This window comes from Condylostylus longicornis, unplaced genomic scaffold (assembly GCF_029603195.1).
Source record: "Condylostylus longicornis isolate FDR11 unplaced genomic scaffold, ASM2960319v2 ptg000092l, whole genome shotgun sequence".
Classification (NCBI taxonomy): domain Eukaryota; kingdom Metazoa; phylum Arthropoda; class Insecta; order Diptera; family Dolichopodidae; genus Condylostylus; species Condylostylus longicornis.
The window spans coordinates 607,236-886,932 of NW_026578060.1; the positions used below are offsets into that span (position 1 = coordinate 607,236).

At 25.7% G+C, this 279,697-nt stretch overlaps 13 protein-coding genes across 30 annotated transcripts; 4 read left to right on the plus strand and 9 right to left on the minus strand.

Annotated features, from left to right (window-relative positions):
* Nucleotides 1-3,993: 3,993 nt before the first annotated feature.
* Nucleotides 3,994-9,688, minus strand: LOC129613863 (acyl-CoA-binding protein homolog). 4 transcript variants are annotated; one of them, XM_055528156.1, is made up of 4 exons: nt 5,231-5,422; nt 5,086-5,172; nt 4,927-4,975; nt 3,994-4,370 (listed from the first exon to the last, which is right to left on the minus strand). In XM_055528156.1, the coding sequence occupies exons 3-4, from the start codon at nt 4,939-4,941 to the stop codon at nt 4,122-4,124; spliced, it is 264 nt and encodes an 87-aa protein (XP_055384131.1). In that variant the 5' UTR covers nt 4,942-4,975; nt 5,086-5,172; nt 5,231-5,422; the 3' UTR covers nt 3,994-4,121. The 4 variants fall into 4 exon arrangements, with proteins under 4 accessions (XP_055384131.1, XP_055384133.1, XP_055384130.1 ...); XM_055528158.1 differs by lacking the exons at nt 5,086-5,172; nt 5,231-5,422 and adding an exon at nt 9,667-9,688; XM_055528155.1 differs by lacking the exons at nt 5,086-5,172; nt 5,231-5,422 and adding an exon at nt 6,741-6,949.
* A 14-nt stretch (nt 9,689-9,702) lies between these two features.
* Nucleotides 9,703-36,291, minus strand: LOC129613861 (Bardet-Biedl syndrome 1 protein homolog). Of its 5 annotated transcripts, none has more exons than XM_055528149.1 (8): nt 23,249-23,423; nt 20,674-20,770; nt 11,561-11,824; nt 11,373-11,488; nt 11,012-11,305; nt 10,306-10,957; nt 9,978-10,249; nt 9,703-9,906 (listed from the first exon to the last, which is right to left on the minus strand). In XM_055528149.1, the coding sequence occupies exons 3-8, from the start codon at nt 11,817-11,819 to the stop codon at nt 9,703-9,705; spliced, it is 1,797 nt and encodes a 598-aa protein (XP_055384124.1). In that variant the 5' UTR covers nt 11,820-11,824; nt 20,674-20,770; nt 23,249-23,423. The 5 variants fall into 5 exon arrangements, with proteins under 5 accessions (XP_055384124.1, XP_055384123.1, XP_055384127.1 ...); XM_055528148.1 differs by having other exon boundaries at nt 20,674-20,838; XM_055528152.1 differs by lacking the exons at nt 20,674-20,770; nt 23,249-23,423 and adding exons at nt 14,695-14,771; nt 14,831-14,997.
* Nucleotides 19,439-81,018, plus strand: LOC129613859 (putative uncharacterized protein DDB_G0282133). 3 transcript variants are annotated; one of them, XR_008697342.1, is made up of 10 exons: nt 38,195-38,536; nt 53,420-57,263; nt 57,331-57,428; nt 74,382-74,668; nt 75,400-76,545; nt 76,632-76,803; nt 76,854-77,863; nt 77,918-78,122; nt 78,298-78,393; nt 79,351-79,489. XR_008697342.1 is itself a non-coding variant. In XM_055528147.1 (9 exons), exons 2-9 carry the CDS (start codon nt 53,482-53,484, stop codon nt 79,512-79,514), a joined length of 6,864 nt encoding a protein of 2,287 aa, XP_055384122.1. In that variant the 5' UTR covers nt 19,439-19,521; nt 53,420-53,481; the 3' UTR covers nt 79,515-81,018. The 3 variants fall into 3 exon arrangements, 2 of the variants coding, with proteins under 2 accessions (XP_055384122.1, XP_055384121.1); XM_055528147.1 differs by lacking the exons at nt 38,195-38,536; nt 78,298-78,393 and adding an exon at nt 19,439-19,521 and having other exon boundaries at nt 79,351-81,018; XM_055528146.1 differs by lacking the exon at nt 78,298-78,393 and having other exon boundaries at nt 79,351-81,018.
* A 137-nt stretch (nt 81,019-81,155) lies between these two features.
* LOC129613862 (replication factor C subunit 2) lies at nt 81,156-82,479 on the minus strand. Its single transcript, XM_055528154.1, has 3 exons — nt 82,310-82,479; nt 82,145-82,256; nt 81,156-82,085 (listed from the first exon to the last, which is right to left on the minus strand). Exons 1-3 carry the CDS (start codon nt 82,411-82,413, stop codon nt 81,255-81,257), a joined length of 1,047 nt encoding a protein of 348 aa, XP_055384129.1. The 5' UTR covers nt 82,414-82,479; the 3' UTR covers nt 81,156-81,254.
* A 2,246-nt stretch (nt 82,480-84,725) lies between these two features.
* Nucleotides 84,726-158,003, plus strand: LOC129613812 (glycogen-binding subunit 76A). Of its 9 annotated transcripts, XM_055528082.1 has the most exons (6): nt 103,326-103,419; nt 103,638-103,875; nt 148,025-148,212; nt 148,743-149,544; nt 149,642-149,851; nt 152,214-158,002. In XM_055528082.1, exons 3-6 carry the CDS (start codon nt 148,054-148,056, stop codon nt 153,074-153,076), a joined length of 2,034 nt encoding a protein of 677 aa, XP_055384057.1. In that variant the 5' UTR covers nt 103,326-103,419; nt 103,638-103,875; nt 148,025-148,053; the 3' UTR covers nt 153,077-158,002. The 9 variants fall into 9 exon arrangements, with proteins under 9 accessions (XP_055384061.1, XP_055384058.1, XP_055384065.1 ...); XM_055528086.1 differs by lacking the exons at nt 103,326-103,419; nt 103,638-103,875 and adding an exon at nt 84,726-84,743; XM_055528083.1 differs by lacking the exons at nt 103,326-103,419; nt 103,638-103,875 and adding an exon at nt 92,110-92,468.
* Nucleotides 158,004-161,546: 3,543 nt separating this feature from the next.
* On the minus strand, nt 161,547-166,454 carry LOC129613850 (tonsoku-like protein). Its single transcript, XM_055528136.1, has 7 exons — nt 166,361-166,454; nt 166,011-166,274; nt 165,755-165,920; nt 165,229-165,659; nt 163,002-165,165; nt 162,767-162,942; nt 161,547-162,705 (listed from the first exon to the last, which is right to left on the minus strand). Exons 1-7 carry the CDS (start codon nt 166,419-166,421, stop codon nt 161,648-161,650), a joined length of 4,320 nt encoding a protein of 1,439 aa, XP_055384111.1. The 5' UTR covers nt 166,422-166,454; the 3' UTR covers nt 161,547-161,647.
* Nucleotides 166,455-167,427: 973 nt separating this feature from the next.
* Nucleotides 167,428-169,883, plus strand: LOC129613852 (pentatricopeptide repeat-containing protein 1, mitochondrial). Its single transcript, XM_055528138.1, has 4 exons — nt 167,428-168,551; nt 168,651-169,207; nt 169,264-169,438; nt 169,491-169,883. The coding sequence occupies exons 1-4, from the start codon at nt 167,553-167,555 to the stop codon at nt 169,761-169,763; spliced, it is 2,004 nt and encodes a 667-aa protein (XP_055384113.1). The 5' UTR covers nt 167,428-167,552; the 3' UTR covers nt 169,764-169,883.
* Nucleotides 169,661-177,327, plus strand: LOC129613851 (G patch domain-containing protein 1 homolog). The gene is made up of 4 exons (XM_055528137.1): nt 169,661-169,771; nt 173,492-173,563; nt 173,620-175,035; nt 175,684-177,327. Exons 1-4 carry the CDS (start codon nt 169,732-169,734, stop codon nt 177,228-177,230), a joined length of 3,075 nt encoding a protein of 1,024 aa, XP_055384112.1. The 5' UTR covers nt 169,661-169,731; the 3' UTR covers nt 177,231-177,327.
* LOC129613854 (chymotrypsin-1-like) lies at nt 169,902-170,770 on the minus strand. Its single transcript, XM_055528141.1, has 2 exons — nt 170,280-170,770; nt 169,902-170,218 (listed from the first exon to the last, which is right to left on the minus strand). The coding sequence occupies exons 1-2, from the start codon at nt 170,736-170,738 to the stop codon at nt 169,922-169,924; spliced, it is 756 nt and encodes a 251-aa protein (XP_055384116.1). The 5' UTR covers nt 170,739-170,770; the 3' UTR covers nt 169,902-169,921.
* LOC129613853 (peroxisome biogenesis factor 2) lies at nt 171,550-172,650 on the minus strand. The gene is made up of 3 exons (XM_055528140.1): nt 172,460-172,650; nt 171,972-172,400; nt 171,550-171,909 (listed from the first exon to the last, which is right to left on the minus strand). Exons 1-3 carry the CDS (start codon nt 172,580-172,582, stop codon nt 171,616-171,618), a joined length of 846 nt encoding a protein of 281 aa, XP_055384115.1. The 5' UTR covers nt 172,583-172,650; the 3' UTR covers nt 171,550-171,615.
* LOC129613855 (matrix-remodeling-associated protein 7-like) lies at nt 177,269-178,072 on the minus strand. Its single transcript, XM_055528142.1, has 3 exons — nt 177,853-178,072; nt 177,631-177,794; nt 177,269-177,560 (listed from the first exon to the last, which is right to left on the minus strand). The coding sequence occupies exons 1-3, from the start codon at nt 177,982-177,984 to the stop codon at nt 177,443-177,445; spliced, it is 414 nt and encodes a 137-aa protein (XP_055384117.1). The 5' UTR covers nt 177,985-178,072; the 3' UTR covers nt 177,269-177,442.
* Nucleotides 178,073-230,307: 52,235 nt separating this feature from the next.
* On the minus strand, nt 230,308-273,368 carry LOC129613847 (echinoderm microtubule-associated protein-like CG42247). The gene is made up of 11 exons (XM_055528134.1): nt 273,010-273,368; nt 246,888-247,082; nt 233,875-233,991; nt 233,416-233,801; nt 233,179-233,328; nt 232,935-233,106; nt 232,725-232,820; nt 231,798-232,196; nt 231,189-231,609; nt 230,706-231,102; nt 230,308-230,613 (listed from the first exon to the last, which is right to left on the minus strand). Exons 1-11 carry the CDS (start codon nt 273,286-273,288, stop codon nt 230,460-230,462), a joined length of 2,766 nt encoding a protein of 921 aa, XP_055384109.1. The 5' UTR covers nt 273,289-273,368; the 3' UTR covers nt 230,308-230,459.
* Nucleotides 273,359-274,191, minus strand: LOC129613830 (putative uncharacterized protein DDB_G0286901). The gene is made up of 2 exons (XM_055528121.1): nt 273,415-274,191; nt 273,359-273,367 (listed from the first exon to the last, which is right to left on the minus strand). The coding sequence occupies exons 1-2, from the start codon at nt 274,189-274,191 to the stop codon at nt 273,359-273,361; spliced, it is 786 nt and encodes a 261-aa protein (XP_055384096.1).
* Between the last annotated feature and the right edge of the window lie 5,506 nt (nt 274,192-279,697).

Below are 279,697 nucleotides of genomic sequence, written 5' to 3' on the forward strand. Positions count from 1 at the left end.
TTTGGGGACCGAAAATTTACAAATTGCACCTTATATCATAATGAACGTAAAATTATTCATAGAATTAAAGCCTTGAAATTAAACCCTTGAGTTTAAACAATCAGCTCATTGTTCTGCAATGTTAACAAATATAGGTCCTTATGTTATTGAGTTAATTTCGCTGTCTATAGAGAGAAAAAAAAATTAAAAAACACGTAATAAAAACTTTTTATTTCTTAAAATAATGTTTTTTTTAAGTTTTCAATGACGCCCCTATTTTCCAGCGCTCATTACAATTGCTTACTATGCATATATGATATGATCAATCCTTCAATTAAGTAAATGTTTGCCATCGGAAAATTTTTATGTTAACTAAATTTATAAAGAGAAAACATTATAATTTTTATGTGACTTCATTGTATAAAATATTTACACGGAGTTGTCCTCTGAAATTGAAGAGCAGATATTTTGCAATCTGTGCTTTTATCTTTATCGTATGTAAGACATTTTTGAAAAAATTGCACGTATGCAACACGTTATTACGTAAAGCAAGATATTTAAGCTAAGGTATGACCTGTAGATTAATTAATGAATATTCCGTAATAAAGAACATTTTTGACATATAAACATTTATAGATTTGAATTTTTTGATTGACGTTTGAAATTTCATTCGAAAATATTGAGAAATGTTATATTAAAAATTTTTGCGACTGTCATCGTATTTTTTCACATATTGAGGTGACTTCATCCTAGAGCTCACTGTTAACAAAATAATCCATATATTATACAAATAAAAATAGTAAAAACAGTAGCAAAGAGAAAAAAAAATCGCATAAATTTATCAAACTGGTAAACGGTACCAATTTTTCTATATTTATTCAATGTATCCTTTTAACATTTTCGCAACTGTTTTTTTGTTTTTGTTGTTTTTTGGTTTGTATATTTAATTTTTATGCAATATAATAAATTTGATTGGCCGAATCAAAGGAAAATCAGGATTCTATTGTTTATTTTTATTTTATATTCATTTTTTAATAATGTTGTCTTTTGTTAGGATCTGACGTAAGACGTTCTGTATTAAAATTAAAAATTTTTGAATTAAGAACAGTTTTGAATTGATAAAACTTTATTTATAGCAACTCTTGTTCTCTATTATATTTAATACGCACAAATTATTTTAAGTAGAATTTTAACTGGAATATATTTGGTATGGCTTTTAATATTTTTGATAGGAATATTTGAATATCCTGTTGAAATAAAGCGTATTTTTTGACTAAAGTTTAATTTTCGAGATGAGCTCGAAAAATGTTCCAGATGAGCGCATGAGGACGCTCTTTTTAAATACATGTATTTCAAAAAAGCATAATAAAAAAACGCTGTGAGAACAATGTTGTTTAGTTATCAGTATATGGAAATACATTTAGAGCTCAGAAATCTCTTTCGTACGTAATTGTCGGTTCTTATAGAAAACTTTATTTCCTAACCGAATATTTTTTAATTTTTGCCTAATTAAGTACTTTACTCAATATTATGTTATACTTATTGAAACACTGACAACGTGCCGACGAGCAGATTACTTATAATACAAAATAAGGTAAGCATAATAAAGGAAACTCAAGTTCCAGAACTCTAAACATCAAAATACATAAAATTTCAAAAGAATTTAAATTACCATTTTTTCTTCCTTATTTAATATTAAGAGCAATACACGTCAAGTTCCGAATTGTAATATTATGTTGGTTAATTCTGTAGCAGTTTATGAAAATACTCAATACTGTAAAATACTAAATACTGTAGAGACAAGATCTACCAGAAATAAAAGTCCTGAGTTATTCGTTTTCAAACACGATTTGCACAGTAGCTTAAGAAAACTACATCGTACACTTAAGTAGAGGTAAACTAAAAAGATAACGTAATTTATCGCAAACAAATAAATCCATTAGAAGGAATAAAAGGAAAAATAAATTTAAAATTTTCAGTCATCACTTTAATCATTTATTGGATCATGTTAGTGGGTTTTTTATAACTTGCAAAACACTTTATAAAAATAGAATTTTTAATATAAATGTACATAAAGTTATACAAGATTGAAATAAATTTATATTTAAGTTTTTAACTTAAAAGACCCATCTAAAGACCTTAACCGCATATCGCAGCTATCTTGGAATATAGGAAATATGTGAGTCTGATTTTTTCATCTGTCATTCTATTTTATATTTGATACCTACGTCTAGATGTAGTATTCCTATCAATCTAACCAGTATACACATATATACACTTACATGTATATATTAAATTATTCAAATAAAATTCATTGATTCTTTGGTGTTTTTTTTTTTATTTTCTGCTCATCAACAAGTTGCTAATGGAAAAAGTTTTTTGTGTAGTTCATGAAGGTATGACGAAGCATCGAAAAAAAAGAAAAACATTTCATTGATACAAAATTTTCAGTGTGAGTGAGTGAGATCGAAATATCGGAAGATGGATTTCAATATACCCCCCAAGAATCCAAGGAGATTAAATTAAAATTTTCACTTTTTCCTTTTTGTATTTTATGAATGAAACCGCACAGAAACAAAATAACAAAGAGATAAAATCAATAAAACACAACAATCTTAGATATATACATACGTAAATACATAAAAAGATTCAATAATATTTAAAAGAATAACTTAAAAGGATATCAGAAGAAAGAAACAGGGAAAAAGGAAAATAAAGATGCGTGTAAGAGGTAGGTTTTATGATAATGAATTCAAATATGTCCTTTTCACGATCAATTAATTTATTAACAATTTTGTTATTGTAGGTGTACGGATAATTCCTTAGTGTTTCTGGTATTCAATTGTTTGAGTAAATTTTAATTTACTTATAGCACACACTGTTTAATTATTTAAAACAAATAAAAATTTATGATTTATAACCTATAATTATTAAAGTTAGTGTAGAAATTAACAAATTGAAAAAAATCACTACCATTATTAAAACTTACCGGTACAGGACTATTATCTAATATAATCTAATTTGACCTACTCGGGAATGATAATTATATCACTGAATAATTACAAAATATATGTTAATATTACATATTGGGAGATTTTACCCATCTCTGGTTTCCAAAAGCATGCTACTTATATTTTTACTATAAAAATTTTAACTATAAAATTTAAAGGAATATGTTGTTTAACACCAGTTACATAAAGAAATTGTCATATTTGTATATAGTCTGATTTTTGCATTTGATATAAAATTTAGAAAATTGACGCCGTTCCATTTATTATCGTGAATGCTGATGCTTTCAATTAATATCTAATGATACTTATCTAATGCTGATGTATTTAATTAAAAAAGATTCGTCATACTTTTTATTATATACTGCGTCTTTGAAGATAAGTGGCTGAAAAAATTCTCCAACAACCAAAATAATTTTTATAATTCTAATTGTTTTAAAGTAGGTTTCTGTATTATGAATAAAATTTGTGAATAGTATTGATTTTCCCAAACTATGAAAGTATATCTGTCTGGAATACGATTTTTATCAGAAAACTGAAAAAAATATGTACTCCTTTAAATTTGAAAAAGTTAAATTATTTAAAAGCAAAAAGTTTCTAGTATTTTGTGCTACAAATTAAAGCTCTTGATAATAAAAATTTTGCTATATCAGGATTATACACAACATTTAAACTTTATAATATAAATGATACAAAGAATAACAAGGATATTTAAATTTCAATATCTTTTTTCTTTGATTTTTTTAACTTTGAAGTCACATACATCTTTATGCATATTATAGTTCTTCTTATACATATATAATAATATATATTAATAATAAATGATTTTATATTAATATGCAAGGTTAAATATCAAATTTATCATATTTGAAAAAAGATCCCTATATACCGGACATGATCCCGCAAGTCATGATTCTTAAATAAAATATAAATCAAATGTTATGATTATATTTGTACATTAAAATAGTTGAGACCATATAAAAGTAATAGAATAAACTTTTGTAAATTTCTTTGGAAATATCCATAGTCCATTATTAATTAATTTTAATACATATATATATAAATTTATTTTTTAACTTCTTAAGAATTCTTAATATGTATATAAAATTTTATAAAAAATAATTATAAAACATTTTAAAGATATGATGCTGAAAGTTTTTCAACTAATTCAATATACGCCTGTTTTGCAGCATCTTTTGACATTCCTTTCTTTTCAGACCATGCACTCCATTTAGCTTTACCTTTTAAATCTAATAAACCTGGTTTTTCTGTATCATTATCACCAACAGTTGCTTGCTTAAATAATGCATAAATTTGTAATAATTCTTCATCAGTTGGTCGTTTTGTAAAAGTTTTCACTTTTTCAGCAGAAGCATTAAATTTCTAAAAAAAAAAATTAAATTTAAAATTAGATTTGTTATACAAATTCAATTAATTTATAATTAATTTTTTGAACTTTTAAATAGTTGTAAAATTAGAAATTTGATACAAATCTATGGTTACAAGCAAAAACTGTATAAGTTTAAAAGTTTTTTGTTTTTATATAAGTTTAAATTCTGTATTTAAAAATTTAATTAATATATTATCTATCAAATAATAATTCTACTTAGTTCCGATTAAGCAAAATTACTTTGGAAAGAAGTTCTAATAAAATAAATTGATGGTTAACTTTTTTTTAAAATCTGGTTGAAGTTTGAATATTTTGCAGTTTTGCTCATATATTCAATTTTGCTAAAATTTGATCAATGGTACACCTTGTTTGACTTTGAAAATATTATTTATAAAATATTAGAAAACTACAAACATATTTTGCAAATTAAATATAAACTTGGATCTTAATATAGAACAAAATATTTTTGTTTTAACTTATACAGTTTTTCCTTCCTCTAAATCACAAAAATATTTATAATTTTTATTATTATTTAATAATTAGAATTACCTCATCCAAAGACATTTTGAATTCTCTTTTAATATTAAATTACACCAAACTGAAAAAGAAATATAATACAAATTTTTAGTTAAATCTAATAAGAAACAATTTGAGTTAAAAAAAGATTTGTGAAAAATTTATAATTTTTATCATCGCACATACGAGTACTAAAACCATAAACTGCTACAACGCACCAAATTAAAAAAAAATTATACAAATTTAATCTCCAATATATCGAAAATCGCTAATGAATCACTAAAATATTTACAATCAATTCAAGAACTACAAGTATTTTAAAAAATGAATGTATCACCACTGTGCTTATAATATTCCAGATTTAAACGGAAGTTTTCCAAATATGTAAAGTTTCAATTACAAGTAAGTATGCAATTTGAATTTTAAATTTGTTTATTAACAAATAAGCGCTTGTTACTTAAATATTGACATTTTTCGTAGTGACTCTCTTTGTGTCTATGACCAATCCCACTTTTATACCACGTCTGCCAATATTATTTTCTGTTTTTTTTTTGTTACGTTATTTTTCTTTTAAATAATTTAATTTTTTTAATATTTTTAAGTGATAATATTTTTTTTTCTTTGATATTGCAGAAAAACAGGTGATCTTATTTGATTTGCAAAATTAAAGATATTTTTAAAAGTTTACTTTCAATTCATCTTTGTACCCCCCAAAGTGACATATAGATTTATAAATATATGTATGTATACAGATATGTTTATGTATCCATTATTTATTCAAATGCTATAAAAACTTTTTACTTTGGAAAAAAACAAAAAAAATGTCATACAAACGCAAAAAAAAATAAATTTAATAAAAAAAAAAAATAAAATAAAATTGAATTTAAAGTTTAAAGAAGAGAGAAGTTCAAGGTGAATTTATTTTGCACTCATTGCAAAAAAAATTTTTTTTATCCAATTTGTAGGTTAGCATGTCAATATTACAGTTGTTTTTTTTGTTTATTTGTGTTCTTGTATCAAATCTTTCGATTAAAATCGATTTTTTAATCTCATGGTAAACACTTTCTTTTTCTAAGATACGGTGAGATTTTAATTCATTTGAAATATGCAATTCCATAAGTAAAAATTGTATATTGTGTAAAATTTGGCACACGAATTCTAAAAACAGAACCAAAGCGGTGAGTGGCAATGTGGGCAGATTTCTGTTATTATCACAGAATAATAACAGAATGCCAAGATCAATTCTACAGTATTTTGCAGTTTTAATTTTTTGAAATTAAAAGTTGAAATGAATAAAATATCCAATTTCTTTTTGCAGGTCACGATGAAAATTAGAAAAGCTTAGTGTAACTATTTTATTAAATAATTTAAATCAAATTGAACATTAAATTATAAATAATTATAAAATACCTGACTTTTTAAAAATTATGAATCAAATCAAATAATTTTTATATTTTAAAATATTCCTCAACAAATACAATAATTCACAATTTTATAGAAAACCATACACTTATTTGATTCCAAACAAAAAGTTATAAATGACCGAGTTTATGGAATAAATTCTAATTCTTTTTCTTATACTGAATAAAAAATATCAACATAGTAAAAACGTTCATATAAAAATTTTTTCAACGCAACGTTCTTCTTTAACCTTCATTAATTTTGCAATCAAATGCTTAATTATTATTATTACTATTTTTTTTTTTTTACAACCACTTGTTTTACGTTTATTAAGCACCATAACCAATGAACTCAAAGTTTATGATCGTAAAGAAAAAAATATTAAATACTAAAATTAAATGAAAAATTCAAATTTTAATAGAAAAGAAAAAAAATAGAGACTTTACCTATTATTAAATATACGAAATGATATGAACTATTAGAAACTTTGAATGCGACTAAGCTCTAAAGTTAGTAAGTTAATAATAATATTATTTTATATTTATGTACATTTGTACACAACCATAGTACAGGAAATTTCAGTAAATCGCGCTAGCCAAATAAAAGAAATTTAAGAGATAAAAAAAAAAAAATGAATAATGCGATATTAAGCTGTACACGGTCTGTACTATGAGCTGATCGCAAGCAAACACAATCAAATTAATTCACAAACAAACACGTAGTCACATATAAAATGTACTTGATTTACAATTGAAACGAGGAATGTTGAAAATGATTATTTTTTATATAAAATTGTTAAAAGTTTTTGTTATTAAACCTAATTTTTTAAATTATTAAATTTTATTAAACACTTGAATAGCGCAGAAAGCTCGTAGCGGGTTTTATTAATAAGAAAGTGTGCAAGTTGTATTTTGTATATAAGAAAGTTCTTATTTAAAATTTCTAAAAAATATCTTGATTTATGTCGTACCAAAAAAGCTATTTAACATTAAATTATAAAAGAACTTGACTTATTCACAAATACAATTTCAATTGCCGAATAAGTTAAGCACATGTCAGATCTGTTTTGAAAATAATCATATAACGTAGTATTAGAAAAATTTGGAAAAAAAATTAACCTAGATAAGAATCTTCACTAAATCCCTCGTACTTATATTATCATTTTGGCCTTATCACCTCTTTCCGTGTGTTATTCCAATAATAATATTAATTTTAAATGTACATAGCGAAATAAAAATAAAAAAGCACACAATTACAGACGAACATAAGCTAAATCAATTGTTATATAATGAAAACTTAAATATGCATACCTGCTTTGAATATAAATTTTCGCGGTTTGAGAATAATATTTTCAGTTTAAAGTTTGGAATATGAAATTTGAGAAAAAAAATTTACAACTTCATATATAATAGTTTTGTTTAAAATAAAGAGAAAAAAAATTATTAGTCTTTTGAAATTATAGTAGAATTACATTAGAGTTACAATTGCATCTTAAGTTGTAGTTGTAATCAATTAATTCGTTTGTTTTAATGTAGTTGTTCTTTTGTTTTATTTTATTCTCATTTTAAAACGGGGTACAAATTACAAAACAATTATAATGTGTTGCAATATGAGGTTAATAATGTTGTGTGTTTTGTTTAATATTTTCAAAATCTATAAATATTTTAATTAAATTCATAAAGCAATAATAATTAACATGTAAATAGATTGTAATTTAATAAAAAATTCTATATCGAATACTATAAAATAAGTAGTAATTACTAGCTTATGATAAAGTTCTGAAATAATTAATTTTAACGTAAGAGATTAAACTGGTTATTCTTTCAATTTAAACATTTGGTTTTAATTTGCGAGCGTTCTATTATTTAAGATTTACTTTCATATTGCAACGCTATGCTTTTGTATATTTTCCAATTTATTTATTTAATTAAAAATTTGCTATATTAGACAACGAAAATGCTTTATTACAAATATAATATACAACTTTCTCCATAAATTCTGTGTAATCCAGTAAATTATCAAGTTTAATGGTAATAATAACTAAAAAGATAACTAAACAGATAACAAAAATAATAATTCTCCATGCAAAATACATAAAAGTGTTTAGAAGTAATAAATTTTTTATCAAAACTAACATTGAACACAGATATTGACGTACTCTTCTCCAACTCTACAGGATTGCAAATAAAAATTTTAATTAGTTTTTCTAATTATAATTGTCAGTTCATACATAAAAAGTTCTAACAATTATAAAATAATTAAAGAACAAAAGACCCATGAATGTTATTTAGCTTGAATTTTGAATTTATATTTAGTCTTTGGTTGGATAAATCGTAAATAATTTCCAAATTTGAAAATATTTTTTTGGTTTTCTCATTTCTAATCTCTTGCCTTTTCAATATTACAAATTAAATTACAAGTTTGGAATACCCATCATTCGATTGTAATTTGTAGTTAGCTCGACCAAAAAAAATAATTATGTATAATCAAAGAGTGATAACTATATTCAAATGGTTATACCTTTTTATTAACAAATTTATATTATACTTAATCGAAATGTTTGCCAATAAATAAATAAACAATTATGTTATAAATATAAAATTTCATTGCTACATGAATTACTGTAATATATTGAATGTCTGAATGACTCGTATCAAATTATCTTTATTTGAGTAAGACTAATGGGTGCATAAATTCGTGAAAACATGACCATTAAACTAGTATAATTAAAATAAAAGGTAAAATAAATAATCATAGTAAACCTTATAGGTACTAATAAAGATATGATAAAATAATAAACGTTAAGATTAATTTATTGCCTTTCCTACTTAAGTACACAGATATATTTGGACTTTTAACTTAAACACTGCATCCATATTTTCTATTTTTTACCATTCCTATTAATCTGGTCCTGGAAAAAGTTTAGCTCAAATTTAATAGTATGTCGAAAAACAAATGCATATATTATGCTACATTTGTTATATTCCGTAACTCAACAAAATATCGCATACATATTTTATTTTGCTTGCAAACCAAGGCTATTTTATCATTTAAATTTTTTTTTTTATCGTATTAAAAATATTTTTACGATTTGAAATTTTAGTGAGGTTTTGAACCATAATGCATTTGAAAAATTGTAATATTTTTAATAGTTTGTCTGTTTCATTCTCATTGTTTCAATTTAGTAAGATTTGTTTTATTCTCTACCACAAAATAGATGGCGCTCAATATACAATTTGTAATGGAAATTGTAAATTAATTTGTTCAAAACACGAACTCTTACTGCAGAATTAAAGTTTCAAAAATTTTAGACTGCAGAAACTTAATCTTATACAGTTGTCAAATAAGTGTAATAATTAATTGATTAATTACCTCATTTCAAATATATGTATTTATTTATTTATCTAATTACATATCTAAGGGTGCTTCTGACTCAGGCATAGTAACAACAGCTGCAATAAGTGGTTTTGTATTTCCTTTTTTAAGTATAAATATCCTAACAATAGCCTTTTCAACGGTCAAATCTGATGGTGGTAAGTGATCTATTGGATCTAATACTGCGTTTACTTCAAAGTCAATTTTCATTGGAATTCCCGGAATCAAAGTAGGTAACTAAAAATAATATAAAATAATTTCAAAATATTCGTAAACAAGTAGATGTATATGTATGTATATTGATTTACATTTGCTACTGCCTTAGGTAATTGATAATGATTTTTATCTGCATGCAATAACACCGTCAAAAATGTGGCTGGTTTCGTAGTTGACATATTTTCAATAGTTAAAAATAAACGAAATTGTGGTCCAACTCCACAAATTTCTGCTGCTAATTTAATTGGGGCATGTTTCGAGTCTCCAGATATTGTACTCTCTGATGTACTTATAGCTTCAACTGTAGCTTTAGCAGCTGTTAATCGTAACCGCCATAATTCAACTTGAAAGTTACCATACATTGCTGCAAAATAAATATTAAAATAAGTAAGTGTAATTTTATTTTTATAAATGCAAAACCTTTTGCATTCTCTTTTTCTCTTATAGTTTGCTCAACAAATATTGAACTTTTTTTAGGAATATCCAATTTTGGATTTTTTGTTAGCGACGTATCAGAGAGATTTGTTTTACTTCCACTTAATACGTCAGCGGCTTCAAAATTTGCAGTTCTTTTCAAAATTTTTACTAGCAAAGAGCCATCTTCAAGTACTAAACTAAGACAATGCTCTTCTTGTCCTAAGTGACCAAATATCATTGCTTGTACAGTGTTTTCCAAACGAAATTCATCAACGACCATTCTCTGTGAATACAATTGAACTAGACCACCTTTTAAAGCTACAGCAATTAGAGTCATTGCTAGATGTGGCAGGTGAACTGGAGTCATACATATTGGTGCTTCAACCAAATCAACCGACCACAGTTTTTTCCCTTTTTTTGAATAACAAGTTAAAGTGTTTGTCATTCCAGCTGCAACAATAGTTTGATCAACAGGTAATAGAACTAATCCAATAGCAGGTTCATCGATGCGTATAATTTCTCTTCCCTCAAGCCAAGATTTTCTTAATAAATACAAAGCACCTTCTCTACTTGCTATTACAATTCGAAAATCTGTATCAAATTGCCCGCTAGCTGTGATTAAACTAGGAGTCGTTTCATATGGACAAATTCTAGCCTACAATGACGGTAAGTTTATTTTTAATACAGTTAATTGGCTCGCTGTTAATACTTGGTATATTATTCCAAAACTATGTGTATCAATCATTAATATTTCACCATGCTCAGTAGTTAAAACTAGGCAAGATGGTGGATTAGAATCACTTGATGTCCGCTGTAAGGAAGTCATAGCCGTTATAACAGACAATCGTTGTAAGGGAGTATCCGCATACTTTTTAATATATTCATCTCTCTCTTCAACTGGCAAATTCAATAATTTCTGCGACTGTACAGTTAAAATCGATGCATCAATAGAGGCTAAATTTTCGATTAAACTTTGTTGATTTGATGGTTTTTCGATTGGTAACTAAAATAAATAGCAATTAATGTAGTACAAATAAATATACATATTTATTTCTACGAAATTTAAATACCCTGCGCCAAACGTCAATTTCTAGCGGTTCGATTGTCATTTCAGGTAACGTAAATTTGTAGTACGGTTTCAAGTTTCGATAAAATAAAACAGATGAATAAATTGAGACTGCTATTACTGTAAATGAAAAATAATTTATTGTGATAAAATTAATGAAAAATATCTACATATATTAGTATTTATAATTACTAGGAATTTTTGGTTCCGGCTCGTCGATATAAAAACTTTTTACGGACGATGGTATACCTGGCAGACCCTGTTCACTTACCATACCAGTGCCTTTATACACTTTTAATTTAGCTCGCCCTTTGAAATCCTTTGGTATATCAACAACTATTAACTTGGAATATTTATCATTTTTTAAATCACATAATGTTAATAGTGATGGCAAAGTATAAAGGCAAGTTTGCTGTTCTGAGTAAGCATTCAACCATTTTGTAGGCTTCATTTTATCTAGAATATTGAGAAATAGTTTTAGTTACATGAATTATTGGACAGGCATATGGTTGTAAAAACTTGTAAATTTCTAGTATCTTAAATTAATGTTATGGCGCAAGAACCATGTTTATATTTCCTTTCCACGACAGATTTTTGTTTTTTATTTCTATTGCAAACAAGAACAAGAGCAGTTCTATGATTTTTTCAATCTAGGATTTATCTTTAATATATACGTAATTAAAACTTAAAATTACAAGTATATTATTACATTTTTTTTATTGATTTGAGATCACCTGCAAAATTTTTCACCTCGTATAGAGTGTTTTTAAGAGTTTTTCTGTTCAATTGCTTTTCAAAACAAATAATTATGTTTATCGTAGCAACGTTTTCTTATCAGACTTGCGCAATATCATATATTTTAGGACGCGGAATTATAAATGCAACAATTTTTTAAAGGAAAATCGCTTTTAATTAAAGATAATTTTTTGTTAAAAAAATTTCAATATCTCAATAAAGTACGGTTTCTTTAAAATCAGTAATAACTTTTAAGTTTTATTAACATTAAAAGAAAAAGAAAATAGATAAGCCTTTCATCATCATAAAAAATTGTGCGTTTTTGACATGTGATTGCTTCATTATAACTTCAATCTATTGCAGGTTCAATAGAAATTTTTAAGAGTATGTCTTTGCATTAAATTATATTAGTCTGTTGTATGATTCGAATTTCGAAACACACATATTTGTTTACTTAGCTAATTTTAATTAGAAATCAATAATAGGCATAAGGCAAAATTTAAGACAGAAGAATAGGTGGAATTTTATTATTCGGTAGAACTTGGGAAACTGTTTTTTCTAATACTGCATGATCTATTATGAAAGAAACTTTTGCCATTTCCATTCACAAATTTGACTTCCTTTAAAAAAAATACTTAAAAACAAGGGAACACAGGAAAGTTTACAAATTTTTTCAAATTTATTTTCAGCCGTCACTTAGTTTTCCATTTGTTTAGATTTTTTGGTGTTCGCTTTTTTTGATGGTACTATTTAATCAATTGTGTCATGGCATTAAAATTACCAAACTACATTATATACTCCACTTTAACAATACTAAAAATTTGACGTATATGTTAAACTGGCCCATGGCAACGCTTACAAAAATAACAATGTTTTTAGAGCCAAACAACGCAGAATGAAACTATTTTAAAAACACGATTGCACTAAAAGAGAGTGCATTCTAACGCTATAGATAATTTTAAATATCTTAATAGTTTAACTAACTTAATAAAATAAATAAATTATGTAATGTTGTTAGGAATAAAAAATACTGCAAAACTTGTATATAAATAAATAAATATTATATTTTAAGTTTATAATACATACATATGTAGATAATTAAAATATTGCTAAATAAACTTGCAGTTAGTTTCGAACGAGAATATTGTATTTTAAAAAAAATATATTTTTTGTCATTTACCTAATTTGAAAAATCGATGTTTTGTCATCAAAATACTAAAAATAACAACTTGTTAGAAAGTTTTCAAGGGTAAGTAAAACATTTCCATAATTTTTCATTCAAAATTATTTTGTCCAAGAAAAACACTTTTATAAAATATTTTTATTGCAGATTTTCATTTCTCCTATTGAAAACTTATAGAAAATTTGTACAATGTTATCTAAATGTCAATAAATTTAAGTATGATAAGTGATAACGTTAATATATGCAGCGCGTGCTATAGGAATTCTAATACTAAAAATTTCCACAATTCTTTTTTTAATTCTAAACGACTTAATTTACATTGAAGGTCACAGAGATTCAAGTACACTTATTTCATTCTAAATAAAAAGTTCATGTTTGAACTCAATAAATTCGAAATAATTATATAATCGCTATTATAAAAAAATTCCAAAAATTCTTTTTAAAACTTCTAATTAATTAAACAATAATATTAAAGTTTTCTTTGGCTATAATATTCAACTAGGGTGTTTATAAAATTTTCCATTTATTTCAATAACAGTTAAGATTATAATTTTATTTTATAAAATTTTGGGCACCATTCATTCCAATAGTTGTTATATAATTATTTTCTGTTAATTTTATGCAATTATTACAGTGAGAAAATTAGATGCGCTCATATGTGGACGCATGTATGTAAATAAGAAAATTTTTTTTTATTGTTTGTATGACAAAGTCTAGGCTAACATAAAATTTATGTATGAATTTGTTTTTAAATTGCTTTGCCAGAAAATAAATAGCATAATTTAGCCATTCAACTTAAAAAACAAAATACAATGAATAACAGCTTATGGTATATTTCTCACCGATTTACACAATATGCTTTTGTTAATTATAGAAAAATGTTGACAAACTTGAATTTTCCCTCTTATTATCCATACAATTTCTCAAATCAAGCAATCATTATTGCTATTGTCCTTAAAGTAAGCGAAAAATTTTTTAAGTTCATTTACTAAAATTTAGTGCATTTTGTTGTTTGTTTATAATTTTTAAAATTTAATTAAAGATAGTAAAATTCATAAAATTTTAGACAAGAAAAAATATAAAAATAGTTATTTTCAAATTTAATTATCTTACAAAAATTCACAATTGTTGAATATGCTTGTAAAATTCAAGTAATTGTTGCTGTAAGCCATACAGAAAATAAAAGAAGTTGGTGCTAAATTTAATTTGACATTATTGTTAAATTAAAATGAATAGATTTGTAGGATTAAATTTGGTATTGAAATACTAAGTTCCTCTCCGTTTTTCTCCCTTTTCCCTAAACATTTTCCTTTATGTTTCAAATGATTCAATTGATGCTATTATTGGAACTTTATCTAAGAAATTTGGTAGCATTAGATTGTTATTTTAGATACAGAAATTTAGATACCTTTTCCTGTGATCACTTTTAAAGTGCCATCCAAATTAAATGATATCACGTATCTTATTAAATGATTAACCACGTTTCTGAAAAAAATTATATTATAACAAAAAAACAATAAGCTATCAGTTGGCAAAGAACTCACATTCAAATCTTAATAACTGTTTTTGAAAATGATGCCTCTGTTTTTAAAGTCATAGTTAAATTCACCCGAAATTCGATATTCCGTAAAAGTAACTATAATGATTTATTACGGCATAGACATTGACTTCCAAACAGAGTCGCGAATTTTTAATACCTTTTGAATCTCAAAAAATTTCTCTGATACAATAATATGAATATATTTAATGAAAACTAATCTTAATTTAGGGTGTACACACCCTACAAAAATATAATTTTTATAATTAAGAAAAAATTTATAACACACTAAGCAGTATTTGTATTATGAAAATTCGAAGTTAAATAGTTAAAATTAAATATCTTGCATAAGATTCCATATAATCACGAACACCTCATTACTTTTTCTCCTCAAATCCAATGAAAACAGCTTTAAAATCATATACAATACTTTATGAATCAATGAGCTGATGAGTAAATTAAGGTAACTATGTTAAAGTGAAATGATCACATAACACTTATAGTAATGCATTAATTATTCCCAATTCAAAAGTTATTTAAAACTTTATATTAATAAAATTATAGATGTACAATTAAAATTAATAATAATAAGACTTAGTTTGAGGCTATTACAAGTACAAGTTTTGCGATCAGTAATATTTAAGATGACTAATCGTATTGTTGGGTATTTTGTAATAATATTGTATGTACACTTTACTTTCATCACATACTATATATATGATTCTATGCATATTATCCACTGGACAACCATTATATTATAATATAATCTATTGTGCTGCACCATTTATCAACATAAAAAACAAAATAAAGGCCATAACACAATATGCACTAAAAGTAGGTACTTATTTAAATTTTGTCTTTTCGAAAAATTTCATAATTTTTAATGGATACAATTTAATAATAGCATTTTTATAGAATTTTAAGGCACTAAATTAGTAGCACCTTTTCCAATAATTTATATTGTGAATATGATTAAGGACGAATCAATAAGTAATCATTCTTAATTGGTCAATTTGATACCAACACTAAGGAATAGTTAATATTATTCTAAATGCATTATGAGAAGTAATTTCTGCAATTTAAAACAGAATCTTCCGCCAATAAAATGACACAAGCATAAAATAAGATTGCCCCAAAGATAAAATGTACCTGTTAACCTTTTACTCTTGAAAATGATAGTTTTCTGCATTTCATTTTTATTATTGAATTTCCAGACCACAAGACGTAGAGTATGAGTCACTTTTGTAAAATTCATAAAATATATGAGAATCTTTATATAATTAGTAGTGCTACTTGTTTATTACTGGTTTTTAAATGGTAAATGGTAAGGGTCTATGTTTAGTCATCAACATTTTAGTAGAACTGCAATTATCTATGCTTATATGCTTGTGGTGAATATTTTTGTTGATGAAAAAGAGAAAAAAGAATACTGAAATACCGGTTTGTAAATAAAGATAAAAAGTAACGTAAGACTAGCGATAAACACATGATTGGTTTGCAATACAATGATTTATTATATACTCCTTGGTTAGAAATTGTAACTTTCTAGTTTAATCACTTCCTTTGTTGATTTTCATTAAATAAATTGTTAATTGATTGTGTCCATTCTCATTTACATACCCAAATCTTTCAATTGCTAACTGACAAATTAAACAAAATAATAGTGGTGGAAACTTAATATTGCTTTAACTAGTAATAATAATATAAAATTTTTAACCTAAATCGTATTCTTAATATTTATTTATGAAATTTACAAAATTCCTAACATTTTCTATTTGGAACATTTTGTTGGATGTTACAAATGTTTTTGTGTATTAATGCTGTTAAACTCTTGAATGCTAAGTACTTTACTGATCAAAATTCCTTATTCAAACAGAATTAATAATGAGAAACTTGTAAGAGACTTTTAAATTTCTTATATCTCAAAATTTTATGTAGAGTATTCGAATAAAACTAAGAGACCAGCGCAAAGATTCTCGGTTGAATATATCATATGAATTATTATAATACTTTAGCATATTTTACTTGGAAATAGATACAAATCAGGTCTCTACTATTATGAATTTTTAAACTGGAAAATGTTTGATAAAAGGGAATTTGCACAAGCTGGGCGAATACTGCGGTGAGAGTGACATGTACATTTCTTGTAACCGGCATTAGGTCGCTGATGGTGTAATAAGCTTTAACAGGTTTCTCTTGATTATAATTGATTCTCGTCATCCAATTTTCAGTCTTCCGAATCTTGTTTTGCATCAAATGGGATTTGTTTACAGGCAGAACAATCCGTTCCCTTCCTACATCTACAATATATAAGAATTTTATATTAGAATTTTAAACTAGAATATTCAACTGTAGTATAGTGTATTAATTGATAAGCAATTTACCTTAAATTATCGGACAAGTTCTATTATATCTGTCCAATTTCCATCAATTATTGAGCGACCATTCACATATAAGTAGATTGAAAGCTTTTATTCGTAAAAACTAAAAATCCGAATGACATGAAAACTTGATTCGATGAAGTTGAAACTAAATTAGAAATAGAGCCAATTTCTTTTCATTAAATTTAAATGTTTTTGCTTTCATCTTTCATTGACGTTTATTTGGGTATTTTAAAGCTTGATTTGCGATCGTATATTGCTTATTTTTTATTAGTATAATAGGATTTTGTATAACAAGCGATTTCTTTACACATGTGCTAACATTTATCTTTGTATGTATGTTTATATAAACATATTTATTGTGTATCTTGAGATATATGGTAGAAATGTAAGTGTGTTTTAATTTTATAGTGAACATTGTGAACATTGATAGTGAATATTTTCTCTCAAATTTCTTATTGGAAGCGAAAAATAAGTAAAACGACAAAGAAATCAGCTAAAGTAAGTCAAATTAAACTTCAAAATTTCGTTATGAAGTCAATCTTAAGATCCTGTAAATACAATTGACAACAGTCGTGAACAGTTTTCGTTATTTTGTTCAATTTTCCCGATATTTACAAAATTTATTAAGTTAAATTAACTCAACATTTCCTAGAATATATTCATGATACACAAAAGCCGCTTTTCTATACAAGTTGAAGACATTTCTAGTATTGCACAAAATGGGTCAACTAGCTGAAAGTATTTATTTATTTATAATTACATATTTCAAAAATTTGGCTTAAGTTAACTATTTAAGAGTTAACTATTTATTAGCTCAAAAGAACTTTTAAATTATAAGGAACGTAAGGTAAAGAGAATTTTGAGAACATAAGAACAAGATGATGTCAGAAGAAACCGCCAGCAGTAAAATAGGAGTTTAGGCGGTTTAATTCAGGCAGTAATTTTGCTTCAATCTATGGTAATTTAAATATGTGTACTCTATATTAATTCTAACATTTCGCCACGCAAAATCACTCTTGTTTTGTTATCAACTTAAGTTTGGGAGTTTAAGTTTTACAGTTCTTAATGCATCTTTTATTTTAGTGCTTTTAATTTCACTGTTATTCCCATTTTACTTATTTTTTTTTTCTCTTATATTATAAGCTAAATATGATAAATTGAATAAATTTTCAATTTTATTGTTTAGAAGTTCAATAGAGTAGATATAATGACAATACAAGATACGGTACACGTTTTTGTTTATGTATGGTTAATATAGTAAGTATAGTATGCATTTGTGAATATGTATTTGTAAATAAATATTTAAATAAAAAAAAAATAAAAAAAATATCAACTTCTCATTTCATATTGTAAAAAAAACTTTAATAATTTTTTTAGTAAAATAATATTTTTGTTGTATTTAATATGTAGCTTTTGTATTTATGATTAGGTTTTGTTCACTGCCGAACATCAGTATTGATTATTTCGCGATCGCTTTAACATTAATATTTACAAAAAATAAAATTTCGCGGATGATTACTCATAAGATCGCGTATTTTGAACGTTTTATATTTTCATATTTATTGAGTGTAGTGTGTTTGTGTACAAAATTGTTAATTTGAATTAAAAATAATTTTATTACAACATTTTTTACATATCTTTTTTGTTCATCTTTTAATTAATTAAAAATTCTGTATCATACATACATACTTAACTTATATGTACATACAATTATTTTATCTAATTACATACATTAATACTTAAAAGTTTTACTTAAATTTTTATCTGAATATTGAGAATCATACATTCATACATATATCCATACATTTACCTACTTACTTGAAAAGAAAGAATGTTTTGTGTACTTAAAGATAAAGAATATTTTATTTATGTTCTATAGATAAAAGTGTAAATATTTGTATTGAATAAAATAAAGAAAATAAAGAAGTGAATTATATAAAGACTCTATTTTGTTCAAATGGGAATAAATTTTAAATTTATGAATTAAAATATAAGGCATAAAATCTAATTTAGTGAATTTTCTTGTTATACAAAGTGAATTTGAAATTTTTAATTTTATGGAAAATAGCGCCTTTATATGAATAGTGTTATTACAAAAATTACAGTGAATAAACAAATTTTAAAGTGAATAATTATTAACAATTATAATATTATTAAAATTCAATAAATTCTTGGTTGATTTAATTAAAATAAAAAATATTTTTCATTATTTTGAAAAACAAACAACATTTGAGGAATACAATTCTACTTTATTGCCTAATTTTTGAGGATTATTATTTTTGGATTAATATTTCATTTTCATAACTATCAAAATGTAAGTCAAATATAAGAAGTTTATTATATGTACATACATATATTAAGATTTTTTATTTAAACTATAAATTAAACACAAAATTTTTAAGTGCTTTTTACCTTTTTCAAAAACATTTTCATATACAGTAAAAGCATGATCAACTTGAACTTGTTGGCCATAAAATTAAAATAATTGTGAAATGAAAAAATAAAAAAAAATCTTGATCGTAACGTAATTTATGTCATCATAGAACGTATTTATTTTTAATTTTATGTACATAATTATATCGAATATTTAATATTGATTGATACCTTAACCACATTTTTTAAATATTGCTATTTTTATGTATGTATGTGCTACACATATAAAAAATTTTACAAAAATAATAGTAACATTGTTGGTATTGGCCTCCATTATGGTTTTTTTTGCTTGCTTTAATTCTAAAATAATTAAACTTTAATAATTAAAAATAAGAAGGTGAACGTTATTGATGTATAGAATTGAGACCATGTGATCGATCAAAACTTTTTAAAATATCTTGCATCAAACTTCATTTTATTACATTTTGTTATGTGTCATGTAAAATATTGAAACTCACTGTGTTTTTAATTAAATTTTTCAAAAGAAAGAAATTTTTCAAAAAAATTTCAAATGAGATAATCCGTATTAATTTTTATAGTTCAAAATTTCTTAAGGATTGTATAAATTTTCAATGTTTTAATGCATTTTAAAAGTCAAATGCGAAATATTCTTTCGCTCATATGTAAGACTGCCAAAAAAATATATTTACATAAGTAAAATAGGAACGGACAACAAGTAATTGTTAAAAGTTTATGATTTCGCTTATATCGAATTTTTGACATGCTATTTAATTAAATGGTGGATGATAAAGTGGAAATGCCGGTGATCACAATGATTGAAAATGTGAATGAAAGTCATTTATAAGTTTTGTAATTTGTCATTTGCAAATCATGACTAAAAAATGCAAAGCAATTTTTTTTAACTTATTACGTGGCTATTTAAATTTTATTCTTAAATTTTTTTTTTAATAAAAATATGCTTAAAGAGAAAAATAACATCTTTAGTTTATATTTGTACTTATTTTCATTTTTTTTTTTTTTGATAATTTTGTTGGATAATTTTCCATAATCAGTAATTTTTATAAGAACTTACTTGCATATATATTCTCGAATGTATTAAAATGGTAATGTAACTCCAAATGAATATTGAGTCGTTATGCAAAGACTGCACATCAAATTACTCTCCTCAGCTGTGAAATAAGTGACTTCATTTATTTCTACTTTCCATTAAGCTTGTCTTTAAAAAATTATGTTGTAGCTAAAAAAAAAAACAACGATTAATGATTTACTTAAAATAAGTTTTACTTCAAGCATTTTTAAAATATTTACAATTTTCAAAATATAATATGTATCCTATGTATACTAAATTAGCATTTATTTATATTAATTTAAATTATGTCTTAGAAAGTTTATTATTTTCATTTTTAACATATAGACTTAATATCTCTTACTTGGCGAATACACATCCGTTTATCATATTTATTAACAAATAACATAAAAAATAACATTGCGGAAATCCCATTATGATTTGCTAATGAAAACGAATAGATATATATGTATGAAGGCATATATACGTATGTATGGTATGAATCAGATCTTGAACTACTATTCATTCATATATGAAAAGCGTGGCATTTTCGAGCATTTCCAACTCAACGTTTCTTTTTATTTGTGAACGTATCAAAATTATTTAAATAAATAAATTATTTTTAACTTTTAATTTATTTGTAACAGCTATGACTCGATCAGTGCTATTCGTTTATAATAACAGAATTTTTATTTTAAATGCAACAAATTTAAAGCTTTTTTAAAATTAAGAAAATAGTAGTTCGCTTTTAACTACTATTATAGCCATTACTCCATTGCTTATGCACACTAACATTTAATTAAAAAATTTACAAACACACCTGCATGGACACTTTAATTAAATTACGCACATATAATTATGTATACAAATTCATATACAAATATAATTTTATTGTTAATTTAAGTACATATAAAAAGTTAATCATGTTTTGTAATCATAATTTTACACATTTACTTATAAACAGATGCAATCGACAACCAAATAAGCTACAAATAACCATTATTATCAATAATAATATTGAAGAACAATTGTAAATATTGACATTGAATTCTGTTTTATACTTGTAAAATAAAAAACGATTGAACTGAATTCCACTCACGAATTTAATTGTCTTAAAATTTTTAATTTACACATTTCATTAAAATAATGAAAAGAGAGGGTTTTCTTTTTAGAATAATTGGTGATTCCAAACCAAAACAAACTTTATATGGAATATCTTTTGTAAAATTTTTATTTGGTTTTTATGGTAGTTGATTTTAATGTTCTGAAAGCAATTAGAGGTGTCACTTCTATAAAAAAAATTTTCAAATTTAAATTTTGAAACATTGAAGAAAATTTTATTAATTAGAAATTGGATTATTTTGTATTAACATATTTAAAATAATTAATCGTAAAGTTTAACTTTCTTTTAACCTTAGAAAAAATAATTAAAACAATTAATTCTACACAAAAGTTGCCAACATGAGAGACAAATTTCATACACATAAAATACTTAATTATAGAAAACTATATGTTGACTATATGCAACTGTAAAATTAAAAAGTTCAACAAAGTTCAAATAATAAAATTAAGTAATCATGGGAAAAAGTTTATTTTAATATTTTAAACTTAATTTTTATTTCTTCTTCTTTTAATTTTTGATTGTCTTTGATTATATGAATATTGATATGGTGGTCCAAAAGTATAATTCCACACATATTGAGCTACATATTATATATGTATACATATTTCGAAAATACAACAGAGAAAACGATATACAACAAACTAATGCAACTTGTTAAAATAATGTATGCCTATTAATCTGGTCCTAACTCATTGTTATACGTATTTAAAATCCCAGCTATTTTATACATGATTCTTTTAAAAGTGTTTCTTTGAATAAGCATATTTTCAATTAAGAAATGTTTACAAAAAAAAAAGCATCAAATAAGTAATAGTTAATCGATTATTTTCAAATTTATAATCATTTAAGTGGGTAGAGTATGAAATTTATCTACATAAGTATGATAAGATAGGCAATTTATGTATTTGTTGTTAAATTAAGGCCAAATTAGGTGTATTTTGAGAAATCGTATTGGTTAAAATAATTTTTATATTAAAATAATTAAATTTCATTAGATTTTCAAGCAAAATTTTCAAGAAATTCAAAAAATTAAAGGGAATTTCCGAAACTTATGATTTTTATCATTGTTTTGAAGATAACATTCATTATCATAAAGGTTACCTAGTACCTATTATAAGGCTATAAAAAAAAGAGGTAGGTATATTACTCACTTTCTGTGGGTTCGTACAAATGTCTTTGTGATTAAAACTCAAGAAAATACTTCTTAAATCTAGTTAGTCGATAATTGATCAAAAATTAAAAAATTTCAAATTATAAAATTCATTGTGAAAATTAGAAAATATTTCTTTATAGTACGTGTCGCGTTACCGCAAACTAATAGCATCATGATTTTCTTCTGAACTTGCGTTATTAATAGTGATAAATTTAATGAATCACATATGAGTCGTAATCGCTAATAACTAAAAATAACAAGCAGAATGAAGATAAAATGCTTTAGGAATTGGATATTTTACATACACAAACAGTTCTTATCATTTCTTAACAAAAGGGACTATCGAGTTTGCAGATTTTTTTTTTCTTTTTAAGAAATGTGGTAAATTTTTTTGTTGCGATTTTTTATACTTGTAGAACAACTCTCTTAATAAACAATCGTACTGGTATCACGCAACAGGTTAATCAACCTTTCCTTTTCTTTTTTACATGATTTTATTTTCAAACTGTAATACTCCACACCGGTTGTTAGACGCACTATATAAATTTGTCATTATTTTTAAATTTTTTCTTGTACTTGCTAGATTTTCATTAGTTTTAAATTTTTGTCTACATATTCTTGTTATTTAATTTAGTTATATAAGATATGTAATTAAGTTAGAACAAGTTTGACTTGATGAATTTTCGTGTTCCTACAACGCAATTAGTCTGAAAGTAAACATAAACCACATACTTTCCGGTATAACGTAGACAAAATTATTAATTTAGAGTCAAGTGCAATAAAAATATCAAACTACCGTATCAGTATTTTTTCCATTATTCTTTGTTTTATTCGCCCAAAAGATTAGAGACAGTTATTTAGTCAAATCAATGTAGGCATATGTTTTAACCTTGAATTTAATTATAATACCACTCTTAAACAAGAAAGTTCATTAAATTTTGAGGAAACTATGTTTCTATGGATGTCTTCTTTTTACTACATACATATAAATGTATTTAATACGAACATATGTAATTACATTGAAATCTTCTGATCTAAATTAATAATTATATTATTATTAATGTAGAATATTGGTATTTGCCTTCATAATAATATTATGTTTGTGTTTTGCCTCCACTATAATGAAAATAGTTCAACCAACATTGTCGAATTTTGAAAAACTCAAGTTTTAAAAAAAGTCTACGTACGTATTAATTATTTTCAAAAAAACAAATTGCTCATGAAAAAATTGATGAATTGTAAAAAAAAAAAAAAAAAAGACTTTTATATTTAAATGTCGGAGTCGGGTTCTTAAAAATGCAAAACAAAATCTTACGAAACATGAGACTAATTAAAATATACAGGAAATTCGAGTTTTGTTTATCATTGAACTCATTTGTTTCTCATAAACATTAAGAAATATGTTTATCAAAAAATTTATAAAGTATTTTATATATATCAACATACATTCATATACATACGTATGTAGACATACATATTCATTACATGCCATTGCAATGATAATATTATTTTGCATGGAACTCAATTAGTTTAAAAACAAAGTTGTGTGCACACAAAATACTTAAACATATCGAAATACATCGCTAAAATCTACTAAATCCTAAAGTGAATTGTTTACGAAATTTATATAAAAGGATACACTTTAAAATCCAAAAGTTCTACCATATTAACAGGAAATATAAATAAAAAATAGATCTTACGTAGTATCTGCATTGTACGTAGTTTTTCTTTTGTTGCCTGTAAATAGTAAGCCTAGTGAAGAGACTGAGGTTTGGCTTTGTAAAAATACTATTCTAAAATATACTATGTGTTATACTTACATATGTATGAATCTATGAAACATCGAGTGTTTATGAACCATTTTGAGGCCCCTAATTTCACAAAAAAAGCTTTAAATCAAATTTAAATATTTTAAATATTTCTCAACTTTTTAAAACTCATTTATATTAAATTCTACAAAATTCCTGAAGTACGTACCTAACTATGTATCTTACGATAAATTCAAAAAAATTTCTATTTTTAAAAATCCCATTTAAAAATTCCGAAAAAAAAAAAATCCGAAATTTTAGTCGTTCTAGTTAAAAAGTTTAAGTACATTTACAACTAAATTGTAAAACACAAAAGAAGAATAACTTCAAAGAAATTGTAAAAATTTTGGTTCATTGACATCTTAAAATTATATTTTGAACACATAAAAATTCTAAGCAGAAATTATAGAGATACACGGGTTTAAAATAAAAATATTGCAAAACTTTAAAAATCGTTAAACACAAAATAAAAATAAATGTATTTTTTGCGTAAATAATGCCCAAAACGTGTAAAACTCTTAAAATACATACATACATAGGTAGTAAATGCCGTACAACTTATTTTTATTCAGGTGTTTACTAATACTTTTTAAAAATTGACTGAATTTACAGGTAGGTAGGTATACAATGGGTTCATATAAGTATAGAATATTTTACCAGATCGTATCTTCACCGCTGACCTGTAAAATGATACATGAATGTTCGAAAATAATACACAAACAAAAACCTAATTTGGCACAGCTCTACTAGTAAAAAAAAATGTGAGAGTAAGCGCTTAAAAACGAATCAAAATGTCGCTCCAATATTCAACGGAAATTACAACTTTTTTTCTGTATTTAAGCTTTTTTTTTAGAAAATACTTTTAAGTATGCTAAATAGTATATAAATATATAAGTATATTAGTTTATTTAGCAATGCTATTCTTAGCTCATCTTAAAATCTAAAATCTTTGTGATAATTTCCATTGTGTTACAAAAATGGTTACACAAAAGTGAAAAGTGTATTCAAGTGAAACTTTTGTTTTGCTTCAACAAAAAATATTGTTCGCCGTTATTTAAGGAGGCTAGACATTCAATGATAATTAATATGTACATACATACATATTTGCAATATCAAACATTGATTTTGTTTTTTTACACCTAAAAGAATAATGAAATATAGTAAGTTGTTATTTTACTCAATATTCTTTATGTACTTTTGTATATGTATGTATATGCATGTAATTAAGAAACAAAAATATTAGTTATACTACATACCTTAAATTTAGCGAACATATTAATTTAACTTTTTTTTGCTCATCAGTATTAAATGTATGTACGTAGAAAACTGTAGACATAACTGTAATTGCAAAGTTTGAAATTCTTCATATGTCAAGCCAATTCAAACGAAAACTATTAATTTAGCACCAATCCAAGTTTAATCACTTTTCCTCAGAAATTTTTGGTAAGCTTCTTTAAAAAAAGTACCTTGTTCCGTAATTCTAAGTGTTAATTTTGCTTATCATTTAATTCTAATTATTCAAATATGTAAGAAGTATAAAAGTAATTTTTATATCTTTTAATCTTTAATATAAAAAATTCAAAGCACTACTTAATAGTTGTCAATGCCTAAAAAATCGCGTAATGCTATGTGACATTTAATAAACAATAGTGCTACCGCATATGCAATTTAAGCACGTAAGGTGCGTTTCCTCTCACTGCCCAAAAGTCCGAACAAAATAATTTTTATACTATAATCAACTTACAACTGTAGTGTAAACAACTGTAATTGTAAGTTGATTATATGTAATAAGAAAAATTTTCGATTTCCTTTTGTGTACCGAAGAACTGATATTTTAATAAACACATAACCTAACAAAGTATGTAGTTTGGCTTTAACCTTCATTCAAAAGTTAATTTTTTTTACCTCAAAAAAGTGATGACAGAACTGTCAGGCGATTTCAGTTTTGCATATGCGTTAGTTAAAATGAAATATTTTGATTGGTTAAAAATATTGTCTGAATGCTTGGACATTGAGGGGAAATCCACCTGCATGTTTACTTTGGCCATGGAACGTTTTCAATTTGACCAATAAAGTTATTTATTGAATAATATTTTATAAACAAGTGTCCAAACAAAATGAAGAAGTTTTATACATAATTATGTTCGTTATTGGAAATAGTAGAGTAGAAGATCAAATCCATGAGAATTCTGAATTATGAGAGAAACCCACATGACTAACTCTTATCTGACACGAATTGAAAGACACAATCGTACATGTACTTTAATTTTTACACCAACTATTTGAAAGTTTTATAAAAAATTTAATGAATTTCAGTGAAGGTTTTTGGCATTTATAAAATTTCAAATTTTATATTTTGATTTAAAACCGTTTGATCGTTATTTATTATGACCTTTATTCACAAATAGATCACAACTCTCTCAAAATTTTTGGATTTTGTACTTTCATTTTTCATTACTCGCACATTGTTTTTTATTTTATCTTTTAAGTTTTTATTTCGCAGCTCAGTTTTTATTGTTTGTTGTTTTTTTTTTTGAGCTTATTGGTCTTTGTGTGACAACAATTCATTTGCGATAATAGCGAAATTTCAAAAAGACAAGAGAAATTTTCAAAAAAAGTAAAGTTGAATGCAATTTCAAATGCAACTTGCAGCATATTAAAAGTAAATGAATAATTCACAGAATAAAATGAACTTTCATTTGCAAAAATAAAATAAAAAATCTTTAAAATAAAACAACAGACGTTTCATTTACTGTTATTTTTGCCTTTTTTTTGTAATTTCTTATTTTATAAATGCTGCTTATTTAATTCACTTTCCCAAAATAAATTTACCCTTATCAATTTACTTACCTGTTAAGGTAAAAATAAAAAAAATAGAGAACTGGTTTTAAATATTACATTATGTATGATATTTTTTTCTTTGAAGCCGCGGTAATTCATCACACAAAGTTCACCAAAATATTACAGAAAATAAAAAAAAAATGAATGAGAAAAATTACAATAAAATTATCCAAAAAAATAAACATAATTAAAAATCTTTTTATTATTTTTAAGCATAACAAAATTTTGCACGTTTTTTTAACGCCGGAAAAATGATTTTAATGATAAGGTTGAAATGATCGTGAGTATTAATTGCGAAATGTCAAAATACCTTTAAAATTAAGTTCTGTAACGATCATGCAACATAATTAATAGTAAGAATTGCAGTCTAGCTTAAAAATTTTCATAATTTGAGTTTTGAAACACATTTTTTACCAAAAATTTGTAAGATGCCACTTAAGCAATGTAGTACAACCACATTTAACGTCAAAATCAGCATTAAAAACTGTGTGTGGCTGCATAAGTCAAAATGACGCCAGATCTGAAATGACGTAGTAAAGCAGTATTAGGTGTTACAATTTTAAAGTCACGGTTGCGCCATAACTACATATGTAGTGAATTTTTTTATATTCAATCTTAAGTATTTCTAAATTTTTAAATTACAAATTAAAATTCTTAATCAATGGTTTGATTAAGACAATAAATTTCCTGGTGTATACAAGTGATTTGGTATAGTAATAGTAACGTTAATATTTGAAAGGAAGTGAAAGTGAATTTTAAAGTATAATTGCAACGGTGTTGTCCCATGAATTTTTAATCATTTTGTGTTCGGCTCCTAATTTTTTCTAATTGCAAATTACAATTTATCTCATGCTGCAAAAATATGTGTGCAGATAAGTACTAAAAGAGATAACGATTATAAATAACACCATATTTTCCAAGCTAAGTTAATTATTCTACATAATTTATGTACGTTTGTATGCATGTACTTATATCTCTATGTAAGTATGTATATAGGTTAGACGTCAAAATATGAACTTTAGTAATAATATGTGAATTTCTCAAAAATATGATATCAATTGTACATACATAAACATGTGTGCATATGCATAAGTAGAAAATTTAATTGCGATTAACAAAAAGTTTAATTAAATTTCTTTCTATTAAGTATAATTATAGAAAATTTTTACTCAAAGTTCAACATAAAATAAAAATATTGTAATATAATAAATTATGACGTAAATAGGTAGATACTTATGTATTTGTTTTTGAACGTAATCGAATATTCAGCCTGAATCAATTCCGTCTCGTAAATTTAATATTCCGTCTCAACATTAAAATTTGATCGTTTTTAATGATTAAATTACACACTACTCCCAAGATATTCTTTTACTTAGAAATTAGATAACTTAATAGTTTACAACTTTTACGATAATTGTTTAAAAATTCAATATGATTTATTTTATATATTTATTATATAAAATAAATGATATTGAAAAATAAATGATTTAGATATTGTGCCAATAAGATAACGTTCTTGTTTGTAATTTATTATTTATTACAAACATACATACTTATGTATATCAATGCCTAAGAGTGTGTTAGTGTATTTTCCCACTATCTTAAAGTACTTAATAAATATTATAAACGAATGTAAATGTATATTAATATGTATTACAATATTGTTACTCAAATGCTTAAAAAGCGATTAATAAATAAAAGCTTTTTCACCTGTCTTCTTTATATCCTAAAGAAAGTTTTTAGAAAGAAAAATATTGAAAAATTAAAATATTTTGCATATGTTTAGGCGAAAACTAATGTTTTTAGCAGCTTCTATTATATACTTGGGTATAATCAGTAAAATTAATATTTCAATTAAACTTTATTTGTGCGACTGTATAAATTAAAGGTAAAATATTCATACTATACAAAATATTTTTTTTTGATTTTAGGAACTAACTATACTTACTACAAAATTAGTTTTTTTTTCCATACTAGCTATTTTTCAATAATTCTATTGAAATGTGAAACTATTTGTTATCGAATCTAGATAAGAATGGCTTCTTGAGATTTAACTATGCGATAATAGAAAATAATTTCATGTGTTATGTGACTTTTTTTAAATAATGTCATTACTATAGTTATATACCAAAAAAAGATAGAAAATATTCAGTTAAATAAGCGATGGAGTTACGTGTCCATTTTTTAGAGAACGAAAGCAACAGGAAGTGATATGTTGGCTTCTAGAGATATGGGAAGTGCTATGTTGGCAGGGGAAGTGATATGTAAAAGTTTGAAAGTGTTTGTGTGGTTTTGCACAAAAAGTTTATTTTAATTAAAATAATTTTAGCAATTACAAATTTTTCTATCTTACTTGTTAGGACTTTTACATTGAGACTCAATGATTGAGTGCTAAAAAGAATATATTAATTTATTTATGAAATCAATTATTTTTAGTTAGACTATATACTGATCCACTACAACTGATCAGAAATTTGAACCATTTTCTGCAAATTGTTGCAATATTTACAAGATAAAATCTTCATCATTTAAGAAATCAGCCCGTTTATTCATGAAAAATTTGTATTCTTTTATTCAAACTTTTGCCTCAAGTTTTGGTTCGTTCGACCACCAATATAGTCAGTTATCGAATAATAGTAATTACATTAAATATACAAACTTCAAAACTTCTTAATGGTATGTGTGAACACATTTTAGAAATATAATTTGAAATTTACATTCTAAATGAAAACTTTTATGTTAATCTTAAAATTATTAATTTTTATCTTTTTTAATTTGTTTTATACCTGAAATTATTGCTCTTGTGATTTATAAATTACATAAATCCAAAAAAAAAAACTAAAATTATCACACTAAATTCATTATGTGTAGTTGCACGTTATTAATATTTTTTTTCTCAGAATTTTAAGAAAAACTCAAACATTTTTACATTTTTTTTCAAAAATGTTAATAACCCCAATGCGGTTTAGTTAATTTTGTTTAGATAATAATAGGTAATGTTTGTATTTAATTAATGCTCTTTATTGTAAAGTAGCTATTGACATAAATCCAATTGAAGTGTAGACCAAAAAAATATAAAAGAGAAACGAAACGCAACAGCATAAGCGTGCACAAAACACCCTGAACGTGATATTTGGTTTGCAATATTGAGGGTTTTTTTTTCTATTTGATTTTTTTTTTGTTCTGAGAAAATTAATGGAGTCAAAAAGTGTGTCATTTAACACATTTAGAACCGTAAAAAATAAAGTTATTTGGAATTAGATATGAATATGGTATTTATGGATGTTGTGTTTATGTATCTGTAAGCATATATTGTGTACGATACGATACGCCTACACGTAGTTTGTAAAGATGCTTTTTTGAACCAAAATTCTTATATAAGCAATCCAAGGGTATGGAATGCGACGCATTGTTTGATTTATTATTAAAGAATTTTTATTTTCTTTTTTAAATTCTCACAATTTTAAAAACAGGCGCTAAAATTAAAATATTCATTTTTTAATTTTATACATGAATTCACATGGGACATAAAAATTTTGCTTTAATACTAAAATGAATAGTATAGAGTGCTATAGAGCATTTAGGTATTCATATAACTTTAGTATGTTGCCAACTATTTCACATATTGATTAGCAATATGCATTTTTATATGTATTTGGGTTGTACCTAATAAGTACTATGTATTACCCAAAATAAACACTTATATTATGTTTTCCATTAAAAATAATTTATTGAGACTCGGCGTCTTAATATTAATAGAAATAACAATTATGAATAGTAGAGCCAAAAAATTAATTTATTTTCAAAAATATCTTATGTAACCTATAGATTACATAAAATTCTTAATTAAAAAAAAATTAAATCAAATTTGTTGTTATCATCTGCCATTTTACATGTTTCTACAAATTGTAAATTAATTTCGAAAATATAATTCAATCCACTTATTTCTAGTGCTTTCTGCTGCTGATAATACTTTTTATTAATTTGTAAAGCAGACACCAAACATTGATGTTGATGCTTAGACGTCAAATAGGGTTATGCATATTTTTTAATTTTATTTGGGCGGGTGGCGTTTGGATTTTTCAATCAAACCTATACAAGCGTTTAAGGTTAAACATCATTACTATAGGTACATATTTCAAAATTTTATCAATTTAAATAATAAAATGAAGTAAAACACGTGTGAAATATTGTAATAATTTTAAAATAAAAAGAAATGTCCAAAATTGTAATTAGTAAAAGTACCTGCATATTTGCATTTGTGTTTGAGTCTAAAACTTCATATACGTTCAATTAAAATAATTTAAAAAGTTGAAATAATTAAAATGCTTGTATAGTTGCGTATTTTTTACATAATTTATAATAAAATATTATTTTAAAGTACTTAAAGTGAAATTTTATAAACGCATCGTACCTTTATTTATTTACCATAAATTATTAATTCAATAGCTGACTTCCGTATTTTATAATAAGTAATGTTGAACATTTAAAAAAAATTCCAACTTGTAATCAGGCATATTGACGCTTTTTTATTTTAAAAATTCAGGAACCAAAGCATTATGGCCTTTTTGTTTTAGTTTTTTTTTTATTATACTTTAAAAATTTTATATTTTGTAATTAAATAGAGAAAATTTATTAAAAAAAATAAAGAAAACTTCGAAAATTTTGTAAAAGAAAGAAATCACATTAAATATACATCAGCTGTGTACAGCACATAAGAGAGAATAAAATGCAAACACCAGGAGGAAAAACATTTATTTGAAATTCACCCAATTCATTCTAAGTATTAAAAACAACTATAAAAAATATTATAGACAAACGAAGTTCTAGCCATTTGCACAAACAATAATATTTTTCTAATTTGTATTTATATAAACTTTACATTTTAATTTTGAATAAATATGTAGCTAAATAAATATTTTTGTACCAAGAAATTGCATTCTCACCTTAAATTATTTGGACTTGGTAATATACATTTATGTAAGTTATTTAAGGCAAAGGTTTCTTTCGGAAAACAAGTACTTGTATACCAAAAACAAGGCCAAATAAAGTGCACATTCATTGTATTATAACAGTTTGGGTTGAAAATATTTGCTATCCGAAATAAGTCAATCACAACCCCCTCCGAAAAAAAGACAAGTTTTTCGACCCATCGTTGAACCATCGGTGTGTGTGACCCCATCATGTGAGACTTACTTCTTCTTATACAACAAGTGCACTACCCAGTATTAGACATAAACAATCATAAGTATGTATGTATAAAATATTAAGAAATCTTTAAATATTATTTTAAGTTCCTATATATCGTATATGAAAAATTACTCAATATAAATAAAATTTTTAATTTATTATGCATTTATTGTATACAAGTGCATACAAGTGTTTTCATATTATTTATTTCTCATATTTTCAATTCATTCGATTGTCTCTACTTCCGTTATTGTACAATATTGATACATTTATTTCTTGTTAGAAGAAGAAGAACTAGTCCTTCTCATATTATTAATATGCATAAGTGAAACCCATACATTTATATGTAAACAATGTATGGTGTATATAAAGCATATATATATATAGCTACACATTTATAAGCATATTCTACATGAATGTTCACAACAATGACCGGCTTTTCAAGAAATTTTCAATTTATTATATTTTTTCAAATTTAAACTTAGTATGTGGAATTAAATTTCTAGGCCATGAAAATAAAAAAAAAAACACAAATGCGTCCACTTAGAATCTCGACTTACATTGCATGTATTCCTACTTATATGTAGCAATTATGGGAAAGATAAAGAGGCAAATACGATTATTGAAAACTAGTAATGATGTATGCATATTTGTACTTGTTATTTCATTATAAATGTTTCATTTTCCTTGCTTTGCTTTTAAATAAAATCATAGACATTGGATACAACACAGAGCACCATAATTGAAAGTTTTCCTATCACATAAATATTTTGTATTTTGTACACATCTAAGTATATGTGTTTGCTCAATAAAACTAGCCTTAGAATAATTTTCTATATGAATCTTTATAAAAAATGTTGAAAATCCGCTTTTACAATTATAAAATTAACAAAAAAAAACAAAGAACAAAAAATTGTTTTGACAAGAAAGTGTCCCAATTGCAAGGTAATTTTATTGGGTATTTTTCCACTTTCGTTATAATCACCTGTTTAAAATAGAATTTTAAGTATACGTTATATACATACACAAATGTAAATATTTAAGAATGAACGTGAAATCTTACAAAATAACTTTCATTTATCATAAATCCAATAAATCAATGCAGGTCTTACGTTTATATTTTTATTGTAATTTGAAAGAATTGAGGTCAAAAGAATTTGCTTATTTAATTACAACATTTTTGGTCTTAAAAGTTATTTTATTTTTTTTTGTGATCAATTTGAAATAGGGCATGAGAGTGTCCATAAGTCCAATTCATATTATATTCTTAAATTTCAAATTGAAAAATTAAAATCTCGATATATGTATTTTAAAATCGACAAATTTTATCGACTAATCGAATATACTTTCTCCCTCGGTTCTGTCATGAAAATTGTTATTTCCTCGAATTGTAGTAAAAATTTTAAACAAAAACGAAATAAGAATTTATTTGAAAAAAAAAAAATTCTTGAAAATGCAAATATTTTGTGTGGAAAGTAAAAGTGTAGAAGTAAAATATAATAAAAACAATTTTGCAACTCTAGTGCGAATCAAAGAATAATCTGATGAAACCAAAAAGAACCTGATTTATAAAATAATTTATAATATTCTAATGTGGTAGACACTTTAGCCATCAAAATTTCTATTGAGGTTTTTGTCTTATAACGTTTCCAGGTTGGTGAGCAAATATGTATGTTCATAATCCAATAAAAGAAAGTAGCCACGCACAAATAAGTACTTACATTATAAGTAATAAAAATATTAATGAGAATATTCAATGATCTTTCGTTTGAATTTTATAGTTATTGTTAAACATGACAAATTAATAAGGGTTTATGAAGATACGCATTTGTAATTGCGCATATTTCATATTTTATTGAAATGTGGCTGTAATTATTAATTAAATTAAATTTAAATAGATTATGTAAAATGTTTCATATTCAGTTTACTGTAATCGGTGTTTGTAAATATATTTTTATTTTCTATGGTCTATATATATGTAGATAACATAAGTACACATATACATATGTTCACATTTGGCTGCACATATTAAGTGATGAATCACGACACGACTATATTTAAAAATGTGATAAAAAGGATTGTTATTTTTTACTCTGGCTTCACTTGTTGTTTGATTATTTTATATCTGATGAATAGTAAAACGGAATTTTTATATTTAGAATTGCGTATGCATTAAGAATGCCCTTTTTGTACTGACTAATAGTGTTGAAAGTTGGTTCTGAATAATTCTTCTATTCTGATACAATAATGAGAACCAGGAAAATCTTTTAAAGTATTAAAAGAAAATTCTCTTTTATTCGGAATCGAATGTTTATGTTTACTGATATATTTCGTGCGCTACATACTTAATCAAAATTTTGATTTTGATGAAGACATATTTACGTACTTCTTCAAATAACTGACTTTCTTCTAATTTAAATAACAAAAAAATATAACTTACCTTTAACTCCAAGTTAACTTACTTATCCCAAATTTTGTTTTTTATTACTTTTATATATTAAATTTATTACAAACTAAATTAAACACTAATATAGCACTTGGCGATTTCGGCAATTTCGTGAGTTTTGGGTCTATAACTAGATCTATTTGCTTATGGAAATTTTATCTCGAACTTTTGTAAACGAACAAGCGAAGAGCGTGAAATTAACAGATTCATTTGAAATTTTCTGGAAATGTGCTAAAAAGAAAACACCTTTAACATAATTTTAATATTATTTTAAGATTGATTAATTATGGATTTTAAAGTAGTAAAAAATTCCAGCGATTGAAAAATATGGTCACGTGTTAAGTTGAAATAAACAGTTGAAAAAACTTGAAACTTTTAATAAATTTCTGATCTTAAAACTCTTAAATTTATTTTAAAGAAAAAATATTTTGCATTTGAAATTAATTAGATAGATTTTTAAGAAATAGATCTATTTTCTATTTAAAAAATTTTCCCCATATCATGAAGATCATCATCTTTTTTTCTCTTTTTCCACTAATGTGTGCTAAATCCCCAAACAAAAAAAATGTTAAAGAATATTTAAATATAATGCACATGGTATTCAATAAACATACATTAATTTATGTGAAATATAAATATGTATATATAGCTGTTCTTATATAAGTTATGGTTTATAAACGATAACGGATTCCTTTACAAGTATATAGTAATTGATAGCACTAATATATTAGAAAAATAAAAATTAAAAATTAAAAATAAGAATACCGTAAAAGTAATAAATCTCAGTGTTAAAATAGACAACAAATTGTGCAATAAATTAACGGCTATTCTTTATTCCATTGAATTTTTTTCTCATTTCTTCTTTTAATAATTTGGAAAATATTTGCAGTTACTAATTTATATTAAATTAATCGAATTACGTTAATTTCTATTTAAAACTATCCACACTTATGATTTATTAATGAGAAAATAACATGAAAATGTTTTTACCGGTACTTATATAGTCTTGCGTGCTTATAGCGGGTATATTAAGAAAAAATTTCAAAAAATTGTTGAAATAATATCGAGTTGAATAAGACTAGCATGCATTTTTATTAACATTAGTCCAATTCTCCAGAAATTACGTAACTGAAAGGCGTCCATAATTCTTTAAGAACAAAAAATTTTTTAAGAAAATTTTCTTTTTCAAGAGCATTTTTTGCATTATTTTCAAACCAAATTGCCCTTTGCAAATAAAAGATGGCCCTTAAATATTTACGTATTAAAATTTAATTTAGTCATATTAACTGGGATCCTGTTCTAATATATTAAAAGAAATAATTAATTAAAAAATATTGTCCAAATGGAATGATGCAACTAAAATTTAGCTTGAGTTAATTATATGCGAAGCCTGTAAAGTTAATTAAAAACAAAAAGCTATAAAAGAGAATTAAAAAATATTAGACTATACTTACATACGATAGTCCACAATTCTTTATATTCGTAAACATAAAATGAATAGCTAGAACATAAAAAAATGTAGCGGTCAAATAACCTTGTTACACATCAAGTACTCGTATTATGCTAAAAAACACACAATAACACAATATTAAAGCAATATACACTACAAATGGACAAGCATTCATACAATTCTATGTATGTATATAATATGTACTTAGAAAATAACTGCAAGTGAAACAAAATACCACTGGTTTGTTTAAATGTTTGTATGCATTTTTCTTTTTCTTCTCTTTTCCATTCAACTATTCAATTCCAACCACTTTGCACAAACAAATTTGCTATTTATTTACAAGAATATTTTTTATTTTAAAATTGTTAATATTGTGTTGTTATGCATTTGAAAAGCTCACTACAAAAATTCGTGGTTGGCTACATTTAATTCTGTTAGTTGCTTCCTTTTCTTTTACTTTACTTTGATTTTGTTTTGATGTTGTTGTCTTCATGATAATTACTATTTTATGTAGTTGTAAAGAAATTTATCTTAGTACACGAGAGGAAAGATAAAACACAATTTTGAGCTTAAGAAAAGTTTATATAAAAATGAATATAAGAACAATTAAACAATTCAGGCTGTTGGTAACTTTGCTGTTTTGTGAAAACCTTTTGTTTTTGCCTTTTTTCATTTTTTCATTTTATTGAAGTTTCGACGAGATCCGGAAGACCACAACTTCGCCGCCGTGAGAGCAAAGTTTCCCAGTTTTTCGTGCCTTTTTTTTAATAGAATCAGTAATAATGATAGATTCATTTTTACAGCCACTTTTGTCTCAATTGACAGTACAGTAAAGCAACATTACAATACTGTCACTTGAGACTTTCTGAGTTCAACTGAATTATTTATAAATAGTTCCTAATTGTTTTAAATTTGGGCGCAATATTATGAAAGCTATCGTTAATGGTTTTATCACCTTTGGAACACTTACATCATTACTTGGGAATTCAGCAATTAAAACATCTATACCAGTTATTTTGTGGATGATGTTTTTTAATTATAAAGTACGGTGTTCTCTTTCAAATTGATGTAAATATTTAAATCTTTTTAACGTTATTTAAAGCCTCTACAATTCTGAACATGTCAAAGTGTTGATTTCTATATCCACAAGTTTTATTTGTTGCAACGTTTACATAATACTTATTTATATCGCCACCAAATCAGTCTTCCTTTGTATCACCAAATCTAAATATACAACTTGACATCAAAAAATTCAAAATTCTTTTGTCAATAACTTTCTTTTTCTTTTATTTTTACATTATAAGCAAGATCTTTGACTATAACCAAACCTACGAAAGCCATAAAAATCAAAATACGATTATTTTATGATGAAGTATAAGTAGTTTTATCATAACAGTACGCGTTGTAGTAATGCAGCTTTAATAATAGTGAGGGAATTTTTTTTTAATTTTATTTTTTTAATTTTAAAATTTTTAATGTATTTAAAAAGTTTAGTTATGTTTTAGAAGTGAAATGATATGCTTTAAATTTTTTGCTTGTTCGCGGTATGGTGCGTTAATGCAAATGATTGATTAAATATATTTTAATTATGAGGCGGGTGGTAAATTATAAAAATTTAATTTAATTATAACAAAAAAATTTGAGTAATAATTGAAATAAAAAAAAATTTAATAATATTTTAATATTGCCGAATTTACGGGAAATATTTATTAATATTTATAAAAACAAACATAAAAATAATTTTAACTAAAATATATGAAAAATTTAAAAAGTAAAAAAACACATTTATAATTTAGTATTGATAACTGAGGAATTTCATTAAGAAGAAAAACAAAAAAGTTAAAAAATTTTTTAACAGGTGAAAAATATTTTTTTATAGTGTATTGTTTTTGTTGTTTGTTTTGATTATTTTTTTAATAGCAAAAAAACTATAATTGAAAATTTCCATATTTTCATGTAGTGAATTCCATTCTTTCATAAAAGTTGTATATGTACATACATAGGACATGTATAGAAACATGTGTATGACATTAAGAGATGAAAAAATGTGTGTAAATAATTTTTCGTAATACAAGATAACAATATTAAAATATTAAAGTATTTTATAAACTAAAAGGATATAAGTACAATATGAGCTAAATGAAATACTTAACATGCATATAACATACATATCCAGACGTACATACTTAGTGTACATACATATTCGCTTAATGCGATTGGGGTTTCAATTACGACGATTTATACAAAAATGACAACGACCTCAATAGCAACAAAAATGAATTGACGGATATTACTTATATTTAAATGGATAAACGAGTATTAAGATGCACATGTATAATATGGAAGATATCTTCATTTGCTATATGCGTGCCATACATTTTTTATACAAAGCTATTGATATTCTTGAATATTATAAATAAGTATTTTGTATTCATTCAGAGTACATAAATATCTATAAATATATAGATACGAGTATATATATATATGTGTATAATTTACTATATTGAGAGGTAAAAGTTAATAAACATTGGAATTGGTTTTCATTTTATTATATTGTAAGTTTTCTTTTGGATTGACTTAGGAAAGTTATACGTACGTATCTATACTCTTATTATTACTTATAGCATTGAAATAAAAGTTGCAATAAGAGTCAATATAAAGAACAAAGAAAAAAATATTTTTTCAATATGGAAAGCATTCATTAATTTCGCTTATACATATGTAAGTATATACATACATATGCGCATAATACGCGTTCAAATGCCAAATTAATTTTAATGAAAAATAATTTTTTATGCAAAAAAAAAAATCATAATGAAATTAAATATGAAAATATTCATTTTATACGAAAGTGAAAAAAATTATAAAAAATGAGAAATGGTCATTCTAAATGAAAGCAAAGCCGTTTTCCAGAGATATTGCATTCAATTACTGTTATTAAAAGTAATTAAAATTTTCGAAAAAAAAAAAATTAAAATGCTTAAGTTCCATCTCTCATCATTTTTAACATAACCCGTTATAAGAACATAACGCATAAAATTATATGGGACGTGACTATCTACGATGTCATACAATGGCTATCTACGATTTCATTCACTCCGGAATTTCGTTAACACTGCCTTTAATCTTTCAATAACAATTTTCCTCATATGCATATCAAGGTTTTTAAGAATGTCCGAATAAATCTGTATTAGAATAAAACCTATCTCATTAGTATTTTTATTTATTAAAACTTTTAATTATTATAAAACTACAAACCAAACCTTTTTTATAATTATTTTATTTAAATTTTTTTAATCTCACTTCATTTGTCTTGCACAATATAATGATTTTCAACCACCCAAATTTCTCAAATATAAGTAAGAAAATAAAAACACACATAATTAAATTAAAAGGTTAAATGATTAACCAATTACATAACGTTCTCAACTATAAATTCATGCAAATTATTATTCAATCGTTAAAATAAAATGTTCAAAAATCAATTTACACAATATTTAAATATTATAAGTAGTATACTAGCGTTATGTAATCAATTAACCGAATCATACAACATATATCAGTTAAATATAAAATATACCAGTATATTAACTTGTATAACAATTTTGAATTTCTGTAAATTTATTAATGAAAATTGTTATAATTATTATTTTTAAAAGAATAATAACAATTTCATATTCCTGCATTTAATGCTTAAATTTGCAAAAATTAATAGTATTAATAATGTAAGTTACTAAGTATAGAAAACATAAATTACAATGTATAACAAAAATTCAAAATTTTTGATTTACAATTGTATTGTATGTGTGTATATGCAATTGTAATCACGAAAATTTTTTAATATAATAGTGTGAATAAAATTGATAAGTAAGTAATCATAATCCGAATAATTTTAAAAGTCTTATAAAACAATAGAAAATAAGAACATGATCGTATTTTTAATTATATATAAAAAATTTCAATTTACAATTTCATAAGCGCATAAAAAATTATTATTTTATTTTTTTTTAAATTCCATAATAAACGAGTGATAATAAGAAGAAGACACACACATTGCATGTGATATGAATGACTGCTATAAATAAACAGTTAAAAATTTTGGTTTTAATTAATTCGAATTTATTGTTATTATATAAAGTAATTATTTAATTAGCGAACTACTGAATTCATCTAACCATCTAAGTAGAACTGCTTTTCCTGACAACATATTTTGTATGTAAAGTTATGCATTTAAAACTAGTATAGTAAGAAATTATAAATTATGGGTAAATTTATAATAGCAGCAGTTAATTGATAGCTAAATATTATACATTACTGCGATAACATCACCAAATAAAGTTTTATTTTAAATCATAATTTTGATTGAAATTTTTATTTTAAATTTTCATAACAAAATGGAAAAAATCTTATTTGTATGCGTTACGTATAACACTTTAATTTTTTTTTTTATTTTTTATATGAAGTTTTTCTCAACAAAATATTAATTAAATCAATTGTTTGACTTAAAAAATAAATTTAGCTTTAGTGATTTTAAGTTCGTATTGATGTAAGCTTATACAATAATGCAACATTTTTAATTAAATTTTAAAATAAAAATATTATATGGGTCGATTATACTTACTGAAAAACTGTAACAATTGAAAATTTTGTTAATTTTTAAAATATTGTTATGCGGAAAACCAATTAAAAGAGCTCAGAATGGAGGATTATATAATACGAAAAAGATTGAAGATTAGGTGTTATTTTAAAACCAAATTTTTTTAATGTTCCAATTCTGCTATCGGACGATTTACGTTAGTTACATGAGGATTATTACTTTTAATAGTACTTTACATACATATGTAATAGTTGAGAGTAGTCTGTAAATAAAATTCTATTTCTGTTATAGAATAAAAAAATTAACCTATACCAAAATTCTCTGAAGCTCACCACTGCTTCCCTGCTACTAATCTTTAATTTTTCGCGTTCCAATACAACATTAACCCATTCCAACACGACTAATTTTTTAAAACCCCAAAAATATCAATTAGATCAACAAGTGATCCACATTCTTGAAGTTCGAACTTTGGGAGATTTCTTTCTCCCATGTTAGAAACTACTGAAAATTTTTTACATTAAATAATAAAAGTTTTTATTATAGTAAATTAAAAGTGTTCTTAATATCATTTAATATTCTTCATTATTTCACATTTTTCAACATATTGTGTACTTTAAAAATTTTTTCAATTATTTGCTTAAATTGTCATGCTTAATTCCGAACAATTTTGAAAAAAAAAAAAACATTTTTTTTATTTAATAAAATATGTGTAAATATATGTATATACGAGTATATAAATGTATAACAAACACTGTTAAAAATAACGATGTTTTCCATTCTTAAAACTTAAAAGAAAAGAATCTTAAACATTTAATTTGTGCACGTTTATGATAATTTTTTTTATTTTAAAATATGAAACAGAAATATGTATGTATGTACGAATATTAAAAAAAATTTGCTAAAAATAGTTAGGAATGGTGGTAATGGTGTGATACTATACGGTTATTAAATTTTTTTTTGATATTTGTTTACTATTTATTTTATTTTCATTTATCGCAAATTATTTTGAAATTTACAATCATTATTGTTTGAATTGGTATAGAGTAGCATTGAAATTCTTTATATAACATAGCTATTATGAATTAAATTAGAAAATTAAATTTTTTTATGCCTTTTAATTAATATGATACCCATGTGTTTGTTTCATAATAGGTTTTTTTCCATGTTTTCCTTTAAAAATAAAATATTTACTTTAGTTTGATCTCTTATTTAATGCCGTTCTTCGTTTCAATTAGGATTTTTAAAAACAAAATTTACTTATTTTAGTGGTTGTAGTTTGCATTTCCACCGCATTGTATCTAGCAAGTTTTTTTTTAAACGGTATATAATATCGTTTTTTAAAATTTGTATAAAAATAACTCTAAATTTTAAAATTGATGGGATTATGCGTCGGTTGTGTCAGCTTACTGGTCGTTTAGTTAAGGAGTTTGAGCAAAGAAGGTGTGAGAACACATTTGTGTTGCGTTTCAGGCGTGTCCTCACGATGCATCTTAAATGAAACCTAGTTTAATGACGGTTTCTTTAATGGCGAGCTCCTTTGCCTTAACTTTGAAGTACTTCGCGTCGATAGGCCATTACCCTATGGTTCGAGGATTCGCCGTGTGCCTTCAAAACATTGTGTTGGTGTGCTGCAGCATGTGTATTTTGGGTTGTTATTGTTCTCCGAGTTTGGTTCTGCCCAAAAGGAAGTTGAACTTCGAGTCATTGTCACCATAATGATTACACATTAATTGATATGGACGAGGTGTGTGGGGTGGAGTCTAATTTTGATTTACGTAGGATGGATTTCAATTTGCTGAATCATCTGATTAACTTGATCGACTTCGATACTGTATTTCCTGCTGTCTGTGCTAGCGGTATAGTCCAATAGTTTTATGTCCACTTGCTCGGTTGTCTTTGTTGCCCTTTTTGAATTTCTTAATAATTTTGATCGTGTGAGGTGTGACATTTTGTGACATACTCGTGTTAGCAGCATACCTTTGGTTTGGGTTGTTTAGTTTTTAATTTATAACATTTTTCATAGTAATATTAAGTAATGTAAATTTGATAACATAAAATTTTGATAGCCAAATAATTACTTTTCTTGTAATTTTTTTTTGTCTTTTATAATAGAAACTTGCAAACTCTTACTTTTTAACTTTATCTCGCCTTTCATTAATTTAATTTTGATAAACTAAAAGGCAAAAAAATGTTTTCTAATTCATATTTCGTTTTTAAACAAAGTTGTTACTCGTAAATTTCTAACTTTTGATCTGAAAACACTTTTACTTTTTCTTAAAATAATAAATACTTGTGTTTTGATTTGATTTTTATTTTATAAATTTTATTTATGTATAGTACGTCTTGTTGCCTTTTATGTGTATTTTATGTGTATTTAGTTGGTACAGTTTATTTCAGATTGTGTAAAAAAAACATCGAAATGTATAAAAATTTTGTTATATAGAAACACTAAAAAAAGAGATTAAATTATTTTGGATAATTTTTTGGTTTTCAAAACCTTCATTTTCCATATAAAAATATAAATCCATTTACACTTCCTTTATATAAACTTGATTTACATAAAATGGGTTACACTTAGATCTGTTTATTGCTTATATAGTTTAAAGTGTTATACATTATGATTGAAACGCGCAACAAGAAGTTTTCTTTTAAGGATGTTCTTGAGTTTGTAAATCTCAAACGAACCCTAAGTTCATTGTTCTACATATACTGTTATGCTACACTGATAACTGTTATATTTGTAATATCTATAAATAAATTATAAATATATCTATAAATACTTATTCCTGAAAACCTGAAAAGTTTGGTCACTTTACATTTGTATTTTTATTTATTTTTTTTTTAATTTATAAAACAAAACTTTGTTAAACCTTATTAAGCTTCATAATACTTAATGTGTTATACTGTATAACACATAGAAACTGCGGATATAAATTATATCACATTTTTGTTCATTTTGCAAAGGGAAAATTTAATATTAAACTTAAATTTTCTTTTAAATTAAATAATTAAATTACTATACATACTTTCAAGTTTAGAAATTTAGAAAAAATTATGACAAAACTAAATAATCATAAAAATCTTCAATAGAAAAGCTCATTTTTTTAAAAGTTTTAAAAATCGCTATAAGGTCATACCAACTTATACTTATAGTGAATCTAACGAAGGTATATTGTATATTTTGTATATTAATTTTGTCAAATTGATGATATTTAAAATAATTAATGTTTTTTTTCACACCTGAATTTAAGAAATTTCAAAAAGCAGCTTGTATTCCATTAGAAAACAATAAGAACCGTTTTGACAAAAGCAGCTAATTTAATAATATTAAGTAAGTTTTTTATGTGTGAAAATATAAAAAAAAAAGAATTTGAATACAGGGTGTTTAAATCAAAAATAATATTTTTTTTTAATAGATATTAATATTTTTAATAAAATAAGTACAACCTAATCATTTTTTTTTTTAAATTCATATTATAAAACTTCAATTAAAATTCTAAAATTCGGTAATACAACAGTTTGAATAAGAAGATCTTTATAGACAGCCATATAAATTTAAAATAATATATTATGAATTTCTTACTGTAAATTCATTAAATTTTATCAATGCATCTAAATTTAATTTTTTGAACACCCTATTCTAAAAAAAACTTTGACAAAATTATTTAATACTAGTTTAAGTGATGTCATCTATATGTGAATTAACAAACTATATGCATTGAATATTTTACTATTAGCATATCATATGGTCTTCAATAACACTAATGATTTAAAAGTTTTTCTCAAACATTCAAGGTTTACACGAAAAAAAAACAAAACTACTCGCTACAAGTTTTCTAAGATATTTTAAAAATATTTTTTTCTCTTTGCTTTTTAAACTAATATTAGCACTATTATAATGCTTGTGCTTTACATCGTAATTCTGAATTCAAATCAAGTTATTTTTATTGACATAAATAATTTAAAAATAGTATCTAAGAATTAAATGCTAATCCATCTAAATAATCTAATGGTATATATATATATATATATATATATGCGTGTACATATGTAATTTATGTTGAAGTATATATCAGTTTAATAAATATACGAGATTTATAAAAATTTGTGCACCAAGTTCCAAAATTTAATTTTTGTGCGAAGTGATACTCTAGTCGTACAGTTTTCTTCTCGCCTAAAGCGTTAAGCCTTGATAAAACTACAGATCGAGTCACAAAATTACAATTCTCAATAAAATCTTTGAACTGTTAAAAATTCTTACAATTAATTATACGCGAGTATAAATGTATAAGTTTTTGTTTCAGGCGGATTATTTATTACAAATGCAACGTTGAAATTAACATTTTCTTTTAATTCTTTTTTATATACAAGTTTAGAATGATGCCATTGTTATAAAACTTTCTTCGTCTTTTTGGCATTGCAAAAATTTTTCACACATTCACAATAATCATAACAAAAAAATAAGAGGAAAAAAAAAATTTGAATAATTACAAAAAATGTCAAGACGTACAACAATTTTAAAATAAATTTGTGAAAAATGAATAACAAACAATTCGGTCTGATCATTTGGATTAAAAATTTTAATTTTGCAATTTTTAATCACGACTTCATTAATGAAATCATATACAAGTTAAATTTAAAACAAATTTATTAAGTAGCATTTCTTGCAACCACTTTATGGTTAAGTTGTACATTTATATATGTAAGTGTTTATTCATGAAAACAAAGTCGCTGTTGCTTCATATTATGAGAATTCATCCAGTCCTCTCTACGCGTACAATAAACCAATATGTAAAATATCAATCAGAATGAATTCTGAAGATTATATTGAACTTCTGGAGAATGTTTTGATTCCATTCAAAGAATAATACAGTAACCCAGAATGAAATTTTAAACACTTTTTAAAATGTCGCAATTCACAAATCTAACCGTATAATAAGCTGGTTTAGAACAAAAAATATTCAAGTAATGGATAGCTAGGATCGTTCTCTTGATTTAAATATACGAGGAATAGTGTAAACTTAATTCATAAGGCTATTACTAAAGAATAGAGTTAAATTTCATAGAGTCAAACTGCAGAACTTGATAATTAATAAAAACGGGACCATACACATTATTAAATCATTGATTTTTTTTGGTTTTTATTCGGTTTTATTTATGAAATACATATATGAAATTCGAAAATAGTTTTAATTGAATTTTTTTCAAAAATTTGAAGTTGAGTTTATGTTTATGTTGTTTTGAAACTTATTTTATTTAAATTCATATTTTAAGTCGTAATTATAAAATAGTTTTAAAAATTTTCGAAAATAAAAGTTTTAGTATTACATAAAATTTATTTTTGTAACCAATTCCCGTATTCATAATTAGCAAAATTTGTATATATATTATTTTAGTTTGTAGTTCTAGTTCCCACTACATATTTTTAACTGCCCGCTATAATAGAATTATGATTCTCCCAGTGGGTATTGATTTAAAATAAAAAAATTTTAAGAAATAACTTAAACCTGCTTAAATTAATAAAAATAAAAATTCACAATTATCACAAAAAATTGTTTTTAATAATTATGTAAAAAATTTAGACCGCATTTCAATTCAAGCATATTTTTTTTGGATATGCAAAAGCAAAAAAACAACTTTTTAAAATGCACATTAATATTTTTCAATATTAGTCTGTCGAATAAAAATAAATGAGATATCACTTTTAGCCTTCCTTTAAATTATTACACTAGGAGGGTACACTCATTTCCTATAATTGGCAACCCAGAAAATACTCAGAAAAAAATTCACACAGTTATTCACTTCACAATATTCACACATATATTTTCACAGTTATGTTACACCTGTAATAAACTTTATTGATTCTAATAAAAAGAATGTTTTTATGACAAAAAGTAAACATACAATTAAAATATTTACATACATATGCATGTACATTCCGTTATGCGAGCAGTTATTAAAATAAAGAATTTTTTAACTTTCTTTTCAATTTGCAATCGCAATATTTAAGTGGTTTTTTTATAGAATTTATGCAAGTGATAATTTTTTTGTAATTAAAAAAATTTGTTTTGTACTTCTAACGGCTTAATAGAGCAGTTATCCATACGAATTATAGGGTTTATATTTTGTTATTAAATTTATAAGTAATCTGTGAATAAACAAGAATATTTTAAAGCATTTTGCGCACCACGTACATAAAGAGAACATTGGCCTCTTTCAATTTGGTTAGGTCTAATATCACTTGTAGAAAATAAAGAAAAAAATATTTTTATTTTATTTGTTTGCTAATATTAACACAATAAGTATTTATTGTGGTGATTTCTCTATGAGAAGACTTAATTCTTTTACCCCTTCATTAGATGGTTCTTGCAATTGTGTAAATTCCTGAGTAAATCAGCTTCTAAATTCAAGAAATTAAGTTCAGTTTGTTTTGCATTTATTAAAGTTATAAATGCTTGGCTTTCATAAAGCAATTCTTCGGGTTTCACTACTTTTTCGGAATTGCAGAAATACTGCGGCATAACACAATTCCGGCTATAAGTACAAATTGCTCATTTGCATATTGGTACGGAAAATTTCTGTTTCGGGGATGTTTATTTTAGCATTCGTTTTTCATATGGAAATTATTACCGAATTTTTGAATTTTTGTTTTGTTGGCACAAAAATACTTGAGAAAAAATATCAACGTTATAATACGTAAACAATTTCTAAATGTGGTTGTCAAATAGCAGGCTAGATCTTGTAAGTAATTAATTGTTTCTCAAGACTTACACATAAACTTATTGAGCAAAAAAATTTTACATTAACAACAAAACATTACAAAAGTAGATCACTTTATTGTAGAATTTTGTTGCGAACAATAAATTTTGTAAGAAGAGGAAGAGTTTTTAATTCAGTAATTTGTAATGATCGGTATGCAACATGACACGCTATTGTTTTATACTAGAAATTTTGTTACAACATTAACGTTCTGTGAAAATAAAACAATATAAGTACAAAATAATTTGTTTAATAAAATAATTACACCGGTATTCAAATAATTTTTTACATAATATATAAAATAGATTCCATTTACATTTGAGACACTTATGTACAACAACAAGTTGTGTCTGTACGAATGAAAAAAAAATCTTTAGTTTTAGTTTGCAACTTGTGTCTTAATAAAATTTATTTAACTTTGCTTTAAAAAAAACTATTCTAACACTTTACAATATGCTAAAGATTTTTTAGCATAATTACTGCCAGATTTATGTTTGAAAAATTTCTTGTGCGACGATGACAATTCTTTAACTATTCAATTATGTACATACATAACATAAAAGCATTAAATCATTCTATTATCTTGCTCAAAATGTCTCATTATATTGTACAAAAAGGTGTTTATAGAGTGCACTTCATCTGGTTGTAGACAGTACTTTCAGCAGCATGTATCCAAGGGATTATGTATCGTATCGTCGGTATTTATTCCGTGACAAGCACTGCCACGTGAATCTAATGCAAGAGGAAAAATGAATTTTAGTTGAAAGTTGAACCCAGACACAAAGCCGTGTGCGGAAAATTCGTTATATTCCGCGATAAAATTGTGGATACGTCTCTTATTAAACTTTTTCAGTTATTTAGCAGTGAATGAATAAGATTTTCCATTTACATTGTCACTTAAAATTAAACCTTTTATTCTGTAATATAAATTGTTTGAAATAAATTGAATGAAATTACAATTTTTGAAAATTGAAAGCTAAATATGGTTATTACTCTATAAAATTATTTATAATCTCATATATCTACATACATAAGAGTTTATTTTAGCCTACATTTAGAATGTTTCTTATTCTAGGGGTTATTAATTGATTTTAAATTAATTGTGAGGAATTTAATTTTTCTAAAGTAAATCAAAAATTAAAGAGACGTTAAATGATTTGTGATTGAACGAAAATAAAATTATTTTTGTGTCTGTACTCCTCCTTTATTTATGTATAAATTGTAAATATGTGTGAAATTTTACGACAGCTTAGACAAAATTACTGAGTACGAACCAAAAAAATGAATGAAGATGTACAAACAAACCAACAAAAAAACCATTTTCAATATTTTGTGTGATTTTTTGGTAAAGAATATTGGAATATCATATGTTTGATATCAATGAAAAAATTCATGTTACACAATACAATATTGTACTCGTACTTCTTATATATGAAGAATTCATATCGGGAGGTCGCGCTATCATCAAAACTCTAAATTCATTTTCAGTATCCTAAGGTGGCAGTATGGAGCTGTCTTAAGAAACTCATTGAATTAGGTAGACGCAACTTGGTCTTTCTGTGCTGGGTGCCAGGCTATGTGGACGTAGCAGGAAATTATGCCTTGACAAGAAAAGGGGTTACTAGGAGATTATGACCAGAAATGATTTAAGAAGATTTTAGAAATAGGAAAGAACTTGATAAAAACTCTAACCGTGGACTGCAGACTTAGGCACCGCAGTAGGCTGCGAATGGAAAGTGACTGGACACTTGCAGATTCTGTGAGGAAAATAAAAAAATTGCGCCTACTGGGAAAGTACTGGGGGCCTTAGCTCTCAGGGTGTGAAGTTGCGGTCGTCCGCTTCTCGTAAGTTCCTAGAGCTCATCAACGCGGTGAATTTCGAACGGGCGCTGCAGGGCATGCCCGGTACTCAGCGATAGGGGTATAATAGATCCCTGAATATGGTTACGATGTTCTGTTACTCCAGTTTTATAAATCTATAGGTACATACAGGGCCTTTCTCCAATTAAGTCGGCCTAGATTTACTATATCCTGAGGTTTTGAAATCAAAAATTAGTTTCGTTTTTGATTTCCATTTTTGATTTTACTTTTTACTTTACTAAAATGTCCAACAAAACATTTTTTATTTCTATTTGATTGTTTTTGGCAGTAAAACATAGGTAAAATTCAATATACGTGTTTTTTAATCCCAAAGTCATTTTCAAATTAAAATTCTTTTCAGGTAATAAATAACAAGGCGACAATTGCTTTTAAACGATTTTTACAGTATAACATTTTTGTTTTGCACGATTTTTGTTGTGAAGTATGCCAAGATCAAAAAATTTATTTGGTTGATTGATTCTCCAGGAACTTAATTTTGATTTAATATTGGCAAAAGTATAAAAAATTTTCTAAACACTAGCTGAACCAACGACAATTATAAAAGAAACTCTATATGTAAAGTTATCACTAATAAGGGAAAATTGATCTAATATTGAATTATAAAATTATAAATTTAATTAAATTTCCTCAAATCTTAATTATCTTACATATGGTTTTGTATCAAAAGCACGTTAAAGTACACGCAATTAATGTTGGTTTTTTGAAATTAGAATAAATAACAGTATTTTGAGCTGAAATTAATAAAAGAAAAGGAAACGTCAAATATTAAAATTTATTTGTTTTCTAAAATGAATTTAACATCACCATAAAAGTACCAATATACATACTTAACGTACATATAAAAACACAATTGCATAATTAAGCTTGTAATAAATACTTTTAAATCATTGAACTTTCTAATTTGTTCCACAACATCAAAATTATAGGTTATGTAAATAATGTTTTTTTTTTTTATTTTTTAATTTCCTTATTAGCACAAACAAAAGGGTTTTCTAATATTTTTATGTAAAATTATAAAGCAACCGTCGACACACTTTACAGTATCGTCTTCTCGCTACTGACTTCTCGCATTACAAGTTATCATTCAATCTGAGTTTTTGGCTATTAACCACCCGAATAATAAAACCTTAAGTCCATTATTTCTTTATAAGCGAAATTTTCTAATTAAAAGCGAATTTTTCCATAAGTGAATACTATAATGTATAGTGCATACATATGTACAAAATCACCACATTTTCTCAAAATTGAGGTTAAAGCATTTTTGTTAATACCGTTTCGATACCAAGAAATTAAACGAACGAGTCGTTGATTTTTTGGAAAAGTAATTTAAAAACTTTATACACCCTCTAATATCCTATAATAAATGTGATGACAGCCTTTTTAACATGCTTTCCCATAAAATTTTATATTTGTTACTTTTTATATGTGAGCATTATAGTGTCGCTGTATTCAAATGCTCGGTTTGGAATTATTTACATATTGTACTTTATTTAATTTTTAAAAAGTTCAATTACATTTTGCATGATGCGATAAACGACGTCATGTAATCGATAGTTATAATATTTCGAAATGAAAATGTAAGTACATTTTCCGTTCTTCCTCATTTGCGAATACGATATATATAACGAATGCATATACGCAATATAATAATTATATTAACAATTAATAATTAACAATTTCCCACAATTTAAAGTTTAAAATTTAAAATACATATAGTGTTAGCCACAGTTATATACGTATGTAGTAGAAGAAGAAAAATATTTATAAAAGACTTGATTAGAAAAAGTAAAAAACCGCAAAACTATTGAAAGAGTATCCGAAAAATAAAAGTTTAATTTCCAATAGTCAAAGACCTTTGCAATTTATACATAAATCCCATGTTAGACGCACTTCACAACATATCACTTGCTCATACTTTTTTATTTCACATAAATAACAAATGTAATATGTAAAATATAATTAATAAATGAACATTTACATAGACAATATACTTCACTTGAAATCATTTATGTATTCACTTGAAATCAACAATATGAAATAATGTTAAAAGGTTTAAGTGCATACGATTTGTCTCTCTGTTTTATTTTTGTATTTTCAAATGGAAAGTGTTTAATAAGACCCACTGTATTTAAATGACATGAAACTCTAGATCAATTAAGATTAATTTTTGTTAGAGTTTTAAAAAAGGGTTTGTTGAACTTATCATATATAATTAGAAATAATACTTTAATTAAAACCATTACTGTAGAATTTCGGTTAATCTCACCAAGTCGCTTTAAATACATATATGTATACATGTGTAATAGAAATTTTTGTTACAATGAAATTTACCATTGCTTGCAAAATTATAATTTAACTATTTCCGATATAGAGAAGAGTATGAAACATTTAAAGAAGAAGTTGAAAATAGTTTGTATTGTTGAAATGAAGTTTGTATTGTTTAAAACAGTTTTGAATTAAAATTTGTATTGTAAAATCTAACCTATAAATTTTGGATTTTTAGTATTTGACGTTATAAATATATACATACATAATTATTCGTCTGTATTACTCTTTTATATAAAATTTTAAATAGTTTAATATTTTAAATGGAATGGAATACAATAATAACTTGACATTTAAGATCATAAAACAAAGTAAAATATTTTTCAATATCTCAATGCATTTGGAATACGACAAATCATGGATTATTTATTAAGAATCATTATAAAATTTTAAAAAATCTTATTCAAAACTTATTTACATAAATCAACACAAATTTCGATTTCTCTTTCTAAATCGAATCGAATATGTTGAAGAGAAGATTGCCCAAAGATTTAATTTCTTGTATCTATAAAAGTTTTTATATGTAACTGGACAAAACTGCAATTTACATTTGTTTAAATTTTGTAATGTGAATTGTCATAAATAAACTTCGTATATGATTTATTTTTGGATCTTCTGACAATTAAACAGATTATTTTGATTACGAAATTAATTTTTCAAATTTAAAAATTATGAAAATGAATGTTCCCATAAAAATCATAATTCGTATGCTCATGGAGAAATAGAAAAATGTAAACCAATTTTAAATTAGATTGAAACATAGTTTAAAGAAACATGGAAAATGTTTGAAGTCTAATAAAATAGAATTTCTATATTTTTGATGCACATTTCTATTTTGACATCGCATGAAATTACCAAATAGTATTGCGGAAGAAAATTAATAAATTAGATTGAAATATAAGGTTTCAAAATATATACATAAATTGATTTTATACTGGACAGAAGCTCGTCAATAGCGTACGTACAAATTAATTTATATGATTTTACGGCTGGTAATTATCGCTTTAACAACTAAAATATCGTTTAACGTCCCCCTGAAATTTTAATACTCAAACAAACGCTTAATATAAAATTAGTATTTAATAATAAATAAATCAATATACATATATGAAATTTAATAACAAACTAGAATTACTTTTATGTTGTTAATAATTCTAATTAAAATATATATTTTTTCAGGGACAATTTCAGTATCATTTTTAAGGAATTCATTGGTTTGATAACACTTACAAAACCAAAAAATGTTGGACACAACAAAAGATTCATCACATACTTCGTTTTCACTGAATCACAATAACAACATATCGAAAAAACCAAAAGATTTATCACTATTTAACTGGTTTACTTCATTTACAAATAATTCTAAATCTTGCTCTAATAATATAGATAAATCTAATAATATAAACACAAGTCGTTTTAAAGGATCTGTACCAAATTTAGATACAAATTTTGATAACATTGAACAAATATCTATTCCACCCGCTTCTGATGATTTTAGAGGTGTTGAGGGTCTTACACAATACTGGAATCATCGAATAACTTTTACAAATAATTTACTACAAAAGCAAACAGCACGTGCACATTTTAAATCAGAAATTAATTCAGTATATAAACCAAATGGATTAAAACCATCTAAGAGTATTGGTTGTCTAATTACTACAACGAAAAATGAAGATGATTTAAAAAATTCAAATAGTTTTAGAATATCTTTTAATGATGACAACAAAACAAATGAAGAACATATAAAAAGTGATAATTTCTATAAATATAAAACGGCAGATACAAATAAGAGAAAATCATCTGAATCAAATATTCGTCTCCTAACTACTCGCGACTCGATATCACAAACAAATTCAAAAAACTTTAGTTCCGATATTGGAAATCGAAATTACATACTATCTTTTGGAATAGATTCTTTTCCTTTAGTAGCAGCAACAGAACGTGGTGAGAAAATACATTGGGCAAAAAGAGAAGATATTTTCATAAATCGTAAACAGAAACCTTCGTCACTTAATGATGAAAAAATAAATAAATTAAACAATAATTGTCTTCTATATAATGATAGAATTTTCGACAAGAAACTTTTAAATGATATAAAAGATATGACTACTGAAAATGATAAAATCATATCTGTTCGTGATCTTATCAATAAAAATAAAAGTCTATTTGATAAGAAAATTGTAATAGAAAATACAAAATACAAACCGACAAATCAAGCAAATAATAAAATGGAAATCAAAAATTCAAATCAAACAATTATAACAATAAATAATAATAACAGCGATTCGCATTTGAATGAAAATTTATCGTTGTCTAAAGAGCAGCAAGTTGTAGAATATACAAATCTAGAAACGAGTAATACTGTGGATTGCCCAAATACTAATATAGATAATGATAACAATAGAGATAAAGAAAAATCAAAAGATAAGACTGATAATTTAAAAAACAATGCGATAATGAAGTCTAATGAAAGCCAAAATGGCTCAATGAATTCACTTACTTCAAATAGTGTTGAATCACCTATTAGAAGAAAAAGCCAAACTTCGGCCACACGTAAATGCAGTTTTAAAACTCATTCGAAAAATTTTCATGTATCACGTAAAATGACAAACCATTTTACTGCTCACCACCACCATCATCATCCTAATAACAATAATAGCAAAGTTGCGACATTAACAGCTCAATTTAATCAACTAATACAAAGAGATAATACCCTTTTAGAAGAAATTAAAAAGAAAAATGGAGTGCTTTTAACTCGTGGCGGTCATATTTACAAATTAAAAGAAGATTCAAGCTCTCCAAATGTCAAGAAAAGAAATTCAACCAAAAGATTTTCACAAACAGATAGTAGTGATGAAACAAGTAGTATTAAATCTGGTAGAAGGAAAATCATAGCGAAACGACTTTCGAATGATAGCTCTGTTAAAGCGGCAGTGAAAAAATTTGAAACATCACGTTTAGGGTCGGAAAAGTCTAAACCATATGGGACTAACACTCCAAATAAGCAAAACAACAATTATAAAAGTGACAAACCAAAAGTACCTGCAAAAAGTGAAATTGTATTAAAAAAAACTAAAGAAATTAATATTAAACATTCATTGAAAAAGCAACGACCGAAAACAATTGATATCCAATCAAACAATACTTTGGAAGATATCAAGGAAGAATCCAAAACACCAGTTCAAGAAACAAACGAAAGCACTACGAGCTTGAATGATGAACTGAAATCAAGTGAAGTAGTAAACCAATCCTGTATACCAAATAATCCTACAAATAAAATGAGTTGTTCGCCAGTATTAGCATTGAATTCACTAAATACAGATAATCTTTCTAATGAATCAAACACCATGTTGGAATCATCCTCGGAGACTTTAGAAAATTTGCCAAAGAAAAGCCGCTATGCTCGTATATATGAGAAAATTCGTTTAAAAAACACCATATTTTCACATAAAAAAAGTCAAAATGTAAAACCCTCCCCAGAAAACGAAGAAAATCCTATTAAAAAACTCGAACCAGATAAAAAAATTCGTGAAGCTATAGAAACTATAAACAAGCGAATAGAAACGTTATCAAAAAGTACAAATGACATCAATATACAACATCAAAATCATGATAAGAATGAATCATTCGTGTACAATAATAAAACAAAAGTTATGTCCTTTGGTTCCAATACAGAATTAACTAATAAGATCGATGAAATAAATCAAAATAATATTATACAGGCTGTTAATACCAGTTTGATAAATAAAACTCAATCGATGGATGATTCAAAATTCCTCTCCACTCTAAATTATCAAATACTAATGGAAGATAACGAACAAAATCATTCCAAAAAGGATGATGAAGATGTTTATGAACCAATAAACGTAAAAGCAAAAATTGATTGTACACCAGCACCACAGAAATCATTCTTATTTACGCGATTCCATAGTCACAACGAATCTAGTAAAAGTAACGACACAACAGCGCAAACTGAAAATTTAGACTGTATTAACAATAATTCTGAAAGATCTAGATCAGTATCTGATTGCACCTTTGATTCAAAATTATATCAGAAATCATTTCTCTATTCCAAAGACTTTAATAAAACAAAAACATCATCATTTTCTTCATCACTTTCTAAGACACAAGATCATGAGGATTGCCTTAATATATATCAAACGATTCCTGAAATTATTAAGCCATTATCGGAGAACTACACAGAAAAGACTGAAATAGTAGATGATGAAAACTATCAGTTAGTTAATGAGTTACCAAATCCTAAATCTAGTCCAAATCAAACAGAGGATGGATATGAAATATGTGAGCCTCCGGCATCTGATTTAATTGATATTAATAAATTTGAATTAGAAAAACTGAAACAACAAAAATTACCAACATTGAATTCTCCTCGTATTTCCGAAACTCAAAGAAACACAACGGATGAGTTACCTGCAATTCCAGAACCAAAAAGAAAAGCAAAACCATTTTTACTTAATACTAATAATAATAATAATACAATTTGCACTGATGTACCACCACGGCCACCAAATAAATCACCATTATTAAATAATAGTACAAAAAAAATTAGTGAAAATCCATTAATACTGCCATTGAATGATATCGATTGTCAATTAATAATGAAAAATATCTCCAATTATGATAATTATCATTATGAGGATGAAGACGAAAACATATATGATACAATTAAAGGTTCTGAATCATTAATGCATTGCTATGAAATGCTAAATAATAATGGTAAACATTCACCAAAATCAGTTGACGACACAACATCCATTGTATCGAATTGTTATGAATCAATTGCTTCAATACGCGGTCGTGTTGCAATACCATTAACAAACTCTGATTCAATATCGACGATTTCATCAGATCACAAAACCAATAGTTTATATGGAGTATCAATGAATAGCCAGAATTTTATACCTTTAAATGAAGGGTCTAGTGATAATAATGATGATTGGATTGATATTTCTGACGGAGATGATGACTTCTCAATCAATAATAATAGACCACATTTTATAATGTAAGTGCTTCCCCATTTTATTCATACTTTTAATATTAATGATAATTAAGTAATATTTTTATTTTAGTGTAAGAGAAAAATCGACAAAGGCAAACAAAGGTACAGAATGGAGCACATTAGTACATAATCATAGGATTCAAAGGGAATTAAATGAAGATGAAGACTGTAAGTACAGTGTATTTGCTATATAACTAAATTACCGTAGTTTAAATTCAAAGGCAATTCAAAAATTTATAATAGTAATTAAAATTATTATAACATTTATGCAACGTGATATACATGAATTTATTGTATTCAGTATTTACGAAAACATGTGCAAATTGCTACGCATTAAAAATCATTTAAAACGAGTATATGAACTTTAGTTATAACTAAACTATAGAAATATCAATATTTTGTAATTATTTCGCCAACTTTTTTTAATTTCATTTCACTTGGCCAGTTTATACCTAAAAAAGAAAATCAAATATATAAAACCACGACTTATTTTTAAATTAAACAATTGAATTTATTTATTGAATTTCCAGTCGTGGTGATTTTAAAAATGTAAACGTTTTGAATTTTAATAATATTTGTGACGAGTACACATTAGAAATCGAATGCAAACAAATGAAAAAAAAACTCGATATGGCATTGTGAATTCCTCCATAAAAGAAAGTTATAAAATATTTTTATAAAATAAATAAAAATTAATAAAAACCTTATCCATTCTTTTTAAACCCGTTCGAATTTACAGCACACGCATAATTTTTTAAATACATACTGTTAAAATAGTAACATTAAGTATTTCGATTGCTTAATTGAATATTTTCTAATATTTTCTTAAAAATAAATGAATTAGAAAAAAATTAAAGGAAAACTTGAATTATTGCGTTAATTGAATTTTACTTTTTGATGCTTCCAATAATTGATTTGAAATATAAAACAAGTTTTAATTAATAAATTATTTAGTTCGAAGCCAAAATGTTTTCATTGTAAATAACTTAAAAATTCACGTTTTTGGAAATTTTTGAAAATTTCTCAGAGGCAACCAAGTTTTCCAACTTATAATTATAACTTCCAACTTAATAATTCATAATCATATGCAGTTACAAAATTTCAATTACATGATTAAATTTATTAAATTTAAATTTCTACCCTTGATTATAATGTGCACATTTCCGTAATTTTATTTTAATTATTACTTAATTATTAATTCATTTTTCTTTTGTTAATTATAAATTATTGGAATTTCTTTAGAATGTATTTGAAATTTTTTATTAAATAATAATTTATACGTAAACTGGTATTACCATCATGCAAACAAGATTTCCTTATATGCATACCTCGCAATAGTTCAATAACAAATTTACATATTTATAAAAGTATAAATATAAGATGGAAATGTTATGGTATGGTTAGTTTGGCCATACAAAGGTGATTAACAATAAAACACTCTTTCTATAATATAATTAAAATTTTCTTTCATTGTATTTAAATTTGTAATGCACATAATCCAATTAAACCAAAAAAGATGAATATGGAAAATACAAAAATTTTCGTGAGTTTGATTTCCAGATTTTGAAATCAATTACACAATCGCTGTAATTCAGTTTTAACAAATGGAGCTTTTTACGTGAAATTTGTAATTTAAAATTTATTTTAAGGTGTTATAATGAGAATACACTCTAATGAGACTATATTGACTTTAGAACTAATGCTCGAGTATGAAGTAGCTCTATATTTAAAATAACTCGTGATTAAATGAATTAATGCAGCCTTTATGCTTTTTTAAATATAATTAAATTCTTACCAATCCAGTCAAACAATTTCCACTGGATTTCATGAGAATGTTGACTATATTTACTAAAATCCTTCATTTTAACATATTTGAGTTTCAAAACTCTATTATTTTAAACTCTATCATAATAACACACATAATCCTTAATACTTTTTTTTATAGATAACAAACTTGTCAATTAAAAAGTAAAAACCAGGTAAATCAATTTTAAAATACGGGACTACAATTTTGATTACTTGCACTGCAGTCTCGGTCCCTATTAAATGAAATAGATTAATTTTAAAGAATTAAAAATTTAAAATAGTGGTATGTGTGTACCTATGTACGAGTAGCTAATACAAATTTTTAAAATCATAATAGATTCTTTGTATATTTGACAAAATTAGAATTGTATTGCAAAAAATGTCCCCAAAATTATTGAATATTTTGTAAAGTATATAGTAGGCTAGGTATTTATTACAATAGGCAATATTTAAAAATAATAAGCAAAACACTAAAAGTTATAAAGTTTTCAAGATCCTAAAAACAAAAAATTCGTTTTGCGTACATTGCAGAAATATTGCATACTTTTGGGGAGCAATCATATATATATATGCAATCTCAAACATGTAATGTAAAAAATTGCATATTTCTGTTTTAGTATTTTTAAAAGCTATTTTTCAGAAATAAAAAAAAAATTTCGCGTTTTATTTAAAAGCTTTAATATCGTACCCATTTTTTAACTGTAAATATTACTGTCTGACATCCTTACCAAAACACGTATTTCACTTAAGCTTAACTTATTCAGCAATACAATTATAATTGCTGAGTTAAATATATTTAAAATTAGCTTGCATTTACTTAAATTCTTTCCAATTTAAGTATTTTTGTTTAAAATCTTACATTTTATTTTATTAATTTATTTACGCATAATTCTTAAATTTTGTATTAATACAATTGTATTTTTTAAAACTTTTTTGCTCACATTTATAATAAAGAAATTATTTCTTTTTCCTTTAAAAATAAAGAAGATCATTAAGAATAAAATCAACCTCTCGGCAAAATGATCGCATATACTATAAATATAATATATAGCATATCTACATCTTTACACACGAACATAACTAAAGAATTCACCCATAACTAAAATTTACAATAATTCACTATAGTTCACTATTCACATACTAGTACAACAACGCTAATTAACAATTACAAAGATCTTGTTTTTATAAAAAATTAAGACTTTTCTTTACTCTCCTCTCTTTCAATTTTAAATTTTTCTGTTTTTAATTTCATTATTGCTCATTTCTCAGTGTTCTCATAACTTTTACATTTTATTTTAATTTTTATATAATGTCGGACAAATTATAATACAACTTTCAAAAGCTCAAATAATAAAAATATATTCGATTAGGTTTTACTCAGTCTTAATTCGCTCTCGGTTGAAATTGTTTGGTTATATGCCATCGGTGCGTGGTGGACTACTATTTCTTGTTTACTAATTTTAATAAAATAATTTTAAAAATTCTCTGTGTGTATAGCTAGTTTTTAATTTTATACATTCGTATAATATATTATGTGTATATATTACATTATTAATACGTCATATTGGAAAAATTTTATGTTAATAAAGTTTAATATTCAGTGAAATGAAATAAGAATAAGAAAAATATTAATATAGTGATTTTTAATAAAAAATTTAATCTTGATACTTATTTAATAATTAATAATAATTAATTTATAATTATACTTTTTCATTCAATTTAATTTTAAATACAGAAACATAATCCTGATATGTTAATTGAGCGCGAGGTATAGTGTGAACGAAAAAAAAATTGAAGAGTTTAAAAAAAATAAAAAATCCTTGATTTTAATAAGCATAACTAGCTATAAACATAAAAAATATATAATTATATATTTGTGTGCATATGTGTATTTAGTAAATTATGAGTTTATTACTTATGCGCTTGATCCTTAAAAATTGTTTTAAGCTTAACTTCTAGTTAGTGTAGTTTAGGTATAAAATTAATTTCAATTAAAAAATATTTAAAGAATTAAGCATGAACCTTTGGATAAGAATTTTAAAAATATAAATTTTATAAAGCTATGAATGGAAAATTGGATAATTTGACAATGTGGACCAGTAGTCAACTACACTTTATCTTTAGAATTAAATTAATAAATTTCAAATGACTCTGATGATGTTTTAGAAACTTTCAATTTTAGTTTTTATAACATTTTTACTCAAGCTTAATATTTATATGCAATTGGATCAACATTCAACTTATTTGAAACTGTTACACTTAATCTGTTTTACAATTAATAAAAAAATAATTAATTAACATTATTATTTTAATAAAAATTTGTTATTAATAATATTAATTAATTTAAATTAAATAGATTTATAAAAAAAATACAACTATACATAATTTTAAATTAAAAATTTAATTATATATTTTTTTAGTGTCTAGTTAATACAGGTTTTTGAATTGAAAAACTCACAATCGCATACTCATACATACTTGCATTAATAAGTAATTCACAAATCGCATAAATATTACAGCTATATATTAAATATGAAGACATGTATATGTTTTTAACCGGTATAATAGAACACAATCAACTATCCTCATAACCACCACCATTATGTACTGCTATTATTTAAGAGAAAAAAAGCAGAACAAAATTTTAATATGTCGCTTCGTTGATTTTTCATAATTTAGTTGATTCAACTAAAATTTACAAAAGAAAAAAAGCTATTTCATTTTGAAAATAATGATCGTATATTGTAAATATGTATGTATCTGACTGACATATGTGTTTGATATATATATATATATATATATGTACATACATATATTATAGTTTACAATCAACATAGATGGCTTTGTTTGCTAAATCAAACATGTTGACTTTCTTTCTTCACAATACTTTATATACCAATTTTAAATTAATAATACCTTGTCGTTTTGTTAAATTTTGTCGATGACTTAAAAAAAAACTAAATTTAAACTCTGTAGCTATGTCTATTTCCAAATCGACACCTAACTATTATATAACTTTATAACATCGCAATTTGAGCGTTCGTAATGCTCGTTTTAGAAAAAAAAATTTTTAGCTCTTTTTTGTATTTTTTCAAAAATTTTGGAAAAACAACTATCATGTTAACAAAATATAACCAGTTAAGTGTTCAAATAAATGTACACTTCGACGTTTATATTTAGGTATACACACAATTCCACATATATAACAATATTGTTAGTGTGCACATATTAATTAAATTGATGATTTAGCTATTCAAAACGCAAGAATTGTGATGTTAAGTAAGAAAACTATAATTTGAAAAATAAATAAAATGAATTTGTGAAATGAAAAAGAGAATAGCATGGTCATAAAACCAAAGAATTACTCTTCTTAATGAATTAATTATACCGTTATAAGTTGCAATTTGGATATGCAACCAAATACTATTGAATTTTTTTGTATAAATGTGTGCTAGCTGAATTTATTTTCAATGTTTATTTAGATGTAAATGGGAATCGTTTTCAGTATTATTAAAATTGCAGATCCCAATAAAAATAAATTCTCAAAAAATCTGAAATTTTCAGATTTAAGGAACTTTCTAATTCATTAACCCTCAAAAACATCAATTGTGCTTTCTAGAATAAGATATTTCTGTTTTCTTTTTTATAGATAAATGCCTTTCTGTTCTAAAATTCTGAGAAAAGACTTGAAAACTCGATAAGTTAAATTTGATTCCATAGCCCTGATTTTATGCAACACGGTCGACTTCTAAAATATTTTACGGTCCAATGAAAATTAAGATATTCATATATATAAACGTTTTTTTGTTAAGTACTAAACTTATTCTGCACATCAACATAACATGTGCAGACCGTAGTAATAGGTTCACTTCAAAAAAATGCAACATACGGATATTCGAATATAATGTACACAAATACTTTTGAGATTTTATGCTGTACAATTTTCGCATTGATTTTTGTACATTTAAAATCAATGTACATATGAAATCAATGCCCTGTTAAAATTTATAATTTAATTTAACTTACAAGTCTTGTTTAAAATTTACGTTACATGCATTTTAATTTGAACAATTTTACAACTATTTAACGAGTTACAACAATTGTACAAACGTTAACCAAAATACACTTACATATAGGCATATATGTGTGTGTACTGCACATAAATGTATGTAACATTTAGAAAACACGTTGAACCGGAATACATACTTATAAATTTTGATTTTTAATTTAATTTATGAAATTGGTTCATAATTCAATAAAAATATTTGTAATTAAAAGTTGTTTTAAAATTGAAATCGAAAGTTTTGAATTTTTAATAACTTCCTAATAAGAATTAATTCATGCAAAACAATCATAAGTATGTATATGTGTAAGGTAAAATAAATTTATGTATGTATAGTAATGCTTAAGAAAAGGAAAGAGAATCATTAAACCTTACATTATACCATTGCCGTACAGGTGTGAAATTATTCTATTTACATAACGATTTTTATTCCATATTTTGCGTTTTTAATTTATTTCTTTATGCTTGATGTTGAATGTAAAGTTTCAGCACTCACCTAATACGTGTATGTGCATATGTGATCGTATTTACGCCACCTACACATAAATATTAAGGTATTTACCAATTTTTATGGTCTCTTTGTTACCATTTTTTCGTTAATGTTGTTTTGTGTTACTTGCATTTTAAAATAATTTTTTTTTCATATTTCTTTTGCCGCTTTACCTTACTCGTAGTTATAAATTTGCCTTTTTCCTTTTCGTAATTTTTGTTGTTAAGTCTTCTTATAAATAATAGTAAATGGATCACGGAACTTATTGTATTGCAAAAGTAATTACTGTACATTATTACAATAAATATTTTAGTCTCATATTATTGTGTACTTATAAAGAAGGCAGAATAACAAAGTTATTATTAACATTTTTGTAACATTTTTGTTGAGATTACATATTGGCAAAATTAATGATTGAAAATTATTTGGTAATGAATTTTTATAAAAAGAAGGTGAAACAAATTTAAAATCGAAAAAGAATTTTCAATTTTTGTAGCTAATAATTTTGAAAGTCTTAGCACGCTGATACTTCAATATTGCACCCAGATAGAGTCAAAACACAAGCAAAGCGGATCAAATATCACAAATCCCGCCCTAAACAAAGAAGAATCTTAATAGAAGCCGAGCCGCTATAGTGCAACAGATGTTAAGTCAATGCTCCGGCGTCCAGCATCAGATTTAAATAAATGCAGAAGACAAATTTCTATATTTCTTGGTTTTAAACTATAACTTTTAACAGTAACCGCAAACATTCGCTTACTTAACTAGAGAATTTTTTTACAAATATATGTTCATAAATTTGTAGTCTCACATACACACTTTTTTTAAAATGATTTTTAAGCATAAGCTTTTCTTATATATGTAAGTATGACCTCCTATTTAAGAAATTTGAAAAAAAAATTAATGTGAACCAATTTTGAAATTGAAAATTTATAAATTACAAATTTTCTTAATAGGAATTATATTCTGCAAACATACTTACACACTATAATCTCACGATTTCCCAACCTTTTTTTTTCACGAAGACGCGCGTTAATCATTTTGAAGAGGTGCCTCTGTTTATTTCTTTAGCATTTTAAGGTAAAAACAGTACTTTCTTCATAGGATTCTGCACAAATAATTATTACTCATGAAAAAACTCTAAATTGACTTTATGATAAAGTCAACAATCGAAACCCCATAGCAAAAGCATTCAACCAAAAATGTACGTAAAATTACAAATTGAAGCTATGGACAAATCTATTATTTTTCGTGACATACCGACTATAAAGCACTGGTATTATGCATCATAATAAAATATTAAAATATAAAAATTTTAAAATTAAAAACTTGCAATGAAATTACGTTGATAAATGAAAAAGTTCAATAAGTAATTCATGCATTTAAAAAATTTTAATAACATTATGCCAACTGATTGTAAGTAAATGGAGCGTAGAGAGTCCAAGTGAACTCAATATTCATTGGCAAAATAAAAATTCAATAATTTTCATTATTTATTTGAATTTATTATAGGAGTAATACAAGAAAATAATTTATGTACGTCATTGTGAAACCTACGTATTTATTTATGTATATTAGTAGGTTATCGAGAATAATGCTAAGTAAAAAACATAACATTAAAAACATAAACATAAAAAAATTATGAAAGTGTTTGATAAGAAACGTTGTTGTTAACTTAAAAATACCAAATTAGTTGTTACATAACGAACGAATTATTGTTAACTCTTAATGTCGTCGATGCTGGTACTCGCTGTCTTCTACAATTCTGAGAGACTGGTTGAAAATTTTTTTCTAAATCTATTTAGAAAAAAAATTCCTGCCTGTCCCCCCTCCCGTCCCTGCTTGTACTAATGTAATTTAAGTGAATAACATTCTCTATTGGGCTCGAGTTGACTGCAAAGCTGCTCACATTATTTGCTTTCATGCGAAATGATTTCGTTTCTGTTTTTCTCATCACCTCATCCAGCACAATGTTGAACAGTAAAGGTGAATGTGAGTCTCCCTACTTGAAACCTCTTTTTATTCTTACTAGATCATTAAGCTATTCCATTGTGTTGCACACGATTTTCCGTTATTTTGTCAAGGATCCTCTTAATTTCGAGGCCTTTCCATATATAGCCCCTGCTGTTCAGCACATCGAATGTCCTTTCAAAATCGATGAATAATATGTGTAATGCTTAGGATATTGGAAATCAATGTATTTTTGTACACAAATGCAATGTTGTGTACAACCTATTGGTATGGACTATTCCTACATTACAAGAATGAAATATTCCAATTAATTATGTAAAATTTCATTTGTTTTCAAATTATATTTTACAAACCATTAGTAAGAAACTTTACAAAAATTTTACAAAACCCACGCGACCAAATTTTACATATTTATGTTTATTTTGAATTCACACACATATTTATGTTTATTTTGAATAAAAACAAAAACGAAATTTAAAATTTTGATATTTGTGAATATAGTTTTTATTTATAATTTACCCAGTCAGTGACATTTTCTCACCAAGGTCAATAATTATATCATAAATGTATATGGATGTATAGGTGCGAGAAAAAGTTAAAACTTTGTATGAAAAGAGCATAATTTAATTCAAATCCCATTTTGTAACATGCACAATGCTAGCAAATACTCTATTAAAATATGCAATACAATTCGGCACATATAAGAACTTATACAACAGGTAACCTAAATAGGAAGCTCATCGGGTTAGAAACTATTTGAACGTTCTCATCATCTAAAATCCAACATAATTAGCAGTATTCCGCAAAATTGTAGGAAAACGATTCCCAGCGCTAATAATACGTACATATAATAACACACACATAATTACATGTTCGGCCATAAAAAGAAAATCTGGGAAAACTTGAAATTGAAAATTTTCATTTTCGGCACACATACACATTATATATGTGTATATATATATATATATATATATATATATATATATATATATACAAGCCTATTCGATCGTTAATTCCAAAAATAACAAAATACTTATAAAGTTAAATATAAACAGAGAAATTTTCACGTAGTTAATCTAAATATTTGTTTTTAATTATTTTAAAAAAATTTCCATTAAATCAGAAAATTCGCTTATTTCTTATTTTTTTTCATTTTGTAGATTTTTTCATAGAGTTATGATAGAATTAAATATTTTAGTTGCCAAGAATTATTGTTTTCCGGCAAAATTTTCGGAAAAATGAAGATATTTTGCGTTTTTTCGAGCATATAATAAACTGATCTAAATTTTAGAAATTATTTAAATTGTGAACTTTGTTATTTTTATAGCATTCATTTATAATAAATAGGTTTTTGTACTTCTTAACTTAAATTTCTTATTGTACAAGCATTAAAAATGTTTTATCGCTCAATTTAAAAGCAATATGGGTTAGAGATTATTGGAACTTCTATTCGAATTCAAATTAATTTTCCTAAATAAAAGTAAATAAATTTTAATACCTCTTGCTAAGCATATGTATGATGAAATTTCGATAAAAAAAAAACTTATTAATAAACGTTAGCGTTAATTTTGAATATTATGAAATTTTTTACACCTGGAGCTAAAATTTAATACACAACTTTCAGAGAAGTTTAAAAAAATCGAAAATAACACCTCGTTAGTTAAAATAAATTAAAAAAAAAAAACACTTAACGATTTTTAATTGCAAAATTTTTACATCGTTTTAAAATTTTTTTAATGGCATGTTTAAAATAAAGTAAGGATTAATTGCTTCTCTAAACATTATGGATTTTTAACATGTGTATAAGATATAAGATAGAAATTTTGACATCAACACTAAATATTGACAACTTTACTTAAAAAACAAAAATGTTATTTGATAAAATTAAAATCACCCTTTTAGTTTCTCTTTGTCTGTTCGTTTTGCCCCATTATCAATTCGTTTAGAAATTCGTTTAAACTTATGTGAACCTTACAATGTAATAGTAATCTTCTTATCGTCGGGGAATTATGTATATACACTCCTTGTTATTTAATAATTGTTTAAGTCTAAAGTTGAATATATTTACTAACTAAGTTTTACTTAAAATATTTTATAAATTTATGAAATTAACAAATCTGGCGTAGCCATGACTTAACTGACCGGATTCCTTATTCAGTCCAAATATGAAAGGAATTTTTATATCAGTTATTCTTAACTGATATAAAAATTCCTTTCATATTTATTTGAAATGATGTGAAAGACAGAAAGTACAACTAAGTCAATCTATATACCTAGAAGGAGGTTAATTTGGTTCTTAGTAGAGATTTATTTTCCGTGATCCGATTTTGCTGCGAAATTCCCTGAGATTCGTTATCAACCAGAACTCATATATGAATCTCCGTCAATTAGTTTCTTGTAGTTATAATTAAAAAATGTAAATTCGACCCTTAGTAAAAGTCCACTTGCTGACACCTTATTTCCTCAAAAAGCTAGGTATTTTATAGCTTTGTCAAGCGAAGCTCTTGTAAGTATAGAATTTCTAAAAAATCTGCTAATGATTTTCTTAAAAATATCCGGCATTTCTCTAAAAATATTTTATATATTTTCGCTACAATGAGGAAGTGCGAAATTGTGGTGCCATCACATAACCTCTGTTATTGTATACGGCTAACGGTTAAGTACTCATGTTTTCTGAAGTAACACGAGAGTTAATACAAATTTTTGCATGATAATTTCATTAAGTCGCTTACTAATAGCCACAGACTTTTTTTTTTCAAAAGAGCCTAACTGTCATTTAATGACTTTAAAGTACGAATTTTAAACGAGTTTATTTGGAAAACCAGTTTAATTAAAATTTTCATATGAACCGTTTTTTTTCTTTTCATTTTCTCATACTCACTTTTTATAACCAATTCTTTTAGTTTTCTTCTATATACCTTTAATAATGTTATAAATACCTGGGTATTGTTTAATTAATATATTTTTATCTCCTCTGTTTAATTTTTAAAATAAAACTAGATTTTCGCATTTATTTTTATATTCTTACTTAATATACAAATAAAACTCGCATTTAAAAATTCCTGTTTTCTTAAGAATGACTAATTTTTATAAAAAATACACAGGTGAATGTATATTAATATTATGCATTTACCTGTGTATGTATGTCTCAGCCTCGGTATTATACACAAACTTAAAATTCACCATTAAATTATAGATATGTAAGTGTAACTAGGCATTATAATGAGACAATTTTTATTAATCATATCAATTTCGTATAACCTGCTAATTTGAACTTTGAAATTTTGTTTTGTAATACTGAATGTACTACCCACGTATAATTTCATTTCAAAATTTTAACTGGCTTTTTTCTTAATTCAAATAAATTTTGTTATTTAATTGAAATTTGTATTATAAAAGGATTGTGCTTGTTTAAGTCCAAACAAAAGGTCTATCAGCTCAAAAATCTATTATTCAGTAAAAAATAATTTAATTTGTCAATCTATTTTGTTTGAAAATGTTGATATGAAAAAGTTTTTATTAATTTCAAATTAAAGCTCTACGACAATATTGCAGTAGGTTTGTCATTTGAGCAATTGCCTCGTCCACATGTGAGAGTAATGTTGGTATACAATACGAACTCTTAAATTACGTTCTTCACCTGGGTTTCCGACTTTTTTTTTACTATTCACTTGCCAATGGCAAGTTGTGCATTTAAAAAAAATATGTCATAATAAAATATTTTTTTCCTATTCCACCCCTAGGAGGAGCATAGGACTGCTACATAATGTCGTAGTTGTGCCCCAGTTTCGTACGTTATTTGGTTTTTTTTATATTCAATATTTAAATTTATTAACATTTATTATTATATTCTACTGCTATTTAATATCGACAATGGTTACTATTATAGGAATATACTAATTAATAACATTAATTTTTTTATTTTATAGTATATTCTATATTAAGCTACATACGAGTATATAATATTGAACGTAGTGATTTGACCATGCTTTCAATCCAAAACATTATGGTTGAAGGAGCGATACCATAACTGCACTGATTGAACTATTGGTCGTGGCAAAACTCCCACCATAACTAACGGGGTATAAAAATATTACCTTAATATTTTTAGTACAACCACAAATTGAGGAAATTACAGATATAACTGAATTAACAAATTATCATTTTGTTTTTATTGTTACGTCTTCGTATTAGCCATCAGCTTAACAAAGAAATTAAAATACTTGTAAATTTTTCATTAAATTTTCATTACTTTATACCTTAATAACAATTTTACTTCAATATTTTAACTTATAGAGTTACACTTACAAAACATTATAATAAATAAATTGTATAACAGTTTTAATGTTTAATAATACAAAAATTTTATAAAATATGTAAAACATTTGTAACTAATTTCGTACTTTTCGTTTGCCATTGTATTCCTTAGTATTTTTAAGCGCAAAAAAACGTTTAACAATTTCAAATTATTTGTAGTTATATAAGAAATGAATGCAAATAATAAATTTAAGATTTCCCTTCTTTATTAATCACAACAAAAATTTTTTAATTTTATAAAGTTGACACAGAAAAAGGAGAATTTTTAACGAATTTGCTATTTTTTTCGTAATATTGTTTATTTAACGCTTTTTTACATCATCTTTTTTTTCTGCTTTTTTTGATTTAAAATCCGCGAACTGAAAGGCAGATATCATAAATCACTAAGTACTCTGTATGTGTATAAATATATTTGTCTTGTTAAAAATTAAAATGCGAGAAGTGTTAAGGCATGCACAAGGTCGGGCAAATGAATGAAAATACAAAATATATAAAATTACTTTGTTAGTAATAAAATATTTCTTTTTTTTTGCATTTGAATCGTTTTTAATCAGTTTTCTTAAATTAATTTAGTCATAATATAAATGAAGTAGTTGTAAATATACAGGAATGCTTTTAAATTCACGTTTTGTAGTGTTTTTTTAATTGGTGATTTTGTTTACTTTCTTAATAATCAAAAAGTTTATAGATTGTTAAACAATCAAACAAAATTAAAATGAGAATTTAATTTTAAACATCTTGAAATTTTATTAAGTGCAGTGATTTCTCGGTATATGTCCTTGTAATGGCTCTTGCCAAACGATGGCGGCGCATATCAAAATGTTAATAAAATATTTAAAAGCGTAGCTTGTATAAATAAAATAAAAGTATAGTTAACGATGAAGAAATATTGGACACAGTGAATATTGAATTAAATAATAATAATTAAAAAATATATGAGTTACTTAATATTCAAATTTTATTCTTAAATCTTAAATATTTTAATTTAATTTCAATAGAAATTATTCAATTTTTAAATTTAGAATTTTTAAAAAAAAGATTTTAAAATAGCAATTTTATGTATGTACATGTTAATCATGTGAAAAACTTTAACTTTAAAATTATAAACAAAACATAATTTAAATAAAAAGTATGCATTACCATTTTATTTTATGTGCTGTAGAGATAAAAAGTTTCAAGGTAAAAATTAAAAATATCAGACAATCTTATTTACATATACACACCAAGTATACAAAATATTTAAATATAAGAAATAACCGCAAATTTTAAAACTGATTAAAAGAGCTTAAAAGCTAACCAACACTTACACGCAAATATTTTTTAATATTGCATATTAAATATTGTATATTTAACTGTATAAGCGCGCAATGAAAACCAAATTTAAAATATACCCAAAATATAAAAATGAAACTGCGATAACAAACACAAACGATTCAAGCTAAAAAGAAAAAATAAAATTGTTAAAACACTTCTTTCTCAAAACTTAACCACTACCTTACCTCTAAATAAGTGTACGAGTACAGTAAAACCCATAGAAAATTTAACATAAAATTATATTCAACCAGTTGTTACAAACTTATATTGATAATCACATAATTGCTTTTATTCCTGACCACTTATTAGTTGGACGCTAATAAAATTTAAGCATAAACTAAATTATAATCGAAAATTTGTCAGGTAACTGCAATATAAACTATTAGCGAATATTTTAAAATGTAATTAGAGAATAAAATGAGAAATGACTGCAGAGTCGGAACAATATTGTTATTTAAAATGTATTACACCTACAAGAAAATATTCATATTGAATCCTGTGTTCAAGCATTCTATAAGAAATTGTTAATTAATATATCAATTCCTTTTAAAATTAATCAAATCAATGTTAATATTTGAATTAAGCATGTTTTAAAAATAACTTTCTAGAACTGCACAAATATTTGGGATCAATGACGTCATGATGAAACTCTTTTAAAATTTCTACCAAAATATTTATTTTTTAAAATAAAACATTAATATTTAAAAAATATTAGAAAAATTTCAAATTATATCACTTAATCGTACTTTAATAATGGAATTTAACAAGATTTTACTGTTCATTCGCCGAATACATTTAAATCATACTTTTTATAATGGTGTAAGCGTAAAAGAACAAAAATCCTCAATTATAAACACGCATACATAAACCAATATTAATGAATCATACTTATTAGGTCTTCATAAAATTATACGTATATAATCTTAATTCTTTGCCATTCAATCCAGGAAGTTACCCTTCATTTTTAAAAACAATCGAATTTCCGTGATGAAAAAAATTAAAACATTATAAATATAAGTTTGTGAATTTGTAAATTATTTTTGCACTTACATACATAATAAACATATACTGTATAAATGTGTATACATAAGTATGTATATTAACTATGTTTACTATGTATGTTTAAAATCTAGTGCAATTTATTTAAAAAACGAAACCTTAAATAAGCATTGTTTGCCAATTAATCGTAAGTTTTTCTTTACTTTTTTTTTTTTGGAAAACCGGTTCATAAATAGCAAATATATGAACGAAAAGAAAATGCATTTTTATTTTAATGCACAACAGCTTTTAGAGTGGTCCAGAAAAATTTAATACTTTTTAAAAAGGAATTAAGGATGTCCACGTCTCTGGCATCTGAATAGCAAATGTTTATTAGCAATTTTCATTTCCAATTTTTTATTATCTGTGAATATCAAAAAAATTTTTATTTGTAATTAAATTAATTATTTTTAATTGAATTAAAATTAGTAACATTAATAAAATTAATAATTCAAAGCGGTATTCAAGAGCTGTAAACACAATTTCTGGAATAAATTTCAAATAATGACTTTTCTAAGACTTAATAAAATAAAATGAAATTTATATATAAATTTATATATAAGATCAAATTTTTCTTTAAATCGAACACACTATAAGTTTATTAAAACCGGTCATCTTTTACCTCTTGACCACTTCAAACTCGTTTGGTATATAGGAAGAAACGATGTTATAAATTTTTATAAGCAATGTCGTTAAAAATTTCATTTAGTCTGCCAATTGTTAAGCAATTAAAACAATTTATTACAAAATATGCTATGCACACACACAAATAATTTCAAGTAACAAAATGAAAACCACATAACAATTTAAAATAAAAAAAAAAACTAAAAATTTATGCAAAATATGAAATGCACAAGATTGTGAATACAAAAAAAAAATATTTTAACTACTCTTACATATTTTTTCTATTATAGTGTTCCGTTCTATAAAACAGTTCTAAAAATTTTAATACAAAAATATTTGTATTTGAATTTAATTTTAAACATATTAGTGAAAAAATTTTTCTTAAAACAAAATGTTATTTTTGTTAGTTCAAAAATAATTACATAAAATTTAGATATTGTATGTATCCATACACACATACATAAATGCATCATAAATAGTCTTTTGATAATAATATGATTGACATTTAATAAAAATAACAGTGAAAAAAAAATGTTAAATTTTATAAAACAAAATGTCTTCAACTCCACAACAAATAGCAGCAACTACAGTGCCACGAAAACGCAGACCAAAATTACCACTTGGTGAAATTTCGATTTCATCAACATCAACTGTTCTTATTAATAATGAATCCAATAATAATTTAGAATCATTGTCAATTATTCGTGAACCAATTTACCAAAATGTATCAAATATTCAAGAAAATTCAACAATTAAATCCTCTAATAATGATTTACCTACCATTGATAATAAATTCAGATTGAGAAGAAATTATGGATTTTCTTCATTACGCAATTGTAAAGGAATGAGCCAAGAAAATTCTTTAACTAATGAAAGTCAAACTTTGGTTACATATGTTGATGGTAAGTTTAAAAAACCAAAAATATTATTTTCTGATCATGTGCTTTATATGAATTTTTAAAATTTAATTCTTCTATTAAACTGCAACTGTAACCAATTTGTTAAATGTGTTACAGATCTATAAATTTTTTTTTTGTTACAAAATTTAGCAAAAAAAAAAATAGCGTTGCCAGAAACAAAAATTTATAAAGTTAGAGCCCAATGTATAACGGGATTGGTATACACTACAATCTGCAATTAAATTTAATTAAAAATCTACTGTTTCTTAAAAACTACAATAACATTATACGTTATGTAACGTAATTTCCATTGCAATTCCATTGAAAAAAAGCGTAGTTATTCAATGATTAAACATGCATGCATGCAAATAAAAAAAATAATAAGACCAAAATTATAACTTCAATTTTATTATTGATTGCCTTTGAATTTTTAAAATACCATTTTCATATACAAACTCACATTTTTCCATTTTTCAGCTACAATAACTTTTTGCAACGTTTAGAAAGTGAAATTTTTATAAATCATTTTAACCTTCATTTTATTAACAAAAACTTTTCAACCGAAAATTCATCTTTTTTCATTCCTTATACATTCACAGATGACTCTGATCACTATTATGAGCCATTATACCCTTCAACAAATAATGGAAAAAATCAGATACCAATTGATACATCATCTGAGCATAATAAATCTGCAAGGTTAAAATATCAAAATAACCAAACGATTACAGCGCCATCAAAGAACAATAATAAAAATTATAATAATATAGCGATAATAGCTTCAAATCAGCTTTCAACTTTACCACAATCAAATCATCATCATTTATATACAGATGACTATGATTCTTTTGATTCGGATGATGAAACAGACGAAGATGTGAAAAAGGTAAAAAAAATATTACATAATAACTTTATATTAAAACGATGAAACTACGATATAAAAAAAAACCGCAATAAAATGTGTATACATAGATGTGTGTATGTATATTGAGCTTATTACACATTGTTAAAATTAAATGGAATCGTCGCGGTTAGAATTTCTTGAAAAGTGTTTTTCATTGAGCGAGGAAAAATCACTTTTGATTTCATAATTAATTTGAAAAAAAAAGCATAAAAGGTATAAAGTTATTTACAAAACAGTTATTTCATTCTTTATAACTTATAAATAGTGTAGTTTAACATTACATCCACATTAGGGTTGTCAATCGTCCCAAATTATTTTTAAGATAAGTAAAAGTACGTACTACATATGTATTAAATGTACTTTTAATTGAAAGTAGAATTGTTATAATATAACTCGCTATTACTTTCTTGGAGCAAAGGTACTTACATATTAGATATATGATATATGCACATAATGTACCTATAGAAAAAATCACAAATATCGTCGCTTAAATCAAAAGTTGATTATACGGTTTCTGTTATAACATCAACTAGATTCTTATTCTTATTCCCATTCCGATGAACAATTTCAAATATCTCGAAACCTAAGCTCTTCAGTTTAATATCTCAATTTAACTTATGTATATTGAATTCTACATTTCGAAATTAAATTATTTTAAAAATAATTAAAGAAATCATAAATAGTCAAGATAAATTCGTATATATAAATTTCAGAATGATAGCGGAGTCGATATTAGCAACAAGAAACTGCCAGATCCACCATCAACAACAAATCAAGTGTATGCTTTTGTAAAAAAATTTAAAAATTTTATTTCTAATAAAAAAACTATTGTCAAACCAAATGAAAATGGAAAACAATATGAAAATACTAAATTTTTTGTGACACCCAATGAATACCAAAATACTGATTTCAATACAACTGATAGAAAATTAACCAAAAAGAAAACACCAAATTTACACAAAAAAATGCAAAATCCGAAACCTAATCAAGAAAACCAAGATCCATATGAAAATACTGAATTTCATAGACCAATCCGTTTGACAAAACAGAAATCAATTGAGGAATTAGAAAATGTTAGTCCGGACACATCAGCTATAGCAACTACAATGCAAAGCACACAGTCTGGCAGTCAAGCAAGTACCCCGACACTCGATAATGTAAAATTCAGTGCAACAGTCAACCGTAGAAAATCTAAATCAGAAAACAGTTTCAAATCGAAAATACGAAAAAGTCTCACAAGTCATCAAAACGTTGAAAATAAGAACGGCCATAATAGCACGACAAGAAGCACTTTTTATATTTCGGACTCAGTAGATTTGGATTCGGGAATTTTTGAGAAAACACATTCTAGTTCAAATCAAACCTTAACAGATTCTAATCAACAACATGAATTAACGCCAAATAAAAACGATAACTCACAACCTGTTTCTAATTCTATAGCACCAACAACACTTGGTCGAAAAAATAAAAAAAGTAATAAGAGCAGTCCAGATTTACAACGTCGTAGAACAACAATAGGTATCCGTCCAAATAATCCTCCTCCACCTCCACCAGTTGATAAGAAAAATAGCAATAAACGCCCTCAGACATCATGGTATGCAGAATGTGGTGTATTTAAAGCAAATGGATTGTCAACCGAAAATAATTTTAAGGATCAAAATCGTAATGAGAGAAGCAATAATACTTCTTGGTATGCTGAAGCGGGTCTTTATCAAACAAGTGGAGCATCTGTAGCTAGTTCAAGTGGAAGCTCCGGTGTTTCTACTGGCGGCGAAAACTGTCCGTTCGATGATAATAATTCGCACAGTATGTTCTTAAATGAGCCTCTATATCAAATATATTCGGCTGAAAAGCTTGAGGTAAATTATAAAATTAATAAAATAAAAATTAAATAATCATACACGTAGATTTTCATTTAATATAATATTAATTATGAAAAATTTAGTCAATATCCCGAGATATGGAAGATCATGAATCAACTGACGGTTATGAAGAAATTAGCACGCAACATAAAAAGCCTCCCAGACCTTCAGCTCTTCAATTAGTAGGCCCTAAGTGTGGCCCTTCAAGAACGTTATGGAGTGAAATTCCAGAAGTAGTGAATTCACAAATATTATGTAAGTTGATTTTAATATAAATAAAGTAAATTTAATTGCCTGTTTTTTAGCAACTTTAACTTCACAAGAAAAAAGACTACAAGAAGCAAAATTTGAAATTTTAACTTCTGAAGCTAGCTATCTAAAATCACTTAATCTTTTGAGAACGCATTTTATGAATCACCCCGCCTTCCGAGATGCAAATATATTGAATCCATCTGATAGAAAAACTTTATTTTCTTATTTAGTACCAGTACATGAATGTTCAGATCGTTTACTTTGTGATTTAGAAAGTTGTTGGCAAGACAATATTATGTTAATAGGATTAAGTCGCAGCATATTCAAGAATGCCGAAAAATATTTTCATGTTTATATTTCGTTTTGTGAACACCAAGGTAAAATGGACAGAACATTAAGAAGATTAAAAGAACAGAAAAGTGCTTTTAATCAAATTCTTGATACTCTTGAAAAAGATCCAGTATGCTATGGATTAAACCTACATTCATTTTTAATGTTACCAATGCAAAGAATTACAAGATTACCGTTATTAATTGATGCCGTATTTAGTAAAGTTAAAACCGATGATAGTGAATATGAAAGTTGGAAAATGACATTAGCAATATTAAACAAAATCGTTTTACAATGTAATGAGGCAGCAAATCGTTGCGAACAAGCATATGAAATAGAGAGAATCTCAAAACAAATTGAATTTCCAGCTACATTAAGGTCATTTCCAATAGCACCAGTTGGGGTTTTAGCACCTGGAAGCAAGCCTAGATTTTTAGTTAAGCGTGGTGAATTTGTACATTTGATATGGAGGGGAGATGACGCCAAACTAACCTTCGGAAAAAAATTTTCCAAAACAAATATATATGCATTTTTATTTACTGATTTACTTATCTTAACAAAGAAAAAATCAGATGAGCAATTCACAGTTTTTGATTATTGCCCCAGAAATATGGTAACACTCGCAGTTGGAGATTCAATACCTCATTTACCAATAAAAGATGCTAATCAAATTGGAAAAAATTTAATACTTTTAACACTACTTGAAAATCACGAAGGCAAAACTATTGAAATGGTATTAGTTAATTAAAAAAATATATGTTTTTTTATTTAAAATTTTTCATTTTAGATAATTTCTTGTCCTTCTGTATCAGAACAACAACGTTGGTTAGAAGCATGTACTCCACCAGAACCAGAATCACCTGGTGAAAAACTTTATGAGCAATGGGACTGTCCACAAGTAATTACTAAACATGAATACATCGCGACTGAACCAGATTTATTAAGTTTAGAACCAGGAGATGTAGTTAACGTAACCAGAAAGATGCCAGATGGTAATATTGAAATTGAGATAATAGTTTGAAAAAAAAAAAAAAATCCATCATAGTAGCAAATCAAAATCTAAAAAAAAAAAAACATAAAATCGCAAAAAGCATCTTATGTAAATGTTAAAATAATAATTAAAATTTATTTTATGTCTAAAACAAGTTATTTCGCCTATAACTATAGATTTTTGATTCAATATTTTATAAAGATGTTTATCGATGTGTCTATTATGTACATTCATATAAAATCGATAAACGTTATTGAACTTCTTTTTCTAAGGTTGGTTTATATCGTTTTCTTAAAAATCATCATTTGTATCGCTTTTTATAAATATTATTATTAAAATAATTGAAAATTACATATCTGTAATATACGCTTGCATACAAACACGTACATTTTGAATAATTTTTTAACCATTTCCTTTCATTCAAATTGAATTCATTTTTAAAAAAAAGCAAAATTGGATACAAAAATTGACATTAAATTTCTTTAAAATATTTTTATTTTAAAAAACCTACACAATTATTAAAGTAAAATATTGCTATATTTAGAATTATTAAATTGTAAAAAATAAATTATATTAGAATTTAAAATATTAATTTAATACAAAACTTTTAATTGAACGTTTTAAATACAAATTTAGCACAAATTATGATAAATAATAAATAATTGAAAATTATTTAAAATATGTATTAAAGGAGAACTTATGAATATGTACATACATATGTTCATTTAAAATTCAAAATGAAAATTGTATCATGAAAAAAAAAAAAAAAAATTATTAAATGTTCATAGAAATATTTTTATATTCAAGTCTAAAATTGAAAGTATAAAAAAAGTTGAAAATGATAAGAAACTCTTAACTTTATTACTTCTTTTTAAAGAAGGTGAATTTGATTCATCAATTTTTAATAAAACAAACCGCGTATTCAGTTCTACTCATATATTATGTTTTGTATTATATTATATTTTTGTATAAATTATATATTTTTTTTTAGTTTTCAAAAAATATGTAAATTTCTAATCAAAATTTAACAAACGCATATGTAAATTGGCTTCTTGTACAATCAATTTAAAAAAATTGCAAAATCCTTTTTAGAATTTTAATTCAAAACAAAAAAGGATTAATAAAAAAATTTCCATAATTACATTTTATTTGAATTAAATAAACAATTAATAAATTAATATTATTTAAATAATTATTTACTTTGAAAATTCAAAACTCTTTTTATGTAGGCTGGTTTCAAGGAGAAAGGATTCGAGATGGTGTTACAGGATGGTTTCCAGGACATTATACAGAAGAAGTAAATTCACCTCATGTTCGCGCAAGAAATTTAAAACAACGACACAGGCTGCTTACATTTACAGCTGCATACTTAGAAATGCAGAAAAAGAAATGAAATCTTTAAATTTAAATTGCAAAATTTTTAAAGTTAGTGCTAACCCAAACAATATTATAATTATCGAACGATTACATATTTGTGATAAATTTGAATTACTAGGTATAATTTTAGTTTAAAAAAATGTAAAAATACAAGTAAAAACTCTTATACAATACATATAATTTATTTTAAAAGTCATGTACAGATATAAAATTTACCTCAGGTTACAAAAAATATATTTATAAAAACGTTATAAGGATTTGTAAATTGTATATGTATATACAAATTTAGAATATTTAATGAACTTTAAATTAATTATAAATTTTAGAATTTATTAAAAAACTTAAAAAATAACTTCATGTATTTATTTTGTAAATTTTTAAATCATAATGTTATATCTTCTACTTTTCCAAATTCTAATTAATTTTGGAATATATTTAAAGAAAATTTAGGAGAAACATTGAAAATCTATATAATGTTGTTACAGAAATTGTTGAATTTATTAAATATTTCGAAGTAGATCAATAATAAAATTATTCAAATGTTCAGTTTTTTTACTAAATTATTGTTAACCTGTTTTAGGGCATATTAATTATTGATTTTTTATACCATTCCCGAATTTTGGCAAAAAATGTTTCTAAATTCTTTATTTTGGAAGAGAGAGTGGAGGTTAATAAATAACAGAGGATTTATGATCGTTCAATTTTAAATTCGGTTTTTAATATAAACCACCGTTCGTTAAATCCAAACTACAAAGTCTGTAAAAAAAGCATGTTCGAAAACTGCAGTTCTAAAGTAACTTTCAAATTTTTTTATAACTGCTACAAAAACACATTATAAATTAGAAAAGCATAATAGAAAAATGTTGATTTTAAAGAATTACTCGAGCATATTACAAATCTGCAAAAGTAAAATATGGATTCAGTTTCTGCAGCTTACTAAAAATTAATTTAGAATTTTCAGTGCTTGTCTGAAATATTGAAAGTCCCCATTGACTAAAGAGTAAAACATGAGTTATCATCAACTCTATCATGAATTCCACTTGTACAATCCTACGAATTATGAGCATAACTACGACGTAGACTTTTGAATGATCGCAAATTCCTTTTGTAGATTGTTAATCACCAATGGCAGTATCATTTTTCGGAGTGTCAAAATCAGTACATACAATTTTATTTCAACTATCAAATGTTTGTTTATATTTTTGGTTACTATTTCAGTAAACAATCCTTCAATAAAATATCCTTCTGTACGAAAGTTTTGCAGCTTTTTTAGTTTTTGAATATTTTTGAAAAGAGGAAAAAATTTTTGGCAATATGAATTTATTTCCTATCAGGGTAGCTGGGTTAGAGTAATTCAAATTCAAACAAAAAAATTCAAATTTTGAAAATTTAATACTACTATTCTCTTAAAATAGCTTGTTACGAGTTACCTTTTCTTTCATAGAGTTTTGAGGGTAATTTTTACTACAAACGTAATTTATGATTACTCCCTTACGAATATTCGGAGCAGAATTTTAACAATTCGTAATTGATAATAATATTTGTAATTTGCCGAATTCCAAAGCTATGAACAAAATGATAGGATTGCTTATTTCTTTAAAAAATTTAAATTACTGCAGGAAAGATAAAAAATAGGGCAAAAACCTGGCAAAGTTAATTTTAAGTAAACGGATAATACTTTATAAGCAAAAATTATTAAATACATATGTTCGTACATTTCTAAAATATAAATTATTCAATTTCTCAAAACTTGATATTAAAAATTTGAGGAACATTCGCATAACCGACCCAGTAACCCAGTTAACTGAATTAGAGTGTTAAGCCCATCAACTACTTTCATATGTGTTATACCTATTTCTCTTATGAAAGCCAATTTCATTTTTTCATCCATTGTCATCTTCTTACATACTTTAAATATGTTTCCGATAATATCTTCTGCAGCATAACCTAATTTCCATAGCTTTGACAATATTTTGTAGGCCTTATGGATATCGTTTTCAATACATCTTTCTAACATATCTTGTACCAGCAAGGGATGAGGTTCGTCACAAACTTTAAATACATTTTCTCCTGTAATAACACCATAACCATTGGCTGTTGATTGCAAGTTATTTAATGCTTGTCGCATATCGCCTTGTGCAGTAAATACAACAGCTTCTAGACCATCCTCTTCGTATGATAGATTTTCTTTTTGGCAAACTTCTATTAATTTGGCTAACACCTGTGCATCAGATAACTTAGAAAAACGTAACATAGCACAACGGGACTGTATAGGTTCTATAATTTTTTCACTGGTATTACAAGCTAATGCAAATCTTGTTGTGTTACTGTAAATTTCCATTGTTCTTCTCAAAGCCTGCTGTGCACCTTCAGTCATGCTATCTGATTCATCTAAAATTACAATTTTATGTCGTCCACGAGGTAATGTAACTTTTTGTTGCGCAAACATTTTGATTTTGTTTCTAACCACATCAATACCTCGCTCATTTGAGGCGTTTAGTTCTAATACAGCATCCTTGTAGCTTTCACCTAAAAGAATCCGTGCCAAACATTGAATTGTAGTAGTTTTGCCTACCCCTGGAGGCCCCTTTAAAATTTATTGTTAATATTATGTATTTGGAGTATATATACTATTAATTATATTACAGTTATAATTATGTTAGGTGCATTTCCATTCGTAGCAAATACTGCTAGCCTGCTAACTGTGTCCTCATTACCGACAATTTCATCAAATTTTGTAGGGCGATACTTTTCGATCCTAAAAGATTTTTTAATGACACAATAAGTAAAATTTAATTTGATTTACTATACCATGGGAGATTTTTCTTTTTATTTTCAACATCAGCTGATATATGAACATTCCCATTGGCTGCAGACGTTGATGTTGATGTACCTTCTCCAGGATCCATCGGCATTTTCACACAACTAAATAAATTTTTAAAATAATCTTCGCTGTTCAGGGTTCGCGCTCAAAATCTTTTTCCTAATTTTTGTTTTTATTAACTTGACAGCTGACATTACCATTTGACATTTTACAAACCTGACATCCCATTTACGGCGTTGCCATCGTATTCTAAAAAATAATTTAGTAGTTAATCCATGGAGCTATTAATACATGGATAGCCAGCAAAATAGAAAATGGATAACAATTTTTGAAAGAACAGTATGAAAATTATGTGAATAATTTTTTCAAAAAAAATTTGTAACTTTACAACATATAAATACAAACATATTTTTATTTTATACATACATAATTATTTTTTTCAAAATTAAAACAAATTATGTTTACTTAATATTTCTGTATATTATTATGCTAACGTGTATTACATTAAATTATTGACAGGAAAACAAACCAATTCTTGATAGATGTTAGCGAATATTTTTTTTCTAAAATTAATGTTAAGTGTTTTCCTTCATAATAAAGCTATTCATCCTTTAACGAAAATAGCTCTTCCAGTATTAATTATTAACTGGATTTTCTTAATCTCTTTAATACTTTATTTAATACTTATCACTACGAGAGCTTATACTATAATAATTCTTTATTTCAATTATGTTTCAAATGCACTAATGCATTTTGAAGCTTTAAAATTAAATGAAAGGTATAAAAAAACAAACTTACTGTGCATGATGTAATATAAAACGCTTTAAAAAAACTATAATTTTTATACATTAATTGGCTTTACCAGTTATAATTTTAGCCAATTTCATGATTTTATTACAAAATAAAATTTCTTCTTAATATCCACAAAAAAATCTAAATTTAAATATCTTTCACTTTTACGAAAACAAAAATTTAAATAATTAAAATAATGGTAAAAATTGCTAAGACATAAAATTTGACATTGTCAATTTGACGTACAGGTACACTACGTTAAATGGGAATGTGCTTATGTTTTTTAATAGGAATCCATATCAAATTGTAACGTCGACAAAACTTTAACATCATGTAGAGTACTATAAGAATATACTAGTGAGCTTTGCTTCTTGAGCGTTATTTTTGCCACCAAAAATTGTTTAGCAGATCACAGTTCGTTTTAATTTTGGCATATTATAATATAATATTAAAATTAAGTAGTAAAACTAAAAATACACCCAAATAGATCAAAAAATGTTGTAATAATACAACATTTTTAACAAATAAAGTTTGTTATATATTTTATTCATTTTTCAAGTGTTAAAAATTCCTAATTTTGACAAGTATCAAATTTTGTTTGGTGAAAACTATATACATACATAATTTAAAACTTATATGTAATGTATTTGTTCTCTATATTTATATGTAATGTATTGTAATCAGCTTAGATATTTTAAAAATAAATTTAAAAAACAAATATTTATTTAGTTCAGGAAATATATATGTATTTGAAGATAAGCGTCTTCTGTTGATACTTTTTTTACGAAAGAACAAAATTCACAACACTGATATTTGTAATTCAAAGTTTGATTAAGATTGTTTATCAGTGTCTTTCAAAGTTTTTATTTTAAATTTCATTACCATAAACGGTTGTTTGACTGTGTCATGGAATCAGAAAACAAGGAGATACGCATAATATTAACTTAAAATAAAAAAATTTGTGAAGAATTAAGGAAGAAGATCAGAATCGGATAATGACTTAAAAATTAAATAAAAAATAAAAATTAAACCAACAAAGACAAAAAAAATAGAAGGAAGAATAATAAAAACGAGGCAGCGGTCTTAACAGAAGTGCATTGCTGACATTTTATTAGATATGCTCCGTACATCTTGCATATGTACATTTACACATGCATATGATGCATATGCATACATATTATATACATATAAGTACAAAGTTAAAGCATCAAAAAATTCAATTTCCAAGCGCTAGTAAAAAGGCCCACTTGAGGGAACAAGTAACCAGAACAAAAAAGAAAACAAAGGCCATAACAGAATAATTGTGATGCAAACCTATCGCTAAACATCCAACGTATGTACTTGTGTACATATATAAATTCCTACTTATTTTCAATTTTGAAGTGCTAATAAAATTGAAAAAATATGGAGGAGCTAAAAGCGAATAAAAACAAGAGCAGATATAAGAAAATAAGTGCGTGATGCAGATATGTCGCTAAATATGCGTACAAACATGTACAGAGATTTGAACTAAAAACGGCTTTTACCGTGTCAGAAGATTTTTAAATAAGCATAATGGTGATATGCAAAAACATGGCCGGAACTAATATTTGTGCATAAAATTGGAGGTAACGGAATTTTTTCATTCACGTAAGTTTCAAATTAATTTGTAGTGTTTTATGTTGTACGTACTGTAATATGTACACAAATACATTTTTATAATTTAGTTAACATATACTTGTAGCTAAAGTAACATAATCGCCTAAAAGCCTGAAATGGTAAAAGAATTAATTTTTATTATTATTAAATTCTTTGAACTTTCTGATTCATTTTATGTAAGTAGGCCTACTTCTTATTTTAACGAGAAAAAATAATGTTGACCTTGTCAAGTCTGATACTTGTACGAAGTTGTTATCCTATGTGCGAATAAATATGCCATAACTAACTATAGGACAGACTATGACTTTAAGTTGCCGTATTACCATATTAATTTATGCCAAATTTCAGTACTATGTGTTTTTCAAAATACTGTGTGTGCCGAACTACTATTAAAGTTAAATGGCAGCTACCAGAAAGAGCCAAGAAATTTTAACGAATTTTATCAAGCACATCGGCCTTACTAATATATTTGCTTGTGTGAAATTTCAATACCACAGCTTTTATAGTTTCTGAGATATAACCAATTAGCTTTTGAAGTTGTACGACAGCTACCAGAAGGAGCTAAGCAATTTCAACGACTTTTATCAAAAACATTGGCCCTACTAATATATTCGTTTGTGTGAAATTTCAATACCACAGCTTTTATAGTTTCTTCGATATAGCCAAATAAATTTTGGAGTTGTATGGCAGCTACCCGAACCGGTACCCCGATCATTTCCAATTTAAATAGGGTTCTGGCACTTACTACAATTAATCATTTGTGAAAATTTGGTGAACTTAGCTCAATTAGTTTTTGAGTTATCGTTCGGACGGAAGGACAGACAAAGCTAAATCAACTCAGAATTTGACGCTGAACAAAAACATACACTTGAGTCTATATCTAACAGCGTTATTTCTTAGCGTCACAAACGGTAAGGCTAATTAAGTATACCCTTCGTACGTTCGTACGGGTTTAAAAATAGACTGCATATATATGTGCAGCGTGCAATGGCAAGCCAATTTGGTATATTTTATGGTAAAATTAAACCCATGGATACAAATCCAATTTTTTATTGGATTTTCTACTTATAGTGCATGAAACTATAATGTCTCAATTAACCGTAGGTACTGAATAGTAATTTTTCTATGTAGGTGGGTTGGTCATAAGGATGCTTATATAATATTAACATATTAAGCAACTAGAAACATTTTCACTTTTATTTGATTTGCATTGATTTTCAAAAAATGATGCACATTCAAAGTATTTCCTAGAGAATAATCGAGAAAAGCTCAAGTAATAGCCCGTAGAAGTCATTAACCTTTTAAAACTTGTATAGAACAAAAAATACTTTCTATTTCATTTTGAAAGAAAAGCTTCTCTTTTTACATATAATCTCATTTCTATACATATAAAATGCAATATATGTATGTACATATCTATGTTTTATGTAATTTATTATCAGTTATACGTATGTATGCATATATTCGTAAAAATTTAATATTAAAAATTAATTAGGATATAAAGAAGTTTTATGTACGGCGCATGATTCCCAAAACATGTGTCGATTTTGTGTGTATAATTCTTGTTGTAAATTTAAGAAGCTGTGAACTTTTGACCTCAAATGCTTGTTTTCTTTTACTTCAACATTTGCCAATATTTATAAAAACATTATTATGAATGTAGGTAGGTATATAATATATACATATTTAGGTACTTAAATATTTTCTTTCTAATTCGACTTACCAGCGGAGGAGCAGTTATAAGCTTCATTCTTTACTTTTGAAATTTTACACATTTACATACTTTAAGGATTGTATACGTTTTTAGGATATGTCGAGATTTATCAACAAAAAAAAATTGAAATTAAAAATGTTAAAACCATTTTCTTTTCCATTAATTTTAATTATAGTGTACATGTAGGCAGTCAGTTTCCTGACAATATTTTATCAAGTGTTTTATCATGAATTTCTCATCGTTTGGTGATATTTATATAAGAACTGATGACATGCTTCAAAATCATTCGCAACATTAGATGATAGAAAGATAAAGGGTTAAACAACATAAGCCTCAATTCATATATGCAACTATTTTGTTATGTTTTTGGTAGGTATTTACCTATCTAATCCTATTTTTATTCTAACTCAGAATCCTAATTAATTTTTTGAAAAAATATGAAAAATTAGATTTCTTTAAAGTATGTGCTATATATTAAGGATTTGTTAATTAATATTTATAATGTCATTAATTTTCCATATTTAAAGTTTCGTATAAGAAATGCGCTCATACAAAACAGCAAATGGAACAAAAATATTTGCCTTTAAGAAACGTTTGTTAATAATTTCATTAACTAAGGCGCTTGTGTTTCATAGAAATAAAAATTTATTCAATGTTGTCTTATACGCAATTCAACTATATAATTTACACTAGTTCTTTTTTAATAAAAACTCGTCTTTATGATTGAGACAATTCTTTTCCACTTTCATATAATCATTGCTTCCAATCTCAATGATGATAAAATGTAATATAACTCTGATTTATGTAAAAAAATTAAAAATTATGTAAATTATAAAAGAAAATTGAACGAAAATTTTGCTGTTTTTTCATTGTACCAACACAAGAGAGAAATGCTAAATGCTGAATGCTTTCTATTATAACAGTAAGCTTTTTGAATTTCCCAATTTTGATGTAGGTTAAGGTTTTTCGTAAATTGTAATACACATTTTGAAAAAGTATATGTATGCACATACATACATATGTGACTTTATATCAAACATTTGAAATTCCTTTGTTCGCATAAAGTTTAAACGAGTGTTATATAAAAAAGTATGTGTATGAATATGTTTACCAGAATTAAGTTATACGGAATATGAATGTATAGATTTTATATAAATTTATTTAGGTATACAGCTGATAAAATATAAGAAAACTTCTAGGTGACTTATTTTAAAAGACCAACACGAAATTTTGGACCTGCGGGTTGCACATACATACATACGTTATATTATGTTATAGTATGTTGAAACATAATAATATAATGATAACTTTTAACTGAATTTCAGTATACTTATTATTATTATATTGTCAGTTTTTGAAAACAACCGTAACTAATAAGAACGCCGTTGATTGTGACGCTCTCTGAAATGCAATAATTTCACTTATTCGAATGAACTAAAATTGAATTTTTGTGAATTAAAAATTTCAAACAACATTAAAATTTTCAATAATAATTTGTTTCTAATCTTTTCTATCAATTTGTAATAGTGTGCTATAAATACACTTTACAATCAATTACAATTAATAAATTTTGAAATTCCAATTTGCGTATAAAAATTACAGTTTGAAATTTTATTTAGATAAAATATAAAAATGATTTAATAAAAATTATAAAATTACCTCAAAAATGGTAAGATGTAAGTGAAAATTTTAAAATTTTTGTCTGTGTAAAATCAACTTATTGGTTTAATATTAAAAGTGTGAGAGCTAAATTCATTATAAGTAGTTCAAATTATTTATTCTTTAAAAGGTACAGAAATAAAACCAAACAAATTTTATTTCAATTCTTTTAGGGTTTTTCGAGAGCTAATTGAAGAGAAATTTTGCAGTTTATAAGATACTTTTAAAGTTATAAGATATGAGATGCCCCTATGTTGATGCAACTCTTAATGCTCTAGTAATGAATTTGTGCACATCTAACATTTAGCAATACTGCAGAAAAACTTTGAACGCACTATTACTATCTCTTTTGAAATACTTAATTTTTTCATTCAGACTTTCCAAAAGTTTTTAAAAATTCAATAAAGAATAATAAATTCATGAAAGTAAACGGTTTTTCGGTTTAAAGAAAAGTTTTAAAATATTATTACGAAAAGTGGAAAAATATAATTTTCACATTATAAATATATATATTTTCATTATTTTTCCGGTCATTTAGAAAAACATTTCAATAAGGTAATTGCAAGATTGTTGATAATGTACTCGTAAATCCTTACACATTTAACAGTAAATTATTCAATTAAATTATATTTTTATGTTAAAAATCTGTTACTTCCAAATATATTTTATTTGTATAAAAAAATTTTTTTTTACGACCCTATATAATATGCGGTTTTTCTTTTTTTTTTACTATATAAGGTACAAAACAGATAATAAATCGAAACAAGAAGAAAAAAAACTTCCAATGAAATAAAAAAAAAAATTTCACACGAGCGCGATTTTTCACAATGTTTATAGAGACTATAAAGAAAAAATAAAAAAGAAGAAAAAGTAAAACATGAGCCAACCATTACTTTTTAATATATTTTTTAGGAGCTTTAACCAGACTTTGAAAATAAAATAATAAAAAAGAAAGAAAGAAAAGAGAAAATAAGAATATTATTCTTTTAGTTCTTGATTGTCGTGTGTCCTATTCGACCTGATAAATAAACAAGATGAATATACATTCATATTTAGTAATCAAAACCAAATTATTATGATTTAAGATGTACGCATGAACCAGGAAACACGTGTAGCATAATCAAATATCATCACGATATAAAAATTTTTTCCCAAACAAAATTTAAAGCTCAACAATTAGAGGAAAAGCAGAATAATTTTCATAAAAAAAATTGATGGTGTGAATACAAACACACCCATTTTCGCACTTTGTTTGAATTTTGTTGTTTTCTCGATTATCCTTAATCTAAAATTCTTCTTTCCTTTTGAATAATATACAAGTAATTTTTTTTGAAAATTTTTGGATTTTTTTCCAATATAATATATTGGATAATTTGGATTTTAAATTTGAATAAATAATTGGGATTAATGGGTTTAGAATCTTCAATTTGCATTTTAATTTTTTTTAGATATTTACATAATGTAGCTTATAATAGTTAAAATCTTTAATACTTTATCATAATACATTTCAATAGATTACTCATAAATATTGTTTAAAATTCGGCAAATTTTATTTTGTTAAGTACATACAAAATAAAATAAATTTCGTTTTTTATTCCATGTGACCATTACCATATTATAGCACAATTATAATGATCTATATGTATGTGTATACATATTTCAAATTACAATATATCTATATATAATATACTTGTACTTGCTATGGCTATATAAAGATACACTCTGTATGTATGTATAGTGTTATTATATTATAACAATAAAGTAATGGTGCTTTACATCTGTCACAAAGACGTCACTCATACTTTTATGCTTTTATTTTAATTACAAACTTATTATAAATTTGTTGTTACGTTTAGAATTATGCCGAGTAGCTATATACTATAGTTAAAGATTGCTATTAATGTCTATAGGAATAAAAGTTAACTTATAAATTTAAACATTGATTTAAGAATTAATGTAACGAAATCACCCCTTTCCAAATATTGTTTTATATAAAATGTGTTATATTTGAAATTTACACATTATGTATATGTATACGTTGTACGTTTAAAATTTACAGAGTTATATAATTTAAATAGGAAAGTAAACTACGAGGTCTGTCATCATTTATTCTCACATTTTAATGAAATTATCATTTATTTTTGATGTCGTCATTAAAAAATGAATTACCAAAAATAATTGCCATTGTGCAATGTATATGAAAAATGTTCAATGTCATAATTGATAAAAAGTGAAAGTTACAGCTGCTTATCATTCACTCATTTTTTCCTTAGTGCAAGGCAGTTTTCGTCTTTCTCTCATTTTTGCTGTCATTAGCTTTTTTGTAACGATGATCACATAGGCCAATATTATTATCAATGGATATTAAGTCATACTTATGACAAACGCGATTGCCATTGCTTATCACAATTAAAACCTATGAAAAGTTGTTGTTATCCTAAAATTGGGCAATCATATTGTTTCCTATTGTATTTTTTGTTTTTTTGTTTTTTACTTCTCAAAATATATTTTATCTTGAAGCTTTTTAAATATGAATTTATCACGTATACACCACAAAGGTAAATAGCTTTGACTTTTTAAACAAAGCTTTCATTTTTCACTCTCTATTTTTTTATATCGTTCTTAGTTAAATATGCATGTAGTATACAAAATACTTAATATATCTAAACATATCTAAGCATTAGTTGCATACTATGTTTTGTTATTTACAGCTTTCTAACTATATAAATGATTTAGAAATATGAATGTACTCTTATAGTATACTATATATTATAATAGTATACTATATACATTTACTCATTGAGTTTTCGTAAAATTTTTAATAAAATATAAAAATAACCTACATACATGTTATATATTTACGCATAAATATATTATTTACATACTTACATATTTTATTTGTACAAAAGTAGATGTGTAGAGTATGAAGTTAAATTTTCCTTTTTAAAAAAAATAATAATTTTCATCGCGAAACGTCCTTGATATACCCTTGACTTGACATTTTTTTATTATTTTTCGTGTTTTGTATTATTTTTGTTTTTGTTTATTTGTTGTTTTTTGGGACTGAATTTTTATTTTTTTGCAAAGCTTATTTTAACTGTTGTTGTTTTTTTTATTTCTTATTGTCATTTTCTTTCGTTTTTACTTTCTTTTTTATTTTTTTTTTACTTTACATTCGTCTTGGAATTTCATATCGGTAAATTAGTAGGAAAAGCCGACAGTATGAAAATTAATTTGTTAAGAGTAAATTAGACGGAGAAAAATCTTTGCTTACAAAAAAAAAAGCATTTTATTATTTTTAATATTTTTGTTTACTTTTTTCTACATTCTGTTTTTTTACGTTAAATATCGCATTCTTCAATATAAATAAAATTAAAAGTGCAATATATTTTTTAAAATTAGTACTTTTCTGCTAATCTAATATCTAATTGTAATAAAGTAATAATAAAATTAAAAAATAAGTCGTACATAATGTTCTTAGGCATACGTACATATGTACATACATATATGGAACATTTACATTAACATTATATAAATAGCGAAAATTTGAAAACGCGTTCTTATAAAAAAAATTGTTTCGAAATTTTAATAATTACTCTTAACAGTTATTTTTAACATACCCATGTGTAATTAATAAAAAAAATTCATGACTATTAAAAAATAGTTTTTTTTTTAAAAAAAAAATCATGAATAATTTTAATTTAAATCATGAATAAATTTTATTCTAAATCAACTTTTAAAATATTGTGTGCATGTGCTTACATATTGCATACATAAATAATAAATATAACCATTTAAAAGAAAATATTTTAAAATATTAATAGAAATATTAATGCATTAATTGAAATATTTTATTTTTTTTAGAAAGAAATAGAAAGTGGCAATAGTGTTCATATTAAAATTAAATGTGAATATTTTCTCAATTGCTAATGATTGTGAATATAAAGAATAGAATTGTATAAACTAATAGATGAAATAAACATGAAAGAAATATAAAAAAATTAGAACAAGGACACTTTCAACAAATAACGTTCATTCATTTATATTTAAAACACTTTATAAATGTATATACATATAACTATATATACAAATATAAAACTAAGATTTTACCGTTAATAAAAAGGACACAAAAAGTGTGTAGTAAGAATAAGTCGAATAATAGAAACAAATTCAAATAATTTTGTGTCTTCTACTTTTTTTTATTTTTATTACAAAACTTTATCATTTTATTAATTTCTTTATTCTTCACAATTTAATTTGGAATTGCATCACTCACAAAGTATATAGAAAGAGAGAAAAGGATAAAAAATTTTTTGAAGAAGAAGAAGAGAGAAGAGAAGAAAGTAGATATAATTTTAATTAAATTTATTTTTCACTTTTGTTTTTTGTTTTCCGTAGTAATTAATTAAATTTTTATTTCAATTAATTAAAATATTAATCATTTATATTCTATCATTGCAATGCTTTAAAGATTTTTGGAAACATCTTTACTACTCGTAGCTTACTAGCTCGTTAGCTTACATTTAACATTTTTATAGTCAATACAAAAAATTGTTAATTTTTAATTCAAATAAAACAAATTTCTTTTTTCTTCATTAAATTAAAGTATAAATTCAAATTTTCGTTGCAAAACATTTGAGCAAAATTTTGTTTTATTTTAAATAATTAATTTTCAAAAACAATTTATATAACAATTGGGAATGCGTATTGCAAAAAAATAAAAGCAAAATATGGGAAACAATGTTGCAAAAATACATAGAAGAAAATATTTGCACACATGTACATATATAATTTACATATGTAGACAACTATACGAATGCATAACTTCGTAGGTTCACAGTTGCTTCTTATTGTTTTTCGTCTTTTCAATTCCATTATTAATTTTTTTCTTCATATTATTTTTTCATTCAATCTTCATTTTATTTTTTTTTTTTTTATTAAATACCTTGTCCTTCTGATTTCATAAAATTTAATTTTCGACCAGTATATAACCACATAGTTATAGTGTAGATGTTTACATAGTGTAAGCTAACTTATGTAAATTAACGTATGCTGTATGTTATATGTTTAATCGTACAATTTTTATCATTTATTTTAACGCAATCACACTAAAGAGATTCATGTATAGACAACATTATAAAAACAAAAGTATTGAAATAGTTTATTGTGTATTTTATGACTTAATAGAAAGTGAAAATTTTTATTACATAAATTCACACAAAATTTTGTTTACATGAAAACTACAAATTGATTTTTGTATGTTATATTGCATATAATACAGCTGCAATATAGATTGCTTTATCTATACTGTATTATTCTTTGATGGAATATATAATATAAGGATTATAAGGTGTAAAAGAGTGCGATTGTTAGAATATATAAAAGTCCTTGTTTCTTATTAAAGTAGAGCAGTGTTATGTAACTGTTTTGGTTCTGATTGATTTGAAATGAAACTCATTAATCTAAATTCCTTGAATATCGTATTTTACTTTCGATTAAAAATCAATGAAACTTAAATTAATAAACTTATAAAAACATGACAACATAGTTTTAGTTGTGTAGCAAATTCGTTAATTATTTCGCATATTTTTTTAAATAATAAATTACGTTTATTTTTACGTTTTAGAAGACACGGAAAACTTGAAGCTATAAATAAGAAAATGGGCACAATTTTGTTAATTAAATACAAAAATAAAATTAATTTCACTTCTTCTGGCATGCCTTCACATTATGCATTATGAATATTTATTTTTGAAGTATATTGACAATATAAAAATGTAGAATAACAAAGTAGTTTTACATTAATATTAAATATCGGTATGAAATTTTCATCATCGTAATAGTGCATTTATCTTAAGTTATCTAAACAAGTTTCATTTTATCATCTAAGAAATAGAAATATGAGTGCATTTCGTACGAATATTTAAGCGCAGTGTAAGACAAGTATGTAAATAGAGGATAAAAAAAATAAAAAATAATATTAAACAGTAATTGAAAATGTCCATAGAATTTATTTTAACGATTATGTGTACATGCATAATATACATATGTGGATTTTAGTTTTTTAAAGGAATGTTATTGTATAATAATTTAACTATTCATTTTTTCAAACAGGTTTTGATTTTCAACCAAATACAGGAAAAAAAGGATAAAAATTTTAATTTATTGCAATACTAAAAGTACATACTAAAGGGTTCATTTAAATTAATGATGGTCTATAAAAAATATTAGCAAAATATATATACATATATATATTTAACATTTACAATAGGCATGATTGCTGTGCAACATATACGTTACATTGAATTTTTTTATATGTAGAAAAATATACGCATTGCCCTAAAGCCAAATTTGAATGCTATTGAATATCAAGAAAATTCTTTAAAAACTACACAATAATTTTTTTTATTTTGTAAACAATTAAGGCACATAATTACATATTAGTAATTTAAAGTTTAAGGGCATTTAAAGATTTGATTTTCATATGAGAAATTAATGTCGAATCCTTAATTTTAAACTTCGGTTGCAGCCTTTTTTCCATATAAAATCGCTATAAAATAAAACCCATTAATAAACTATTTCGGAATCTTTTAGAGTGTTATATACTCATAAATGGAACGAAACTATTAATAAATTTACTAGAATTTTATTAACCACTTAGTTCTTCTTAATTATTATATATTTTTAACTGTAAAATTTAATTTTTATAAACTATTGAGTTCCATATAAAATAAGGTTAACTTGGCTTTGATTCTCATCTCATTTAAAAGTGTATTAATTACGCTTATCTATACAAATCAAATATAGAGTCTGTTACTTGTTAATTTTATCTATTGTTTTAATCCAATTACTAGTTTTGAATATCTATTTCTATTTAAAATATAGATACCACAAATGGAATATCAAAATTTTTATAGTTTTAAAATTTATTCTTGAAATTAATAATCAATTCAGTCAATTTTAGTTTTTATTTCACTGCATATATAGGCATATGATTACAACAAACTATTGTGGTCACGGTTTAATTGTTAATTTATTATACTTATTAGCATAAAAATATTACAGTTATAACAGTAAAATCGTAAAATAAACTATAACAATAAATAATAATATTGTCTTTAATTTTTTCAATTTTGAATTTCGAAAAAAATTTTCAACAACTTTCGGAAAAACCATTCAGATAATTAAATATTTCGATTATAAATCAGCAAATAACTATAAAAAAAGTTATAGGAAATGAGTGTAAATTTTAACACTTCAACTTGTAAAGAATCTAAAGAGGCTGCTCCAATCTGAAAGTTGTAACTATATAGAAAAAGGTGCCTTATCTATTTTACTCTGTCTTGTATTTTATAAAAATTTCCATTAATTTGCATGATTTTTAATTTACAGTTCAATATTTTTTTGTACTATGCCTATTTTGTATTTGTTCAAATGTAGTTTTGTTAAAATCAGTAGATAAAAATAAGAATATAAAATTTTTTATTCCTATATGCATAAGTAGTCCAATTAGTAAAAGTATATATTTAAGAATGTGATATTCAGTATTAAAATATGTAAATGTTTTGGTACAGGATGTTTCTCCGTAAAGTAGGCAAAAATTTTTCGAAAGCCCGATTAACAATAATCATATTGTCACTTTCAAAAGACTTTTTATTCAAGTACTCTCGTATAAATAATAAATAAGCTTCCTCAAGCAAAAAATCTCATAATGTGCTCAATTTACATTAGTTATTGTCCATTTTTTCAGTGCGAATGTAAAAAAGATAACCAAATTAGAAATCCCAACTAGTCAAATTCCAATAGGATACCGCAGTATGTGTGATATAAGCTATGAAATTTATCATGTCGAAAAAAAATATTAAAAAAAATATTTTTATTTTTTTTAATTATAATATTTTTTTGTAAGAATTAAAGAATCTTTGAAAAGTTTAAAAACATTCTATTTTTAAAAATTTCGCAAATTGTTTACTTTTAAATAAAATTTTTTTTTCTTTAGTACATTCCCCCTTTGCTCTTAAGTGACGTTCAAGTTTTTAATTTTTATTTTTGTGAATTTTCGTTTTAATATATCTACAACTTTAAAATATAAACGTGTACGCTTATTGTTATACATCTGCATATACACATATATAACAGAAATAATGGACGTTCTTTTTATTTTAAGGTTTATCTGGTGAAATGTTTTTATGGAGAACTGCGTTTTTTATATATATTTTTTTTTCATTTTTGTTTCTTATTTCGAATGAATGCCAATTCCATAAACGTGTATTGATTAAATGTATGCATGTATGTATATGCATATATTTATATATAATTATGTTCATTCACATAATAAAACACGGAATGGAAATTAGAAATTATTTTCCACAACTTTTTAATTGACAGATTGTTTTTTAATTTTTCTCTTAATTATGTTATTTTTAGTCAATTATCATTTATTTATTTATGTTTGTTTGTTTGATGATTATATATGTATGAAATTTTTTTTTATAATTTCAACAATAGAACATTTTTTTCTTATATAATAAAATAAATGAGATATTAATGAATGAGATATGAACAGATGAAAAGTGGTCTGATCAAAATTTTTACATATATTTTTTTGTTTGATAGTTTGTTATGAATTATGAATTTTATTTAAATAAGAAATAATGCTCCTTTGAAAATTTTGTTTACGAAATAATTTCATAGAACCATAAAAGTAAATAGGTCCATGAAATTTGGCAAAATAATTGCTTACTCTACAAATAAATATTTAGTTTTTATGTGTAACTGGTTGAGTTAATGAACTTGGACAAACAATTCTTTGAAATCAAAAGACTGGTATAAATTTAAGCTTCATTCATTGAAATGATTTCAGTTTCATATAGGATAAATATTTTTCCGTATACTTATTTGTTATACAAAATTAAACTTAATTTTAACTTAATATTTAATATTTTTATAAAAGAATTAATTTAATTTTGTTAAAATAAATTTTGTTTTCATTTTTAAAGTACATGCACAAATTTAATACCAAATACCAAGGGCATAATAATATTAAAAAATATTAGAATAATCTGCGAATTCTTTAATATTTAACATGACTCTAAAAATTTTCTTGGATTTCTGTATGTGCAGTAATTTAGTTGAATTTAATTTTGAAATTTCATTTGCAGCCTATGTTTATTCGCTTTTGTCTAAGTCAAACTTGCTTTTGCTCTAATTATACTTTACGTAGAAATTGTGGAATTCAAACTGATTAAATTGTGGAATAAAATAAAATCTAGTATATACGCAGAAATGTAATGGAAATATTGTCCCATTTTTTTGACCAAAAAAATTCGCAAAATCTATTATTAAATTTTTTTTATTTGCTTTTTGTTTTTAGTATTTAACCTTATTTTATTTTTTTAATATTTTTTTTCTTTGTTTATTCTCTTCTTAGAGCAGAATTATCTAGATTTTCATTTTAAAAATTACCACGAGCTGTTGTCTTCTTTCTTATTTAAATTACTTTAAAAAATATATATATATAAAAAATTCGTATATATTTTTATAAAATGAAATTAAATATTTTTATTTTAATTTTGAAAATAAATATCATGTGTTTCATAATAAAATATATAGCTATATTATATATCTTTTTTATTTTCACAATTGAAATTTCTTCAGATTTTAATTTTCTTGCCAGTTTAATTCACACTATAAATTTTTAGTTAAGAGAAAAGTCTGAGAATAATTATCAAAACTTTAAAATTGAGTTTTAATTTTCTAAATTTTATTTTTCATTTTCAAATATCTGTATGTATTTTATAATATATGGAATTAATATGGCCAATAACATTGTTATTATATACTCCAGGCTTAAGGCAAAACTTATTGCAATATTTGCTTGACAAAAGATTTTTTGCATATCATTAACACTGTTTGTAGTAGAGATACTAAAACTAAATGTTACTTAATTTTATGAGATACTTGAAGACAAGTTCTTAAACATAAAATAAATTAAGGTTTTATTTTTACTTTACAATATGTAGAGAGTGCGTTGAAAAAAATTGTGCTCTGTGCTTACTTTTATATGTCAATATTTAAGATGCAAACGTCACGGTACTCAGTTAAGATATTAAAACTAAACATTAAAATCATTGTAAAATTTAATAAATTTGTATGTATACATAATATTTGCCTTTACATAATTTATATATGTAAATATATTTTATAAAATTTGTTTAAATACATAACATGTTATATATGTATGTATATTGATATGGTATAATGTGTTCGTTGCACTTGAATTTATTATAGTATATTTAGAACAAGTGGCTTACCTTCATAAAAATTTAAAATGAAAACAAATAAAAAAAACTTTCGCGTAGTGTGCATACTCTTACGCGACTTTTAATAAAGTTTATATAAATTAACGCTTCGGTTTATACATATATACATATATGAAAATGCATGCAAGGTATATGTAGATGCATGCATTTTATGTATTGTGTTCATAACAAATAATATTAATGTTTAAGATATATACTTGGGAAAAAACTTATAATTCTACATACATAACAAATATGTATATGCGTATACACAATATGCGTTATATTATATTTCTTATATATATTCATAATAGCATATATTCATAATAGTATAGAATATGTTATATTGTATTTAATCGCAAGTATACAATTAAAACTTCTTGTATGAAAATATGAATTCAAAATCAAGTTCAAGTTTTAATAAAAATTAATTAAAATATTGAAAAGCTTTGTGAATGCAACAATATGTACTCATGTATAATCACCAACCAAATAATTTGTTTATTCCCTGCTAGTAAATATATCCAGCACAACATATAATTATGTGCATACATTAATACCTATCGAAATGTATATTTAAGGTCTATTTTGTATAAATCGTAAACAATTGATCTTTAATATAAGCATATAATCAATCATAAAACAAACTCATCGAATGTCAATTAAATAGGAAAACTCATAAAATGTCATGGTAGACCCCTACTAAACGTAAAATGTGTTAGATTTTCTTTGTTATCTTTTTCAATTTTACAAAATTATCAATTGTTACCAATATTGCTTACACTATTAAAATATTTAACAGGCAATATCGATCTGACTTTGCAACTAAATTCACATCAACTGTGTGTAGTGTAGAAAAGTGTTCTAACATTTTAATCATTAAAACCTCAAAATATTGTATACGAACCGTATTGTGCATATGTTTAGGGGCGAAAATTGCACATTTTTAGGGGAAACAATTACAGGCTTACAGACAACATTAATTGCTTGTATTTGGGAGTTATTGGTAAAAAAATGAAACATTTGTATGTGTATGAAATACTTTTTGTTTTTTAGTAGAAATAAATATGTATAGACTTCAGACTGACCCAAAATGAAACAAAACTATCTACACTAAACCTTACTATGTACATAGTATCGTATGTATTGTGCAAAATGTAAAATATGTGTACACAAATATACACAAATTAAAAAAATTTCAATGGTCTTCAAAATAATCGAAACGCATTGCGTATTTATGGACATACATATATCAATTTTTATTTTGTTAAGTTATTGTATGTGTATAATTCGAATATACATTTATACAAACAGAAAATATAAAATCCTATAAATTATATTAGAATATATGAATATGCACGTATTCGTACACAACAATGTAAAATATTCTCTTAATCTTTTATTTTAAATTTTATGAAAAAATCCCGCACCGCACGCACACACCACGTGATTCATACCGTATTATTTATTTTGTATATGAATGAATGAATGTTTTATCAGAAAACAGAAAAAGTAATTTTAAAAATTTTTCTTTCATTATTTTTTTTTAATTCTCACATTCTTTTTATTTCATCGAAAAAATAATATATCGACATAAATACGTACCTACCAACATATGTACATACAATATAAAAATCAAAATCAGTAATAAGTACTGATAAGTTGTGGAACCGGCATTCTTATACTTACATTTCACATAATTTTTTTTATATTAATAGAAATAGACAAAATGTTAACATAATAATAAATGATCAGGCCAGTCTAGTCTCCTCTCCTTATTTTATTGAAATAGTAGAAAAAAAACCAACACAAAATAAAATCAAAGAACCTAAAAAAGATTCACTATTGTAGTGGATGAGCCATGTGTGTATTTAATTACGATAAATTGAAAAAAGAAAAATGAAAGGACTTTCTTTTGTTGCGTTTCAATTTTTAATAAGTGTACGATAAGGAATGAGGTTGACTACAAATATGCGATATTACTTTATGTATGTGCGCGCATAATCTTTTATAAGTATGTACATACATACACGTGTAATATAACAGTATATAATTGTCATATTTGCATTAAATATTATTAAATTAAATTTTTATAACAATACGCAACACTATATATTATGTACTTAAGTATATATAAAGTCATTCTGTACATGTAGTGAACATGTACACTCCCTACTATATGTTGCATACGATTTTTTAAAACCTTTATATTCAATTTCTCGGTCAAATATGAATTATTAGATTAATATACATTATATAGTTATGTGTTTTAATACCTAAAATGTGTTTTTATACCTAAATATAAAAGTAAAAGTGAATTACATACGCATATATACATTGTACACGTATACGTTTTTGATATAATGTGTACCATAAGCATTTGTATAGAAATTTTAAATAATTTAAATTCAATATTAGAAGCGATAAAGAATAAAAAGTATAGTGGCATATATGTTTTTCAAAATTTTGAAGACTATTACTCATTTACCGACTACAAACAACTGTACAGAATAGGAAATTAAAATTTTAAAAGATGATAGGCAATTAAAGCTTTTCCGAATTTAATTGAATATGCATACATATAAATATAAGCATATTTGTTATAATATTGATATGAATTTTAATATTAGAAATTTTATTAAGCAACTTAATCATTATTAAGCGAAATAACCCAAAAAATATATGTTTGTATTTAGACACCATATATTTTGTGTATGTATACATACATTGTAGGTATACATTATAATAAATATTTAAAAACCAAACTTTGCATTATCACCGTCAATTTATAAACATTTCGTACAATAGCACAGTTATAGAATCACAAATTTTTATATTTCATCAGTATCACGTTATAATAGCGACGACGATTATAACTAATAAAATTGTTGCATTTTCTTAATTATGCATTTATGTTGTATTGTATAAATAATAAAATAATTAGAATCTAGCGTTTTAATTAAAGTGAAATGCATTTATCATTTTTACACTAGATACTTACTTACAATATTTTCAACATAAATGTGGTAGTAAATAAAATAATTTTGCATTTTTCTCTTTATGCACACAAGAATAAGCTAATTTAAATTTCAAAAAAAAAAAAAAAATGTTACGTAAAATATTTTTATTTCTCTTTTATTTTTCTTAAAAGTTCTGTTATTTTCGATTCGAATATTCGAATGAATTTATCTTATTTAAAACAATTTATCGTTTTGAACTATATACTCGTATTATAATACAAACAAAATTTTGTTTTGAGTTTGTATGATCAAACACAATGTTTTGTATGAATGTGATGTTAAACCAAAAATCTGTAAATAAAATTTGAAAGAAATCTGTAAATAAATTTTGTAGAAAAATACGATATTAATCCTTAATTATTTCGATATAAGCGAATTATTTTTTTTTTGTTTTCCAATTATTACAAATTATAAAAATAATATTTTCATGCATACATGTTGTTTACAGATTAGGAAGATATTGTGTATTATGTTGCCATTATATGAATGTGTTCGTATAAATGTTAAATACATAGAGAAATTTATGTACATATTATATTTATATATATATACCTCATGTAGAAGTGTGTACATTTGAATACATGCATACATATTTTGATTATACATTGGACAATATGGGTGAGTGAGTATAAATGTGTTTTATTCTAGGTTGTTTTTAAAAATTTATAGTTCTGGAATCAAATGTTAAAATGGTACTTACTAACCAATTGTGGTAAAGGGCTTTGATAATTTTTGGGCTTAGACAAATTTTTTCAAATTTGCTCTTGTTCTTAAAAATATAATATTTTAATTTTTTGTTATTAATTTACAATATGCATCTAATATTTTAATGTGTTTTACAAAGTCCAATGTCGTTCTTTATATCTTTATAAATTTGTTGCTACAGGCAATAATTTTCATGGCTAAAATCGTAATGCCCAAAACAGGGAACTTTCGAAAACATTTACACTTTCTGTATGGGAAGTACCTGCAAATTATCACAAAGCATGATTAAAGGAATTTGCAATACTTCAAAATGCTTTCTTCATACAACTTTAAAAATATTTTTGCAATATATTACATATTCGTTTCATATCAGTCTCGGGAAATTTCAGAAATTTCCGCAGTCAACCTTATTGAAGAAAGGAAAATTGCTGAATGTCATTTTTAATGTCATTCTTCCATTTCGAATAAATATAACAAAGCGTTGAATACACCTTCGGAATTGATTAAAATCGAGTTTTCCAAATGCTTTTATTAAATTAAAACATGATTTCAAAATAATCTTAAATTCAGTGTCTAATATTTCAAATATAATTAAATAATTCAATTTTTCATTTGCACCATTCGTTAAATTATAGAAAAATCCTGCATTTGGATATAGTGTATATTAGTTCACGCCCTTCACCTATTAGAAGTAGACTCACATTACACATATTATTATGTATTGATTTAAAAATTTTCTTTGAAAAATAGTGTAGTTTATTGTAGAAGTATCTATTTTAATCGTCCATTAAGGTAATTAGAACTTGAAAGCACTTTTACTTTTATTTTGGTATTTTTGGTTCTACCTCCTGTACTAAAAAAATGTATTGACTATACAGACGTGTTTTTTGTCTGACAACATTTTTTCATTTGTATTATTTTTAATTTTTATCATTATATTTTCGGGTTTTCGCATATTCTACAGTTGCTTTTTTGTTTTTCTTGTTCTGTTTTCGCCTGTTACGTTTTGAAACGATGAGATGACAATCACACCATACAAAAAAATTTGTTTGAAGGCACAATATTTTCTTTGATCGTGTGTTGGAATTGTTGATCGTGAATTCAAAGATTTTTTTTAGTGCATCATCGTCAGTGTTAACCATTCGTACTAGTACTTTCAAGTCATCCGGCTTTCTGCTCTGTTTTTTTTTTTTTGTGTATTTAAATTTAAAAAAAATTTTAATTTAAATTTTTTTTTAATTCTTTTATGTGGTTGATTTATTATAAATGTAATATTGTCTTTTAAATTTATATCTATATATATATATATATATATATATATATATATATGTACAATTATAATTTAAACAATTGTTCAAATTTTTCAAAATACATACATACATGCATATTTTTGAATATTGTTATTTTTTTAATCTTTATCTAAATAAAATTAATAAATTTTAGCTATTTTAATTATAATTAATAAATTAAAAGTTCATTTATATAGAAAATTGTTTGTGAGAGCGTTATAAATTTAAAAGCAAAATAACGAAAAGTTCGGCAAATAAATAAAAAATATAAATTTGACTTTTATTAATTATGTGTAAACTTAACTAATTGCTTCTAAAAATAAAAAATATAGAGAAAAACGTAATTTAAAATACCAAAAAATTTTTTTGCAAATTTTCTCAAGAAAAAAAAATAAAACGGAAAACTTGAAGGAAGAAAGAATTATTTTTTTTCTGGTACGTATTACTAAACATATGTTTCAGATGTGACGCACTGTAGTTTTGGAATATTTTTGTAGCCAAAAAGATTAAACGTAGTAATTAGTTAATATTTTTAAACACCCATACATTTGTATTCATATTAGATATGAGGATATAAGAAGAAATTGTCATTCTTATAATATGTTACTTATCGAATTCGTTTCTGTCACCGACTACATACAAAATTGTACTATTAATTGTAGTATTAAAAAAAATTTGAGAAATTTAGAAAAAAGATTACAATAATTGTTAAAATTACTTACATACCATTAAATCGAATGTAAAAGGTACTTAAAAAATTGTAGATTTGTGCCTTTTCAAAATGTATTCCGTTTCTACATACATACATGAACGTGGGCCGAACACTAATTAATTTGTGTGGGATCTGAAATCTATTTCCAAGCGCATTTCTTTTACTTTTTTTTGTCTTTAATTTAAAAAAGAAAATTAATAAGCATATAAAAAGATAGAAAAAAATTCAATTTTTTTTTTTGTCATGTTTCCAACCTTTCAACTAAATCTGTAACTTTCTTACAAAACAGAATCAGTTCGTAATATGTATAATGTATGTATGTATATATAGGTACGTATACAATATGGACACTCATGTTTTTATGGCATGTTTGCATTATAAACCGTATAGTTGGAAAAAAAGACACATTTATTTATTTACACTTAGAAAAATTAGTAAATACTTAATTGCAGAATTAATTCGAATTTTTTTTTTAATTTTTTTGAATTCTTATAACACAATAAAAAATTTCTGACCAATTGTAAGTAGTCTTGAAATAACAATCAAATATTTTATGTTTGAATATTCTTCTTAAAATTTCTCGGAAAACGAGTTCCTTAGTCACACCTTGCCAAAAGGGTCCGTGTTAGCAAAATTTTTGAATAAAATTTAAACTATTTGCTATTGAAGTATTTATTGCTTTATGCAGCATCACACAAGTTTTGACATTATTCTGCCACTATATACTTTTTGGTTAAAATTAAATTCAGGTACAAACATTCCTTTTAAATTTATTAAAAGGAATGTTGAAGTTTAAATTTTATTAAAATATGAAAACGCTTAAGAAATTTTTCTGTGTGTATTAAATAATATTTCGCCTTTTTTTTATTAATAAATTCCTCTAATATGCGTAGGACATGTACCATATTTTTTTTCTTCATGTATTTTATTTTTACATTCATGAAAGTTAATAGACTCAACAATTCAATCTCTTATATAGTTCAACTTACAAACTTCTTAGTAGGAAATCGTTCAATTCAATTTATAAATTTCGTTTGCAGCATTATCACCTTTCATTTATTGTTTCTTTTTTCCTTTTTCTATAAATTTGTTATTGTTTTTATGGTGAGATCTATGTATATACATACTGTTTATAACCGGTAATCTTACCGGTGCATTCATAAGCCTTAGTAATGGTACAAAACAAAAAATGCAAGTTTTTTACTATATTACATACATACGAACAATACTTCAACTTAGGTAATATAGAAAAATAAATTTTTATTGTAAGAAAAAAGTGTTAAATTTCATCAAGAGTTTGGAGTACATTAAAGGCTCTTATTGGAATTGAAAAAAACATGAATAAAAATAAGAAAACAAGAAGAAAATTTCAAAAATTTTTATGCTTTAATGTCTAGTCTAGCCGCTATTTAGCTATTATACACATATATACCATACATATGTATAATGTATGTATGTATGAAAATTTATTTTATGTTCGGAATATGCTTATGAAAAGGTGGGAGAAGAAAATTTATTATAAATTTTTTTTTAAAATTTAATTCATAAAATATTTCGATCTTAATTTTAAAAAATGAGTTATACATAGAGAAAATGTAAAAATATTAAATAGAAAAATGTGTTTTTTGTAGCACGATTTTTTCATCTTTTTTATCAATTTATTTCGAAATTTTTTTAAGCATATCCTTGAAGATTTATGCAGTTTAAATAATATTTCTTGTATATATTAACTCTATAATGTGTATTATTTAGTTAAATATTATTTGTATAATTGTTCGGAAAAGAGAGAAGTCATTTATTTCACATTCACTAACATGCTATTGTTTATCATATTAGCATATACTAACATTTCTTGTATTGTTAAAGATCGTATATAATCAAATAGTCACAAGAATCAAGGAGAAATAGAACTTGGCTAGCATAGAAAGAATCCACTTGAATTTTTTCAAAACATTATTGGATCAAGTCCGCTAACCAGTAAAATAGATGATCTAAATTTGCGTTTAAATTATGCTTTTTCCAAAGTTAGTAAAATAATTTTATAATTTGTTTTGAAAGGTTACGATATCTTTAATAATAAATTAGAGTATCAAGTTTAAAACTATCTTGTTGTCGCATTAACTTGACACATATATTTTTTGAAACATTTTTTGTGAAAATATGTATGTGTATATTAAATTTTATACGTATTCGTGTAATTAAAATTACTATTAACTTTTTTTTAAATTTTAAAATCTTTGCGGATAAGTAGGTACTTGATTATTTCACATGTCACTTCTATGAATTATTAAAAATGCCGCTTTTTTTTAAATTTTCAATTCTACAGTTTGATAATAATAATAAAGTGTAGAACATACTTAGGAATCTTAATATTTATTTTCCAAAATCGTAATGTATAATTATAACATTAGAATTTTTGAACGAAATAGTCATTCTATATTATTTCAACTCAATTAATTCAGTAATGAAGTTTAATTATTAATATACACAGATATTATACAGTATATCATGGTACATAGGAACATATACCATTTATGTATTTACTGATAAAATCTTCGTTAACTAAATTTCTTAAGCTTACCATCCGATAAGTTCAAACATTTATCATTTATTTTCCCAATTGTTTCATCTCTCATAATCCAACAAGTTATTTCTATGCTGCAAAACCATCATCAAACTATTTATTATTACGCCAAGAAAATAATTTTTTACAATGTGTATTATACGAATACGAGTAAAATCAATTATCAACGTCAATTTTCTAGTTTTCTCTACATGAAAATAATAAAATCACAGCATATATTAAATAATGCTTTCATTTATGATCTCGATCTAATTACGTATTTGAAAACAAGCAATTGGTTAAGAACTCATACGTCTAGATACGTTTATGTACAATAAGTTTATATTAATATTTTCTTAATGTACATGTAATGTATGTAATTCACGTACGTATTAAGGTAATTTTTTTTATGTGCAATGTTTTAAAGTACCTTTAAAATAAAAAAATGAAAATATCATAATTCAACATTCATACAATTTTCATTTTATTGTTTCTATTTTTTAATGTGCCTCACAAGTACAACTTATATGTACATATACATCTTTTCATATAAAAACTGAAAATATGAAGATAAAAAATAAAGTGAAAAGCTTAAATAAAATAAATAAAGACAAATGCACTTGTACAAGGCGACTTAATAAAATGTACATACATAAATATTCTTGTATAGGTATTTATATATTATAAATATATATCGGATTCTTATAATACACAAAAATTTACAATATATTTACATAAGAATAAATTTGATGTACGCCACAATATAAGTATGTTGTACGCAATAATGTGCGCTTATTCGTATATGAGAGATGCGGTCAATGGACGTCCCCGAATTCAGTATATATTTAGGTATTCAAATACTTATATGCGTTATACGAGTATGCAAATATCCAAAATGTGTACAACAATATCTAGCTAGAGTATATTTTTCTATATTTACAATTTAAATATGTAGGTACATTTAAACATGAATATTTTAAAGAATATTTATAAAAAATCGCTCGTACGAAAATATTAATTCTATCACAATTTTATTCATATTACATATACGTTTATTTGAGTATGTAAATATATGAATTTTATATAAGTAAATTGTATAATAAAATTAAATTAAATTTAATATTTATAAACTTGAAGAAAATCCATTACATATTTATAAAATTTTTATATATAAATCTTCGCGACTATTTAATTTTACATTATAAAATTTTTTAAATTTATCATGAAATTTTAAAATATTTTTTTTATATAAGAGTAGATTTACGTAAAATAAATATGTAAACGTGTATATAAACGTATATAGGTATTTAAGTATGTTATTTATTAAAAGAAAAAAAAATTTCCTTGTCTTATATTTTTATTGTTTTATGAATTCATAAATAAGTAGGTAAATTGGATATTGCAGGCCATGGCGTACATATTTAATTTTCTGTTGCTTAATTTCAAATATACAATATATATAGCACTAGCTACTGAATTTTTCTCTTTTGGAATTTTCAACGAGCTTGTTTTCTGCTGCTGTTTGCATTGTCTTGTCCTAGCCATTTAATATTTTTAAATTGAACTTACGAATTAATATTTCTACTTTAAAAGTAGAATTTTGAGTTGTGTGTGTGTGTCTCTTGGAAAAAATTACAATAAATTTAGTAGTTGCCCAAGTCAGAAATTTAATTGAAATATGTAAACAAATATCAAGCACATAAAAAATTTGGATATTTTTAAAAATAAAATTGTTTAAGAATGTTTGGTTTCTCTAATATGGTTTATTTTAAAAGCTACCTAAATCGATTTGAAATTTTAAAATACTTTTATTTGCAAAGCAATGGCCTATAGTTGGAATTGAAACTTATGTTGTCGGATAGGCAAATAAATATTCTATTTGGTTAAAACCAAATTTTTGGTTATCTAAAACCCAAACGGAGCAATATTTCATTTTGAATATCATTTTGGATTGCTCATAAACCTTTCCAAAGATATTTTATATCATTTGCTCGAAAAAAGCCAATTAAACTAGTTTGACATAATCATATAATTTTGGAAATGAACAGAAATATATTGTAGTGTGTACATACACAATGCTAGCAAAAATTTTAAGTATACGTGATCAGCGTCATGAAATTGCAAGTTTCTTACTGTCCAAATATTGCTAAAATTTTTAATTATAATTTCCAAAAAAAATTTGAAATTTATTTATTTTTATCAGATTAGATAACAATCGTAGCAGCAAACTGCACCCCATTTTTCACGAATACTCGTAATGAATTAAAATTTAAAATTTATTATTATGTGTACTTGATATGTTCAATTTCTTAATGGATAATTTGATAAAATTTAATCGAAAAATCTAATCATCTTTTTCATAAAAATGCAATTTCCCGAAATTTCGTTTTTTTATTGAAGTTGTTAAAGTAAAAGTGTTGTGATCATTGAAAATATTAGAATGATAACGAAGGGACATTTTAAATAGCTTAATATTAACGAAAATAAAAGTTTTTTATTTTGAAAATCGATTGTGAGTTTTTAAAAGCCAAGTTTTTTACAATATGCTTATATTGCATATGGTGGCATATAATAAACATAAAAGTTCATGGCTATTCAATTCAAGTACAACCTATTTGTATTTTTAATGCTTGGCACTCAAAAAAAATTGAATTGTATACTTCAGCTCTCTCACACAACACCCAATACCCAATCAACACTTCAAAATATTTTTAAATGCATTTTAAAGATAACTAGTACTTGAATATCATTAAGAATTTAATTTTTGCTTTTTACAAATAACATAATAAATAATTAGATTTAATTAATACGACATTAGAATAACTTAACAAAGAAATAAAAACAGCTTAAATAAGAAATAATCAATTTTCAATTGATTATTTTACATTAAACTTATGTCTGTATCCTGGTTAACGTTCACTCTTAAAAATGGAAAAAACACTAAAGTAACAATGATAATTCCCTTTTTATTTTTTTGTAATTGTGTTGTGTAGAGACGTTTTAGGTCGAAAGTCTTTTAATACTATGATCTTTTCAAGTTTAAACACCTTTTCTTGTTATTAATCTGGTAACCATGAACTTTACAACTTGGAACAAAATTCAATGAACTTCTAATCGAAATAAATGACAAAGTATAAAATTTTAATTTTACAAAATTTCTTCCAAAATTCTTTTGATAATATTTGACCTTAAAGATTCCACATTCGCAATACCATTTTTGGCCATTGTTATTAATTTTATTTTTCTATATTAGAAATTAATTTGAACTTTTTCTGTCTGCAAAATCAGTATTTTTTTAATATAAATTTTCTTTTTAATTATTAAAGATAAGCTATAATGTAATTTAATAATTAATTTAATAAAAAAATTTTTTTTTTTTTTGTAGTGTAATCTGTAACGGAAAAGTTGTATACATATAACCTGAGGCCTCCCATCAGGTTCAACACCAATAACAATGATATTTGTGTTATTTAACAAAATTCATGTTTGGTATGAAAAACCGTTAACAATATTCTATTGCAAAGGATTTTTTTTATTGATGAAAGCTCATTGGATTAGAAATTTTACTATTAACAATTTCTGTTCTTCAAAATCATCACTATATTCTTAAAAATATTGTCTAAGTACGTAAACACGACTTTTTGGGACTGACTATCTATATTCTTTTAAAAACCTATCTCAAACAAATAAAATTTCCCCAGCAGCAAAACAACTAGACAATAAATTTAGTAATAGGAAAGCATAAAAACATGAGAGGGCGCATATAAATATTGTACTATTTTCTAATGACTTTGCTTCCTTGAAATTTATTATGTGTCACCATAAACTCATCTTCTCATTTTAATTTCATTAATAGAATTGCGGTAATTAAACTCGGTTTAATCTATTTTTCACACATAATATTTTAAACAATAAAGACCGCTAGAAAAGCTTAAAATTTTAAACTTGGAAAAAAAAAAACATTTTTTTTGTTGTCAACAAGAAAACTTTCAACAAAAAACGGAAAAAAAAATTTATCAAAGGCGCCCAAAATTACCATAAGTGCTAGACTAAACTTTTTTTTTCGTGAATTCCTTCGTACAATTAACAAAAATAAGAAGAAAATAAAAAAAAAGCTAAAATCAAAATTTAAAATTCATAAAATATTTTATTAAATGAAACCAGGGTGTTGTTTCTTTAAATTTTTCACCATTTAACATGCTTAATATTCAATTTTTAATTGATTTCTTTATAATTTTTACCCGTAACAGTTCATATTTAGATGGAATGAGCATCATTAGTCGACTCTAGAGATTGCCCGTTTCTATGTATATGTCCCTTGTCTATCTATATATAGAGCTTACCGTACAATTCATAAAATATTTGAAATATTACCGAATACTTAAACTATAATAAGAAGATGGGAGAAAGTATTATTTTTTCAATATTCAAAGAGATATTTGTATTTATTTATGTAATTTGGCCATTTGAAGAAGCTTAAGTGAAGAAGTTTTCTAAACACAAGTTCGAGATTTCTGAACAAAATAATTTTGAAAAAATCTTAAGTTTAGAACTCTGCTTCAAGTATAACTACTCGTATTTTTAATAATTTTCTTTTATTGCAAAGGAAAAACAAAGCACTGACGAAAAATTTTAAATATGTGCGTCATTTGAATTTTATGTAGCACTTTCTAAATGTTTTTATTTTCAAAACATGAAAAAATATAAAAAAAAAATAAATAGACAAAAATGTTAAATTAAAATTTTCATGAATTATTTTTAAATGTTTTATTTTTTCTTTATACAATTGAAAAGAAACATCTTAGAAATAATATTTAAACTAAATTTTTAAACAAATTACCATACTACATTTAAAGCAATTATTCAATGATTCAAAGTCAAAAATGAATTTATTTTTATATTATGAGTTAGATTTTTCTTTTGAATTGGAATATTAGCTAGTCGAGGCACTTATTTTTAAAATAGATTTCTACAATAATTATTAAAGTATATTTTGAGTCTTCAAAAGTAATAAATATTTCAAAAATTTATACGGATGAAGTTATTCATCAATGTTGGATTTAATTTTCAAAATTTCTTCAAGTGTCTTTCTATTATTACATAATAAAATTACTGCTTATATAACATAACTTTAGAAATTCAGGGAAATAACTTATATTTAATACTTATATTTAATAATATTTAATAATATATTTAAACTAATTTTGTCTCATATTTGCAAACAACATTTATATTTTTATATAAAAACTTTATCTATGTATTTGTGTATGTTCACCTGCGTAAATATAAATTATTCTTTTTATATTTTTGAATCTCTTTTTAGGCATTATTGAAATCATAGGAAACCGAATATATACTTTAAATATAAAAAAATAAATCTCTACGATCGCGATCTACGATTAATCGAACCCCCTGCGTTCAAGTTGAAACTCTCAAACCTAATAAAATAATTTTAGTCACGTATGTCACAATTTTTGTTTTTTTTTTCTTTATAATTACTACAATATTTGATGACATGATTTTTAATTACTGTGTCAACTCTTTTTTTAATGCATATAAATATTTATTTATTTATTTTTTTAAAAATATTTTTACGTTTAAATAAAAATTAAAACATCAAAATAAACTTTTAATACTTTTTCAACATTTTCTCGTCTCCAAAATTCAACTCGAAAATTATATTTAATAGTCAAATTTAACTATATATGTACATTAAATATTAGCAATTGAATATACTTAAATAATAATAGCAATATTAAAATATACTGAGAAAAAATATTAATTTTTACGTAATTTAATCATTGTAAGTTTAGTTTCTATGCATATTCCAATTATGATAAATAATTTAGAACGGCTTCGAAAACTAAAATTGCAAAATGACTAAGCAACTAAAATCCAAAATAAGCTAATTTTTTAACAAATAACCAAAATAAAAAAAAAAAATTAAAAAAATTCAAAATAGAAAAAAGAATGATTTTTTTTATTTTATTTTATTTTCTAAATTTCTATATTATTTTTAGATTAAATTAACCTTGACTTTGATGGTGGTTGGCGAAGTTTATTGATTAATAAAAAAAAACAAAAAAACGTGAAAAACAAATAATATAAGAATATCATATTTTTATTTAGTCAGTAAATAGATAAGCAAAAAAATTCGCTTTCTTCGGTAAATTGCGCAAAATATTTAATAAATTCTCAAAAAGTACAAATAAATAAAAAATAAATAAAAAAACATAATAATGTACTTATGTCTATTTTCAAAATTTAATTCACATATTGTGCTGTTGTATGTGTACATACAGTGTATGTATTTAATATACATATATGTATAAGATAAGTACATAATGCCTATTCTTTATCTATTTATTTGAATATTTATTGAAAATGTCGTTCACCTCAAATGGGTGTTTTCTAATTTTGTTTTTTCAAAAACCCATCTGATGATGTTTTTTTATAGTTGACTTGAACAACCGAAACGTAAAAAAAATATTTTTCTCTTTTTAATTTATTATTTTTTTTTTTTTCAAATTTTATTAGACATTTATTCGTTTATTAACTGATTAAAATCTTAATTAAGATTTTTTTTCATTTTCAAATTCTAATATACATACGAATATAAAATAAAATATACTTAATATAAAAATTCTAAAATAATTATAATTGATGTACTAATTTTTATTCAAAGTAGAAATTTTTAAAATATTATTTCAAAACTTTTTGAAGTTTCGACTTGGTTTTATAATTAAATATTTATTTGACATGCAAATAAATAATTCAAAGTCTTATATCCCATGGTTGACGTGGGCATTCATAATAAATGTAAAATTGCACCTGCCAATATATATTAATATCGAATTATGTTACTCAAAAAAATTATGTCAAATACATAGTTGAAGAGAATCAAGCTTTTTGAATTTTGTAAATCAGCGATTCTAAAATTTGAAGTTTCTCTAACTCAGATATTTAATGTAAATTAGTATAGAAAGAGGTCTCAAAATTTATCTGTACTAATATGTAAATTTTTATATTTAACATTTTTAATTAGTTAGTTCTATTCCGTTTATAGGAATAGAAATATTCTCTCCCACAATATTAATTATGTAGGCATACTAACATAATTTATTATAAGATTTAAGAACTGATTTTTTACGCACGTCAAAACACAAAGAATTTTTAAAGAAAAAAAATTAATGAAAACAATATTTTTACATATTTCTTTTACGAATTAGTCACGTTTTCTTAATTTTTTACATTTTATTAAAAATATTTAACCTTTATACTTATTATTACTTGTTATTTAAATAGATACGTAATAAATAGCCACAGGTAATCATTTATCGTATTTAACTGATATCCCAAACTTTAAATTCTTTAAATAATTTTTCAGCTCAATTAAGGAATACAATATGTATGTAATATCAAAACCAAAATATTTCTACAACATTTACTGCATAATAGGTATAGACATGAAAATGGGTTAAAATTAGGGGAAAAATTCCATTAAAATTCTTTATCCTCATAAAAAAATTAAATGAAAATGTTAAAAAGTGAATTAAAATTTTACACCGGAAGGACACGTTGTATTATTTTAAAAGAACAATGCATATAAATACAAAAAAAATTAATTATTGTGTAACGAAATGATTAACAAGATTTATAGCGATTTTTAAATACCATACATACATGATTACTTCTTTTCATCTGCTCCGTTTTTTATTTATGTACATGTTTTATTTATAAGAGGGGTCAAAATTACACGCTTCATTACTGCAGAAATTAATAACTTTATAGAAAAGTACAAAATGTTGGTTATATCAAGCAATACCTACCATTTTATTTACAACAATTATTTCATTGACATTTTATTGAGACATTATACTTATCGAAATTTTATGCATATTTGATTAATCAATTTTACTATAATGTTTACTTTCTAACAAAGAACAAGGAAAATATTTTATGTTACTTTAAATAAAGATTTACCATAATATTCGTAAAATACCGGCATATACCAATAAAATTCCTTTAACTGTAGTTAGAAATTGAACTCTAAATACGTTTTATTTTAACTAATTTAAATTTGTCATTTTAGGGTACGTCAAACTTGCTGAAAAAGTTGTATGAAGCTCATAAATACATCCTACACGAGCGTATGCGTATACATAATTCATGCAACATGACTTATACAAATGCATCGTAGTCATTATGATTATTAAAATATTTTAAGAGTCATTATTAAAAAAATAATTTAAAAACTTTATTTAAATCTAGAAAAACAACTCATGTGTGTTAAAGAACGTTTCAAAAAATGGACTTGTAATGCAGCTTTTTTTTTTCTCATTGTGATTTTATTTTTCCTTTTAACCTCTTGAAAAGTCAAAAAAATATTTTTAAACTATACACAATATACATTAGAGATTTATTATATTTGAAAGTATTGACTATTAATTAATGTAGGAATTTTTTAAAAATGTTATCTATGTTCGATCATTTAGAAAAAAAAAACCGAAACACAATCGAAATAGTTAAAAAAAAATAGCTCTTAAAATTCTAAATATTTTCTTAGTAAAAACAAGATTTAATTTTTTTTTCCAATTTTAATTTTTTTAAATAAAACATAAAATATGCATCAATATAGTTCCGCCTATTTAAAACATATAATTTTATGCTTGAATTGCATTGACTTTTTTTTGTGTTGAACTCTTTTCTACCTTTTCTTTTTTCGATTATTGTCTCCTCTCTTTGGTAACCCATAAATCGATACGGTAGTGGTATATAATAGGCAATATGTGAAAAAATAAGCAGAAAAATAAATTTCTTTTAATTATTGAATCGACACTTAACTTACTTTTATAACCATTTCGATTCTTTATAGTTGCAGTAGTGGTTATGTCGTCGTTGTTGTCTCAAAAAATTACTGGTTTATCAACTTTAAATAAAAAAATTATACACATACATTTTATAAGAGGGGCTTCCAGCGCTTTAAAGCAATTTACATTGAACATAAAATAAATAAAAAAAATTGTATATGAAAAACCAAAAAAAAAAAAAAAAAAAAAAACAAATAAAAACAAGTTGGCCAAACCGTGTACCCATTGCACCAAATCATGCATTTAAAACGTGTCTGTTTTTTTTTCTGTATGCACCACAATGGTTTTTTTTAGGTATATTCGTACTTATAATATTACATATTATGTTAAATATGTACACATACGTGTGTGTAGTAATATTGAATTAAATTTGCATATTATTGTCTTTTTTATTTAAATGCTTTATTTTTTTATTTCTTATATCTTAGTTTTTTTTTGTAAATCTTCAACACTAATAATTTTTACTCCTTTACTTACTTGTGAATTTGATGTTTAAAGCGAGAAAAAAACAACAACAAAAAAAGAATTACTTACATACATACTCATGTTAATTTTAATTTGTACTTAATGGTGTTTAACAAATATTTTATTTAAATTTCAATTAAACAAAAAAAACATAAGATTGAAATAAATTACAAACAAAAATTCATTGAGAGCAAGGAAATGCTTTTCTTCGTTTTCTTGTAATTCTTGTGTATTTTTTTTTGTAAATGCGGAAAGGAAAAAATATTTTTTAATTTTAAAATATTCGAGTGTCAACAGAGAAGAGATTAATTTGAAAAGTGACAGCTATGAAATACAAATTGAATAAAAATATGAAATACTTTCTTGATGTACATATGAATGTATGTAGATGGATTTTTGAGGCAAATTTCAAAAAATTTTATATGTAAAAATTTATTTTGACAATTTGTAGAATCTTATCAAACGTAGAAATTGCTCCTTAAAAAGCTTAGGTAAAACATTATTTCTAAAATTTCGGGTGAGAACCGGGCCTTTTTCGAAAAGGGCCAAATTTTAAAATTTTTGCATACATCTCTTTATTTTTCACATATTAATATTATTTTTCACATACGGTAGAATGGATGAATGCTGAGATCTTAATGAAATTTTGTTTTAATTACATCATCCAAATATTCTTATTCTAATGTTCATAAATGTTCAACATAACAATTCTTGTATTGTTTTCTATTATTAGGCAGGCATAACAAAAAAAAATTTTATACTTTAAGAAAATTCTTTGAAAAATTTTCGGAATGTAACAGCACGTGAATTGTTTCTTGATGATTTTATATTGTCTATGATATTTTAAAAAATTTGCCACGTTTTTTTTAAATTTATTTTTTAAGTATTTATTCAAAATACTTTTAAATAATTTCACTTAAAAGTTAAAGTTAAAAATGCATTGCTATGTACTTTAAATGAATTGGTGATATTTTTTTTTTTAGGAACTTTCTGATGTTGATACATTTTGAAATTTCAAATGCATCCCTCTGCCAACTTTCTAATATTTAACTAAAAAAATTGGAAGCCTAAATGGATTCTTATATATCAAATTTAATATTAAATAACGTGAATTTAATTATGTAGATATATTTTAAATTTAAATGTGTATGTACGTAGTAATATGTTTAAGTTAAAGCAATTCGGAAACGCAAATTATTGAGTTTACAAATTGATGAAAAATTCGATTGACATCCGGCAGTTTAATGAAGACATCTTACTATACTGCGCAGAATACAATAATTTTTTATGGTCATGAACTAAAATAATATGTAAAATATTGGATGTATATATATATTTATACGATATATACATTTGTAGATAAATATACAGATGTACTTATTTAATGCATTTCAGAAGGAATTGCCAAATAAATATTTTATTTATATTTTTTAAATGTTTAATTATTTATAGTTACTTCCTGTGAATAAACTTTTTTAATAGTAGCTATCACATAAAAAATTAAGATTCATTCTGATTCCGAAGGTATACAAAAAAATGATCATGACCTTCAAAATAAATTCTTTTTAAATGTTTTTTTTTTCTTAAATTAAAATTCAAATTGGTTTATATAAACAATCATCTATGAATGTAGTTTTTTCTCACTACATACATTTAAAATACTACATAGTAGATAAATGAATTTTTTATTTAAAAAATTCCAAATATTTTATAGGTTTGTACTTAATATGTATTATAAAATTAAATAATAAAATTTTAAAATAAGTAAAAAAAATTATTTTAACTAAAGCTACTAATCTACATTTATATACATACATATATACAGATATACTTATGTTAATAAAAAATACATTTATATCACAAATTTTTAAAAATATTTAGAAATTAAATTCTTAATAAAAAAAACAACAAGTAGCTCGTTACCTATTTGTAATACTTTTTATTTTGTTTAAAAAAAATATCTACATATATGACTTTTATATTCATCAGACATGCACGTGTTTGAGGCAATTTAAAAAAAAAATTAAAAATATTGTAAAAGAAATTGTATTTTTGAAAAACAAAAATTTATTTTCTTATCAGTCTCTCGTCAGATCCACCTGCAAATTTTATTCGCAAATAAAAAAGGTATTTTATTTTTATTTTAAACATACATATGTTTGTATAACAGTATATGAAAATGTTATTCTTATAAATATGTACATTTGTGAATAAGTGTATATACGTAATATTCTCTGATTAATAATAATTATTAATGAATTTTATTTTTTTATTTTATTTGAAAAGCTCAGTCTCTTTTATAACTTAATAAACAAATAAAAAAGCGTCATTTACAACAAACACTCAAGCGAGCAGAAATAAACAAAACAAATATTTTTTTTTTAATACAAAATTCTAAACGAAAGCGAAAGTTTTTAATTATACAAAAAAAAATTCTAGTATCGGTTTGCGTGTAGCTAGCTTTACAGTTAATTAAGTAATTTACTTGAGCTTAAAAAATGCATTTGGATTTAAAAATCTTTAGCTTGACTTGATTCATTCCCTAACTTTATTCTTATCATTTAATTAGTGTTTATATAGTTAGCTTATCTATAATCGTTCAAATGTATATACGTTAATTATTAGGGTGGGTCACAGGACAGGTTCAAGCGTAATGGTGCAAAATTTATGTACAAATTTTTTTAGTACCATTGCAAACCTACAAAATATTAATTTATTTTTATTATTGTATGACCACTGTAATTAATCCTCAAACTATAAATGAATGGCTTTATAAGGTATAAAGCAAATTTTGTAAACTAATTATAAGAATAATTGAAAAACTTCGAATTTTACGCGTTGTTTCAAAATGTGATTCAAAGTGACTTTGCTTACCAATTAATTTAATGTCATTATTATAATATTGTAAGAAAATTAATTAACTCTTATTTTAATTTAAAAACCAAAACCGTCCACTCGAATATATGTGTGGCCGACAACGGTTTAATATAAAAGAATACATTAATGAATACGGAACTTAGGCTTATATTAAATAATGAACTAATTTATGTTATTGATGAACTTTTCATTCTTCCATTTATTAAACTAAAATTACATGTGTATCTACGTATATATACATATAAAATATATACTTATATATGTATGTTTTAACAGTGGTGACTTATTCAGATCTGAGTTGTAGTTTTTTTGTTTTCATTTTATACCTTCAATTTGTATTTTTTTATCAATATTTTTATTAATTGTGTATTTGTGTTGTCCGTTGTAGAATAATTTAATTTTGTTACTTATTTTATGTGGAATTTGATGAATTTTCAATTAAGTTATATTGTGTATTTTTCAAAATTTTAAAATATCAGACAATAAGCAATAATAAAAAACAATAATAAAGAAACATGCCAATTATTATTAGTTAATTGAAAAAGTGTGGTTAAAATTGAGAAATAAATTATTAAATTATATCATATATGAGTTTTTCTTCTGTTATGTTTTAGAATGTGTTTGTGCATACACTGTTTAACAGTGTTGTTGTTCGTTTAATATTACGATTTACAACATTACAATTAATTTCCGATTGAGTTACAATTTGCTTTGGTTTGGTTGAAAAAATAACAAACCTGATAAAATCAAAAGTTGAAAACTTTGATCTTCAAAGTTATTGAACCTACAATAATGTTATTATTAATCTCCAAAATTATTAAAGTAACTTCGTATTTGCCATCTATTGTTAAATTTTTTTTTGACTCCCGTTGATTACTATTCAAATTATTTTTAAACTAGGTCAGGCAAGGTCTTTGTTTTTACTTAGAATGGTATTCATTCAAGTTACAAATGAGTAATTTAAGCAATCATACAAACACTTTTGATTGGCAAGCGGGCATATTTAATTTTATTTAAACTTTTTATTGTAAATTTGCATAGTAAATTAATCTTTACATAATAAAGAAAATTACTATAAAATATAATTATTAATTTTAATATGAAATTATCAAATCAACACTATTGCACTAAACTTTTTTGTAATTACTATTGCAATAATGAACATAGAATATTAATGAGAGAAAAATCGAATTAAAAAATGAATTTTATAAACTTGTTTAAACTGAATAACAAGTTTTTTTTCACACATAATCATATCAATCCCTTTTCCGGATCGCATGAAGTACATTTATTAAATTTTATATGAAAAAAAACTCGTATTTAGTAGTAAAAATAATTTTTATGTTTATGTTCGACTGACACATCGGCTCCATATGATCATTTTTTTTTATTTTCCCTGCCATTAACGATCAAACGAGTTTGTTTTTAAAATTTAAAGAATTAATTTTTATGAATAAAAATTTCAAATTTTTATTGTTCTCTTATTTTTTTTTACAACCCAACCATTAAAGAAATTTTTTCATTGTGAATCTGTTTCTGTAAGTGTTCTTACTTTATATTTAATTAATTGAAGTAGCTTCATATATTTTTTTTTTAAATTGCTCTTGAATTTAAAACTTCTTGAATTGAAGCATTCATTTGTGTATTTTGTTAGAGAATTGAATTAAGACATAAAAGTTAAACAAATTTCCTTTTTCTATTCAAACAATGCATGAAAAACTTTCAATATTGTGGATTTTAAGTACGCAAATCGTTATTATTTGTGTGCTTTAATCAGAATGAGTTTTTTTTATTAAATTTGTTTATTTTTTCTTAATTATTCTTTTTATAACTGTATGAATTGTTGGGTATTACAGATTTACCACAGTGTTTGTAACAGTGCAATTATTCTGACTTGATTTTAGCCATGTCTGTCCGCCACACCAATACTAATTTGAATTAAGTTAACCAAATTTTCAAAAAAAGTTTTTAATAATAAACAGTATTTTTTTTATTTAATTTCAATAGGATAAAATGGGCAAGCTCGACCACGTGCTATATAACATAAAAGGCAATTTGACCGTATCTCCGAAACTATTTAGTTTATATTTAAAATAGAGCTACAATTTTAATAAGAATTTGTTTCAGCTTCTGAAGTGAATGCTATACAAGTTAAAAATCACTTTTTGATTGTACAAATAAGACTTAGTTGAAATAAATATGGTCAACATGAAATATTAATTTTGTCCTCATGAAATATAGAGTCATTCATATGTGCAAGAATCGCAGAATTGGCACGATCAACACTATATTTTTCCTTAAGTTTTATTTACGATTTATAAGTTTTAGAACACGTTTTAAAAATTAACGTGGCTTGAACAATTCACGTTTTACAGTACTTAAAAAATTAAGAAAAAAAAGAAAAGAAGAAAGAATAGTTTGTTTTTGATTATTGCATGTAGTAACAAAACAATTTAAGATGAGCATTAGATTAGAATAGAAATAATAACAAAAAAAAAATTAATTATCGTACACTGAAGGCAATATTTTTTGTTTACATATTAAGTAAAAAAAAGTTGTGATTGTTCCCTAATTTTATAGCTGAATATAAAGGCAATTTATTTAGGAATAAATTTGGACCATAGTAAATAGCACATTAAAAAAATGTTAAAATATTTGCAAAATCAAAAATATATTTTAAGAACTTTTACTTTGTCAAAAATTTAAAGGTTAAAATTATTTTCTATATGGATAAATTTTAACATCTTTTCAACAGTGTTTCCGTTAATTTATAATTTTTATAATTGCATGAAATGTTTGATATTGAGAGCAACTAAACAAAATAATAATTAAATAAATATTTTAAATTACTTTAAATGAAAATCTTGTCAGTTGTTATCTGTTATATTATTTGAACCTGTTAAGGAAACTAGAATTAGATATACCTTTTACATTTATTGCACGGTGTCCCACATTGAATGTGTAAATAAATAAAAAATTAAAGCTTTTTGTAATAAAACTAGTTCAAGCTAGAGTAAATACCAAAATTATCAAAAGTTTAAATATCAATACAAAAAATAAAAATAAATCGCAAAATTAAAACATTTATTTACTCATTTATTATAAAAATACTTTAATTTAAAAATAACTAAAGTTATTTTTAACTTTGTAAGAAGAATATTTTGATAATTCCTAATCGAAAAAAATAAAAACAAAAACACGACTACACTTTATAACAAAAAAAAATTTTTTTATAACGAAAGTTATTTTAGTTATTTAATAAAGATAATTGATAATTAATAAGAGCAAAAAAAAATTAAATTTTAAAATTTTTATTAATTACAGTAAAATCAGAGTACAATAACATGTAGAATTCTTTCATGATTGTGTGCTTTAATTTTACAAAAAAAAACTCAATAATTTTTAAACTTAACTCGTGTTAATATCAAACTTTATTTGTCAATTATTTAAATTTGTGTTTTGTGGAAATTGTAACAAGTTTCTAAGGCATTATAAATTTTTTTTTAATTTTATTATCACCAAAAAAACTAACAAATGGGCCATAAACTTTACCTCTCCCGCATATTTTTTAAACCTAACTTGGTAGTTTTACTTTAACTTAAGCTTCATTTTAATTAAAGCTGCGTTTCAAGCATCAATTTGTTTTTTTTTCGCAATTTCTTTATTATTCGCACAATAACCTTACATAATAACAATGACTTTTATTACACTATGAAAATATTAAATATCAATTAGCAGTTCAAAAAAATCTAAAACGTAGTATAATTTCCATTCATTAAATAAAAAATAATATAATAATTTATAAATACAATTAAAACATTTAGTTTTTCTCAGTACCATATAACAGTTTTCTGATATGGCAAATAAAGTTAAAAGATAATTTATTATTTGTATCGTTTCACTATATTATTTTATTCCACTGCTCTAAATATTATATGCCGGTATCAGGTTCTGTCAATTTAACCATAACGAAAAAAATAATTATAAGACCGCATAAAGCCAATTTAAACTTTATCAATAGCTATAATACGTATGTGTATTCTTAATACATTTTTCATGTTATTTTGGTTTTACAATAAATAAATTGTGCCACAATGTTAGAAATTTTTTTTTGTTTGTTTTTTGTTTAATTCAATACAAATTGTATACCTTTTTTTAGAATCTTTCAAGTAAACAAGTTACCTTATAATTAATCTTATATAAAAAGTTTAAATTTAATATCGGAAAATAAAAAAAGAATCACAAGAAATTTTAAAATACTTTGACGCTTTTTCAAAATAAAGTTTATCTGATAGAAAAGAAAAAGAATACCTTAATTGTTTTTAGATCATTTGGGGAAACGCGAAAAGTTCGAAATGAGCTAATAATTAGTAAAGTTTTCAAAGGTTATCTAAAAAATTTTAAAAGTTTCTGTTGCAGCAAGAGCCAAAATACTAATAAGGAGTTGAAAAGTGAAAGTAAAAGTTGATTGGTGCATATAGGGCCCTGTTCTGATATTCATACAAAAAAAATAAAAACAAATATTATGCTGTTATTGACAAAAATTTAACACAAACACCGTGCCTCTTTCAGTCCTCATTATTTATTAATTCTATGAAAGTATATAAGTTACAAGCAAGCATCATAATATAAATGCAAAGTCTTAATATTTAAGTGATTTTACATCATATCATAATTGCTGTGCATGCCCATGTTTACAAATTAAGTAAGAAATTTTCAAATTTGTAAAATCTTTACAATTCCATTTTTTTTTTTTATAAAAATGGGTACTCATTACAATTTTTATTTTCATTTTTGGAAATTTGATAACTTGTAAGTTTTTATTTATTTACACATACTTACATAGGTAGCTACTCTCATCTATATACTAATATATTACTAATATGCAGATGTAATCATAACTACAAACTAAAACTCTAAAAATAAATTTTCCAGAAAGTGTAAATAAATAATATTATATGACTTATTTGACCGCAACTTAGACTCTTTATAATATTTATTATACTTTATTTATTACGTACTACACCTATATTGTATATTTGTATAATGTTTCGGAGTCGATGTGTGTACAAACGTGCAGTATATGCCCACTTCTATTTTTATAGTAAATTGTTTTTAGTTTTTTTATAATTATTGTAAAAGTGAATTGTTCGTTTTTTTTTCACTATAAAAGTTCATTATAATCTTCATATTAGTTTCAGATAAATTTAAATAAAAACTCGCGTATTTAATTTAAATATATACATTATTTTTAATACCTATAAAAAACAAAATTTAATTTAAATTATCAAATATGAATTAAGTAAGGTAAGAAAATTTTATTATAAATTTTTTAAGGAATTAATTTTTTAAAATAAGTTGCTCATATTTTTTAAAATAAGCTGTCAGTTGCTCGTACAGAGTTTATCGTTTAATATTAATTAGTAATTCAATTAATAAAATTAAAACAGTGCACTTTGCCAAATTAATTAACAACAAGGTAGTAATTCAGGTAAGGTAATAATTATAGCAGTTCACTCTAATCTACTTAAATAAAATACAATAATTAGTTTTTTAAATTTATAAATATTCAAGTTTTTGATACCAGTAGGTAATTCATTATAGTATTTGTATGCAAGATTGTATACTGTCTCGAACTCATTAAACTTTACTGTAGAAGAATGAATTTTGATATATGTAGCACTCCTAGTTAGGCAGTTAGGTAGGTAGGAGTGCTACTACAACACGCTGTTGTGATAAAATGTACGGGCGTTAGGTACCAATTTACTTTTTATTAGAAGTTCCGGTGTCAGCATGTAGTCTTGCAGTTGAAGTTCTCACCTTATATGAGTACAGATTTTTTAGTGAGTTTATGTATATTTTATAAGTGTTGCGCTATGTTTAATCAGATTACGTAATTTCATTATATTCCTTACAGTATATATTTTTTTATTTATTAATTTGAATATTCCATCAATTTTCGTGGTTTTCTTTAACTACATATTTTTCTGGTTTGTGCACTTAAATTCATAATCTATGTATTTGTAACACAAGATACTCAAAGTTGTTAATAATTTCTAATTTTGTATTTTTGTAATTTTATTTATAGCGATATTATCTATTGGTTTCTTTTTGAAAATCATGTAAATGATCTATTTTGTGTAGATAGTCAATTTGTGCAACTACTTATATAGAATCAGTTACTCCTTAATTATGTCTTCCTCCATATTTTTATAGTGTCAATAGTGTAGTATAATCTGATTTAAATATCGAATGAAATTCTTGTAACTAAATTTTTTTCTAATAAAAATAAATGAAACTTTTTCCATATACAATTTGAAAAGTGATAACTTTTGAAGTAATTGTAAAGTACATTACTGTTATTTAATATTTAATATAGTAGATTGTGCAATAGCACCAAATTTACGCCATTCAATACTATTAGTAATCTAACTACTTATATACGTACAATTTTTTCTTTATTATCAGAAAGTAATTTGAAAAAAAAATATCAAATTACTTAGAAATTTAATGAAAATAATTAAAATTTAAAAAGTAAATTTACTTTGAACGTGATCAAAGTTTTGCATGCAATCATAGATAATAATATGCTTATATTATGTAGGTACATATAAACTTATGAACTTATAAACTTGTACGAGAGTAAAAAATATAACTTTGATTGTAACAAATTAATCTTATATTGCACAAAATTAACCCCATGCTAGTTGATTCAATTGACTTTATCTCTTTTTATTTAGTTCAAATAATTCTTGTTCGCAGTTCAAATTGATAAATTAGTGATTCGAAAATTTCATTCTTTGACTCGCTTTTAATTAACTTGATCTGCACAAACTTCCTTTGCATATTATGAATGGAATAATATATTGATTGCCATTTTGATCTGATTGCCACGTTTTTTGTTAAAAGAAATTTAATGTTTTTGAGTATTATCAGAGCGCCTATAATATTTAGAGTATTTTTTGTTCTTTTGAATAAAATCTTCTTTAAGATCGATATTCAAAATACTTAGTTTCAGTTAAATATGTATATATTTATAATTATGTATTTAAATTTACAAAACTCATCAGTAAAGATTGTTTCCTTTATACCTATCATAAAACAACCTGTATCACTAATAATTTTAAGTATTATGAAATCACCTCTATTTAATTTGTGTGTGTATGTGTTAAGAAAATTAATTTTGTATAAAGTAAACAAATTATTTTTATAAAAAATATTATTTTTAAATAATAAAATAATTAAATAACACCCGCCAAAAATATATTTTCCATATAAAATTAATCTAAAACTTAGGACTTTTAGAACTTTTGTCAGTAGTATGTAATTGATAATACTCAATGAACACTGACTTGTATACAGTGATAAGAAAAGCAGCAAAATCAAAAACAAAACTATGTATATGAAAAAATTTGAATAGCGCAACAGTCGTATTTGTTTTATTTTTATTTTTTTTTTGAGGTGACATGACCTACTTTTACGATCACAAATTATACAAAATTTTAATATTAGAATCGAAAAATTGAATGAGTACAAAAGAAAATATTTTTTTTATCTTCTTTTTTTCGATCAGACCAGAACATACTACATTTTGCAAGAATTTTCATTTCAATAGTAATATGAAAAAGACAATAATACAAAATATGGATAAAATACTAAAACTCATTCGAGAAAAGTCAATTTTACTCAAATCAGAGAGAAATCTTTTTCATGATTAAAAATAAATTGACATTTGAGGTAATTTGTAAGGAATTATGTCATCCTCAAATATTTTTGCTTATATCAAATGTTTTTACAAAATTTTTGAGGTTCTCCTGACTTTTATAAAATAAGAATTTCACGGTTTGAGTGGCTATAAATTTTTCAATAAAAGTTTATTTGCTTCGTTCGCAATATCGACATATGTACGTATTTGAAAATTTCAAAATTTATAATATCATTCATTACAAGGTTTTCATTGATAACTGCCTGCCATCTTTTGAGAAAAAACAAAAATTGTTCAATTAATTTGAAATTTAAATTACTTTTTTTAAATCTAGTTCATAAATTACCTCAATTTATTGTTTGTAAGTGCAAAAGGTAACTTTTTAATTTACATATATAATGAAAAACATATTTAATTACTCGTACAATCTTTATATTAAATAATTTTCGGTCAGAAATTTCGATATAATTTATTTGTAAATCATGTTAATAAAAGAACAAGCAATTCAAGTTTGATTTGTTAAATTACGTAATTTTTATGTAAAATATCACAACATGAACTTTTTCAAAATTAAGAATTACAAATATAATTAATAAATTTACTACAAAAATAATTAAAAATATAAAAGGTTAACCAGATCCTAAACGGTTTTATTAAAATGTAATTTAAATTAATTAAAAATTTTTTTTATTAATTTTAAATTATTATTTATTAATATTTATAATTTTAAATTTCTTTTTAGGCCCCTGTTTTAAAGTTGGTAATTTTAATTTTTGCAAAACGATATTACCTTCCGGTTTGTTTACAAATTAAAATCTTTTCAGTTATATATGTGATGATGTCATAACAGTAGTCTGTATGTTCATTTGGTTCAGGTTATTTCACACAATAAAAAAGTGCAGTTGTATAAGCTTTTTCATAATTCATTCATATGTCAAGGACTTTGTTGTTTTCGGGTACCAACTTATTAAATAAATAAATTTAAAATAAAATATAAATATTTTAAAAATTATTTAAATATATACTTATATAACTATGATATGTATGTATGAACATTCATATATGCCAGTACGAATAGATAATAAATTATAAAACAGTATGTTCTTTTTTTGTGTTCTAAAATACTATATAGTTAAAAGAATTATTGTGAATCATTTTTTTACGACTTTTGTTTCAAAAATAGATTTGTTTATAAATATTTTGAATATATTTTTAAAAATAGGTTTATTTTTCTTGTTAACTTTTTAATATTTTTGAGTATTTTAATAATTTTTTTTTTATTTTAGAAATTTTAACAACAATTATTTTTAGTTAATCACACCAAAAAAGCAAAAATGCAAAGGAAACAGATGAATTATAATAATTTTAAAATACAAATTTAAGTATTTAAGTATTTTTTAAAATAAAAATTCTAAACTTAACTTTTTAATAAATTTTTTTTGAAATTAAGAGAAAAACAGAAGGAAGCAACAAAATAAAATGTTCCTCTGACGATTATTTAAAAAAAATATTTAATAGCTACTTAGTTTGTAATTTATATAAGAATTTCTGAACTTAACTTTCAATTTAAATACACAAATTATAAAAGAAGTACAACAGACCTCATAGTTTTTAATAGTAGATTAGATTGAACAATTTAGAATTTTTTTGTTTAATTTGTAAAAACACTCATAAAATGTTTAATATTCAAAATTTATTTAACTATAATGTCAGATTAAAAATATTAACTCAAATATTATTTTATGTTATGGCTCCATACACATTTATGGCTCCACTCTTGGTATATTGTAACGATTTAATAAATTTTATAAGGAACAAAGTGAAAGATTAATCAATTAAAATTAAATTTAAATAGGAAAATAATCAATACTTTTAGTAAATATTTTATGAAATATTATTAACATTATCAATATTTATTAGCGTTTTGGCTATTCATCTTAATTATAAATAAATAAATTAAAGTAATTTATTTATATTAAATATGTAATATTAATATTAAAAATTCAAATAAAAATTTTGACTTTTCATATTAATGAATTAAGAAAGACGGCACCAATATTTTTTTTTTTGTTGTTTAAGAAAATATTTAATTAAAATAAGTACATATTTTGTTTAATATTTTAGTATAATTGAATGCATTCGTTTATATGTATAGTAATCTCATTATCAATTACTTATTATAATAATTTCTAATTTCTTTCACACAATTCTAAAATTATTTCCCTAATTTTATGATTTTCGAAGAAAATTATCATAATTTTTTATTGAAAATAACAAAATATTAATTATAAGTATACTCGTACAATTAGTTAATTAATAATTAGATATAATTAGTTGATAAATTTATTATTGCATCGCAAGATAAGCAAACCCTACGTCGTAAAACTATGACACAAGGGAAAAATATTGTGTATTTGTATTTAAAAATTTTATTAGAAAATATTTGCAAATATTTTTAAGGTTAAATTTACAGAAATTATAAAAATATGTATTTATATTTAGAGCGGCATATTTCGGTCATTAAACTTGCATTTGGCGCAGTCCATTGTATTTTTGCTTTGCTTTGCATATTTGTTTTGCACCCCTTTATTTTAGTGATATTCTAATAAGCGATTTGAAATTTTTTCTCAAAGACATAAGATGTACATGAATGTACGTGATCGAAATTGAAATTTACTGAATTGCTTTTAAATTACTGACAGATATCTAAGAATTTTTTCATTTTAAGACAAGTAACAATTAGAATTTCTTAAAAATTTTTGGTTTTGCTTTTTTTCCAGAGTTTCATAACGTTGACTCCCAATTTTGAAATACAATTTTCGTACATTGTCACAACAAATTTTCTAATGTTTTATAGTGCATCTACCATAAATAATTTTATTAGGGTACAATAAGATAACAAAAATAACAGATCGAGCAAATATAAAGTAGGGCTTGTTAAGTGTAATATACATGCATGCAATATGTAAACGTAAACTTGTAAAAGCTTTGTACTGGTTAAAGAATAAAAGATAAAATTTATCAAATTCTCTTTTTACTTATCAAAAAAAAAATAGCTAATTTAGTAAACTATAATAGTGCCAAAAAGATAACGCTTATACTGAGATCTAAAATGATATCATGTAGTCACTAAGTTTTGTATATAGAGATTATTAGTATCTTCAATAATAAAAATAGTACCAAAACAAATAAAGTTAAACTTATTTAAAACGAATTAAAAAGTAATGACAAAAGTACAAAATACTCCATTATAATTAAACCTTAAATTGAATATTTCAAATTGCCCAATATATGCGTACGTGCAGAATCTCAGATTTTTTTCCATATGTTTTTCAGCCATAAAAGACTAATATTTTTCTATGACGAAATTTTTTTTACACACGCGCATATCAATAACTTTTTCCAATTATAATTTATCACTCATTCAGTCCATTCATTATTCAATTATGTTTACAAATAAACCCATTGACGTACATATATACAATTAAAGTCTATATATAATCCATTTATCTTTGATATTTCATAGATATACTCTATAAATACAATTTTGTACACGTAACTATTCCATATAAAGCTTAAATTTGTTTTTGTTTATGCTTTAAAAGAAAAAAACATTTCGCGAATATACCAAATTTATGTAGAAATTTTAAATTACTCCCAATAATAAATTTCATTTCACGCAAATATGTTTCAAAAATTATCAACAAGCGGTAAGGTAGCACGCGCATGTATAATAAAAGCTTTAAAATAAAGACACGTGCAACTAATATTGTTAAAAAAATATTTCTTAAATTTAAATTATCATATGTTTAAATTATTCGCAAATTTGTTTGAAATTAAAATTCTTTTTAGTTTGTGTTGTTTTCCATAAAATTTTTTTTAAAAATGTTCATAAATTTTCGGCTATAAATCATGTAGCGCATTTTTACACTTAACATTTTGAATCATTTATTTTTTTTTATTATTGAGAACGAAGAAATTATTTTAGTAATGTGATAAAGACGTACTTGTATTTTTGAAATTATGGATATGATAATGAAATTTTGAAGTTAAGTAGCTTAACTGTTATGTTGGCAAAACTATAGTAATAAAGGAGATTAAAAATCTACCTTGGACATTGAAAGTGATACCGTATAGCATGTATGTAAACAGTTTTAATTACCCAAAATTAACTACCTATAAAATAATTTAATTAACTAAACATCCGGTAAATAATTTTAAATTTGCATTTCTTTTAAAATCTCCTGATTTTATAAAATTTCTTAATTAAATTTGCAAAATTTCAAATATTTAGAATTTAAAGCTAATAAGAAAAAGTTGAACAAATATTTTTTGAAATATTCAATTCTTGACTACAAATAGAAAATACCTAAAATTTTCTATATAAGCAAAAGAAGTTTATTAAGTAAATAAAAATTAATTTAATATTCCATTTTTTTATTAATAAAATTTCAAAAAAAAAAGACTTAAAATACATAAAAAATTTTGAGATGATTAAAATAGAGAACAGGAATAATTTTTATATTTTTATGATATGTATGTAGTGATGTATGTTTGTGTATTTATTTATAATTATTTGTATGCGCATAAAAATTACAATAATCTTACCGGCGTACATACTTAAGTTTGTCTACTCATTTGTCACGCAGAAATAAAGTGATCGGTCTGGCATAGTAAAATTTTTTTTTTCTATTTTATTTATATTTTGATACACACAACTGCACACACACATACACTAATCTGCGTTTTAAAAATACACAAAAATAAAAAAAATGTGCCTTTTTAATTTTTTGGTTTCTTTTTCATTGTTGCTTAACTATCTGCGACTATATAGGAGTACACACTCTATAGTCTATATATGTAGTTAATTCGGATTTTCTGCTCTTATCATTACGGTTTTTAAAGTTTTTTCACATCAAAAATTTTAATTTTTGTTTGTTTTTTCATAATTGTTTGTCAATGTTTTGATTCATAAAGGTAAGCCCGTAACTCGTATATAAATAAGAAGTGTATGAGTACCTGTATTATATATAGCCGTGTGAATATTTACATATTTTAAAGATTTACTTTAATAATTTTAAAATACATACGATTTTTTTAATGTGACATTTTATCTTACAGTTTAAACTATAGGAAGGATATTACAATATTTTTTTTAATTAATAACTGAAGGAGGATGTATTGAACATATTTTTTCGAGACAAAGATCTTCTTTTCGAGTTTAGAATTATTCGACGAATTTATCTCCTGTAAAAAAAGATTATTCTCCTGTTTCAAAATTTTGAATACATACATCCACAAATACATATGTATATAGTTTGACAATTTTAAAGTTTCATAAATTCATTTAATTTTAAAAGAATTGCATTTATTTCATTAAACGCTTCCAAATAAAATGTAACACTTATTCGCAAATGTCCTTTGCAAATTGATGCAGTCAAAATTTTAAATTCTGTGGACTTTAGTGCTTATTGTTGATCAAATTTTAAATTTATAATTTTTCACATTTTTAATTGACTCCTTCTATAAATCATGTCTCCAGATACCGACATGTTAATTTATTAAGAGTAAATTGAAGTATACTTGCATCATATTCTCTTTTAAGTAAGACTTATTTAATATATACATATACAGGTCATGTTTTGCTCATATCATTTTTAATATTCATACAGTTGCTCATCACACCGTATTTAAAAAATTAATATCTGCCGAATTACGTGTATGAAAATTTTAAAAATTATACAAGTAGTTAAGTTTTAAATTTTTACAAATTAAGAAAATTTGCAGCACATTTTTCAAAATGATTCGCAACATAAACCACCTTGTGTAAAAATTATGTAAAAATTATAGCTATCAATAAATTATATTTTCAAAAGAAAGTGTATCTATTAGTTAATCCGCGCCAAACACTTGTTTCTTATTTTTTTTTAATAAAAACATATTAAAAAACTGATCTTTCACAATAATTCCATGAGTAATTCAAAATTTATTTTATTTTCATTAAAAAAATTTATTAACGCATACATATACATACATACATAAATATGTCACTCAACATAAAATTTCAACAAAAATTGCCACTCTAAAAGGGTTGCCATATAAAATTTTTAAATGTACATTTTTTAATAAAATCATTGCGCTATAAAAAAATAAGTCCTTGTTTTTTATTGTCGAAAATTTTATTTTTTTTTTGCTTTTCTGAGATCTTTCGATCGAAAGGTGATTGGCTTATTAATTTGTGATCTATTTTTCATCATATTTTTTTTTTATAATAGCTTCTTTTTTCTCGGAGGCGGAGGGAATCATTGAAATATGTATAGAAATCGTTCTATCTACATATATGTGAACATGTATAGATTGTGTATTATTATATGTTTGTATGTATGCTAAAAAACAACATGTTTATTAATAAATATTTAAATTTCAAAAATATTATATAGAAAATATTAGCCTGGTGAAAATTTCTAAAATTTTAATTGAGCATATTAATAAAATATTTGAATGTATAAACTTGCGAGCATAAAATGTATGTGTATATATGTATCTGCGTGTCAATAAAATGAAATGATTTTCATATTTTTAAACTTTTTTCTCATAATAATCGGTCGCCTACAACCGGTCTTTTTTTTTGGAAAAAAAAACAAAAAAATTAATTTTGCTTCATTTTTCATGCTTATTTTTTCTATAATTTTCATGGAAATTCAAAATGACTAAATTTAAATCAAGAAAATGAAAAATCAAGTTAAAAAAACAATACAAAAATGTTTTTTTCAAAAAAAAAATCCCATCTATTTGGGGGAAAAAAGAAACTAAAGTGTATGTAGGGGCCACTTGTTGTCTTTCTTCTAATTTAAAATTTCTTTAAAATTTTTCATTATAATAAAGAATTTAATTGGAAGTAGTTATGAAGCTAATATGCGTTTGACATTAATTAATTGGTTCATAAATAACAGATTTTAAATTTTTCTAAAGTTCAATAATGTTTTCAAAAAAAGAAATATATTTGAAAATTTATTTGACTTTTGTTAAGCTTATGGAATATAATATATAACATTGGTATGCTTATGTATTTCAAATTATAAATTACAATCTGTATAAATCTCATTCATTGACCATTTGATAACGGTGTAAACTTCTTTATACGCTAATAAATCAAAACTTGAAAATTCAAACGTCAAATGCATATGTAAATAGTAGTCAAGTAGTTAAGTATCAGAGTTAATTTTCATTATGCGTCAAAAAGACGAATCTATGTATCGTATTAGGTTGTTGTCCTCTTAAAAATGCATGTTAATTTTAAATTATTTAAAAATTTGATAAAATATCATTCAAAATTTTATTCTCATTTCATCACTTAGGAGTAATTAATTTGTTTTTATTATATCTATGTATGTATGTATAAATAGAAAAAATAAGATGAGATTTTTCTCAGATTCTAAGAAATGTTCAATTGTAGATAGAATTTTCGGCCCACAAAACCGAAATTTAAATTCTCCCAAGAATTGAAATTCAAAATTGAAAACTAAAATTATTTTGAATTAATTTTTTTTTATCACAATTTAATTATTATACAAAAAAAATTAAAAGGAAAAGAAAAAAATTTTTTGTTTTACTTTGCTACCAAATTATTTTGCAAATAGGGGTTAAAGCTCTCATTCTAATCTTAAACATGACCGGTTATGATCTTTTTTTTCTTTTTTAATTTTTTAAAGCATAAATTATAATCAAATTAGATTTATAAAAAAAATAATTTCAATTATAATGAATAATTATTTAGATTTGCAAGAGTGTGTCAGGGAGTGAGCCAGTGTGGGTATATTTTGTTTTTCTCACAAAAAAAAAGTTTTAAAGTCATAAAATTTTAATTAAATAATCAATTTAATAATCAAGCTTTTACTGAAATATAAGGACGTTTTTCTTATCTATAAAAAAAGAAAAAATCTCAATTTTCTGTCACATTGACTAAATTAGTCGCGTTCCCTTCATTATAATTTGACATTTTTACACTAGAAAACATACTTATGTTCATACATATGTATATGAAGAATACGACAAGATGGCAATGATTAAAATTATTTCCTTCCCTTACAATTAACCTTGTTGTATAATTTAAAATTATTTTAAATCAAGTTCAATAATCGTCTAATTCAAGGATACGCAATTAAATATTCTAAAATAAGAAATTCAAAGTAAATTTTATATAAATAAAATTGAAATTAAAATCTAATTTAAATTAAATAACATTTATTTCACAGCTATCAGCTGAAATTTTAATTTTGTATATTTGAAAACAAAAAAAAAACTTTCTTTCTAATTTATAAGGCGATTATTTAAATTTATGCGAAATTTTTAATTTTAATAATTTCGTTAGTTTTTGTTTTATTTTATTATTTTATTTTATTTTATATTATTTTACTGTATATAAACTAGCCAAGATCATCAGTTGATCTCATGTTAAAACCAATTTCAAAATCTATAAAAAAAATATTAATAACCTATATTAATTAGGTAAATCACAGAGTCTTGTTTTCTTTAAGTATACATAGCTGCTTTTATTTGTTTTTATATTTGTTTGTTTGTGCCAGACAATGTTAAAAGACTATAACGACATTCTATTAATACATGTGCATATGTATGTGTGAAATAAATTAAACAGTAAAAACCTATATGACAAGCGTGTTTAACAAAACTGGCGCTAGAGTTTTGTTTAATATTCGTTATCAGTTTTTTTTGTTTTTTTTTTTATTTTATTTTTAACCAATAAATTGGAGGATGTTATTTGTTTTATATTAATAAATATATTAATATATTATTTATGATTGTATTTATAACTGTGTATATTATTTAATTATATTTACTTTACATTTAGAATACAGACTATTCAAAATAAACACATATATAATTTTTAATTATATTTTGAATTAAAAAATAATTAATTTTTTAATTACCTTTCAGATGTTTACTTTTTGACTTCTTAATTTTTCGTGTTTTTTACTTTTACTTTTTTCTATTTTCTTCTGTCAAATCAAATATGCGGGCATAAATACACATACAGATATTGTATATTTAACATATATATACATTATAAGTAACTGTAAATATAGGAACTTAATTTCTTTTTTTTTTAATTGGAATTTTTATAAAAATAATTTTATATTCTCTTTCAACAAGAATATCGATAAAAGGGAGAAAAATATTAATTAAATATTAGTATTAAAAATTTTCCATTGTGACTTTTTTTGTGTTTTTTTACCATATCAATTAATTGCGTTCCGCATGTGGTGCATTCTTTATTTATAAGTACTCTGCAATTAATAATTACTTTTATAATAATAATTAAATCAAAAAATAGAGCAATTTTTTAATTTATTTTTTTTCTTTTCTTTAGTTGCTTGTCCTATTTTACAAAAATGAAACGTGGAACGTTAAAATAATTATCCGAAGGTTGTAAATGCATATTTTGTTTTGAATATCATGATTTCTTAAAATTTGTAGTATATTGGTAAAATATTTAATTAAGACTTATTTGGAAAACTAAAAAAAAATTCCATTGTACTCAACTGAAGTATTGAAATAATATCGCTGAAGTACCTATAACGTAATTGCAATTTTTTTCCATTTGTACATAACTAGATATGCGAATTTGAACTAAGTCCATTCCAATCAAAATGAAATATCGAAACGTTTGGGTTTTAAGAATCACCGCTTGGGTCGCGGTGCATTGTTACCCCATGTCTAATTTACCCTAATCTAATTAAAGTGAGCAGACCAATTTTCAAAACTGATTTTGTCAATTTAAGGTTCATTTAAATTATGCTATAATCTTAGAAAATATACATACATAGTGTTTCATAATGAATATGATTAAATATTTGGTTCAAACTGTGGATAATAATGTTATTGATGTAGTTAAGATTATAGTACGTAGTATATACAAATTGTAATTTATACAAATCGAATCGAGTGTAATTTATACAAATAGATTAACGATCGAGTGAGTATACTGCATATTCATTTTTACTATAAACTTATAATTGCATTTAAATTTACGCAAAAAATAAATAAAAATTTGTGTATTATATACACACATACGTATTATTATTATGTGTTTGACATTTTATAATTAATAATAAAATGATAACATTTGTAACCTGTCCTTCAAAAATTTTTGCTCTTCACAATTGAACTTATCATGATTTCTTTTCTTCCTTCGCCTATTCTCCCCATTATTTTTTTTTATTTATATTTTGCATGTACTCATTCATTTCATACAAAAAAATTATTCTTAAAAAACCTAGTTTTTTTTATTTTTGAGAAATATAGAATTACATTTGTATATACGTATGCATAAATACATATACTTGGCAATTTGGTACAGTAATATAATTGGGTACAGATTTATAATTAACATCGAAAGTTATTGCAAAAAAATTTTTTTTTGGTTTTTATCAGTTTCTTAAAATATTGTATTTATATACATATGAAATAAATGTATACATTCACTCTTATAAAAATACTTACATACATATGTACATATTATATGCACTCATTATTTAATTATTTAATTTGTTATAATTCAATTTCTATTTTATATTTTTTATTCCTAAAAATCATTCAATTTAAAATAAGAAAACCGCTAAAACACTTCAACAGTTCAATAACCTTTACTAGAAATTTTTTTTTAAGTAAAAATCAAATCTAAGAAACAAAAAAGAAATAAATTTTAATTTTAAATAATTTTTTGTCTTTAAAATTTATTGTTCTTCTCTTGTTTTGCTTCTTTTCTCGTTTAAATTTTTGAGATTTGAAAAGAAATGGAAAAACCTTAAGCACAAGACAAATTTTCTTTGTAAATTAACATAATAAATTAATATTGCAGCCTACAAAGTATGTGATTAATTTTTTTTTGTTTTTGGTTTCAAGAAAACTGTTTGAAATCATTTTTGAAATCATTAGAAATTAAGAAAAGGAGAAAAAAAACTGGAGATGAGAGGCTTAAATTAATTTTAATTAAGAGAATTAAAAAAAAGGCATTGTTATTCAATGCCATTTTCTAAAAATTGCAGTTAAATCGGAGTGGAGTTCCTATATTATTTAAAGAAATGTATGATTAATATTTGATGCAGTGTTTGAGGAAACTATCGAACATTATATTTATTAAAATTATCGAAAACTTGGTTTAATTAAAATTTGAGAGGTTTGATATGTAAGTTACCGATGAATTGTGATTGATCGCAAAATCAGAATGCCCTCCAATTGACATCAAAACCAAATAAATTGTGATAAATTTTAAAATATTAAAAATCTTTCCAATACAGATGCATATCCAGTCTTAATTAATAATGAAATTCAAATTTTATAAAGTATAAACAAACATATATAAAGTTTTTAATTAATTTAAAATTTAAATTAAATTCTATTTTAGTATTCTATGAATAAGTATACCTTATGAATGCAACATTTACGATAATGAACTCTTGTGTGATAATTATCTTACGAAAATTCATGATCATAGGAAAAAAAAAACAAAAAGATAAAAAAATTACGAAAAGTACGTCTTGTTCTGTTTTTTTTTATAAGATTCTAAAAATAAAGGTGTCTGTTCCTATAATAGATTTTCATGGTGCATCACTTTTACATACATATATGTTCAGTTACTTCCGTGAAATGAAATATCTAAAAGAAAACCGAAAAAAATTGAAAAGCCAAAAAAAAAAATAATAAAAACTTAAGATTTAAAGTTCAACCAGAAATCGTAATTTAGAAAGCGAAATAAAATAAAATTTCAAAATTTCTACATTTTCTATACATAAATGCAACGAAGTAGATTATACAAACTTACATGGGTGTATAATATATATGTATACCTATTTCACAATTGATGCATTTCTTTCAATTCTAATGTGCAGTATTTAAAGAATAGGCGTTGTCGTCATTGCAACACCTTCTCAACTCTAGTGAAATTTTCTCTATTTCATTTTATGCATAGTTGCCACACTATACCCAATAGATCAATTTGCATACATATATCTCACATTTATATAGATTATAGGGTATAAAATAGTAATTAAAACAATAACTTGAAATATAACGGTGCATAATCATACATAGATATTTTAAAATGTCCACCTTAAAAAAAACTCATTTGAAATGATTACTCAACACTTTTTTTTAAATTCGCTCTAGATTATTTGTATGTACTACGAGTATATACAAGTTTTAGTAAGATGAAAATCCTGAATTGAAAACTTGTTCTTTAAAATTTTTATTTTATTATATTAGTTTAATTCTTTAGTTTGATAAGTAAATTATAGTACAGATACGTGACTATAATAATATTAAAAAAGAAATTTTAATAAAAATTGTGAAAAATAAAAACAAATAAAAAAAAAAATATTGTTACTAAGTTAAATTTGGAATATTCATTGGAAAATATTTTATTATTCATTCGAAAATATTTGATTAGAATCTAAATTGAACTCTAAGAGAGCATGATGTTTTGTAATTGAAAAAACATGGCGAATCTCACTAATTTGTCCTTGACTTAAAAACATAACGTGTTGAAAGTTTTATAAGCAAAATCTGGCTGTAATCGTTAATGTCAAGCTAAAAATGTAAGGGTGACTGTGTGGACAAAAAAAAAACACTTTTGTAATACTTAACATACGATTCTTACGATAAAAATTATTTGACATTTTGTTATTTGATAATTGCAGGCAGAATTTTTTTCTTAAAAAAATGTGGCCATTAAAAAATACATATACAATTGAAGATTTAATAAAAAGTGAGAAAAACAAAAGAAAAAAATAGTTCAAAAGCAAAATTTTTATTTGATTAAATTTCAAATTGCAAACTTGCAACAGACGTGCAATGGAAATTTTAGGTTAATAGATCATTGTCGCAATTAACAAAAACTTACACTGCCAAAATTGAAGGTTATACAACAAATTCGTTTGACGTTATTTTGACAGTTTCTTTTTAATGCTATGTTAATAGAAAAAAATGATTTTTCGCATTTTTTTTTTACTTTTTATAAAATGTCAAAATTCGGAAAACTAATTCGGACCTTTATGCAGCTTCAAAATATCAACATAGGTAACACATCCTTTATTTATTCGTTTGAATATACGTTTGTACAAACATATGGATATATGTACATGCACAAGAATTAAAAAGCTCCTTATGTAATAAAATGCGTCATATTTAAAATTTTTTTAAGCGTTTTCATCTTAATCTAATTTAAAAAATTTGTTAAATGAAATCATGAAAGAAAATTTTGAAAATAGAATTTTCTATTTTTTTTTTTTGTTTTTTTTTTTTTACAAAGAAAAATCCATTCACATTCGTTCAGAGATACTCAACCTTTTTATATAGTTGATATTGAATCATAATTTTAATGCGAAACTTTATTTTGTTGTGACAAAATTGAAAATTTTAACATTCTGATTAGATGCATTATTATGTGCCGAAGAAACTTCACATAAGAGTTTTCAATAAATAATTCTTGTTAGTTCTCATAACCTTACCGTAAAATTATAACGAAATTTTTTTATAATTTGTTTGGTTAATGTGCCTACGTACCTTTATATTTTTGTTTATACAACACAGCTGATGTAAATGGTGACACACCGATTGGTAAACTATGAGCTAAATAAAATCAAATAAAAATAAAAAGTGAAAAATTTTTTGTTTTTGTAAATTTTGAAAATTTTTATATTTTTTTTAAATCTTATATTTATACATACATAGGTACATAAAACAAACTTATGGCATCATTATTATAACAGAAACTATAAATATAAATTAGAAAATTTGAGTTATGTGTAAAATTTTCTTTTATTAAATTCAAAATTTCAAATAGAAAATGAAATTTTAGCATTTATTTTTTGTTTTATTTCACAACACAGTAACTTTTTATTAAAATTAAATTTTTAAAAACTTTTAAATTTTTTATTAAAATTTTTAAAATACTTACATTATTTATTTTTGAGACATAATATTCCAAAATTCTTTGACGGTCGGGTCTATTTTGTGTTGAAAATCATATTGTTCTATATAAATATATATTTCATAATTTAGTGTAATATATGATAAAAAATTTTTTATGAAATACTTAAAGGGTCTTAAATTTTTGTTTCTACTCATTTATTTTTTATTAATTATTAATGTACTCAATGAGTTTAATAACTCGCACGTAGTTTGCATAATTCACAATTACTTTTTAACATACAAAACTAAAATATGAACTTATAACAATTTTGGTAACAAATTACCAAAATAAATTAAATCATAATGCTTATATAAAAAAATATCAAACTAGAATAAAGAATTGCACTGCATGATTGTTTTCAATATTAAAATGATATTGCAAATATGTAGTTAGAAATTTTTGAATTTTAATTTTATTGTGAATATATTTTGTTGTGTTTTAATTTAACTTAAAGATACGATCATTACCTTAACATTTATTTATGTTATGAATCCCATTTATAATGAAGTAGAGTATTAAGTTTTTGAACAAGTTTACAATTGTATGGATGTTATTACATATTTTGTCCAACTTAATTATTATCAGTAATTCAAAATTTATCTAAATTTTTAAAATATACAAAAATTTACAAAGAAAATTTGTAGGAGACAATACTTAAGTTATTTTTCTATATTCCGAAAGTTTTCTGAGATTTGAAAATTTTTTTAATTTTAATGTGATTTGATTACTAACAATAAATATTAAAAACGTGATCGTGTATTTCGCTATTTTATTCATCAAGTGAAGAAAAGATGAGTGACTATCATATACTCAAAAAAAAAACTCATTATAATATAATCGGCAACTTTGAGGTTGGTTTCTAACTAGAATTTCTAATTGGATGAGGCTGAAAAAAATTTTGTTTTACTAATTAGATCAAAGAGAAAATTAATAATAATAAAATACAAGAACTCAAAGAACCTTAAAAATGTCTTCAAAAATAATTTTTTCTCAAATTTACTCCTACGCATATGCAATTTCCTATTTTTCTTTATAAAAGAGAAACATTTCACTTCTTTGTTTCAATATCAAATTATTTTTTTTTTAATGAATAAACTGGCAAATAAATAGAAAAACATCAATCAAACATAATCAAAATTATTAAAAAAAAATTTTAATGTATTATAAGTAAAATACATATACGTGTATAGGTTTGTATGAAATTTACTTGACCTTTAAAAATTAGATCCTTTTTTGAAAAATTTTAACTAGTTTTTTGACATCTTATTCTGATTTTTATTCTATAAACGAATTTTTAATACACACATATATACATATACTGTATTTATGTACAAACACTTGCATAATATTTTATTTATTTTGTTTAAAATTTAATTTAAAGCTTAACAAGAAAAATACTAAAAAAGAAAAAAATATTAAAAAAAATTTAAATATAGAATAAAAACAAATATAAATATATATATATATATACATATATATATATATATATATATTTATATTTATATTTTAATTTTATTTTTTATTTTGTATATTAAAACAATGTTAGTGTATATGAATGAGTTTTTAAATGTTAACAAATTAATTTTTTTGCCAAAAAAAATATTTGACATTTTACTTATTTCATATTAAAGATATTCTTTGTTATTCTATAGATATTTTTCGTGCATATGTATATATTGTGTAAATGAAATAATGATTGGTGTTGGTGTTTATTTAAAATAGTGAATTAATTATAATATTCTTGTAGGTATACTCTAAAATCTATATGGACAGCTAAAGTTTACATAACTTTCTTTTTAAAAATTATAATGTATGTATATGTGTTTGTGCATAAAATCAAAAGTAGATAAGAAAAAACAATCATTTATGAAAATTTTCAAGGGCTTTGCCAAAATCATTCAAAGAAGAAGGAAAATACAAAACAAAAATAACAAAATTTGTTGTTTATTTTTGTTTATATGAACATTTATTATCTAAATTTACTTACATATTTATACACATACCGAATACCGAATGTTTTATCAAATTGTATATAATAAAATCTGTTTTAAAAAACAATCTATATACATATACATACCTGTATAGTGTTTTTGTAAATTGTGTCTGGAACGTAAAAAATTTTGTTTTTTTTTTCTTTATTATCCGAAAGGATGAAATGATTTTCAATTTACGTCTTATATCTGCTAATTTTTTTTTAAATACATTTTAATTCTATTCTTACGTTTATTTTATTATTTTATTATGGTACATACATATACACATTCATACTTATACTTATAATTTATGTACATTAAATAATAAAATATAAATCAATTTTTTTTTTTTTCATTTCGAAAATTTTCCATTCAGATTTTATAACTTTTTGCCTATAGAATAATACTAAAATGTTTGAATCTTTGTTATAAAATTACTTTTTATATTCAATTGAATAAAAAAATCTTTAATGTAAGAGTAGAGCGTAAAAATAAAAAATTTCTTCTCTCTTATTTTTCTTATTTTTATTTTTATATAATGAAAATATAAAATAAAAGTTTTAATTTTAAAAATATCTTATTAGAAAATTGTATGTAATGTATGTATGTATATGAATAAACAAAATTTGTTTTTTATTTTCTGTTTCCAAAGTCAGAAGTTTCTACAGTCAGATTAATTTTTTTGAAAATTTTGCATTCAAGATGAAGTGCCGAAAATTTCAGAAGAATTTTTTTATTACATATATTACGTACATATATGCACATATTTCACTACACTCAATTTTGTATTAAAACTTAAAGCACGTTAATATTCACGTGATGCCACTACATTGTACCAGATTTGAAAAATTAATCAAGCAAGATACGGTGCGATTTTCGATGATTCAATCAATTTTAACTACGTTCGATAAATTCAAACTGCAAAATCTGCAAAAGTAGAATGCTTGAAAATGATAGTTTTGTTTAAAATTCTGAAGGAATTCTGAAGGAAAGTTTTTATTTTTATAACTACTGCAAATATATTATAAATTAGAAGAAGAGCATAAAAGAAAAATGTTCCTTAATAGGAGAAGAAAATTTTTAATATTTAAGTAGATGTTTAATGTAAAAATTCTATATATATATATGTGTATGTATAATTCAAACATATTTTAATTACTTAAATGATTGCAAATGCTATAGAAATTTTGGTTAAACTTTCCGAAAACTTACCTTATACTATAAATAGGAGAGAAAATGCCTCAAATGAATAATATGATATTGTGAATTTGTTTGCTGTTCGCGTTATATTATATTCACTGTATTCCGAGTCTCCTGTATTCGTATATACATACAATATAATTAAAAGACTATTTAAAATGTATATTATGTACATTGAAAACAGGGTGTATTTCTTACATTAAAACTTACTTCAATGGAAAGGAAATTTTTAAATTTTTTTTTAAAAACATATGGTATAAATGGAAACATCTGTTTATTTTTCAATGATCTTGAAATTTTTTTTTATTTGTTTTTTGTAAAATTTTGTAAATTGAAATACCTAGAATATTTCAACAGGTATATTATTGTATATTATGTAGATACTTACTTATCGCCGAATAAACATATTTGTATTTTTAAAGTAATTGTTACTGAAGCAACAGTGTTTTTACTAAATTTGAGTTTTATAAATAGGAATTTTGCCTACTTATAGGTTAGACATTTACCTACATTTGGTCAGAATAATATTGTTCTATATCATATGTGAAAATTCCATAGCATAGTATAGTATAATGCATACTAATATATGTTTTATATTTAATCTCATATTTTAATTTGTAATGGACATTTTTGTAATTGTAGTGGTATTAAAAATTCTATTACAATTTCCCATTTTATATATGTATGCACATTGCTTTACATTGCCAACAAGAAAAATTTTTTAATAAGTTTTTGATTTCAATGACAAAATTCATTTAAAATATGTTAAACAGTTCAAAAAGTTCAATCACCTTAAAATTAAATGATACTATTAAAAAAAAACAAAAAACAATGCACGCACACTACACGATTTTTAATGAAGAACCGTTTTTTTTTTTGTGTCGCCTTGAGTACTTAAAAATATTTATTATAGAAAGAGTATATGATGGAATTATTGTACTCACTTAATCGGACTCATCCTGTAATATAAAAATAAAAACAAAAACATTTGTTTTCTTTTGTGTTTCAAAGAAAATAAAATTAAATAAGATTTTTTTAAAACTGAAACGGGGGTGTTTTTATATACTTTTTTTTTTGTTTTTCTTATTCTTTATTTTATTTGGCTTGCCGAAAAACATGTGATTTAAAAAAAAAAATTATTTATAAAATCTCAAAATTTTTATCTTAAGTTTATTTTATTCTTATTTTACTTTTGTTTTATTTTGGTTTTATATTTTTTTTTAATTTTCTGATTAGTAATAACATACATATTCATAATTAACTTAAGTATGTGTGTATTTAAAATCGCAATCACATAGTCGTATAAGAGCAGCTCTTCTATATTGTTGCAGTTGCATGTACATTAACAAAAAGAATTTGTTCTGATATTAATTGTTCTAATAGTAAATGTTTTATAAGGCATATGCCGCTTTCTATTTTTAATTAATAAATTATGTTTTGCCTCAAAAGCTTTGACTTTCTGTCAAATTAGTTTTCTACACTCGTTAAATTTTAATATGAAAAAATTAAAATGGAAAGTGAAAACATAAAAATTATATTCAATGGTACACTGAAATGAATTTAGAAATTTAATGAATTAGAATAGTAAAAAATGACAAAAATTTTTTATTTATGAAAGTATTTCTTTGTGGTACTAACTTTTAACGACGAAAATGGATAAAAAAAATTCCATATTTTAGCATAATTTGCATAATTTAAATATGGTGTGCAGTATCGTAAAAGTAAAAGTTTTGGCAAATTTTATTACATTGATAACGTGTGCGCAAAAAAGGAATTTTTGAGCAATTTTTCGAATTCTACAAAAAATTAATATTGTACATTACGTCATGTCAAGCTTTCAAATTTTTAAATCTTTAAAATGTAAAATTCAAGATGGAATCGGTTCATGACAAATAATTCCTTATTAAACCGAATACTTTGATAATTTTTTCACGACATTTAACACATTTGTCGACAATAATTCAAAGTGCATAATTAAATTTTATTTCAACGTTAATCAAACCTGTTAAGGATTGATATTGTATTTGCCTCTGCTACCAAAGAAACAAGTAGGAGACTTATTTTGAAAATCAATGACAAAAAAGACATTTTTTTAGTAAAATTCAACAATGAAAAAGAAAAGTGTTTCTGTTATTTAAAATTTAAGGAGCAAATATCGAATTTTATTGCATTATGTTTTAAATATATTTTGTAACGAAACTTTAAGGAGTTTATGTAATTTGAAATTGTTTTGATAAAAAAATAAAAAAATTTTTAAATAAAAAATTGGAGGGACCCTAAAAGTCGGCGTATTCTACAATTTTTTTCTTTTATTACTTGTTGCGTCGGTACATCTATCATCTATGTACATTATTTTTTATATTTTTTCATAAATCTATTTCTGAAATCAAAACAGCTGCAATAAACGATGTACAAAAAAAAATATTTTCCATAGAAACAAAAAAAAACGAAAATTCTTTTCCAACAAGAACTTTTTATAGTATTTTGGCTTTTTTGAAAAAATTTTATTTAAAATTTAAGAAGCCTCCGTCTTCTGCGCTCGCAATTTAATTATATCTAAAATTATTTCGTTAAAATTCTCTCTAACAAAACATCACATTGATACATTTTCACATGTATGTATATAAATTGGTATGGCACATATCAATATAACAATACATAATAGTATATACATTAATATGTACATATGTACTTTATAATGTGTACAAATTATAAATTAGAAAAGTGAAAATTTCCATTATAACTTGCAAAAATTTCATAAGGAAAAATGAAATTGCTAATGCTTTAAAAAGAAATTTTTTTTTAAAAAGCCTTAATTTCTAAATTATTAAAAAATTGAGACGTTATTTGAGTTTTTAAATTCTAGAACGAAATTCATAAATTTTGAATAACTACAATATAAACGAACATTAAAAATTTCTCCCCTAAAATATCCATATTTGAGAAATGACAAAATTAAATATGTAGTAATTTTAATTTTGTAAAGTTTATTAATTATTAAATAATCAACTTTCTTATACGATTACGATTATAATCAACATTTTATTATTATTATTACGTTATCAATAATTTTTTAATTTTTATTTAAAAGCCCAGTGGGGTTGACAATTAAATTAAATCGGTTGCTATTTCAATTACCGTATCAATAGGATTATAATGATTAAGTAACATACATTATGTACATACAAACATGCAAGGCGTTTTACATGGGAAGTTAAAATGCGCAAAAATACACCTGACACTATATATTTGTAGTAATTATTATTATTAATTTAATTGATTCAGATTTTGTATAGTTATTCTATTTTAATCAATTTTTGCATTTATAATAAAAACAGATTTCTAAATTTCTGAAACACGTACAAAGATAAGTTAGTAAAAATTTGTAGATAAAAGAGTTCAGCGACTTTTAATTATAGTTCATTTGTTTTATTATTACTCTGCTTGTACATAATGTTAATTTTCTAATTCTCAATATTTTCCAAATGTAAGCGACGAATTGTACAAAAATATTGCCTGAATTTAAACATTTTTTTTAGCTACATATACATACATATATATATTAATAATTTAAATTAAAAATTGATTTAAATTATTCAAGAACATTCTACATATGTACATAATATACATATATGTACATATTAATGTGAATATGTGTACATATGCACATACACACCAATAATAATTCCCATATTGTGCTTTACGATCAAAATAAATTTTCTTAAATGATTTTACTCGTCACAATAATGATTGTCCATAGACATTAAATGTAAAATTTATATTTAAATTCTTTTTTAAATAAATACATAACATAAAAAACAAATACAAAATCTGGCAAAAATAAATAAATAACTGCATTTCTCCTTCTATAAATAAGAATTTTTGTGATTTTTGTATTCTAGTCTATTCTCTGAAATCATCTGATTTCTCTGTTCTTGAGATGTACGAATACTACTGATAATTTTCAAGTGAATGTAAAATTGTAAATATCTAGAGTACAAAAAAAATTATTTATTACCAAAAATATAATTTTTCTGATTTTTGTTTTCATAAATTTTTTTAAAAATATCTATAGTTTGTGCGTATGTGTTTTAATCTGTTTGCTTATTAAATAGTTGTATTACATAGTTTTTCTTTTAAATAATGCTAATTATAACAATAAATCTACATAATGACGTCAATGATAATTGATATTAATTATTCCTTTATTTCCCTTCTTTTCTTTCCAGATTTTTTAATAAAATTTATATTATTATAAATGAACGGACCGGGTGATATACCAATTTCAAATTGTACAGCTACCGAGCGACCCTGCGGATTTTCATTATTACCATCCCTCGGTATGTCTTGCAGAGGGAGAGCCGAGGCATTTGCCCGTCATTTATCTTCTAAATTAAGAACTCTTGGCAACTCACAGGTAATTTTTAAAAATAAATTTTTATAAAATATTTCATTTAATTGTAATTACTTATATGTACATACATACGTATATGTACACGTTTCCATTTTTAATTAAATCAAACAACATTATAAATTAATTACTATTGTGAATTATAAAAAGGGTTCTTTGAACTATTTATTAAAATTGAATTGAACAAACCAACATTTATTAATAACTCATTACTAGCAGACCATACCTGCTGTATGCAGGCAATATAATAATATTTAAATTAACAAATATTATCTAATACAGCAGTCTCCACCACGATCGTCAATCGTAACATTATGATTAAAATATTTTTATTTGAAAATATCAAACTTCGTGATTTAGATTGCAATATAATTATAGTTTAAAAATTTCGAATTTTTTATCTTTTAGAATTAATTTGAGAACTTTAGTATCTAATAACAAAAATTAAATTAATTATTAACAAATTTCTATTGGACCTTACTGACATATACTTTATGTGCTTATATTTAATTAACAGTTAAAAATATATTTTGCAGAATGGTGATTCAGAAATACATAATGATGACCCAATATTAAATGGTACTGGCCCGAATACATGGATAACACATGTCGATCAAAGTAATCAAGTTGTAACAGCACTGCAACCACTACGCCATACAACTAGTCAAGAAGCTGCCGATTCATTTTTTGATTTTGATTGTGAAATTGAAAGTCCTGGTAGTCCTGCTGATGAATGTGAATATTCACGTTTAATTGAAACAACATCAAATACACCACACGATTGTGCTACAGAGTCTGGTTATATATGTTCATCACCAGTTACAACTGGTAGTCGAGCAAGTAGTCAAAGTTCCGATGGACCATATTTTGATCCAATTAGTTCAGATGGTGAACAATTAACTGATACGAATATTAAACCACAACAACAACAACAGCTGCAACAACAAAAACAACAACATATAAATGGTCAAATATTATATAATAATAATAATAGTATACATACAACTTCACCTGTAGATGTTAATGATAAAATATTAATAACAGCAAATATGAGTGCTGAAAGTAAAATAATGATAATGAATGGACATTGTGCATATGAAATAAATGATACAGATGAAGTTGACTTCCAATATGTTAATCAAAAAATAGATGATGATAAATTTAATGATAAAAATGAGAAAATAAATAATCAAAATAATCATGAAGATCATAATGATATTATTAAAAAAGAAGTTGAATTTAATAATAATGATTTAAATATTAATAATAATAGTCCAGAAAATTTAATACATCAATCAAATAATGGATATCATAATGATGAAGAAGAATATAATAATGGTAATTATGCCTATTGTTTTATAAATTGATATAGCAATACTTGTATGGAATTATTATGTTATTATCATAACTTTTTTTATTTTTGTTGGGTATATAGATTCCGTAAAATCTTCACAAGAAATTAATAAAAGCAGCATATTATCAATAAAATCTGACAATAATACAATATGTCAAGATAAAGTACTGAACGAATTACAAAAATTATCCGAAGAAAATGATTTAAACTCAATAAATGGTCATTGTGATGAAAATAATAAAGAAGAAACAAAATGTTTGAAAAATGGACACAATATTTTAAATTTAACAAGTAAATAATAATTCTGACTATATATCAGTTAGCATGTTTTAAAATGCGATAACTATCATATTATTTAAGAAAAGGAAAATTAACTAATCACAACTAACAATAATTATTTATTGTATTTCAATTTAAACAATTTTTTATTTGTAAATCTAAATTTCATATCTAAACTTCTTTTATCTAATCAGGAATTTCTTTTTACTTTCTTATTATATATTCAATATTATACGAGTATTTTCTGATAATCTTGGGCAGCTATCACAGATACCATGAAAGTCTTTAAAATTTCATACAAAATTGCTTATTTTTTAAAATCGTTAGTGGTGACAATGATGTGTTTTTTATGCTATATTAAAAAAGGAAAGATGTTAAAATAAAAAGAATTAAATGAGATTATGAATTAAACTTTTATGCCATATTAGAGCCAATAACAATAATTCAAATTTACTGTAAGCCAAAAATATTTATAAAATAAGAAAAAATTAACTATCAACAACACCATACTATATTTAACGAGTAACCATTATATATACCTGATTTGTTATCTTGCCGCACGCATACTGCTATATGATATATAATTTATCGGCGACTAGACACCAAAACCTTTTCTTTAATCTTATCTTTATTATATTCAAAAATTTACAAAGTACTTTAAAATTACGTCAAAATTGTTTTTTTTTTAATCTCCAAGGATTTTTTTTGTTTGCATTTTGAATCTATAAATATTTGAAGAAATAATTTTATACATATATATATGTAGCTTTGAATTCAGAAAATGTAGACCATATTCTACCTGCAATTGAAAGTAAAAGGCAGAAATAATCATTAAAAGAAATTTAGAAAATTTACCTTTGGTTTATATGCCTAATTAAAAAAACAAAATTTCGTAAGAAAAACATAATACGACAAACTAATCAATATTTGACCAGTTATCATATTCTTATCATTTAGAATTAAGAAGTTACCCACACATAGTGAGTCATCATGTCAAATTTTCAGAAAAATAAATATTTACATAAGATAGTGAAATTTTATTATACTTTTATATCTTAAAAATCTTCTGCTACAACATAATTTGTGGATATCTCAAATTAGTTTGTCAGGCTATGAAATTTTCTACCAACTTAAGATGAGATTGTTTTCACATTAACATTACAATCGTTACTAATTTCATTTTGAAAGATAACTGTAATGTAGGCATCTTAATCAGACTTCATTCATGATAATTTTATCGAAATTTTAACGAAAAAGGTCTATCATACATAATATCGGGAAACTTTTAAAAAATTAAAATTTATTGAATGTTTTTTCTTCTCTTATAAATTTTTTTTATTAACATATTTTTCCATCTATCCTCTTCGCATAATAATAATTATGTACTTAGTACATATCATATACTCACTCAATTTATTGATACATATGTACACACATAATAACATGCCCATGCATAAATTTTCTTTTAATATTCGCAAGTTAAACTAACACTAAAGTAAAACATACCGAACCAAAAGAAAATAAATGAAAATAAAATATAAATAATAATAAAAACAATAACAAGAAATAAAACCAAATATAAAATAAAAAAAATTTAAACACACAATTAACCTTTCCAAAATACAGATCAGTTGCTATCAGGCAGAGTAGCACATATAAACATCAAACCAGTAATCATATCATTCTGATTCGGCCTGACTATTTTATTTAAAGGTTGAATTATGAACAGTATTCATTCAAATCTCAAGTGATACGGTTCGAATAAATTTTTAGCTCTTGTTCACGTTAATTTAAAAAAAAAAGAAAATTTTTTTTTCATTTAGTTCATTTGTACCTTAAAATTTTTATACTTGATTAATACTGAGATTTTAAATATAAAAGAAGAAACAAAAAAATATAAAATAGACTAATTGTGCTGTTAAAAACATTATTTCTTATTAATTTTATTTTAAAATAAAATTAATAATTGTTCTAACAATTCAAAAAATAGAAAAAATATGACGATAAAATTGTATTTCAGAGGTATTTTGCATTTTCAAGTTAAAATTAAAATAAATTTTCTGTAGTCAACCAGTTTTAAAGCAATAAAAAAGAAATATTCGTTAAAATATTCAAAGTGAATTTAAAAAAAAAAAATTAAATTAAAGAGAAATATATATATTTTGTATAAAAACATAAGATTTTGAATTTCTTTTTAATGATATCTTTAAAATTTGGTTAATTGACATTCTTATTTTTTTCTTTTACATTTATTCTTACAAAATATGTCGCACGTTTAGTTATTCATTTGACTTTTTCTTGTTTTTAAAACTTAACTAAAAATATTTGTAACAACTTAAAATATGCATTTTTTTTATATTTTAATTAATTTTAGTTGCCGTACAACCAGCGACACCCAAAACAACAGATGATGAATCTCAAAAAATATTGGAACAAGCATTAAATGGGGATTTAAATAATACAAATCAACAACAAAATTTAAATAGAGATGTAACATCAAAAGAAGATACAGATGATGATGATGATTGTAGACCACAACGTGTTAGAAGATGTTCATCATTAAAAACTGGTAAAACACCACCTGGTACACCGGGTCGCAAAAAAATTGTTCGTTTTGCTGATGTATTAGGTTTAGATTTGGCTGATGTTAAAACATTTATGGATGAAATACCAAATATACCAGTATCAGCATATCAAGATTTAGAAATAGCCGAAACTGAACCACCAGTACAACTTGGCCCAAAAGCTGATAAAATATTAATGCCATTATTTCAACCACCTGGCTGTATACCATCATTTTTGGATATGGTACGTGATAAACAAGTTAATTTAGAAAATGCTTTAATATCAGATCCAATTCACTTAACAATAATGGGTTCCGTACGTGTACGTAATTTAGACTTTCACAAATCAGTTCATATACGTTATACATGTGATAATTGGCGTACATTTTCTGACATACCAGCAACATATTGTCAAAATTCATGTGATGGTTTCTCAGATAAATTTACATTTACGTTATACGCAAATAATGTATCAGTTGGACAACGTTTAGAATTTGCTGTACGTTTTCAATGTAAAGGTCAACAATTTTGGGATAATAATTATGGAGCAAATTATTGTTTTCAATGTTTGCCAGCAACAAATATAAATAATAGAAATATATTACCTCCACATCACATACAATCTTCATTGATTAGTCCGACATCAGATGCTTGGTGTGTTTCATTTTATTGAAAAAACTAAAAAAGAGAACAACAAACATGTATACAAAATTAAATAAGATGATATGAGGAAATAATATTTTAACACACATAAAATTACATAAATTTATGTTGTATATCGTGTATCTACACACAAATATATATTTTAGTTTTAATAAATTTATTATTAATCAGTTTTAAGATAAAACATAAAAAAAAAGAAAAAGAATGAAAAAATATATAAAAAAAAGGAATGTAACAAAACTTTTTAGAAAACTACATGATAAATTGAGAAGAAAAGCAATTTATATGTGAAAGAAATTTAAAGCAAATTTTTAAAATTAATTTATAAATTAAACATATACATACATATAAAAAGAAAGTAAAACATGCACATTAAAATATTAGAATTGATTTCTAAAAGATCTATTAAAGTTTCAAAGTAATTTCACACAAAATAAAAGGATTTATGAGCTATCCATCGTCCTTTCTGTATGAAAAATTATGACTAATCACAAAAATGAAATTGCATCACTCTTCGATTTTAATAATTTAATTTCATTTCAAATCCCAAATCATTACCTATTCATAAAAAAGTTTAAGAATTTTTTAAAATTCTAATCATAAAAGCATAATCATAAAATAATATTTTTATTTATTTAAAATTTTATATACTACTATACTCTTTTTAAAAACCAATCTAATTAAAAAGAAATAAATTAATAAATTAAATCGGACGAATTTAATACAAAGATTACAAGGTTTCCTAAAATTTTTCGGTATTGCTATATTATTTATTGTTTTTTTTTTGCTATTGTCAATGAGCTCGCTTCTATAATTTGGAGCAAATCTTACATATATTAAAATCTTAACTGTTTTTATATTTGAAATAACTTTGAAATTAAAAATCAATTCTGAATAAATATTACAAAAATTATATATGATTAATTATTATCATTAATATCATAAAATTGAAAATATGTTAAGCAGAAGAATATTGAAAAGAAAGAAAAATATTTTAAATGCATCTATTGCCTAAAATATATTTTTATACAAATTTGTATGTTAACTTTAAACGTGTGACTGATTAGCTTGATATTTTTTGTTTTTAGAAAAGTTCGTATATATAGTGTTGAATAATATAGTTTTAAATTTATTAATATTATTATTTTTATTATTATGTTTTATTATTTTTTATTTAAAAAAAAATCATTAATAAATTTTTGTTTTTTGTTTTAATAATAAGTTTTTATTTTTTTCTTAATTTAAAATTTAACAAGAACTTTTAAGTGTTTTTTTTAAAGAAAGTTAGCAAAAAGAAGGGAAAATGGAAGAAATGGAATATACTCCCATTTCATAAGGAAACTATTTTTTGTTAATTACATAATATTTCCTATTTTAAATTGTTCCTATATACCTATGTATATTATAAACAATACATAATGTTCATAGCATATTATATATTTTATTTGCATTACAAATTTTAATATGCCGTGTGAATTTTGGAAATTATTTTTTCAATTTGAAAAAGTATAAAAAATCTAATGTGATAATAAAGATAAAAGAAATCCTATTTGAAGTGCAATATTTTTTCAAATGCAAATTATTTTCAAAATATTTCATATTTCATATGAATTATGTAAATGTAAAATAAAGTAAAAAATTTCGATTAATACTGTTAAATTATAAAATGAAAGAACAAACGTTCAATCTTCTTTACTATAAGAGCAAAGTCATAAATTTTGGCTTTAAACCTTTGAAAATGTTAAAATATTTTCTTTGTATGGCAAAAAAAATGCCAATTTTGTTTTCAATTTCTTTTATTATCTGGGATGTCATGGTGTCAAAATCAAATCTCTATTTATAATAATTACTAAATTCTGTGAAAATATGATAAGATTCCATAGCAGCCATGATGAGCAATAATGATTACCAGTATTTCTTAATTTAAATTTACTTATTTGTAAATTTTTGATTAGAGATTGAATATCATAAAAAATGTATTGTGATTAAAATGAAAACATAATGTTATACAAAATTAAAAACTACACATGTAGAAGAAAAACAAAAAAGAAATTACAATATCAAATTTTAAAGTCATTTAAATTTTCTGCTCTTATTTTGAGATTGATGAAAGAGACTGAATGTACTTAAGTGCAAGTATAGTATAATATTTTAAATTTTGTTTTCATTTAAGCTTATATTACATAACATTATATTTTGCATTTTATATGTAAGCGATTAGGATATTTCCTAGCTTTTTTGTCTTATTTGAAATTTTTTCGTTCTGAATCGCATGAAAGGGGAAGATGACATAAAAATAACTAACATGCAAGGCAACTTGAACTGTTTTATATAAATTGAAAATATAGCCAGTCAACGTTGAAAACTAAAAAGACTCAACATTTCACTTTTGAAAATGTAACTATCGCAAATTTTAAATTTAAAAATAAAGGTATACAGTTGAAACGCTGGTAAATAAGTACATATTTTTAAATATTAAAATAATGTGGCTACAACGTTTTTTTGTTTTTGAATCAACGCCTTTAAATTTTTTTTTTACTTTTGTTTTCTGTTTTATGCACTATCAATATTGTACGTATTTATGATAAGTTTACAATTTATAACTCTAACAATGAATTATTATATCTAATAGAATAAATATATTTTGGGCAATATAGCATTATAATGTTAATTCGAATCCACATTGCACAGCTAATTAAAAAACAAAAATCGAATAAAATATTTAATTTCTGTTGAAAAAATTAAATATGTGTTATATTTGATTTGAAGATTAAAGACTTGACACAAAAATTGAGAAGAAAACAAACTGACGATTTGTCTTTTTATTTTTAATTCAAAATTGAGACTGAAAAAAATAAACAAACAAACATCCACAATAAATATAATAAGAATTTTCAATTTTCTTTTGGTCAAAAAACTTTTTAAACTTTGTATTTTAATTTGAAAATGAGTTTTTACATCGATTAATTAAAATTAGTTATAGTTTACAAAATTTTAATTTTGGCACAAAAAATTTTTTTATGTATGACTAATTAATTATGATTTTAAAAATGAAAACCTATTGAAAGATTGTAAAAGAGATTGTACCTAGAAAATACCAATATTAAAAACCGTTCCATAATAACAAAATCTACATTTTGTAACATAAACATATCAAGAATGCATAAAATAAAATTACTATAAAAAAAATGTAAAATATTATGAATGATTATTAAGAACGTATTCAAACAGATATAGGAATAAAATCATAGATCAAAAAATAAATGTTCTCGAAGATTTTCATAATTTAATTTCCACACAATTAAAAATATTTAAATTTATTTTCAACATTTAATATCCAAATAAAACTGATTCATTATAAAATATATAAGTAAAAAATTTTTACATTTGTAATTAAAAAAAAATTTGACTGTTGTTCGCAATAAAAAAACCAAGCAATGAATAAATACCTAAGAAGGCAAATTTTAAACAAACTTTAAAATACATAATTACAATCATAATACTGAATAGTTTACTACTTTTGCAATTAAAACATTTTTAACAAAATGTTCAATTTTGTCCAACTTCATCATATTTTAGGTATTCATGCCTTAAATTTTAAAAGCCAAAAGAAAAACATAAATTTATTACAAATTTTATTGTACATTATGGTAAAACTTTGACAATAATTGGTATCTTCTGGTTGGAAATTAAAAAGTCTTCGTTTTACAGACTATTATCTTGCCGAAATCAATGTAAACTATAAATCTGAAAATAGTTAAGAAACAATAAAACTGAAAAAATCTTGAATTAAAAAACTGAAAGAAACTTTATTTAATTGAAGTTCTAGAACCTTATTAACTGCAGTGCCATTACAAAAAAAAAAAAAAACAAACAAAAAATTAATATTTAAAATACTGTCAATTATTTATTTGAGACCAAATCAAATAATTGATTTAGCAATGTAATCAATAATAAGTGAATTGGAATTAATCTCTTTAATATAAAACTATATAAAAACTAATATTGATTACAAGAACTTTAAATTTTACAAGAAATCATGAGCAAAAATAATGCTCATCAAATGCAAATCCTAAATTGTGTACTTTTTTATATGAATTAATTTCCAAAAATATTTTGGAATTTTTTTTTGTTTCATAAAAGCTAGAGAGAAAAAAATTAAATTATACAAATTGTTAAATTAATTTAATATTATATTTTAGATTAATATAAATTAATATTTTATTATATAATAAAATTTTATATAAAAAGAAATCAACAAGATGCAGCACAAAATTATTACATTGATGAAAAATATTATATACACGCATATTTTACATCCTGATCCTGAAAGCATCTTCAAGCCTTTAAATAAAAACATTTTTATGATTTTTATATTTTTTTTAAACCGTAATTTTTTTTTTATTAAATTAAAATGTTATATATTTTAAAATTTATATATTATATTAATTATTACATATACCTGTTATATTTAGATTATAATTTTAATAGTATACAAATAGTACATTATAGTATAAAAATTAAATAATAAAAGTGATGATGGCACTCTAGAAAAAAATCGTTAATCATGAAAATGTTGTTACGAAGCATTATAATTAAAAACTAATATACTATAATGTACAAATTACTGGAAATGTATATTTGTAAAACAGCCCAAAATTATTACACAAGAACTACATATGATTGTATTAATAAAATTTTTAACTAACTTTAAAGAGGAAGAAAGGACTTCTAAATTTTGTTAGTTAAAAACTAAGTTTTGCTTGTTTTACAATCTATATTTTTTAATGAATTGATGAAATTTTTAAAGGCAAACGAATAAAATAAATTTAAATAATGTTAAGTAAAATTTGAAAACAAAAAAAGAAACAAACGAGAAATATTGTTATTATAAAAAAGAAAAAAAATATTATTTAAAATTAAATACATATATACTGATTTTTTCGTATAAATTATCTTGGTATTTTTATTTTTGTTCTATAAGACTTTGTTTTTTTATTTAGTTACTACTTTATTTTTTCTTTACATCAATGATTTCTTAATTAAATTTACTTTTGCATTATATTTTTTTAATTTTTTCTTGTTTAAATTCAGTAAACAATTTGCCTTTTTAACGTTTTTGAGTTTTTTTTTCATTTTACATTAAAATTAAAAAACTTAAAGGTTCATTTCTTTAAATACACAAAACATTTTGAAATAAAATTCTTCTGAAACCAGAGTGGATAATATTTTATTTAACCCTTTTACATTACAAACATTAATACTCAAATAATATTTTATACAATGTTTAGTTCTTGTATCCTTCTATTTTAAAATGATGGCAAGTGTTAATTATTTTTTCGAAATCCCAATCGAAAATTGATACGTTATTCAAGTTGTGGTTTAAATAATATTTTTCACTCTATCTATTTCAGACATAAGTCTCGACTCTAACTATGTAAATAACAAAAATGTTATACCTATTTCACTTATAACGCTTATAACATGAATTTAAAAAAGAAATTCAAATGATTGAAAAAAAACACAACTAAATCTGACTAATAACACCAATTACTTTGAGAAATCACAAGTATTTACAAGTCATTTAAGTATTTTATGCTTTTTTATAAAAACAAAATTTATTAATTTCAATAATATAAGAAATACTATTTGTAAAAAGTAGTTCCTTATATTATACCTCTTTTATACAACCATATTCTGTTAGTCACATATCTCATCACTTGAGACGATTGGTTAATATTAAAAAGTTTTTTGGTTTTCAGCTTAGAATTCAAAATTCCAAATTGATTTGATAAAGAAAATTACAACAAATTGAATAAAAACTTAATAAGTCAAATGATGCCACTAGCAGATTATGGACAATAGTTCTCTCCTATGTTATTTTAGTCTATGGTTATTCATATGAATATTCAAACCTGGCCTCTGTTGTTAGAATATAATTGAAAACCTTTTGTAAGTCTAAATAATTTAAATAGAAAAAAAGAAAATTATAAAAATTTTGTAGTTGAGTCATACATCAAAGTTAAAATAAATAATGGCCACCTGGTTTAAAATACTCTAAAATTAATCCTCAAAGAAAAAAAGCGAATTTATATATGCGAATTTGGAAAACATAATATTTACAATAAATTAAAGATAAACTAGCCAAACTAATAGAATATTAAATAAATTTAGTATATATTCTAATGAAAGTAAAAAGTACATACTAAATTCAAAATACAAAAGTTTTTTGGTCTGCTGAGGGTCTAATATGCTTAGAGTTGAACTCTCACAAAATATTAACAGAAAGGTTTACTCAACCCATGAAATTCAAACTTACTATTACATCTTAAAAACTTTGGGTATTCATACAATACAACATTAAAATTAATCAGAAATCAATAATCGAAAAAATCATATAATACACAAATTTTATAAAGAAAATAAAAATTATATGTTAACACTCGAAATTTCAGTACAATAAATTTAAAATTAAACTAAGTTAAAAATGGAATTAAAACAATATACCTCAATAGAAAACTGCCCAATATTGAAATAAAATACTAAATTGAATAATTCCTAAACCACTAAGAATATAAGAAAAATCTTAATAAAAATATAAAATATTCATGCTTAAAATGGAATAATCAAATATATTAATATATATGCGTATTTACTTATACTCGAAATGAAAATATTTCTAAAATATTAAATACAAAAAAATATATTATGATTTGATATTATTAATTATTTATAATATGTTTTTGCAGCAGTTACATGCATCACACTTTAAAGCATTAAGTCTATAGCAAATAATCATTTAATAAAAAATTAATGCCTTTAATTAACAAATTGTTAATTAATGGCATTTAACAACAACGCATAAAACTATATTCAGATTATTTTATAAATGTATTTTAAAAATTATGTAAATACAGAAATTCATAATTATTTGGAAATAATTATTAATATATGTATATTTAATATAATAATTATAATAAAAAATATTTGAAATTAAAACAATAAATAAATTAAGAACTGTTGCAATGCCTACATATAAATCTTTCAGAGTGCTCGTTAACTAATTATGAATATTTCAACTTAAGATGTAAAATTAAAAAAAAATTAGCAATGTACGGGTAGGTTCATATCTTTTATAAAACTTATTATAAAATAGAAAACTGCAAAGTACTCTAAAGTGTTAAGAAAATTTTATAGTTTTATAATATAGAAAGAGTTCAAAATTATATGACACACCAAAGCAATGATAGTTGAAAAAAGCACTTGTACGTTAAGAGAGTAGAAACCTTCTTTGAAAATGTTAACTAGTAAGTAACTTACAATATTATTTTAATTGACATAAATTCAATATTATTTTTATAATAGTCGAACTTATGTTATGACATTCAAAATTTATGTGGGTACATAATATTATGTGTTTTACGAAATGTTAAAATGCGTTATTTACACAAAATAACAAATTTACAATTCAAATCCAATTATTCAAATATCTAATAGTTTAAAATGCAAAAAATAATTTTCCAAACCGTTCTTATCCAATATTAAAACTAAATTTATTAAGTACAGTGTTAAGAAATCAAAAAATTTATATTTAAAAATTAAAAGTTTAAAAAGAAAAAAATCATAACCTGAAATCGGATTTTATAAAAATTAAATAAAAATTATGATTTCTTAAATTTAAAATTAAGATACTGTATTTAATCAAAAAATTTGCTAAATTGTAATTTATTTTTAAATATTTTATTACTAGATTTAAACAAATTAATGCATTATAATATTGTAATTTAGGGTAACTTGAGAGACTGATTGAAAAGATAAAGATTTTGTGGAGAAAAAGTAAGATTTAATTTTCTTAAATTGTATAAAATACAAAATTATAATCAAATAAATTAATAAAAGAAATATATAATTTGGTTTTGCAACGTTTTTACTATCATCAATTTTAATTTGTATTGTAATATCTGTTATTGAGTTTTGTAAATAGTTTTTTTTCCTCATTTGTAAATAATCAATATTATATAAGATGTGTAAAAATCTGATGAAAATATGAATGTTTTTCACATCAGTAAAAGGACATTTACTTAAATGTTTCCTTAATTTAAGCATTTGGAAAATATGGATATTTAATCAATTAGAAACTGTAATTTTTTAAAATTACAGAAATCTAAAAAGGAAATGTTATTTTTAGAAGGGCTAAATAAATAATCGTTTATATAAATATTTAAATTCAATATTTTTTATTTTTTCTTAATAATCGAATTTGCATTACTTTATAGAAACTTAATTAGTTTTGAGAATCGTCAAGCCCAAGAAACCTAATTTTACTCTTTTTAAATAAATGTTATTATATAAATTACGTATTATGTTTAAAACGGATGAATTTAAATTAAAAAAAACCTTTTTCGTTATGAAAATCGTTATATTAAAAATTTTATAAAATAAAAATTAAACATTTTAAATTATTCTTCGTTTACAAAAATAGTATAATAAAATTTGTGAATAGCAACTTTTGAATTATGTAATAAACAAAAACTTATATACTAACTTAAACAGGTACAGAAGTCTTACAGAATTATAAATATCATAAAATCAAATCTTTTTCATTAATGTAAAGACAAAAATAATTTCCTTTATGAAAAACTTTACCCTTGTCCCCATAACAATTGTACCAAAAATTTTTTAAAAATTCTATTTTGCTACATAAAGTTTCAATATCTATTGTTGATGTTTCATTCAAAGTTAATGATAGAAAATCAGGAAAATTGTTCAAATTTAAATTTTGTAATTTGGATATTTCCACAATGTGTGGACATTCCTCTAATATAATTTTATGAACATTACCTAAATTTTCAATTATATATTTAAAAGAAGCGCCAGTTAATTTATTATTATTACTTAAATTAATTAACTCCAAATACTTACATTTATTTAATAATTTAACAATTTTATAAACATCTGAATCAGTTAAATTACAATTAGCAAGCTCAACATTTTTAATTTTTTCACAAGTTCCACTTTCAAGGAATATGTAAAAATTTGTACCGAATTCTTTGTTTTTATGGTTTGTAAAGTTTAGTAATAATTTTTGAATTAGAGAAGAATTTAAACCTTTTAAAAGCCTATTCATACTTTCGGTTGTTAATTCATTAAAACTAATATTAAAATCTATTAATTTTTCAAAACTCAAGTTATACTCATAAAAATTTGTCAAACTACAAGATTGAAGACTGAGACTATTTAATTTTTTACACATTTTACATAACATTTCTAAATGCTCAAGACTTCTGTCACCTAATGGATTAAAACTTAAATTTAAAGTTTCTAATTCGGAAAACTGCTGTTCTTGCGAGTGAACACAATCTGTTTTTATAAAGTACATTAAACCGTCTGATGTGATACAGTTTCCTTCGAGATTTAAGGTTTTTAGTTGCTTTAAAGTTATTAATGATTTTCCGAGTTGTTTACATCCTTCATTTTGAATGAAATTATTAGATAGGTCTAAAACTCGAAGCGTTGATTGATGCAAAAGCGCCTTAAAAATAGGTTCGGTGGATAGGGGAGTTAAAGACAAATTAGCCAAAGATAAAATATTTGAAATGTGCGATTTTTCTAATGTTGATTTTGTAAATTCGTCGGTAACTGAAAAATAAAGTGAAATAATATTAAAATGTACTTTGTACAGAAATATGGCGGAACTAACCTTGGTTTAACTGGTGACACATTTCTTCATATCTTTCTGGTAAAGGTGAAATTTTCCAATCTAATACTTTTGATGATATCATATTTTCCTCAATGGCAATGTTTATACTATCGCTTTCTTCAAAACCAAATCCGTCTGGCGTCATTAAACGTAAAACAGGTCGTATTCCAACTAAGCTATTTAATTTTAAAAAATAAAACCTTGCAAGCAAAAATTTAAACATAAATTTTCTTACTTATAGTATCGCCTAGAAGCTTCTTCAGCCAACCATTTAATACTTAATTCTCCTGTTTTCTTTCTCTCTACTGGTACCAATAACAATTCATTTTCCACTTTAATTTTAAAAGAAATAATTGAATTTACTTTTTGAGGACTTAATTTAATTATTGTAATTTCTTTTTTTCTTGGAGATTCATACACTGTTGTTGTAGAATCAGGCTCTATTTCGATGAGTCGATTTGAAGAATCCTCGTTTATTAATGCGTTATTACTACCAAAACGGCAAAACCCTTTATCTAAAAGTGAAGATTGACAATTTCCTGTACTCGATCTTCTACTAGAGTTACTGTTCATACTTAATGTCCTTCGCATTTTTTTTCCTTGTTTATTGCTTTTATTTTTAGGGTCTAATAATACCGTGAATGCGTTTTGTTTGCCGACACTTTCAGCGTCTGAAGAATCTGAATTTTCAATACTATATTGTGAAGTTGGCACAGTTAGATAATCTCCAGAATGTCGAGAGCTACTTGTATCTCTTTTTAAGGTATTTGGATGTGTTGCATATATTTTGTTATCACTATCGCACTTATGTCTTTTCTTATGAGAACCCACATCATTATCTAGCCAATCATCGTCAACTTCATCCTCATCTAAAAACGCTCCCCTTTTTTTCTGAGCCTCGTTCTTCATAATTTCAAAAGTTTCTGGAAGAATAGTAACTAATCTATTTGGATGTTTTAAATTTTGTATAGCACTTTTATATTCATTTCGCGCTGTCAATTTTTTATCAAAATTAGTTGTATTTCTACTATCTTCTTTCAAAATGTTTGCGGGAAGCTCATAGTCTGATTCACTTTCATAAAATTCATCTTCCAATTGTAAAGCTGGAGTGCCCAAATTCCTTTTTGAACTACTATTACTTTGAGTATATAAATTTATATCGCTCTTGTTTCGCTTTGGTTGCCTAACTTTTCCTATTGAATTATCAATAGCTTTTGATGAATTAGTTAAAGGCGGTGAAGTAACTTTCTCTCCAATTTTATTTAACTGAGAAGCTATTTTTGAACGGACTATTTCATATCTCGTTTGTTCGTCATAATCTAAATCTACTGAATTCCGCCACTTATCTAACATATTCAGCGCGGTATCGCCAAAATCAGTTTTAAGTGTAGGATTTGCCCCCCTTTCTAATAGTAGTTCCGCAACGTCTAAATATCCGTTACAACATGCATCGTGAAGTGGAGTAATTCCATCACAACTTGTACCTCCATTATCGTTTATAGATGATGTGCCTCCTTTATCTAAAAGAAGTTCTACTATGTCCCTAAAACCGTGGTTGCATGCCTCATGCAGAGGTAACCATCCTGCATGATCTCTTACATTAATTGCATGGCCCTGATCAATTAAACGTCGAGCTAAATTTAAGTTTCCAGAAATGCAGGCTTGATGTAATTGAGTTTCACCTTTGTTATTTCTTTTAATAGTCAAGGACGTCCGGGCTTTCCTGACTGGGCGAAGTGTTTGTAATTCCTCACATTCATTATCAGAATCTGTTAGATTTTCTAAGCATATATCTTCACCAATGTCCGGAGTATTTTCGTCTGAAAGTAATTCTTCCGAATCATCGTCAAGATCATTTTCTATATCTTCAATATTAATATTTTCTTTTAAAGCCTCCTCTTTTATATCATCGGCAACAGAAGTCATATTATATTTTATAGCCAATTTAAATTGCCTTACGAGAGCAATTTTAAGTAATTTATTACTTTGATTAATCTTTTTAGATTCGTTGCATGCTTTCTGGTATATTTCATAAACGGTCCAAAACGGTTTCATTTGTATTTCACAAACCTCTCCAATGTTAAATAAAGTTGTAACTGCTTCTTCTGGAATGTTTTTATTAGCCTCAAACTCTTTCCATAAAAATTCTAAACTTTTCTCATATTCTTTGTTATCTTTGTATGTTTGATATAAACTAATATAAATGGGGATTAATTGTTTTATGGTGTCGCCATTTTTTCGGGCAGCATCAAGAGCTTGCAAATAATATTCTATAGCTTTTTCATAATTTTGTAATGAACAGCTGCCGTCCCCAATTTTTTCATATAATCGTTTTCTTGTATCATAATCTTCCATTTTTGTTTCAATTAGAGAATGTAAAGCATAACATATGGCTGCCACTACAACAGAATTGAAAGAAATTTACGTAGTAGATATAATTTCTAAATGGAAAAATTACTTACCAATTTTTAAATTTCTCTCAATATTTTGTCTGTCATTTAAATCAGATGTTCTAAGTTTGTAAGCTTTAACCAAAACTCTTTTTGCGCTTTGAAAATCTCCTTGTTTTATAAGAATTTCTGCTTTTGTTAACAAAGTTTCACACACCTTTTTTGTTTTTTCAGGGAGGCGTTCAGCTACTTCCAATGCTAAGTTGCAAAATCGTAGAGCTATAGCACAATCATTTTTCTTGATTTGATATAAGAGACTAATAGAAATATAACACAAATGAAGTAATTCAAACATATCGTTTGCTTTCGCAATTTTAACTGCTTTTTCCTTATATTCAACAGCTTCTTCGAATTCTCCCATATGCTCTTTCACTACTCCAATATTGAGGTACAACCTTGCCTGCATATCTAATAGTTCAAATTTATTCACTGATCCTGTAAGACTAATATTAAAATATGTATTAATAGTATGGAAAATAGATAGTCGAGGTTAAGTTTTAAAAGAACTTAAAAAATTCATTTTTCGCAATATGCTTACTCTTTTGTTATTAAAAGACTTTTTATAAATGCCTTTTCAGCATTTTTGAGTTGTTTTGAAGCTGTTGTTGCTTCTCCACTGCTTTGACCATATAACAAGTAAACCCTGCCAAGGGTAGCATAAGCTCTCTGTTCTTCAATTTTATTACATAAATTCTGCACTTGTTCTGAAAAATTTTAGATATAAGTGCTTTTTTATGCGATCGTATTCATACATGAGTTGAATTAAAAAATCCAAATAGAAATTTAAAACTTACTTAAATATAAATTAACATATTTTAGAGCGTTTTCAAATTCACTCAGTAGCATGAACATTTCTCCAACCATCCTATGAGCTTTGGACTTGGGCAGAACAAAATTGGTTCCAAGTTTTTCATACAACAAAGCCTCTTCTTCATATTCTTTTGCAGCTTCCAAATATCTACCGGATTGATTATAAAAATCCCCTAAATTATTGCAAGCTTCAGCTATTGACTGTCTGTTACATTCATTTAAAGCCTTTTCTTTGCGCTTTTGAAGTTCTAAAAAATTTTTAAGGCAATTAAACAAATGTCCAATTTAATTAACTTGACTAAAAAGCTAAGTTGTATTGAAAAATTTATCCTACTTCTTTCTTCATATTCCATTTGACCCAAGGTACTATCTTCAATTTCAAAACAAATTTGCATATGTGCAAAAATTCGAGATCCTTACAATATTTTGTTTATTTTTTACTTTGAAAGTGCCTGTTTTTAATTGCACTATAACACTGTTTTTCAAAGTTTAGATAAGAATTGCCGTAATTACTAAATTTTAGTATTTTTTAATCAACAATGATCTGTTATTTGATTTGCGAGCTAATTTCAAACCTTTACAAACAGCCATTTTTGGATTATTTTTTAAAACTGCAGGAGTAGAAAGTTTTGTTTTTCAAAATTTTTTTTTAATTTTCCAAAATGAGATTCATATTTGTTTTAATACCAATTTATCAATATTAGCGAATAAACTCACTCAAATTATGAAATTTTAAATTTACGAATCGTGGTAAATTCCGTTATAAAAACACTTAGTTAACGTAATGCTTAAGAGAATGAACGACGAAAGATTTTCTTGTTTTAAGATTGCATTTTTTCAATTACTTTATGTGCTCTAATTTTGTAATGTTGATTTTGTTCGCAAAACTTCACCATTAACAAGTGGTTTCTTCTTGAATGTTAGTTCCGTTTGCAAGAGAAATTAATAAACACTATCATACTCGTCTTTTTAATTATTATTGACTATTAATAAACACTATCAAGCAACTTGGTCCGTAAATTATTAACTAATATCTTTCAGACGTCAAAAATGCCTGCGTTGTGTATTTTATTAAATAAAATTGAACTAGCCATTCGATTAAATTGCACGAAATAAAATACATATATTTTTAAAAATGTATATAATTTTTATAAAATTATATACTTATGTATATTTAAAATAATAATTTCTTGATGAGTTTTCAATACTAATCCAAAAATATCAATTACTGTTACTTTCTTTTTGAATAAAAAAAAACAATTTCCAATTCTTGTGCAATTTTGTAATTACAAAAGTGATTACAACTAGGAATTGAATAAAACATAAAACACACACATACAGCGGCCGGTTTGACAATCTAAATGTAATTTTTGTTGTTGATAACCAGCATCAGCTGACACAAATGTGCTTTTTTTTATGTTTATAAACAAAAAACAATTTTTTTAATTTCAAATTAATGGTTTTTAATGATTTTCGCAAACTATTTAATGTTTCTTTTGTGATCTACGAAGAGGTAAAAGAAAAGAATGTCAAAAATTTTATCTTGCGGTATTCTAAGATTATTTCGAGGCAATACTCGTTTATCGAATAAATTTTTAAAGCAACATAAAATATGGAACCCAAAATTCGAAAAGCAATACCAAACACAAATTATTGCGAACAGTAAATTCAAATTTGATTTAGAAAATCATAATATTAGAAGTGAAATAAGAGATAAAGAATATAAGCCGTCAAATGATCCGGATACTTTTGGAGGCTCGTATTGTCTTTCAGACGAATCGGATGACGCAGATGATTTGAAGGAAGAGGAATATATTAAGGAATTACCATCAAGGGACAAAGAAACTATTAAATATGCTCGGTGCATTAAAAGACATTTAGATAAGCGGCAAGTTAAGGAAGCCTTAGATGTACTAGAAGTTGAAATGAAAAGAGATCGCATACATCCGGATAGATACATTTTTAACTTATTAATAAGCGGATGTGCCAAAGTTGGATACACCCGAAAAGCTTTTAAACTATTTTTTAAAATGAAACAATATGGCTTAAAGCCTAGTGGTGGCACACTCACTTCTTTGTTTAACGCTTGCGCAAATGCTCCAACAATTTCTGATGGTCTTGCTAAAGCTAATCGTTTAAGAGAAATAATGATAGAATCCGATTTACAACCTAATGAGAAAAACTATAATGCAATGATAAAAGCTTATGGTCGTTGTAAAGATTTGTCTGCAGCTTTTCAAATTGCTGATGAAATGAGGGAGAAATGTTTCCTTATTCAAACTGAAACATTCAATTTCTTATTACAGGCTTGTGCTTCAGATATGGAATTTGGATTTCGACATGCCCTATTGATTTGGCATAAAATGAAAAGAAACGATGTTCGCCCAGATATTTATTCTTTTAATACAATTCTAAGATGTGTGAAAAATTGTTCAATAGGAGATTTAGAATCTATGTATGACGTCATAAATGATATAATAAATAAAAGTAAGAATTTTTTAAAAGAAGGGGAAGGCGAATTAAAAGTAAGTTTATTTTTTATTCACTTGCATTTCTTTTCCACAAATGAGTACCTACCTATTTAAGATGAAAAATAATTCGAACTATTCATTTTTATTTTTAAGGTGATTGCAAGTAATGAAAATGGAGGTTCTTGTGTTCAAACTAGTGAATCAAACACAAATATTTCGAGCGCTACACAAACTGACTTAGTACTTCCTAAAGAAGTTTTTTATGCAAATGATGTTCCAAATTTGCTATGCTCAAACCCCCATTTAGGAAATCTAATAAAAATAAATGAGATTCGAAAACCCGAAGATCGATTACTTCTAATTGGTGGCTTTTCAGGGTTTTTAAGAGAAATGAAATTCAATAAAGTAACCCCAAACATAGAGACATTTACAATGCTTTTAGAGGTTATTCCATCAACAAATTCCGCAGAAAAAACGTTAATTTCGACAATAAAAAAAGATGGTTTAAAAGCCGACATAGATTTTTTTAACACCTTAATAAAGAAACGTTGCTTACGATTTGACTACGATGGAGCGAAAGAGGTTTTGAATATGATAAAATCTGTAAAATTAAAACCAGATATCTTTACTTATGGCATTCTCTCATTATCTTGTAAGACAAAAGAAGAAGCTAGAGAATTATTAAAAAATATGAAACAAAGAGATATGAGGTAAGAAACTTAAGTGTGATTTTAATTTAGTTATTAAAACTATGTCAAAAATATAGCATGAATACTCAAATATTGGGCGCAATGCTTAATCAAGGATGTCGTAATCAAGACTTCGATTATATAACTGAAATCATGCAAATTGCTTTGGATGAAAAAATTCGGCCTAATGAAGCTTTTTTATGCCATTTATCCAAATTCAATCAGCAGTGTGCAAAATTGGTGAATGTCAGAGTAAGTAAATTTGTATAAGTTGTTAAAATTTTTTTTAATGAAAAAATTTCAGCATAAAATTTCTAAGAGCCTAGAATTTCAAAGAAATTATAAAAAATTCAGGGAACATTTACATATGTGGTATGAAGAAAATGGTATTTCCGGACTAACGTTAGAAGAACAAATTGAAAAAGTTAAAAGGAACCCTTATAAAAAATTTAAAGAAAAAACTAAAGCTGATGAAAATGATACTGTAAAAAAGAAAAAAATACGAAAGCATATTAAAAACGTCAAATTGCATGATCTTAGCATAAATGAAAATAAAGAAAAAGCAGAAGGCTCGTAGTATTCTAGGTAAATGATTAATAAAATAAAAGGCTTAATACGTTTATCACTTAAAGTACTGCAAGTACTTTCATTTTCAAAATTCAACAATTTTAATTGAGTAAAAATCATATTCAAGCTATACTTTTATTTTACTTTTGTATTTTTATTTTACATAATTTAATTTTTACTGATTTTTTCGTTAACCCAATCAATAAAATGAGAAAGTTTAGTATAAACCCCTGGATAAGGTGGAACTGTGCAAGGTTTTACACTCCAAGAAACAATGCCAACTTGAACACCGTTGACAGACATTGGACCCCCACTATCACCGTTACATTGTCCTTTCCATCCTTCTGGTACACCACCGCAAATTTGTGACGAATCGGTTCTACCGCCATGGCGGCTTGTACATTCCGCATCACTAAATACAATTAAATCAACTTTTTGTAAGATTTTTTGGATAGAACCTCCAGACTAAGAAAAAAATTTAGTTCCTATTAAAAATTATATTGAGAACTAAAAGATATGAACTCACCTTATCTAATCCCCATCCTACTAAAAGTGAAGAAGTTCCGTGTGGGAATTCTTGATTTTGTGTTGGGAGTTTGACTGGTTGAACTTTGTCATTAAATTGAATAGGCTCAGTTAGTTTTAATAAAGCGATATCATTTCTATAATTATCTGAAGGACTGTATTTTTCGTGTGTGATTACTTTCGATACTTTAGAAACATTTGGTCCACTTGAATCAATTTTAGTAACACCATATTGAATAGTTATTCCATTGGCTCCTGCGCCAACACAATGCGCTGCAGTAAGAATCCATTGATTATTGAGAATTGAACCACCGCATGAATGTGATCCAAATGAGCTACGAAGTGAAACGATATATGGGAATTCACCTTCTTCGGCATCTGTGCCTCCGACTACACGGCCACTGTGGGCATTTACTGCTGCAACAGCAATTAAAACTAACAGAAAACTTTTCAACATCATAAGCGAAAATCCAAATCTAAATTAAATGCTTAAAAATTTTGCAAAAACTTTTTATACTTTGTGTACCACTTTGCGTATTTACTTATCTATTTACAAATTGAATGTTTCTTTAAAATTATACGTACTTTTAAAATTTAATTGAACTGATTAAGGTAAGCGAATTAAGCGACTGCTTTTAAAGATATTAATACAGAACTGAATTATCTAATCATTAAAGAGTATTTCTAACGGCTACTTAAAATAAATTAATAATCTCTTTTATCTTTTTCAATCCAGTACTTGAAGTGGTTGAAATATAAAATTCTACTTAATATAGGTACCTACTTTAGTTATAAGTGATGTGTTAATTTTTATTTTTGGAAATAAAGGTTCGCGGGTTTTCCGATTACAACACAGAATGAAACGTGCTTATAATGTAGATTATAATCCAACATTATCAGAATATTATCCAAAAAATAATTGCAAGTCATAAATTGAAAGAAATTTATTTTAATATTTAAGTTTTACATTAATAACATAGGTATATTTTATGCAAATTTTATTAGGAAAAGCTTATTCAAAGGGCGAACTGTATCTGCATAGTTACACAAGAAATTTAATAAGATTTAATACAGTTAATATAAATGATTTAATTTGTGAATTATTATTTAGTAGACGGTATTTAGTTAGCTTCCTAAAATTATATTATAAAGAAGCCCAAAATTACTGATTTGATAGAAATTAAAGGAAAATCAAGAGACAAACAATAGAAATTAGTATTTTTTTCAATATTTATTTTGGATAATAATTTCCAAGATCAATTTTTTGTAAAAAAAAAATGAAAATTATGATTCGTTCCCAAAAACCATTCTTTCCTACAAGTTATTTTCAAAAATAATCAAACTTTGAATTGAATAATTTTTTCCACTTTTATATCACATATAGGGCATGTAAAATCTGAATCTGTTAAAAAATTTCCATGCAAACAGTAATAACAAAATATATGTTTACAATTAGCATAATGTGGCAGAGTGGGTCTTTCTTTACAATATGCACAAGTTGTTTCTAAATTCATTTCAGGTGCTTTTAAATTATCTATAATATTGCTAAGACTATGTGGTTTAATATAAAATCTGCATATTCGTTTAATTTTGTGTAAATTGATCATTGGAACTATTAATCCAATTAATTCCTGCAAGTAACAATAAATTACTTTTTCATTTTACTATTTAGTCAAAAACTAAATAAACTTACCATAAAAATTCCCCAAATCAATTCTCGGGTCATAAAATCATATCCTAAATTTCTTTTTTGTCCGCCTTCTAAAGTTACATAATCCAAACCCAATAAAACATCAATTAACGTTGGTTTCTTTCCATTTTTTAAAAATCTAAAAAAGTTCACAACAGTTAGAACTAAAGCAGCATTGTTTGCATAAAATAAAATTTTTTGAATCCAATATTTCCCAGTTAATCTTTGTTCACTTATACTTTTCATATATTGCGGTAAAATACTTAATATAAAATGTAAACATAATCTTGATTTTGTAAGCTTATCAGTATCATAAGATAATCTAAGAATTTGTTGACCAAAAGTAGCTGATTGTTTACCAACTGAACCAAGCCATATAGCTGATTGTATAAAAAGATCAATTTCCGGCTGAATTTTTGAGAAGACTATAGGCTTAAAATGAATTGCAAAATGAAATTAATAAAAAAAAGATGATTTTCGGATTAGCTTACTGAAATTTCTTGAAGTGCTTCAAAAATATTTTCACGAATAAGACGGTAAATATCTTTATTTAAATGAACTGCATCTAGTTGGTTAACACGTGATACATATGGATTTTTTTTTATTGAATTCATTTTTACATGAATTTTGTAAGCAAATATAGTTTATTTCATAGTTATCAATCACATTAATTATTGCTTTTAAAATTAAATTTTTAGTAAATACAAAATATAAAATTGACATTTGACACTTGGTAATTCAAAAATTTTTACTTATGTCAATGTCATAAAAAATTTAACTTTCTTATTCCGAGGAATAGACTGACTACGCTTAGATTGGCAGTGGAAAAAAATTAATTTCGCCCAAAACTTAGAAACAGCTGAGTTCCCATTTTGAGATTATCCTAGAGTACTTTACCACCAAATGAAATTTTTATCGCTGAAAAATTTAAGGTGTACATATTTATTCTGAAATTTCTTTCTCGTCATTAGCAATATTTTTGTTTTTACGATGAGTAAGTTGTTTATTATTCTTGTAATTTTTTTTTATTTTCCTAATGATTAATTTCCATTGCTTTACAAAATTTAAAAAAAAAGTAAAGGATATGAGCTTTTTTATAATAAGAAAGAATTTAAATTTAATTTTTGTTTTGTAAAGACATCTGCGGTAAATTTTGTTTTGCAGTTTGATCTGTAGTTTGTATATTTATCGACTTTAAATATTTTTAATATTTCTATTTATAAGTATAAGTAAAATATTTTTATTTATATTTTGTAGAATCGATTCTTTACTTTTAAATATATAATGCGATCACTAGAAATTACAGTATGACAATGCCAAAATTTGGGACAAAATTGATAAAAAACAGCTGTTTTTTCTTTTTTAAAATAAACAATTTCTAATACATCAAAACATTAAAAGAGATTGTAGTTTGTAAAAATAAGACTAAAAACAATTTTTTAAAGCAAAATTTTTAAATATTGTATAAAAGTATAATTGTTGAAACCAGTTCAACAAATTTCAAATTTCTTACTTGATATTAGGACTTTCCCATAGGATGGATGAAACGGAAGTTTTTTGCCGTTTTGGCACGCCGTTGGAACCTTTAGAAGAAAGCAAGTTTATATTATTTTTTTTCTAAATTTTTGCAATAAAATCAAACTATTTTTAGATGAAGTACCATCTAAAAAACCAATATTAGTAGAAGATCAAATTGTTACAGACGAAAATGGACGCCGAAGATTTCATGGAGCTTTCACTGGTGGTTTTAGTGCGGGGTTTTGGAATACTGTGGGCTCGTTAGAAGGCTGGACTCCTAAAGAATTTAAGAGCTCTCGAGATGAAAAAACTAATTTCCCAACACAAAAACCGTCAGATTTTATGGATGATGAAGATTTTAGTGAATTTGGCATAGCTCCACAACGAATTCAAACTACTGAAGAATTCAGCGACTCTAACAGGAATAATAACAAAAAAAGAAAAATTGTTGAAACATGCGGTGGACCTATTCCAGGAGTTCCAGTTTTGCAGCAGTTAATAGAACCATGTAGGGATAATATTGCTTTACGAATTTTAAAAAAGATGGGTTGGAAAGAGGGACAGGGGATTGGACCAAGACAAACCTTAAAAGAAAAAAAATATGCCAAACAAAGATTTGAAGAGCAGTCATCCCAAAAAAAGTACGGTTGTGATATGGGCCCCATTGGTAAAACAGCGTTGCCGGATTCTGAAGAATCTGATTTGTCAGATATGGAAGGAGTAACGTTTGCTCCAGATGATTATGAGCCTTTTATCTATACTCCAAAAGATAATGTTTTCGGTTTGGGTTATACCGGTTTAAGTCGAGATCCAGTCTTGAAACAAAACTTTAATTTATTTGAACCCCTTGAAGTACTTGATAATGAAAAAAAACTATCAATTCGTGGAAAAGGTTTTGGAGTAGGTGCGCTTGAAGAAGAAGATGAAGATATTTATCATCACGATGACATGAGCAATTATGATTTTTCATTAGAAAATCAAACGAATAAAAGTAACAGACCTGTTAAAACCGATTTGCAAGATCTGCATGTAATTGAAGGCTTTTGCAGTGCAAAAGAATGCAATAGCAAACCTAGGGTGTTTGATATTATTATTCCAAAGAATTTTACACCTAGAAATTGGTTACAACGTAAGTCGCGTTTTGAGCCATTAGACGAAGAGAGAGCAGCTTTGTTAAAGAAACAACAAGATGTCAAAAACAGAGGTCTTGGAAGACATGATGTAACTTTGGACGAAAGAAGAGCAATACTTGAAGATACAAAAATAGAACAGAAAAGTGTCGAATGTAGAGAAATTAAAGAAAAGGAAGATCTTGGAAATAAAAGAAAATTAAATTATTTGGAAAAAATTAATGAGAAATATAAAGTAGAAAATAAAAAGGACGAAATTCTTGATATGCTTGCATCCAAGTCTTGCAATTTTGTTAAAAGTGAAGTAATTAATGAAGATGGTACAATATCTCATAACGGATCCAATACTTATTCAGAAACAGTGCAAAAGGAGATTGAAGTAATTCAAAATGGGGCCAGTAAAATTACAAAAAAATTGGGTAAGAAAGTTAATTTTATTATTCAAGTGACCTTAATATCACCAAATTAAAATTAAATTCATAAAATAAACTTTATCACACTAGTGCCCTTAAATACTGAATAATATGCCTTAAATTAAAGTCTGCTCTGTGTACCGGTGGATCTCTGATATGCTTTCCAAAACTATCCGCCAAAGTTCCACTTGTTTCTTGATTTTGAGCATTATTTGCTCTTTCTTCTACTAATTAAAGTAATATTTTTTCATTTAATTTTTTAAAAATTTCTTTTACCAGTATTGAAAAATGCAAAAGTAGTTACCTTTTTGAGTTTCGCAGAAACTTAAATCGATTAAAAATGCTATTAAAAGCAAATATAAAAATGCACGTAAGATTTTTCCTGACTTCATTTTTTTGGTGAATGAGACTAAATGTTAATAGTTTGAGTTTTCAGTTCGATTTTTATACAAAAATATTTGCACTGTAATAGAATAATAAGCACGTTCATAATATAGACAAAAATGAAAAGCGGAAGATTTCCGCAAATACCACGTTGTTTAAATATTTTTATTAAAAAACAAAAAAAAAAACCAAAAAAAATTTTTGTTAATAAGAACGTGTAAAATCATTTTAAAAATTTCATATAATCACGTAAACATTCTTTAATTTTAGATTCGACGACGTCAAACATTTTTAAACCATTTTTGGCAGATTTAGCAAAACAAGAACGTTATGAAAATTTTTTGAATAAAACTTTTAAATCAGATGAAGAAATTATTTCATATCTGGGTTCCATTCAGCCACCAACAATGTCAGAGTGGGATCGGCAAATGGAAAAGAAAGAATTTGAACAAGCAAAAAGAATATACAAACCACTTAAAGGAATAATGTCAGACAGATTCGTCTCAGAAAGCTCTGAAAATGCTGAAAAAGCATCAAAGATTATAGATCCAGATAGAAGGGGCAAAACCGTACGAACCAAATCAACATGGCATCCCATATCCTTAATTTGCAAGAGATTTAATATAGCTGAACCATTTGTAAATTTAATCAAAGAGGAGAATGCAGTAAAAAAACCGAAATTATCTATATTCGATTATTTAGAAGACTCTGTTAACAAAAAGGATTCATTTGTTACACCAACTATTATTCCAAAAGCTGAGGAATTTGTCAAAGTAAATTTAGGCCAAAGGGATAGCCCCAAAAGGTTATCTGCAAAAGATATGTTTTCTAAAGAAATTGGTATTGGCAAAGATTCATCATTAGAAATTATAATTCCTATTGAAGTTGAAAGTAATACGAAGGAGAGAGTTTCCTCAGAGGATTCGATTTCTATCGATGTTGGAAGTAATACTGCGGAGAAAGAAAAAGAAATCGTATCTAATGATAACAGAAATATTGCGACTAGAATTGCAAAAAAAGAAAATTCCAAAACTGAACCAAAAAATGAACTTGAGAAAGAAATTGAGGAATTGAAAGACAAACCTCTTTCGGAAAAAAAATCTGTATATAAAAAAATATTCGAGGATTTCAGTGATAATGAGGAACATGATCTAAATAGTAAAAGTATTGATAACACTGAACGCGCAACACATAATACAGAAAAAGATGAAGAAAATCTTAAATTTCCTGCAAATTTTGTTAAGACTGCCGCTGAAATAAATATTTTAAGAAATAATTCACCGCCAAGAGGTATTTTTGCGGCATTTTTTAGAGATCCTTCAAAAACAGATATAAATCACCGACACGAGAATGTTGGAGAGAAGGTTAAGACTGGTTTGCCATTCGATACTAACGAAAAACACGTAGAAAGAAATAATGAAAGCATTTTGATGGAAAGAGATGATAAAGATTCATCAATTATTTACGGACCGAAAGTAAATACAAGCACTAGTGAATTGAATCAATCTATTTCTAACAAACCTAAATTCAGTGTACATGATTTAAAACCGACCGTAGATGATAAGTTACTAAAACTTATGGAAAAACATAAGAAAAAAAGTAAAATTGTCGAAGAATGGGTAGAGTTAACACATGAAAATATAAAACAGAAGAAGAATAGTAAAAAGGATAAAAAAAGGAAAAAAAAGAAAGACAGATCTAAACACAGATGTAGAAGTGGTAGTAGTAGTGAAAGTTCGAGCGCGAGTAGTGATAGCAGCCATAGAGTTAAAAAAAAATCAAAGAAAAGCAAAAAAAGTAAAAAACATAAAAAATAAATAGTTTTAAGTTTTATACATATTTTTAAAGCACTATGTACATATGTATTAAGATATTTTATTGCTTGTGCTTATAAATTAAAAATTAATATAAGTATGTACATTTTATTATTTTTGTCTAAGAACATAAACTAATCCAATTTTTATCACTGATTCATAACAACTCTTTACTTATAGTAAACTAAATGTAAGTGCAGCTAAATATGATTGCTTCATCTGTATAACTTTAGTTGTTCCTTTAAAGCATTTTCGTCAAGCTCTTTGGTCTGATATATAGATTCCTGTTCCTTTAGCAATTTGTAAATAGCAGCCAGTTGCTCTTTTTCTATACTAAAAATCAAAAAAAAAATTTTAACCTAATTGATTTTTATTTACTTATACATACATAGTTTTTACTTACTTCTTTTCTTCAACCTTTTGTTCTTCAGTTAACAATTCTTCTAGCTTTCTTAATTTTGCAGACCTTATTTGACCCAAAAACCCTTTTGAAAGTTCATTACTGTTCTGTTCATCGTCTTCATTTCTTAAATCATTTGCAGTTGTTTTCATTTGATCATTTTTTTTCTTGATAAAAAAATGTAAAATTTCATTTAAATTTTGTATTTCAATGATTTTATCTTACTTGTAGACAAGAGTTAACATATTTTGAGCAGATAAATGTGCATATAATTGTTGCAGTTGTCAAAATTAAGGTAAATACGTAAGTTGATGATAAATTATCAAGTAATATTGTTAATGTTTCGTATTTTTCCATTATGAGAAACAACAATTCGCGAAAAATGCCTTACAAATGTTCACGGTAATTTTTTTCTTATAAGTTTTGCATTTCTGCTTCTACTGCATTGAAAGGTGCAAGTTGTCAAATTACATGTCAGTATTTTTATGAAAAGCAGAATAATCAAACTAGTGATAGATATTTCGATTATATTATAATCGAATGGAAATGAATTTGGTTTTTCGATAAACGTAAGGATTTATGGTCACTTCCCACAAAAGTGCGCATAATGAACACTATTCATTAATAAAAAATTTAAAATTTAATAAGGATCTAGATTGCTCTAGACAATTTGCAAAAATATCAGTAGTTTCAGAAGTATTACGACTTGATGAATCATTATAATATCTAATGTCTTGTAAATTATTGAAACTATAGCAGAGAAAAATCGAAAAATCACTCTTATTTTTGTCAGGCTTTTGTCGTAAGTTTTAAAATTATACTTCTCTTACATTGCACATTAAGGTTAACTGTCAAATTATATTAGGCGAGTACCATTTAGTGAAATTTTAAAACAATGAACAGTAGCATGGAAGGTTTCTTTAAAATAAATTTTTTCAATTTAATACAAGGAAAACTTTAAAAATATTATCACTAATAATAATTAGATTTGTGTAAATTCGTCATTTTCAACTGTTACTCTCACTGAGGGCCTATATTTCTGTCAGCCTACATAAAAAAGTACATAATATTTTTATAAAATACTATATTTCCAAATCATCAGTAGAAAACTTTCTAGCACAAAAAGAGGTAACTTGTATAAGAAACTAAATTTTAAAATTGAATTTGGAACTTCTTTTTACATAATTAAATAAGTACATATATTAGGTAGGTAACTTACATTTACTTTCCTTTAATTTAAACATTTAATATTCAGATAATATTTTCAAATCAACTCAGACAATATTTGCAGTCTAACAGCCTTTCCGGCCTAAAATGGGTATCGCGGGTATTGCATATATACATACACATAATGTACATACATATGTACATACATATGTAGTTTTTATTTTTTGTTTGACTTATTCACATTTAGTCTATGCATTGTATCATTACAAGTTTATCTACTACAGATTATTAACCATAACTCGGAGGGCACTTTTTTTAGATTGGTTGTATGCATTAAGCTCAAAAAGGGCTTTTTATAACGTACATACATATGTACATATATTTATTTATTTCTTTTTTCTAATTTATTGCTCTTCTATTCAACTTGGTCTTTTTATTTTAGTTAAGTAAGGAGAACCATTCAATAATGAGTACTCTCAATAATATTTAGCTTCATTGGCGTACGAATTTCTATAACATTATTTTAGTATCCAAATGTTTAAAATTTTGGTTTATTTAAATTTTACCTTAAAATGCCTATTAAAAAGATTTGTACCAAAACCACATGGAATAAAGGGTCAAAAAATTTCTAAAATTTCAAAATAGAAACTTAAAATTAACAAGCATTAAACGATTATTATATTTATATTTATTTTATATGCAATCTTATTGTTTTCTTTTATAAATAATATTTTTTATTAATAAAATTTTTTCAAACATTTTTATAGATTTGATTATAGATAGTCAGGAATGGGTGTTATTTTCCTTATACGCAGCAGCCAATTTTGAGGTTTACGAGAAAAATTTCATCTTTCATTTGAAACTAACACTCCAAAAAACATGCTGTAGCATTTAAGATTTTAATTTTTCTTCGATACGCTTTATGGATATTTGGGTAGGTACATATGTATGTAGGTACTTGTAGTATTTTGCGGCTTTTCCTGCAAATAAAAATTGAATATAAATGCCCTGGTATAAATTTTTAAAATTTAAAATTTATTTGTTTCTTGTTGATTTTGAACAAGTAAATACGCCTTTTTCTGATTCCTGTCGCATTTTATTAATTGAAACGCCAGTAAGCGGAAAAAGACAAATCAACTTGGATAAATTTAAAAACAAATTTATTAATTAAAATGCTGCAAAATAAGATTTTTAAGATATTTTCAATAAGTAAAAATATATGTATTGTTTATTTTGATATTTTGAAATGATTTCAAAAGTTCGTTCTCCACTAGTTTTTTCTCGTCGATTTTTCTTACAAAAATTTCACTGAAAATTCATTGTTTGATGCTGCCAACAAGTTAGACCTGAAATAAATTAAAGTTAAACACTTAAAAAAATTAAAAATATAAAATAATGTAAAAATTTTAAGAATAGTTTTAAAATATGCAGTTAAAGTGTTATTTATTTCAGCTATTTAATTTGCTTTTATTACAAAACATTATTACGAAAAAATGAGAGTGTAATTTTTTTTATTAATTAAAACGTGTGTGAACTCATGCTTAAGGTAATCTAATCAAATAATTGGCGTTCAATAATAATTTCATATTTAGATTTTAAATTTTTTTTGAATTTGTAATGGAAACAAAAATCGTTCTGACCGTAAGATTAATAAAATATTGCTGCAGTAATTAGTTGAATTGAAATTATAGTAAAGATTTAAATCTAAAGTTCGCAATTTTTTATTTTTTATTTTTTTAATATAAAGTACACATTAATTCTATTACTGCATTGCGATGCTATTTATTTTAAAAAGAAGGTGCCGTAACATAATATTATATTCGAATATCATATATAGGTATACATAAAGAAATAATAATCATAATCTTAAAGTCCTTTGAATTGAAATCTGTAAAAAATACATACATCTATCACTATTTACTAATTTTAAAGTTTTAAAATTCCAGTTTTTAAATTAATTGTTGCAATTATAACATTGGCACAGTACTAAATTTATTAAAAATTAATTGTCTATTATCGTCAGACATTAATCTTTTTAAAATTTTATAATATCACCTTACTGTTGCAGTACTAAGACGTAGACGAACATATTTGTATAGAACATTTACGAATCTACATGTATCTAGCCGTGCGTACATACATACGTACATGTACATAAATTAGCATATAATTATGTCATTGATGAAAATTTTTATGAATGAATTTTTTTTTTATTTTTAGTTGCAAGAATTACAATGTTAGAAGAAAAATATTATTATGTCAAATCAAAATTCTATATAATATGAACATGTACACAATGTACATTTGTGGTCATATACAAATGCGTGTACTTAAGTACGTGAAAATTTTAATTAAAAACAAAAATTTTAAAAATGTAGCAAAATAATATATGCAGCAGTCAGTATCTTATATGTAAAGGTTTCATGTGCATAAGTTTTTAATAACAAGTTGTTTTTAAAAACTGCTGTGATGAAGATTCACGTTTTATATATTACGAGTATAATCATACAAAATGAAAAAGAAGAAAAAGATGATTATATTTTTGGTTTCGTGCAATATTAGAGATACTAAAGCGAAAATTACTTTTTTATCTAAGTATTTCAATTACAGACGTTATAAATTTGTTATTTGCTTCGTAACGTACGATTCTTGTGCTCTCTAAGTTTTGTAAAGTTCTTTTTAAGTCATTCAATTTCATTTTTAAACGTCTTTAAATTATCAATTTAATATTTAAGAAAAATTTTATTGTTTCTAGTTTTAATTTAATATGTGTATCGAATATTCCAAAAAATATAGAAATTTAAAATTATTAATGTAGTCCTATATGTAATAACCATCTCGAAAAATTCTTTCGTTTTTAATTAATCTAATTATGGATGATTATCACATAGATTCCTATAGTATTTTGGAATTTAAAATAACGTAAAGGCATCCACATGCCAACATATATTTATGTGTATAACAAACACAATAATTATGCATTAATTTTAATCACTACAAAATTTGTCATTACATTTTTTATATTACACGGTTGAGGATCAGAGGCATGAATGTTTATAAATATTTTTGAAATAAAAATATTTTTTTGTTTTTTTTTTTTTATAAAAAAGTACAAGGTATATAGAAAAATTTTATTATTGAAATGGGGAAACCCACCGTTTTTGTCATTGTTAATTCCTGAATCAAAAAAAGTTTTATAACATACTTATAACATACTAATATAATGCATATCTAGCATATCTAGTATGCGTTATATTAGTAAGTTATAATAATTTGTTGTAGAAACGTGCAACAAATTATCATAACATGTACAGACCGATATGTAGATATGGACTTAATTACAAAAGTCTTCAAATTTTTTAAAATGAGCTATTTTGTATACATACTCAGTTTTATCGCGAAATTAGGTTTAAGTGATAGGTATGCAAAAACTTTTTGAAGTTTTAAGGAAAATTAATTCGTGTTTATATTTTTAATATACGAGTACATATATTCAAATATTTTAATAAAATAAAAAAAATATTAATTACACACGTTTTTATAAATTAAAATTATTTACGAAAATTGGTATTTTTTAAAATGAAGTTTTTCTCTGTTTTTTAATTTAATTTAATTATGTAATTTTTATCTGATTTTATTAAATTGTAAAAATTACACTCATTAATTCACTTATAAAGTGAATATACTATTCAACTATTAAAGAAAATTTCATTAATTTAAATTTTTGTTTTTAGGCACTTGATAGTTTGGTAGCTGATGAAATCAGTTGACAAATTTGGTAAAATTTTCCCAATCGAAATTTGGAATCTTCGAAATTATGGTGATATTGGAGATGTATTTTGAAATTGGATGCAAATATCAATTTGAAAAAAGTTAAATAATTAATTAACAAAGTTACAATAATTAAAATTTTCGATTTGATCTGCAATTTCATGCATTGCAAAATTTTAGGACATTAAAATAATTAAAATATGTGATTAAAATAAGGTTAGAAATAAGAAATATTTTCTTTTTTTTTTAAACTTTGAAAAATGTGCAATGTTTTATTAAGTACTCTGTATTGAATTGAATCAACGCTAAAAATGCAAAATATTTTTATTTAAAATATAAAAAAAAATATCGCTCGTGGAATGAACATGATGATGATGGTGTCTATGTAATTGCAGTGAAATTCATTATTGTTTAAGTAATTTATGTTGTTCCTCTTGTTCAACATATGTTGAGTTTTTCAACACAATAAAAACAAAAAATAATAATAATTGTTGTTATACTCGTATAGAAGTAGCATAATATATCAAATAAAGGAACAACAACAATTTACATGATGTCACTTACGTCAAATTTTCGGAAATTTTTTTTTGTTTTTTATATTTAAGTTTCTGATAATTTTTAGCATTACGTGTGCCAAAATTATCTACAATTTCACGTAAAAATGCGCACATAGGGTTATATATATATTATATATTATATATACGTATGTATATAAATATATTATAAATATTGTAGTTTATAGTAGAAACGTAAATTATAATAAATATGTAGGAAGAACGAATAAATGTATCTTTACCGTTTATAGAATATGTGCAAAATTATTACGTGCTACAATTATTTTAATTTTTTTTTACATATTTGTTTATAAACTTGTAAATTTGACCGTAAATTAAATTAATTTGTGCATATGTATATAGTTAATTTGTATATGTATACATCATATTTTGATGCACAAGTTGAACAAGATTCGAAAATATAGTTTTTAGTTAGTTACTAAAATATTTGATGCTCTATGTGGTTGAATATGATTGGAAACTATCGATATTTCAATCACTTCAAAAAATCGAATTATAAAACATTATTTTCAGATTCATTAATTTTTCATTAATTTTAAACCGTAATATATAGGAAAAAATAAGTAATTTATATATGGCCATAATTAATTAGATTACACTTAATATTTGGTAATTTTTTGAATTTGGTTTTTTGTTAAGGACTTGTCTTATAAACATCTTAGCTATTTTTTCTTATAATGTTGTAATAAAATATCACTAATTAAGATTTATTAGAAATGGCTTTATATATTATTTAGAAATATTTTAAAATTGTATATTTTAAAATGAAGCAATTGAGTCTGAGAGTAACGCGTAGCCCTTTTTCTATGCTTCTCAGACCCAATCTCCTATAGTAATAAAATGTATTTGTTGGAGAAAGGGTATGAGAAGCAGAAAGTAAATGGTGTTCATATACGCCTCAAACATATACGTGCTAAAAACTCATTATAATAGACTTAAAATCCAACTATAAATCGAATATAGTAAATAAATTTTTTAGAAATTGTTATAAGCATTTAAAAAATCGAATTTATTCAAATATGAGTCATTCTTTTTAGATATATTAAAAATAAATCATGAAAAAAATATGGTAAGAAAAATGAAGCCTTAAGAAATAAAAATTTTTAATTTATTTCAAAATTTTCACGAAATAAGTAGCTATAATATGCATAACATAATTAGAAAAAATTTATATTGTTTATATAATTAAATATTTTAAAATTGATTTTTTTTGTTAAAATTAAAACTTTCAATAGTTTAACACCTCAAATTATTTTTACATTATAATGTATAAATAATCGAAATTTTTAAACAATTTTATTTATTTAAAGTAAATATAATTCCACATGTATGAATGTACACTTGTATATGTACACATTTTAGCCTTAGTGAGTAAATATTTCAAACATGATATGATCGTATAATTTAAAATTTTCAAAAAACTTTAGAAAAAAAATATTGGGAAAATGCAAGCAAAATTCGGGCGATGATTTTTGTGTTTACATTTAAAAATTTAAATAGAATTAAATAAAATAATAGAAAAAAATAAAATTTTAATTAAATATTATGTATTGTGTAAAAAAAATCTTAAAATTATTTGAAATTTACAGATTCTTTCGATTCAAATCAATAAAATCTAAAATTATAAGCTATTTTGGATGTTAAGAACCTTTTCATGGACAGCCAACTTTCAATCGATTGATTGAATAAATTTTTATTTTAATGGGCCATAAGTAAGTATGTTTGTATGCTTAAATATATAATATGTACATATAATATTTTTGTATGAGTACACTGATTTGGAATTTATTATTTTAGAGACTCCAGCAATACGATTCTTTTAGATATTTGGAAACTGCTGGAAAACCATAAAATGAAAAATTTTCTTAATATGTTTATACTGCGTGCATAATTATGTATGTATGTATATATTGGGGCCTATATGTGGGATATACATTGCTCTTATGTATGCACACATATACCTACATTTATTTTCATGTTTAGAAATTTGGAATGATATATGTTCGATATCTGGTTTTTTTCATCTAATATAAACAGAAAAAGAAGTTTTTCTTGTGTTTTTTCTTTTTATTTCAAAGAAATAATTAAAATTTTGTATAAAAATAACAAGTAAAAATGAAAAAAATTAAAGAAAATTTTTCTTGTAGTTTGAAAAATTTTATTTTTTGGTTGGAAAAACAAAAAAATGTGTGGAAAAAGTATAAAAATAAAAAAAATATTCAAATAAAATTTCGTATAAACTCTAATAAATTTGAAGTGAAAGGATATGGAACATGCCGTTTTTGTTATTTTTCCATTTTTTGGGTTCTTTATTTCGAGAGTGATTATAAAAGCACCTCAATAATAAATTAAAACAAAAAAAAATACATACATACATTTTCAGATGAATTAAAATTCTATATTTGGATCGGATTTGCTATTAGTCATACTTATTGTATAATATTTAAATGTGTAATAAATAAATGAAAAACCAAGAGTTGCCGAATTAATTAATTTTAATTTAATATTTATTTAAACATACAGTTTAATTTTTTGGAAATGAATAAAAAAGTTGTAAAATAAAAGTTCATAATATTAATAGAATATAATTTAAACGGAATTTGTAGTGGGTATTAAAATTAGGCTAATGAGAAGCTACAATATAAGAAAAATATCGCAATGTCAGGTTTCTAAATATGTACATAAATATCCAAAGAAAAATAATGATTTTTGTTGTACAATTTGTTAATTAAGGCCTTAAATAATTGATTTTTTTTTCTTGATCGTAACTTGGTATTTATTAAAAATGTTTCATCAATCTAGAAAATAAGTATGTACTAAATTTAAATTAGTATTTAATATAAAAAATGTAAAATCGTAATTAATAGAAAAACATTTAAAAATTTGTGTCAGTAGGATAAGAACTAGGAGTAAGAAGAAACCGTCAGTATGAAAAATTATTTAAAATAATTTTTTGTAATTTTATTATATTGCCAGTTGGCAATTCTAAACGTTGGAATAATTATATTGTCACTAAATGTTTATTTATTAACACAGTCAACAAGAGACAATTAAAATTCCAAACTAATTTGATACATAAATCACAAGATGTGAGAAGTTTGAAGTGAGATTTTATGTGAAGTGTGTAACATTATGCAAAAATTTTTTATAAGTGCACCTACAATAAAAGTGTAATTTAAAAATTTTTCCTTTTTAACAAAATTTAAAATTTAAAATAAAAATAAGTTAAAACGATGCATTAATGCTTTTAATAAATTTATTCAGTCGCTAATGTTTAGCATTAGCAACTTTCCGAATATTTTCAACTGATGTTGGATAGTTGATTATATAGTTGAAAATTAATTGATTTCTTAATACTAGTTTAATACATGGTCCACTATAAACTTAATTACAACTATATAACAGTAAGACTATAACGGAATATTTTCTAATACAGTTATTGTTATTTTAAATTTATAGCTCAAATGCTTATACAAAAATATTCATAATTGTGCAGATATTTATTTCATAGTACCTATGGTACATCAGCAATTTGTGCAATAAAATACTATATGTTTGCCTTTAAAGTTTCATAAAAACATAATTTTTACAAAAATTCCGTTTCAATAAAAAAAGCAACAAGAACTAAAAAGCAATGTTCCTTTTTTTCATTGCCTGTATAAACATTAGACATCGAAAATGTTTATACATACATATTTAAAAAGTGGCATGAGTATAGCACACGCTTCAAATTAAAACCCAATATCCAATAACATCTGACAGCATAAATAGAATATAAAATATCCAAATAAATTTTATTCATACATGCTTGCGTACATAAACATATAAATAAATTTTTTTTTTATGTTGAATTGTATAACGCGTGTTCATAGCCTAGGATATTTCCGTTTCTATATTTACAACGCTCGTTTTCATACATTTTATTATTTGGAAAATTTCTTTTATGGTATATGCTCTTTTTTCAGTTGTTTTACGCGCCTTTGAGATTTGTTTTCCCCTTTTGAGTTTTTGTGATTTTTTAAATTGAGTCTAAGTTATATAAAATCCACAATTATTTGTATTGTTGATGTTATTATTAAAATGATAATCATTTGATTAGCATAAGCGTATATAAATAATTGCCGGTAGTGTGTCGTAGGTGTCCACATAAATGTGTAGTATTCACGAAATTTAGTATGAAAGCTATTTATGATTCATGGTATCGAATAATTAGGGTATATTGTCTTATAACAATTTTCAATAAGGCGTTTTCAGGAGTAAAAATCTAGATCCGTGATATATTATAGTGTGCTTTATATCAATTCATTGTTAAAGTTATTGGACACCCGTCTATAAGCAGAGCTTTAACCCATAGACTAATTGGATATTTGGGGTAACTAAAAATATGTGAAACGCCAAATATACGACATTCTAAATAAATTGTTATAGTATTTGGTAAAATTTTCAGCAAAATTATAAAGTCATAAGAGTCTTAAACCTTATTTCTCATTATGTTACATCACTGATTTTTATGTAATTTCCTGTTTATTTGAAGTAGTTTATACTATACATGGAATAAAATATTTTAGGATAATTGCTGTTTATTTTATCTGAAATATTGAAGTTGATGAATTTGTGAATAAAAAAAATTTGTTTATATTAGACACTAATAATATATTTATATGTATTTACATATGTATATCAAAATTATACTTTACTTATTTAATATAAGTTAAATATAAATCTGATATGAATTATTCATTATTGTAATTAGTCAGCAATCATTTGAAATATAAAAGAAAATCAAAATTAATTTTAAATATTGCTAGTATTCAAATGAAAAAATTTCCTTTTAAGGTAAACATTTAAGAATTTAGATTTTACTTTATTGAAACATAAATTTCAATGGAGTTTTCTTATGCTTAAAATATAGTCAAAGAATGAAATGAATTGTTAAGTGGATGAATTGTTAAAGCCAATTTAAGCCCAACGGGGTAAGTAGCATTTAACAAGTCAACAATGTGTTCTTGGCAAAATTCTTTATTTGGTACAATGACCAAAATAAAATTGCAATGAAACTTTAGAAATAAAATATGATTAAAAAAATTTTTTTATATTTTATTTTTATGAAATTTTTATTTTTAATTTTCAGTTTCCTGGTTCGTCATAAAAATTCAATATTTTATAAAATAAAAACAGTTTTTTAAAGCAAATTTAATTGTTGCATGCAAAATGAAAACAGAAAAATACACAATAAAATTAAAATCATGCCTTTATTTATAACGTTTTTATTGCAATAAAAATAAAAATTTTATTTTATTAATTTTAATATGTATGTATATATACAGGGTGTTTCAAAGGCCTTATTGTAATAAGGTATAATAAAGAGAGATGGGGAGGAGTATATCGCGTTATATTATTAAGTTACATTTTCTATTTAACAATATATTCCAGCACCAGGACACAAAACTATATTTCGCATATTACAAAGAATAATCTATATCTACTTGTACTGCGGATTGAAAACCGGATTGATTTCAACTTACTAAATACGCCATTAAATTTTGGCAAGTTTATTTTTGCCACCAATTTTAAAAGGAACAATGAGAATGAAAGACTGATTACGTTTGGCATTACCTAAAATTAGTGAAATAAGCATAGGTCATGTAAGTAATATATGGAAATGAATAAAACTAGTCAAAATATTCGTGCAGAACAAGATTTATTTACCAATATTTACATTATTTTTTATTTGCTTACTTTTGTAAATGATGCGTAATCATGGACATTAATTAATATGAAATTTCTTATAGTACTCCTTTTGTTATTAATAATGTGTAAATACTTATGTTTGGAAGTAGTTCAGTTATTAACATGACTCCAATTAAGTAAAAAAATTAAACATATCATCTCTTCTTACTCGAACATTTTGACAGCTTTCTTATTCGAATATTACTCTTCTATTCGAAATTACTTACTCGCAGTTCAATATTCTTATAATGCGAATATTAGCACGTTTAATGCAGTGCAATATATATACACATACCTATATATACGTATACCTTAATATCGCAATATAATAAATTTAATTTTAATTTTTTTCAAACTTTTATTTTTCGAAAAATTAATAAGAACAATAAATTTAGACATGGATCATTTGCAGTATGGATTTTTCTAACGCCTCTTTTTTTTTCTTTTATAATTTCTAAAAATACATGCGATATATTTATATGTATATGTATATAATAAATTAAATATTATGTTATGGAATAAAAATTGCTTCCACTGTTGCTGCTAACAAATATTTTATTTATTATTCGAAGCTAAAATTAGAATCATTTTTCCATCAGCTTTCATTTCATTATGTAGTTTAATTTTTTTTTATAATATAAAATTCTGATGAGATCAATAAATATTTGAAGCCCTATTTTTGAATACGTGTATGAATGGGTACATATGTATATGTTCAGTAGTATTTATATTGAGAAAAAAAATCTTACAAATTGAAATTTATTTTTAAAAAAAATTGTTTCGAAAATCATGTATTTTTGTTTTATACTATAAGTTGATTTTTATGTATATAAGTGCTTGTGTATATCAGTAGCTCTAAAGACAAAATATAAAAAAATTTTAATAAAATTTTATGCAAAAAATATGAATATAAAAAAAAGTAAAAAAAAGTTTCTCTTTGTTGAAGAAACAGTTTTCTCTTTTGTTATTTTTACAGGAAAAAGAGGGTGTTTAATATGGCGGAAAGCGGTTTAAGAAAACTGTTGTCTGATTGTCTTGAATGAAGATAAATTGTATTCTATGTTGAAGATTTATGTATACTTAACCCATATTTAATGTTTGAAAATTCCTTAAAATATAATTTTGATAACGATTACTAAGCGCTTAAACTTTATCAACAAAGAACTTCATAAATTGCTCATTAAATATCTGAAATGTAACGTAAAGAGCAATGTCAATAATTTCTTAATACTTTCATTGTGCAAAAACTACTTGGCGTACGTTTAATAGAAGATTAATAATAATTTTATACAACGATTATTTGCAATAAAAACTCCATTCGATGAGTTAAAATAATAAAAGCCTTCAATGGCAGACAAACTTTATAGTAGCAAAGAAATTAAAATGTTTAAAGTTGTATGATGTTCGGTCTTCCGAATTAAATGTCTTTTATCCTGTCTTATTATTTCATTAGAAAAGACACATCTTCATTTAAATATTATAAGAGGAAAATAACCGGAAAATATTTTATTTTTTTTCTCAATTTTCCGGAAATAAAGAGAACTTTATACTGACAGACAAATAGAATTATCTGCAATTGAAATTACATGAAATGTGATGCAAAAATTTTTAAAAGAATTTGAAAAAAAAAATGTTGAATTACTCTAATTTTTTTTTTTTTTTTTGATTTGCAAAAATTTGACTAGAACAAGAAAACGGATGAAATATGACATGTTTAACTTCGAAAAAATTATGCGCATTTTTGTTGCATTTCGCTTGCTAATTACATAATAGTTTTAATATGAATTTATAATTGTGTTGCCTGTTGTTGGTATTTTGTTTTTTCTTTTAACGTGAAAATATCCAGAGTTGAAGAAGTGATGTTTCCGCATAATTTTTAAAATTTATTATGAATTTAGAACAAGAAAAATATTTAAATACTAAATTTATAATATATTTACATACCTACATACTTGAATAGGTAGGTACTGAGAAGATAATCTAATAAATTAGCATTAAAGTGTAAATACTATCTAGGAAACTAAAATAGAGAAACATTTTTATTTAGTTTTTAAATAAAATTTTTAAAATTCATAAATATCCATAAATATTATATAAAATAAGTATAAATATTTGCTTAAATAAAGTAAAGCATTGAAATATATGTGGGCAAATTGTGATTTGATTTAAAGTAATGTGCGGAAATTGTAGAATAAAAAAAAATAACATAGAGCAAACGGATTTTCTCGGAGGCACACAGTGACATCTATATTTGAATTTTGTAACCACATATTTACAACTTCTGTCACTTGATATTTGCAATACTGTCCCAGTATATAATTTTTTTGTAATTAATTATTAATATTTATGTGGGTTTTAAATTATTTTGCAGGGCATAAAAGTTTTACACTATGTTCTTAACTTTTGCACAGCAGTAATTCAAAATGCTATACATCATTTTTGCACTGCAGTAATTCAAAATGATATTATGTTCATGTATCATATTCTGACATTGCAATAAGCAATAAAGGGTCTCCTCCCCTTTTAACAATTTTAATAAATGAACTAGGCAGGTAAGTTGTATCTGTTCAGTGTACACAATTCAGTTCTATGAAAGACATTATAATTACTTATGTATTTTTGGTTCTTACTTTGGTTCCATTTATTGACAACAATTTTTTGTTTTAATTTATTTGTCAATAATTCAATCAAATTTAATTAGGTAAAGCTATTGTTTTAAAATATCGCATGTTTCAGTAGATTTAAAAAAACTAGAAATGTTATAGAATATATAAAAGTAATTTTTTTCCTATTAATTTTTGCTTTCCAATCAATCGTATATAGCACTCTGGAGTATAAAACTATAGTTGTATAACACTCGTAACTATTTTGCTTCCCACATTCATACCCATAGATTTTTATATGGATTTCAATTACTCTAAATTATTTCATTTTATTTTTCATGCTTAGCTCAAAAATATTACAATATATTACAGCGTTTGCATCGTGTCCTTTGTTCGTGTGAAATCAAGTGTGTTCTTGAATTTTTAACACAAATTCAACATTCTATTGACGGTTCTCTTAATTAGTGCTATGAAACGGAAATACAGTAAAATCAGGAGAACGAGATCAATCTTTAAAATTGACGCCGATTTTTTTAAATATAGTGGGAGAGATTAAGTTATAAGCTGAAAAATGAATATCATATCCGCGACATCCCGTCTTTTGTTTAAAGTTGTTAAGTCAATGAATTTGTGCCTGTTTAATTATAAGGTGGAACAAAAATAGGATCTTTAGTATGAATATGAGTATTGTAATAGGCATATTCCAGATCGAGACGAATTTGTGAGGCATATTCTAGATGGGGACGAACCCGAAACAGATACAATAACTTTAAAATGTGAAGGGCTTATTAAACTCCAATTCCAACCCCAAAGCCTTGCCAAGTATATAGTTGTTATGATTACCTTGGAGTGGTTAAGAGTGTTTTACATATACATATTCCTAAATGAAAGGCAAGTAACATATAATTTAATTTTTTAACTGCATCAATTGTTACCAAAGGAGCTGAAAAATTATAACCATTTGTATTCAAAAGAAATTATTCATTTAGAGGAGGAAAAAAAAATATACTATGAGATGGCGGAACAATTTTTATTTCGTTGCATTCATCATACAATTTAACGGTAATGCTTCAATTTTTAAAGTAATTGATGTATATTAATTATATTAGACATGTGCTTACATGATTGTTTTTTCTCAAAACGCAATAAATTTTAGATTTGCATGTTCAAATCTGTTAATTGTAATGTAATTTGTAAATCATTTGAAAAATTTTGTCATATTTTTGCACTATTTTCATACTTTAAATAAAAAATATACATAGTTATTTTTGGTATATGTAATAGGAAAAACAGTTGAAATATATAATGTTTATTGCTGTTACAACAGCAAACAAAGACAGCACAGTAATAACTAGTAACAATATATTGCAGCATTGTTTTCCGTTGGAGTTAATGTTGCACAAAGTAGTAATTTTTTTTTAGAAAACAGCGTCATCATTTTTTTAGGAGCGCGAAAATAGAATAATGTAATTTTATGAACACTTAATTAAACTCGTACATCAGTGTGTGTGTGCGTGTGTACATATATAAATATTTATATAAATACGTATATCTTAATACATATAATATTATTAATAAAATTTTTTATGGAAAAATCCTACGCTTCTACGAACATTTTATGTTCACATCATAATTTCATGGCGTTTCGTTTATTTTTTTAATAAATTAGGAAAATTAAAAAAAAAATAATAATAAATCAGGAGCAAAATTAATGGAAAAATTAAAATTTCTATATAAAAAATACTTTTTTGTAATTGTTATGGGTTTTTTTTTTAAAATAATTTCTTGCAGGTGAATGTGTTCTTATAGGTATTTCATTAAAAGAAAACGATTTTAAAATCTTTTATTATTTTTATAAAAAATCGTGTATAATTTAAGAAATTTTTTATTTGAATTCAAGAAGTATAACCTACATGATGGATAAATTATTGTTCTTCTTATATTTTTGTTCTATTCTTATAAATTTGTTCACCTTTGAATTTTTTATAGAAAATCAGATTGCTGGAGAAAAAAAAAATAAAATCTTCTACCTAACATATTAAAATTTATCAATAGAATTAATAATTTGTAGTACAAAATTCAATTCCAGAGATTGAGGCTTAAGATTCAGATATTTTTGAACTAAATATGGTATTAAGAAGCTCGTCTAATGCGTTTTTCAGTTTAATGTTAAGAACACCTTTTACGTTACGGACCAAATAAGTTTTTAATGATTTTCATGTGAAGAAATTTAAAAAATAATGTATTTTGCGGCTTCTTTTGTTTTTATTCAAATAGCTGTTCCGAAGAATACATATATGTATATATATGTGTGCATTGAAATTTCCAAAAATAATGATGATATTGTAAAAAAAATGTACACAAAATTGAAAAAAAAAATAAATTTATTATAAGCAATGTGTTTTAAAACAAAGTAAACTGCCAACTGTAGGTACGCATAAAAAAGGCATTTTGTTCTCTTGTTTTAATTCTTTTTCTAAACAGGAACATAAAATCGTGGTTTATTTTTTATTCAAAAAAATAAAAAATAAAAATCAGAAAGAAGACAAAAAAATAAATAAATAAATATAAATGAAAATGGAAAGTAAACATTAAAATAAAAAACGGGAAAATAATAAAAAATTGGAAAATGATTTCAGAAATCGTTTAACAACTGAATTTAATGACTTAATGAACTTATAGGAGTCTACACTGTTTCTATTTCTCGCTGATATCCTTAATACTTTTCTTGTACAATTTTCATTATGATTGGCATGGCACAAAGAAAATGGGGAATCAAATACATTTCTGGTTTTCTGTGTTCATCTTTATATATGTAGATTTGCAAAAATATTGTGTTATTCATTTTTATATTTATTATGATGTACAAATTATCCATCTTGTTTTAAACGAATTTAAATTATAAGTATTTTATGGATTTTATATGATGCAATGTATGTATGATGGGGCTAATGTACTATTTATGCATAGTAAATGAAATTATTTCGATCTTATTTTTTGTACATCGTACACTTGTACCTTATTTTCAACATCTTAATTTGTAAATTTGTCACTATAACAAAATTTTTATATACAAAGTGGCGCTTTATAACACAAACCAAGAAAACGAAATTAGAATCTGCTAAATAGAACGGCCTATCTGACGATTGGTGCAGTGGTTATGGCACCGGTCCTTTATCCGAAGGGTCTCGGGTTCAAACCCCGGTCAGGTCACTTTAAAAAATTATATTCAATATTATTATAACTTAATATAAAATACTAATAAATATTATACAAGTAATTTTCAAATATTCATAATATTCGATATTAACAAAAAAAAAAAAAAAAAAGAAAAATAAACAGTAAATATTAATAACCTCAAATAATTGTAATATAAATAAAACTACGGCAGGCTAGTCACCTACCTAGTTAACTGTATGACGCTATGAAACTAGTGCATGATATCCATGCACTAGCCCTAAGCTCCTTCTAGGAGGGGATAAGGAAAAAAAAAATACAACGGCCAGAGCTGCAACCCATGTGTATTATTGGTAAATTAGCGTTCTTGTAAAAATGAATAACTATTTTGGTAACAATAAACAATTTTGTTTCGATAATATTCTTATTTCATTTAGAAATATTAATATGCAATTATGCAGATAAGAATAAGCTTAATTGCTTAGAATTTTTAAATTTGAATTTTTTAAACTTTAACCTTTCCATTCCCAATTCAATTTGGAAGAATGTATAAAAATAGTTTAAAAAGTTTATTTTTACAATAAATTTTTGGTTTGAAGGTATAAATTGGTTAATTGTGCTAATTATACACTTATATATCCTCAAATTCATGTTTGACTAACACACATTTACAAAATGAGTTCATGTGAAATGATGATAATCTAATTTTAATGTAAAAACAAAATGTTATATCAATTTTAATTATGGTTAAAAGTTGCAATTAATTTTTGTTATAAAAGAAAAAAAAAATAGAGTGGGTGTCATGAGTTCGGTTCCGTTTCGCTGTTCAATTTGATTTATACATGCTACGAAATAATTCAAGTATCAACAAAATGGAAAATTAAATTTGGCAGAAAGCGTAGGCAGGTAACACTACTTGACTACCAGCCGAGAAGTCTAGATTGAAATTTTCATGTTTGTTCAAATATAATTTTTTTTTTTTGATATTTTTTTTTTCATCTTGCTTACGTATAACAAAATTAAAATATTTTAAATTTCATAATAATTCTTAGAACATATTAATATTAAAATTATTATTATTACGTATGTGTGTATGCATGTATACACATATATGTTTGTATATATTACCAATTTAATTTTTTATAATTTTTGCTGAGGTCAGTGATTATTTAATTGAGTCAAATTTTGCAAGCATTTTTTTTTGTATTTTATTCAATTTAAATTTTGCCAATATTTTTGTGTGCGTATATAAAATAAGAAATTTGTTAGATGCGCCAAGTTACTAAATATACCTATTATAAACATTAGGTTTTTTAAAATGATTTAGAAGTTTAATTTTCACAAAAAAATATTTTTTTTTAACATCTTTGTTTAGCTGGCTTATTAAAATATAATTTGTTTTATTTTTAGAATTTTTTTGATTTAAAGATTAAAGTGAAAAATATTCATGTATAAGTTTATATTTAAAATTCTTGTTGAAAATTTAATAATTATTTAAATTAACGTTTTTAAATAATTCTTTTAAAAATCGGGTACTTTTTTGCATTTTTTTGGTTAAACTCATTCAATAGCTTGTGTTATTTTCGGAGTAAATCTCATTGTTTATTACACAAAGAGGAAAATCAATTCATTTTTGTGCCGTAATTTGAACTCAAAATTTGTTTTTAATATATAAAAATTCCTGTTTTATGTATTTTGTATAGATATTTATAGAAAAATATTTTAAGGTAAAAAAAGAAAAATATATTCCACTGAATTTCATCTCATATTAATGCATTTAAATTTTGACATTAATTGAAAGAGATGTCCGAAATCGTTGGCAATAAAATGTGCACTTATAAAACTTTAAAATAATTTTAGCTTATTTATCATCCATTTTGGTAGTAAATCATTGACGCATTTTTATTGATTTGACGGAAACGAATTTAAAATAAAGAACAATGCGTTAGCGTTTCAGATTTGAAACTACAATAAAAATCATATATGTACACGATATAATTGTATATGCAAGTGTGTGACAGCTTATAAAATTATGTTGTTTTTGGATAAAATTAATGAAAAATTTAAATAAGAAGAAAATAAAATAAACCAAAACAAGAACGATAACAACTAAAAAAATGAAAAATTAAAACGTGAATCCATGAAATTATAAAATATGACTTCTTTAAATAGTTTTTCTAAAAATATATTATACAAGAGAAAAGATAAAATGAAAAATTTGTTAATATACATACATTGTGTAGAACAGTGATCTTCAACTTGCTATAGTTATGGAATTTTAAAAACTAAAAATATTCCTCTAAAAATACTTTCTTTATGATCAATTAGTATAGTGCCATAGAATACAAATATATGTAAATGACAGAAAAGTACTTATGTACATATATGCCATCTACTGTTTTATTTAAATCACATAAAACAAGCATATGTTGACATGTAAATTATAATGATTACAAGGGCAGGTAACTAATTTTGAAAATCTATTTGTTACGTTTCTAAGATGATTTAATTTTTCAATTAAATTATACTGCTTTTTAAGTTATTTATAAATAATAATTAATAACATTCACTTTTAATACAATTTCTATTTATCATACAAATGTGTAACGCACATTACATATTAAATTTAATTTTAAAATATATTTTAAATATTATATATGTACATATGTCAGAACAAATACGATATTTTCAAAAAAATATTTCTAAAATTATTGTTTTGATACGAAAATAAAAGTGTCAAAAATTTCTGTAAAAGGCAAACATTAATTTAATTGCCCTCAAATCCCACTCTGAAATGTAAGCCACAATTAATTCCTAAACAATCATTTTAATTACAAAGATGTATACGTGTTTAATTGAAGTTTGAAGATCACTGTAACGCATAGCGGTGTAGTACGTAAGAAAAACACAAAAAAAAAGAATTTGAAAATAAAAACAAAATTTATAAAATTAGTTCAAAAAATTATCATCTATTAAAAAATATATAAAAGAAGACATGACATGATTGAACTCTTACCTAATTTTGTGGAGAAATCCCCAAAAACTATTTTCCCAATTCTTTATTAAAAAATATGTAAAATAATTTCTTGTTTTTGAAAAATTTTTACGATAAATGAAAATCACTTTTATTTGAGAAAAATTACTACTACCTTCCAATTGAATTTCAATCTTGCCTGTAAATAACGGCATATCGAAAAAAATTTTAATTATTGCTGTATATAAGGTCCATAATTTCCTTAACGCACATTGCATCTGATAAAAATTATTTTCGTACCTTAAATTAAATGTTTGGTCTTCCTTTAAAAATTTTAAATGGTGAAAGTTTTTTGCTCAAAGTTATAGAAATACACAAACTATAAGTGGCAAAGGCAATAAGGACCTTTTATTTTTTTTACACATTGTTACGATTCTTGTTCCTCCTTAATGTTCATACGAAAAACTCACGATCCGATCAGTATAAAGTTTCGCGATCAACTGCACCCACACTTAATATATTTTTTTTTGTTTTCGTAAAAAAATATGAAAAAACAAGAAAAAATTTTGGACTTTAATTTTTTTTTTTGAAAATTTTTATAAAATCAGAAAAATTTTTTAGTAAAAATTAAAAGAAAATCATCAGAATTTTTATTTATTTTCCGTTTATACATTTGGCACCCACCCATTCCCATTTCGGTTTTAGTTTTTCTTTTTTTCTTTGTACATTGTCGATGTATTTGCGTTTTTTTTAGTATAGCAACGACGCCTATCCTTAAGCTAATGTTGACGATCATACGGAAAATTTGAAATTTATTACATTGTTTATACGAGTATACATAGTGAAATGTACATGTGTGCGTGATTGTAAATTGTTTTAAGTGATTATTTGATTTTGATTAACATGTTTTTTAAGTATAAGATGTCTCTAAAGACAACATATTGCAAAGTGAAATTAAGTACGTTGCATGTAAAGTTCCATTTAGTAAGACGAATTGTTGAAGTGATTTCGTTTTGGTTTGTTTTGGATAGATAAACTGGTATTTTTGAATTCCTAAGGGATGTAACCAAGTCATATTTTATTGGAAAACAAGGTCAGGATTTACAAAACTTAGCACTATCGAACATTGTGTAGCGGAAAGAAATCTCCTCCTCTTCTAGAATAGTCTAGAATACGAAGGTGAGCGTGGTCAGCATAGAGAATCAATATTACACGAGAGCTGGTTTTCCTCCTCTTCATATTAACAAAAAATAGTAAAATACAGGTTGAGACGTTAAGTGCAAAGAAGAATATGCAGAAGAAGACGGGTTTCACAAGTTGTTTTGGTTTTGAGTGAATGAGGATTAGTTTCACTAAATATAAATTACTAAATAGTACAAATATTAAAACAAAGAAAAATTATTACACTGTTAAAATTCGTCTTAATTTTCAGGACACCTTACATACACTTTTATATTCTACATGTATGTACATAGTTATAATAATTATTGTAGGTGTTCATGTTTTATATTAATTAGTATACGTTGTATGTATAAATGTGTTTGATTATAAATAAGCTTACACATATGCATACTTTGTAAAATAAACAAGCGTTTGCTATAGAAGATCAGTACAAATTTCTTTTTAATGTTTAGACTTTATTTTTTATATATAGATTTTAATTATTAAATTAAAAAAAGGGGAATGGAAATTTGTAAAATTAAAATTATAGTCCAAAAGTTTGGTGCTGGTATACTGAAATTACTGTATGTAAGAAATTCTGATTTTTTATATACTAAGTTTACTCAATTCAATATATTGCGGTCAACTAAACTGTTGGATATAATAAGATGAGAATACGTTTTCGAATACTACGGTACTCTCTTTATAATGATCATTTAAACAATATAAGGTTATGTTCAAAATTTCTTCCGCTAACCAATTTCGATATTGTAAACTACTTAGGAGTCTTAATCCTTGACACCGAGACACTGCAGCTAGCCATGGCTTTTTGTTAATCTTTCCAACACTAAGAAAGTTCCACACAATTTATCTGAGCCTCCTGACGGCTAGAGCAGGATAGTCACAAAGAATACGTGTGGTTGTTTCCCTATCGTCCCGACAGAATCTATACAAAAGGGAATCCGATGTATACCGTTTATACAAGTTATATTTCACCTGACAATGATTCCGATTCATCCCCAGCGGCTCTGACGAAACAGGTTCGTATGATGACATCCCTCAGTAGCCTCCCAGCGAAGATTCGTTTCCCCTTAAAGCAGAATGCCAAGTCTGCCAAGACAGTCATTGACAGTCCACAGAAGAGAGCGGGCCGAATGAAAGAATTCTCAAATCTCCTTCGTCAACTCGTCAGCCATCTCGCTATCGATTAGAGCACCACCCGTATATAGCCAGTGGAAGATGCTCCTTACTATATAATAAAATTTCTGTATTATATCTGGCGGTTGAAGTTTTAAAAGGAGCACAATTGATCAAATTTAACATTACTTGAAATTACCACATACTACATATACCAAGACTTACAGTTTAAGTAATCCGGTATGGGGTTTATTTAGACAAAGCGTATATCAAATATTATCATTTGCTATAATATGTGTGTATATCGGAATCAGTTGATTGGGGGTTGTTTCAAACAGTGCTTAATTTTTGATCCCTTATTTAGTTTTATACTAATTAATTGAAAAAATTTTTATTTTTAAATTTTGTTGTATGCTCTTTTGTTACAAAACCTATTAGAATTAACAATATAAAATAAAAGATGGAAGGGGAGAAATAAAATAGAAAGGAATTTAATTTTTCTGCAAGCTACCAACTATTGTGTATTAAAGTGAAAATATTCTAGATTTTCCTCCTCATTTCTGTTTTTGCTTTTTTTTTTCTCGAAACAATATCGGAAAAACCATATGTTGATTTATGAAATTTTTCTTATTTTGGAAAATGTTTAAATTTTTTTTTTGTATTTTTATATTGGATGTAAACATTTTTCTATATAGACACAAAGGTGTGGTGGATCGAAATATAAGTACGCATAGATTTTGTTCTAATGTATGTATGTTCATATGCATGAATGTATACATTTTCACATACAAATGTAATAATATCATAAGATGATTATATGTATTTATTTAGAGAATATTTAAAAAATTTAGAGAAAAAAGCTAAAAAAACATAAGTAATAAAAGAAATTTATGATATCGAGCAGATACGCTGTTTGAAGTTTTATTTTTAGTTTAGTATTTTGTTTAAAATTGTTTTTTTTTAATATAAAATTGAGAAGTTTAAGTAAAATAATTGGTACATGGGCTAATAAGAGAGAATATTCTTTCAATAATTTTTTTCAAAAAAAAATTTGGTTTTTTGGTATCGACAAACATTTTTTCAAATATGATTGAATTTAGGATAAGGTCTAAAGTTTTGACAGACTAACGGGTCATCGGTAATGTATTTGTACCTTAATTTTTGAGATGAGAAGAAAATATTTCCTTATTTCTATCTATTAACATTTTTGCGTTACGTTTAAAAGTTTAAGTAAAATTGTTCCTGTAATTTTATGTTTAAATTATTACAAAATTTATGCTAAAAATGCTCCTTTAATTGAATTCATTTGTTAAAATTTAAATTTTTTTATAATTAAAACTCTCATATTTTTTTTTCAAAAATATTTTTATAACGTTGGAATTTTTATTAGAAAAATGGCGAAGTCAAAGGAAATGTGGTTGATGCTATTTAATAGTTTTAAAAATATTCCGTATATTTATATATATATATTTTTTTTTTAATTATTTTGTAAATTCTAAAAAATATTGCAAAAATTCCAATGCATTTTGTTTTTCGATTTTTCTCATAAATTTTTGACGTTTAAAACAATTTGTTTTATGAACAATTTCATATTGATTGCTTCTTATTTAATTTTGTTTGTTATGCTGCATTTTTGTTCTAATTATAAATATGTAAATATAAAAATATTTTCGTTTTATGCCTGTAAGAGCATAAATATTAAAAGTAATAGATAAATGGTTTTTGTTAAAGAAAATTTCTGACGAAATTCAAAATGTTGAATGTACGGAATTTATTCAAACTAAAAACCATTATGGTTGTCAAATATTAAAAACATGCAGTGCATGGCCTGTCATTTGTCAACCACAGCAATAAAAACAATGAGAATTTTAAAAATTTTTATTGGTTTACTTTTTGCTAAATTAAAATGTCTAGACTTTCTATATAGTGATCGATATGGTTTAAAATTATTTTAAATTGTATATTGTATAAGACACGTTTAGATAACAATATATAGAAACTAGATAAAAATTATTAGAAATAATTTTATTTACTAAGCTTGTTGTGCTTCCGCGGGATCAGATTTTCCGCTCATTTTCTGCCCAATTTTTTTAAACATGTCAGCAATACTTAAGCACATTTGCTGAACTGTTTCTGAAATTTTTTTAATAACTCCAAGTTTTGCCTCAGTTTCTTTTTCGAGGGATTTTAGATCATTTTCACTTTCATTAGGTGATGCTTCACGTTTGCGGCGATATTCTGAATTTTTTGAAAAAGAATTTTCTTTAATTTTACCCTTTCGATTTCGTCGTCGTCTACTTTCTTCCGCATTATTATCATCAACCGGTGCATCAGCAGCTTCAGCATTTTCAGTAGCAACAGCAGGTGTTGTCCTTTTTTTACCACATGGTGACCTTTTTTTTCGTCGTTTCTCATCATCATCAGAATCATCACTATCATTGTCGTCATTCAGAGCATCACCGTGACCAGCTTTAACATGGTAGTCAGTTAAAACTTTTGTTCCAAAAAAATTTACACTGCTTTCACGACCATCTTTAACAAGAAAACCTTCATTTGCAGTCCCCATAATCATACCAGCAACATTTGTACCCATTTCTTGTATTGTGCCCATAAAATCACCCTGGGGGGATCGTTTTTTCCTGACATTTTCATAATTAGGAGGATACTTTGATTGAGCTAATTGCGATTTAATACCAATGTTTTGTTTAATTACAGATTTAAAACAAAGTGCAGGTAAAATGTAAATTCCAATAACTGGAATTAGAACGTACTTAAGAGCGAATTGCATTTGCGATGCGTTTTAATATGTTTATGGTTAAATAATAAATTTATCACTGACTTGATAAATTTTTAATATTGAGGTTTATATTAAAAGATTAAATCTTTAATAAAATTGAAAGTATAGCAGATGAACACGAAACCAAAACATGTTGTTACAGCTTGTTTAGAATTGAAAATTACGTGATTTATCGAAGTAGTTTACTAATCACTTGTTTATTCAAATTCAGTAATTATTTTTTGTGTTCAATTATATTGCGGAAACTCATGAATTACCTATACATTTTATTTAATTAATTTACAGCTCTAATTTTAATTAATAATTAGAATTAAACTGATAAATGCTTTCGTACGAAAAAAAAGCTTTTAAATTTGTAATTAAGTTACAATACCCACACTTGTAACGAAAGTATAAGTTACAAGATAATAAGAGATTTAGATTTTTTATTTTTTTGAACAAATTATTTTGTTGCGTCATAATTATTTAAAGGGTTTTCAGTAGGAATGTTCCGAATGTTGTTATAACAATTTCATCATGAAAGAAAATATGTACTCGAGAACTTTAAGAAATCGTTCAATTTATAAGGCATTCTTTTGAATTTATTGTCAGCTAACTTTTGCCAGTCCAGAGTTGGTCAGACGCTATACGCTAACTTTTAAAAATAGTTGGCGTATGCAAACTAGGCAGGCAGTATGCCTAGTTTATAGCCTAGTACAAACTGAAATACAAATTCTTTGATCTTCTCAATTCGTTTTTTAAATTGGATTGAAAAAACAAGAAAGTATATATGAAATACAGAGCTCTTTAGGTTATAAAACTACTTCCAAAGCATTTTCCATTAGATGTAATAAATTTTTATGCAAGACCATACAAACTAAGTTAAAAGCCTTTGTCGAGCTTAACATTATTTTTCCATAGCCGGTTTTACTTGCTGCAGTTTTCTTTCTCACTCTGTTAGATAAATAACATAAACACAATGAAAGAATGCAAGTGCAATTCATTGACTTTTTTGCTTCCTTTTTAAAGTTTAATTTACTTTTGATTTAATTGCCCTTTTATTGTGTAACTTTTACGTAAATAAATAAAATGGGATGCAAATCTTGTGTTTGATTTTTTTAATTAATTTTTTATATAATTATAATATCATAGTTATCATACAATAATTAACAAACTCATTGTACCTTGTTGACCACATATTTTAATTTCATGTTGTATAATTATTATTTTTATCACCCACACACTCACATATAATTATAGGCGAGATTAAAGTCAATTAAAGTTGCATTTTGCAATATGCAGTTACAATTTTGCGACATTAAGTTATACAACACAAAACATCATTTCAATTGTAAAATGGCACTGAAAATTATTGCAGGCTTGGTTTGTTTGGCCAACATTACTGTGACTTTCGCAAAAGTAAAATTTTTATTTTTAAATTTTGATATTAATAATTTAATTATTATTTATTTGTTTCTAGCCTGCTCTACTTCAACAAAATCAGCCAATTGGGCAAAATTTTATTCAAAGCAAATTTTTAAAAGAAGATAATGTAGCTGATAATGATAATGTACAATTGATAATTAATTTAAAACCAAGAGATTTGTCAGTTAGAATCGAACAGCAAGCTCTTGAAATTCTTAAAAAACATTATATAACAAAGTCTAAAAAAAAAGAGTTTAACAATTTTTTTCAAAAGTCTGATAATGAAAAAAAGTCAAAATTGTTGGAGATTCGTGGAAAGAACAATTTTAAAAAGGAAAATGCGGAAATAAATTTTAATTTTTATTTCCAAAATAAATTTGTATTCATTTTTTTAGTAAGTTCATCATCTGATGGGAATAATGACAAATTGAACGACAATAGAATTAAACGTCAAGCAGACAACGAACCCGAAGATTTTACCGGAGATTCTGAAATTATTCCTAACCGAGAAAATGCAATTGACCAAGAAGAAGATGGGTTTTTCACAAAACTATTTAAAGGAATTGCTAAAATTTTTACAACCATTATAAAAGTAATAAGTGAAGGTTAAAATAAAAATATTTTGCATGTGAGTTTATGTATATGTATGTATATGTAAATTTATGAAATGAAAATTAGGAATTGATTGGTCTCCATACTTTGTATTTGAAAATTAAACGTGAAACTTTAATTTCTAAGTAGAAAACAAAAGTTCTAGTTAAAACAAACTTTAAATATTTATCATTATAAACAGGAAATGGCTTCCGTTGTGAAATTATGAAGAATAACTATCGCTTCAGTAATAGAAACCATGGCATCGAAATCAGAAAACACCTAAAATTATATTTTTCTTCTTAGGGTATACTAAATTTGCCTAACCGCTTGTAACGCTAAAAAATAATAGTCCGAGATATAGGCTCAAGTTCGTCCATCCGTCCCAAGGATAACTCAAAAACTAACTGAGCTAAGTTCACCAAATTCTCACAAATTATTTATTATAGTAAATGCCAGAATCTCATTTAAATTGGATATGATCGGGGTACTGGTTCGGGTAGCTGCCATACAACTTCAAAATTTATTTGACAATATCTTAGGAACTATTAAAGCTTTGATATTGAAATTTCGGATAAGTAATTTATTAGTAGGTCCAATGTGTTTGATAAAATTCGTTGAAATTGCTTAGCTCTTTCTGGTAGCTGCCGTACAACTTCAATAGTAATTTGGGAATATCTTAGAAAATACTGAAAACACAGTACTGAAATTTCGCCCTGAAATATGGTAACATGGCGACTAAAGGTCATAGTCTGTCCCATTGTCTGTCTAGATTGTCAGCCATTGTCGTATTTATTCGCATATAGGATAACAATTTCGTACGGGTATCACACAGTTGACACGGTCAACTCTATTTTTTCTCGTTATACACTTAAGTTCTTCCGAAAAAGTATAATATTTAATTAAATATCTTAAGGCTCGTATTTTAACTGCTGTAGCTCACGTTTGTAGATTCTAGATTACCGAAGAGAAATATGAGTAAAAGAACTCCTCCCCTCTTATCACTGCAGCCTGCCATAGCTTATTGTAACCTTCTCTTATCCCAATTATACTCCTGCGTAGTTAACATTAATCGATAAAGTACACGAAAACATTCAAAAAACTTTCTGATATCTTAACTATAATTCCTCCATAAAGAGATTTTATGGCCAACATAAAGTGATGAAAATTCTTACATAGTTTATCACGTATTTAAGAAAATTTTCCTTCATATTTCTTTTATATTGTCAACCATAGAACTTAAGTGACTGATTGATTTATAACACAAAATGTTAAACAAAATCTGCAAAAAAAATATTCAGGTCGTAACAAACCTGTTAATAAACACATGCCAACGTCTAAAATTGATGATTTTGTTGTCGTAAAATAACATTACATATGAAATGTATATGTATATATTCGTAACATCTGCACACCTACCTATGTAAAAATGCATAAATGATAGTTAAAAATAATACAAAAAACCAAATTTATCATTTTCTTTATTCATTCAATTTTTAGTCTTCATCAATAATTTTGGTCCTTTTTTCGGGCTAATCGATCGATCAATATTGATAAAAATGTCAACAAAAAAAAAAAAAAATATATGTCTATAAGTATGTAGATACTCAAAAGAACAACATATTAAACCTAAAAGGAAAAGAACAAAAAAAAAATGAAAAACCAGGAAGGAAGACCACTTAAAAACTGAAAATCAATCCTGACAAGAACAATGTTGTTGCATATAGTTTTGATTTTAAGAAAAAACTTACTTAATGGAAAATGTTTATAGATCACTTTGGGTTATTATCGGATGACATCTTAAGTTATAATAAACATATAAGTATGTATGTGTCGCAGCATTAAATTTAGTGGCACATCATTAATTCGGCTGTAACATTTCGAATATATTTAAAAAATAATACCAAAAGTTGAAGAATTCATAAAATTTTTAAAGTACATTAAAATAAAAAGTTTGTGTTTGGGTTTAATGCTATTGTAATATGAAAAAATATTGATAAAATTAGTTTAAGTTTGGAAAGCATACAGTGAAGGTAAAAGACGACAGTGAGCAACATTTCCTTTCTCTTAAAAGTGGAAGAATAAAAAAATTTTAAAAGCTTTAACAAATTTTCTTTTTTGGTGTGTCAAAATGTTGAAATATTTAAATTTTGTTACGGCCAATATCCAAAGGTAGTGCTGCTGCAAGTACGACGATTAAAATTTTTAAATACAAATTAATTCCAAATTTTTAATAAGGATCCTTATATTTATCCTTGATAGAAAAAGAACATTTTATGTCATGCTATTCAAAATTTGTTGAATATTTTTTTAAAAATATTTTCTTATATAACATTTTCTTTTAATGAAATTTCGCTTTACAAAAAAAAACCTTAAAATTTGAATTTTCTTTAAACTTTTATTTAATAAAATTTGAGATTAAAACTTGTAGTAGCTATAGGAATTTTTTTTAAGAATTTGTTACAAGTTTTGGTAGGCATAAAAATATTGAAGGGGTTTTTTGTTTAATAATAAATTTTACTAGCTGTACGATAACAGAATACCCTTTTTTATAAGAAAACAACGCTCAAAATTAAATTGCTCCCATACAATGACGTTGCAAAATAGTAGAGAAGGAAAAAAAAAATTTGCAACAAATTATTTTCTTATTTTTTTGTTTTCAAAGGGGAAATATGATTAAAATGCCGTGTTTTTAAAGCAATAAATATGTTTGAAATTGTTCTATTTTGAAAATTAAGTTGTAAACTTTTTATATAAACTGAAAACTTTTTATACAAAATTAATTTTGTTTTTATTTAAAATTTTTAGTATTGTGTAAAGCACATTGCACATATACAACGTTAAAAGTCCTTATCATGGAGTATTTACATACATAAGGTAAATTGAAATTTCGAAAGTAATTTATTGGTTCAGAAACAATTGGTTAATTTAAGAATTAAATCTAGAAGGAAGCGGAAATAAGCTGTCGAGTTTAAAGTTTAATATATCCTCCATTTCCAATGATATTTAAGATGTTCAATTTCGAAATCAATAAGTCGTACTAGCACTATATAGTATTCAATTGTTTGGCTCTGCTTTTAATTTTAAGATCTCTCAATTAATTGCTCCGCCATTCGGGAAATTATACATTAGAAATTTCGAAAATCTTAAAATTATACCAACATGAACAGGAAATCGAATGAATTTAAGAGTTTGTTATTTTTCTTACATATAAATTTATATTTCACATTTCAATTTCACGAGATTATTTTTTCGATTTGATTATGCGTTTTTATTTGGGAATAATACGTATATATGTGGACATATAAACGGTAATAAAGTAACAAAAATTATATTGAACCAATATGGCAATCAATCAGAGTAATAAAAATTCAAAAAAGGGATAATAATAATGATGACGAAGTAAAGCTATCATTTTAGTAGGAGGAAAGAAAAAAAGAAAATTAATATTGTGAATGTTTTATTATTCATGATTTTGTGAATTGGTATTTAATGAAGAATTTGATATATTGACATTTTATGTACATAAACATTGTTATGTGATGCATGTACCCAAACATAATATGAAGAACTACTTTCATACACACGTATGTTGTGTAAACTCACGTAGAAAATATTCTATTCTATCGATTTTCTATACAGCGATGGGTAAATAAGCAATAATTTCGCTTTTCTTTAGCAGTTATGAAGGCTCAAAAACCTACGTAAGTTCCCAATAGTATGCAATTATTTTTTATTCTAATAAAATTTTCATTTCATTCAATTCCTTCTTCCATAACTGGTTATGAATTGCTATGATCTTAATTTACATACGCCGAAGTAAAGTTATTCTTATAACATGTTTAGTGCTTTCGTCTCTGTATAATTCAATGTACAGGAAAGTTTTTGTATTTTCATTAATACTTTTCAATATTTGAACGTGTCTGCGTTATTATGTATTTATGAAAATAATCGTTCCAGCAAATTATTAAAATCGACTTTGTAGAAATAAAATTTAACATACATAATATTATTATGTACACATGCTCGTATGTACATAATACAAAATACACAAATATGTAGTTATATGTAGACGAAAATGCATTGCATAAACAAAGTTTTTGTTTAAATTCAATTACTTGGAAAGTAAACAACAAAACTTTGAGCTGTGTGTGTATTGTGAAAATGATGCAAAAAAAGATTAATTTATTGTAAGTTTCTTTGCTTTCACTCTAGAAAACAAACTTTTAAAAGCATTTTTTATTATACAATACGTATTTATATATCTGTTACTTAAAATCTACAAGATTGTTGTACAACATTCCACATAATACAAACATTTTGTAAATTTTAAGAAAAAAGATCAATAAAGTGAATATCCTTTTAGATTAGATAATTTTAGTATATAATCTGGCGATGCTAACAAAATGCTGTATTTGAATGATTTAAAGATTCCCCATATAATCTTAAAATTGAAAAATATTTTGATGTTAAGAAATCTGTTAAATTTTTTAAATAAAATTATATTCTAAATTATTGATAGTTAAATAAGCTCATGTGATGCATATTTGGATCAATTTGAATATTAGTAATTGTCCGCCCAATACAGAACACCTTTTAAAAAACTTCTTAATCACGACGACTAGTTAAAATCTCCAATTTTTAAATGGAATATATAAAAAAAAAAATATTTTAAGAATTCTTCGGATTGGATTCTGTATTAATGAATTTGAGAAATCATAATTCGTCCACTTAATTCGATTTCACATGAAGGGTAATATACGCGTAAGATAGGCGCATAGCATTACATACTCAATTGGCAGTTGATTCAAAGAAAAAGGTTTTGATAAAGATTTTTTAGTTATTTCACTGTTCTAATCCAAACTTATTTATCTCCAGTTGTTTCACTGTGTTGATTGAGAATATCGCAAAAAGTCATTGAGCATTAAAAGCTTTTTATGGTTTCCCATGAAATTTTTTAAAAGTTAAGATTTCTTCGTCTCTTGCTTATACCATATCTAAAAGATAAAATAATGTAAGCTAATCACGTTCTTTAAATTTGTACATTTGTACGCGTACTTGTGTGAATACGTACATACCTGCACTTTAACATTTCGCTTTAAAAATGTCATATGAGCGAATTACGTATCGTATTAACGCAGGTAGGAAAAAAAAATGCGAATTTAGATTATCAAAAATACACTTTATTTAAAGATTCAATTAATTCACTTAACTTAAGATTTATTCTGATCTTGATTGTTTTATTTCTACAGTATTTATACATTTTTTATGTTAGTTCAGCAATTTTAGTTTAACAAAGAAATTATAAAAATTAGGTAACAGTATGTAATTTGAATATTTAGAATTGACAAAAATCTGTGAGAAACAATAATGTAATATGATATATAACTTAAAGTATTTATGGGAACATAATTATTTATTTTAAATACATATGTTTAGAACATGTGACTTTAATTGGCTGTTAAAATACATAGTCTGGGAAAATAATTGTAATATGATTTTATATGATTTAATATGATTGGTTATAGTATAGAAAATTTATATTATATGCTAATAGTGTAGGAAAGTTATATTATATATGAGTTTATATAGTGGAGTGTACGTAACTAGCGCAATAAGGAATTTCGATTATCCTTAACTTGCTTATCTATATTGACATAAAATTTTTTAAATTGTTCTTGTTCTATAGATTTGAAATTAATGTTTGTAAGATTTTGTGCACCAATGTTAAATTTGGTTTTAAATATTGAAAATTACTTAAGTTTCATTTTAAAAGTTTTCTTCCAATAAAATTCAATATTGATTCACAAAACAAATTATGGAAAAGTTGAGCTATTAAATTAATAATCATAAAGACCTTTATTTTAGTAAAGAAATCGGGGCATGATAATTGACAAATTTAATCCTTTTTTTTAAATTCATAAATTGTGCTTGGCAATGCCGTAAAATGTAATTTAATATTTGGGTTTAAAATATGTTGTATATTTATGTACTAAATTAAAAAAAAGATGTCCTCAATTTGCAGAGTATTGCAGTTTCTGATGCATATACAATAAATAACATTTTAAATTTTTTTTTGATTTTTTTGGAAAAACCTCATCGTAATGCGGTGGTAATGATGAAAAAGGACTTTAAAGCAGATATAAATATGGAAAATTAACAGCAACGAAAATTGAAGTATTAAAAAAAATCTAGTATATTTATCATTGCATTTTGTTAGTTTTTTAGTAGGTTAGGTTACCGCCCGCAAAATCAAACCAGAACGAACTCCCAAAGAGAGGCAAAGGCCCCTAATATTTACATCCGCTAAGTTAGTTGTGCGCTTGAAGAGATGGCTTACCGTTTCTTCCTCCCGGAGCGGACCATTCCCCTTGCATGTTCGCCAATCAGATAATTCCAGTTAGCAGAGCTCTTATTACAGCAGTGATTCCCTTCCGTCATGGAGATATCAAATTCCTTTTCGGACACAAGTCTAGCTTTCGCCACAACTTCCTTGTTGTGTTACACGTTGTTCCATTCGCACATCTGACGTAGGTCCGCTGCTGTCTTACCGAGGATTGCTCCATATCTCACAAGCTAGTCTTCCTTGCAGCTTTCGGAACCCCACTGTGCTCGGGGACCCAAATCAAATTTATCTTGAACTACTTCGCCATCTCATCAGGAGACGATTTACAATCTAGGACTGTTGTTAGTTAAAATACTGACTTTACCGGCAGATATCATACTGTCGCCAAGCCAGCGCAGAGCATACTAATCAGTAAGTATCGTCACTTAGTTTCTTTTAGTAAACAAGTAGTCTTCTACCTTGTAAATCATACGTCATCCAAGGATAATTTTGAAACCGCTTTTTATATTATTTGGGGCGAACTTTGCACTACGTTATGTCATGAAATTTGCTTTTTTCTTTAGTTCACTTCGTTATTATTCAGGGTTCCTCATATATATCTCCGATTTCGTACAGTTTACCATACTGGTCTCAAATATAATGATCGAGTTATGACCGTCGTCCATCTAACATTCATTGCTTCAATGAAAATGAATCCTGAACGGATTTCATATTGATTTTCTTTTAAAAGATTTCTTCAATGTTCTTTGTATTAAGAACAAATTTAAAGAACTTGTGCGATCGTAACCTCTGTATATTTCACAAATAACATTAAAACAAATAAGAAAGTCACATTATGCACAACTTTTAAATAATTAACTTTCCAATTATTATTGAAATTCCACCGATAGCTTATTTATTTGCAATAATTTTTCAAAGTTTCTTGGAAAACTTTTTCCAATTCCTTTTTATTTCGTGCAAAGATTTATAAATTTTTACCTTTGATTTTAACAAAAATGTTTTTTTCTTTTTGATGAAAATCGTTTTCCATATTTTTCTGTTCGTCTTTCTTATCCAATAAAAACAAAGTGGTAGCACATTACAGATGAAAATTCTTTTTTAATTTTTTCACTTTTCTCCCCATTTTATTCATCATTTTACAGTTAAATTTATTTTTAGGTTTTTCAGGTTTAAAAAAAAAAAAGGCGAAAATCTAATAAAAGAAGCAATAAAAATTTTGGAAAAGAGAAAAATTCTTAGAAACGATGAATAAAAAAGTAATACAGTTGCTACTTGTATCCCTGCACGGTGTTTGGCACTGTTGAACCAAGTTAAACTATAGTTTTTGCTTGGTAAAACAATAAAATAAAATTTAAATGTTTATTTATTTCAGTTTGTAGAAACATATTATTATGTAGGTTTCTGAATGTACCTGTATAAAATTATGTAAATTGTGAACTGTCGGAAGTAGTTGTGTTTATATTGGAAATAACAACCATAAAGCATTGCAGGAGGTTAATATAGTGAAATGAATTTTATATTCGGAAGGAAATTTGCAATTGCAATTGCAAATTTACTAGTGAATTTACATATTATGTCAAAACAAATGAATGTCAGAAAATAAAATTAAAAATTACGTATTACTGCTTCGACATTACGCATTTAGCCAGGTGACAATATTGTACGTTTTCATCATTATATGTTACAATATAAGTAAGATGTTTACATAGAATTTCCCGAATAATAAAAAAAATTAGAAGTAATATTTAATTCGAAAAAGTACGCTTGAAAATATAAATTATATTCTGTTGCTACTGACGTTTCGCAATTTTGCATTTGTTTATATGAAGTATGTGAACAAATTATTTTCAGTTACCCGAAATTATGTTAATACGCCGAAGTTGTTTAGAAATTTTTCAGAAATTTAGCATGTCTTTGGTAGGTTCTAGAAAAACTTTTAGTTTTAATTCTCATTAAGGATATAAATCTGTTGATTTTATAAAATGATTTCGTAGTGGGTTACCCTTAGAAATGCCGATACTCCTGAATTTGTACCACACTACAACTTTTATACATATTTAAGTTTAGTATTGAATAGTAAGATTTTTTTGTTGATATAAAAAAAAAATATAAGCGAAAAATAAGAATAACTTGAACAAAATTTCACTTTTAGAACATAAAAATAAAAATCTAATTGTTTAGAGCACTTGTTGTTTAAAAAAAAAAATGTGATTTCGAAATAAAATGCCAGAACACCAAGTTTAAAAGAAGGCTGTTTTTGTTATTGTTTAACTTTTCGCGAATATTTTCATTTTTTTTCACACATAGGGTGGCGTAAAAAGTTTTTATTTATATTTTCATTTTTCCTCACGGTTCTTTTCCAAGATTTTCTTGTTTTTATTTTCGCTTTTTCATATACTGTAAAAGAGCGTTCCAAGAAATTCCGTTCAATGTAAGAAATTGTCAAAAGAACGAATAACAATAATAAAAAATTAGAAATACTTTTAAGGGTTTTTCTTAATATTAAGCATATGAAAATTATATTTCCTTGTAACCTTTTGATAGATAAAGGGAAAAATAACATAACCATCAACACCATGTGCAAACGAAACAAGAAGACGGAAGAAGTTCGTCAGTTTAAGGATTTACAAAATTCTCTTTTAATATTGACAAAGTTTAAATCATTTTTTATAATGTTTAATAATATTTTGGAGGAAGAAAAAAAATCAATTGAGTGTTCGGAAGAAAAAGAACGACGGTTTCAAAATCAAATCAAAGATGATGATTTTTTTTTATGAAAAGTGTTATAGACTTTTTCAAGTTATGCTTTTCTTAAAAAACAGAAACACAAAAAGTTTTTAAATAAAAGTTTGACTTTAAAAAGATTTTTATGAGTTTTGTTAAAATTTTCATATTTATGAATGAAACTTTACTTTGTATTGCAGAATTTTTTAACGAAACGGTATTGAAGATTTCTCAAAAATAAAAACCTAAACGAAAATTATTATATACGTATAGTTTCAAGGTGAAAGAAATTTAACAAAGAAATTTTTATTTTGATTTATAGTACAAAGCATCGCCTACGCTGATAACTTAATGGCTGCCGCATCTGGGAAGCGTTAAATGAAAATCCATTCGTTAAATGAACCGAGGCAGAGAACTCATAACTTCGTTTCTGATTGGACTGCAGTCTGTTTGCTGACTATATCAATCCGCAAAAATAATACTATTTTTTAAAGCGAGACATACAAGAAGCCAAGCATAATTTCACCGAAACTCAACGTAATTCACAAGGAACCTTATACTTTAGCAGGGAATCTAGATTCTTGGGCCTGAACTGCAAGGCGACTTTCTGGAAAGTACAAGGAAAACAACTATTGCGCCTTACACGAACAAGAAAGCCATCGCAAAGAAGTAGATTGTAGATTGTAGATTCCAAGGGAACCGCGTGGGACAGAAGTAACACCCCAAGCCACCGCAGCCATTTTTGACTTATTGTAGCCCCCCCACACCCCCGCCTATAATATCCCGGTCCCAGCCACGAAGCCGGAGATATCCCTAAGGGAGTTGGACACCAGTTCCCGAACTCGCCACCCCCACAAAATCTGCACAGGGGGGAGCCCGACTTCCCCAGCCTATGCAGGTGGTACTTGACTTGGCAATGCCCCGTGAAAAAATTCGCAATAGTGCGAATCCGGCTCCTGCTCATCCCCAGCAACTTTGCGGTGAATCCGCTGGAGGATGCTGAAAGAAATACTTTCGCATGACGGCACCCTTTCGTGTCCCGCCAGTGACGGCCGCATTCAGCCGCGAGCAGGCAGGCAAGCCTGGCCCCCACGGCGGAAGAAGGCAGACCGCAGAAAGGCAGCGGCTGCACAAAGTCAGCCCCAGATCCCCTCCGCGCCAGCCCATCGGCAATTTCGTTGCCGCAAATGAGCGTGACTCTGTTCTCCGATGGCAATTCCATAAGTGCAGCAAGGCAGCCCCAGACCAGCTTGGATGTAACCTGAGGTGAACGTAGCGCCAGCAGCGCAGCCCTGCTCTCCGAGAACACATAGGTGGTGCGGATTCTATACCCCCTTTCTAAATTGATTCTCAGACAGATCTCTATTGCATGTATTTCGGCCTGGAACACGGTGCAATACGGGTCAAGGGTTGCATATACACGCTTGTCCGGGCGGACACCGTATACACCCGAGCCCACCCCCGACTCCGTTTTGGACCCGTCCGCATATCACACGCTCGAACCCGACTCAAGTACCGGGCCACCCCGATCCCACGTCCATCGATCGAGAAAGAGAACCTTGCATCTGTTCGACAGTTGTACCGCGGCAGACAGGTATTCGACATGGTTATTCTTAGAATCGGATCGCTCTCAATGAAGTCTCTGTGAGTCTTGTGCGCCAACTTTAGTCCTGCCCAGTCCTCGCCAGAGAGAAGCCGGTAAGTCACTAGCCGAGCTTCCTTCAATATATGGAGGTGCAGTGGCGGCAATCCGATCATTACCTCCAATGCAGCGGTAGGAGCCGTCCGCATTGCCCCAGGCTGGCCAGCCTCTGTAGCTTTTTCAGCTTGGCACGCACTCCCACCTGCTGAGCCTTACGGCACCATACAATCGACGCATAGGTGACGATGGGCCTAACAAGGACCGTATATAGCCACAGTGCTATTTTGGGACTGATTCCCCAGGTCGCTCCGATGAAGCTCCTACACGTCCACAAGGCCGCCGCAGCCCTCTCGATAACTCTATCTATATGGGTATTCCAGGAGAGACGATCATCCAGGGTTACCCCAGATACTTCACCTTCCTAGAGTAACTAATACGTTCACCAAACAGAACTGGGCTCGTTAATCTATCCCTGCTTCTGCGTCTGGTGAAGGCGACCAAAGTGCTCTTGCTTGGATTCATATTACCCAAACGTCTTCGCACCATCTCTTCACAACACGTAAATTTTGCTGTAGAAGATCAGAAATAGTGTTCTCAAATTTTCCCCGTACGGCGAAGAACACATCGTCAGCGTATCCACAGACACGTGTCCCGGAACCCCTGAGCGCAGCAATTATATCATCAACCACAATGGAACACAGGAGGGGCGAAAGAACCCCGCCCTGCGGACACCCTTTCGCAGTGGAGATGAAGAGTGTATCGTCAGCTATGGTGGACTTAATAATCCTATCCTGTAGCATCCGATTAACCCATCTGCTAATCGTCGCATCAATCTCTCCTTTGTGCAATGACTCACAGATGACATGATATGGGGTGTTGTTAAAAGCTCCCTCTATATCAAGGAAGCAGCCAACTGCCACCTCTCGCACTTCCAGTGAGTTTTCAAGGATCCCCACCACACTCTGCAGGGCTAGTACAGTAGATCTTCTCAATTGATAGGCGTACTGAGATTCATGCAAGGGATTGCTTCCCAGTGCATCGTCCCATATAAATCTACCATTGCTTTCAATAGAAAAGAAGTAAGGTTGATTGGACGGAAAGACCTTGGGTGGTTGCTTGGTCGCTTACCCGTCTTCGGGGATGTAACCCCACGCATAGCTGGCACGAAAAATTTCCAACAGTGCTCTGGCGATATGTTGGAAACCCCTCTGCAAAAATGCAGGATATATCCCGTCATCACCTGGAGAAGGGCCTAAAAGAGAAAACAGCCCATCTAATCCTGCCCATCGTGAAGACCAGACGGGATCGTTGCCAGTCACCCCTCCTGGGCCAGGATACCCTCGGTTCAATGATCGCATTTGAGTGATTCCGAAGAATCTTCGAGTCAGGAAAGTGCGTTGACGCCACAAGCTCCAACGTCTGCTTTCCGTTCTCAGTCATGGAGCCATCAGGCCGTTCCATTAGGCCCAACCCGCTAGCATACTTTTTGGAAAGCACCCTGTAAAGACGCGCATTGCTGGAGATTCTCTTCGCTTTCCTAATATCTTTATTGTATTTCGTGAGTGAGTTTTTATACTCTTCCCAGGAACCCGACGCCTTGGCCTTATTGTATAGTTTTCTGGTCTTTAGTCTAAGCCTTGAAAGCTCTTCATTCCACCAAGGGCACTTCCTATTGCTCCGCCTCGGTTTAGCGCGGCAGCTCCCATGGTAGACACTAGTAATGGCCGCCGTCAGAGCCTCGCTGGCCAGTTCGATATCCATCACCGTTCTGACAGAAGCAGGAATGGATGCAATCCCATCCATGAGGAGTGTTTCGAATTGACTCCAATCTGTGAATTGGGGTACCCGATACATTTCTTCTGCCAGGCCCCCGGAGACCATGATATCAAACCTAATCTGCCTATGATCGGACATGGATGTCTCATCCACCAACCCTACTGCCGATAAACTCAGTGCAAAGAGTGATGTCAAGGACCTCTTCCCTAATTGCATTTATGAATGTCGGCCTATTGCCCTCATTCATAACCATTAATTTATTGCTATATATAAATTCAAGTAGGCACTCACCTCTTTTGTTTATATTACTGCTTCTCCAGACGGTGTGGTGGGCATTGGCTTCACTTCCTATTATAAGTTCCTCCTTCCACAAAAGTCCACTAGATCCTTCAGTTGCTTGTCCGGGTGGGCACAATCTCCCGGGAGGTAGGATGAGCACACAATGAACTCTGTCCAGCCCCCGGAAGACTTCACTTTTACCAACGCAGCTACCTGATCCTTAGAACAGTAATCTGGAATGAGAAAATACGTTAGCCTTTTACTAAACAAAATGCAAGCCCTAGGCCTGCTCCCAATTGTATTATCATACAATAGCTCACCTGTTAGGCTCTGAACCAGATCCTTCACTATGTAAGGCATTTGGATAAGGGCGATATCGAGGTGATCCCTCATAAATCTATGAGCTAGAACATCAGTAGATGCCCTAGCATGTTGTAGATTTATTTGGATGCACCTCACAGCCATATCATTTCCTCCGGCTCTTATCTATGGGCTTTGGCTCTTTAGACAAAGGCTTTAAATGAGCCTTGCTTCCCATTGCCGCCTTTTTACGCATCTTTGTGGCCGCCTGCCCTGCCACAGCCTTCTTTGCCGTCCTAGGTGCCACGCTAGCCCCCACAACAGCAGATACTGAAGCAGTACCGGGCTTCCCAATGGGCTTGGGCCCTTTTGGTTCACCCGGGACGCTTGTATCCAGCGCGCTGGTCGATGGTCCCTCGGTTTCCGCCGTTTTCAGAGTGACTTCAGGCTTTCCAATGAGTTTTGGCTCTTTTGGTTGGCCTGAAGTACTCGTCGTTGTCGGTGGGCGTTGGTTTTTTATTTTCTCCTGCCCTGCCGCTAGCACCTTGAGAGGATTTTCTTTCATTAACCCGAACGGTACCACGGAAGAAATTCAGGAAAAGTTAGAACTCCGCTTTCCGTAGATCTTCCAATCCGGAATCATCCACGGAAAAATTGATGGAGCAGCCCCCGTCCTTTTCCCTATCCATCCTCAGCACCCTCCAGGAACTCATCTTGAGGCTGGGATTTTGCTTCCCTATCCTACTTAGAAATTTGTCCCTGGAGAGACTGACGGTTGTTTCGTCTTTTGGCACGTCGGTGACGCAGAAATGCTGTTTGGGCATGTCGTCGCCATCCAGCACCACGACGTTGCAACCGTCCCAAGGCTTTATCTTCCTGCAGACACTAGTTTTCCAGTCCCTGGTGTTTTGATTGTTACATGTTACGGATATCCATCCATCCCTTTGCAACGCTGCAGTGAATTGTGGATGAGAATCCACAACTTTATCCATTTCATCCATGATGGCTACTTTGATTTTCCCCATCTGAGTTTCGGATAGCCTTACCTCTGGATGCAGTTTATGAGTGATGGCCACCTTGACCTGTGCTACTTCATCCCGATAAGAAGTCATTTTCGGGTTTTCTTGAGGAATGCTCCCAGGGACCTTTCCCTCAACATTGCCCTTCATCGAGGGCAACCTCTTTTTTGAGGAGCCTGCATCAGAGGTGTTGCTTTCTGACCTTTCCCTCTTCTGGGGATGGTCGGTCACAACGCCCGATCCACATGCCATCCCTGATCGCAAGGAGGTAAGGGCTGAGATTAAATATGGCTTATTGGCTAAACACCGCGGCGGTGGGACCGATTCTGATGTATGAGCGCTTTGTACAGCTGTGAATTTCAAATTGATAAGCAAATTTCAAAGATTAGCAATGTATTATTAGTGTGCTCCTACTCAAGCTCTTCAAATTCTCTTCCATTGTGGTTAAAATTTAATGAATATTTCTCGCTTACCTGCGAAGTTGTAAGTTTTAGATTTTGTAATATTGGAGTAATAAAGCACTGTGAGTCGTTTATAACGATCTGTTATGGCCCTCTATTTAATTGTGGAGCATCTATATGGCCTGATAGATTGTGACATAACTCACGTTGGCATGTTGTGTCACAATCGTGTTACTGCATAATAGAATTCATAGCTATAATGCTTACAATTTTAAATTAAATGCAAAAAATTTTCCTCGTTTAAAAATTAAAATTTAATAGCAATTTTATTCTTTTTATAATTTCTTTTTAAATTGAAAATTTCACACCTTCACAATAAAAAATAATTTCTTACTTTATTTCAAGTGAAAGATATTTTTTCCAGGATGCCAACTTTTATATTATAAAATGATAATTTAATAACTAACATAATAAATTTTGTTATCTTTCAAAACTTAAAAAAAAAGCTTACTTTTGTGTCCTTTTCCTTGAAAAATTATGTATGCATATGTATGAATGTGTGTAGTAAGTTTTGTCTATTTATCCTTTTTCTTTTAAATCCTTGCTATATCAGTTTACATTTAGCGTTTTTAATCATAAATTATTTTTCTCTTAAATTCGCATATATCCGTACACCTTTCAGGACACATTTGAGATTCAAATAAAACTTTTGAGATTATTTCCTTTTTTTTCTGCTATTTGGCGATGCATCTTCTTTAAAGACTTTTTTAATCCAACAGAGTAGTATACAACTAATCTGAAATGAAAACAAAGAAGATATGCACCAAAAATATTCTTGTAAATTTTAATAATGATTTCTGACACAAGTCATTTGAAATAATTTTATAAATTAACAAAAGAAAAAAAAATTTTTTTTCTATTCAACAAATTAATTTGATTTTTAGTTTATACGAGTATGTATGTATATACACACACAAATATGTGAGTATGTAAAACAACACATAAAATTTGATCCCATCTGGATATTAAAAAAAATATCAACTGACAGCTATGTATTAAACTAAAGTAGGAAAACTAACTAAGTGGAGTATGCGAAGAGTAGCAAAAAAAAATGAGGAAAAAAACTGTCCAAGATTAGAATGAATGATAAATCACTTAGCGCTTAATATTATACGGTCTTTAATATACAATCATTGTGTGATTCAACAAACATAAAATTCATACACATGATCCTAAATGATATTAACATACACACATAACTGAATATACAAAAATACATACTACATATACTTTCACACACGTATGTTTTTAAATGATTTATGTTAAAAAGATAAAAAACCAAAAAAAAATATCCTGAATTTGTTTTTTTTTTTTGTGGTTGAAAATAAATCCTTATGTAGTTCGAAAGACTCTTCATCACAAAATAAATCATTATTAAAGTAAACACTTTACTAACAAACAGAAAAACAAAAAGAAGAAGAAGAAAAGTATTTTGTCGACCATATAAAGTTCCTGCTTGTTCTGTAGTTAATTTTGGTATGCGGGCATGAAAAGATGAAAGAAGTAAATATGAAGTAAAGAAGCGATTTGTTACTTTTACTATGTTTCTTTATTCGGAGAGAATATAAATTAGATAAGCTAGTCAAATACATCAAATCTACATACATTATACATTAGAATAATCAAGGATGATGTGCTGATAGGGAATCAATTTTATATTTTTTATATTATTCTTATTTTTTATTCATACATACATAATAAGCTATAATTTTTGACTTTTTAAGTTATTGATTATTTATGACAATGTTAAGGACTTTTAATTTTTCATTAATCCACCCCCATATTTCATAAATTAATAATGATTGTAAAATTATAGTGAACACGAATGCCGCTATTAAAACACTCTGACATTTCTGGAGCGGTTAGATATTTCAATGAGGCGGATCATTTCGGTTCAAATACCAAGTTCCTTTCCGAGCGCTGTTATCAAAATTTAATCAAATGTGGTTAAATAAGAAACGTGTAAAAGTCCTTAAAAAATTTTAAAACGTTACTTTGGAAACATATTTAAATAACGATCTCGTGCGGTCCACACTTTCAGAATGTCTCAAAGATTCCAAAAACCTTAAAAATCTTCAAAGAGTACAAATAACAAATTTTTTAGTTCTAAACATGAAATTTAATTATAAACTATAATGCAGAGTTTTGCGCCACTGTCTTCACAAAGCGAATTGAAGTTCTGGACGTGATAGTATAGGTGATGGAAAAAGAAATTTCCGCGAATATAGGCGGCGAATTATCTACATGTGCGGAACGAATCTTTATAGTTGCAATATTTTTTACACCAATGAAGAGTTTTATATATAAACAAGTTTTCAAATGCAAGATTACATCTTTGTCTTTTAAACAAACTGCGTATAGATAACATAACCTATTGGTTTCAAATTATTTTTGACCCATATGTATAATAGTTTTTCCAAATCTTTTACAAAATTCAATAAACTTGCTCAAAAGTCAGTTTCAACTCAAATATTTTGCAACAAATTTACGGAAAATTTGTTTTCATAAACTTTAGTATAGCATTTGCGAATAAAACAGTGCAATTGTATCTATGCTATATATATGTATTTTTAGGTCACACTGTTAAATTTTTTAATTCCAAATTATAGTTGAATTATTTAAAAAGTCTTTAATAAAATAAATTTTTAATTTTATTTTTAATAATTTATTAAAATTGAATGAGAAGGAAATTTTTGTTCCTAATCTCCTCTTCTTCTTCTTTATTATTCTTGTATGAATTTAATATTCCCAAAATTAAAATTAATAAAAATTTGTGTCTGTGTTTATATTTTACAAAATTTTATTTAAGAAAGGTATAAAGGATATTCATTTTTTTTCCAACGATAATTTTATTTTATCCTTTGTTTATTGAATTTGCTTGAAAATGAAATTATTTTTTTGTTTTTTTTTTCTTTTATACCCAAATATTAGTGTATCCCTTTCGTGCTTCTAATATTTTTAATAGATAAGGATGAGAATTGTATTCTTTTATGAAAACTAGTTTTTATATAGGGGCAAAAAATTAAGGTTGTAAGGAATTTAAAGAAGCATTTTCTTTGTACATGAATAATGTGCTTAAGGGAGAAGTTTTGTTTATGCAATTACGTGCGAAGCTAATGAGGAAAATTGTGGGAAATCAGGTAAGGGAAGTGATTAAAATGATAATCTCTTTATAAACACTTCTCTGTTCATGAGAAGTGTTTATAAATGGGTCTTGTTTCAAAGAGCTAATTCCTACTATCAATTGAAACTATCTCGTGTTAAGGCAATTTTCAACTAAAATTGCATAAACAGTTTTTTTAAGGCAATTTGTATCCATGAATTTTTCTGTAATTTTCTTATAAATTTATGAAAATTTTTTATTTTTTCATTAAATTTCTTCTTTAATTTTTACTCTTTAATTTATTTTTACTTTAAAAATAATAACCATTTATATGTTTGCCTTAAATTAAATTAAATTCTTCGTTTCGTTACTTTCACTCTTAATTCAAAAAGATTTGTGTTTAGTCCACTAAAATAAAATAAATGACCAAAGAGAAATAAATCTGAAAGAAAAAATAAAAATAACAAAAGAATTGAAATATGAATCAAAACGTGTTTGGAATCTATTAATTTTATATTATTATAGTCTGGCGAGGACGCGTCCACATTTAGAAATCCAATGAATATGTTGAAATATTATATTAGATGTACATATATGAATAAATTCGTCAGAATGTATGATGTTTTCTATTTCGATTACAACATTCTCAAAACAAAGTAAAATATACAATTGGAAGCAATGGAAATAAGTATACATACATACGAATATGTTTGTACAGATATTTTTTAATATATGTGGTATTTAATGATTTAGAATGGAAAACAAATAATATAGTACTAATATAGAAAATATATACTTAAAGTCTTAAAGGTGTGCGTTCACCTTATTTTCTGAGCACGCGGATAACTTTTATATGCTAGATGTGGAATAGATGATTTTGTTTTTAAATCTGGAGTATCATGTGAGATACAAAGTTAATATGGATTTTTCCCGATTGTATAAGAAATCAAGAAATCAGAAACAGTGATAATATTTTCAAAGGAAATTTATAAATAGCTTATATTTCTTGAAATTTTCAAATTTAGTTTATTTAATGAAGTGAGGTAGTTATTCAAAGCTAAAGAAATTTTTTAAAAAATTTTTGATTGTATTAATTGAAGCTCCCATTAAATTTTCTTTATCCAAACCTGACATGCAACACATTACATGCACACATTTTATACTTTGTCGAGAAATTAACGAAAAGAGTAAATATAATTTTTCTACTAATTCTCGTTATTGAATAAAAAAATGTTTGATGTGGTCAGCACATAACCGATTTTAACGTGTATAACCTAATTTAGCAAAATTGTTACACAAGGCTCCTTAAATACTTCAAATTTTAGAACGCTAGCAAGGTTTTAGTTAACATATCTAGAAAAATGTAAACTTATGGCTCTTGTGGAAGATTTCCTTTATGCAGAATTCCATCATCCCGTTAATTGGTTCCTGAGATATGATCAGATACGTAAAATCGGCCCCTAGCTTGGTTGCCGTGCCTTGATATTTTCAAAAAATTTATAAGTTCATTATTTTAACACCTTGTGATCTTAAATATTAAATTCAAGAAAATTGATATCAAAAACCGATATCTTACCAAAAATAGTTCACTTAGATTTGCCTACCATGGAGAGTGCTTTCCTACGGAAAACTCAACATCCGAAATTTGCTGCTATCACATGACCTTCCTTATTGTATGTAAAGCGGTCGATAAAAATCAAACCAATACATATACAGGATCTATATTTAGTTTATTATGATCACGTCGCATATATATTCCATGGATTTAATAATATTTTATAAAAGATATTATTTTTTGACCCAAGTTCGAATAATTTTCTTATTTTATAAATTTAATTTACAATACCTTACAGTTGGCATTATGTATCCATATTACTTAGACCTTATATTTTAGTTTTCTTACAAAGAATATTGTAGACTTTTCTCTACGTTTTCCTTCTTTGTATGTCTGTATGTATTTACTTGTTTACTTATAATATTTTTCATATTTTGATCTAATTTTCATTTTGTTGGTTAACCTTTTCTTTGGCCATACATGTGAACATTTTCATATATGTATAAAGAAATAAATCGAATAAAATAATACTGTACAATTTTGAAACTCTTTGGTAAATTGAGGGTTTACATTTCATAAGAAAAACTATTTTTAATACAAAATATTTTCTTTTGAATTTAAGTTTTCTCTCCTGAGATTTTATTTCATATAAAAAATATTGTAAGAACTATGCATGTATTTGAAAAACTAAGTAAACAAATAAATAAAAATTTCACATGCATGTCTGTATATGTACGTGTGTATATGAAGGATATTTCTCCAATATAATAATAATATGATGAAAAAATCGTTTCTTAAAATTCAAAAGGTTCAGTAACCAGTATAAATTTGTTAACAATCGTTCACAATTCATTATATTTAAAAAAGAAGAAAAAAAAAAAGAAAAAAAACAGGATATATCAGACAATATTGAGGAATCCTTGTAGAAAATAAATTTATTTTAATAAAAATGAAAATAGAATAGAAAAGGTTTCAAAAATTTTTCAAAAAAATTTCTAATATTTAATATTGGAAAGGATACTATTTTATATGTTTTTATAAAAAAAGGAAAAAGGTGCTCCAAAAAAAAAATTATGAATTTAATAAAAAAGGAGCAAAGAATAAAATGAAAGGATTTGTTTTTTTCTCTTTTTATAAGAATTCTTCACAACACTTTTACAGTTGAAGCGTTTTTATTCTTTGCATTATCCTTTTATGTAATATTTTCCTTTAAGAAGAATTTAATTCAGGATATGGCAATTTTCATAAAATCTTATAAAATATTTTTTGTTCTGTATGTATGCCCATAGTATATGTATATGTGTATATGAGTATAATGTGAATTAATGACAATAAAGAAATGTTATTTGAACTTAATAATGTTTCTATACTGATTATGATTATTTTTAGAAGGACTTTCTTTATTAATAGCAGAGAAAATCAGTAAATAAATTTATTAAATGAAACTTGTTGGAAGGATTATTTGCTATGATCGTTTTTTGTTGTTTTTTTCTTTCGTTCTTATTTTGTTCGTTTTGGAAACCATGAACTCAATTTAGTTCAATAAATTTTCCTTTTGGGACTTGATTTGATTGTATAACAAGATTATATTATTTTAATAAAGAAATATTATGTATGTACTACAGATAACCTTAATTTTTACCAGATGTTATACATTTCCATAAATATATATATGTGTGTGGGTGTGTGTATGATATGGTATATAAATAAATTATTTTAAGGATTTCCTTAATAATTCGGCACGTTTTCTAAGTAAACATTACGATTAATAATCGTGTATAAGAATTATGAATATTTTTTCTTATTTATTATTTGTTAACTGAATTTGAATTGTTTGAAGTTGTCAGAAATTGGTTTATATAAACATACACACATTTATTATGGGTTATGTAATATCAAATATATAGGTTTAATTTCAAGGTTACATTCAAGGTATATGTAATATGCTGAATTATAACAGATAGTAAAATAAATGATGTGAATTTGGAAATTAAATTGAAACGAGCAAATACTCTGCTTTTCATGAAAATGTAGTGAATATTGTGATGCGGCACATAATAGAATTTCTAGAGTTCCGTAATGTTTGTTTTGTTAAACACTGGTATTTTCGGGATTCGGAATTTAGAGGACCACAAATAATACGGTTCAAAGGGAATTAAGGAAAATTTTTTATTATTATGGAGTTTTTAAGTCAGCAGATTTGAAAGATAGGACTTTTTTAAAGAAAATAGCGAGTGTTGTTTTTTAGTACCCATTTCAATTAAAAGAAAAATTCAATACAGAAAGTTCAAGCTCAATACTGTTATATACGATTTCCAATTCACGTATGTTAAATTTTTGTTTTTTCGTAGATACTGAATGTGTACACTTATAGTTTTATTTTTATTAGAACTTTAATAACAATTTAATTTTAAGATCTGGTTTAAGATTCTATGAGTCGTAAATATTTTAAAAAGTTTTTTAATTTCTTATGTAAGAAATAACTGTAGCTCAGTTGGTAGAGCGTCCGCCTAGAAAGCCGTAGGTCACTGGTTCGAGTCCAGTTCGAGGAGAAAAATTTTTTTATTGAATTTTTCTGCCTTTAACTCGTTCCTTTGATTACGTCATCCATCTGTTCTGCAGTTGCATGAAGAAATTTCCATTAAGATAAATTCTTATGTAAGACTTAATTCACTGATTGTTTTCTTCACTGTTTAAAACGAGAATTTTATCAGTAGGTTTAAGAGTCGAGTTTGCAATCAGTAAGTTTTTACTAAATTTTTGTATCGGAAAAGCTGAAAACTTAAATCCGGATTCAGAAATTAAAACACATTAAATTTTATTTCATTTTTTTTTTGTATTTTAATTCCTAAGAATATTTTTAAAACATTTTTTTTTCATCTCAAAAGTGAAAGTGTTTTAATGTGAACATTTTTGATTTCTAACTTTTTTTATTTATTTTTTTTTGTTTTTTATTTTAAATAATTTTAATTTTATAAATTTCATTTTTTTTTAAACCAAATAGAAATTATTTCTAACTTCACCAGATTTTTATAAATAATTTTATTTCAAAAACAAATTTTTCATTTTTTTCATGTTTTATTTTGATTCTTAATTAATGTTTTTAATATTTTAATTATGGAATTAGAAGACTAGAGTTGATGAGTTTTTAGCACTAGAAATTTAAATTTTTTCTGAAAGTTTTAACATTTTCATTATTTTATTATTTATTTTTTTGTTTTTATTCTTATAATAACTTAAAACTAATAAAATAAAATAATTAAAGTACCTAAAATTAAAAATGATTTTTATAATCTGTAAAATAACAAAAATTAATTTAATAATATTTTATTAAATGTTGTTTGATATTTTCTAATATTTTTATAAAAAAACAAATATTTCATGGAAGAACTATAATAAAGCTGTATAATAATAATAATAATAATAATTATTTTAAAACGATTTTCATTAAAATGTAATTAAAATGGAAGCTTATGTATTTTAGAAGATAATTGGAAGTATTTTACATTTTAATAAATGGTAATTTACTTAACTGATTAAACTAATTTAATTCATTATATTTGCAGTATATATATATTGTAATACTTTAAAATGAACATACATACGTGATATGTATACATAAACCAACACAAGGTATTATAATAAATGAAATGAAAAATCAATATTTTTAATATGAAAATTGTGTATTTTACAAAATTTCCCAGAAAGTTTATTTGGGTACTTTTTTAAAGTTTTTTTTAAATTATTTTGATTAAAAGTTTTTGTTTGAGAGTTTTATTAGGAACCCAAAGTGGTGTGCAGTAGGAATTTTAAAAATTAGCAATCAATATTTAACAAAATATTAATTTAATCCTTGCGAATTTAAATGAATTTACTTCGTTAGTTTCACCATTATTTGAAAAGGTTGTTATTTAAATAATTTTACATTGATATTTAATATCATAAATATTTTTACGATATTATTTTATTTTTATAACTCAATTGCTTTGCAGAACTTTTGTAATTTCATTAAGAATAAGTAACTGTTTACAAATGCGACAAACTGAAATTGCCTGATGAGGTTCAGACTTAAGAAAAACATTTAATAATTTTGCTACGAAAATTATAAATAAAATAAAAACAGCTGATCATCTTTAAAAAATTCGATAGTTAGTCGGATCAGAATAGAGAAATTTCTATTATTTGCCGTCGGACAGAGTTTGATTTCAAACACGATTATGTTTGTATAAATGGCTGTTATTAGGCTGAGATTTCTATTTTACTCGGCAATTGAGAAAAAAGTAAGTAACTATCATGTATTTCTATAATGTAATTTTCGAGTGAGAAGAATTGTTCGGTGTTGCGTACCACGCAATTTTTTTCTAAAATTTATATACGAAATCTATTAATTAATTTTCGTCGTTAATTTGAGAAAAAATGCAAAAATCCAATAATTAGTAAAAATTGGAAAAATGAAGTCAATTCTGCTCATATCATTATATCATTATTGTAATTGAAAATCAACTGTAATATAAAATAACCATTGGATTCCAAATATGCTGCGTTAAAGAGCAGCTTAATACTTAATTCATAAACCTAATAATAATATAATTGTTATAAAAATAACAAGTGCAATTACATAATTTTTAACTAGAAAATAATACCTTGTTTTCTTTCTAAAAAAATTATTTTATTTTAATTTTAATTTACTAATAACTGCTCTAAGTATATTTTTTATGAATTTGGTAAGAGAAAAAATCAAAAATACTTAAATAATTAATAATAGTAGACAAAATGATAATGATTAACTATTCTAGAATTTCTATGATTGATGTACATAATAAGTATAAATACAGGTTGTTTCTTTATTTTTAACTATTGTATTGTATATAGTAAAGATTCCAGTTACATGTATAAAGTTTATAGGTTATGTTATTAGGATAATATGAGACATAGATAAGGAGCTATGTTTTTTGTATATATGTTTTCTTTTTTATTTTCATTTGGTTTAGTTGAATTTGAGTTTGTTTAGTTGACCTGGCCACAGTGGCTGTGTAATATGACGTTATAGTTGATTTTATTCATTTTATTTTTTTTTTGAATAAGTAGGAAAATAGGGCAGTACTTTAATATTTTTTGATTATTTATTGTTCTATTTAGTTTAAAAAACAAAAAAAAAATGTTTGTAATCAATAAAAACAATTCATGAATAAATAAAAGAAGAAGAAGAAAACCCAAAAAATGAACATAATTTTTAATTTAATTTTAATTGTTTATTTTTCAAAATTTTATTTATTATTTGCTCAATTAGTTGAGTGGTTAAAAATAATATTTAATTTTTTTCTAATTTTTTCTCATTAAATATTTATGTATGCATAAATAAACTAATAGATAACAATTATTATACATAATTATTTTTGGGATTAAAAAAATTTAGTTTTGCGGCTAAAAGTAGCATAAATTCAACAATACTGTAAAATAATTGTTTAATATAATAAAATTTATAAGAGCTTTAAATTAATTTTTTATTTTAGTTAATCTGAAATTAAAAATTCTATTTTAACTAAAAACCAGTGATGAAAATCGCAATGATTTAGAAAATAAAACGTTGAATTAAAATTACAAAATATTGAAAGGAGACGTCTCTTTTAAGGACTCGCATTCTGAAACGCTATATTAGAGTTAGAAAATAATAATAGTTGATTTTGGATTTATGTAAAATAAAAATATTGGTGAAATTTTGCTTTACTGTTTGATAATACTTTTTAAATTTCCTAACAAAAAAGTTAATTAGTTGTTGCTCTTTAAAAAATTATTTTCATATTGAACCAATCAATATTGGCCTTCGCCATTTATTTATTCCTGACCTATAATGAAAAATTAATTGTCTAGAATAGCGTTTTGTGTTTACAACCATTCAATAAGATTAAATGAATAAAATTTGAAATTTTACATAGGTAGGCAGCTTACACATTATGTTAAAAATTTCATTAAATTTGAAAATAAAAAAAAAATTTAAATTTCCTAAAGTTTCTTTTAAAACTTTACTAAGCACTTTTTCAGTTTCAAGAAAATTTTAATTAAAATTCTAATTTTAAACTCTTTAAATTTTTTGTATTTTCTATTCTTGTTAATCGCGTTAATGTTAATTCTAGGCAATTGACGGTCACAAATTGAGCGTTTATTAAAAATTCAAAATTTTTATTATTTTTTTTTTTTTTCAAATTTTATCAATTTCTAATTTTGTTAATATTTAAAAATATTTTATGAAAATCAAAAAATAAAAATGAAAACCAATTATGAAAAAGTAATCAAAATTTTGATTTCTTTTTTTTTAATTTTTTTTTTTTCAATTTCGAAAATTTTTGAAAAAGTTAATTTAATTAATTTTAATTAATTCCCCTCTTAATCAACGACAGAATCAGATTCCTCAATATTTGAAGATTGTATACTAGGACGATGATGCTGTTGACCTCGCCAATAGTCAACGTAACGTGCTTCGGTCGATGTTGGGTACAATGCATTTAAATATAAACGTTGATGCCACGGTGGCCATATGGGCTATTCTTCAACTAAATCCCAAACCATTAATGAGGCATCTGTACCGCCCACTGTTATTATTGTACGATCACCATACAAAAATCTGACGGATGCTAGCATACCTGAATAAACTTTTGTTTCATGGAATTCAGCACGTGGAGATATACATGGATACCTAAAAATGAGAATATTATTTAAATTGGAATGTGGAAAATGAAATTATGGCTCACTTATATATAAGAAAAATATATATTGCATGTTTTTTACCTAAATAATCTTAAATAACCATCTGTGTCACCAGACATTAAAATATCTTGATTAGCTGAACGATTGCATGTAGTAATAATTGTTGATGAATTTGTATAATAACGATTACTCCATTGTCCAGCTACTAAAAATCCTACGGTACAATTATGTGTTAACCATTTAACATCTTTCATAGCAATTGGACTACGTTCGGGTGATAAGGATTTAACATCCCAAAATAATAAATCAAAATCAATTGTAACAGTTTGAACATAATTTCCATCAACACTCCAATCTAAATGTGTTAACGGTTGTGAACCACGAATTTTATTTACTTTTTTATATGAAAAACCGTCACGTGATACTCTAAATAAATAAATACTTCCATTTTGTGATCCCATTGCAATCATATCACCAACTAAAATGAAAAAATTAAAACATACTTGTAATTAAATATGTTTTTAAAGTTTATTGATAAAGTAGTTATGGTATTAAGAATTTAACCTTGATTATATGCGATGCAATTTATGGGGGATCCGCATATTCTTAAAGTTAACATAACAGCACCATTCTCAGAATTTATAACCAATAAATGCCCTTCGGTACTGCCAGTTGCCAATGCAGTACCAAATGGATGAAAAGCTAATGAAACACATTCATAGCCAGTTTGTATGGTCCAAATTAATTTATGTTTACGCCATAAAACTATATGCTTGTCATGACCAGCTGTTGCATACATTTCATCTTCAGGATGTGCTGCTAAACCCCATAATTGTCTACCATGACCAAATACGACTTGATTAAAACGTCTTTGCAATGATCCTTCTAAAATGTTATTGCGTGTGGTTCCAACATATATGTTACCATCATTACGACCTGGTCTTTGAGGATAAATCGTTCGCACTCCGCCTGCCGATTCAGGTAACTAAATAATTAATTTAAATAAAAAATAATGATTTATTTTAATAGTTTTTTCGGGGGAAGTTTAACATATTTTGAATGCCCTAAAAATTTTTTTATCCAAATGAAATAATGTGTTTCTTTGCACACACACATTGCAATTTTACTAAGATCAAATTATTTAAATAAGTTTAAGATTTTTTTTATTTTTACCTTTGTATCTGCAATTCTTTTATAATTTTGTAATGAATCCCATGCTGCAATTTTTCTGTCCTTTTCACCACCAGATAACAAAGTGCCTTCTGATAACATTATCAAACATCCTATACCTTTATTGTGGGCCTCAAATTCTGTACGTACAAAATATGCTCCATCCGAATCAACACTATATATAGTTATAAATCCATCTGAATCAGCTGTTATAACATCACCATCTGGTTCAAATTGAACACTTGTAACATGTGTACGTGAAGGTTGTTTAACAATATCGGTACGTTCAAAGAAACCATCCTTACGTCGATGCCAGAATGCTAGATGACCACGACCATGAGTGATAATTAAATTATCATCAAGTGGGTGGAAAGCAGCACCTGACAATCCTTCTTGCAAAGTCTGCATATGTAACGATATTTGATTATTACTCTTCGTTTTTATTTATTTTTCTATCATTGTGTGCTTAAGTGCTTTATATACTTTGCTACGTGCAGTAAAATAATTCCATATGAATATATGTAATTGGAGTGAAACATAATAGAGATCTAAATATTCAATTTCCCATTCAGGAAGCACTTGAATACCGGATACATTGTGTCAATGTTAAGTTAGATATTTGCATTTTGATATGAAAATTGATTTTTTGTATGTGTCATTGTAGTTGTTAGGAAAATTGAAAATAAAAAACCTATTCTACTTTTATGCAAATATCGAAAAGACGTTAGAGAAAAAGGATGTGTTGAATGTGTAAATTTTACATGCTATGAATTAACAAATATCACTAAATCAGAAAAGGTTCAAGTAGTGGATAATAGAATTTTTTTTGTTATTTTGCAATTCGTATGTAAATGAAAGGTAATATGCACGACTTCATAATTATGTGACAATGATAATGTAAATAAAAGCATGAAATTAAAACAATTATACCGCAACTTTTCCGAGTAAATGACCCCATTGCCATTGCCATACAGATAAAATACTCTCACGCCCGGCATCAACTGCTAATATGTAACTACCACCATTCTAAGTAAGAAAAACCATAGTTATACAATATTGTTCTTCTTTTATAGTTTCATAATAGAAGGATTAGTAGAAACGTGTATAAAATTAACAAGGATTTTATATTGATTTACTTACCAATTGAGAAAATGCTACCGCTGTAACACCTGAATCTAGTTCACCCATACCAAATACATACAACGTTTGTAAAGATTCAGTACTCCAAATTCTAACATGTGCTTGTGATTTTCTGTCACGTCCAGCTCTTTGACCTGATGCTACTAATTCTCTGGATGGATGTACGTCCATACTGTTTGTCAAATATAGAACGATAAAAAAATGTTTCATCGATAAGAAAATGAATTTAATATTTGGTACTTACCACATAATATCTTCTGTATGGCCTGTATAATGTCTTTGGGCTTCTTCGTCTCTATCAAGTAGGATAGCAACTGCAGCAACATAATATAGTAATTCTCCTGATGGTAATACCCAAAGATTTCTTCGTGCATCAATTCCTCGGTAACCATGCCTAAATGGAAAAGAAGATTTTGATATTAATCAAATTAACAAAAGGTTTCAACAGCTTCATTAGCATTGAGTTTTCTCAATCACTTACACCCATTGCAATAATAATTTTTTGTCTGGTGGTGAATTATCTGCAGGAGCATGATGTATTGGTGGATAAAACGTTCTTCTTAAACCTCTTATCGTAACTTTTGTTGGTTCTTCTTTCATAATGTCTAGCATTGTGTATTCACCACTTGGTCTAACAATTTCACTTTCTGGAGCATACAATATCCTTGGACGGCTTTTACTACGTGAACGTTGAACATGTGGTGAAATTTTCGGTAAATCATCTTGTGCGATGGGTATTGGCGCTGTCAGGGCAGCTCGTGATCTAGAACGTCGTATCGGTGAACCAGCAACTATCGCTGGTCCGGTAGCTAAATAAAATGTATCGACATCAGCAAATTCATTACGAAGCTGGGAAAAGCTCCTAACCTGAATAATAAAAACAAAATTATTTGACGTAGTTAATTATCATTCGCTATTTGACTAAAATGGTAAAATTTACTTCTTGACCGGTTCCAGTATACATTTTTCGTGCTCCATTAATTTTCAATACTTGCCCTAAATCTTCCAAAACATCTTCAAATGGCTGTGATGTACGCAAATTTAAGAGTACTCGACACTGTGGAGAATTAAAAAACATAAATTAAGTATTAAGTTAAATTTTAAAAATTCTCTTGAGAATTTTTAGTATGAGAACGCGGATAAAGTATAAGATTTTATTTTATAGCTCGCATTAAAGCGTTATTTTATGCGTTTTAAGCGTTTTTTTATGGAACCGTTCTGAAACGCCTTTCAGAATCATTAATTTAATTAAAACGTGTTTGCTTATAATTTAGATTTTAAATCATTTTAAGTTCACAATTACTGTTATAAGTTCAGTTTATTATTAGCGTTCAAAGAAAACATCGTTTTTCGTTCTTATTTTTGTTCATTCCTATTGAACTGTTAAAAAGTTTAAATTTATTATCCATAAATTTTTTTGCTCTCGTATTATGCACTCAGTTAAAACAATGCATTCCCTCGTTTTTCCAACACCCTTTTTTGAAGTATTTTTGCCTTTTCTTTTTTTTTTTGTTTGAAAATTTCCCTACATTTTGCTAGGTGTACTTATGCAGACTGACGAAATTAAATGAAATGAAAAATTTGAAACAAACTGGTGTCAAGTTGAGTAGAAAAAGCGGTCGTATTGCTTCTAATTAACAAAATATTTACTCAAAACGAAAGCAGGCAAAACTGTTCTTCCTATTGAGGTTTCGATTAAAGATTTTTTAAAAAGACGGACCATCAGAGGCACCCGATATAAGACGATGAATGGATATAACATTTAACCCTAACGCAAACGATATCAAAGAAGTTCTGCTTATTTTAATACGGCGGCAAAAGAAGACTATACAAAAGGAAGACAGTTGTAGATCCTCCAGATAGAAAGAAACACAAAAATCTGTTTCAACTACATAATTTTGTACACTTAAGTACTACCTTGATATAATAATATGTCACACACAAGACAGTGTTACGCAAGAGAAAGAGGCTGAAATATTAAGCGAGACAACAAGGATCACACACACAAGAATCGTTTAATTGTATTTAATTCGTTCTCGTAATTACGATATTTTCAGCAAAGCTATTCCGTCTGGATAATTCATACAGCAATAAATTTATAATTTGCCGTCATATTAAAAAAACGGTCCTAAAAAGCTACTCCGTGAACGAATTAAAATTTCTGATTATTACAATATATGATTCAATAGGGTAGGCGCTGACCGTTTATACTCATGTCAAGGCATGATTTATATTCCAGCGTTGCAACTATGTGGAATCTACCAAGTGTCTAACATACCTCCAAGTGGTACCACCCGGGCAACGATCTACGATCGGCTAAATGTTAGATGCGGACGTCGAAGGTGAGTCTAGCAAGCTGCCCAAGACATAAAATAGATTGCTCACAGAACAAAAAAAACAGCCTCGGATAAAAAGATTGATGGAAAAAACGGTAACGACTCGGCAAGACAACGGAAACGAATATGGAAAAAGAACAATACTTTAAGATTTGCATGTTGGAATGTAACCTCATTTAACAATAAAGAGCAGGAGATAGTCATAGAAATGGAAACACACAAAATTGACTTCTGTGCTATATCGGAAACTAAAAAGAAGGGCAAAGGTACATTAAGCTATACCAACTACGTATTGGCCTACAGTGGCAAACAAAAGAACGAAAGGGCTCACTCAGGAGTGGGATTGCTATTTCATGCTAGATTCACTCAAAATCTCTCAAACATAAACTACATTAACGATCGCATAATGGTAATCTCATTTAAATTTGAAACGGCTAACCTGCACATAATTGGTGTATACGCTCCAGACATCAACAAACCGCGTGAGGAAGTAGCAAATTTTTATGATGATCTACAATTAGCACTAGACGCATTACATCCTACCGACAAAATTTTAATTATGGGCGATATCAATGCAAGGATCGGCAATAATGTTATAAATGGTGTTAAACAAAGGTTTAATGAAGACGCTTTAAACGATAATGGGGAATGCTTGATAGATTTTTGCGCTAGAAATGAACTTCGTATTAATAATACATTTTTCCCACATAAATTACAACACAAATACACGTGGAGTAATACGAGAGGATATCAGTCAACGATTGACTACATCATCACGAACAAAACATTTCACCCAACTCAAATACTTGATGTTAGATCACTTTCCTCTGGGAACGTGGGAACTGAACACAACTTGGTGTTGTGTAAAATACGAATGAAAGCAAATGTCTATAAAACAAAGAAACCGGAATATATCGAAAGGATAAATGTTGAATCTATCATGGACATCTCGACACAAAAACTATATGAAGTCCGACTGAAACAAAGAGTACTGAGTAATCCAGTGAGCGAAGAAGACGATGTCGATTTAGCTTGGAATAAAGTCAAAAACAATATTATCTGTGCTGCTAACGAGGCACTCGGTTTAAGGAGAATCAATATAAATGCCCAGAAGAACTATAAGCCATGGTTTTGTGAAAGAGTTAAGACTCTCGCAAAAGAAAAGCGCGAAGCGTATGTAAAATATAGAAGCACTAAAACCCGAGTTGATTACAGGCATTATATTCAAACAAGAAATCGAGTAAACCTTGAAATAAGAAAAATAAAAACAGAATATTGGGTTAAGTTCACAAAGGATATGGAGTATGATTTATACGGCAGCCAAAAGAAAATATGGAATTTCTTAAGAAACAGAAAAAAGCCGATAAATGAATATGTAACCAGTTCATCTGTATCTGCTGAAACTTTGGTCTCACATTTCAACCATTTATACGGGGACCGGGACGCAGAAATACAACCTTTATTGAACTCTCGAAATACTGGCGACCCATTATTCCAGGTTAATGAAGACATGGTAGATATGTTCATCAAGACCTTGAAAAATCGAAAATCTCCCGGTCTAGATGACATCACCAATGAATATTTAAAATACGGAGAAAATATATTAGTTCAACAGCTCACGAGGCTCTTCAATAATATTTTGAATCAACAGTTAATACCAAGGGATTGGAAAACATGTATCACTGTACCTATATATAAAAAGGGTGATAAAAACGATCCTGTAAATTATAGAGGTATTACATTACTAAGTTCAGTTCAGAAATTACTCACCAAAATAATTAATGACGAATTACTGTCAAAAATAGAAATAAGTGAAGAGCAAAATGGATTTCGTAAGAACAGGTCAACCATAGACGCAATCTTTGTCGTACGTCAGCTTGTTGAAAAATCAATCGAGTTTGGTAAACCCTTGTTTATGTGTTTCGTGGATTTGAAACAAGCCTTTGATAGAGTCAGACTCAAGGATGCAGTACGAATATTACAAGAACATTCTATACAAAATAACATCATCGGACTAATCCAAGACATTAACACCAATAACAAAACCAAAATCAAGGTGAATAAAAAACTGTCTGAAGAAGTCTCAATATCAACTGGCATAAGACAATTAGATAGCCTGAGCCCGAGCCTGTTCAATATAATCATGGACAAATTAGTAAATAGTGTGGTCAACAGTGGAAGAGGATATAAGATGGGCAGCAAAGATATCAGTATTGTATGCTACGCAGACGACGCCGTCTTACTAGCTGAAAATGAAGATGATTTACAGAGGCTGTTATACACATTCAAGACTACTGCAGAGCACTACAATATGAAAATATCAGTGTCAAAGACAAAATCTATGACCATTTCGAAAGATCCACTCCGTTGTAAATTGGCGATAGACGGCACTATAATTGAACAGGTGATGAGTTTCAATTATTTGGGAGTTGAAGTGACCAGTGACCGGGATTCAAATAGAGAAGTAAGGGCACAAGCCAGTAAAGGCGCTGCAATATCGGGATACTTGCGTGATGTAATATGGAGTAACAGATACATGCTGTTAGATAATAAAATACGTATCTACAAAACATGCGTGCGTCCTATATTGACATATGCCGCCTAAACAAGATCTGACACGTCCAAAACAAAACAACTATTGCGAACAACAGAAATGAAGACACTAAGGCAGATATGTGGGTACACACTAAGAGACAAAAAACGCAGTACCGACATAAGAGAGGAGTGTAACATTCAAGATATCGTTCGCTGGACCCGTGACAGACGGCGATACTGGAGAGATCACGTCAATAGAATGGGTGACAACCGACTTGCGAAAATTACCATGACCAGCAAACCGAGTGGGAAGAGACCAGTAGGCAGACCGCCCAAAAGGTGGCGCGAATGTTGGACCTCAACCTCACAAGAACAATAAACGATAAAGCTGTAAATAATGTTGAAAACAGGCACTCTGCCTAACACAAGAAGAAGAAGAAGAAGAAGAAGAAGATTATTACAAATATTTGTCACAATTATTAATGCATAGAAAATTGAAGAGAAACTTTTGTACAACGCAAGGGCAATGGACATTTTTTTCTTAACTATACTTTTTGTTTTGTTTTATGAATATGTAATTATTGTAAAGCTTTTCTTGTTCTGTCTTTTCTTGTTCTTGTTGAATTTTGTTTTGAAAATGGAGTTGGCATTGAGTATATGTCAGGGCAAATATGGGTTCGTTTTTGCTCATTACAGATACCAATTTAAAAATATTGTACAAATTAATCGACATATTAATCTAACTCCTACTGTTCCAGACAAGAGGCTTAACGTAAAGAGGACATTTGGACAGTTCGTTTATGTAATTTACAGTCAAAATTAATTCTAAATATGAAACTACGTCCTCTTAGAGAAGTCGTTTTATAAAAAATAACACTACCTATACGATATAATTTTTGTTTTTATTAAAATTCTTCAAACCTCATAGTATTTACTATACAATTTACTGGAAATACATTTAAATTGAAAAAAAAAAAAAATTTATGGTATTTGAAAAATGTTCAAGAGATTTTCCATTCAAAGCAAACCATTTTCGTTTTTTTTTATTTTATTTGTGGGTTTTCCCCACTTTTCTTTTCATTTAAGTTTGTAAAAGAAAAACCAATAATCTTTATATTGGTATATAAAAGTACTTTAAAAAATATGACAAAATAAATCCAAAGCATATGTATGCACGTATGTGTATGTACACTTGCCGTTACTAAAGTTTTTGCAAAATTTCGTACTCAAACATCATGTGCAAATTTGTGTACACGTACATACTTAGTGCTTATGTACATATGTGGATTTATCCTATATTATTCAACCACATGTATGTACACACATGTAAAGTATGTCTTTATACATTCTAAATAATAGTGGTGTAGGTATATTGTTGTTTGTTGATTGAATCATAACGATAAGGACAGAGAATAAAAAGCAATAAAAGAAAGAAAAACTTATTGTGTCTTGTCAGAAGTCATGTTATCGCAAATAATCAAAATGTGTTTTCTTCCTCAATTTCTTCAAGGACTTTTAAGGAAAATTTTTCCACATTTTCAATTTCATAAATATACATTTTTGTGTACGTACATACTATTTGGATTGTTATTACAATGTCTGATACATTGTGTACTAGATTCTTTTGAAATTGATATTTTACTTCAATTGCAATTTTGTTAAAAGAAAAATAATTTTTTATTTGTTTGTCATTATTATCCTATATTTTTATTGTTTCATTTTTATTTATTGAATTAAGGATTTTAAGTGTGTGTATATGAGAAAATATAATGTTAGGAACATCATTGTACACATGAATGTAATTTAATCATTTTATATTGCACCAATATGATTGGTTTGGCGTACAGTAAGTGTTAAATTGAAAATTATACTGATGTTCGTGAAAATACGAAATGAAAATAAAAAAAAACCCGAAGTGATTCTGATATTTAATGTAATTCAATTAATTATATGAAAATTATTGCGACTATCTTAAAGAGAAGACACAAATAATTGGGAAGAAAACAAATTTTCGAGTAAAATATAAAAATAGTTTATATTTTATACTATAAATAAGAATTTTATCACGTAAAACTGCTAAGGCGGCGGTTGGTGGGAGTAGGAGGAAGTTATTACATTTTTGATTTACATGTTCTAAATTCAACAGGGTTTTGTTTATTTTGTTAATTTGCACTTCTCGAAATATGTGAGTTGGTTTACATTTACTTATTATTTTTTAGTGCCCATTCTCCACTTAAAATTATATAATGTTTTTGACAATACCCATTTGATTAAGGAATTTAGTATAATGACATCAACTGCATATGTTGTAAAGAATTTCAGAGAATATGTGGCCGTCGTGTATTAATTTCACTTCTTAAATACCGAAATAGCAGTACCACTTTCTTAAATGAAGTTGCATTGATTTTTGTCAAAACCAATTGTTTGTTTAACAAAGCAATGAATTCGTTTATTAATAGCCTTCCCATATATTTTACTTATTGAATTAAGTATCGATACTGCTCTATAATTATCACAGTCCGCTTCTTGGTTACCTTTGAGTAACCAAGGATGAGTACAATTACAGTTTTTTTCAAACATTTACGATAAGTTCCGTTAGTAATGCATATAAGTGTATTAAGCCACACAACGGTTTTTCGAATAAACACCTAACTTAACTAAATAGTATTTAAACACAAGTACGAGTAATAGAGACGTATATAATTGGGATTGTGTACATACATATCTATATATAGCAATACATATGAATCTTAAGCAACATTATCCTGCGACCGACTTAAACTAGACCCAGTGTAGATTCACTTGCATTTGAACTATATTGGTAATAGTGAAAAACAAAAAGATCATTATATTTCTAAAAATACACATACATATATTGTTACCAACTTTAATAATATTTTGTTATTTAGCATTTTTTTTTACTTTACTGATGAAATGATTCAAAAATAGGTTAATAGGTCATAATAAGTAAACTGTTTTCATAAGTCCGAATGCCATAAATTTTATTTTCCTCTTTTGTAATAATCTCGACAGCACCAATAATTATTAAAAAAAAACAAATTACTAAACAGTAGAAAAATGAATGTTCAAGGGGAAACAAAATTAAAATTATTAATTAATAAAATAATATTTTTTTTTATAAATCATTCACTTGAAAAACAAAATGGGTACAAAAGTACAAAACAAAATCCTTAAAGGAAGAAATAATTAAATTTTTATTGTAATTAAAGTATAAGAAAAAAAAATTTACAACGGAATTTGTTGATGTTATATTTGTGGTGTATGCGTGTTAAGAAACATAAAATAAAGTCTCAACTGAAATTTAATATGAAGTAATCGGGACCATTTTAGTTCTCCATTTATTTTTTTTATTGTTCTTGAAATATTTTTGTGTGCTGATGGAATAAGGATAATAAAAAAATTATTATTATTTTTTTTATCAAAAAAATTGTGTGATCAACTTCTTATATATTTGAATTTCTTTTGTTATAAAAACTTTAAAATTTTCTTGAACAATTCAAAATTTAATTTCATGGTGCTTGTTTAAAGTTGTTGCCAATAACATAAAAATTTTCAAATCAGAGTTAAAGCTAATCAAGCGGAGTAACTCAAGAATACGAGTATATTGTAGTGGCAAGTCTTTTAAAACAAACATTTATAAATTAAAAAAAAAATAATTTGGCATAGGTTGTCACATGACATTTGACATGTGCTTTAAGTTGAGTTTTTCACCATTTTGTTTTGCGTCAATTTAAAAGTCATTTAGATTTTTTTTCTTTAATATTTATTAATTCTATTTTTTTGTGTTGCAATTAAATTAATTTTTTACGGAAATAAAAATTGTTAAATTAATTTTTTTTTTAATTTAATATTTTTATTATAAAAGTTAATTTTTGTTGGATACTAGGCAAATGTACATTGGAAAGAGAGCAAATTGACATGTCTGTTGATAGAATGAACCATGCGCAAAAGCATAAAAACAATTGAACTGTTAAGACAAAACTACTGTTATTTTTTAATAATATCCAACGCTTACAATCTTACTTGTAAGACTGGGCGAATTTATAATTAATTTTTGATATTGACGTTCAAAAAGAGCATAGTATGTTCTTGGTCACGTACTTGCTAAAATCATTATACGATAATTTAGTCTCGTCTTCACTCTCCCGTTTCATTCTAGGTGTTCAAAATCTTAAAACTAACATTAATACACGCTCTCAGTGTTCCTTTCCATTCTATTCAGTTTAATTTCATTATTTTAATGTAAATATTACACAATTACGATTTAGATTTTCTATCACCTGATGTTAATCACAACAAAATAGAATGAAAAGAAAAAAAAATAATAGCAACTAAAAGAAATTATCCTTTTAATTTACTTTTTATTGCCTCTTTATAATGAATGATTTTTATTTTCTTTTGCCTTTTTAAAAATTTTTTATTGACCTTCACACCAAAAACAGGAAGAAAATATTGAAATATCATTATATTAGCTGCACCCTTACAAAATAGATTGTAGGTTTAAATAACAAGAAAACACAAACAAAAAAAAAATAAAAAACAAACGCCTACAATAATATTATCCTTCATGAAAAAGGATATTGCTAACGATATCAATATTGTTGTAATTATGAGACTGGACTATTATAATAATTTATAAATTTTTTCTTTTTCTTTTTAATTTTTTGCATATTTTCCTCTTTTTCCTTCATAAATGAATAATGGAATTTAAAAAAAATTGTAAAAAAAAATAAAAAATCAAATCTAGCGATATTGATTAACGGTTCTTAAAAATACTGTTTCGTATTTGATTTAAATATTTTTTTCTAAGTACATAAATTTGTTCTCTCTTACAGTGTGAAATAGCGATATAGACAATATGATTGTGTTGTGCTTATTATTATGTATGTAAGTATGTATTTATTTATTTATGTGAATGTGCAGGTAGATTTTATTTATATTACAGTTTGTACGTAAACTCTTGAGTTAGAATTAAATAAGAAAAAAAAAATTCTATTTCCGAAGGCTGACGTCAAAATATTGTTCTTTTTTTCGATTAGTTTTATATTTTGGCATACCAAATTTATATAAATAATATTTATTCCGTTCCGTTACATACGTACATTATATTGTATATACGTAATGTGATAGGAAATATAAAATCAAAATATAAAAGTGCTTAAATTATTTCTAAATAAAATATGAAATACGTAACAGCTAAAAAGTAAATTTCTTCGGAAATAAAAGTGTGTATAATTTGCAAAAAAAAAAAACAAAAACTCAAACGTAGACCTTTTTACATTTTATGAAATTTGGAATTTATTCGATTATATTTTTAATGTTTGATTTGTTGTGATTGAATGTTGTGTTTAACATTTCTATAGTATAGAAGCCCATACTAATGTCCTCTGTATCGTTCAGAGGACATTAGTATGGGCATAAATCTGTATCTGTAACAGACTCGAAGGTGGACACGGATGTGTACGCAGTCTGGTGAGACACATGGAGTGCGAGAAGCGGGAGTATTGCTCGGTCTTTCAAGCTGAAATACACGAAATAGGGATCTGCCTGAAAGTGAATTTAAAAAGAGAATTTTTCTTTGCCCATATCTGCAGTAATCTACAAGAACAGTGCCGAACAATGTATACGGTTTAAGACTTCATTAACATTTTTTGGAATTCATACAAAACTAGTCTTTCAGATTAAAACGACATTTAAGCAACAGTTTCGTAAAGAAATGAGGTTTTTGTCTTTTTGAAGGTTTTAACTTATTTAAGTATGTTTTATACTTAAACTTGAAGTTCTATTTTGACTGTATTACCGTTACACATTATTCATTAAATTATTGTTCAAGTTATTGGACATATCATGTAATTTTCTTTAAAATTTTGCATCAGTTATAGTTTAAGTTTTCAAATTAAGACACTATTAATAAATATGAAGATCTCTTTAGAATTTTTGGTGCGGAAGTGTTAAGAGAGTTCTTGTATTTTTAAAAATTACACTAACAAATTTTCTGCGCAATATAATTTAGTTGGCCGTATGATATATTTAAATATAGAATAATAAAAAATTTAATGAGAATTTTATTAACCAGGATATTAGGGATTAATGTGAAAAATTAAAAAAAAAACAAGAAAAAAAAATAGACCAAGAAAATTCTGCTACTAAATGATTTATTGCTTCCATAATATTGAAAAATCGTTAAAATTTTTACTTATAAAATACCTTAGGCACTTTGTAAAAAACAAAGTGCATATAAATTTCATTCCGTTCGTTGGTTTTTTTGCTCGTCTGATCGTTTTTTGTTCGAGTCTGTTCATAAAAATTGAATCTTATTTGTAAAATGTTTTGTAATCTTACAGGAGGGAACCTTTTCCGCTTCTAAATGTAAAATCGCTAAATTCAGATGAAAATTTGAGTTTTGGTAATTGGCTGTTTTAAAATCGAACATAACTTTTGAATTTTTCAAAGGTGGAAACGTACTATATAAAGTATTTCCCAGCCAGATATCCAGAGCATCGAAACTTAGATCCGGTCCTGTGTAAAATGGGTTCCTGTGTTAATAGGTAGCGAACCTCGGTTAATATCAAAATCCGCCAGCGAGAATTTGCAAGTATTTTTCAATAGATGCCTCAGAATAATATGTCTAATATTCTGTGCAACAAACAACGCAGGCCAAGATCGAAGTCTATCGGTAGATAAATAAGATAGATTGGACACGCTCTAAGACAACCCGCCAATAATATCACTGGAACGGACTTAGAGTGGAACCAAAGCAAAAAAAAGAATTAGGAAGAGATGTCAAGTGCAATGCTCTAAAGATGATTAAGGGAGGGAACAAAATAAAGTGTTAAGCTTTTCCTCAAATTAACAAAATGAAAAGTGCTGTTTTACAAAACATTTGGTGTGATCGAACTTGCATTTTTAATATTTTATTTTCGACATTATTTTAATTTTACGGTTGGTGGACTATAATAGCCGATACAAAATTTTTATAAGCAATTATTTGACCTTGTCCTTGGTGAAAATTCATGAATCAAAAAACTTACAAAATAAAAAAGGAAAAAAACTCTTTTCATCGCAAAAAGTAAATGGAAAACAAAAACACAAAACCAAAACACAATAACAACAAATAAAATAGCAACAAAAGACAACTAAAAGAAAAACAACACCAACGATAATAATAATTATACCCACACGTGAAAAAACGAAAAAAGTTTTCATTGTAAAAAATTTCAATATGCACTGCAATTCAGAACATTCGCACACACATGGGTATAAAATGAACGTATAACAATTTTACAAACCAACGTAGAAAATATTTTGTAAATTTATTTTTCTTTTGTTTTTTAGTGAAATTTATGAATAATATTATTAAAATAATTCATTTTGAATATTTTATGTAAAATAAAAACATTTAAATTTTACTATACGTATAACCAGGAATTACTGCGCAGCAGAAATTACACAAAAAAACAGAATAATGATAGTAAATTGCATACCTATGACAAACAACTAAGAAATAATTTACAACTAAAATAATGGAATATCAGACACAGGAACTTTGGCTTATGATGGGCATGTATATTTTAAATTAACGAGTCTGAATGGTATGACTAATAAATTAATAATATGCAAATAATATGGTTTTGGTTTACAGGAAATCATGCATACAAATCTGAACAAATTTTCAAAATTCAAAGATCTATATAAATTTTTGAAATTAATCTATTATTGATTTCTTTTAAAGTGTAATTGTAAAATAATTGAAATAACTTTCCTGCAATGGTCGGCAATATTTTATTTTACATTCTTATTACAGGAGCAGGCTTATATCGCAATATGGCGTTATTTATATAAACAACGTGTAATAAATCCTAAATCTCTGTACTTTAAGTAAATTGTAGGTGATTTGTTTTGTTTATTAGCCGGGTCTCTTGGAAGCAATTGCAACTCCCATGTAAGCAAATGGAAATAATAATTATTAAAAATTTTTAACATATTACACTTTATTTATGGCGTTAATGAGGAAAAATATCACTTAGAATTTGAATGTTTTCATAATGTACAAAAGTAGTGATTTTCTTCCAACGTATACAAAGAATATTCAAATGAGACTTGCAGAATGAATTTTAAGCCATTCCAAGTACCTGCATTTACATTTTTAGTACAAACTGCAATTTTTCTAAAAAGTTTACTAAATGTTACCAAGGAAAATTATTTGATGCTACCTGGAATAATTATTCAAAGGTATAAACTTGTGTAATTGAAATTGTATTTTGAGAATAATTTATATTTGTTATCCAATTTTAGGATATTTCTCATTACAGACAAATGATAATTAATATTCATAATTAAAATCGCAATGTATTTTCATTACAATAAGAAAGTGTTAAAAACTAATTGTCCGCAATTAACATTAGCGAAAAATTAGCATGTATTATGGTATACAATTAAAGATATCGTGCCACATGATTCTACAAAAGTATCAAATCTTTTTTATAGTCAATAGAAACACATTATGACTCTTTCGTATAAAGCTACTTATAAAATACAATTGTGTAAAAATTTAATATTGCATGTATACTTTTTATTTTTATCTAAAATCTCCTCTTTAATCGAGCGAAAGTGACAAGAATTTTATATTATTTTAAATACTGGTATATAAAGATAACTTTACAAAAAATTTATAGAAATTTCTTGCTCTTCCTGTTCCTATAAATATACTCCTATTTTGTTCTTACTAACCGACTCTTGAAAGTTATTTCTGTATTTAAAAAAGTCTGGCTTCGTTCCTAAGTCTTTTGATAAAATGCCCTGAACTGACAATGATCAATTTCAAAGTTTTGTGAAATTAGTTTTAGCCATTCTGATTTCCTTTGACGAAATTCAGTTTTTGTTTTAAAATAGTTAAATTGTTTGTGGAAAATGTTATGCTCTTGTTAAATTTTGTCGATAACAAAAATTATTTACCGTGGTAGCTTAACGTTGATGAGTCAGACCCGTAATTGATAAATGTATATATTATATGAAATTATATCGAAAATAAAAAATGAAAATAAAAGGGTGATCAACATACCTGTACCGAATGATCCAAATTGTTAACTATTCTAATTACACGACCAGCGCTACGTTTAATAGAGCCAGTCGTTGATGATAATGTACCTAAATCAGCTTCCATAATCGATGGTTTACGACTAGCTGGTTTTGATCCCCATCCTTGATTACCAGGTGATGCATACCACATACCGTTCTTTTTTCCGTAACTGGCAGGCTAAATTATATAAAAAATATTTAAATATAAGTTTCCAAAAATTTTCTTATTTATATTTAATTATTTTAATTAATTAACAATGTAAAGAATTCAAATCGTTGAGACTTGAAGAATTATTTTGCTCTTTAATGCTAATTGAAAAGTTTTAGTTTTTTGTTTTTACAATAAATTTTATTTAATAAAATAAAGTAAAAAAAATTCAATAAAACAAAAACATAAATACCCAAGTTGTCGTAAATGTTGGTGACGATAACACCAAAAATGGTGATTCTTCGTCACTATCAAGCATTTGAAAACTATAATAATAGTATGAATCTATGGTGGAGATTTGGTAAAATACAATAATCTTTCCACTTAAAAATTAAATTTTTTTATTCTTTTGACACTATAATTTATTAATTTTCTCTTTGCTTTTTTAATAAAAATATTTTTCTTATGAAATTCACGACCTATACAGTGAAATTATCCTGTCATCACCAAAAAAAAACAAAAACCACCATTAAATCACAAAATATTTTTTTAAATCAATTTCTTTTTTTTTGCATTTTATTCTTAAATCACAACAATATTATTGCATTGCAATGGAATGTTAATAATTTCGTTCAATAATAATAACAATAATAACAACAATGAAAAAAATTCACTTTAAAGGACAATTACAAACTATATATAATATGGAGTTTGTATGAATTTGTAACTATTCATAATATTTTTCAATACATAACGTATGTGTATCTTTTTAAATTATGCTTATATACAAATTGCATATGATATTTTATTTACATTATATAAATCTATAAATTTTTATTCCTTCATTTTTTTTTATAGAAGAAACCAACAAAAATGCACATGAATACTTCAAAATCACTTTGTAATATTAAATATTTTGTCTATGTGTATATAATTGTGTCCTAGAAATCCTTTTTCCTCCGTACTAAACATATACATTTATGTATGTAAGAATGTATTTAAATACTTGAATATCTAGTCTGTAATATAAAATAATTATTATAAAAAAAGTTTTTGTTTTTATTTCTGAAATTTTTTCTTCCTCTTCAATTTTTAATAAAATGAAATAAAAACCAAAAAGAAGAACATCAAAAAAAGACCCGAGTATAACGATATTTTTAATTCCCGATAGCTTCCCGATCCGTCCGAAAAAATCATTTTATACTAAAATTCTATTTTCCTTCCTTTTTCTACTTTTATTTTTCTTCTTCTTCTTTTTATTGTTTTTAAATTTTATTACTTTCCGTCCCGTTATCTTCAATGTGTACAGCTATTAAATGGAGGAAAAACCAGGGAAAAAGTATTTTTTTGTTTGATGCACTTTTTAATTTTTTTTTTGTGTTATTTTACCATGCCTATTGTAAAGTATAAATGTTTTGATATAAAAGTATAAAATGTTCTTTTTATTTTTTTTTTTTTTGGAAAACTTATGAGAGTACAATCGAAGTTCGCGGAATTAATTTCGGTTTATAACAGTTTTAAAGTGCAATGTTAAAAAATTTTAGCAAAAAAACAAGAGGTCCTGTATACTCTTTATATTACTTTCTTAATACACCGTCTTAGTGTGACTGACAAAATTTGTTTCGTTTTCACTTTTTTCTTTAGGAAAAATAAAATAAAACCAAAAAAAAAAAATAGAAAAAGGAAAACAAAACAAATCAAAACTATAACAATAAAGTTGAGAGGAACGAAAACTTAAAAAAAATATCGCAAAAAAGGAAAAAAGAACAACAAGGAAAAAATTTATAGTTGATCGTAACGGTATAGAAAACGAGAAAAAAAATAGAGTTGACCTTGTCAACTCTGTGATACCCGTACGAATTTGTTATCCTATGTGCGAATAACTAATGTGCCATAACTAACTATGGGGCAGACTATGACTTTAAGTTGCCGTATTACCATATTAATTTATGCAAAATTTCAGTACTATGTGTTATTCAAAATACTGGTTGTGCCAAACTACTATTGATGTTGTATGGCAGCTACCAGAAAGAGCCAAGAAATTTTAGCGAATTTTATCAAGCACATCGGCCCTACTAATATATTCACTTGTGTGAAATCTCAATATCACAGCTTTTATAGTTTCTGAGTTATAGTCAAATAACTTTTGAAAATGTATGGCAGGTACCAGAAGGAGCCAAGTAATTTCAACGGCTTTTATGAGACACATTGGCCCTACTAATTTATTCGTTTGTGTGAAATTTCAATACCATAGCTTTAATAGCTTCTGAAATATAGTCAAATAACTTTTGAAGTTGTATGGCAGGTACCAGAAGGAGCCAAGTAATTTCAATGACTTTTATGTGACACATTGGCCCTACTAATATATTCGTTTGTGTGAAATTTCAATACCATAGCTTTAATAGTTTCTGAAATATAGTCAAATAACTTTTGAAGTTGTATGGCAGGTACCAGAAGGAGCCAAGTAATTTCAATGACTTTTATGTGACACATTGGCCCTACTAATATATTCGTTTGTGTGAAATTTCAATACCATAACTTTTATAGTTTCTGAGATATAGCCAAATAAATTTTGAAGTTGTATGGCAGCTACCCGAACCGGTACCCCGATCATGTCCAATTTAAATAGGGTTCTGGCACTTACTACAATAAATCATTTGTGAAAATTTGGTGAACTTAGCTCAATTAGTTTTTGAGTTATCGTTCGGACGGACGGACGGACGGACGGACGGACGGACGGACGGACGGACGGACGGACAGACAAAGCTAAATCAACTCAGAATTTGACGCTGATCAAAAACATACACTTGAGTCTATATCTAACACCGTTATTTCTTAGCGTTACAAACGGTAAGGCAAATTTAGTATACCCTTCGAACATACGTTCGTACGGGTATAAAAAGAGCATTTTGTTTTCTTCTTCTTTTTGTTTTTACTTTGAAATCCTGTGTAAGAAATTTCTGAATTTGTAAATTTATAACCCGTTAATATTGAATATATACGAATAAATTCATTTTCTTTTTCATTATTCATTTCTGGCTTTCCATTTTTCCCGCCATGCGGCTAAAATTCTCTCTTTCTCTATTTACTATAAAGTGAAAACTCTACGTGTATACTCGTATAACAATATAACAAAAATAACAGCAACCGCAATAATAATGTTAAAAATGTAAGATTATAAAGAGAGAAAGAAAGAGGGAGAGAGAGAGAGAGAGGTTATACTAGTTTTATGCAAAGTACTTATTTAAAGTGCCCAATTATTCGATAAATGCTTTAATTCTTATACTGACTAACACATACTTGTGTATGCAAAAGTAAATATTCATATTTTCTATATTTTTTTAATTTTTATTATTTTAGTCCTTTTTTCCACATTTTAAATGTATGTAAATATTTAGGTATATGCGGTATTGTTTTCATTATTTTATATATTATTAAAATGTTTCGGTATATTATTTCTCCGGTTTTAAACATGAACATGCATACATATACGAGTATGAAATATAGGTACATAAATACTCCATTGGTTCCTAAAGTTACCTAAATACATTGTATACCTATTTTTTTCCCCATATCACTTGTATTTTTTTAACGATTTTACCACTTCAAAAAATTTTTTTCTCTTTATTGAATCCAATTATTTATTGAAAGTGATATTATTTGAAAGTCTACAAATGGGGGCCGGGTATAATATGGTAGTCAATTTCTTTACTTGTTCTTTTTAACTTGGTTTTAATTTCTTTCTTTGTTGTGCGATGTGAGGCAATGTAAACCATCATAAAGGTTTATATGGTTGTATGAAGGAGTAAGGTATGGGTGTAGAAAGAGTTGAGGAATATTTTTTGTGCTTTTTTTTTTAATTCATGTTGATTGTTTAATAGCTTTTATAATGGGTGAAATTAAAAGAAAAATAATACAAAAAAAAAAATAAGTCTCGTTCTAATTTAAGCTATTTTTTTTTTGCGACAACGAAATTCTTCCAGAGCAAAGAAGAATAAAGATATTAAGAATTGGAAATTGTGATGTAAGAAGTTTTCAGATTTTAGAAGAATAATACGGACTATTGCGACTTGTCTTAAATTTCGATAGAGATTTAAAAAAATTAACTCGCCTTACAAGATCAAGTTGATCATCAATAATATATTTCACCTTTGGCGTTTGAATATCTTTGAAGTTTTACGAAATCGTGGTGATCCTTTTCCGTCCTGATGATATTTGTTTACTTAACTAATTTAGTTTTATGTAAACTATACGTTATTCTCTTATAAAAACAAAATTTTTACTAGTTTACAACCATTTTCCCAAAAGTTCAAAAAAAAGTCATCAAAGGTAGAAACTAAAAAATTTCAAACAAATTTTTTCTTTTACTAAACATTGTTATAAATTATATATATGTGCATATGTATGTGTAAAAACTTATGCAAATATTCTTAACAATTGTTTTTTTATTTGATTTTAATAAAAAATAAAATAAAAGTAAAGGAACGAAATAAAGAAAGTACAAAAGGAAAAAAATTGAAAGAGCGGATAACATGCCAAATGGTCATAAGCAACTTTCGCGTATAATTTTTGTCTTAATAATTTTCATTAAAAAAGTCTGAAAGCCGTGTACGAGTACGTGTACTAATTACATATGCAAATATGTAAATGAACTGATTATTGATTCAGTGTTTCGTGAACTGTAAGATTATGTGTAGGTATACAATATTGTTAAACTTTTTTTAAGAATTGTTCGTAAAATTTGAAATACCTACATAAATTGATTGCACGGATTGCTTGGGTTGTTGATTTTAGTTGAATTGGTCGTTGAAAAAGCGAAGGTACTTTTTAAAAAAAATTTTAAGAGAAATTTAGTAGCTTTGTTGAAATATTGTTCTTTCAGAAATCAAATTTCTGAAAGTATCTGTAAATTCTTCATATGTCAAAATCTTAATGAAATGCCAATTTATGTAATCATATTGTCAATAAACACAAGTAGCCAAAGCCAAGGTTGACATGGTCCCTCGAAGGGTACACTTAGGCCATTTAGGTTTATTGTGGTACCGCCGCATCTCCCCCCTTTCCTTCTATTAGAACCACTCTAAAAAAAGTAGAGCCCAAGAAACAAGAGACACCAGAAGAAAAAAAACGCCAGCATCGAATACGAGCATAGCACGTTGGTTACTATCTCCTCCTCTTCATCACAGTAGCTCCTGCAGAAACTGTTTGCAGAACGGTCCGTCTTTTGGCATGTTCGTCAATCAGAACAGGTTCCAGTTAGAACCCCAATCGTCGCCGCAATATCCTCCCTTGGGAGAGATATTACATACCTTGTACGACGCAGATCTAACTTTGCCCACAACTTCCTTGTCGCGTTACACGTCGTCCACTGTGTCCCGCTGTCTCTTTGAGAGACGGCTTAAATCCCGACTGACGACTATCGCGGGCTGGCTGTCCCTGAAGATGTTAACCCTACCCACGGATATCGCATTCTCACCAAGCTAACGTAGAGCTTCCCTAATCACAACCACCTTTGCCTGAGAAACACTGCAGTGATCTGGTAAATCGAAGGGGAACTCGACATCTTATTGCTCAAAGCAAATCAATCCGTGTAAAAATGAATGGATCCGCTCTCGAAAACATCTTCTTTCCGCAACTTACCGGGCCAGTATACCTTATGGCAGTAGATACAAAAGAATTTCTAGAAAGGCTAGAGCGCAGCACTCCACCGGTTTCACAGTCATGGCCAAAATCCAGCAAAATTGAAAGCCTTTTTAACGTTTTGTAACACTTAATCAATCTCACGTACTTCATTCATGCTGAACAAAGTTTTCGAATTTGGCGTTTATCTTAAAATAACTTGCTATTTAACTATTAAAACATATAAAGGTTTGTGATTTGGTTACACGACTTGAACTCTGACTTAGATTCGGTAAGTTATTTCAATTTTTTCTAATTTTTATTAATTATTCTATATAAATTATTTTCGTTTTTAGGATCAACGATGATGTAAGTGTTCTATAGGAAATTAAATCAAAAACAAAATTAAAAAGAAAATAACCGTTTGTATCCGAGTAAACAAAAGCTATTGGGCCTCGAAATGAACCTTGAGCTTACAGTAAACATGTTAAACACAATTCATAACATAATGAAAAAATTTGCCACATAATACTTTAGTTGTATCATACTGTCATACTTAAAGAAGGAACTTTTAAGAGAAATAATTTTTCGTATATGGGACCCATAAACTTCATTTTAAATGTAACAAGTTTTCGTCGCTAAATAATTATTTGTACACGCAATAAATTTTAATATTTTCCTTTTTTCAAATACAAGTAATATACTTTACATTTATAGCTACATATATTACAATATTTTTCATGTGATTGTGGTTGCGTTATTGCTGAAATACGCTACTTTTGCCACTTATACCCACTAAGAATAGTTATAATTCAAATATATTGTAGAAATATGCACGCGTGATATAAAATTCATGTTATAATGTCTTTACAAAACAAATTTCCGAAGCAAAGAATTTGTTATATATTGGAGGGGGCGAAATGTTTGATAAATATAAAAGAGAAAAGAAAGTATTAATGATTTCCTGATATTTGGAGGCTTTTTTTATTTCGCACTTAATTTTTAGCCTTTAAATACCTTAATGATTAACAATGATTTGTTTTCTATATATATTGTAATCCTTTCCATTATCTTAGTATTTGTATTTAAATATATCTTAAATGGATCATAAATGATGATGAAATGGCATTATTTTAATAATAAATGTGATGTTTTTTTTGCAGGTACACAATAAGGCTTGTTTTGAATTTGGGTCAATTATTGTTTTTATATTGCTGAAAGTCGGTCATCTAAAAATTTATTTATTTACAAGGATTATTTTAGATTTTCATACACAAGTTTCGTGTCCGAAAATTAATCAACATTTTAATGAAAATTATTATTGTTTATTAATTATTGTTATACATTATAATATTTTAATTAAGTAATTAAAATCAGTTAAACATTTGTGATAGTAACAAGTACTTGTGATATGGATTTTAAGCTTGGAATTCTAGTGAATATTTACATGAAGTAGTATTCAAAAATTCGCTTTAAAAGCACTATGACTCCCTGGGAATATAATATTATATTCCCATTTTCAATTAGGAAGTAAATGATATAATAACAGCCTCATATTTTTTTAATTCTTTTGTATAAAGTGCTGTAAAAGGACTCAAAATCAAAATTGTAAGATGCTATTAGTTAATACTAATAATAAAAATTGATGTCATTTTCTAAATTTTACAATTTACATTAAACTTTGAGTTATTTGCCTTTTCAATTCAATGAAGAATTTCTTTCATATGTTCTTAAAGGACAATATGAACGACATATTTTAACAATTTGTACATACGTATGAGTCACAAACAGGAATACACAAAATTTATTGTGAGTTCATTTATCAGCCAATCCAAAACTTATAAAGAATTTTTTTTTCGTTTTTAGCCTACACGTTTTTATTCTATTCTACATAGACGTATTGTCAAGCAAGGACATAAAGTCACGCGATATTTTGCTTGCTATTATTATATTGTTAGTTTTTTTTTAATTTAACTAATAATCTACCACATAAATATACTGGAAGTACAAAGAAAAGGGAATTGCTTCCAATAGTGGAAAAAAATTATTAACTTTTTTAACCAATCAAAATTTTAAATAAAATTATTATTGTCATGGAATTATGACAGTCAATTTAATAGTCAAAATTGTCAGTGAAAGAGAAAACCATATACTTAAAATAATAAGAGTGAAATAATAAGAGCGAAAATAGTATTATGTGATGGAATTTGATGTTTTTCCAAACTCAATGATGTCGCCTTATAGTGAATTTTTTAAGTATATTTTATTACTATTTAAATAACAGGAGTAGGCATTAAAAATATTTTAAGCATACGAAGAAAAAAAGATTAAAATGAAGAGAATTTTATTAACTCAAAATAGAGGTAACTGCAGATGATATTCAAGTGTTATGCACTACGGTTGAACAATATTTAAAATTTATGTTAGTTTAAGCAAATAGTATTAAAATAATTATCGAACAACCGGGGAAGCGCCTCGGGAAAAATACGAGTAATAATAACTTAAAAGAATCAACAACAGTCGATCAAGTCAATATACAGTCAATTACTATTCTTCTTATAATTTACTACTCGTACATATACACATGTACTTGTGTATGTTTCATTCATTTTTTTTATTTGGAGTATGACCTTCACTTGTAAAAGAACTTTAACGGAAACTAATTAGTGAGTTCAAGGATTTTTGCGTTAAATTTTAAATACTAAAAAAATTTTTTATGAGTACAATAATCGTTATGAGAATTTAAGTCGCGTGTACAATTGTGTTCTAAAGATTATCCGTTTCGCGAATTTCACAAAAATGTACATACATACATATATGTATATATAATGCGAATATACTATACATAATGCGAATGAATTTAAAATAAGTTTACTTTATTACCTTAGAATCTATTTCTATAGCCAATTTAACTTGGAAAACGAAACTCTTGTTAAAATTTGGAAATTTTAAAATTTGACTAGGTAAAAGGAAAAATATTTAATTTGATTTACTTTTCAATAGTAGCCTGGAAAAGGAGAGCTACAAGGCACCTCCACGCCTCAAATGACCTGGTTCAGAAAGCATTAAATCTCGGCTGCACCTGGGATACCGAATGCGGGTTGACAATGAACCTTCAGAAAACGGAACTTGGTTCCGCTAACACTTGGCGGGGCGAGGCTTAGCTTTTCCCCGGCGGCTATATTCCTGGGTCTTTCTAAGGTAACCTGGAAGTCCAACATTGCAGAAAAAGTGAGGAAAGCGACCACTGGCTCTATACTGCCGTGGTCTGGCCCGTACTTCTATGGAGCTTTGGTGTGGTGGCCTGCGCTTAATACGCCCTTCAGTTTAAAAATGATGAGCAACGTCCAAAGGATGGCAATGATCTGCGTGGGGGGAGCCCTGCGCTTTACTCTGACACATACTCTCAAGATGTTTTTCCACATTATACCGGTAGACATCTTCGCGAGGCAGCTGGCGGCAAAATCGGCCTTGCGCTTGAAGCTGTGTCACAGTGGCTCGAAGTTCTTATGAGTTACGCGGCCATACTTCAAGCTGCGGGACATATTACTGGTCGGATCGACAATGTCTCTTCTGCGAATTCGTTTACGAAAAGATTTGTGCCGGGCAATGAGTATCTTCACCGACCGCCAGACAGCAATTAGAGCGTTGGAATCAGAAACTTCTGCTTCTAAAATTGTCCCAGACTGTAAGTCGATTCTCAACGAGTTCGCGGATCAGTTCGAAATTAACCTTATTTGGGTTCCGGGACACAATAAAATCCAAGGAAACTGCAAGGACGATGAGCATTTTCCTATGGACATAGGACAATCCGAACACGGCAGAAGGAATGGTCGGCCTGCGAACAATCTCTGCAGGAGCCGCCATGACGAGGAGGAGGATAACACGGTGGACCATCTCCTTTGCTGATATCCGGTTCTGCCATGATGAGACGAATTCCTGGGGACTTAACCGGTTACTGAGAATCTCGGGCTGGTTTTGGTTAGGGTGGGGGATTTTGTGGATCCAGTGGTGTAGCAACGGGCCTGACTGGCCTATGTGTACTGTGCGGTAGCCGCGGCGACCTTATTTAACCTAACCTACTGTTCAGTTCTGTTAATCACGCGCTTTCTAAGTTAGAATAAATAAAAACAAAATACGATTTATATTTTCCCATAGTTTGTGTAATTCGTTATCAACTAAACATAATTTCCCATAGAGATATTTAAAAAGGGGGTTTAGTTGAAGTTGTTCACTATGCTTGTTGTTTGAATAACTTCAAGTTGTTTGAATCACTTTATTAAAATGTGAATACTTTATGGCAGAATAAAATTTTATTTTGTGATTACTTCCTGTTCCGCTTCCATATAAAAATTGGCATTCCTGAAATGGCAATTTTTTAAAAATTGTTCTTTTTTTACTATTATAGCTATAATCATCGTAACTGACTAGTGAAAAGGACATTCCATCTTAAATTTACTGCGATAATAGTTTTTCAAATAAGTTTTTATTTTACACAATTTTTTAAAAGCGCTATATATCCTTTTAAATTGTGGAAAACTCAAGTATAGGTGGTGTATTCTAATGAATCAATACCCCATTACCCAATGTGTAAAATTCGTTAATTTGATTCGAGAATGATAATTTATCATTTAATTTTAAGAAACTTAGTTAAACTATATTTTAAATATGCAACTTAAGTAGTTACTTCAAACTGTCATTTATTGAATCAGCACACTTTCCTGACGATTTAAGAAAAATTTTACGTAAAAAATATGGAACAGACGAACCATTCGGCATATTTTTAATAAAGAATCTTTTTCCAAATAATTAGAAATATTTTGAAATGAACAAACAAAATGGCTATTCATGAAAAAAAACTATCTGAATTATTGAATAAAAAAACTGTTAATTAACATGCGATCAAACTGTTAAACTTTTTTTGAAAACAAAAAAAAACAAAAAGAAAAATTCTCACGCTCGTAATGTTTTATTAAAAAATTCCAACTTTATTATCAACAAAAGGAATTTTTAATTTAAATGTGAAAAATGTCATTTTGAATTGTTTGTTCTCACATTCCAATCACTCGTCACACAAAAATATTACAACAAATATGTCCCCATTCCATTTGATCCCTTTTTAGTATCACATATAAATTTCTGATTAAAAAACAGTTTAGCCTTCAACTCGTGTACATGTAATATTTGTTCTCATAATTTTTCCATTATTCATAATATTTTAATGTTTATTTCGTTTATTAAAAAATACAGCGTACGTATAGGAATTACGTAGAGAAAACTGAATATTCCAAGGGCTTTTTTGATCAATCAAGGCAGATTAGGGGTGAATTAAAAGAATTGTAACTAATAATTTTGGTCGGTAATACCAAAAACAAATAAAAATTTATTTGAAAAAATTTTTGATTTTGAAAAGTTCAAAACAAGTCATTATCAGAAATCCTTGACTTGCTGTATGGTCTGCATTCTATAATGAATTGCAACATTATACACATGTTAATAAATTAAACATATTCAAGGACTAAATTTTATTACAAAAGCATTAAAATAACGCAAAAATTCATGAAATCATATTACTTTTGCAAATTTCTTTTACAATTTTTTCACATTTGTTTAATTAAATTATTTCCGAAATTATAATTATTATAAATTACAATCTTTGGAACAGATTAATAACATTCTTCTAGGAATTTTAAGTTAACTTGAATGAAGGGTAAGCTGTTATAAAAGTGTTTGATAATATATTTTTTTGATAGTGTTTTAGATTTTTCTTGGATAGCGGAATTATTTAAAGATACAGCGCAAAATTTTATATTAAAGTGTTGAAGTGGTTCTGTGATCTTCTAGGGTGTTTGTTACAAAAATTGAAGTAACAAAATTCTTGGAGGATGGTCTGATACTTTTCTGTCAAAGCAACATTAATAGTAATCAATTCATATCTCAAAAAATTTTCCCGTAATCTTATTCGTAGACCAACTTTAGTATTTCTTTTTTTGTTAGTTTTAAACCTAGTTTGAAACGAATGGTCCAGAAGCAGACACCTTTAAGGAGGTCGACACCCCTATAACAATTGTCTGGTTCCACGTTCAAACGATCAAAAGCGTTTTGGAGGGATCGGGGATCAGTTAGCGAGGTGAGGGCTTGATGCAATGGATGTGAAGACTGGACAAGACGGAGCCAGTACTTCTACTCGTTTGGCCCGACGGAGATATACTTGAATATTGTCCTGAACTCAAAGCTTAGCTTGAGGACTATCGTTGAGGAAAGTGTGGGGAAGACCTGAGTCTGTGCTGTACGACACAGGGAAAGTGTTTTAAATTGTTTAAACGGTAGTCATGATAGCATTTTTATTTAAAATAGCGTTGATTTCTCTGTAATATTAACTTTTCATATAAAAGCTACCTACTGAAACAAATGTATATGCCTCTTAACCAAAGCTGAAGTACCCATGATGGAATGCAGATGTGGCACATATAATTTTATTTAAATTCAATTATCAATTTTTATTTTACAAATTCATGTGTATTAAAATTAATTATTACAAGACTAATTATTATAATAGAATTGCTATACCTAGTGGCACTTCATACTACACTGTTGCACTAATTAATCAGAATGAGGAAAAGGAAGCGTATTGCTTTTGTAAGTAAAATTCAACAGAGAATCTGATTTTACGATATTATTTTAGTTACAATAATGACCACTACATTACTTTTCATGTTGTAACAAAACTCTCTCTGAACGCCATTTTTAGTATTGAATTTATAAAAATTTTTTTCTTTAAAAAACTTAACATTTAACATTTACGAAATAGAGCATATAACCTACCATATATTAAGAAGAAAAGTGTATGTCGCGAGAACGGAATCGTGTTGAATTTTAATTGTGTTCTTCAGATGCAAAAAGAAAAAAGATTTTTTTTATAATTTTATGCCAAGAACCTGTAAATTATTTTCTTAATAAATTCAAAAATTATTTAGAGCATTTTTTTGTGGTCATTACGCAAAATAAACATTGTGATTATTTCTAACACGATATCCATCTTAGAATCGACGGTCACATGAATTCTATCAGCCATCATCAGTCTTCACGAATATGAAATAAAATCAAAACGAAAATAATTAAAAAGTGCGACAAAACGCAATCAAATTCCGTTTCATTTTCATATTCTGGTCAACTTTTTAATTTTCGCTAAGTTATTAACCAAGTTGTGGTAAAATTCTAAGGAATTGTTAATTTAAATACACTTATAACTTGTAATTCAATAAACATGTATACACACATATGCATGTTTGTTTTTTATTTAACGCTTTCTCAATTTTAATTGGAGTTAAAAATAATTTAATTTCAGAAATTTGACGGTTTCGTGATTTAAATCAAAATTTGAATTATTACCAACTTTCTGAAAATTAGTGGAATAAATTATTAAGTTATGTTTAATTTTAGTATATAATAAAACGAGTATTTTTATTGTTTTCAGAAATTATTCAAAGTTTTAATTATACTTATACAATTTAATTCATTTTCAAGTAACAAAAAATAAAAACTACAGCGTGGTGTACAGTTTCTCGGTTTTATCATTGCACGTATTTTATTCAAGTATGTATAACGCTTTAGTAGGAATATTGTTAAATCAATTTTAAAAGAAAAACCAACTGAAAAACCGAACTAAGTGTTCTAACTGCAATGCGTTACAAAATAGCGAGTGTTGCAAAAACGAACTTAAACGACTATATGCCTAAGTATGCTTAAATTTAAGGCCAAAATATATTTGACACAGTTCACAAGTTTGAGACTAATTGGAAAGATGACAAAGCAATTACTGCTATACAATCCTTTTTTTATGCAAGTTCCGAATTTGAAAATAATGAAAATATTGTTTGCTTACAATTTATATTTTATTGTTCAGTCATTTTCTATCTTAGGGTAAATAATTATTAGCTAATACAAAAGATTTCGGATTTTAAGTCTTCAAAATATATGAGGGACACTCTGTTTATTGTACGAAAACACTATATGCATGCATGTATATATGTATGTATATACGCATTTACAATATCATAAAAAAATACTAAATATGTTCAATAGTTCTAAATGATTTCTAATAATTCGGGAGTGTGTTCTTTACCTTCGGCTTTTTACAAAAGTGATACTTTATTTATTACAAAGTTACATACTTGTCTAAAGAATATTTCACAATATTTTATAACAATAAAATTAATATACATACATATGTAGGTATTGATCAGAATATTATTTATTTATGACATATTTGTCAGTTTGAATTTAATCTGCATAACAATAGTCAAATATTTATAACAAAACGAAATTAATATGTTATATGACCAGTTTTGCAATAAAACAGATTTTTCGTAAAAATTAACTGTTATACTTTTTAGTAAACTGTTATATTGAACTGTTACACAATTTTCCTTTAATAATATTAATTCACAATTACGATCATTTTTTATTATTATTGTAGATTTTTCCATTTTTTGTAGAAAATTTTTTTTCTTGGACTCATTTCTAGGGCATAATTTTAGTTTCTTTTGATTTTGTTTTTGTTTTTAAATTCGTTTTAATCACGATAATTTTTTTTCAGATAAACATTTTGACACAAAACAACCCTACTACACTTAAATTTTTTTTATCATTGTATGAAAATGAAAATGAGTGTTTGCATAAATGTAGGTTTCAATATTGTATAAAAATATGTACGTATATTAAAAATAATAAATTTTTCAGATTTTATTTCAGATTTTAACTTTAATTTTGTGATTATAAAAATTTTGCGGTCAGCAAATAACGAATTATTACAATACTGACTTTTTTTTACTGGCAACTAGTTTTAAAACAAAAGAACTTTCTGTCAAATTATCACAATGCAGTCTTTTTGATCACTGAAAAATATGGTAAGAGAAAAACATTTAAAATTTGTATATGTGTGTGTACTTTAAACTTTCTGTGATTTAACGGAATTTTTTTTAAAAAGTAAAACGGAAAAAAAAGCAAAAATATAAAATCATAAACCACAATATCATAAAAAAACAAAAAAAACAAAACAAAGTTCACAAACAGAGAGTGAAACTTTTAAGGAGTTGAAAGTCCAGTCTATACTCTACCTACCTATATGCATACCTGTAGGGAGCAGAAAATGAAATTGCATAAAACTCGGAAATTTTACATGAAAAAATAATTCTGTTATAAAAAAATGCAATAATTATAATTCAAAATGTGAAAGAGGGAGAAAAAACGGAAGAAGAAAATGAGGAAAAAGAGACGCGAACAACAAAAACAACATGGAAGAAAGCAAAAGTATGCAAGAATTGAAAAACAAATCAAAAGAATTTTATGGAATGTGTGTTCATTTACCGTTATGTTGTTTTACTTTTATCAAATTTTCATAGTTTACAGTTTTTCTTTTTATATTTTTCTTTCTAATTGCATTTTAAAGCACATTTGTTTGAAAGTGGGTCCTTTTTATTGTATTGCATTTTAAACAATTTGAAAAACTTTCATTTTTTTTCTCTTTTGTTCCTACTTTTGCCGATCATATGGCAAATAATGGGTGTATTGTATTCACACTAAAAATCATACTCTGAAATTTTTCTTTGGACAGTCTTTGCAATTCTTGTTCTCTGTCATAAACATTTATATCTGATTACTTTCCTGGATTTTATTTCTTTATGATCTTTAGAATACATCTTTTCTTGAAGTTCACAAAACCTTTGTGAACTTCTCTTCACTAGATTGTTTGGAAAGTGTTAATTTTAAATGAAAACAAAATAAATACACTCCTATAAAAACTAAGCAGTTTGAATAAAGCTAATGATCATGCATTGACCACATCAGACATTCTTTTTAACTGGAATATGCATATGTAATGACAATATAGTTGGTTGTCTGATTTATGTTGCTAATATTGTTATATGAAAAGGAGGTCGATATTATAATTGTTGTGGGTTTTTTGTTAAAAGAAAGTATGGCAATGTTGGGTTCAACTAACTTTCTATTGTATAAATAGTGTATTCATTCATTTGGTATATACGTTACAGTAAATATTTACTATACACGTTATAGTAAATCGTTAAGTTTTAATTTTCCTAAGATTCGAAATGTCTGTATATAAGGTACAGCCTTGGATAATTTAGAGAATTGGCGTTTTATATGGGGTCTCGGATCTGGCTCAGTTAGGTTAGTTTTGATGGTTCGATGCAGAGACGCACTGAGAGCCCTTTGCAATGTGATCAGGATAACCGTTTTTTGGGTTTTTACGGTGGGATATGGGAAATAAGATGGCGAACTGTCTTGTTAGAGCTGGAGTGTCTGGTGGTGCTGACCTAGTAGATGTATTGGTCCGTTTGCCGCTAAAGGAATTTTTTAACATCATGGATGAGAAAAGTAAAAGGAGGGCCGAGGTTTCCTGGGTGGATACTCGCATATACACCCGTAGCACAAGAGTGCTGTGGTGTTTTATGGATGAGGGGGGGGGGGGTATGAAGGCGTTGTTGGTATACGGTAGGACTGATATCAGCAGGTTGTCGGGTATGCTGACGGGGCACTGTCTCTTAAGGAAAGTAGCTAAGAGGTTAAGAGGTTATCAGGATACTAGGGAGGTGCATATGATACATATGAAGATGTGGAGTGTTAATTTGAGGATTGTCGATAGCCTTCTTGTTGGTTTAGTGTATGGGCTTCACGTGGGTGTCCGGCTGTTCTCCTACAAGAAACAAGCCAAATAACTTCACTGACATTTTTTAAGACGGAATAATACATTGACTAAAATTCTGAGACTTAAACTGTCACAAAGTTACAATTTTCAATTTATATTATCAGACCAAGTAAAGATGCTTGACGCAAAAGAAATGTGTTGGTTCTGAATTAATTATGACTACAAAGCAAAGAATAAAATGCAAAAATTATTTTCAAATCAAGTTCTAATTGATGGGTTTTCATGTCAAACTGAAATCACTTTAATTGTTTTGCGAAAACACAAATATTTTCTTATGCGAGAAATAATAGAATTTTACTATAAAATAATTATAATTTCTTTTTATTCTTTAAATTATTCGATTATAACGCGTCGGGACACAGGAGGTAAAGTAAAAATAAATAAAGCGCATGTCAAAAATTTTATGAGTTTAAAAAATAACCTTTTTATTTAGCAATTTAATAGGTAAATAAAAAAAATGAAAATTGCCGAACATGTGAGAAATCGTACATTATGGATTTTGAGAAACGTCAAGACAAAAACAAATAGCAATTTATAGCGCATTTAAGATATTTTGCATATAATAAATAAGAATAAATAGAGGGAGAAATGAAAACACAAAAGATAATAAAAGTTTAGCACGTGTATCCGGTTTACAAGCCAAACATTTTACAAAAGTTTTTTAAAATTTTAAACTTAAATTCATTTAAAAATTTCCGCCTTAAAGTTGTTCACTTTTTGTTCTTGTTAAATTGTTTCCTTTTTCTTTATTTTAGTTTTTTCTTTATTTATTTTTATAGTTTTCAACTAATTCTTGTACGAAAATTAATATATTGTTATTACTTATTGTAGTAAGTAGGACGTAATAGAAATATCAAAATTTTAGCGTCATTATGGAATTAGACGTCAGGACAAATCAAACTAGTTGACAAATATGTTGCCACAATTTTGTACTTATATCTCGAAATCACATATTCATAAAACTACAATGTCTTACTATGGTGTCTTTGCACAATGATATATCAAGTTAGCAATATTTGTAGCTATTATATATACCAACTTTAAGTAGCATAGCATAATGATTAGGTGTAAGTAACGTCAGAGACATAAGTAATCCAACTTCCATATCATTCTTGAACTAGAAATGAGACACGAGTGTTTGTAAATGTTGAAACAGCCTAACATATTGGCACTTTTTCAAAATAATACCGTAATAAAGGACTGTAGAAAACTTCGTAATTCAAAGGTTTTAATTATTTTCTCTAATTTTGTAAAAAACTCTTAGTTTTGTTAAAAAAAATTTCTTATAAAATAATCCTTATTAATTTCCTCTAATTTTGAATAGCAACCGTATAAATTATAATATTAGCAATTATTTGTTAATCATTATAACGTGACAAACCATTAATTAAAATAATTATCAAGGTTAAGTAACGCCATCTCTTCATACTACTTTTAATTATTTTAATTCTAGCGCCATCTACACTCTTAATATATAATAAATACACACAAAAATTTCTTTTTTTTTTTTTTGACATTTCCATGAAAACACCATCAAAAATTTTTTATTTAAATCACATTTAATTTTGTTATATAAAACAAATATGTAAAAAAACTTACTCATTCCGCGACTCTCCGCGATATTTTTAATTGAATTAATTATTCAATTTGGCCTCTTCGTTTAATTTTTAATTCTATTTATAAACTCTGACTAAAATTAGATTATTATCAGTCACTGTTTTCTTCCTCTTTTTGGGAAAATTTTGGTTGAATTCAAGGTCAAGTTTAAAAATTCTCAAAAAACAATAACAATATCCGTTTTTTTTCTTCTTCCTTTTCTTCTGCTTCTTTTTTTTATAGCATAATTAACAATGCAAAGTAATATTTAGTGTTAATTTTCATTTAGGAAATAATTTCACTTTTATTTAATTAAATTTTAAGAAAATGATGAAAAAAAATCTTATGATTTTCTTCGAACAGGAAAAATTTTAATTTAAATTTCAAAAATTTGGCAATTCGAAATCAAATTTTTCATATATCCTTTGATTAAAATATTTTTTTTTTAAATAATTTTCTTTTATTTTTGTTTGCAGTAAAATGAACACTTTGAAATGTTGAAATCGACTAAATTAGCAGTTTGTTAGTGAAAATTTGATATTAACAATTTTCTTCTAATTTTCCTTTTTATTTTCGTGCTTTTTGTTTTTTGTTATCGTATATTTTATTTATTTTCATTATTATTATTATTTATTTTTCTTAAATCGCACCTAGACCATATGAAATCTTCATTATAATAGAATTAAAAATATATATAGTGAATAAACGCAAATAAAAAGTGAATAAACACAATGTAAGAAAGTGTACAAGAAAAAAACAATGAAAAATCTTTGGTTCCATTAAAATATAGGTTTGACCGTCTAACAATTTCTAAGCCATCAACAGCGAAAAGAAGCAAAACCAGCAAAAAAAAAACGAAAAATGAGTACAACAACAAAACTATAAATTGCTTTTTATGGAAATTTCGTTCTACACACAATAATAACTACATACAATATTATATACTGATCGCATATAGAGAGAATTTTGAACGTATTTAGTGAAATGAAAAATATCCTCGATGAAATAAATTTTTTTTATTAGCATAATATCTCAATATATATGTAAATGAAACAGGTTAAGACGTACATACTTTATATACATATACATACATATTTATGAAGTTTATAAATGAAAGGTCCTTTGAAGTTGTGTAAAAGGAAAATGTAAGGATGTTTTTTTTTTCTTGATTTATTTTACATACAACGCTGTAGAACTTCTTTTTTTTCGATTTCTTATTTTGTGGTTATACGAGTTTGAAAATATCGACCACATATATATAAGGTATGTAGGAATGTCAGATTATAATAGTATTTTCTTATGGTTTTGTTGGTGTTGTTGTCGACTTTATTACATTTTTCATTTTTTTTTATCATAATTAGGCATAAAAAATTTTTTTAAATAAATTCAATGTAAATGAATACTAATATTTGTATATGAACAATATGTATGTGATAAAGGGTGATTTTCCTTTGGTGGGTTCTAACTTAAGAGTTCAAATAAAAATGGAGAAAACTACGAGAATTGATTTTGTCGGTCAATTTGTGATATTTATATTTAAAAACTAACTGCATTTTAGAGATTACGAACAGGACTATCTAAAACAATGAGATCGCAAAGTAGAAAGTTCGTTTCTTATCTTTTGGAACATCATAATCATGTGTGTCAATTTAGTTTTCCATTGCCTCAGTAGAATCTTATTCGTTTTCATTAACAATTCTTGAAAATTGCCTTGCATTGAAAAATCTTTCCAGATCATTAAAACCACATTTGTGTTATTTGATTGAGCACTTAAAAAGGACAGTTGGTGAAGGCTATGCTTTAGTAATAACATCACCGAGTTATAATGTGCAATCGAGAGTAGTTATCACGCTATGGTGTGTTGCACTACAAGGAGTGTCTTACCCCATTATTCCTACTCCGATATCCTCAAAACAATTTTCATTAAAAAAACAGTTCTTTCAGGAATAGTTTATTGAGTAAGTTATTTAGAGAGTTGTGGCAAAAGGTTGTCGAATTTCGCCATTAGATTACTAATTTATTTTAGTGAAAAAATTGAGCTTCTTAAAAAACACCCTGTAATCATTTATATAAAAATATTATGTGAAAGTCCTTGCGTTCACTTTAAACTAGACATTTCACTTTATACATCTTCGTACATTTAATCTATACTTTATTTATAATATATGCGTATATTATGGGGCGTAATATTTAATGGACAAGACTGTGTTGAATGTTATTAAATCCAGAAAATTTAGAATATCTTCATTAAATATTGTAAGGATTTTAAACGGTTGGAGATTTGAATTCTACATATGAAAATTTCATATGTAGAAGCATACGGTTGGTAAAGTTTTAATTTTTTAGAAATATGCTTTTAATATTTTTGCTTTTTAATTATATTAATGATTTGTAAATTTATGGATAGCATAGTCATTAAAAACCTTGACACAGAATATGAGAAATTTTCATAAATATTTTTCTCTATAATTATTATTCAGGACTGTAATGGAAATCTAAAATGAACTCGGGTCATAAGTACATAAATTAAAATTTTGTTTAATAAAGTTTAACTGTAAAGTTTTATGAAAGCTGTTAAATTTTGTCAATTTAGTTTTAATGTTTAAAATGAAGTTTTTCATCACTAAACTAAAACTGTTTATTATTAATTCATATAGGAATGCAATTGAAACGAAGGTATTTTATATTGATCCCCCGTAACAATCTCCGAACTTAACATTCATCGTTTAAGTACTTACGTTCTCGTCTTTAGTATTCGCCCTCCCTTTTCTCTTGAAAATATGCGTTGTGTTCCCTACAAAATTTTCCGGACTTATGCATGCTTCTTCTGCAACTCCTGCCCGTTACCATTCATTTAATTTCTCTAAATTAAATTCCATTGAAAACGCTACTAGTATGGTAGGTTTTTAAGTTCCCTTTATTTTTATAATGTAAGGTATACGACGAACATATTGTCGCAACACGAGTCGTTACACGATTAGGGCTAAGAGACTTGATGCCAGTTTTCCCGTTCAACATTATTCGCAATAACATGATAAATTTGCGCTTACTATAGTTAAATTGAGCGCATTTTTCTTAAGCGTGTATTTCCAATCAATACATATTCGAAGAGTTTGGTCATTCGTTGAACGTTAAATTAAATTTACTTTACAAAACAAGGTATTTTTAACCCTGCCAAATCTATGGTAGCCAGCTAACGAAAGAATATTTTAGAAACCAATCGTGCACCTTCGCCGGAAAGACGGGATACTCCCCCATGGACACGAAGAATTTGGTTCTTGAACCATTAACCAGCACCCATCTCCACACAGGTCTTTGACGCATGCGCTTACCACACTACGGTGTGTAGCACTGCATGGAGCGTCTTACCTCATTATTCCTACCCGGTTCTCCCCAACCTCAGAATAGCAGCTTTTGCCGCAATCTTGACGAGGAGATGCAATGGAGTTAGTTCCAAAATCACTTTTCATTAGCACGGCTAGACACATCTTCGTAGTCCCAGTAATGCAGATGCATGCAAGTCTCTGCAAATGTTTCAAATTCTTTCTTGTTGTTTCAAGTGAGACTCTTCCCTTCCAAGCCACCGTACCGTACGTCAGCAACGGTACTATCGTCATAGTACATATCAACATCATTAAAGACGGAGAGCATCTCCATGTTCTATTTATGGTAATCCTCGCGTCTTCGCCAAAGAAGCCTGCCATCAAGCACCACACCTTGGTGGTATTTGATATGGGTGGCAGATTTTTTTTTATTTTAGAACTTCTTTCAAAATAATCTGAGGAATCCTGTAGATTTTCCATGTATTTAGTGTAAACGTAACTTTCCAGGGTTTTTATTCTTTTAAAGCATTTATCTTAGAAAAAATCTCTTGAATAGGACATTTACTTTCTTAGCACGATTTTTTTTTTATTTTGAGTCCTTCAACAGCATGAAAACATGTATGAAAAATAATAAGGCGAACAATTTTTATGAAACATAATAGTAAAATAACAACAACAACATGAATTGAGAAAAAAAACGAAACAGAAAACTCTAAGAAACATCTACGTCCCCTTCACTCGAACTTCTTACTAATTTATTTCAGCAACAAATTCTCATTGTAGAATGGGAGCATAAAAATTATTATATATGTATGAAATGAATATGTAGATGAAATATAACAGAACGGTGAAAATACTTTTATTATTATGGCTATCGCGTGACCTTGTCCCCAATAAAATCATTTTGGACTAAAGGAAATTGTATTTTTTTTATTTTATTATTTCAGCGATTTTTTGAACATAAGTAACCCTCTAACCAATACCTAATCTCTTCTAATATTTATTGTAGAGTTTTTTAAAATCAGAAATGGGGTTCATGCCAGTTTACATGAAAAACATAAATTTTCTTGGAAAGTAAAGCATGAGTACATGTTTTCTTAATTTTTCTTTTTCTTGTTCTTCTTTGTATCCTGAAATCATAAAAGAAAAACATAAAAGGAAAATTTTCACCTTGGATTTTGTAAAAAACAACAACAACAACAAAAATAATACCACAAATGCTGGCTGGTGTCGTATCGTATAAGTTAACTACCTCAAACCACTCGTATAACCTGTTTACAATTTGATTTACGTTTCAAAAGTTGGAAAAAAAAATAAATGAACAATAAAAATAAAATAACTGTACAAGTTTATAAATATAAAAATTATTACAATTGTACGTCTGACCTCAATCAAACTTAATAACGGTGTAAGAGCAAGTTAACTACTCTATATGTAGATGGCGTTAGAAGAAGTCTATATGCCATAATTGTACCTACAGTTAAGTTAACAGTGAAGTTTTTAAATTTAAATATTTGCTTGTTGTTGTTAAAAGTTAGAAGAGTACAAAGGGTTGCTTTCGATTTCGTATGCTCTGATTGACTAAAATTTATTTTTCACCTCATGTACTTTTTATTTTCACTTCTATATTACCTTAAATAGTTGATAACGCAGTAGTTGTATGTGAGTGTTGGCTGAATTGAATAGTTTCATGCTAGTGCCATAAGAATTCAGCAATTAAAAAGTGAAAAAAGTTTATTTGAAAGACACATGAAGAATTGTTTTTTTATTCATTTCACAGTGTTTAATACAATTGTAAGAAAGAAAAAAGAACTTCTTATTAATGTGAATGTATAGTTAAACACTTTAACTAGTTGTTGTGTTCCATAGAACGTTAGGGTAATGGGAGCTTTAGTTCCAAATGTTTTTGTTTATTGCTATTCAAAATATTGACTGATTTAGAAAAGTAGCGAAACAAAAGACGACAAAAAATTTTCAATAAATTAAAAATTTTAATGGTAATTAAAATCTTAAAATCCTAATTATTAAAATTAAAATTATTAACACTAATTTGAATAATGTTAAGTTGGACTGGGCCTACTTGAAGGACCAATATTCAAAAATTTGGAACTAAAAATAAGAAAGCTTTTTTTCCTTTTCTAGTTTACATGTGTAAGGATCTTTTGTCACCATCTCTCTTATTATCAAAAAAATTGGAAATTCCAAAAAAATGTCGTTGTATCACGCACACAACTACATAATTTCATGTACTTACAAATATTAAATATTCTTAAAATATAAGAAAGTTTAATTTTTTATTTAAATCCTTTTACTAAGTAAAATATTGTTTAATTTTTATGTTTGTATGCTTATAAGAATATTTCGACATTTATTTATTTAACCAATACACTGTACAACAAGTTTCTACATGCAAATATTACAAATATAACAAAAGAAACAAAAAAATTCCCCTTAAATCCAAGGTCCCTTAATCATATATTGGAGCTAAAATTGTTAGTTTTAGTTTCATTGATTTTCATTAAATGCAAGTTCTATATTGAAAAGGAATTTATTTAAAAATTTTAATAAAAATCAAAAAGAAAAAAACTTTCTTTATATTGTGTAATTAGATGACCATTCATTTAATCAGCTTAAAGGTTTCTCCTTCACTATAAAGTTTGCTTAAGTATACCTGTTCGTGCTTATTAAAAATTGGTGTTTATAACACTAATACTATTACACTTGTTTTATAATAAAAATTCTGAATTCATTTGGGTATAAAAATAATTTTTTTTTATTTAAATTTCTTTGCTCTTTTTTTCTTCTTAATTTTAAATTTAGTTCAGAAAATTGCATATTTATAGGCATTATGTATTTATAGAAACTAAAAGACAATACGTAAAGCTACAAATATAATATTGCATATATTAAGGGCGACAATTGTTTATTGTTTGCACAAATTAGTGAATATAAAATTATTATGAAGGATAACAGTAAAATTGCAATATTTGATTGCTGTTACTTAATTTCAATTTCGAAAATAATTGGAGTTTAAATTTAAGAAAATATATGTATTTTATGACGACTCTTAAGATTTCAAATAAAACTGGGAAAACTAAAGAATTATTAAAAAGTTTCGGAATAAAACCAATGGTTTGTCGATCGCAAATTCCAACAAGTAAATTCTACATACTATTTAGATTAGTGCAAAAAATAAGAAGGGTGCTAAAACAAGGATATTCATGGGGTTCTGTTCAGAAGAAATAAATCATTTATTAATTTTCGAAAAATGTAAAAATCTTAAAATTCTACGACTTATCATCAAAGAGAAAAACAATTTTAAAAACTAAAAAAAATAGCCATGTTGATATTGTAAAATTTTCCTGTATAGCTTCACGATAAGCTGCTTTTAAGTCTAAAGTTACTTAATGGTTCCGATACATTGAACTATCGAAAAATTTTTAGGATTTTGAGGACCTTAATGTTACATAGCAATAAAATGTTGACTGTAAAGGCAAAACACTTTAAAGGCATAGACAATAAAATCGTTTTGCACGTTCTTAAACGGTGGTGTCTAGCTTTTAATATTTAAAGGCGTACGAAATATTGCAATTAGAAAAAGATTAAGTTAGAGTCTAGAAAATTTAATTTTAATTATAAAATTTTTTAAACAATAATAGTTCTAATCAAGTATACCATCAAGTTCTACAAAAAGTTGATCATACATTCAATTGAAACATTTCTGAATTTTTCAGAGACTAGAATTAATATTAACTTATTAAGCGAATTCTACTAGAATATTTTTGCACTAACCTGCAATTGAATACGTGACTTAAAAGACATTGTAAGTAATAAATCTAAAATATACCATCCTACTTATTGTTCCTAAATCAATTGTTTCACAATAATGAAGAAAACACTGAACTGAACAAACATCTGAATTTGTGGGAAACTCAGAGTTTTTGTTAATTAAAACATTGGTCTTTATTTGGTAGTTGTGTAAGACAAATTGATTGGCAACTCATATACAATGTCAAAAGATATTTTTTACAACAACGGCAGCACTAGTTGTAATTAATTGCTTGCAAATTGTACAAAATATTGTTGACATCGCAACTTGAAGTATTGAGTTCAGTAGTTGACGGAATGAAGTATAAACTATCTACCCTTGACTGTATATTACCCTATACTTTAATTTCTAAATCTTTAACTTAATGCAGGTGGGTAGCATAAGCCTTTATTTGTTTTTTTTCATGGGTAGGAATTTATTTGTTTTCTAATCACGTATATTTACTGTTATGACGTTCTTGTAACAATTAAATTTTTTTAAATTGACCATAGAAAATTAAAATTAGCATATTTTTTTTTTTCACTCCCATTGTAAATCATATTTTAATTTATGTATTTTTAATTCATGCAATGTTGTTTTTTTTTTTTGAAAAATAAAAATTTTAAAATGTCGCTAACAAAAAGGATAATGTGTAACGGCATTTTTAACTTTAAGTTTTCATATAAGCTCTTATTATTTCATTTTTTAATTATTTTATTTAAAATATTTTCAAACACTTTGAACACAAGGCTATTATTGTAATTAAAATATTTTTTTTTTCTATTGAAGGTTAATTTGGGTAATAATTAATAAAATTTTTAATATTTTGAAAGAAAAATTGTAAAATTAATTTTTCAATATCGAAAATTTAAAAAAACTTACCTTAAATGACTTAAATGATGAAACAACGTATGAGGCTCCATCTTCTAATTCATCTAAATTATATTTTCGATCACCATCCATTGAAAATACATAACGAGCACCACGAGGTAAATCAATTTTTGGTGATATTTTATCTAATAAATTATCCAATGATGTAATATCACGACCAGGACGATATCTTAATTCAACACCGGGAAAAAATGGATCACCATTACGATAAAATATAACACGACGTGCTTTCCAAAACGATAAATTCGAGTAACGACTTGACGCACCCATATATGGACCGGGAGTTTGTGCTCCACCACTTGCATTCACATTACCACCATTTAATGGACCATTTATATTATTACCATGACTAGATAATGGTAATTCTGGACGTGATTTTGATCTCTGTAATGGTACAACTGGTGGTTGTGACGAATTTTCGCTCATATTATCACCAATAATACTTGGTGGACTACCCGTACGACTATGCTGACCACCAATATTATTATTCAAATTATTTTGATTTGAATTACGCGTCCAATCGCCATAGCTACTACCACCATGATGATTCTGATGTATTCCAATACCAATACTATTGCTAGTATTACTATTATTTGTATTATTTACTAACATTGATGTAGAATTATGTCTGCGCCGCATTAATGTATTTGTATTATTGTTATTGCTGGTAATATTAGTACCACTACCAATATGATTACGATTTGTTTGGTATAATGAATGATGATGATGATTTTGATGTTGATGAGAACGTGTTGTATTATTACCACCGATAATACCACTTGTTCCAATAATTGCTGTACCTTCGGTATCATATATTTCATCATCATCATCACTATTATTGTTATGATTATTGTGATTATGATGTAGATTAAGATTATTTGAATTATGATTCAAATTTTCCAATGAATTATCCTTTGAATCAGAATTTATATGATCATTATTTGGACTTATACTAGCACTATCAAGTCCACTATTATCGATAATACCACCACCACCACCACCACCACCGCCAATACCAATACCGTTACCACTACCACCATTACCGTTAACAATCTGGTTGTTATTACTAATACCACCAATGGATGCGTTTTGGTCAAGTTTTGTTAATGCATTGGCACGTGGTGATGGCATTCTACCATCAATTTCATCAGGTGAACCTAATTCATTGGACATTTCCTTATTTTGTTTTTATTGTTTTGATTTATATAAACTTTGATTTTTGTATACCTATATGTCGGATATTCAGGTGTATAAAATGTAGAGCTTTAGGTTCTTGTATATTCTTTTAAATTGCTGTTAAAGAAAGAAAAAGAAGAAATTTTATATTTGCTATTTTACTAAAGACTTAAACAAATAAGGATATACAAAATATTTATTCAAAAGCAGTAGACCTAATATAAATGTTCGTTAGAGTTTTTTTTGAACATTTTTACAACTCTACATGTATATTGCGTTCATATATGCATACTTGATATATAAGGTAGAGGAAAATGTAGTTTCAAGAATTGAATAACAACCATACAGCCCAAAAATTTAAAAGAAAATGCAATTTTTGTTACAATTTTTGAATATTTATTTTTTTATATTTTTAATTTGATTTTTATAAAACGAATGTCCTTCATTACGGTGGAACTTTATACTTGTTTATTATAATATACGTATCCTTTATGACGTATAACATTCAGGCAAAATTAAGTATGCTTTTTAATTTTTTAAAGGAATCCGCGGAAAGGATCGGTGGCGAGAGTACATGAAAATTATATTTTAGCTTATTTGAAATATTTTCCACTTAAATTATTGCTAACATGAAATTCGTTTTGAGCGCAATTTAATTAAATAAATTGAAAAACATAAAAGGAGTTTTCCTTTCGTTACACGTTTGAATATTTTTCTAATGGATTTTTAATATGCTTATACCAAATAAAACAATTTACCATATTCTCACATCCAAAAGGTGGACTGAAATAGTTGGATTTTTGTTTTCTTTTTTGTTTTCTCGTTGTACATTTAAAAAAAAAAGTGAAATTGTGATTGCAAGAAGTGGCTAAAATTTTCAATGGAAAACTTTTAATGTATTAAAACAATTAAGTTCAAACTATAGTGGACGTATGTGAGGTCTTGGACTATGAGTTCTTTTATAAATAAAAATCATTGTTAATAAATGGTTAGGCTCTTATTTTTTTTGAGATTTGCTATAATGAAAGTACCTATATAATTTTGCACGTATATATAACAAGTACGGCTCCTAGTTGGGAATTTTTAGTATATAGAAAAATTAGCAATTGTATATTACTTGTGATAAAGCGAAAATTTAAAAAAATAATGCAATTTCATGTGAGAAAATGAAATTGTTTCGCCTATTTTGTTGTTGTTAGTGTATAGATTTTTAAATGACTGTATGCCTAATTTCATATTCAATTATATAGTGGATGATATTGATTGTAATTATAATGATAATTGAAAATAAATAATACTTTAAAAAGGAATTAAAATTATGGTTATCATTCAATATGGGTGTGCTAAATGGTGGGTGTATTTGAATTTAAGTTGAGGTTTGCTAATTCTTGAAAATATAATTGTTTGTACCCTTTTTAATACTTTTTTAAGAAAAATAATTTTACGTATTTGGAAATATCTAATTTTTGGGGTTTTGGGGTATTACTTTTGAAAATGAAAATATTGTAGGAAAAGAGGAAGGATTTCACCCATATTTCTTATGTTTATCTTTAGAAGAAATTAATGTACTCAATTAGTGTATGTATATATTTTGAATAGCTGAGGCGGAGATGGTAATTTAAAATAAACAAAATTAAGTAAAAACAAACTAGAGCATTTTCGTTTTACATGATATGCTAAATGTAGGTCGCAAGAACTGTTATCTCACACAAATGTGTTAAAAAATTACAAAAATCTCATAACAAATTGAAATAAAAAAAAAATATTTTTCTTATAAAATTTATGAAAGAAAAATGTAAATTCTTTGTTTAAATAATCAAATAAAAAAAAATGGCCTCAAATAATTTTAAAAAATTACCAACACTTTTTTTTTTCCTTTTGAATAAAATGGTCAAAAGAAAAAAAGCTGCATGGCCAACATTTTCATATAACAAACTTATGTGTACATGTATGTGTTTTATTTTTATTAAAAAAAAAATTAAAGAAGGACGAAATAATAATAATTACTATTAGTCATACAAATCCCACCCTCCCGGAGTCACTAACGTCTTGAACTACATTTAAACTTTTAATAAGAAATCAAAAACAAAAATGGTTCTTGTATTTGCTAAATTATATTATTTTTTACGTATTGCCATTTAATTGGGATTGCCAGTATTTTTAAAACATAATAGAGGACAATTTTTAAACACTTATCATTTTATATGCAATGTTTTCACTTGATTTTTGTCAAATGCTTTATGAAAACTAAATGAGATATGCTGCAATATACCAAAAATTAAAGTTTTAAAATTTGCAAAAAAGTTTTAAAGAAATTTTAATGCATACTTTTTTCTGTATTTTCTCGAATATTATAAGAATTAAGAAACATTCAGTAAATGGTTGTTGCATCCGCTAAAAATTTATTAGTAAAATTTATCACCCCTGTTGAATGAAAAATTGACAAGGGGCGGCGAAGGGGGTCAGTTTTAAGTTAACACCAAAAAATTATATTAACATTTCGGTTAATAAAAAAATTTTGTCGTATAATATATTTATGACTGTGTTCATTTACTTTTGTTTAAAAAGGTAATTATTATTACGGAATACAAAATTTTATTGCGAATAATAAAAAATAAAAATCTTAAAAGGACTAAAATAAATCATTGATAAAATAAACTATGATATTGTTATATTTATTGCTGTACATGTAAATTTATTATAATATTGAAATTTTTAGTAAAATGAGACTATGATTGATGAAGTTAAGGAGGGTGTAAAACGTATAAACCGCAAGTTTAAGGCTTAAGAATCAATATAGTCATGGAATAAATTGTAAATATATTCAAGTTTTTAGTGATTTTTCAGTTTTATTAAAGTAGAGAAAAAGGATTTTTTTTTAATTTGTCGCGTAAAATTTTATTTTATAATGTGGCCGAAGTAGCCGAAAATATTAAAATCCGAAAAATAAAATTGAAACTCTGAATTATAAGAACATTAAGAGTTCTAAAAATTTTTGGAACAAAATAAGAGCGGTTTTTCAAAATATGCAAATTTTAAACTGGGACTAATACAATCTGCTTACAGTCTGTAAGTGTAAGAGGTTCAAAGCTTCATTTCGATATTAATTAAATCTATATTCATTCAATTACCGCATGTAAAATTGACAGAATTGCTATTATTTTTTTAATTTGTTCAATGATTTTCCAATTGAAGATATAGAACACAAGAAACTATATGAAATTTCTATTAAAGAATATTTAAATAAATTTTGGATTTGAGCTTGTTAACAATCTGGGATTTTTTTTTAAGCAAAAAATACAACTTGATTTTGTAAAATTGAGAATTGAATTTTAATTTCCATAAATCTGTAAATTTCTTAATATTTTTTTTGGTTTTTTAATTTAGCAATTCAATAATTAATTTTTCTCTGCTTAAATTCAATAGCACTGCCTTAAAAATTCATATTTGCTTATTATTATTACAGGTGAGAGTAATTATTAATTGAGAGTAATTTCGTTATTATTGAAGGAAATACCCAAAGGTTTGCATTAATATCTTCAACATCACCTCTAAAATCCTTTAACTCTAATTATTCTTGCATATTAAATTTTATATGATGGCATAGACTGGAAAATAATTTGGAAAATTAAATTCGTAATTTGCTGAAAGCGAAACTTCATACTTTCAATTTTTATACAACAATATAAACTATTCTTTGTTTTATGATTTAAGGACTTTGTGAGTGACGGGAATACCCTACATTTTACCCTACATTATTATTCGCATTATATATTATTATGTTTGTACACTTATTTTGTTTTCCAACTTAAAAGGCAAAATATTGTAATTACCTAGAAACAAAATTATTATTAAATATTGAATTCGGAAATAGCGGAAAATAAATAAAAAAAAATCTAGACGCAAAATAAAATAACAAAGAAAAAAATAACAAAATATAATTTGCCGGCTAATAAATAAAGGGATATTAAAGGATACGTGAAACAAATGTAAAAATTAAATGAATTGAACACTTTTTATAATTTATTTATTATTGTTTTAGTATTTTAGTTTAGTTCGGGTTCAATAACATTGTATAATAAATTTATTAATTATTGTAATAGTAAAATAAATATTTGGGTTATAAATTGATCGGAAAATGTATGAATAACTAATGAAATCGGCAAAATATTTTTTGCTATATTTTACATACCTACATAAGAAATAATAAAACTGAAAATTTATCATTGAATAAAAGAGAAAACATTTCTGTTGAGTTTTAAATTTGAGATCTTATTGGTAATATGAAGAAGGGAAAGAACTATTGTAATTGAGAATTACAAAAAATTAAAAATCTTTAGAACTGAAGCTACAAATACTAGCTCAAATTAACAGCTTAGCACCTGACAAATAATAGTTTTGCAAACAATAGAAGCGTTCCTAATATTTTACGTCATTGTAAAATGAAATAGGAACTTTTAATTTATATATAATAAACTGTAAAAGCCTCTTTCAAACATTGTGTATGTGAAATTTTTTAAACCTCCTGATAAAGACCATTAAAAATTTAAATTACATTGAAAATTTGAAGTATTTACGACCGATAATTTTAAAAGTATTGTAAAGAACAATAAAAATTGTAAAACTGAATTACAAGAAAATATTTTTTTATGCAAATTTACCATTGATTTTACAGTGAAAATTTTGAACTAAATTATTCATGGATAAAATAAAAAAAAATAAACAAAAGGGAGAGGTGGCTAAAATAATAAATTCATAGGTGCACAATTATTTTTCAAAAACAATTTTTGTATAACAAAAAGGAACATTTCGCTTTCAAATTAAGAAACCTTTCATTTAAATTCTTAAATACTTGCATTTTCACAATTTATAATAATTTTAACAATTTGCTTTAATTTTTGCGAAAGAGAAAAGGTTCAGTTTTATTGTAACCCATTAGAAATCGACTAACTATAAAATTTTTTGGAAGTGTTTTGTAAGTATAATTAAAATGTGTGTTGAATTTTTTATAAATGAACTGAAAATCTTAATTAACTTTAAAAATTTACCTTATTATATTTAATTGACTTACTTTAATCACAACATTTGAATAACACTAGAATAACCTTCAACATTTATTTTGAAAAATATTGAAAAAATTCACATAAAATTTTAAGTAATTTTTCACTTAATTAAATTTCACATTTTCCCATTAAATTTAAAAAATCTTTTATTAATCACTTTTTTAAAATTCATTTTAAATGCAACACACCGTCATAATGGTCCTTTTTTATTTTTTATTATGAAATTTTTAAAAATTCATAAAATTTTTTCACTTTTTTTATTGTTTTTTTAATTGACTGTGTCCATATAAATTAAATCAAAAGTAAACAACTCCTGAATATATGCAATTTTCATACATTTTCGTATATTGTTACTAGAAATTATTTTATTTACCTTTTATAAAAATTTTGAATTAATTATTTTTTGTTACTGTTTTAATAAAAAAAATGAACGGTTTAAT

Coding starts and splice junctions, on each gene's coding strand:
- LOC129613861 (XM_055528153.1), bottom strand. CDS start 11,819: ATGAAGCCTACAAAATGGTTGAATGCTTACTCAGAACAGCAAACTTGC. Junction 11,489..11,560: donor GCCGGAACCAAAAATTCCTA/GTAATTATAAAT, acceptor TTTCATTTACAG/TAATAGCAGTCTCAATTTAT. Junction 9,907..9,977: donor TACCTAAGGCAGTAGCAAAT/GTAAATCAATAT, acceptor TATTATTTTTAG/TTACCTACTTTGATTCCGGG.
- LOC129613830 (XM_055528121.1), bottom strand. CDS start 274,191: ATGTCCAATGAATTAGGTTCACCTGATGAAATTGATGGTAGAATGCCA.
- LOC129613855 (XM_055528142.1), bottom strand. CDS start 177,984: ATGGAAAAATACGAAACATTAACAATATTACTTGATAATTTATCATCA. Junction 177,795..177,852: donor ATGTTAACTCTTGTCTACAA/GTAAGATAAAAT, acceptor TTTTTTATCAAG/AAAAAAAATGATCAAATGAA. Junction 177,561..177,630: donor CAAAAGGTTGAAGAAAAGAA/GTAAGTAAAAAC, acceptor TTTGATTTTTAG/TATAGAAAAAGAGCAACTGG.
- LOC129613852 (XM_055528138.1), top strand. CDS start 167,553: ATGTCAAAAATTTTATCTTGCGGTATTCTAAGATTATTTCGAGGCAAT. Junction 169,208..169,263: donor ATGAAACAAAGAGATATGAG/GTAAGAAACTTA, acceptor TCAAAAATATAG/CATGAATACTCAAATATTGG. Junction 169,439..169,490: donor CAAAATTGGTGAATGTCAGA/GTAAGTAAATTT, acceptor AAAAAATTTCAG/CATAAAATTTCTAAGAGCCT.
- LOC129613850 (XM_055528136.1), bottom strand. CDS start 166,421: ATGCAAATTTGTTTTGAAATTGAAGATAGTACCTTGGGTCAAATGGAA. Junction 165,660..165,754: donor AGTCTTTTAATAACAAAAGA/GTAAGCATATTG, acceptor TTTTAATATTAG/TCTTACAGGATCAGTGAATA. Junction 165,166..165,228: donor TGAGAGAAATTTAAAAATTG/GTAAGTAATTTT, acceptor ATTCTGTTGTAG/TGGCAGCCATATGTTATGCT.
- LOC129613859 (XM_055528147.1), top strand. CDS start 53,482: ATGTTGGACACAACAAAAGATTCATCACATACTTCGTTTTCACTGAAT. Junction 57,429..74,381: donor ATTAAATGAAGATGAAGACT/GTAAGTACAGTG, acceptor ATACATTCACAG/ATGACTCTGATCACTATTAT. Junction 77,864..77,917: donor AAGGCAAAACTATTGAAATG/GTATTAGTTAAT, acceptor TTTTCATTTTAG/ATAATTTCTTGTCCTTCTGT.
- LOC129613851 (XM_055528137.1), top strand. CDS start 169,732: ATGAAAATAAAGAAAAAGCAGAAGGCTCGTAGTATTCTAG. Junction 173,564..173,619: donor GTTGGAACCTTTAGAAGAAA/GCAAGTTTATAT, acceptor AACTATTTTTAG/ATGAAGTACCATCTAAAAAA. Junction 175,036..175,683: donor TAAAATTACAAAAAAATTGG/GTAAGAAAGTTA, acceptor CTTTAATTTTAG/ATTCGACGACGTCAAACATT.
- LOC129613854 (XM_055528141.1), bottom strand. CDS start 170,738: ATGATGTTGAAAAGTTTTCTGTTAGTTTTAATTGCTGTTGCAGCAGTA. Junction 170,219..170,279: donor TAGGATGGGGATTAGATAAG/GTGAGTTCATAT, acceptor TTTTTTTCTTAG/TCTGGAGGTTCTATCCAAAA.
- LOC129613862 (XM_055528154.1), bottom strand. CDS start 82,413: ATGCCGATGGATCCTGGAGAAGGTACATCAACATCAACGTCTGCAGCC. Junction 82,257..82,309: donor AAAAAGAAAAATCTCCCATG/GTATAGTAAATC, acceptor AAAATCTTTTAG/GATCGAAAAGTATCGCCCTA. Junction 82,086..82,144: donor CACCTAACATAATTATAACT/GTAATATAATTA, acceptor TAAATTTTAAAG/GGGCCTCCAGGGGTAGGCAA.
- LOC129613847 (XM_055528134.1), bottom strand. CDS start 273,288: ATGGGTGCGTCAAGTCGTTACTCGAATTTATCGTTTTGGAAAGCACGT. Junction 232,197..232,724: donor ATTTACTCGGAAAAGTTGCG/GTATAATTGTTT, acceptor TTACATATGCAG/ACTTTGCAAGAAGGATTGTC. Junction 231,103..231,188: donor TTGCATCGCATATAATCAAG/GTTAAATTCTTA, acceptor TTTTCATTTTAG/TTGGTGATATGATTGCAATG.
- LOC129613853 (XM_055528140.1), bottom strand. CDS start 172,582: ATGAATTCAATAAAAAAAAATCCATATGTATCACGTGTTAACCAACTA. Junction 172,401..172,459: donor AAGCACTTCAAGAAATTTCA/GTAAGCTAATCC, acceptor ATTCATTTTAAG/CCTATAGTCTTCTCAAAAAT. Junction 171,910..171,971: donor TGATTTGGGGAATTTTTATG/GTAAGTTTATTT, acceptor TGTTACTTGCAG/GAATTAATTGGATTAATAGT.
- LOC129613812 (XM_055528086.1), top strand. CDS start 148,054: ATGAACGGACCGGGTGATATACCAATTTCAAATTGTACAGCTACCGAG. Junction 148,213..148,742: donor GAACTCTTGGCAACTCACAG/GTAATTTTTAAA, acceptor TATATTTTGCAG/AATGGTGATTCAGAAATACA. Junction 149,545..149,641: donor TGAAGAAGAATATAATAATG/GTAATTATGCCT, acceptor TTGGGTATATAG/ATTCCGTAAAATCTTCACAA.